Here is a 243,045-nt window from a genome sequence, read left to right on the forward strand (position 1 = left end):
TAAAATGTAAACTAAAGAACAATAAACCACCCACTGGTAGCTTAGTAATCCCCACAATATATCCACTAAGTGCTATAAAGGAAGTTAATGTTTGTTTCCAGCTGCAGACCACTCTTTGTGAATCTCCCCCACATTTTTTAATGAGTTTTGTTTCACAATCCTCTCCAGGGTTCTTTATCCCTATTGCTTGTACACTTAGTGTCAATGGTCGTCTTTTGGACAGCTGTGAAGTCAGCAGTCTTTCCCATGATTGTGTAGCCTACAGAACTAGACTGAGAGACCATTTAAAGGCCTTTGCAGGTGTTTTGGGTTAATTAGCTGATTAGAGTGTGGCACCAGGTGTCTTCAATATTGAACCTATTCACAATTTTCTAATTTTCTGAGATACAGAATTTCTGATTTTCATTAGTTGTCAGTTATAATCATCAAAATTAAAAGAAATAAAAACTTGAAATATATCAGTCTGTGTGGAATGAATGTATACATTATACAAGTTTCACTTTTTGAATGGAATTACTGAAATAAATCAACTTTTTGATGAAATTCTAATTTTATGACCACCACCTGTAGTGCCAGTATAACTGCCATTATAATGGCCATTACTGCCTGTGAAACTACTTTCCAAAGAGAACATACAAAATACAATTGTTTGCCAAAAGTATTTATTCTTTCAGCAATTGTAAGACAAAACATTCATGAATCTTTATATAATATCAAAAAGTCAAAATGGAATTTTAACATCAAATGAATAGTGACAACAATTGTTGTTTAACATGATGCAGCTTGACTGTTTAGTGAAGCTGGGATTCATTCAATCTAACGCACCATAGACATTTACATTGAAGTCATTTAGCAGATGCTATTACCTAGAGTAGTGAGCACATTTGCAATTCTGAAAAATGAAAGCACTACAGAGAGGACAAATCACCCTGGTAGTACTTGTAGATTTTGAAAAGTACTAAAGACCACTGTGGGCATTAGTTTAACCGATTCATTTGATCACCAAAAATAAAATAATAAATACAGGCCTTTCCACCTGAAAACTGATAGCAAGACAGCAATCTGTGGCTCATGAGGAACACTGATCTCAAATTCAGTTATAAATAGAAGGACACGGACAACCTCACTTCTACAACGACTTCTACAGCTAACAGACTAGTGACACTTTTAATCAGATACATTCCTTATTCATTAAAGTATGTCACCACTGACAGTAAAAAAAAAATGAATGGCATAAATACCAGTACAGCATTTATTTAAGAACATGACAGAAACAAAAATATGTTGAGTGACTGAGAATTTTCAACTCATTCCTAAGATCATTGTATTCAATCAGCAATGGTAAAAAAAAAAACAAGGTCTTCAAATAATAAACAGCAGTCCAATCACTGGTGTCTTAAAGGTGTAAGCTGATCAATGAACAAGGCCCTTTCTATGACTCAACACACCCAGTGATGCCTTATCAGGGACACAGGAATGTTTGCTCTATTGTTTTTTATTTCCAGTCTGAGACTGTTTCCAAACAGTCAGACACACCTTGTGATAAGAATGTAAATTGCTCAGCAACCAAAAGCATTCAACAATGGAAGATGGGAGGGAACAAATGAGCCAATCAGCTTGGGGACGAAAAGGTGGCCATGAAGATATGAACAACAAACAATAAGTGCCACTGATCTTTAGTGACTACAGAGTCCCTAAAGCTCCTCATCACACAAATACACACTCCGCCTTAACTTATGCTCAGTACCTACACTGTAAATGCAGCTTAATTTATTACAAAGCATACATAAAAACAATATACATATTTTGTATAGCCTTTGTAATGATTCAGTCAATGTACAGATTCAGTCAATTTCTGAGGTAGACCCCGAAACGCTTGTTTGAACATGCAAGGTTTACACAGACATATTCAATACCTGTCCTGGGGACCCGAAACACTTCTGTTTTCTGTTTCTAACTGCTAGGTAATTGCACACACCAGAAGAGAAAACTGGATTTGTTACTTAGCAAACTTTGTCAAACCAAAACCTGAGCAAACCTAAAAAAAACGATTTTTAACACTGCTTCAGGCAGTATAATGAAAACAACTGAAGTTTAAAACAATGAAAGTGTAGATTAAAATAATAGTAAAGCTGGGATTCATTCAAACGTATTCACCATAGACATTTAAATTCAAGTCATTTAGCAGATCCTATTACCCAGAATAATGAGCATAAGTATTTTTACTGTGCCCCCCTGAGGAAATAGAACCCAAAACCCTGGCATTGCAAGCAACACATTCTGGAGTCGTGTCTAAATACTGCTGAAGGTTAAGTCCATCATTGGCCTCAATGTGCAGGTTTTCCAGGTCCTGAGGCATATGTAGTCAATGACTATATTTTACATGGTACATATCCATTTTAAAGAGGCAGTGTCTATTGGTGGTTTGTTTTCTTCTGTTTTGAAGAGTAGATGACCAAGAATGCAGAAAAATATTATGTATCCAAATGTCAGGTATGGGTGGGAATACTGTTTGGGTCCTCCTCACAGCTGTTGACCAATTTGTTGTTCTTTTGATTGTCCGACATGTTGTCCTTAATAATCAACTAACAAATAAAAGAAAATCCAATCTGTGGTTTTCAGGTGTAAAGAGAACACAATCCAACCTTGTTGATTGTGAGGTCAAGCTTATTGAAGCAGTGAGTTTTTAACTATTAATAAATAATAGAAAATACATTAAACAAATCCTATGAAAAAAATCTTCAAATCCAAAAATAGAAATTATAAATGAGATTACATTGTCCGCCATTATAATAAATAATCATCCAAAGGTTAGCTATAATCCAGAATACTGATTTGGCTCCTGTTGACCAGTTTTCTGCTCTTTTGATTGTCCAATGTATGTTTTCCATAATAAAACTTTATCTATGTAGATGTTAGATGTACAGATACGTAGAATACTTGGACTGCGACATCAAGGTTGTTGAAATTAAAGAGTATCATGGTGGTAAAGCTTCTCCTCATTTAGTAATATGGTTGGGTTTCCTTTCTGACTGTTATTTATTATTGTTCTTGTTTGTTCTTGTAGAGCTTTTCCGCAATAAAACTAAAACCAGGAATGCAAATATTACCAGGAAAATGAAAGGCAGGAAAACCATCCACCGGCATCTCTCCTTGGGGACCACAGGTAACATAACATCACCCCCTGTCATGGAAGAATTAAAAGGTTAGAATGACCTGGCATTAATATGTTCCACACCTATCACAACCTCTATGATTAGTTTACCCATTCAGCACTTTATACATGTACATGTGCTGTAGAAGAGATATGTAAGGTCGATTTTGACCTATTTTACCTAAGCGAAGTGTGATCTCCCTCCTGATCTCCTGTCCCAAATCTTTGTTTTCTAGGACAAAGGTGAAGGTGGTGTTGACTGGTTTCTGTATGGTCAGTATACTGAACACAGTGTATAGTCCCACTGTATCCACTGAGATGTTTGTAACTATGTCACTGATGACATCATGTCTGTCATCCAGCCACTGCACTGTGGGGTGGGGATACCCTCCCTTTGATATCAGGAGTAGATCCACACTATCAGGAGACACTGTGAGGTCCTGGTGTGGCTCAGGGTAGAATGCTGACAAGAGGACATGGACACAGTTTAATGGAATGACAAGAATGTCTAAATAAAACATTGTACATAACAATAAATCCTTATTGGTGTTTGATTTTAGTGATTTCTAAACCTCCCAAGTGACAAAATTCTCTTCTTACAGGTTCCATGTATGAGAAAAGAAAGCATACCTGCTAATTTCAGCTGGAAGGTTTTCTTCTGATTTCCCAGCAATGTGCTCACAGAGCAGGTATAGTGTCCGCTGTCCCCCAGGTTGGTACGTTCCAGTCTAAGAGAGGCATTACCCCTCTCAATCTCTGAGTGGTACAGGCTGGTTCTGTTGTAATAGTGATGGCTCTGTCTGTCCAGTTGGTCCTGCCCATAGTAGAAGCTGTGTATTACCTCAAGGCCTCTCTGCCATGTAATCACAGTACTGTCCAGGGCCCAGGTCTTTCCCACTGGAAAACTGCAGTCGAGGACCACATACTGACCCAAGATGGCAAGCTGTGGCTCACGAGGAACACTGATCTCAAATTCAGCTATACACAGAAGGACAGAAACATCCTTACTACTTTGACCACGATGACAACTACTACTACTACTACTAGAACCACTACTACCACTACTAGTACCACTGAAGTAAAAACTGCTGTTTCTACTTCTACTACCACATCATCTAAGAGATGGCATGACTAGTGACACCGTTGATCAGATACATTACTCATATTCATTATACATTAAAACATTAGCAATAATAACGGATTAACAGGAAAATATTTCTTACCAGTAAAGCCTGTCTTTAAGAACAGGAGAGAGACTAAAAAACTTTGAGCGAGCCATGATTCCAATCTCATTACAGAGTTTATTGTATCCAGTCAGCAATAGTAGAAAATCAAGAAGTTACTATAAAATTATCCTTAGCAGTCCAGGTGTTGATGTTCTACGGTTTACGCTGAGCAATGAATAACTCGCCGGTTTCTATGCTTTTATTTGCCCATGAAACGTGACGTAAGAAACGCGTCATTTGTTTGGTTTCCACCACAAGGTTTATCTTGTGCTGGTATTCCGTCTTGCTGGGCGTGCTAGTTACTGGAACCTTGAAGAAATGTTATTTAAAAATAAACTTTACTGTTTTAACGTTGTTTTACCGATGTCCAATTCTGGATATTATGGCTACCTAGTGACTGTCAAGAGTTGGAATTCTGGAGAATTTAACCGGGTCTTTAAATTGTGTGGTAAATCAAAGTAAATTTTTTGCTTGTGTCTAGAGAAGAATAGATGTGTTGCTGTAAACTTATTTTCATGCGTGTGATACTTTTGAAAAGAAAACAAAAGAAAACAGCCTCAATCGTCCTTGCTTTGTCATTGTGGATTATTGTATGTACATTTATTATGAAAAAATATTTAATACATTTTAGAATGAGTCTGTAACACAAAATGTGGGAGAAGTGAATCGGTTGGAGTACTTCCTGAATGCACTCTATAATCGTGACACTGACTGTGTGTAACGGAACAAAATGTGTGCTATTGAAATTATAACCTAAATCATATTTTAATATATACATTTATATGAAATATTACAATATTTCTGTTCCTCCCTTGTTTCTCCCTTCTGAACAGCACAACGTTTTGAAGTCTCTAGGTGATATGGTGAGAGTTATTGAAAGTTAAATACTGTGGTTATACACTTGTTTACTGCCCCTTTCTGCTGCTAAGTTATACAAAGTTAAAAGACACCTTGCATCATATAAAACACTTTGTTCAGTGGACCCTGAAACACCAGACCTAGGAGCAATGTGTGTCATACAGTCTAGATAACCTAAACTGACCAAACATTTGATGAGAAAATGTCTGAAATGGTTTGGTTCATTTAGAAATAATGACATGTCAACATTTATTCATTGTGAATAAATCAATTTATTATGTTATATTGAAATAAGTGAAACTATACATAATTTGTCTGATTTTTTATTACAATCATTGAAATCACGTAATATGTTGTGTTTCAAAGTAGATATTTCATTCATTTATGGAATATACCAATTTCTGGACAAATTTTGCAAAATAAATACAATTTAACTTCCATTTGGTTGAAAGAAAATTTATCTAAATTATAAGTAACTGAAAGCGATACAAATACCCCAATTGTGAAAGAACTGTTCAAAACTGTACTTCAGATTAAACTTGTAAGACTTGATTTACACACAGTCTGTGTATATTCATAAACAAGATGGACAGGTAAATAGTGATTCATCATGAATTCATGAATTCTCATCCTGGCTAGATTATTCCAGAACAAGTGACATCATCAAGTTCTGATGAAAGCATTTGTGGTTGAGAAGGACATATAATGACATCATGACGGAGTAAAACATTGATTGGCACGTGTAGAAACAACAAAGCGAACATCAGACAACATCAATACATTTACCGCAAAATGTAGATGCCTACAGTAAAAATAACTTAGGTTCTTTTTTATACAACATGAAGATGGATGAAATATGAACTCAACACAATTTACTAGTGAATGAACTTATAGTGATATTAATACATTAAAAATGCAATATTGTGGTATATAATCCGACAAGTGGATTGTACAGTTCCCCTTGGTTTGGCGCACACAGCTGAAACACTCCATAATGAACACTAGAGGGCAACCTAGACAGTACCTAGACCTGCATGCACTGCATTTTGTATTATTCATCCCCATTGTGCTCTATAGATAGTTGAGGTTAAGACTGATCTACGCATCACCTTGCATCATAGAAAATCCCAATTTCAGTGGACACTGAAACCACAGACATGTTGAAAGGTGAGGTTAAGTCATTCGGATAAGAAGGAAACACCTAGGGAGATCTGGGTGCAGGAAGATGTGTGAGTCAAAAATTCAATCTAGAGAATCTAAACGAAAAGAAAAAAAAGAATAGAAAATGTCTGAAAGTTTAGCTGATTTTGAAGTAATAATGTTCCCCATGGTTTGGCTCACCCAACGGCAGTAGTTGTAATATTCCATCAATGATACTAGAGGGCAACCAGACGTACCTAGACCTGCATCCACTGTCTTTTGTATTATTTAATTGAATCCCTGTTAGGCCCAGCTACTGTTCCTGGGGGTCTAAATGCATTGTGACTGAACTGACTGAACATCTTTTAAGGCAGACCAATAAAAAGTCCCTCCGGCAAAAACAAATACTCTAAAATACCAAGAGTATTAAGAAAAATTAAAGACCAACACCATTTTCAAATCAACTCAATTTATCATATTTTTTTTTTTACATAAATCTCTTTTGTGAATGGGTTACATTTAGTTATGTCCATTTGTCCTCCCTTTGGAAAGCTCCAGATGCCTTCTCTTTTGGAGCCATCTCCCTCTTACCGATTGTATTTGACTAATGGTTCATGACACATGGTGTCTTCTCAACTTCCAGGTAAAGGTCAGTCTGTCAATGCAAATGACTGATCCTTGCCAGGTGGCAGTCTTCCTCATGTGGAGGGTGGTGGTGACACTTCAACACCAACCGTAGTCCCATTCGGAGCAGCTATGACAGGAGAGATAGACAAATTAAATCACATCAACATGTATTGTGAATAGACCATTGCTTTAAAAAACTATTAGGCAAATAGGGTTGTCACAATCATAGATCCCTTACCCTCAGTGTCATTGGCTGGTTGTGCTTCCTGTCCCGCAGTTTGCACATGCTCAGTCTCCCCACCCTCCACATCCTTGGCCTTTGGCTTAGGTTTCCTAGCCACGGGTGGAGGCATCCTATTCTGTGTGTCAGCGGACTTGGCTACATTAGACACAGATGAAAGCTCAGCCATCAGGTTCTTTGTAAGATTGGCCTGGGTCTCAGGGGACGAGGGGGTTTCGATGACAACCTTCTTTGTGCTCTTGGCAAAGATGAAACTGGCCGTGGATGTGGGGGACTTGAGACCTGCTGGTGAAGTAGGTGAGGGCATGCTGAGACGAGATGGAGGCCCCTCTTTACTTCTGGCTGCTGTCCTCAAGCGTATTGCCTCCTGCATCCTCATCGAGGGGGTGGTGGCTGAGTCAGGAGGGGACTTCCGAGTAGGAGAGGTGACAATAGATGATTTTGGGGCTAAACTAATTCTATTGGGCTGGGGCTTGACTGTAATTGTGTCAAGGGTTGGGGTCACCTTTGAGGCAGGGGTTACCACTAGGGCAGGAGTTGGGGTTGCAACTGGGGCTGGGGTTGCCACGGTGGCAGGAGTTGGGGTTACCACTGAGACTGGGGTTACCACTGGGGCAGGAGTTGGGGTTACCACTGGGACTGGGGTTGCCTCAGTGGCAGGAGTTGGGGTTGCCACTGAGACTGGGGTTACCACTGGGGCAGGAGTTGGGGTTACCACTGGGACTGGGGTTGCCTCGGTGGCAGGAGTTGGGGTTGCCTCGGTGGCAGGAGTTGGGGTTGCCTTGGTGGCAGGAGTTGGGGTTGCCACTTGGACTGGGGTTGCAACTTGGGCAGGAGTTGGGGCTACCACTGGGGCAGGAGTTGGGGCTACCACTGGGGCAGGAGTTGGGGCTACCACTGGGGCAGGAGTTGGGGCTACCACTGGGACTTGGGTTGCAACTTGGGCAGGAGTTGGGGCTACCACTGGGGCAGGAGTTGGGGCTACCACTGGGGCAGGAGTTGGGGCTACCACTGGGGCAGGGGTTGGGGCTACCACTGGGGCTGGGGATGGAGTTCCCTCTAGGTTTGGGGTTGCCTCTAGGTTTGGGGTTGGGGCTATAGAAGGTTGTGTGATAATAGTAGGTTGGGATGTGAGAGTGGAAGGGGGAGATGTCATGATCAGGGACCTTCTAATGGGCTTCTGGGGAGCCTCCCCATTACTTGGTTGTTTGGCCCTTAATATCACCTCTGTCTGGTCCGTTTCCTGACCCTGATCACAATATTTGACAGACCTCAGCTTGACCTTCTGAAGAAGAGAGGGGGTGACCACAGGAGTGTGCATCTCTTCTGGGGGAGTGGGAGAGCTCTGGCTGTGGGACCTATTCTCTTTATTCTGGCTTTCTGTGGTTCCTGGTTTTGACTGCTGTATGGTATTTACTGGAGGTGGGGGTGGACTGCATTTGGGAGGTGGAGGAATGAAGAAGGAAGGACACTTTGTATTTGGTGTTGAGGTGGCTTCTTTGGAAGTCAAACGTGTAACCCCAAGAGCTGGTGATGGGGGGACTTTTTGAGGAGGTGGAGGTGGGATAGTCTGGGGTGGAGGTGGGATTCCCTGCGATACAGGTGAAACTTTCTGGGGTGCAGATTGGGCAAGGTTTGGAGCCCTCACTGTCTCCTCTGATACAGGGGACACAGGTTCTGTTATAACTACCTCGTCTTCGTAACCACTTGGTGGTGGGGGAAGGGGGAGGTCAAGCTCATTCCCAATATTGGCCAAGTCCAAAGGAGATGGGGGCGGGGGCCAAGAAGATTCCCCATAGGGGGAGACTAGTCGGGGCTCTGGAGTCGTCAAAGAGTCTGAGGGCATCAAAAGTGGGGCCACAGGTAGGGTCTGTTTGGAAGCGGGAATAGGATGTGCATGTGGTGTAGAAGAAGATGAGACGTGTGCTAGGGCAAGGCTAGCCACAGATGACGTATCTATTTCAACTTGGGATTCAGTCCTTCCCTCTTTAGTAAGTCTATGCATTTGTGTGTTTACTTTGTCAACACTCTTTCTGGGAGATACCATGGTCGTTACTGACTTTCCATTTACAAAATGACTTGCCTTGACCTTCTCTAGTTTACCTATCATCTGACTTACCTTGACCCTCTCTGATTCAACCTCACTATTCCCTTTCACGCCTTCAGACATCTCCATTTGAGCCGGTCCATTACCTTCCTTTCCTTTAACTACTGGAATAAAACCTTTTCTTTCCTGGACATTTTGACTCTCTGGACCTTTTCCTGACTCATGCGTGTATGCTACTGGATTACTTGTCCCCACAGTGGAAAACTGTTCCCTCTCCTGGTCTGCAAGACCTGTCAGCTCTTTAGCCTCAGGCACATTGACCCTGTTTAGCACACCGACCGCATCCTGCTCTGCTGACAAGTTCTTAACAGAACCCTCTCTAGATGCGGAGGGACACTGCCTTTGCTGTCGTCGATCCTTTGGATTCTTTCTCACCATCGTTTCCATGTTGATGGGTGCAGGGGGACCGAGCAGCAGTTCAAAGGTGCGCTTATTGTGTGCCCACACCTCTGGGGGAGGAGGAGGGGGAGCCAACACCTTGGGTGGTGGCGGGATGTTGAAAAGCTCTCGGAGTGCCATGACTGAAGGTGAGGGAGGGACAGCGTTGACTGGGGAGGGTGACTGAGGCTCAGGCGTCTTGCCGCTAACAGGTGGTGGAAATGAAGCCGCTGGGGATGGTGTCCTGGGGAAGATGCCTGCTAGTTTGGCCAGGAGGCCTCTCCTGTTCCCGGGGTTTGAGTTATGGGCCTGTTTGGAAGGGGGGGTGGGCGTGCCACCCTGACTGGAATAGCCGCTGGAGGGCGAGACAGTCTTTTTCTGGCCATTTTCTTGAGTGGTCTGTGGAGATAGGTCTGTGGAGACCGGCTGCTCACTGGTCACCTCCTCCTTGATTGTCTGCTGAGGGGTGTCGAAAGGTCTGGTGGCCACAGAGCGTGGAGACTCATCCAGAGAGCTGGTGTCTGCTGTGTACCCGGGGCTATTTGTGTTATCGGAGGGCAGGGCAGTTTTCGCCTCCCTAACCTGAACTGCGCTGCTCTGAGGGGCAACAAACCTGATGTCCGCCAGGTCCCGCGAGCGCCTCTTCATCTTGTCCTTGTGCAGGGAGTAGGAGCGGTTGGGTGGGGCTGGGGCCCTCTTGGGCTTCATCACAGACAGGCTCCGGATGAAGGGCCCATCTTGTTTGTCATCATCCCCTTTGGCTTTCCCCTTGCCATTGGTGGCAGTAACCCAGGAGGTCTTACCGACAGAAGCGTGGATGCCGTCTCTACCCAGGGCCCTCTCCTTGACTGAACCCTCTCCATCTCCCTCCTGTGAGCCCCCTTGTCTAGCCGTGCTGTTCGAGGAGATGGTGGAGGAGTCCGACACCAGGGTCTCGGAGGAATCCGAGCGGCTCCACCCGGAGCTGTCGGAGAAGTGTGGCGGGTCATAGCGGGAGGCAGAGGACATGGCGGAGGCGCGGGAGGAGGCTCTCGAGGAGGCAGGGCTGGCCAGCAGCAGTCTGCTCTTACTGACGGTACGGACGCTGCTACGGCTTCGGCTGCGGCTGATCTCCACCACATCGATGGAGGGCGGCAACACGGCGTTGGGGATGATCTTCGACATGTACGCCGCCTGGGGGTTCATGGACATGACCGGGCTGGGCGGCTGCTGATGAGGGTCCATTTGCTGGGGTACAGCCAGGTCGTCCCGGTGGCCGGCTCTAGGGGGAAACCTCTGGACCTGGTTCTCATTGACAGGCTGCAGGCCTTCCATGGACTGCATGTAGATCCTCAACCCGTCCCGGGAGCTAGTCTGGTGAGGCCCATCGATGGTGTGGATGTTCTCGTTCTCACCGTTAGGGAGCCTGTCCTCATCTATAACCTGACGGCATGCCCATGAGGCTCGGTCCAGCCCTTTAGTGAGGAACCACAGAACAAATCAACATTGGTTCATACAGCATGTTGCTACACTGACAAACTGGGACTCTGTGCTTGTACTGAGGATGAAATCCACCACAAATATCTTCACAAGTGCCTAACGACTAGTGTACCTAGTTCTCTCTGGATGTGTTGTGGTATCCCCATAACGGTTGTTCTCCTATGTCTCCTTCTAGCCTTGGCCTTCTCCGGCTTCTTCTCTGACTTCAGGGGCCTGAAGGTTGACGCTGGACAAGAAGCAGGAGAGAAAAATAAGTTAGAAATTAAAAACGTCAATAGACATTTTCAATCTAAAACGCATTTACTCATAGATCTGCCAAGCACTGTGACAACATTAAGAAAAAATCCAGCAAATCAGGGTTGGACAAGGCTTGATAGTGGTTCCACTAGGAGCAGTTCTCTAGTTGTGCTCATGCCCGGTTACCTTGGCGGGTCAATCCTGACCGTGTGGATCTAGTGGAGACTGTGGAGCGTGTGGAGACCTGGGACACTGTGTCAGCCATTGTGCTGTCTGACAGAGAGCCTCTCCTATATCCGTAACTGCAACTCTCCGTCTCCGTCTCCGTGTCATCTGGCTGTCGGGTCACCGTTGACTGTAGGAATCCCAAGACCAACAGCAAATGATTAGTATTTGCTACATTAAAGCAAGTTCGGTGTGAATTTGTGATGGGATAACGTTTAGTCATTTGATGTATCACAGTGGATAAAAACAGGCAGACATACAGTGACGCTTCGGTCATCCTGGTAATCAACTCCGTAACTGGTTTCTGAAAGAAAAGTTAAAACATTTCAAAATTCAAGTGGCCACACAGCTACGTCACTTAACGGGTTCATCTAATCGGGGGTAGGTACATGATGGAGAATTATAATTTTTTTGGTTCTCTACAGCAGTGTTTCCCAATCCCAGTCCTGGGGACCCCAGGTGGTGCACATTTTTGTTTTTGCCATAGCGCTCACACACCTGTTTTAAATGTTGCCCTAACGCTTACACACTTGATTGGCGTAATCAACTATCATCAGGTCTTTAGTTTGAATCAGGTGTGTGAGTGCATTGGCCAAAGCAAAAAATGGGTCCCGAGGACTAGGATTGGGAAACACTGCTCTACAGCATAGTTGGTAAAGCATGATGCTTGTAATGCCAGACTAGTGGGCTTAATTCCTGGGAACACCCATTTGTTAAATGTATGCACACATGACTTAAGCTGCTTTAAATACAAGAGTCTGATGTATAGCACATATTATTATTATTATAATAGTGAGTATTTGAGGGGGCGGGGCTGTAATACCTTCTTGCTGCTGCATTTTGAGTCCCTCCTGGGCCTCACTGTGCAGGTCTTCCAGGTACTTGGGCCGGTTGACCTCGATGAAGACATTCTTCTGGAAGTGAGACGGGATGTGGGCCTCCTCATCCTCCTGTTTTGGGACTGGTGGGAGAAGAGAATGTGGGTTTGCATGCATAAATACTGTGTAATAGTTACAGCATAAAGTAATTTGATGTATCCACAAAGGGGAATTCGGGCTGATTCATATAAATTGTTTTCTATGGCAATATATGTAGCAAATGTTACTTGGCCAATACTTTTATATTGTATTATTTAGATACAGGTCCTACAAGTCCCCGCAGGCCTTATTGGGATAATCAGCCAGTAAAAAACACCTATTTTTGTGTCTCACACACATTATTTACTGAAGAGGCAGTATATTGGTAAAGGATTGGGAAGATGGGAAAGTCACAGAGGGTCAGACTGAAAACCACACAGACCCTGTTATATATGTGAAGGCCTCCCGAAAATAATATATATATTATTTATGAATTATGTACTATACAAATAGTCAGGAGAGTAATATATTTTACATTTTATTGTACGACATCCTGTTTTAAGCATCTTTGCATAAACAAATACCAACAAATTCAAATAAAGCTATATATTCCCTCTATCAGATAGTTCAATCCAGCTGTCAGTGTCACTGGGTTATGATGAGGACAGCAGCAGTGTGTCATTGGGCTATTAAGCAGCAGATCCTCAGCAGATCCAGGATCAGTGAGGTGATTACTAGTTAAGTAATGTTGAGAGAGTGTGGAAAGCCATGGCCATGTGTTAAGCCTGTCATCTTCCATTAGTTAAAGCTGCTTTAAATTCAGCCACAGGAAGACCCTTGTGGAATGTGTCCTGTCAACCATATGTTCTGATGGTCCCTGTAATACAGATCACAGTGATGGATCACCCTAAATATATTCTATTTTGGCAATTACCATACTAATAATAGCAAGCTAAAAACAACTGTAGATACATTCAAAATTATTTGTTGATTTGTGCAGTCACACTGTGACAGTTTTGTATGACAAATATTATAGATGTAAAGCAATACTGTGAACACTTTTCTACAGGTATTAAATGACACATATCAGTAAACCCATTATGCTAAAATCACCTAAAGAGAAAGAAAGAACCTTGTCATGCCATAAAAATCTCCAGAATTTAATTAAAACAGATGCAGAGAATGTCTTGGACCCAGCCAGTTGTTTTAGCTGAAGCTGTCATGTAACTCACCTTTCCTCTTAAAACGTAAGGACACTGGGAGACAGTAAACATTGGGAGTCAAAAGCACCACCATGGTTACTCAGATGGCATGGTAATATAATCCCAGAAAATTATGAAAAACAGATCTTATCCTCTGAAAAAAGGCAAATTTAAACCAATTCCGCTGCGTTTTCTGTTTCAGAATAGAAAGACAATTCCAGGATATCACCATCCAACACAGACAAAGGAACTTCAATCAGGGCAGAAGAGGTTTCACTTGTTGTTTCTGCTCCTGCTGACGTTGTTGTTATTCACTAGTTCAATATGTTATTCCCTAGTTCGAGCAGTGCCATCACTAGACAATGAGAGCTCAGACATTAATCCCAGAAGCTTAATTCTGCCCGTCCCTCAAGCGAGCACCCCCATTCTTACACCCTTGTTGACCAATCCCCACAGCGCCTTGTTTGTGGACATTCTGGCCCTGGATTGGTCAGAACGTGATTATGACAGACAAAGCTGTGACCGTGACTGCGACCACCCACCCACCCCCACAGGTTTTTATGGCCATCCTCATGGGGACCAGAAAATAGAAACTGCATGCTAATCTTAATCGTAACCCTTACCCTAAACCTAACATTAACCTAACCCTAATCTAAACCTAACCCTAACCTCAATAAAGTAACATTTATGCCTAGAATTTACCTAGATGTAATGCCTAACCTTAACCCTAAACTTAACCAATAATGCCTGGACCTTAAAGAAACCCCAATTCTAACTCTAAAATGAATTGTAAGTTTCCGAGGCGAAAATTTACTTTTGCCTCATGGGGACTGGCAAAAGGTCCCCATGAGTATAATCTTTTCTGGTTTTACTATACTCATGGGGACATTTGGTTAGACCTAAAACACACACACGAAAAGTGGTTGCTTACTAGCTACTCTTCCATTACTGAAAAAGACACTCGTCTAACAGGAAGAATGAGTTTCTCTTGAAGTCGGACTCTCAACACACACTTCCCACTAGGTGGAGCAAAGGTGCCAATATACTCCAAAGGTTTCAGTTAATCAGACAAGATAGATCCTGTTAGGAGGGAATGTTGTGCAGGATTGTTTCACTGAAGAATAATGTTACAACATAAAATCATTCTCTCAAACCACATCAATCTACAAATGCTGTTAATCTAACTGGAAAAGAACAACACGGTTCTTTCGCAGCACACTTCCGATGAGAAGTTCATATGCCCCTCGACTTCACATCCGAGGCAAATCTATTATTGACATTCCTTATTCCCCTGAGGAGAATCTCTGAAGAGGTGTACTTTTGTGGACGTACAGACCTCAATCTCCATCTGGGGAAATGGTCTATTAACTTCCTGGTGCGGTGTGCAAACATTATGAGGAATGTGTAACATCTGAGCAAATGGAAAACATTTCCATGTTACCATCCATTATCCAGTGCAACAGGTATCTCACCAGGATGAATAGCTCTTTCTGAGGACACAGGAATCACGTGGGCCGTCAACAGAACAACACGTGCTGCCGATGTGCCTGGTCGAGGATCCAGTATGCTTTACATGGACTGGTTGGTACATTGTGATTTCATCAACATGCCATTGTCTTTCACGGATTAGAAATGTGGCCTTTGTAGCTAGGGACAGAACAGGAAATGTGAAATGTAGGTGCTGCCACAGTGACAAATACATTTACAGTCAAATGGAGATAGGAAATAGGGACAGCACAGATGAGCTTGTGCAGGCACACACGCATACATAAACACACATGCACACACTTGGATGGGGCATCCGACGATGGGGGTCCCACAGCCACTTGTTTAAGCCTATTGTAATTCAGTTTATATTAATCAGATTCCCCCCCACATCTGTCGCCGGGTCTAATAGAACATCAGTAGGACTTAAGGGGGTTGTTGATTTAGTGAGCCCTCAGACAGATATAAACTCCATAGATTTCAGTGAAGATACCAAATCTAATACGTATGATACCCAGCAGCTTAGCTAATGCACAGGAATCAAAGATCAGCTTACATTCAATTAAAAACAAAGAAATGAAAAGCATTTCAATCTGTTGGTGATTATTTTTTTTGGACAGCGCAGTTTATATGACACACTTCACTGTAGAGATGCTGTCCAATTACATTACAGGGGAATCAGTTGATCATGTAGACTAATGGTACATTTCTAGGTATTCAGTTTTTCAGAAATGAAGTCAATGACATGATTAATTAATCAGAAACCTAGAGTCAATTAATATTTCCAGATTAGGCGAAGAGGGAAATCAGTGGAATGAGTTCCCGCCTGTTACCCAAGATCTAACACAGTCTAACACAGTGGCACTGATACACTCAGACACAAGGTGGAGACTTCATATGGGCATACACGCAGGCGCACACACAACATGCTGCGCTAACAGTCCTGCCCTAACATGCCCTCTCTGTTGTTTTTAGACAACCGTGTACAGACACTGTGCTTCTGCAAGGTTTCTGTCTGCTGTACCAGCCAGGTCCTAAAGGCTCTTTCAAATGAGAAGCCTGAGAACAAAGTAGAATGATGTCACAGTGGGAGAGTTGTGAACTCATAGTAACTTTGTGTGAGAGTGTTTGAGAGACCTGGGGTGCATTCACTGCACAAATACAAAATGATAAGATACGAAATATTTCACCAAACGGAAATCAACAAAACCAAAATGCGGTCAGAACCTATATTAATTTGTGCATTAGAATAATCGGCTTTACTTCACATCACAGAATATGCACACTAAATGTCCACTCAAAACTATGTATGCAAGAGTAAACAAACATACGTGCATCAATCTGACACACAACAACAACAACAAAAACAACAACAATTGAGTTCACACATTGTTGAATTATTAACCAAGCAGTTAACATGTAATAATCACAGCGTTTACATCAATGGAAGCCAGAGATCGTATACATAGACCAGAGTTCCTCCCTGTTGTTCCCTAATTAAAAACACTTAGAAGGTCAGGAGTGACAGAACTTTCTGTTCCCCACATCCCTGCCAGGCAGCACCACAGCAGGGCTTAGCTGGTGATAAGCGCTGATTAAATCCCATTAAAAAGAAGGGGGAAAAAAATGGAGAATGTGAAACATGCAGAGTCAGACCTGCTAGGACTCGTAGATTTCAGGAAGACACAGCTCTGCTAGGCTCCTACTGACAGACTGGTCACACACACAGAAGCTCAACATCTCCATTACCAGTAACCTCATACAACCATCCAGAAGTCTGGTAGATTTACATTCTGTCTTGCTGCACATTAACAGCGCAGCAGTAAAAGCCTGTTCATTACAGGGCTACGTTTTTACACCGGCAGGGAGAATTACAGGCTGACACCATGCTCTCAAGGACAAGACTTTAGCCTTCACGTATTGCAGGCCTACATGAGGTACAATCTGTAATCTGGTGCAGCAGACACCCTTGTTTCGGCGTATCTGGGACACGCAAAATGAACAGTTCGGGACAAGTACCACACCATGCCTGCAGATGGCAGCGTCCTCGTCAGCTGCGGTGGGCGTAGTGGCTGCCCAGTGGGTGTGCTGGGTGGAGGGTCCACTACAAAGGCTTTCCTCTGTGTGCACATGTTCACTCTACATATCATTAGCGCAGTCCTTGAGAGGGCAGGAAAAGCACACAGAAAACAACCACCATGGCAACCACCTTAAACTTAGGTGACTATTTGTTTAGTGGGATGAACGTTAACAAAAGCCGCGTGGCTCCATTCATCTAGCCCGCCCCGAAGCCGTGGGTAAAAATCTTATCTTGGTCCTGTTCTCCTCAGGTGTCACATAAAGGCCAGTGCTACTGTACATACTGTGATGTACAGTAACACTGTAGCCAAAACACCCACCTAACACTCAACCTCCTATCGAGCATCCATCCAACTAGTTTGTGGAGAGTTTGAGAAAACGTTTCTTGCGGTGACATAGACAGGCTGTGATGGGTGTGAGAAGCCAGAGTAACAAATCCACAACATAAAGAATTACCTCCAGGCTACGCTGAAGAGAAGCGGACAACTTCCAGCCATTGCCTTCATCTGTCAAAATGTTACCAATGATTTCCTTAAAATTCCATGCAGAGAAAAAGAAATGGTGTTAGCGAATTCATCTGACTTTAGGTATTAAGTATGAAATCTGCTAAAAACACAATAATCCATTTTAGATGACTGCACCGAGGTCTGCTGAATGAATAAAATTACGCTTTTATTTAGGCAGGTTAGTCTTGTTGAGAAACAAACACACTTCAAGAGAGCGACTTGGAGGGTTTGCCCTTGCCACTAAGAGCATTCTCTGTACCCTTATACCTGACCCTTTCAGACAGATTTGTGTTACATTCAGGTATTTCACACACTGTGGTAAAGAGGACATCCTGGCCTTCCCGTAGGACCTGAGATGTTATGAATGTACAGACACATACAGAACACACACACATTCCCACTCCACAGGATGCTGTTTAACTACTGCAGCAGTCTGGAGCAATGTAACAATGCAGTTGAGGGAGGCGAGTTTGATTCCCACCATAAGCTGATGAAAGTGAAACAGTATCCAGGCTTCAAAACCTGTTCTCCTGCTCTCCCGGCCTTCATGGAATCACCCACGGCTGAAGCCAACAGAGGTTTATCCACGCTGCACAGAGCCACCCACACATGGCACCACACCCACACACCTTTCTGAAACTACAGGTCATAGCGAACTAACAGTATACAAACAGCTAATTAGCGCAATGGAAGATGACCCTGAGCCGAAAACAATGCCGAAATACATGTATCTGTAAAATTACATTGCGGGACATTGCTCTGGGGTGACCAGACCTAAGCAACCTTTAGAAAGATTACGAAGAAAAATGCCTGCAATAACATTTGACCCCAACTCATTCCCTTAAACACACCTACACACAAACAAAAGGACTTAATTCCCTGGGCTCAGAGAAAGTGTGTGTATGAAGCTGAGGAATGAATGGAATGTCCTGGGAGAGTATTTTGGCCTACCAATCAGCAATCCAGGTGACCCACAGGTGCCAGGCCAGCAGTAGCGCCTTATCATTCTGGCATCACTCCCCCTCTCCTCTCCTCACCCTCCTCCCCCTCCCCCAGTCAGCTTAATGTGAGCCCGTTGATGTCCGGCTGGAGAGAACACAGGATATGAGAGTCAAGCGTACCGTGATGCAGGCTAACAGCCGAGCTCAACCAGGTGACGTACAGGATCAACAGGTCCAAGCATTACTGCAGGCAAATAACCCAGTGTGGAAGCCTGGTGACACGCACGCAGGCGAACCAAACACCTACAACCGGCAAACACCAGAAAGGTCAGCGGCCTGTGTGACCCAGGCCCGTGTGAGGTCACAGGTCATCACCGGAGGATGCGTCAACACAGGCCCTGGGTCAGTGGGTTTCCATCACAGGGCAGGGTCTAGGAGCACACTTATCTCTGCTTGCTATTGGGCCCTCAAACAGGATGTCTGGGTCAAACTCCACGGGTGGTGTTTACCAGTACACTCCCACCAGGACCAAAGGTGGGATAAACACCCTGCTTCATTCAGTGAGCTGCACTGAATGAAAGATTTGATTAACAAAAGACAAAGAAAACACTAAACCCTAACAGTAATAACCGAACAGCAGCCCGCGACACCCCAACAGCAGCCCGCGACACCCTAACAGTAGCCGTGACACCCATGAATTGTAGATTAGACATTAAAGTAAATGAAGTGTTTTCAGAGTGAACCGTGCTCAATCTAGCACATTATAAATGACTGAGACATGACTGAGACATCAGTAATTTCCTTTGCTATCACCAGCAGTAGTAGACTCAAACTCATACAAACAATGAAAAACAACCTAGCTGGGAAACAAAATGATTTAACTGTTCAAAAAACACCAACACACAGTCACACTTTAGTTGTCTCAGCAATTAGAGCAACTTTAAGAAGCACGAAAAATACAACTGTTTCCAAATGTTCTGTGACCACCCATTAACATGGTTGGTGAAATATAAATGTTTACCAGCTGATGGGTGACAGGTGTTCATTTTCAGCCTTACTGTAGATACTCTCACAATCACCATTCATTGCAGACAGATTGCTGTTTACACACATCAAAGTCTATTAAAATGATGTTTATTATATTAGCATTGCTTGAAGACACCAACACAAGCAATCCCCAGCCAGACCCAGTTTGACCCCCAGCCAGACCTAGTTTGACCCCCAGCCAGACCCGGTTTGACCTCCAGCCACAGATTGCTTGATACCCAGCCAGGGAGGGTGGGATGTAAGTGAGAAAGGTTGGATCAAAACCTCTTGTTCCTACTTACTGTAACTGTACTGGCTAGAGTTTAAATTATATGGGTGCAGACTAAGCCTGAGGTGGGGTGGGCAAGGGGCCCATCCTCTCTGGTATCACAGGGAATTACTGTCAGGATAAGCTCCCATTATATTTTATATGGCTTATGGAATGTACTGCAGCATTCTGGGGGAGATCGTGAGCTTTTCCAGGAGAATTTCAGCATCTGATGCCTGGTGATATGTCTCAGGATGTTTCCTAGTAAAATTATCAGTTGCTTTCTTATTTGAGTTAGTCACGCGGCTAACAAAAGCAAACTGCCCCGTAGAGTGACTTGCCAGGGCAAACAAGGCCCCTTGTTCAAGGCTGACAGCTCAATGGCTTGTCTAACAACAGCTGAGATCTAGGTAAGAATAATGATGACTTCCTTATATAGGATATCTCTACCATGAAGCATAGCTTTACCTGATGCCTGCCTCATAATTTGCCCACTCACATCTGGCATTACAGTAATATCCCACTGTTTGAAATGTCACCCCTTCTTCGCCCACAACCTGTCGGTTACAGTCTACAGAATCACTAAAGTGTTTGAAATGTATCTAGTCTATGGCCCAATTAACCAAGACAGCACTACAATGCCTACATGTAAGGACAGCTTGCACCCCGGCCCAGCGTCACCACGCCACGCCAGTGTGTTTTATCATTTGTGTGTGTGTAAGTTCCGTATGGCCTGCTTGTAACCTGAACATGGCACTGGAGGTTTGTTGGACGTCCCAGAACAGGTAGAGGATAGAGGAAGGCAAATTGCAGCTGGTGAGTCATAGACTGTCCAAACAGTCCTCCAGAGAGCAAACATACCTTGGAGATATTGAACTGTTTCTCAACACCCAACTCAAAATGCTTTAGTATGAAGACATGCTTCTCCAGATCCCTGATAAAAGTTGCAGGCAATGTCATGGTGATGTTAGCTAGCATAGACAGACATCATGGAGTCTAAACAGTTGTGGCATACCGAACTGCAGGCCTTCAAATCAAAGGGTCTTCATTATAAAGTGCCTTGGTTTTGTATTTAGAACAAACGTTAATTTTTTTTCATTGATTGCTGAAACCACAAATCCTAGCCTATTTGACCAGTCCACTTCGGTGTTTAAAAGCTCTGTGCCTAATTCCACTATTGGAAAGCAGAGTCCAGAGACCAGACTACAGTAGCAAACAAAAACAATGTTTGCAAAGTTAAACAAGTCCATGCAACACAACCATTTCCAGAGGCAAAGTTTAGTTACAGAATTAGTTGTACTCTTTGCGCTGGTCATAATGGAATGCCCATTAAGCTCTTAGTTTTCCAGATGGTTCTCACCTTGGCTGTGGCCCTGTGGGGAGGTCTTGACAGTCTTCTGCCCACCTGAATGAAAGTCCAGGCTTTGTCCGTTAGCATTGACATCCTTCTTCTTCTTTCCCTTGAGCCAGCTAAAGGCCCGACCAAGGGAGCCCCCGCGCTTTTTCCTTCTCCCCCCTTTGGTGTTCCTCTCGTAGGCAAACACCTCCGCAACATCTTGGGGGATCAGGTCCCCGACAGACTCACGGCCTGACATCCCACCTTACACTGGACCTACTGCCTGTGAGAGACAGAGAGAGAGAGAGATAGAATTGAGTGAGTCTATTATAGAAGAATAACCATACTGATGAAACAAGACCATCAATTCCACTCATTGAGGGCAAATCGTATTCACTTCACCATTGTCCATTCCTACAATTGCTACATTAATATTACAAAAGCATTGATTGCACCATTGGTTTAAATCAATTCCACTCTTTTGATCATGACTCTCAGTGTGAAGGTGTTCGGGGAGCCCAAGCACCCAGTCCATTCAACTCCCTCCTGATCTGTACTCAACCAAACTTCACGGCCTCTGCAAAAAAAAGTGGCACCACTCCCTTCATTCCTGAACATGTAGTCATAATTCAGTGCCCCACCCATAGCCACACACAGAAAACAAAACACAACACATATGCAACACTAACAGACTGTCGCCGTCCAACGAACGTTAAGTCATTTCTGTCCAGTTTAAATGTCTTATAATATACTGACACTGTCAAAGTAGTCCGATGACTCGAGGACTAAGACCAAGCAAATGTTAATAGGAAAACATGGACATTTTTCCCCAATTCCTGGAAAAGGAGGTTTTCAGCAGTTAATGACGATTTCTTGACATCATTGATACCCCATAGCAGTTCAGCTTCTTTCCAACTCCCATTGCTAACCACCTTCTTTTGCTCTCTCTTGACAACACCCTGACACTATGATCTCATCCCCCTCCTGCTCTTCCATCCTTCCTCCAACCTGCCGACAAACTTTCCTTAAGGCAGGACTCACAACATCCCTCCTGGGGAACCATTCTACAGGGTTCCCTCCAGCTGACGATGCTCAGTACAACAAGCTATGATTCAGGAAGTATTCACTAATCAACAGGAGACAGGGAAAGGAAGAATCCAGGGCACTATCATGTGATCTGGGTTTCGAGGAAGCAATAGTGTCCCTGCACTGACACCCGCTCTCGACCTTAAAATGTCCAGAAGGAACCTTTAGACCTCAGCAATCCCAACAGGGGTGGGCAAACATTTAACTCAAAGGTCATATTGGATTTGTATTTATTTATTTATTTCAGGAATGCAGGAAAAAAAAAAAAAACATCGGTTTTGTTTTCGGGACTAGAAAAGTCCTTATATATAAATAATCCTGCATGTCTACTAACAGGCTTAAAGAAAGAATAACAAAGGGTATTTTATATATGTGTTTTCCCACAAAAATCTAACGCCAGAGCAGGCCAATACAGGCTGCCAGACACACCCCACACTGGGAAAACATTTACCGTTGATCACTCGAATCTCCTGGGGGAATGACAGTGTTAACCACTGAAATCAAATGCCCTTAAATCCAGGAATATGACGAATGACTCTTCGGATCACTAAGACTGAATTCTATCACTGCTGTATTGTTCACTACATACTGTGCTCTACATAAATATTGGGACAGTAAAGTCAAATCTGCTATTTTTGCTTTACACTCAATGAATATCAAGATACAATGAAAATTTGGCAAAAAAACTGACAGTAATCTTGTATTTCTGTCCATTTCAACACAATTGTTTTACCAACCAATAATAACAGCTATGTCAAGAGAGCCATCCCTCAGATTTGATGCAACAATAAATACTGGGACTATTCAACACAAAGCAAACATAAGTAGTATAAAAGTGTACAGCAAAATTTGAATATTTTACTTTACTGTCCCAATAGTTATGCAGGGCCCTGTATTTCAGTCTGGAACTGCCATTATTGTAAATTAAGTAATTTGGGGTAACATCAAAATTTGTTCTGTTGTACAAAATTAAATAAATCGGAGATTGGATTATCTCTAACCAACCAGAGAATCAAAGCTAATTAGAATTTTCAAAACTGCTTAAAACCCCCATGTTCTGTCTTTATTAGCAAAAATCAGTGGTTTGCATTCTACAAATTGTTTGTAATGTACTCAGATTCAGACTCTTTATGGAGAAGAAACAAACGTCCATGGGCTTTACAGAGCATTTGGCTGGAGTAAGGAGTATGGGTAAGGAGTATGGAGTATGGTCGATACTTTACGTCACCATAGCACTGTTCGACTCGGCCACTATCCTAAATAAGAAATATCAAGATGCATACAAGCTCATAAGTCTAATAGAAAATAGAAGGGACTTTCCCATGGACGTTCTGTGAAAGATTCCAGAAGAGGGCTAGAGAGCAAGTCTGCCAAAGAGCAACATTTTAACATTTGAATTGAGAGCACATGAAACCAGAGGCCATGGTTTGAATTGCAGTTGAAGGCCAACTTACAAGGCCAGTCATCTTCAGGGACACATCTCTGGCCCATCTGCAATGTGCTCTATTCTTTAAACCTAGCAAATTACAGTCATTTAGGAATGAGTAATCGGTAAATGTGCAGTAGATACTTTTATCAAAGCATCTGTGTAATTTAAATGTTAATTTCAGACTGTTTAACATTTTTGTTAATGTGTTCAGTCTCCCAATGAAATGGACAATAGCTTGTCCATATCATGGAACATCCATAACGCTTGAAATCTCTAACACGCCAGTACATGGAAGTAAACATATTTGGGTATTCCCTCCCCCAAAGAAGTACTATAGACACAGATTAAGTGTTTGTTTGAGCATTCTATGAGAAATCAAAGTTGTAATTTTGTGCACAAATGTCACGTCCATGTCGCTAGAATCTCCCAAATTGTCATGTCCATAACGTTAGAATCTCCCAAATGTCACGTGCATATAGCTAGAATCTCCCAAATGTCACGTCCGTATCGCTAGAATCTCCCAAATGTCACGTCCGTCTCGCTAGAATTTCCCAAATGTCACGTCCATATTGCTAGAATCTCCCAAAAGTCACGTCCATATTGCTAGAATCTCCCAAATGAGAGGATGAAGACGTTGGGGTCCACTGGGGATCAGTATTACTTCTCTAAGGTCACATTTCCATTGAGGATCTAACCCAATGTCTTCTCTAAGGTCACATTAGCATTGAGGACCTAACCCAATGTCTTCTCTAAGGTCACATTACCATTGAGGACTTAGCCCAATGTCTCACCAAATAGGCTCAGAATTTTCTGTTTCCATCCACCAGTACTGTTGTTTCACTGGGTAATGGCTCCAGCTGACCTCTGACCCTGGGACCAAAACCAGTCAACTGTTACTTCTCAGCTGGCTAACTGAACTTGAAAAAGGTGTAGGTTGTTGATTCTGCTCACCACAAGTCCTGATGTCACACTCCTGATGGAATCCTAACTGCATTTGTGGCTCATTGGTGTAGGGTTAAGTCTCAGTGGAAATGCGTCATTATTTTCTCCCAGTAAGAGTTGCAAAGCACCATGGGATACGGCAGAGGACCACCCACCTGAGTCAGATTTTTGTCTGGCCGCAGGGAACTGACTCACCAAACTGTTGCCGTGGTGACCTGATAACAATCCAATTACTTTCTGAGTCTCTAAATTAACCGAAAAGATTTGCACATATTGCACAAGATTAAGTTAGGCCCCACAGTGGCTGAAGTATTAGAGCATAATAGATAATTATGGATCTAATCGCAATGCACTGCAGCCATGTGATTCCTTGTGTTTGATGCATGGCTTTCCTTAGATATATAAATATTTGCCTAAGCATACAGTAGAGCACTTAGGCATTTTCTGCAAACTTTTGGTTGGGAAGTTACCATAGTGACCCTCTTTCCCACACACAGCATCCAGACACATCTAAACTCTAACACGAAGTTTACCCTGCCAAAATTACAGTTGTTTCATTGGCACTGTAATTACTGAACTCCAAACCACACATGGCAATGGTGACTGGCTGCTGATACAGGCATAATAATACCCACAAGGCCAGGGTTAAGGACAAAAATCACATGTTCCTTAAGACTTCCTTAAAAAGGTATAAACATTGATTAATCTGCGACTATTGATTTAAATGCATCAGGATAGACTGACAGAAACACACACACAATCGGCCTGTTCTGTGGTTTTCCAACCAAGCCCAATCCTGCCGTGGGGCAGGCCTGTGTTCTGACATTCTGTTTACATTTTCCTTTACAATTGATGTGGTGCTTTGACACTGGCCAGGAGAAATGTCCACTGAACATTCCCACACAGCACAACAATAAGAAAATAATTTTTTATCAGAAACTATTGGAAATTGTTTGTGCATTGAAATGAGGGGGCCTCTGATCCTTCATTCGAGAGCAGGGAGGGCCTTGAAAGTGTGTACTACAATATATCATCGACCCAGCATACATTCCATGGGATATGTAGGTCCCTAGTTTTTTTTTTTCTATGAGGGAGTCTGCTTTGTTTGACATATACATCAGCACACAGTCCACTGGGACAAAAATCCAACTTCAAAGCTAACTTCCTGGTTCAACTGGTACACAGGGGAAGCCATGACAGACCAGTTTGTTGGGCTCTGGGGTTTTGGTCTGGATAAGCAAGCCTGCTGTGGCAGACATATCTGAACCATTGTAACACAGGAACAACAACAAACCTGCTTCATACACTCATGTGAAGTACACCCGCTGGCAAGATGTTTTATTTTAATTTTTTATAGTTGGACAAATAGCTATGTATTCTTAACTTCAACACTATTGACACAGATCTATTATGCTTTGCAATCATCTATCCCTCAAAGATCAACAGAAATTTAATTGTATTAAGTACACCCCTCAGCTGTAGAAGCTGATGTCGCTCACTTACGCTGAAATTACTTAATGTAGCCGTTACTTATGAAGGTTTATCATTCTCTTACATTGCCTCAGATACACTCTCCTTTACAGTACTTCTTCAACTGTGCAATGTTGGAGGGCTTTGTTGCATGCACAGCCCACTTCAGGCAACTAATAGCATTTTGATGGAACGGAGATCTGGGCTTAGGGCCATTCCTTTACCCTCCTTTTCTTCTTTTTGAGCATTGTCCTGCTGCATGTTCAGTTCAGGGCAGATGGCTTCAAGAATTTCCTTGTACAACATTGAATTCCTGATTGACTCAATGATGGCGACTTGGCAAGGACCCGAGAGGCCAAAATTGCTTGGAAAATGGCTTTGTTAACCCTCCCAGACTCTAAGGGCCTTAGATGGGTCTTTTGATCTTGGCATTGTGTTGCCACACACCCATATGTTTAAGACCAAACCAGACCAAATTTCTAATCTTTATGGCAGGCTGGACCCTACCAAATACCACTCTAATGATTTACAAATCATGTCCACCTATTTTGGTGCACCTGAAGGGGTGTACTAATACATCTTTGTTCATTTTAATTTCATGAAAGTTTTTTGTTGATTTGTTGAATTAGGTTATCATTAATAAGGAATGTGGTTGGAATTTAGGTCAGACATCCATGTGTCCAAATATGTTTCAATAGATAACTTTTCATTTGACTGTATATTTTCATGGTACTGTGGAGAGTGTAATATGTTTACACTAGAGGAGTTGCAAAAGAGACTTGAGGTAAGGAAGTAGACTTGTCTGGTGCATGTACCCGTGGGTACGAGTCAAAGACAAGAGGGTGCGGCAGTGAAACAGACTCCTTTGTTTGAAGAGTGAGTATAGCTTAGTATAACCAGGAGCACACCTTTACCGCGGAGTCTGAACTCTGGGATTTAAAGGGACAGAGCGGTGTGGAAGATCCCAGTCAAGGGCTCACTCCTACTATAGGGATCAGTGTGGTAAGAAATCCCTTCACCAACCTAATGGCTCCCAATAGCAGTATAATGTACACTTTTGTATACAGGGAAACTGTGCGCCAAGCCCTGCAATAATAACTGTCACCTACCAGTGTAAACGTTGGCTTTACTGTACTGTTCTTTCAACTGATTCAGGGTGTGTCTACATTGTGGGCATCATCAAACAAAGGAGAGCAACACTAAGAAAGTAAAGGGGCATTCTCCAGAGAGGAAGTTCATTAAAAGAACTACAGAATCTGAATCGGAGGCGTGTGTATGTGCATTGCGGTAGAGTAGGCACCGCTAGGGGGAATCTTCCTTGTGAAGATTTCCCTCGGAAAGGTGAAAAACCTTTCTGCACAAAAAAAGGTATAGCGGTGCAGAGTAGGTAAAAATATTAGCCCATTGCAACAAAGCGGTCATAACCAATGCAGATGAAGGAGTGATAAAAGAGGCCTCAGGAGTAACAGGGTGGACACTGTAGACACCTCAGATCAGGTTGGTTCCGAAAACATTTAGTTATGTTGTGTATGTTGTCCATATGGCTCTGGGAATTTCCTGGTCTTCCCAATGACTTAGTGGAAAGAATCAGTAATAGTGGAGAGAATAACCATAAAAAACAACAAAATAAATGTCCTTCAAAACAGACAGCATTTCAAAAATATACAGCCCTAGCTATGCATTTTTCTTAGGAGTCAATCCTTTATTTTCAATAGTTTTTGCTTTCTATTGAAAAAGATTATCCCATTTCCATGTAAAAAAAACTAAACAAAAAAACAAGACCAACTAAACATGAAGTTCATAGGAGCATTTTACATGTCAAATAAAAGTGTCTATATTCTTTGAAATTAAGGCACTTTTAAAAACCTAACAAAATGACTGCAATTGAATTGGCTAAAATAAAAAACAATTTCACAAACCACAACTGGGTCACCTGTGACAGTTCTCCCTTTCACTGGCCTGCTGTTATGTTCAGCCCATAACACTCTTGACAACCCCTCTCCCTTTCACTGGCCTGCTGTTATGTTCAGCCCATGACACTCTTGACAACCCCTCTCCCTTTCACTGGCCTGCTGTTATGTTCAGCCCATAACACTCTTGACAACCCCTCTCCCTTTCACTGGCCTGCTGTTATGTTCAGCCCATAACACTCTTGACAACCCCTCTCCCTTTCACTGGCCTACTGTTATGTTCAGCCCGTAACACTCTTGACAACCCCTCTCCCTTTCACTGGCCTGCTGTTATGTTCAGCCCATGACACTCTTGACAACCCCTCTCCCTTTCACTGGCGTACTGTTCTGTTCAGCCCATAACACTCTTGACAACCCCTCTCCCTTTCACTGGCCTACAGTTATGTTCAGCCCATAACACTGGACAACCCCTCTCCCTTTCACTGGCCTACAGTTATGTTCAGCCCATAACACTTGACAACCCCTCTCCCTTTCACTGGCCTGCTGTTATGTTCAGCCCATAACACTCTTGACAACCCCTCTCCCTTTCACTGGCGTACTGTTATGTTCAGCCCATAACACTGGACAACCCCTCTCCATTTCACTGCCCTACTGTTATGCTCAGCCCATAACACCCTTGACTACCCCTCTCCCTCGCTTCTCCCTTTATTTTCCCTGGCTCTCTCTCACAGTCTCCAGTTAAGTTCACGTCTCCTAACTCTTAATGACCTCTACCCATGAGCTGTCTTACTTTTCATTTACTGTTACCGCCTTCCTTGACTTACCACTGTCCAATGTTGGATGACCATGGTAATGAAAAGAATTGAAAGTTTGTTCAGACTAAATCTCAAAAACAGTACTGTAATTTACTACAGTAAATTATACTACAGAATTGCTATTTTTTATAGGTATTTTACACTTTGCTCAGTTAAAAATCAGAGTAGGATGCTTGTGGGGATGTCAGTCCCAATGTGTTATTGTCAATGACAACAATCCACTTCATTACAGATAAACAACTTTTACCAAAACCACCAATTTCTGTTTGCTAGCTATGATATTAGCTTATTTGAATGAGAGGTTGCATTCAGAAATCACTTATTTGAACTATAAGTAAAATCATCTTAATGTAATGCAGCTAAAACTGACAAATATATCAACATCAAATATAAATAACATTGTGGGCCTGCTACAACAAAATAAATCATGACAGGATGGACTAATATTAACTTTGTTAGATTAGATTATTTGACCGTGTACTATTATTCATCCTTTTGCTATCCTACACAGTCTGCGTTCCAAAAAGGCTTACCGACTGGTTGTCATCTTCGCCAACAGAACTAATGACAAGATTTAGAAAGGACAGGAGAAATTAGCCAAAAACGTAGAATAATACCCATACATTCAAGGGATGATACAGCATTTTCCAAAATGGTATACCTCAGGATACATCACTAATAAACACATCACATATCCATAATTATATAGGTCATTCTGTTACCAAGTGTTAATCAATTTTACTTACTATAAAGTGGTTTTATTAATTGTAGTTTCTTTTTTTTTTCTTTTTTAAACCAAGGTGTCATAGCTGACAACCTATTCTTTTCTTTAAATATTTAAAGAGTCAATATTTAAGAGTCAATATTTAAATACTTGTGAGATTACTATTTTAATGTATATTCTGTTTTAAAACATTACATCTTTACTGTTCCCCTTGATAGTGTTTTTGCTAAATCTTCAGTGGAAATTCTGGAAACCTGGTTTGTTCTGGTGCACTAGTTCGTCCTACATTTTGAAGTGAAATTCTCAACGTCATTCTCTTACCATGAAGTTTCTCGAATGGGAATCAGGATGTTGATAAGAAGTGAACACAGCAAGACACCAGTACACGCCAATACTGACAAACATTACAAAATTGAAATGAGGTCAGTGAACAGTGAATCAGGGTCATTGTTGCTGTAAGGGGGAATATATGTGGAGCCGTGGACAAATCTGTTCAAGCCTGAGTGCTGCTGGGCCATGGCAGCCATGCAGCAGCTTGTTTTAAGAGTAGAGCCTGCATTCCTGAGAGATTGATAATTACTGTGTAACTCCTCTTTCCAAATCTCCTTCACCCTCTCGTTTCTCCTTTCTGTCACCCGGCCCACCTCCTTCATTCCCCCTCCTCCCTTTTCACTGCCTGACAGAGACTTATACAGTGGCCTAGGAAACTGAGTCATTAAAACATAATGGCAAAGGCTGTAAGAGAGCACCATTGTAGCGTAATGTTTTAAAATGAATTACACTCAGGCTATGGTTACCGGTACCCCTCATTACTCGCTCATATTGTTTATTGTGCATCATGTTACAATGGAGAGATACTTGCGTGTCTTAGAGAGGGCCATTGAATATGTCTTATTCTAGACCTCATGTTAATATTGTAGGGGGCCTAAGCCTCAACCTTTGTATCTATGGAGACGAAAACTCTGGTCTGAGGGAACAAAACCAGGGGAGATTTTCTGACTTACTGACTGCTGGGATAAACACATACTGTGGCTTAGAACACATCCTCTCCTGCCCCTGGCATATCTGAAGTCTCTGAAGTCTCTGTCCTCTCCAGTCAAAACAAGCCCCCCGTGCCCCAACCACAACAAAAATATGGTCAGTTAGACTGCCATACAGTGGGTAGGCTGAGGACTGGTAACAACTGCAGAAGGTAGTATCTGGGGCAGTCCAATCCAGGAGTGGACACATGCAAATGTTTTTAATATAAATAGTTTGACATTTCAGCTACCAAAACAAGTGCTGTCACATTTGCCTACTGCTAAAACCCAAACTCCTGTGTACCATTAAGGAAAGCTGGCCTGAGAACACAGCACACACACATACATACATGCACATTAGAGTGGCACTTTGAATGATAGGATTTCCGTCAGTACTGATCAAAGATTCAATGACGACAGATGAGTAACTCAGCCAATCCCACTGATTAAACATTTTCTACCACCATCTACACACAGAAGGCTCTTCTTACTTCACAATGGACCTGAGTCACTGCAGATTCCACCACAGTCATGGGACAGTCGCCCAGACTCTGGTTAGCATGTCTGAATCCCGTCATCTCTGTGTCCCCTGCTGTGAACTAAGTCTTGTACTGACTAACCCTACTCAACACTGCTCCACTATGGTCATTCTGCAACACCAACCACTGTCTAGACCTGTTGTTGCCAACCAGGGGTAGTGGTGGTATTAGGTCTACCCATAGGGGTGCTTGAGAAGATTCATGAGACCATAGATCTACTGTTAACAGACCGAACAAAGTTGGGAACCACTGGTCTAAACAGAGCTATCTTTCTTTCCTTAACGCCCTCTCTACCCTCATCCCTCTCTTACTAGAGCCCAGAGTTTTTTGTGGTCAAGTTGCATGCTACGGAAAAAAATAGCCGTGCAAAGACATCTCCTCCTTACTCTGTGGTTATATAAGGCACCTGTTATCTTCATGGGTACAAGCCCTGGCCTGGTAGGCAGTCAAGTGAGAAGGAAAAAACACAAGTACAAGACACACCCTTCCAAAACAAAAGTCTTTGAGTCCCCAGTTCAGACTGTTCAACTGAGGTCAGGGTGAAGCCATCCGGGTCGAGGTTAAAAAGGGGTGATTATGTGAAACGGTCAGGAAAATTTTGTCAAAAGAGACTTTAGTACAGTGTTCATTAGCAAACTACACTGGTGCTAACTGCTGTTTATATCTGGCCAGTTTGACTCCAATGAAATATGTAATTGAATGTTCACATTGATCTGTATTCAAAACACCATTATGCATTAGGTCTCCCAGTTCAAAGTCCATGGGCAGGCAATGTAAGTCTACAAATTGAGAGAGACCCCAGGGAACTGGAACTGGGTTAATAAACAATCTTCTCTAAAGATAAAGGAAATACAAGTATCAGGTACCATGTGGCCATTGACTGGAAAAGATAGCCATGTGTCCAAGTGACATGATACTTTCAATGTTAATGAGTCCTCCTCAAACAATTCAGTCATTTTTCATTGTGATTATCTACAAAAACATGTATTTGTTAATCATTTTGGAACCCCCAAGGCCAAGCTCCATATCTTCAACACCTTGGCCCTGTTCCCTGCATGTGCACAATTGTCTTTGTCGTTTGTCTTTTGTAAAATCAATATCTCATGTAACTAACCTCAACTTATTTTAACTCACATAAATTTAAATATTTTATATTGACACCACATTGAGATATTTTTTGGTTATTCTTTAGAAAGAAAATATTATGCTTATTATGATGAAAGATACAAAAGTTGTATATAAATGTTATATAACTAAACCGCGATAAAACAAGTTATGATGACATGTCAGTTCACATTCCTTTCCTCATGTCACACAACGTATAACTCAGCAGCGCAACTGTAGCCTACGAAAAGTTAAAGAAACGCAACTAAAGTGTATGCAATAAGGGTACAATAAAATATTCTAAAGGATTTCGTTTTACCTTTTAATAAAATAGTTGAGGTCCCGTTTTGATGGGTACAATTCTACCTCATCTGCCCTCCATTCAAAAAGTCTCCACTGCATACATTTCCAAAGTTTATCTTCACATTCCGAGCTGAAACTTCAGGTATAGCATTTCCGCACAATGTGCCACAGGAGATGACTGCAGTGGTATCTTACTGGAACACTCCAAAATATAATTTTGTACAAACTAGCTCAATCAGGTTTGCGCACGTACGTTCCAATGGTTTCCCACAAATGACTAAATAGTTGCGTCCTACCTGTGGCTACACTGCGCGAACAGGTGAGCACGTGAAGGGATTATCGATTGTGTTACGGTACGGGCATTTAACAGCCCCCTGGTGGTAGTAGAAAAAAAACAACATAGCTGTATATTAGAAATGAGACTAGTGCTGAATTAACGTCAACCTCAATGGTTAAACTTGATTATATATTTTTCACTCAGGGTTTAAGATTGATTTATTTAGTCCAGGACTAGGTTTAATCTATGTCCGCAAACCGGTCCTATAATCTGAAGGTATAGATCAAATTTAAAGATTGGCATGATATTTGTTTGACAAGGTTGCCAGGGTTTAGGCTAGTTCTAACAACAACAAATAATCAGTCAACAGATAATAATGAAAAAAAAGATTACATAAAATGATATTACTGGTTACCAAACCATGAATAAAATGTGGATTATAAAGTTATATAACTAATATAATTAATATACTTTGAGTTAGACTACAAATATATCAGCACACAACATGTTCAAATGTAAACATATGAATGACTATAGCAGGACATTTTGTCACATTGGTGCTTGATTCCTAAGAAACACTGCTTTAGACTTATCTCCAAGGGGACCATGAGATCTGAACTGTTTCTTAGTGTTCATTAATGACAGGCCATAAGACTAAATATAACTTCTAAGATCTGTACAGGCTGGCCCAGATACAGTATGTGTGTGCAATGGCATTAATAAAGTCTAGGCCTATCTCACACACACAGGGGCTGGGGGTGTTCACCTCAGGGAAGGATAGAGTTTCTATCCTCCCTCACTACGTATTTCTAAACACAAATATAGTCTGTTTATCTGGAGATATAGACCGCACCAGACAGAAAGTTGTCTAACGAGGATATGGTATTTGTGCCAGTTTACCTGCTGGGATAAAAAGCTAATATTTTTCGGAATCATTGTCTAGAAAGTGAGTAGCATTGTGAGTTGTTTTGGATGTGTCAGTTTAATGGCCTGTGTTTGCCTGGGTAATGTCTCAATGCACTAAACTAAAGCCTTTTTTATGGTGAAAATGTATAACATGCAACATGTAAATGAACACTTCATGTCTATTACAATATTAAGCAATATCATTTGGATAGGCTGTCATAATATATCAAGAACAGGTCAATATCATTTGGATAGGCTGTCATAATATATCAAGAACAGGTCAATATAATTTGGATAGGCTGTCATAATATATCAAGAACAGGTAAAGATAGGAATATGCAGACTGCACAATCAAGAAGAAATGATAAGAGGTGATTAGATATGTCTACAACACACAGGATGGTTGAATAACAAAAAATGATCTATAATGTTGACGAATCTTCTTGCTTTGCTCAGTGTACTCTTGAGCAATCAAATGCATTAAGTGTGGCTTTGAAAGAGCACAGGTTTCCTATGGATCCCATTATTATTTACTCTCACTACATATCAGTCATTTAGCAGATATTTTTATTAAAAGCAACTTAATGGAGAAATTAGGATTTTCTGTCTTGTTCAAGAACAGAATGACTGATTTACTACCTTGTCAGCTAAGGAACAGTTACTGGTCAACTGGTCACAATGCTCTAACTGCTAAGCTGTCTGCCACACTTGTCAGTCTGGCTGAGTTTTTAACAATCCTTTGTAGTCTTTGTCCACTTCCACTTCTTCTGACAGGTGATGGACACACCAATGATGGATCTACAGAAAGGGACAAAAGATGAGTCTAGAGAGGCTTTTCCCTCTGAAGAGGAGTACACGGAGAAGGCACATTCCACGGAGAGCAGCATAGTAGCAGCACTGACCCTCTCTGAGAGAAAGATGTTTAGTGCTGGATATGTATTGCAAGCAGGCATCACCGAGGTGGTACGCCCCATGGAGACGTGTGTGGAACATCCCTTTGTCCAGGTGGAGGTGAGCATGGACAGTGTGGGAGTGTCCTTTGAGGAGTGCATCAAAGAGGTTGGTCGCCTAGAAAGTCAGAGGGAAGACTTGGTAAGGGAGCTGTTCAAGCTGGAGCAGCCCATGCTGCAGGCTACAGAGGCTCTGAGGGCACAGCTTCTGGAAGCACGTAGAGTCTTAACCACCATCCAGCTGGAATATATTAATCTGCAGATAGAGGTGGGACTGGTGAGGAGTAAGCTGTTTGTCACAACCAGGGACTGTATCCAGAGCCAGCTGGCACTGGCTGCACAACAGTATGATGTGGCCCAGTCTGCAGTAACACAGGTAAAGTGGATTGGACACCTACAGATTTAGCTTTAGCGAGAAAGTGTCTATGCCTACCTCTTAACATACTAAAGAATAACAGTTCACATATTCCCATCAACATTTCCCAGATTTTTGTCATAAACCTGCTGATTTGATGTCTAACTGCATTGACATGGGTCCTGTGCTACAACATGCAGGTTATTGCAGTGTTAAAGTGTTAAACACCATTGCTTTTTCCTCCCCTAGGAGGAGCTCCAGGCCCATGTCCAGAGTCTTACAGAGGAGGTAGGCCAGCTTCGGCAGGCTCAGAAAAAACGACTGAAAAGCCTAAAAGACCAGGCCAGACAACCACCCCGCCTCCACGCCAAGAGTGACGTCACTGTCTGTCGACGAGCATCCCTGGACCTGCAGCGACGCCTCAGTGGCAGCATGAGAAGTCTAGAAGGCTGGTACGAGCCGCGCCTCCTAGCCCTGCTCCGGAGAAAGCAGGCTGGGGAGGACTCCCTGAGAAAGAGCAGCGATGTAGGCCAGGAACTGAAGGCCATACTGGGGCCCCTGGAGGAGCAGATCCAGAGGCTGCGGGTGCAGAGAGCTTGCCTGGAGAAGAGGATTGCTCTGATGGACGGGGAGAGGGAGGAGAGCAGGGCACATTATAAGGTGTATATGAGTACAGGGGAGAGGGAGGAGAGCAGGGCACATGATAAGGTGTATATGAGTACAGGGGAGAGGGAGGAGAGCAGGGCACATGATAAGGTGTATATGAGTACAGGGGAGAGGGAGGAGAGCAGGGCACATGATAAGGTGTATATGAGTACAGGGGAGAGGGAGGAGAGCAGGGCACATGATAAGGTGTATATGAGTACAGGGGAGAGGGAGGAGAGCAGGGCACATGATAAGGTGTATATGAGTACAGGGGAGAGGGAGGAGAGCAGGGCACATGATAAGGTGTATATGAGTACAGGGGAGAGGGAGGAGAGCAGGGCACATTATAAGGTGTATATGAGTACAGGGAGGTGTTGTTTTAAAGCCAGCAATTGCGTAATGATTCTAATTTCCTCTCCTTAGGAGTTGGCGGACTCCCTTGAGGAGACCATGAGCGATCTGAAACTGGAAATTAGCATTCAGAAAAAGGCAAACAGTCAACTGGAAGAATGGAATGAGGGGCTTTTAAGAGAGCTGAACTTTCATAGGTACTGCAATAATCTACCTATTTACCTTTTTTTATTCCTCTGATTCTGTTGCAAACTTATTGCACATTTGGGAGAGTCGTTCCGTTTCAGTTGAAAAGGTAAGTGTTTTCTTAATTGAATAACTGATCAATGCACCATCTTATCTGGACATTTAATGCAAAAAACTAAATAATTAGTAACAAAGTACCTTCCATAATACTAGGGGTACAATGTATAAAATTATGCTAATTCTACAACACTGTTTTAAAAAAAATTGGGATGCTGTTTAAAATGTAAATAAAAACAGAATGCAATGATGTGCAAATCATTTCAACCCTATATTCAATAGAAAATAGTGCAAAGACAACATATCAAATGTTGAAACTGATACCTTTTATTGTATCTTGAAAAAGATATGGCCACTTTGAATTTGATGCCAACAACACGTTTCAATTTATATAATGCTGATAATACAGTGGATATAAAGTCTAAAATGCTAGGTTTTTGTGATGTAAAAGATAGAGACAAAGATAAATCATGGCAGAACTTCTTCCACCTGTAATGTGACCTATAATGTGAACAATTCAATTGAAAGACAAACTGAAATCTTTGAGGGGGAAAAATTTAAAATATAAATCTCACAAAAACCTGGTTGCATAAGTGTGCACACCCTTAAACTAATACCTTTTGATTTTATTACAGTGCTCAGCCTTTTTGGGTAGGAGTCTATTAGCATGGCACATCTTGACGTGGCAATATTTGGCCACTCTTCTTTGGATTTTGGCATGTCCTTTGGGTCGTTGTCGCACTGAAAGGTGAACTTCCTCTTCATCTTCAGCTTTATAACGGACACCTGTAGGTTTTGTGCCAAAATTGCCTGGTATTTGGAACTGTTCATAATTCCCTCCACCCTGACTAAGGCCCCGGTTCCAGCTGATGCTGCCATCACCATGCTTCACTGTGGGTATGATGTTCTTTGCATGATGTGCAGTGTTGTTTTTGCACCAAACATACCTTTTGGAATTATGGCAAAAAGTTCAACCTTGGTTTCATCAGACCATAACACATTTTCCCACATGCTTTTGGGGGACTTCATGTTTGTTTTTGCAAACTTCAGCTGGGCTTGGATGTTTTTCTTTGTAAGAAAAGGCTTCCGTCTTGCCACCCTACCCCATAGCCCATTCATCTGAAGAATACAGGAGATTGTTGTCACATGTAGCACACAACCAGTACTTGCCAGAAATTCCTGCAGTTTCTTTAATGTTGCTGTAGGCCTCTTGTAAGCCTCCTTGGCCAGTTTTCTACTTTTCATCAATTTTGGCAGGATGTCCAGTTCTTTGTAATGTGTCTGTTGTGCCATATTTTATCCACTTGATGACTGACTTCACTGTGTTCCATGGTATATCTAATGCTTGGGAAATTATTTTGTACCTTCAACAGTGAGATCCCTCTGATGCTTTGGAAGCTCTCTGCGGACCATCAATCAATCAAATGTATTTATAAAGCCCTTTTTACAACAGCAGTTGTCACAAAGTGCTTTACAGAGACACCCGGCCTTAAACCCCAAGGAGCAAACAACAGTAGTGTTGAATTTCAGTGGCTAGGAAAAACTCCCTAAGAAGGTCAAATTTTAGGAAGAAACCTAGAGAGGACCAAGGCTCAGAGGGGAGACCAGTCCTCCTCTGGCTGTGCCGGGTGAGATATTAAGAGTCCAATTGGAATAATAAATACATATCTCTGGGCTAAATCCAGAGTCTATTTGATTTTAGACTAGGTCAGAAGTATGACCAGGTGGACAAGGACAGGGACAGCAACGGGCCCCCAAACCAGGTAATCCGCAGGTGTGGACCAGGACCTCATCTCCTCCTAAAATTTAAAACTGGAGGAGTTTTAAATTTGCGAAACCACATTCTGCTCATATCACAATAGCATGGCTCTGTTGTAAAAGGTGTTTAACTGGCATGCCTGCAGACCAGACTGCCTGCAGTTCCCTATTGCCTGCAGTCCCCTATTGAAAACATTTGGCTCATTATGAAACAAAAAATGAGACCCCAAACTGTTGAGCAGTTGAAATCCTGTCAAGCAAGAATGGGAAAACATTTCACTTTCATAACTACAGCGATTGGTCTCCTCAGTTCCCAAATACTGAGTATTGTTAAAAGAAGAGGTGATGCAACAGTGATTAACATGCCCCTGTCCCAATGTCCCAACAGATTTCATATGTTGTCTTTGTACCATTTTCAATTAAATATAGGGATAAATGATAAGCACATCATTGCATTGTTTTTATTTGCATTATACACAGCATCCCAACTTTATTGGAAATGGGGTTGTAAATTGTAATACCGGTTCGTACAGAAATACCCGTAAAATTTGAGACTCCACATTTTCACTTCATAGCAATTATTTTAACTTTTGAAGTAGACCCAAAATAAAGAAATTGTCACTCTTCAAATAATTACAGAGGGCAGTGTTTGCCAACAAAATATCTCTTCATTTAAAAAATAAATCATGTCAAATTACATAGAAGTACTGGGGGAATGAACAGTACACTCTGAAAAGGGGGAGAGTTTTGTCTGATTGCAGTAACATCAGCTACAGTAAGCTCATCTTCATACTACTAGTGAATTAAACTAATGTTAGCGAACTGACTACCTATGGTAGCTATGATAGAAAACACCCAGTGTCCATAGAATACACCCAGCTGATATTATCACAATGCAATGTGTCTTTCACATTGGTGTTCAAGGTTAGAAGGTAGTGATATTTGGCCTTCTCTTGAAATGAGTTACAAAGAGGCAGGGAAAATGACAACATTATAGAGAAAAGGCTACTTTTTTTTTTCTGGCAAGGGAAAGTCAAGGTATGAACATCATTAGTGAGGAACCAAAGGCAAACCCGATTCCTGTTCCAAAATTGATAAAGTGGCCGAGTGTGATTGTTTTTAAGGCCAAAATATTCATCAGGTTTTCATTGAATGCATGAAACTAGTAAGACTACTAATTAAAGATGCTATTGTATTTCAGGGTGTGTTCTAATATGCTATGTTTGTTTTCTTACAGGGTCTATATTGAAGGGATTGAAACAACAGCAGAAGAAGAGTAATAAAATGTTCCTATTTGGAAAATGGACAGTTGACAGAAATGCCTATAACATCCGAAATGTCTCAACATCTGGTTTTAGCGCATCAACAATGGTTTATGTTAGCTTGCCTTGACAGAGATAAGATTGTGTATGAAATACATTTAATAATTAATACAATTACAAAGCACAAGGGAATGTGGTGCAGATTTGGCATACAAAGACAATACAATACAGACACATAGACTACCTTTAGACTGGCAGACCTATTATTTTTTTTCACCTTTTGACCAATCACATCAAGATGATCTGAATTGGGCTGCCTGCCTAAACAAAGACATGGGGATTCTAGACATACAGAACTGATTTAGTAATCTACAACACAGATAATGAAATCAACGTTTATGTACAATTTCATATAAAAATGATGAGGAAATGTGTTTCAATAACTGGTTTCTTAAAACCTAACTAACACAATTATGCATCATTTAAGATGAAATAAACAGAGTTAGTAAACAAAATGTTACAAACCAATGGCAAATCTATCCAATAATATCAAACAGAAGCATCCTTATATAAATATATGTAAAACCTTGATACCAAGCTGAGTTCCAATCTCCCCCTTGAAAAATTGCACACAAAAAAAACACCCCAATCTTGTGCAACCATTTAAATGCTGTTGTGTCCAGGTAAAACATTTTTTTTCATATGTTAGTTTTGAGGATGTGATCAAGACCCGGGTGTCACTCATGCCTGGACCTCAGTATCAGCTGCCCCCTCTGGGTCCTCGTCGTTGTAGATGTTCTCAGCCTGAAAGGTGGAAAGACATTCTTAGTACTCTTACCAAGAAACAATTATTGTAATGTAGAAATATTCTAGCAAGTAACAACTGTTGCTCGTATCCTCAAACGAAAAAACTAAATACGTTCAAGTTAACCCTGTCGGTTTTGATTGCTTACCATCTGCCAGACTTGCATGATGTTGTCCTCCGATACAGAACAGATGACCCAGGGTTCATTGGGGTTCCACGAGAAGTCTGAGATCTTAGCTGTGTGACCACCGTGGATAAACAGCAGTTCAGGTGGGCCATCCTCAGCGTCCTCTGGAGACTGCTCCTCTCCGATTTTACTGAGGTCCCACACGTTGAGACGCCTGTCTGTACCGCTTGAGGCCAGGATGGTTTCATTATGAGGAGACCACTGGACCTAAAGGAGAGGAAAGGAGAAGATGGCAGATAAGTAATAGATAAACCATCTAGTTAAAATAACAGAGCAGTACAAAACCAACTTCATAGAGGAATCTTTGTCAGATTAATGACTTAACATACCTGGAATATCTCATCTTTGTGAGACTCGAATGAATGCAGCTTTAGTTTCAAATTCCTCAGATCCCAGAGAGCAACAGTCTGGAATGCAAGAGACAATCAGTTACAACCTGTTAAAACACTGCTTTTTAAGGCAGTCAATGCATCGTACTGTGACATTTTGTACATTATGAAAAATGATCTTGAAAGAATGGAAAAGTAATAAATCCAGCCCACCTTGTCTGCTGAGCCCGACGCTAGGATAAACTCGCTGTAGGGGTTGAAGGACAAACAATTGACCTCTGCAGTGTGGGCGTCTACAGCATGGCTGGGCTTGGATGTGTTGTTGGACCGTGTGTCCCAACTGCAAAGTAAACAATGTTAAAACAGCGTGTTCTTGTTCAATGAGCAATACTAAACACATGCTGTAACTGGTTTCTGTTGACGTTAGGAGCTTATCCTATACAGACATATTGTCCACTTGGTGAGCTGGTTGTCTCATAGAGCCTTACATCATGAGTTTCTGGTCATCAGCTACAGATCCAAAGAGCGACTCGTGCAGCAGATGCCAGGAGACATCCTCCACTACAGCTGTGTGTCCAGTGAAGATTGTCTTAGCATCCACAATCTTCCCCTCTTTGGGAACAGCACTAATGTCCCACATACAGATTGTCTACAAACAGACATAAACAAGAGTTGAGGGGGGGAGAGAGGAAAAGGGAGGGGACAACGAGTGTTCAACCACATGCTTTGGGTCACATGACACAACTCACATGGTCATCAGAAGCGCTGAGGAGGCAGCCACTCAGATTGGGGTTCCACGAGAGGCCATAGCCCTCTTTCTGGTGTCCTCTCAAACGCAGATCTGGGGTGCACTCTCCAGATGGATCTATCGTGCACCAGCGTGTACACCAAATGTCAAATGAAATGAGAAACCAGGGCTTTTTTTGGGATGTTTCAGACATTCTACACACACTTCATATAACTGTCCAGTCAGGCAACACCCACCTGGTTTGGAGGGGTGTTTGGTGTAGTCAAAGACAAGCACATCGCTAGTTGGGGTTTTGGTGGCGATGATGCAGGGGTTCTGGGGCATGTACCGGGCCCGGTTCACTTCTCCCTCATGGTTGATCTTGATTTCAATCTCTATCTTACCACTGACTGACCCAAAGCCTCCAAACTCTGAAAGGAAAGTGTCAGACAGGTGTCTTGAAAGAAAATATAGATTGTGTATACTCAGCTAGAACCATCTTGGTTGACCAACAACAGCCAGACCAATTGACCTCAACTCATTCAGGTCATCCCAAATGTAAACAATTGGTACTGTAGATGTAGCAGAAAAATTGGCCCTCACCGCCTTTTTCACTGTCATAGTGAGATGCATCAAATTGAGCATCGTCATTAGGCAGTTGCACGCTAGCGATGACCAGGTGATTCTGCTCATCTGAGGTGTGGGTGCCAAGAACCAGCCTGTGTACACTGAAATCCTTCCCTTCTGGTCTAAAAGATAAATAAAATATATTAGAAAAGATAAATTACTCCAGCACAATACTAACTCATTGTTGCAAAGTCAATGAGGTCCACAGAAATGTATGTTTGCAGCAAACAAAAAACAATCTTCCAGAAGACTTTACATTTCCAACAATCTTGCCAGGACGATGTCTTGTGTGTTTGCCACAGCAGTCATGGGAATTACTGCCGTGATTCCCAGACAGTGAAACCCACCTGGTGACATCTGGCAGCCACTGTGCTGTTAGGCTGGGCCACTCCAGGGCATGGGTCATCACCAAGTCATAGAGGAAGGGCGTGTTCTTCTTCCAGATCTTGTACTCCTCATTTATCACCCTCTCCTCAACAGCATCATCAAACGCTGCTGTAAAACAAAACAGGAAGTTTAAACCTAACTAAATGTGCCTTTATGAAAACGGGGCCAATGTTTCATGGTTGGATGCAGGAACTTAATTTAGCTGTATCCATAATCGGTAGACTGCATTACTTCCATTACTGAGCAGTGCCCAGGAACATTTTAATACAGATGTTTGACACAATCCTAAACAGAGCCTTACATTACATTTAAGCCATTAAGCAGAGGTTCATATCCAGGGGGTTACAGAAGAGACAAGATTCAATTTATATTTTTTTAAAGCCTCCAATGGAAATCGAACCCACAACCCTAGAAGCACCATATCCATAGTCTTGCACGGGACCAAAAGCCCTATACACTCCTATAGATCCGAGTTTGACAGATGTGAGCAGTCTGGAAATAGATTCACATTGCATTCATTCAGATAGGCTAGGTAGGCGTAAGATTCGCCATATTACTAATATTATTAGATCAATCAATTACTGTACATCTTCAGTCCTATCCTCATAGTGCATACACACAGTGGGGCGTAGAGGTGTTTTGGGGATTGTGCCCCATCCCCAAATAAACCTATGTGGCTTCGCTTAATGCGCAAATCTGCCTATTATTTCACACTAGTTTGTGTAGCACGTTTATTAACTAACGTTTGCTACAAAACAAGCTAGCTACAGCACCTACTTCGTCTGGAATTATTCATTAGCTAGCTTTACGATAGATATTCATAAGCTGGGAAAACTCCTTCCTCGCCAAAGGGTCGCTATTATTGTGGCACATATTATTGTGAGGTACACTGCGTATTTTAACTTTTAAACAAAATTACCTTCTTTATCAGCCATGGTGTTGATAATAACAAAAAGTATGTTTTCAGAAATAGCGCTTTGTGGAGAGCAAGCGCACAGCCGTAATACCTTGGCGGGAACTCCTCGGAGCTCAAATACCCAATCAACGAAAAATAAACCGGAAAACGTCGTTCTTGTGTCCATCAAAGATAAAGCTCCGAAAGGGTTCAGAATTGCCACCCTTCTGTTCCTGAATAGAGAAACTAGATTTGTTTGGTAACGCAGTTACTTACTGAAACAGTTAGTATTGCCACAGCAAGTACAGGGATAAAACCAACTACAGATATCGACAATGGATGATCGTGTGCTTGATCTCACCGAGTCACAGAAAGTTACCAAATCAAAATACCCAGCGATCAACAAGAAGTATGAATGTGAGTTCTGTGTTGTTAGCTAAATAAGCTGTTCTGAACATGCCTCGATGGCTAAATTCTAGTTTTGTTTTAATTTGTTCACCAAGCAGCATGTACATTGATGAGGGTTTTGAATGTACCTTGGAACAGATATTTGTGGAAGAGAGAGCTCGACCACCAGAAGTTAATCTTTCATTGACCTATTGATATTATTTGTAGCCTAGTATTGGGTTACATTTTTACCTTATTGTAGCTCACTACTGTAATGTTAGTAACATTAGATACACCGATGTTCATCTCTAGATTTGGACCATACTGCGGATGTACAGTAAGTGAATTACACTGCTACATAATTTAAATAGTTGACAAAACCTACCTTACCTACCTACTCCGTGTCATTGTCTTACATCTGTCATTTTATTTGTGTTCTTAGGCTCCACTCTTGGGGAGATTCTTTGGAGGAGGCCTTTGAACAGTGTGCCATGGCAATGTTTGGGTACATGACAGATACAGAGACAGTGGAGCCCATTGACACAGTAGAGGTAGAGTCAGAAGGTGAGATTGATTTACAGATTACTGAAAACAGACTAATATTTCTAAGGAAATTAATTCTATGGAGCAAATTGTTTCTTACCATAATATTTAAGTGTTAAATAATGATCTTGTTCTGTTTCTTGGCCAGGTCATGACATGGAATCTCTTCTCTTCCACTTCCTGGACGATTGGCTATTCAAATTTAGTGCAGATCTTTTCTTCATTCCCAGAGTAAGGGCCTTCATTGTATTGAAGGAGAACTTCTATTTTCTAAATCCACCATGGACACTGTCTAAATATATTTTTGCTTACATCAGTTATCAAAACACCCTGCAGTTATCATCAGTTATCAAAACACCCTGCAGTTATCATCAGTTATCAAAACACCCTGCAGTTATCAAAACACCCTGCAGTTATCAGCAGTTATCAAAACACCCTGCAGTTATCAGCAGTTATCAAAACACCCTTTTGACCCTGCAACTTCAGATCACTGTTTCCCATAAGTCTACTCGTGCTGACTGACTCCATCTTTCACTAACATTCGCAAGCATTATTAGCTATAGTTGGCAAACTTTGATAATGTTTTTATTTCAACCCTCGTTCTGCCTTATATGTAGAAGGTTGAATGTGATATTAGCAGTGATCCCATTAGATAACCTGCAAGCTTTATGTGTTAAGGTATTTCTCCTTTGCCAATTAAAGGACCAATATTTAAAAATGTTTAGTGTCTGGCTGAGTGTGGCTGCCAGCGTTACCAAGCTAGCAGTGGCTATATCCCTTAGCCATGACACTACACACATCATTCAGGGAGAGAGTCATCTTGGGCGTTGAAGGAACACACTTAATTGGAAACATCAGCACTGATCAGGTCAATCAAAGCTAAATATCTAGACGCAGACAGTTTTGTATACTACGGACTAGTCAGACAACCAAACCACTGAATAGAAAATGCATATAATATTACTTGAATGAAAAGTTAATTAGATTTACATGCAGCTCTCACTGTCTCCTACCCAATACAGATATATACTTTTCTTTGTGCCTGTCCATAAAATTGTATTATGTCAAAAGAGCATACATATCATTACATTGCAAACAGTGTTTTGGCTTTGAACTGTGTCATTGCATTTAACATCAGGGTCCCTCCTCACAACTCTGTTGCCAGTGCACCATTGCTTGCTGGAAATTGCTCTCAAAGATACATCATGGCAATCTTCCATGTAATTTTGCAATAGCTATAATAAGGTATTCCCTAACTTCATTTTTGTCTTCTAGGAGGTTAAAGTGTTGCACCTTGACAGGATACACTTCAAAATCCGTTCCATTGGGTAAGTCTATGTAAAGCAACATCTCATGATTTCACAGTTTTTGCTCACTAGATGGCAATCATTTACACTTAAGTGATTAATCATGTATTGAGATACTTAAATTACCACCAGACCAAACAGATTATAGGAATATGCATTTAGGCTATTTGGTTTTCTTCTACCCTTGAGAGTTTGTCCTCCTGGAGATACATCAGTTATCCACCCTGCCTGTGAAAGTGAAGTGATGTAATATTCCTTTGCCTGGGCTGCTTATTTTTTTTCCAGTAATGTCCATTCTGGCATATTTTTTTTCCCTCTACTACTTTAGATGGGGAGAAGAGTTCAGCTTGGCCAAGCATCCACAGGTGAGCTAATCTGACATGCTATTGATCTCTTTAACTGTTTCTGACCGAACTGACCATGTAGAGGTTTGTTGTTAAGGCAGCACACTGTTTAGATCTGGATTCTGTTACTAAAATGTTATGTGATGATACATACATAATAATTATAAGGCCTGTCAGACTTTTATTTTGTTTAAGAGTAGTAAATCTTTATGCAGGAGCATAAACCACTAGACCACCTTAGATAACGAATGTTTAAGTGTCATTAAACCATTTCTATTTTCTCTTCAGGGGACAGAGGTCAAGGCCATCACTTACTCAGCAATGCAGATCCATGACATTGACAAGCCTGAAATATTTGCCATCATCGACATCTGAAGATATTACTAAAGAGAATCTGTCCCAAAAAGGAAATAAGGCTATCAGAGCAAACCTTTATGTGCCTTGGTAAATGTCCATTTGATTCAGGGCAGTAGCATAGGTTTTTATAATGAACATTTGATCCCGGACTAAATGTTGATTGTTTACAGATATAACGAAGCAGTCATTATACATCTTAAATTGAAATGCTTTGAGTAATCAGGGCATTTAAGTGGTGTTGACTGAGGAATTAAAATAAATAAGATTATTTTTTTTAATTGGATAATCATCAGACTATCTGATCAGCCTGCCAAAAGGGCACTATTGCATGAATGTATACCCCTACTTGTAGGGATTTTAAAGGACTTTGTCAATAAAGGTGACAAGTGGTGTTTACTACAACTTATATTCTGCTGTCCCAGTCATAAACACACTAAAGTATCCAGGCTAGGTACTAATTGTGAATAGTCTTGGAGTGGTTAAATAAGTATATGATTAGGACCAAATTAATTGGTACCACTTTTCACCACAGTTTAATGCAGCTGTTTTTATCTCAATGTCAAATTAGTTCTGTTTAACAAAGTACCATATTGTGATTAATTAAAATGGTCACAAGGAAAACAATGTTTTTGGCAATATATTCTTTTAAATTATTTTGCTTGGACTGTCTGATTGGGGAGGGTAGACTGGAAAGTAGCTGTAATCAGGATTAGGACTGTCACGGTAATAGATTTTCACTACACGATTATCATGTCCAAAATAATTCACGGTAACAATATTATCATGGTATCTACCGAAAATAAATAACCAATCAAATTAATCTTCAACTTTGTTTAATATTTTTTTCTCTCTCTTTTTTGGCAAATGAATTACACTTAAAATATCTATGGAGGTGGAGAGAGTCTGTAACCATAACTGTACAAATATATATATATTTTTAAAAAGCTTACAAAAAGAAACAATTACATTGAATGGATAGTGAAAAGGCAACCAGATGAACTGATGAACAAAAGATCCACAAGGCCTAGCACCGATAGGTGTTTTTGGAAAAATACAAAAAAAGTGTCCAGTCTCCTTGTCTAAGCACAAGCCTCATTTGTCTATAGGTGACTTTATCAGCAGTTATCAAAACACCCTGCAGTTATCAGCAGTTATCAAAACACCCCTTTGACCCTGCAACGTCAGATCACTGTTTCCCATAAGTCTACTCGTGCTGACTGACTCCATCTTTCACTAACGTTCGCAAGCAACGTTAGTGAAAAAAGCAACATTAGTCGAAAAACAGAGAGGGTTTTTTGGAAAATTACAACTTCAGTTGTATACGATATGTATATTATTAACAAATCAATATTACATTTTTTATATATCATGACTATCGTGAATACCGGTGTATTGTGAGACTCCTAATTGGGATAGAAGTTGAGAAATCTATAACAACATGCAAAGAAAAGAACACACTCCCTATTATCATAGGAGGTCTGACAATGTTCTTCTTTGGTTTGTCTGGATCTGGTTTCCTTGATTTTGCACAAGATATCACAAAATAAGTAGATTATATAAAGATGTGCTTTTGAGTGCAATGTTCAGCCCAGTTGCTCTGTTGAATGTTTTGAGCCTTCCAGCATAACAACCACTAACACAGAACAAAAGCACCCGTTAATGGTTAAAGGTGACATCTTGACTGTTGTTTAGTGACTAGGGTAGATTCCATGTCTGAATCACATCCATAACCTACAACGAGAGGATAAAATAGCAGTTGGTGGAAGGTATCCCTGAAGCATTGAAGATAAAAAAAAAATTGGGTTTTGCTCACACTAGTCTCACCCACACCTCCTTAGAGGTTTGTAAACCTTTCAAGTCTTTCAAAAACTCAAGTGGCTGGGCGTAGAGGAAACTGCACTCTCCTGACTGAACTCCTATCTGACTAACTAAACTACATTTCATTCGAAGGCCTAAACTCACACTCAGCCACAGTAACTCAAGGTGTCCCCTAGGGCTCAGTACTTGGTCCCATACTCTTCATCATCTACATCCTTCCCCTTGGTCCAACCCTCCATCATTTCAACCTTAATTTCCACTGCTATGCTGATGATACACAAATATATCTAGCCACCAAATCTCTCACCAACCCACCTCTGACCCATATTGAATCCTGCCTGACTGCAATAAAAGCATGGATGAAGGAAAACTTCCTCAAACTGAACAGTGACAAAACAGAACTCATTGGAACCAAAACTGACACTTTCACTCTCAGCATCCGCTGACACAGTTGTTTTTCCATCCCCCCACACACATAACCTTGGCCTCATTCTGGACTCTACACTCTCCTTTGATCAGCACATTAAACAGAATGTAAAATCTTAATTCTTCCATCTCAGCAACATTACCAAACTCAGACCTTCCCTCTGAAATCTACATCCCTCCATAAGCTCCAAATGGTTCAAAACTGCAGCCAGAATACTCACTCACAACAAGTCCCGGCAGCATATCACCCCTATCCTCTGTGAGTTACACTGGCTTGCTGTATCTCAACACATTGACTACAAGATCCTCCTACTAACATATAAAGCCCTAAGCAATATCGCCCCTGCCTACCACTCCGACCATCTTCCATATCAACCTACACACTCCGTTCCGGTCCTGCGGGCCACCTCATAATCTCCAAGTCCAAGCTCAAAGGCTTTGGTGACAGCATTCTCAAGGGTTGTGCCTAGGCTCTTGAAATCTCTCCCCAAAAGCCCTAGTGACTCTGAGACTATCCCCATCTTCCAGCAGGCCTCAAGACTCAAAACCACCTACCCTAGCCTTGCTCAATCCCATTCTCTACATTTTCTTTGTTTTCTCATGGTATTTTTGTTTGTTTGTTTCTGTTCCGTGTTCTTTTTGTAAAACGTCTTTGGGTCCTCGGAAAGCACTATATAAATATTATGTATTATTATCATAAAAGCGGTTTGAAGGGAACACAGTCTCCCAGTGCTAACATTTCTATTGGATGTTACATTTCAAGCATAGCATGGCCAGATCAACAAGCCTAGGCATACCCTTTAATGTTAATAGGGGATGCTATGGTGTTGAAATGTACAGTTATTGCTATAGCATTATACATTTATTAGTGACTGACAGAGAAATGTTATGTGTTACGGAAACCATTATGTTTATAACAGTGTGTATGCATTTATAAAGGAAATGGCAATCCAATTTGTTGGACAGATAGAAAAAGTTAAGAATGTGATAATTGCAAGTGAATATTTTCCCATTTTTCCCATTGGAAATAGCATTAACCTTCAAGAACCTGTCCCCAATCATTGTTTGATTTAGCAAGGATGACATGCATTTAATAACACTAAAAATGGTTTACCTTTTCCATGTTGGCTTCTGCTATTATTAAAACCAATTAAACTATGATTAGTCAAAGCCCCAACATCGCAGACTAGCCATAAACTCAAGAACAGTGTTATGGAGTTAGATGTGTCTCAATATTCGTAAATATATCTAGAAAATCCGTGCGTATATTCATCACAACTCACAAATAAAAATTAACTGTGCTTAAGTTAGTTGCCTGAAGTCGAAAACACGCTCGGCTTTGTTTACCCTATTGGTGACTGAGTCAAATATTGTTATACAACTAAACGTTATACGCACTTATCAGGAAAAACGTGTCCTGGCTACTTATAGACTCGAATCTACCAGGCTCCGTCCGGATATTCAATAAATCCCACCAAGCGAGCCCTTCGACTGAAATCACGCACACAAGAACTTGACTACCGAAGGAAAATGCCTCAGAAATTTGTAAATATAAAATTCAGATTCGTAAATAAACATAAGATTTGTAAATGTAGGTCAGCACTAAATGTTAAGCAACAGTTATAAATATTTTACAGTTTTTTGTTTTATTTGTGAAATATGTTTTTACAAATTCACAAAGTGCATTTATATTTGTGAAACATGTTTACATATTTACAGATGTTTTTATTGACAAAATATTTTTTCACATTTACAAATCAAATTTTTATTTGTGAGTTGTGATGAATATACGCACGGATTTTCTAGATATATTTACGAATGTTGAGACACATCTAACTCCATACAGTGTCTCTTTAAATTTCCGGTAGCCTCGTTTCGGATGTATAAATGTGACGTATTTCTTTGCACTAGAAGAACGTCGTCCATTCTACGAACCTCTTTGTCCGCAACCCACTGAACGGCTCTGGCAATAATTACGAATAACCTGTAGCTAGTTACATCGTGGAGAACACCAAGCTTGCTATTCAATTTAAAATAGTACGTCTTGGGGGGTTCTGCTGATCGATTAGAACCCAACTGAATGAAAATTTTGCAGAACGTAGGCGACATGAGTTCCGACGCTAAGCCTGAGCCTAAAAAAGTCAAAATGGAGAATGAAAGCAAATACCTCCCCGAGCTTCTGGCAGAAAAAGACAGTCTGGATTCGTCATTCACGCACGCCATGAAACTAATTTCTGCAGGTAATGTTATTCCATGTTTTCGTTTAAAATGCACGTTCGGAATTACTAATTGAAACTACTCGCTAACTATAAGGTGATGTACTTAACGGAATGATTATAGCTAAGCGCTACCTAGCTAGCTTTAGCACGCTAACAAACAGTTGTGATTGAAGGATAACGTTAGCCCTTTTGTGATTGTACCACTTATGTAAAACGTTGACCGAGTACGTTAGTATTTTCATATGCAGTGGATTTTCTATGCCCTTAAAAATCGTAGCCCCAGTGAGCTAGTTGTTTATTTGGTTAGACAATGGTTGTCGTGTGTAGACAATCTAGCACGAGGCTTGAATAAAGAGGCATGGCGCCAAGTAAGGGGTGTGTAGCAAGGATGTACGGTAGCTTACGCGTGGCGGTGATGGCCTCAACTTCCCTAACAGTTATAACTACCCGTAACTTTTTCGGGTCCGGATGTCCAAACATGATTACTTGTATGTGTTGTTCAATGTACTCTGTAAGCCAGTGTTTCTTATTAATCCTGCGTCAATCAAGTGTGTAAGCGGTAGGGCAACATTTGTATCAGATGTGAGTGCGAGGGCATAAACGTGCTCCCCTTTGGGTCCTGAGGACCAGGATTAAGAAACACTGTTCTAAGACTACTACATACAACTTCTGCTTGTATTTGCCCGTCATACAATACATCACTAATACTAAAGGTAATGTAATTCGGGATTTCAGGGAATAAATGTAATAGCGTTTTAAAACCGAATTCCTTGTGCTTTTACTATAATCACATTTATTTAGGAGCGCCATAAATGTGATACTTTACCCTGTAATGGCCGACAGGGGACGCATTATTGAAGCCCCTGGATTTTCGTTGCCAGTCAGAAAGCCAACGTTAAATCCAGCGGCAGAAGTAGAAATTTGGTCTTTGTTTGTAATTTAATAAATTAACTTGAGTCTCTAGAACCGTTGGGTTTTGTCTCTATCGTGGGTCTTATCAAACCTATGCTCTGAGTACCATTGAAAATTCTACCTTTGGATTTGCTTTTGAATGGAAAACCATTTACATTGTGGCCAAATGCATTTGATTTTGAATGAGTGACATGCATTTAAAAGAATCTTCATTTTGTAGAGATTGAAAGGATTCAGAAAGGAGAGACAAAGAAAGAAGCAGAAAGAGAAACATACCTGGACATATTCACCACAAAGAACATCAAGGTCAAGGAGCGTGTTCTCATTCCTGTAAAGCAGTATCCAAGGGTGAGTTTATTTTTGTATGGATTTCCTTTAGCTGTTTTAAAGGGGTCTGAATAGTATCAGCTAGTTCAGCGTGGTAAGGATACGAGTGTCTGAATCGGGTAATGATGGAGGATTGTAATGCGAGTGTAATAAGACTACATCAGCAAAGAGAAATTGGGATCCTGATGGTTTGGGATTAAGTCATCAAAAACATATAATTGGACCTGTGAGAATGTTTAAAATGTGGGGTGTCTCAGTCACTGATCCGTTTTGTAGAAAATGTAACTAACTTGAATTCTTTGTTTAACAGTACAGCAACAATCTTACATTTTGCTCCTTTGCTGTATGTTCAATCTTAATCCTGCCTTCTAAATGTGATTAAAAACATGACATTTCTTGATTGTTTAAACTCAAAAGAGAACATTTGCCAAGAAGATTAGCAACTGTAATTGAACACGCCAATGTGGCTGCCCTTCACTGAAATGGAGTCAGAAAAACATACACCCCCAGGGTTATCAGTGACCTACTCAAAACCTAATGGATATTGCTGCATGCAGTTGGCTGATTGCCTTAAGTAGGTTTTTTTTGTCATGTGGACATGGGATTTTGCAACATTTGGCAGTATAGCTATATTTTGATTTTTTGCTGTCTGAATCCAAACTCTTATTTTCGCTTCAACGCATATTCAAAATGTTGTCTTTAAATCACTAGTCTGATCAAAAAGAATCATCTTAGTAAATCACCAAGCATCTTATTGGCACTTTAGTCACTGCCAGGTGTCTTTTAATCCCTGGTCTTATGGATTTGCATTGATATGTCATGTGATTTTAAACAACACAGCTGTCCAAGAAACTGTCCCAATTTTAATAAGTCAAAATGCTGTTCAGTGAAATCAAGTTTTCCCCCATTGTTTCCACAGTTCAACTTTGTTGGCAAGATTCTGGGACCCCAAGGGAACACAATCAAACGACTTCAGGAAGAGACTGGAGCAAAGATCTCAGTGTTGGGCAAAGGGTCCATGAGGGACAAGGCAAAGGTAAATGTGCATGGAGGGGCTTAGAGTACACTTCAGGCTCTTCTGCCAGAAACAAAAAAGTCTGATGTAAATGGGAAGTTGACTCTGCAGCATGTTTGTTGTGAATTTCAGGAGGAAGAGCTGAGAAAGGGTGGCGAGCCCAAATATGCTCACCTAGGCATGGAACTGCATGTCTTCATAGAGGTCTTTGCCCCGATACCTGAAGCATACCTGCGCATGGCTCACGCCATGGATGAGGTCAAGAAGTTCCTCATCCCTGTAAGTAGTCTTGATAGGTTCTGGTGATCTATGGTAGCTCAGTAACCACCCCAATTCCATACTACTTCCATTTTATTTCTTACCTGTGGTATTAATGTTGCAAATCTCTCTACTTATAAGCAGGACACCATGGATGGTATCTGCCAAGATCAGTTCATGGAGATTGGCTACCTTAATGGAGGTCAGGACTCTCAATCCCGGGGGCGAGGTGGTCCTCCTGGCAGAGGAAGGGGAACACTCCCACCCAACTCAGCAGGAGCCAGGTAAGACTACCAGATGCTTATTTTTCTGGAATAAATGCCTTCTCACCCCTGCAAATTTAAATGCTAAATATTGTTTTTCTTCAGAGGGCGAGGAATGCCTCCTCGCGGTGGGGCCTCTCGTGGAGGAGCCCCTCGAGGTGGAACATCTCGTGGAGGACCCCCCAGGGGTGGATCATCCAGAGGGGCTCCTGCTGGTCGTGGTGGACTCCCTAACACACCCACTAGAGGAGGCACAGCACCACGTTCCAGACCCCCCACCCCAGGGACACCAAGGATGCTGCCGTCCCCAGCCCACTCCCATCAGCAACATCAGCACCAACATCCACATGCTCCGCCGCAAAAGGCAGAGTCCTACGATGAATATGTAAGTCAAACCTTTACATCGTGAAGTCGTTTGCTTGTGCACCAAGTTTTGGCAGTCCGTTAGAGGCCTTAAAGGACATACTGGCTCACATTTGACTGTGGGTCTTTTCAACCTTCATAGTCTGTTTATTGAAATGCCTTTAGTTTTGTATGTTTTACTAGCACTTTGGTGCTCATTTATTCATTTCATGTACTTCCCCAGCCTGCCTATGAAGAAAGCTATGCTGAGCCTGCGTATGAAGGTTACGACAACTATTATAGTCAACAACCACCACAAGCGTAAGTCTCTATGGTGCATGGGTTTTATCTGGAGCAATTCACTCCCAGCTCTAGAATGGTAGAGAAATGGGCTTTTTGAATGCTGTGAGCTTTATTTTCTTAGGGCCTTAATAAATTGTCTGTTGCATTATTAGTGATTTTACTTGATGGACAGTGGTGTTGAAATGAACACAATAGCATGCTAGGAACTATTACAGCTATGGACACCGCTAACAATCTTTTTCACCGTTTAGCAATGCTTTGATATTTGTTACATTACATTAAATTTCCATTAAAACAAACTTTAGATTTAACATTTTCATTATTTGTCAAAAGCTAGAATGTGGTTACTTAAGTGTTGCAAATGAGGACTACCTTGCTGCAGAACATTGTAGAATCCTGTATTAATGCAACATCTTGTTATTAGCTTGTATTCATTACGCTCATGTAGCCCATATCTTCATGGTGTTCATTCTTTATGGGGGGCCATGAATTCACTAGAATGGCCATTTCCAGTGCAGAATGTGCACGGCACATCAAGCTAACATCCCTACAGAATATTCCAGTACTGGGGCTTTGCCTGGCCTTCCATACCTGTCAGTGTTACTAGTACTTCATTGGGTTTAGTATTTTTGGGTCGCTTATTTTTTTTTATTCTGCTTAATTCCTGTAGGTGTTTAGGGATTTTACTCTTAACTATAGTAATTAAACTACCATTTTCTGCGTTATGTTGTAGGGGTCTGAGTGTAATCTGTCAGTCATGGTAAAGGGCTCTGACTTTCTCTTTTCAGGGACACAGAGTATTATGACTATGGACATGGGGAGGCTCAGGAGTCTTATGAACCATATGGTAAGATTAAATTGCAATAACTGGTGGAATTTGATGCAGGCTTATTTTCTGATACTGAAACTTGATAGCCCAGCTGTTCCTTGTTGTAAGTGGTGCGGTTATGTTGTGAAGGATTGGCCATGGATGTTATGCTGCATGTATCTAGACATTTAACTTCTGCCTGTGGGTTGTGTGTTTCTGTGTAGCTCAGGACGATTGGGAGGGTTCGTGGCCCGCCACTGGAGGCAAAGCCCCTTCTGCCCGGCAGGATAAGCGGGGGTCCTACAGAGAGCACCCATATGGAAGATACTGAACAGCCACTGGTAGAGAGTTGCCCTGGCAACTGTCTCCCTTTGTAACTCACTTTTAACTCTGCAAAGTAATTTTCCTCTTTTTAATTTCCCCCCCCCTTTTTTTCTTTTTTAATCGTTTGGGCGGAACAATTGGATGTATCTTATCAAGTCGGCGTAGCAAGGTTTTTGATAATACCTTTTCAATGTTTGTTTCTACTGCCTCGTTCAGTTTTAGGCTCTAATTAAATGGTTACTTAGAGAGAGAAAAAAAAAACATTGTACAGTTTAATGTTTAAATGTTCTTTTTTTGAGGTTGTCTTCATGATGATTCAGTGGCGGTTACAGACTCGCATTTAGGCTGCATTTCAAAAGTCTTTCAGCTAATAAACTTGTTTAAAGACGACAACGTAATATCGGCAACTAGACTGGTGAATAACAAAATAACTTTCTGGACAAATAATTGTAGAATCAAAAATTCTTTATTGAGGCCTACGTTTCAATGTTTTATTTCTTAGAGTTTTGAAATCTAGCCTTCATAGACACTGTTGACAGTCTGTCCTAAAATATCTAAGTCATTTCTATTCAATTGTATAGTGTATTGTGCTTTAGGTAACTTTTGCGATTGGCTTACATTGGTTTACTGATTTGGGTGAGGGGAACCTCTGACATTTCTCACTTTGTTAGTGGTCCTACAAGGATTTGGACATGGTCCTCACAGGGTCTTTTATGTGAGGGGAAAACTACAGCCAACTCAATATTATGTACGTAAACTTAGGACAACTGTATAATGCTTTCTAAAGGTGTGCCGTCTCCAAAATGCATAGTGCTACGTGTGTACTCTATCCTAAATAGGATACTAAATATATCCAAAAATGTTTTGCTGCAGTGCGTTGTATCAATAAAGCCTAATTTGTTTTTGTTTTTTTATCAAACTTAACCTGGTATTTTGCTTCTGTTGTATAGTAATGCCTTCCACTAATAAAACTGATCCTCATCTTGAGGTTCTTCACAAAACTCCAAAAACTATCACGAATCACAAGATTATTTGATGTACATAGGAGACAGACAACAAAAAGAAAGTCTGCTCTATTTTGATAAAGAGCACATCCTCTTCATCTCTGTATTAAAAAGGATCTAGAAGAGACCTGTTATGTCGCCTAAAATAACGATGGTACCTTAATCAAGGTAATGTATTTCCAAATACTTCGCTTGAGAGATGAGAATGATAGTGTTTGGACTTGTATCACTGAAAGTCAATTGTTAACAATAGCACATTTCCTCAAGCTTCCCAATGAGCCATGTATTAATTTTTTAGTCATTTGAAATAACTGCTTTTCAACAGTATTTCAAATCAAGCTTGCAGGGATCTTACTTGACTTTGATGCAAACTCATGCTGGCTGGTTTTAATAAAGAAAAATATCGCAGAGGAGAGGATGCTAAAAGCCTAAAGATCACGTCAAGAAGGTAAAACTAACCCCAACTCTCATTTTAGATTTTTTTTTTTTTGTCTTATGCACAAAATGTTAGAGCCTGCTAGTCATCCAAAACCAGTTATCCAAAAATACATAACTGCATAATATGCTATGATAACCTGTCTCAAACAAAATAGCAGTACAAAATTATTATCATTAGAAATGATTGTAATGCAACTCTTGCTAAAATTGAAAACAAAGATTATGGTCCTATCATTTCAACTGCCCTCCCCGGCTTTTTTGTTTGCTATTGTTTTAGAATGCTTAAATGATCATCAGTGAGATCTTCAACAGTCATGGTTTACAAAAACATCAACCTCAGCTTGAGTTGCATGACTTGCATTTAAATATTAGTCTTGCATGAATGATGGTGAACATTAATTAGCTGTCAACTGCACTTGCACCAGAGTCTCATTGTGTTTCTGTCCCCAGGTTTCAGCCTAATTTCCCTCTGAGTTTGAGAAAGGCAATGGATTTGAGCTGATTAGTTCTCATGGTAAGTAGTGTCCATACAACTTCCACACGGTCGTTCTGCAGTTTTGTAATTACTTGTAAAAATTTATTTTTACACCACCTTAATACTCGTAAGATTGTGTACTTGTTTAATTTGGTCTCTTTACAGCATACTTTTTAGGACTGATCCTCTAGGCATTTAGAAGTGTTTCCCTCCCATGTTTTATTTCTGGGTATGTACTATTAGAGGTTGTCATGGGAACAGGTGTTAAGCAGAAATGTGAGTTGTAGTCAAATTTAGGATGGGGCCAGATCAGTGGTGTACAGGAACGAGTGCTGCAGTACCTCCTTCCAGCGGTATCTCGCTTTCTTCAGTTGCGTCTCAGCAGGGCCATGAAAAAGATCCATGTATAGTGAGCTCACTAAAAGACAGATTAATTCAGTCAATACCTCTACAGTCTACCACTCATCTGGATTGCTCATCCGGTTGGCTGCTAACAGGGTGACTTGTCTTCAACAGGTATAATCCAGTGAACATATTTTTAAGACCACAGATGACTTACAGAGCCTGGCAGCCTAATGGTTTGGGATTTTACTCACAGAGCCTGGCAGCCTAATGGTTTGGGATTTTACTCACAGAGCCTGGCAGCCTAATGGTTTGGGATTTTACTCAAGGTTTGACAATCGGTTTGTTAGAAATGAGGATAGGAGAATGTGCTGGTCAGTCACCTAGGAATAATAAAGCGCCTTGGAATAAGACAATTGTCCAGAGGAAGAACTTTTGAGCCTACAGTACATTGAACATAATTGGTTAATTTACTGTCTGGTTTGGAGCAGAACTGTTAGGAGTATACTCCTGGAGTACAGTATGAGGGGCCAAGTTAGAATAGTATGGTCCTGTTGCTTGTTAAATTTCCTTGACATTACTACCTCAATTTTACATTGTCCACATTGTTATGAAAATGTAGTTCTTTGTAATGTCTTTAATGTTTTTGCTTTTACAACTATGTCAAATGCTGCCTTACCATTAAAGTCTATAGGCCAATATTAACAGAATCATGGGTTATTTTAATAATTTTTAAATGAGCATTATTGAACTTGTCCCCACAATGTAAATGTCTGTCTGAGCATTTTAAAGTTCTCCCCAGGAATAAACGTTAACTATTTGGTTGTGATTAAAATGATTGGGCCATTACAAAATTTTCAGCCTAGTTACTTCCACTAACTTTGAGCTAGCTTTGTCAAGTTAACTGACACGTAATGTTTGTCTTGGGGGGGAAAACCGAACCATTGATTTGTTTTTTGGCCCATATGCTACTTTAAGGGTGAGGACATTACTTCAAGTGATTGTCTACCTCAAATAAATCCTAATATCCTGATGACTGTTTCTTGTGGTGTTTGTTTTTTTTTGGTTCATAAAAGGATAACCCTCTTATATGAAAATGAAGCCTTTACTACTCAGCATTAACACACGACATATCAGCTCCTTTTCTGCAATTTGTCTAATTTACTGCAGTCTGGAGCCCATTTGTTTTTTTATTTTCTTTGTAATAAGTTATGGCCATTTAAAAATTATGCTCAGTCTGAGGACCATGTCTGTGCTGAGACAATGTAGCCAAACACCTTTCCCAATAGTTCTGCTTGATATTTAGCATTGGAAAATGAATATTAGGGATTAGATTGTCAGCTAAATTAATTTAGTGGTACAGTTGTTCAAGCTGTACCAAGTGCTTAGATGTTTTAGGGTGGTAAGAGCTCTGGTTTTTTGGTCCTTGATTAAAACCCTGAGCTGGCCAATTGGAAAAAATAAATGTTCTATTGCGCCAGTCAGTTAACCACAATTGTGCCATGTTTCTCCAGATAAGTGTCAACATACTTTAGCTAGAATGTGTCCAAATATGAAAAAAACTGTTTCTGTGGTGGTGTGCAATTCCTTGTACAGATTAACTAGAACGCACCCAAACCGGATGGAAATTAAACTCAAAATTTGTAGTTCTACTGTGTATGTAAGGTCAACCTTGCTGGAAAAGCGTTTCAACAATGTACTATTTTCTACCCACGTTTTCATCACAATGTCTCTGCATGTATCATTTCATTATGCAGTCTGGGACTTGTACATTTATGTATGTGTAATATGCTGTTCATAAGTGCATAACCTATAAGTAGAATCTCTATCACCCCACAGTCAGCCATGAAATACCATGTTTTAAAGCGAGTGGTTTTGATTACGTCACATGACCTGTTTTGGTTTAACTGCGCCACTTTCATCAAATTCGTGGGATGCATCTTTAGTTGTAAGCATACATTTGTTGTGTTCGTTTTTTGTGTTTTCTTATCAGATTCAGTTGAGCAAGGTATCAGCCATTCAATCTCACAAGGCTCATAGATGTCTTTTTTTTTTTTCTCCTACAGTTCCGTCTCTTTATAGAAGTTAACCTTATCTGTAGAGTAAGTGCATGGTGAAATGCAGATTATTTGGGTTCCTTAAGTGATCTATACAACTTGAAATGTGCGAGGAATGAAACCAGACTTCATTTGAATAACCCCAATAACACCCAGCTAACATGCCTTAATGCTGACATCTAGTGGGAAAATACTGACAACATAGCTTTTAAAATTGTTTTTTACTTTCCAGTCTGCAGCATTTTCTTCGTCATTAGAAACAAGAAACCAGGCAAGCCTAGTTCAGCTGGCTGCAATATGAAGTGTTACCATTTCGAGAGTCGAACCAGGGACGCCCACGTAAAAGGCTGCATCATTAACCACTACACCATGGAACAGTACTTAAACCAGCTGTCAGTATAGTTTCTTGTGCCTATCCTGAACAAATCCTCTTCTGCCACTGGTTGTTTTAACAGCTAGTTGGCCATTCGTGAAAGACATTAATACAGTTAAACTGACTAACATTTCTTACTAAGTTTACCTCCACCACAAATAGTGTCTAACTGTTAGCTTTTGCCACTGGCTGTTTGAACAGCTTATTAGCCAGTAATAGGCTTTGCCAGTATCTACTAATTTACTGTACTGCATTCGCGTGCTGGGGGTTTTTGCAACATTTTGACAATGTTGGTTGTGGAGCAAATCATCAGACTATTGCAGATTAGTTTATGTGCGAAAAGCTACGGATATCTTAATTTTTTATATACAACAATGTCAATACTCTTTTCCAGTAATTGCCATTTGTTTTTCAACAATGTTTTGAAGCAATTATAAACATGAATAAAACACAACAGAACAGGCTTAAGCAGCATTGGATTTTGGGTTATGTTCTCACAAAAAATCTGATTCTGGAAGATCGAGGTTTATTGGACTTACTGAATATCTGACAGACCATTAGCGTGTAATGCAGAGACATGGAATAATTCATAATGCATACTTCGGGAAATACGAACGTGGGACCTATAGTTTGTTTGTCGGCTGCTCTAACCACTACAATATTTAACAAAGTGTAGGCAATCCGTCCCTCAAGTCATTCAGACATTCACTCTACTTATTTTACTTATAGTATGGGTCTGACATACTATATGTCAGACCCATACTATAGTATGGGTCACCAGGACTGTAAATAACAAAATCTTATTATCAAGTTATTGAGCTTCCAGATACGGAGTATGTTATGGTGGAATATTCATATTTATTTTATACAGGCTGCTTTTGCGGACAAAGAGATATTTAGCTTGATTTTTAAATCCAGTACTAGGCTTAATCTGTGTTTGGCTCTATCTTGTTCTGTGTCTTGATCTCTTGCAATTAAATAACTTTGGTCAAGCTGTAATTGAAAATGAGAATTGGTTTTCAATTTACATCCTTTGTTAAATAAGTGTTAAATAAACACTGTTCTCAAGGTCCCCTTAAATTCTGCAGCCACACAATCTGTCTTTGAGGATAATTATCAAAGACAAAAGTAAAGCATATTTTACATGGCTTATGCTGGCATTCTCACACAAGTTTTAGATTAGAATTGGATTTAACATATTGTTTGTGTCATCTCAAATAACATTTATAATTCTTTAAAATATATATATATATATCTTTACAAGTAAAATGATTCTTAGTCTAGCTTTTGCTACAACGTCATTTTCCATTAACATTCTAGTTAACAAATACAAAAGCCATTTTATTGAATGAACCACCCTGTTTGACTTACAGACTCCCAGCCTGCCTCCAATCGTTAAAATGTTCGTTAAGGTTCATCTAGTAATGCTATGCGAAGTTTGAAACTTCTGTCATCCAAATGCGTGTTTCTGTATAGAGAGAGTTGATGAGGGAGCAGTGCTTGTACTTTATTGTATAATGTTTACGGACAACAATTAGTTCTATAGTAATTTAAACTATAATTTGTTATTCAATTTAATTCTGCTAAGAATTATGTAAATTACCTGTCATACATTTGACATGATAGCCGTATCCCTTTAAAGAAACACTTCCCTCCCACATGATGTCCTCAACCACGTCCGCACCCCATCCTATCACACAGCGGTAGTATCACATCAACACAATGATCAACCTTGTTTATTATCATGGAAAACGCGAATTTTTCTCACCAAAGGCTCAGAAGATTTGTACTGTGTAACTTGCTAGTTCCTATACTGCAACCGCATCTAAGATAAATTATTTGTCCAAACCTTGGTAAGCTCAAATTTTGTGATGTGTGTAGCTAGCTACCTAGCTAGCCATTATCCTGCCTGTTTATATGGTAGGCCGCAGTCTTTTGTATTTCGTCAGCATGCAGTTGCGGTCTTGGCGGAAAGAATATTGTAGTGAAAGATACGTTTTATAGCATGCAAGCTACTATAAAATGCATGATACTTATTTAATATGTGTATTCCCTGTCACTTCATACTGATGTAACTATCTGGTTTGTACGTCAGCTTCCGCAGAACTTAGTCTTTCCTCAAAATGTGGTTTGATGCCAACGCAATTAGGCAAACTTGTTTAACTAGCTAGCTGCATTAGGGAGGAGCACATGGAATCAGCTATTTACATAACACTGAACATGCATCGCAGTAGTTAATTTACTACAACAGTATTTGTATAGCTAGTTGTTCATTTGCTTTTCTTGTTGGGAGATGCATGGGCAGAATAGATATTTCTAGACTGGTGTAGTATTTGGTCAGTTTGTACTCAGGCCACGTTATCAGACCGGGTTGAGATTGGTAAACAGATATGCATATTGTTTCTGTCATTTTCCATGTTTAACTTAGTAATGTCTTATAGTAAGTAATTAGAGTATTATTGATGCATAATAACCTTTATGGTTAATATTTCAATCAGTAATTCAGGATTGAATTCTGTCCATGTCGTCACAATATTAAAGCAATAGTAATAAACGTATGAATTGACCTGAATGAGGACTCCTTTAATATTCATACTGTTTATATGCATTCAGTTCATGCTGTGGTTTATCATAGGTTTGCTAAATGACCATATCACTGTAAATGACACATTTAATATAAACCAACTTTTCTAATCATCTGTGTGATTTTCTACAGTGTGATCAGCTCAGAGGAAGAGTAGCCTTCAGAGATAAACAAAAACAAGACAAAGAGCAGTTTGGGAGTCTGCCATGGCAGGCGGACGAAGAGGGGCAAACCGCACTGCTTACTGCAGGTCTCCACTCAGCAGTGAGCCAGGCTCAGTTGGCAACGGCAACCACTCTACCAGTTCCCCAGTCACAGGGGTGCGCTCTCGGACAAGGTGAGAGGACAAGGGGATGGTGCCGTCTGCCCTACCTATGTGTTTTGATGGACCAAAGACAACTGATTATTTAGCATTGCGTGAAGACCTGTACCCTGCTCATGTTGACCTTCCCAACTGGAGCTTTGACAGTCTGTTAAACTGTTTTAGATTAGTAGCGATGTTTACATCTTAAGGATGTAAGGTTTGGAAAGCTTTAAGGAAAATGAGGCTGTCATTGTAGTGTGTGGTATAGTATGTTATTTAACAGAATTGTTCAAGATGACTGTTGCACTGGATATTGAGTCAAATACTTCAGAACTGGGTTTTTTATATTTTTTATCTTACAACGTGAAAAAGTTAAATCCACTGTTTTTTAAGAAGGAAAAAGAAGCCTGTCCGTTTGTTACGACTACATTTCCTTGCTACCGGAGGATAGTTGTGTAATCCTGGTTCTGCACCTTTTGCCCCCCAGATTCTCGTGCTTCAAATCGGAACCGGTAGTTTGATGAAGTTAGAGTATACGACTATAGGCAGTTTTTGGAAACCCCCGATTATGTCGTCTGTGTTCTAGGAACGGCTCAGGTACAGGCATTTCCAGCCCCCCCCTGGCAGCCCAGACCGTGGTCCCTCTGAAGCACTGTAAGATCCCAGAGTTGTCCATGGACCGGAACGTGCTGTTTGAGCTGCACCTATTCTTCTGCCACCTCATTGCCCTATTTGTCCACTATGTCAACATCTACAAGACTGTGTGGTGGTACCCCCCCTCACACCCTCCCTCACACACCTCGCTGGTGAGCCCCTCCCCCCACTCTCATGCCTCCTGACCGAGGATGTTATCTGACCGTGTTGCTGTCTTTTTATGTGATTGGCTGGTGTGTGGTTTTGATTGGTTGTGTCTGTCTGTGTGTGTGTGTGTGTGTGACTTCATTACCATTGTCTAAGGGTTTGATTGTAATTCACCAAATTAGGTGGAAATTATCTCTGGTTTGATAATATTACTGGAGATAGTGTAAATTATAAACGATATCCTGTTGAGGATGTAGGTCACGTGATATTTGCTGTGTCCATTTGTTTTACGTAGATTTTTTGGGCACTTGGTAAATTTCGGTTATAGAGGGATTGTCACTGTACTGTTATGAATGGTTACTTCTCCATATTAGATTGGGCGTCTGTGTAGCCTCATTGTGACAACTGATAATGTAAAAGGGGCTTATACATATGATGGATGCTGTGCTAAATTAGTTTTGAGTATATAAAAAAAAAAAAGTTCTACAAGTTCTTTGTTTTGTGTTTGTTTGTTGTCTGATGCAGAACTTCCACCTCATTGACTATAACATGCTGGTGTTCACAGTCATCATTCTAGCTCGCAGGCTGATTGCGGCTATTGTGAAAGAGGTAGGAATGTTCCTCCTTTGGCAAGTTTTACTTTACAGATTTTTAAAAAATAAACCATTCACCAATATGCTACTCTTCTCCTATCTCTCTTCAGGCATCACAGAGCGGGAAGCTCTCCTTCCCTCACTCCATCTTCCTTGTAATGGCACGATTCGCTGTGCTCACATTGACAGGCTGGAGTCTTTGTCGCTCCCTAATATACCTTTTCAGGACCTACTCTGTCCTCAGTCTGCTGTTCCTCTGTTATCCGTAAGTATCGCCTGGGGGGGGGGGTTGGCCTGGGGGGGTGTAATCAGCGGTTTGGACTGTCTGAATTCTGTAGACTTCCTGGTTGGGAGAGCAGAGTGTTAGGAAATAGAATGGCTTTGGCAGGCATATCTCAATCACCAATTGAATGTCATGAAATTAAGAGAGAGAATTAAAATTACTTTAAAATGTCCCTGTCAGTTTTGAATAGATTGGTACTAGTTACGATTTTGATCCTGAGAGCTCTGCATTTCCCTGTTCCCACAGGTTTGGCATGTACATCCCCTTTTTCCGGTTGAATTGTGACTTCCGCCGGGTGGGGCCCCTCTCACACATTGCCAGCATTGGGTCAAAGGAGGTGGGCAGCGTGGGCCGTGGGCGGGACTACCTGACAGTGCTGAAGGAGACGTGGAAACAGCACACCAGCCAGCTGTATGGCGTCCAGGCCATGCCCACACACGCCTGCTGTCTCTCCCCAGATCTCATCCGCAAAGAGGTTGAGTACCTGAAGATGGATTTTAACTGGAGGATGAAGGAGGTGCTGGTTAGCTCCATGCTCAGTGCATACTATGTGGCCTTCGTACCTGTATGGTTTGTTAAGGTGAGTAAATAAAGTGCCCTCTAATTCCTGGGAGAGTGAAGCATATTTCTCTTGGCTCTATACTTAAAGTTCATGTAAAATGAAGCAATTACTATTAGAGTATGTACTGGGACAATTGGGTTGACAGGTGTATCTGGCTAGTCAGGTGTGTTTCATTACATTATTTGTGCAGGTATTGAAGGGCTGTCAGAGTTCTGCTTCTCGGTTTTGAGTTTGAATATGGAGTTTGCTATTGGTGTCTATCAACATGAGGACCAAGACCAGTGAAAGTTAAGGAAGCCATTATAAGGCTGAGCAATCTATTAGAAACCTTAATTAAATATAAAGTGCATATACAGTCAAAGGTTTGGACAACTAATCATTAAAATTGATTTCTTTATTCTTACTATTTTCCACATTGTAGAATATAAGTGAAGACATCCAAACTATGAAATAACACTTAAGGAATCATTTAGTAACCACAAAAGTGTTAAGCAGATCAAAATACATTTCCTATTGAAGATTCTTCAAAGTAGCCACCCTTTGCTTTGATTAGAGATTTGCACTCAACCAGCTTCCTGAGGTAGTCTCCTATTGTTCTAAAATGTGGAAAATAGTAAAAATAAATGCCCTTGAATGCATTGGTGTGTCCAAACATTTGACTGGTGCAGTATAGCTTCCACTGGAACTGTCTCACTTGTCTTCATAGATGATACAACTGCCAAATGAATTTGATGGTGGTTATATAGTAAGACCAATGACCTCAGACATACTGGAACTAGAGTGATTGTATGAAAAACAGCCAATCACGCCTTGCTAATGAGAGGTCAGAGGGGAATGGCCAGACTGGCTCAAGTGGTCAGAAAGCCCACAAATGCTCAAAGAACCGCTCTTCACAACAGTGGTGTGCAGAAGGGCATCTCTTTGAACGCTGAGTGTATACATTATCCTTGTAGTAATTATCAAAAAAATGTGGCTATTTAGAAGTGACATGTGCAGCTGTCAGTGAGGTGGTTTATTTTCTGTGTTGTAGGATGTGGTACTCTGTTCCAAATATCTGTATTTTTAAACACAGATCGGTTTGTTTGGCACCAGATGATAACGTTACATAACGTAGTTTGGGTGTGTCATCATAAACTGGAAAAGATGCATTGCTTGATGCCTCTAAATGTATCTCTGAAATGCTGTTTTTGTTCTCTGGCTGCCAACTACGGCCCTGCAGAGCACACAGTACGTGGACAAGCGTTGGTCCTGTGAACTCTTCATCCTGGTGTCTGTCAGTACCTCAGTCATCCTCATGAGACACCTGCTTCCCCCTCGCTACTGTGACTTGCTGCATAAGGCCGCTGCACACTTGGGCTGCTGGCACAAAGTAGACCCGTCTCTCTGCTCCAATGTCCTGCAGCACATGTGAGTACCACCTGTGAGTCGTCCTCACTGCCGGAGATGAAATGACCATTGCGACCAAATTGCTTACCAATATTTTGTTTTTTTTTCAGTATAGGGATGCTATTTTCCACTACTTTGATTATCCCTTAATCTGTCGATTAGTGCTTTGAGAAATGGGGGGGGGGGGGTGTAGAGCCAGTACAGAGGCATCGGCAGTAGAGAAATACTTTGAGATCGACTGTCGATCTTCCTCAAACTTTCTATTGTGTTTGAAAATAGTGTGATCCATCAGTGATATCAGGCACTGTGTAAAGAAATTTCACTTAGTCAAATAACCCATGGTTTGGAGGTGTTAATGATAATGTGCTACTCATCCACACATTTGAGAAATATTTCTCACTTCAAAACACTACTCATGCCATGAAGCCAGGCTAAAACAAAAGCAGACTGTTTACAGCAAATGGTGCCAGACTATACTCCAATGTGTCTATCATCATGACACATGGGAGCCATGATGATAGAGGATGAAGAGGGCAATGCACAATACCTTCATCTAAAATGTGTGTAACTGTCTGCTTTGTGTTGAGTTATAGTTTGTCTTCATGGCATGAGAAGCGTTTTGAAGTGAGTAGTTCCCATCTCTACCAGTGAGACGCAACTAATCAATGTTGATATTTGACAACTATTTTTCATTAGCTTCATTATCAATCTAGTTGCAGACCTACTTCAGCATACAATATATTGAAAACTCTGTCCTAAGGGTGCTATGAATATTTAATAATTTTAGGACTAGTACGTTTTTTTCAAAAGTTTCAGAGTTGTTTGTTCATTAATTATGTCTGTTTTGTTTCCATTATGTCGGTTTTGTTTCCATTATGTCGGTTTTGTTTCCATTATCCTTAAAACGGTCAGTTTTCTGATCATCTTCACCAGATAGGGACACATGAAAATGTTGGAGGGTCTATAATACTGCAATGAATGCCTTTAATAATATGTTCATTGTTGTACATTTCTAATGTTATTAGAGGGTTATGACATGGGCATAATGACTGATTATAAATGAGTAAAGGTGCGCTCTGTAGAATCCTGCCTCTAGGCAGTAACATGCCATGTCTCTTCCTTGTTTTCCCTTACTGAACGGGTACCAGCTAGTCCAAGGTGGTTTTGGGTGGGGAGGACGGTAATGTGTGTCAATAGTGAGTATAATGAGAGTTAATGCACACTGATAGACAGACTGGCAAGAAAGTTTAAATGGACACTCAGATACATTTAGTATAAAAATATTATTTAAAACATTAACGTACATCATTACCAAAAACGTGTGTACTGGTTGCTTTTGCTGTATGTTTGCTAGTACTACAGTTAAAATGTGGCATTTTAACGCTCTTCTTTGCTCCCTTTCTCTTACAGATGGACAGAAGAGTACATGTGGCCCCAGGGTGTCCTGGTGAAACACAATAAGAATGTCTACAAAGCTATGGGGCACTACAATGTGGCTGTCCCCTCCGACGTCTCCCACTATCGCTTCTATGTAAGTAATACTAAGTGGATGACTGGTCTTGTCTGAGCCTCAGCCAGTCACTGCTAAGGTACCTTCTGACATTGTTTAGTAACAACTAGGGCAGTGGGCCCCGAAGTGGTGCAGTGACCTAAGTCATTGCCTCGTTCAATCCTGTTCCTGGAGTGCTAACATCCCGGAGGACGGTAAGTTTAGGGTTAAAGAGAATGTCCAGGACAGTAGCTCTTCAGGAACAGGATTGAGCAGCCCTGGCCGAGCTTAACAGCAGAATCATTCTGACCAGGGCACGCGATACCAACTGTTTCCAGGGTTTCTACATAGGCCAGGCAGTTTGGCTCAACACCTTACATGTTATATTGGGTGTGAGGTCGGATGGGGTTTCCTTGTCTTGTCGCGCTCTACCAACTCCTTGTGGTGGCTTGGACCGCCTGCAAGCTTAATCATGGTTATTGGTCAGGAAATGTCCTACGCCTAGTGTATACGCCCTGGAAAATACTATCAGGGGTCAAAATGTGCTCAAAATGTGCTTTCAGGATTTTGCAGTACGAATAATAACATTCCTCCCTTTTTGTGTCCTTTAGTTTTTCTTCAACAAGCCTTTACGAATATTGAACATTCTTATCATCTTGGAAGGTGCAATGATATTCTACCAACTCTACTCATTGATATGCTCAGAGAAGTGGCATCAGACAATATCCTTGGCTTTAATTCTCTTCAGCAACTACTATGCCTTCTTCAAGCTTCTCAGAGACAGAATAGTCTTAGGCAAGGCCTACTCATATTCAAACAGCTCATCCGACCAGAAGATAAGTTAAAAGACTTAAATTATTGTTGGTCATATGTCATGGAACAAGAAAAACATGCATGAGAGCTTTGTATTTTTTCTACAACTGCATTTTGTGTCACAGTTGTTTTTGTTCTGATCTGCCATAATGAAAATAAACATATTTTTGTATTCCTTTAAATGTTGTGTTTGGGATTTTATTTGTTTGTACTTTAGGCATTATGTACTTTTGTGTGTTTTTTCCCACGAGAGGGCTGCACACCACTCCCATGTCCCTACAACTTTTTGTTCTTAACACCAGTCAATGTCAACATAACTCCCTTCAAACATATTTTAGATATTAGATATACAGAGTTTCTGTCTATTCAAATAATAGTTTACATCCAGAAAGTACATTTAACTCCCTTTAAACATACTTTAGATATTAGACATACAGTCTGTTAAAATAATGGTTTACATTAAGAATGTCAAACTGTATAACAGATGGGCTGTTTTAAATGGTTTTTAATTTAATGGCTTCCTAAAGCTATGAAACTAAATATGAAAACATGTTACAATTTTATCAGGGGCCACTGCAGGCTAGTGAGTGTTGATATTATTCCAAGGGTATTTTTCAGATTTTTTTTTCTTTCTTCTGGCAAGCAGAATGCACTGCAGTATCCTTCAACAACCAGCCCATTGGACCCCAGTTATAGCTCTGCTACGCAACAGACATTAGCGGCAGGCCGTGCTATCAGCTATTGAGGAAGTGTCTTATTAAATCAATGAAAGCTAACACAGCCTTTGAACTGCCTTCCAATCCCTCTTTTTGACCGTAGAGTCTGGAGGGCAAGTTGACAGTATGTTTTTGCATCATTTTGGGTACATCAAACATAAGGCATAGCATTTCTCACTCACACTCATTTTACCTTTTGATTGTAAAAGATGAGGGAATAAGTTGCTTCTGGTTGTTTTAGTGTAGTAGGTGCAACTTTTAAAGATAGTCAAATTTTTGGCCACTGATTGATCTTCGTTGACCACTTAAATCTAGGCTAGAAACCTATTTCATTTTTTAAATTTGTAGACTTTGTCTTTTGTGCAACATTTATCTAATGTTTGTATTGTATTTTCATTTTTTGCCCTAATATTTGCCCCTGTGTACACAATGTAACATGCAAATAAAATTGCCTGACACTGACTCGATGCTGATCGCAACTCAACGTGTGTGTGTGTGTAACGTATATGTGTACGTAATGTGCATATATAATATATATATATATCACGTTCAGTCCACGTGAGATTACCCATAGAAGAATACATGGATGGTTTGTGGTTCCTAATCACATTGGATTACATTAAATGGGAGGAAAAGAGAGTCTGGCGCTTTAAGTGCTGGACGGCTCTGTGTATTCTGTGCGCTCCAAGTGGCGCGTTTGGAATTGTATTGAGGTTTCTATGGGTCTCTTATCCTGAAGACTTGCTCGCTTTTTTTCTTATTGTGAATTTAAACACAATCAGCTTCGTTTGAGAATATGTGTTTGAGATAATAAACATTTCATAGGGAAAAGGTGCGTGGTGTTTAGTCGACGGGTTTTTCGTTCATTTTACAATCGGTAAGTGATCTGGTATTGTCTTCCAATAGAAGCATTCATCCATGTGATTTTCTTTGTCTAATACAAATGACCCATTACGATTTTTATTTACTTATATTATACGTAGATTTTTTTTTTACTTGTAATTTACAATATTACTAGTGAATTCATTTGTGTAGGTGAACAACTTTGGTAGTGTGGGTAGTGGCCATCTTTGTACCACAGTAGTCCTATGTTTCAAGAACAGTTTCAGGATGGCATTAGCCTGGCCTAGCCAATTCTGTATGCCTAATATATCTGTTTTATGAAAGATTAAGCAATGAAAAATTATAATTTAAAAACCGAATATAAAATCGTCTAGTATGTGGGCTACAGTGGACTGTTCAAAGAAAGAATGGTGTGCGTCAACAACGAAATGGAATAAACAAGTCAATTGGACGTCCCAGTGATTTTTGGTCCATTAAATTGTCTCATACTCGGACTCTTCCTACCCGCGCAACCAGAAATATTTGAATACTTGTTAGTGTTTAAACCTTTTTATAATTTTGAAAAAATTGTATTTTTGATATATATTTTTCAGCTTTCTTGAAATTCCATATAATAGTCCCACCAGTAAACGCAAGTCTACGAAATATCACACAAGGCTAAATTCACTTGTTTTTTTTAAAGATACAGAATTTCAGTAAAGTCATTGCATCTCCATGTCAATCGTTTTCAGCTACAAAAATAACCGTCTTTCTAAAATGAATCCGCACCACTGAACGTATTCTATGCAATACTAACTGGATGCTGATATTTTTCTCTGTGAAATTCAAAATGTTGTTAAAATTATGAATATTTGAGAACATTCCAAAAGCTCAGGTGAGGGTTTCAGAATGGGTAATACACCCTCTGCAGCCATCCAAACATGAACCTCCTGCAGTGAGCCCCTTGGTTGTTTCACAGGAGATGGGGTGGCATTGACCCATGAGGCTACTTCATTTGAGCAGCCTACATTGACTGGTACAATTCTATTAAAGATATAACAAGCTCTACTATTTTAAAATGACAGAATTAAGTTTATCTGACAGTAGGTCTACAAAATGAAGTGTTTTGTGTGACAGTTAATTTGTTTCTTTGGACCTCATAGATACAACTCTACATTGTCCTAGCCTACAAACCCTGACAAACTGCTAATCATTATACCTCTTCAGCTAAGACTGTTCATCCTTCAGATTTTTCCCAGTTTAGTCAGGGAGGGGAATCTGTAGCACATGACTTCCAATGTTTGTTATTGTTACAGGACGTTCTGAAGCTCAGGCAATCTTGTAATCTTAGCCTGAGGGCTTCATTCTGACAAACCATGGAGGACAAGCGCAAGAAGCGGAGCCCAAAAGTGTCTCTCCCCCAGCCCCCTCCACCCCCAGTAAACCCCCGCAAGCTCTCTGTCCTCCCTTCCAGCAAGAGTGCAACCTTCTCCCTTGGCCTTCCCCAACCCCCCTCCCCAAAAAACCGTGGCAAGTTCAAGAGGTCCATTGGGGCAGCAGGACAGCCCAAAGATGTGCTCAGTGTGGTTGTAGCAGCTCCACCAAAGACAACAAGGTTTGGAAATGTCTGTGTCTGATTATTATACAGCTCTGGAAAAATTTAAGAGACCACTGCACCTTTTTCTTTAATTTCCCAAAAAGTTTTGAGTGGAGAAAAGAAAAAGGAAAGAAAAAGGTCCAGTGGTCTCTTAATTTCTTCCAGAGTAGTAAAGTTCAAACTATGTGAATTGTGTTAGTCAGATGGAGGATTGAGTCATGTTTTATTATGGCACGTTGGACCAGCTTGATGTTCGCTCGGCACATGTTGCTTGGCTTTTCTTTACCAGGCCTCATAAGGAGAAGGCCAGGGCTCCCCAGCCAGCAGGCCCCAGTAAAGTGTCCCAGTCCTCCCCTCTGCAGCACTCATTCCTTACTGACGTCTCTGATGTGAGAGAGATGGAGGGAGGCCTCCTTAACCTGCTCAATGATTTCCACTCTGGAAAACTGCAGGCTTTTGGTAAGGGGACCGAGTAAATACAGACACACAGATACTCTGTGAAAATGCAGCCATTTGTTTGACATGCTGCCACGCTTACCTAGCGAGTCCTTTTCTCAGGCAGGTACGTAAAGGCGGTAATGACTCTTGCTGTGTCTTCCAAGGGAAGGTGTGCTCCTTTGAGCAACTGGAGCACGTTCGTGAGATGCAAGAAAAGTTGGCTCGGCTGCACTTCAGTCTGGACAGCCATGTGGAGGAGCTGTCAGAGGACCAGCGGAAGTGTGCCTCTGACCACAACCTTGAGCACCTGCTCTGCAATGTAAGCATCCCCCACTACAATACTATATAGATGATGAACTCTCACTGTAGTTTTCAGTTTGCCCCATTTCTGTCCTTACCCAAGGCACGGATAACTGCTGGAGACAGGAGACATGTTCATTTACTTGCTGTCGGTAAATGTGCAGAATGTGTTTATCACTACATATTTTAATGTTTACATCCCAAGCAGATGCTCTTGAACCATATTGTTCCTGCAGCCCTCTGTTGTCTTTTGGACGACATCCAGTCCAAACATGTATAATTAATGCATGCTTTTTACATTCCATGCGAGGGCACAGTAGTCAGACAGTTTGACCTTACATGCGAAATGACGTGTGTCTGTTGTTAGGTTGATTTCTAGCATCCCTGGCTGTGGTTTGGTATGTATATGCTCAGGGCCAAATTGATGTAGTATGTGTTAGGGTGATGTTAAAGCTCTTCAGCTCATTAGAGATATAGGTGCCAAGAATACTCTGTAGCCATAGCAGCTGAGTACAAAGTAGCAGCAAAACAGATGGTGTGTGTAGATAAACTAGAATAATCTGATTATGAATTTAGGGTTTACTAACAGTGACATATTTATTGATGTGCAGAATTATTATATTTTATTGATAAAATGTGAGTAAATGACTGTCATATTATGTTCTATTATTGTTTCAACATATTCCTGATGATTTTGATGATATCCCTAAATTAAACTAACAACATAATCTGATCAAGTTCATGATTTCCCCCTCAGCTGGAAGAACTCAGCAGCTCAATGTATCCTTTTCTAAATGTTGTCTTTTAATCTCAGGGATTTATCTGGCTCACCAGGGAAAATAATGACTTTGAATCATCTATATTTAGCCGGAAGTATTTTTGTTTGATCCTGAATGTAGCTGTTTTCAGACAAAAACTGCACCTTGCTGAGAACCAGGACCTGCCCAAGACGTCTGGACCTTGATAAGGGACATTAAAATGACAGTTCGCTCTTTATTACCACAACAACAAGGAAAAGTTGAAATGATGTTGATCCAATAGCCTTAGCACCAAAACTGGGCCATATAGACTCCTGGTTAGATAATGATTTGTAGACGATTGAATGATTCAATCTGGTGTCAAGCACATTATCTGCGATCTAGATACAAATATTCCACATTCTTAGCACAAATTCTGCTTATTTTCGTTTTTATGAATTGTGTTGCCTACATCTTTTGTGAAGGAATATTTACAAAATTGAAGAATAGCCTTTAAATTCGTAACAGTCAGAGTACTGCAGCAGGCTATGCTGCTGAATCGTGTGTGTGTGTGTTTCAGTGTGGTGGTCTATTCAGAACTGAATTCCACCCATTAACCTGAATTGGGCACATCCCAAAGATAGCATTTTATTTTAACGTATTCCCCATTTATCTCCCCAATTTCGTGATATTAGATTTTTGACAAAGGTCCTGCTTCATCGAACTAACAGCTGATGGACTTTGGGCACTCATTATTAAGATGGGTGTCTTCCGAAGCACATCTGATGCCATTCTGGTTCTCATCATGCTTCTCACACAACAAGGAAGTTAATACCTAGCCCCTCTGGCCTTCTACCTTGGTTGAGCTTACAGACCCCCATGCCGCCACAAGGAGTCGCTAGAGTGCAGCAAGGTAACCATATTAGATTACAAAGCTCCCCAAACCTGGATGGTGCCAGGCTGGCCAGTTGCGCATTCCCCCGTGTGACCCCTGGTTGAATCCATAAGCAGGATTCTAACCCTGGTCAAGCAATGACACAGCTAACTGCAAGGCAGTGACTTTACTGCTAAGCCTGTCCCTGAACATTTTATAAGTTTATATGTTGTCATGTATTGAAATCAAATCAAGTGAGATGTGAAATGCTCATTCATGGGAAAAATATTTTACTAAAATAATATGTCACCTAATAATGCAAATAAAAATAAATACAAAAAATTATAAAATAATAATACCCTTTGAAATTTGATAGCAACTCAAAAAAATGCTTACTCCTTCCATAAACAATATCAAAATAAACATTTGTATCTTAATGGGTTGACATAACTCAATTGAATTTCAGTGACCTAATTACATGAATTCAGTTTGAAATTGGCTTGCTGAAAGGTGTGACCTGTTCATATACATTTCTCAGCTCAATTCAGAATTGAACCCAACCCTGGTGTGTTGTGGGTGTGTGTGAAAGTGCGTGTGCATCTGTAAATTGGACAAAACATGAGCCTGTCCTTCCTTTTCAAAGGGCCACATAATTTATAGTCTCAGAGAAGTTATTTGATTGTTAAGCACTGACAGGCATATTGTGCTTTTTGTCCCCAAAATTGTCATGATCATGTCTTTACTGAAATTATGGACATCATTATATTTCAAATTGCTGGATATACTGAATGAGCACAGCCATATTGTTAACTGTAGCAACAAGAACATGTTTGCCCATGTTGCCAAAGTTACTGTGGATCAGCTCAGGACCTTGGGATGCTTGTCCTGATGTTATTATCTTCTGTTAAAAAGAAAAGATGATTAGGAACAGTTAGAAATTTACTAAGGTGGTCATAAACATGTGAGGGTTCCCAAACTTGGTTTTGGGGAGTTTTATTTTTGTTGGGCAAGGGTTGGGTGTAATTTTGCATTTTACTTAATTTTTTTTCTGTCATTATTTTAAATCTAGACAAAAGTCCTTATCTGCTTACACATGCAACTGAAATCAAGTTGTTTTGGTACTTTCCTTTATACTCTATCTTAGTTTCCCAGTCAGATAAGCGTAAACCTGGACTAATAATGAAGCTCAGTGTTGGACTAGGCTTAATCTGTGTAGAGGAAACCATACCTATGGCCTGTTTTTGTGTACAATGTTTAAGCATAGTCTAGGACAAACAAATCCAGATCAATGGAGATAAGCTTAATGTGTGTCCGCCAAACTGGACCTGTATGTTTGCATGTGTCCAGTGCTTTATCCACATGGTGACTGTAATGGAAGGTGGATGTTAGGTGGATCTTCCTGAGGTTAACTAACAATCCATATAAATAATCAGGTTAGACATTCTGCCTGCTCCTCAAACACTTGGTTCAATTGGGATTAGGAGCATTTAAAACATTCTGGTAAAATAGTAAGAAATAGATGTAATCTTTGTAAAAAATAGGTTGTTCATTTACATTTACACATTTATGTTATTTCAGTAATTTCCCTATGGACGTAACATTTGCTACATTGCACTGGGTAATGTTTTTAAGCACACTAATTACAGGAAATACTAATGACAGTACAAAGGTTTATAGTCATCATGATTCCACAAAATGGATTACTTGAAGCATATCAATATATTTGGATATGTATTCTCTTGTCAGTGTTAGATCTAATTCTCTATTGCAATGGTGGCAAGAAACAAATGGTGCACTCCTACAAATGTCTGGCCTCAGTACCACACACACTGATGTAGGTTTTAAACTATCATGTAGCCAGTAGTAGGAGGATTATTCATTCAAGGTAAACAATAAGGAAAGGTTCTCTATTTTGGCTGGTTCTCTATTTTGGCTGTAAGCTATAAACATTTCCCCAGAGATATGAGCTGATAAGTGGCCACCACATGCTCTCAACCTTCTTGCCCATAGCCATTGACAGTGCTGCAAACCCACCGTGCTAAAGAAATTGGTTTTTTAAACACAGGGGTGCTCCAGTTTATATTTTGTGTTTTATTCACAGTTTGAGTTCAAATGTATTTTTTTTGTTTGTTTTTTTTACACTGAGTTCAACCAGCCCTCCACTGTACTAAATTACAAACTGTCCGTAGAAATGCGACATATTTATAAATCTGTTCTGGTTTAGCAAAGGCGAGTTATACAATGTCAGATGTAAATGTTGTGTTTTTATGAAATTAACTTATGTGAGGGAATGTCTAAAATGTTTGACTTTAAGCTTGATTTATATATTGTAGACCCATGGTATGAAACTGTCATTGTAGCCTGTCCAACCTTCTCACAACTCTGTGAAGAAATTGTACAACCAAGGCATGTCATAATGTAATGCTGTTACTTGCTGGCTCTGCATTGGCACTGAGCTATGTTAGCTTTAAAACTTTCAGGCATTTGAGTTGTAGCTGCACTATTAACAGCAGAAGCAATCCTTCAAAGCACAAGCCAGCTCAACCAGCCACTGCAATGCTGCAAAGCCATGGATATTTACCCTCCTCCGGTTACGGTAGATGTGGAACAATTGATGTGTGTCTATGAGGTATAAATCGTGAATACTAAATTGAAAAAGCCGTTATGCAGTACTGTCTCAGGTTGAGCTCAGAATACCCAAGTAGCCAGGTCGTTTTGAGACTTGCAAAGACGTTTTTGTCAGTTGATGGTAGACATGTTGGCCATAGGAACAGATGGAGTACCATCTCTATTGTTCACAAGGGAGCTCCAGTCCATTTGCTGTGATTTTATAGAAGTTGCTCAACTGTAAACCAAATTGGTATGCCTAGATTATATTCTTATTCATAGGGCAGTGTCATCCGTTTTAAAATGTTGAGCATGGTGTGTATGGAAGTAGAGTCATTTTCGGTTTATCACAAGTGTAAAATAAGACACCTTTGTTTTACTTCACCTTGCCGAGCCTACCTCTTTCCAATATGGCCTGGACCGAAGTCCTGTAAGGGATTTGACTACTAGGACCATGTTGCATATCTCTTAATGAGAACTACCTTCTCAAGGAACTTGACATTTTATGCATTCTTGTCCTTCGCTTTGCTATAATTTCATTGTCATTTAACCCTGTACAGCTAACTTTTCATTTATTGACTTGTAAATAAACGCAAAACATGTAAATCAGTGAAGGTACTCTGGTTTTAGCTTACGCAGATGCTCAAGCTTGTAAATAGACTAAAGAAACATGAAGCCCACTAATTAGATCACAACACCCTCTTCCTCCTCACCATAAAAGACCAGCCACACACATTTGGTTTTTTGGGGAGATGCATTACAATGATGGTAGGGATGTGTGTTCTTCACAAAGATTAAGGAATAAAACAAATGGGAGCAGAGTTTACAGAAATAAACACTTTATATATCAATCTGCATTTTCTCTTTTTAACAATGACGTTCAATAAAATGTAACCACGGAATTGTGAAAGGCTACTTCCAAACTGGCACTATACTGACACAATAAGAAACCTGGGCTTTAATGTCTCTGAATCATTTGTAAGTTTAAAGCTAAATGGTTTCAATGTTTTACACACCCAATATAATAGTTTTACACCCAAAATGTACATATATATATATATATATATACTGTATATGTTTAAGAAAAAAATATATATTTTTATCCTGTCAGTACATTTTGGTCATGCAAAAAATAACTAAGACAAAAGCTCTGTCAGAACAATTCAACACATTGTAACAACAGGATTTTGAAACCATATGCAATAGATAAATTATATACTGCAACATTATACAGCATAAATTACAAATCAGGCGAATACTGTGCAATCACATTGGAGCTACACAACATTTGTAATTTATAATAATTAATTCGGACTAATCTTTCAAACAACCATATAATACACATAAAAAATATTACATATTACCTTTAATGAAACAAAAATAGGTCCCGTTCTCTTTTTTGTGCATTTCACTTGTACATTCTTCGCAATGTTGTCTCTGATTTGTGTACAATAAGTTTAAGAAAAACCAACAGCAACAATCAAATGACGATACATCCAAAGCAGTATTCATGACGACAACTATCATGATAGTGAGCTATTTTTTCCAAAGTGCAAAGAGAGCAGGTGGTTGAGATTGTAAGACCTGATACCAACAGCTGAAGTCTGTCTGCCTTTGCTCCTTTACTGAGAAGCAGGTTGATTTAAGGGCTCTCAAGGAGTTCACATACTCTATAATATTTAAAAAAGTGCAGGCACTATTAGAAATGTAGAACATCTGTCTTCAAGTAAGGTCAGTCAGGGTTTCTGTTCTGTCGGGTGAATTTGCTGGTAATTTGAAGGTTTTATGTGGGACCCTCAGGAGCTCGTTGAGGCCCTTGTGGACGTTGGCAGGCTGGGAAGCAGCACACTCTGCCAAAGCCGGCCCCATTTGGGCATAAAGGGCTTGGCACAGGTTGGCGGTGGCCCCCCGCACACTGCCCCCCCGGCCATGAACTGTGCCGCTGGGGCAGGAGGTGCCCAGGAGGTGCCAGAGCAGCGGTAAAGCCTTCTGTTCCACCACCTGGGGCTTACGAGGATACAGCTCCATCACCAGATCTGAAAGACAGGCCAGAGATCAGGGAGGGCACGGAGCTCAGAAAATAAGAAAAGCTATTAAGATGCCAAAGACTCCACAGAGGGCAGAGTTGCCTTTGCACTGTTGCTTAGTAACCTTCGTAAACTAAGATCCTGATCTACATGTTAAAAGATAAATCAAATCCCAGTCAGCTACAGGAGTTTCTGAACTGAATTTTGTCAGAGAATATACATACCAGCAACCTTTTCTATGAGGTCCACTTTAGCCTTGCCACTCAGAAACTGGGCCTTGGTGCAGAAAGGCTGGAGTAGAAGGGTGTTATCTGTGAACAAAGTAAAACAACGTCACGTTACAGCTGGTCGTCCTCTTAGTTAGAACATTTGATCTAACACACGAACAGACACCCACCCAGGTTGTGGATGAGAGCGTGAATGGCTCCAGTAGCAGCGGTATAGATAGCGTTGTTCTTTGAGTTGAGGTGATTGTCCACAATGCCTGGGACCAGGATGTACACCACCTGGGCCAGGTTATCCTTCATCAGCATCACAATCTTCTGCAGGGACTCCAGAGCATACAGATTGACCTTACTGTTGGACTCCTGCAGTCTGGCTTTAAAGGCATCAAACACCTGGGATAGAGCAGAGAAGACACCACACATTCAAGGATGACCTAACTCTATGGTCGTTTGCACAATTTATATTTTGTCGATAACAGTCATAGCTGGTGTTCTTTGTGACACTGTATGCTAATTCTTTAGGTTTTGTTCAGTTGAGGCCAGTTACTGGAAAGATGCTGCCGACGACCATGTTGGCGTTGTGCTCACAGTCCCCCACCAGCTGGTCGATGCCCTTAATGCGCTCTCTGAAGTCCTTTGAACCCAGCAGGGCTGTGAGCTGCTTCACGTACTCGGTCTTGTCTGCAATGCTGTGAGCCGGGGGTCTGCCGCCGTGCTGGCCAGCCTCCCTGCAGACACGAAGTCACACGCCAACAGGAAGTCACACACACCGTTGTAAACCCCAGGCAACAACACCTCACAGTGACACAAACAGGGCTGACACAGAAAGCCAGGCCAGCCGGTGACCTGAACGTGCACTGTTCTATGAATGTAGACTTGATGAGAGACGAGTGTCTGGCGACGACGCTACAGGTTTCGTCTGGCGTCGTTGTATCTGCCCACCTGTTGACCACTTTGAGGGGTTCCCTGTTCAGAGAGGAGGCCCTGACCGTCCCGCTGCCAGGGAGGGAACGCCGCCCTCTGGCTGATGGGGTGTCCTGGGGCATCTCTCCCAGGCCCTGCACAGCACATTAACACACATGGTGCTGCTTACTCCTTAAAGACACGCGTCAGGAAGTCACAGGAGGAGACTAAAACCGGCAGGAATGACATGACAGTAGCACCCAGCCCTTCAGTCAGACAGTGTCCTGTACCTTAGTTTTCAGTGTGAACACAGTGTCTCTGATGGGAGCCAGGTCTTTGGCAGGGACATATTTCTCCAACATCTTATCGAAGTCCCGGTGTGTCGACAGAAACAGCAGCATCCGTCGCCCTTGATACCTGAGGAGGAGAAGGGGCCTCAGAGTCACGCAACGCCACCAGCACATCCCCTCACCCACCTGGTATCGACGGCCACTGGTTTTGGACAGAATTCCCTCACTACCTGGCTTCCTGGGAGGAGTCTTGCGCCAGCCTGGTGACAGCAGGCAGGACGCGGTCAGTGAGGTCCTTCCCCCCGGACAGCACGCGCGCCGGCCCCATGTTCTCCAGCAGATTGGCCATGTGATGAGCCGCACATTTCCTCACCACTGAATTCAGGTGACTGTTTCAGAGTGGAAAAACGAGCGTGTGATCAAGCGTGTTGTGTTTGGGACTACTGATTTTATTGCGACACAAGCGTGACACCATTGATTATGCAGGAGCGGGCTGTGTGCTGGTGTCAGTGTGTCTGACCCGAGGCCTCCAGTGAGCAGGGCGTGCAGACTCCGGGTGGGGGTGCAGTGTTGCACCATGCTGTCCACCGCCGTGTCCACATCTTGCCTGATGAAGGCATTGGACTCCCCGGCCTTCTGCAGCAGAGCTTTGGCCGTGCCCTCCAGCTCCTGGTCCATGCCTTTCTGCAGCGCGGCGTACAGCTCACCCACGGTCCCCACGGCAACGCGGGACACGCCCGACCGAAGGTTCCTTACCTGGAGAGCAACAACACCCGGGTGATCTCATGAAGACTAATTTTGAGTGAATGGCACGTGTGATGTCACACATACAGTGGCTCTCAAATGTATTCACCTCCTTGGACTGTTCCCGCATTCTATTGTGTTACAACATGAAACCGAAATTTAACACCGTTTACAAAAAAGTAAAGGGAAAAATAGTAACGTGAAAAAGAAAATCCGCTAATTTTGGTAAATTTATTACAAACATAAAAAATACATAATAATAAGAAGTTCAGTTTAGGTTTTATGACCATTAAAACATAGCTAAACAATACGTTAGTTAGCAATGCTAGGTGATAATGAATAATGAGGAGTCGTGGTCGTACCTCTTGGATGAGCGCGAGACAGACGTCATGCAGTCTGTTCTGCAGTACATCTGAATGGTACTGCGTCAGACCGCGGAGTAAGGTCAGGCCCTCAATCTTCTTCTCCCTTCATTTAGAAAGCAAAATAGAAATTCAGTAAATCGAATGCACGCATATATGCATATAAATTGACTTCAAACACATGGTCTGACTAGACAATGGTTAAGTAAAGTAGCATGGGGTTAAATGCAGGAGGTGAGGTTCATTTGAACCCCCGGACAATGAGCGGCTGCTAAGGCTTATTAAGACCCAAATTAAGCACAAATCTCACCAGTCGTCTGAACTGAGGAGTTTGAAGCCCTGTGTTAGTGCTAGCTCAGGTTTGGAGAAGGGACGTAGTTCAGGCTGCTCTGCCAGGTCTTTCTTCTGGCTGGGCGTGCCGGGGGACAATTCATCTGGAGGACACGGCCACAGAATTACATTCAACACCATTATATTGTATCTATGGCCACTACAGTGAAGACAATACACAGCAGTGTCATTGGCTGAATGAAGCAACGTGCGTAGGAGGAGACATTAACAGAAGCTGTGAAAACAAAACATTGCACTCCATTATCTAAGAGAACATCTCATTTACTGTCGCTCAACGCTGCTACTTTTGGAGTTGTGATGGGCTAATTTTGAATCAGGCCACCTGAGTGCGTGTTAACTAATTCATCTATCCACCCAAAAAAAAAAGAAGGCATAATTAAACAGCTTCAAACCGAGCAAACAGCTCTGCATTGAAAGCTACAATGAAAACCCATGTAAGATACTAATACAACCCTATCACTGAAAAGATGCAAAGAGAGACATTTTATGATAACTATCAATTATAATTTTTAATTCATCTTTTATTAATCTTTAATTTAGGTATTTCATGAATCCAGCTTTTTACATCAGCAGTCAACCGAAGGGCTTTTACAGACACCCAGCAACAAGAAGAACCCGACTCATCTCAGACTGATCCACCCACCTGAGCTGTGTGAGAGAGACTCTGCAGAGACTGGGAGCCGTGTTCTGCTGAGACTGGGAGCCCTCCTGAGACGGGGCTGAGTGCTCCTCTGGCTGGGAGGGACCGTGGGGGGGCTGGGCTGGTGCGGGGGGCTGAAACATTTCACGGGGCTCTGGGTGCCTTGGGGGATGGTAGGGCTGGTGGGTGACCTGTCTGGAAGAGAGTCACCCTTGGTGGATGTCGCCACGCTACCATTTAGATGGATGTCTGTCAGGGACGGGAACAATAATTAGAGATGAGCCACAAGCAAATGTTGACTGTCAAAGGAGAAGGTATAGCATGCATGCTGAATGGCTGTGGCAAATATTTGCTAAATCAAGCCTGGAGAGGTTTGTGTACTTTGCTGTCGGAAGTTTACTCAGAAATGGCCAGAGGTTGTAACATCTCAGCCACACCCTCGACCAACACAGACTTTTCCAAATGGCTTATAAAAAGGAGTTATTGCTGCTTGTTTTCTTACACATCCCTCAGTCTCTTGACAGAACTACGCTACCACATAATCTGTCCACAAGACATAAATCCGACAAAAGAAATGTACCAGCTTACTGCAACATTACAATAGCCAGAGTCTCCAGATTTGGATGGCAAAAGGTGTTTTACTGAACACATTCAAATTGTACTAGTAAACTACCAGAATTTTGGTATGTTTAAAAGGATTTGATGATACATTTTATTAGATGAGATTTAGTTTCACAACCCTAATCTAGATTCAAGTGGCTCAGGGGAAACCCAGTTCCAGGGTGAAGGATACTATGGACACACCTGTGTACATGGCTGACGTGTCCACTGCATACTTGTGATCATGCGCTTGTCTGAGGTGAGGCGTCTGGTCAAGTCCCTGGCAATCCCCCAGACCTGGCTGGACCTCCTGCTGGTCCAGCCGCTGTGGAGCCATTTCCCTGGCAAACCTCAGCATTCTCCCGTTCTCCTTATCATGCACACCAACACACAACTCTTCATATACATTCCAGACGTGCTATAGACTCATTACCTACCGATATTAAGGAAGCGCTGTTGTTTTGACACTTCCGCAAAGCCTAATGGGAAATGTAGTCTCAATGTGGTATTTGTTGTTGTATACACAGTATACATAATGGCTTCTCACCCTAACCTCCTCTGCGTCTGGGTTGTAGTCGGGGTCAAGGTGATGGCTGGGGACGGCGTGGCCACTAGGCAGTCTGGTCATACAGTCGCCCTGGTCCATCGAGACTGCAACCCCTGGACGGTCGGACAGAACCACAGAGCCAAACACTCCTACAGACATGGAAAGTGAGGAACGTTCAAGAGCACTTGAGACACTTTTTCTACTGACACCATTGAGCGGTACAGTGTATCCAGTTGTCCGACACAAGCAGTGATGACTTCCCAAACAATGCAAGTCTGAGTACCAGTTTCTGAGACACAGTATTGTCAAGCAGACATAACACCCTTATTGTGGAGGGACCTTGAGTGTTGTGAGATGGCATGAAGAGTTCTATTGTTCCACATAGCACTGGGACAGAGAACCATGACCTCAGTAACGGGTATAGGACATCATGGACATGTGAACAATGAGATTGATAAATAATAGAGCACGGTTGATGACTAACCTCTACCAACCACACCTTCAGGCATGTCAGTGGCCGATGTCTTCCTGTTACTGTAGCTGTGGAAACCTGGGGACCAGGAATGGAGACAGTATTGGAGGAACAACGTATTGCAAACATAATGAAACTACTTCTAGTTTTTAGACTGTGATTTGACTCACTGGAGGACATAATCCCTTGAAGTGACTGACCTTTGGCAGGCCTCAGGGCTCTGATTGGCTCCCGGCAGGCAGGTCTAGTTGGGGGTGGAGAGTATTCTCTAATTGGGTCGTCTTCATCAGGTTCCATTGGTCCATTCGAGTAGGCAACTCTCTGACCAACCACACTCACATCAGCTGCAATTTTATCTTTGAGTGGAAAGCCTGCTGGATAAACACAACATTAAGAATTAAATGCAATAAAAACAAGTCAGACAGTAACATGAGCTCCTGCTACATTTCAAATTATCAATGAACCTTGAAGGGCAGTGAAGTCCATAGATACAGCTGACCTCAGCTTGGCAGAAGGCACTCTAGCGCTATGCTTTGCTGAACAGACGGCGGAATTCCCAGGACTGTTAAAAAAGGTCAAAGGTCAGTCCTCAGGAGATTTATACGACCATGCATGATGATGGTGTCATGATGATGGTGTCCAATTCTTGACTGATGAACCAAAAATCCATAGTCGAAAACAATTGAATTTGGTCGGCCTCAAGAATCTGTGTGTACTAACAGAGTGTACCTGGTTTTGGTGCTGTTGAGGGTGGAGTTCGGGGGTGAGTACAGGCTAGAGAGGCCGCTCTCGCTGGCTGGGCTGGTGACAGTGGGGGAGATGTGAGAGGAAGAGTCCAGAACCAGCTCCAGTTTCAGGGCCGAGTCCGGGCTATCTGGGTCAGGGTCCGAGCCACTCAGACTCACCTTGGCCCTCCTTTTCGCAGCGCTGGTGCGGAGTGAGCGCAGGGAGTTCAGCATCTGCGGAGAACAACAACAACACATGACCTCATCAGTAACCCGACAGCGTGGAAGGGTGCGCCGTTCATGCAGACCGTGTTTTATTCATGTTGTTACATCCACCACAGTTTAGACATCAAGTACGATTCGCCCGGGGGAGGAACAACACCTGTCCCATCCACATCCAGTTGGAGATTTCAGTAAGCCCATCCATACGGGGGAAAAGCAGTGATTCTGACCTCCTGCCGGTCCAAAGGATCCTCTTCATGGTTCTGGTCCTGCAGGCTGAGGTGCTCAAGGTCTAGATGGAGGTTCCTCTCAGAGGGATGGTCCTGTAGGCCGGATTGGGATGGAGCTTGAAGGCCCTGGCCCCTCTCAGGCAGGGGAAAGCCCGGGGATGGGGAAAGGGGCAGCATGGTCCGTGTCCCGCTCAGAGCCCGCCTGAAGGACGAGGCAGACGAGGAGCTTACCAGGGAGGCGCGGAGAGGCCGCGGAGAACAGCGGCTGCCTGACAACTCCTCTGTGGGGATTGGGAGAGGACAGATCACTCACAGCAACATGCCTCTACTGAATAACGCCACCAGCAGGATCTACCCAATATTCAGTAAGACACCAGATCCATACTTGAAATCTCTCTCCAGGGGCTGGGGTCTCGTCTGCTCGGGCTGCTCTCTCTCTTGTTGGGCCAGGTGTTGGACATAGACAGTGAGGAGTCAGCGCGGCGGCGGGACACTGTTGGGGTGAGCATGCCACTAGGGAGCGTGGCCAGAGGGTAGGAGGGCAGTAGGAAGCTGCCCTGGACTGAGGGGTTGGAGGGGAGCGAGAAGGTGCGCTCAACGCCGGGGTTTCCAACAAGATGGGCTTTGTGTGGCACAACTGCAACACAAGGATCCGTGAGTTACCTTCTACATGAAAAAAGGTGCGTTCTGTAGACAGCACATAGACAAACAAAAGCTCCTAACCTCCCTCTGTGTCAGAGAAGTTAGAAGATTTAAAGATGTCAGGGTCTGAGTCGAGACTCCCGCTCCTCCTCAGGCATCCCAGAGGTTCCCTCCTTCTAGAAGATAGGAGCGTATTGGCATCAGCAGCACCTGCAGGAAGGAGGGACAAGCTGTTACGGTACCTCAAAACAGTATGATAACTGGTAGCTTCTCTCCACTGAGGGTAAGCTAACGCTCAGATCAAGCAGGTCTGTGATCCCAGTGACTGGAATGGAATTGTAATCTGGTCCAAGCTCGTTCCCCTTGACACGTCATCAGGCCTGGGTTTTAAATGGAACATTTTAAAGGTTCTATCCTCACAATTACACTGAAATGACTTCGGAGGGCCCAGCTGGCCCAGAGGTTTATGTCACTGCCTCGCACCGAAGCTGTGCCACTGCGGCCAGGAGCACCCTCAACGCGCCATACCGGCACACTGGCATTGTCTCAGCACCTTCCTGGATGGATGGGCTGATGTCAGACAGGGTCGACTTGTATCATTACCATTTTGTGACAGATTGGGTGTCTGCAAGCTGAAACGTGGTTGGCGGCTAGTGATAAGCGACTGAAACACATTAAATAGTAACGTTGAGAAATACCATTACTGTGCATAGCAAAGCAATTCTAAACTAGGTTTAAACATACTGAAATGAAGTAAAAAAGGGTCAGTAAATGATCTGCACCTTTCTTTAACTTTCCGCAGAGCTGTGAAATGCTCTTCTGCATCCATGCGCTAGACATCCTGACTGATGGAAACTGACAGAATTTGCTTGGTATTTGTTGAGACGTTTCTAACATTCTCCTAAAAAAAACTTTTTCAGATTGGAAACGTGATTTTGGAATCAAAAGATTGTTAAAAGATCATCGTCTATAAAATTGTGATCATGCTCAAATAATCGCTTTCAGGCAATTATGTAATAATTATGTCATACAAACGTAATAATTGCGACAGACATACTGTCACACCTCAACTATTTCTCAGGTGCTTCAAGAAGCTGGGCTGTATGGAGGAGCACAGAGTAAGACACATGCTGAATATCTATCGCATCAAATCCCTTTGGATTTTCCCATGAGGCATATGAAAGACAAAGCAAAGATGTGACTACATTTTCTCTGGTCGGATGAGACCATACTGTTACTTTTTGGCATAAATGCAAGATGCTGTAAGTGGCTAGAGGCCAACACTGCTTATCTCCCTCAGAACAACATCCCGCAGTAAAGCACAGCAGGGACAGCATATTATGGGGATGCTTTCTATCTGCAAGGACTGGAGATTCAATTACATTCATCTGTTTCTTACTACAGGAATAATTCCGGTTGGTGTCTTGGCTTACTGAAATGAAGTTAGCTTCCAGTATTTTCCCTTCATAGCTTGTTTCTCAATCAATTTGTTTCAAGATTTGTTATTTCCATGACTAAAACAAGTTACCATGGCTGTGTTTTCACTTTATAGTAGAAATATGGTGAGCAATATATTTGGAACATCTATCTGCAGTAAAATCCCAGTATCAAATTGCAATAAAAATATAACGGTGAGAATTGCAAAACTAATCATAGCAGCCCATTTGTATGGATATCGTATTGTATGGCCCCTAGCAACTCCCAACCCTAGTCTTGGGATGGGCTTTTCAGAGTAAGACAAGTCAACAGTTCCCTAGAAAGTGAAGCCCCTAACCAAATGTTACTGCAAAGTGGCAATAAATTATTTTATTAAACTACTGTATATTGCTTTCATTAGTATGAGTGATTACTGGCTAATTATTTCCTCCATTACAATAAATACCTCATACATTCTGTCTACAGAGAACTGAAAATGAATGTATTTGGTCACACTGTGTCCCTGGTGTAGATCGTGCTGCATTCGAATTTTAGACAACTTCACCTCCTCCACCCTGATCCTGAACACTGGTGTTCCACAAGGCTGTGTGCTGAGCCCCTCTTGTACTCCCTCTTCACCCACGACTGTGTTCCTTTACACAATTCCAACCCCATCGTTAAGTTTGCACACAACACCACAGTGGTAGGTCTGATCAGTGACAATGATGAGTCAGCCTACAGGGAGGAGGCCAAGAGCCTGCCGGCATGGTGTGCTGACAACAACCTGGCCCTCAATGCAAAGAAAACCAAGGAGCTCACTGTGTATTACAGGAAGTCTAAAAGCTGTCACACCCCAGTTCTCATCACTGAGGTGAAGCGTGTGTCCAGCTTCAAACTCCTGGGTGTCCACATCTCCGAGGACCTCTCCTGGACCCTCAGCCCTGGTCAAAAAGGCGCAGCAGTGCCTGTACTTTTTCAGGAAGCTGAAGAAGGACCGTCTGTCTTCCAAGATCCTTGTGAACTTCTGCCGCTGCACAATCAAGAGCATTCTGACAAACTGTGCCTCAGTGTGGTTTGGCGGGTGCTCCGTGGCCGACTGGCAGGCCCTACAACGGGTAGTGAAAACCGCCCAGCACATCACTGGTGCCCAGCTCCCAGCCATCCAGTGCAAGCAGTGTCTGCATAGGGCGCGCAGCATGATCAGGGACCCTTCCCATCCAGGCCACAAACGGTTTGCCCTCCTACAATCAGGCAGGCCATACAGGTCTCTTCTTTCCTGTCCAAATCTATCAGTGGAGATTTTCTCATTACAGTGTTAAGAATGATGCCCCAGTTACAATATGCTGCCTTTTAAATCCCATAATATTAAAAGTGATGTCACAGCTATCTTTAAAATTGTCATGTAGAAGTGAAGCAAAAACTAAAATAAATAAATCTCTGGATCTTATTATTGTTGCAGTAAAGATGCCTCAGCAATAGACTACTGAACTGTATTTTGTGTAGAGTCAAATATAAACATTGTAATACTCTGTTTTAACCAGGCAGAACGATACATGATTTCTGGTCACTTTTTGGAAAGGCCTGCCCACCTTTGCATGCCAATGCTTATCATTATTCAACAAGAATAGTTTACGATTATACATTTGTTGTGAGGCCTGCATGACTCTTTTCTGTCAGGGAGCCTAGCAACTCACCTGTGTCAGTGCTCTGCGTGGCATGCAATAGGGTCTCCATTGACTGTGTTATTTATAATCCAATTCAATGCGGGTTTCATTCTATAACCAGGCTAAGTTCAGCACTGACTGCACAACAGCCTCATCTGCTTGTGTAGTAGGTCTTGCTACATGAAAGACCAAGAAGTGGCCACTTACCAAAACTGGGGACATATGTCTCAGGGCTCAGCTTCAGAGAGTCAGACAGGCAGTCTTCAGTGGCAGCCTGAGGAAATCAGGGGTTACAATGGTTACACCTATTGGTCACAGGGGAACAATGATAGTTCAGGTTCACACATCAAATATACAATTATTTTGAAAAAACAAAGAGGGAGCCTACCATAGATCAACACATATTTTTCATTGGTCAACAAGGAATGTTGAAGCAGTTTAGCACAGACACAGTGTACTCTATATGATTACCAGTGTTACAAGTTCTGTGAACCTCAGCTGAGGGTTGTCTAGTTCAATGACACATACTACTCTCGTGAAATGCTTAATGGTGTTGCCACGGCACATTTCCAAGCAGCATTGTAAAATAAATCTGAGAGGTTAGGAGAGTGATGACAAGTGTTCACCCCACTGCTCTCCCCTCAGACACTAAAACAGGGTGTTGAGATCCATTTCAAAGCTACCTGATTTAAGGTCATCTCACTTGCAGACACTTCTGCCCAAATATGCACAAAGGTCTGGTGGAACACTTCAACCATTGTGGCCTTCATTAAGAAATAAAAAAGCATTGAAGCATCGTTTTGGTATAGGCATTCATTTAATCGGCTACGTCAACTGACCAATCTTCTCCTACAATGTTTAACATTATGCGTTTGTGTACCCAAGCACTAGTCGCTACGTAACATGCCGTGGAACATGTGAGCTCTATGTTCGGGCCCCATGTTATTTTCAAATGCGTTAGAAATTAAGTTTCAAGCCTCCTCTGAATTGAACTGTGCCTATGTGGCAAAAAGGTTGCTGGGAGAGTTTTATTGGGAGGTACTGAAATAAACTGTGGTGCACAGGGCTAATCAAATGCTACTGAAGGCTACCCATTGTCTTTGTGACTACTTCCAAGTTCTTGTTTCAATGCAACATCATCGCTGCTGAGACAATTACAGTGATTGTTTATGCAATCCACACAACGTAGTCCCATGAAGAGATGAATAAAATATGGCCACCAGCTTTTCCCACCTCATCTACCCTCAGCGAAACCAAATCCTGAGTGAGTCGGGGGTTCCCCACCCGTCTCTGATAAGGTGCCACTGCTGGGATTTCATATAACTTATTACGGCCAACGGGAAAGGCGTGGCTTTATCCAGTACAAATCTATGCCACGGTGGTTGGATTTAAACAGGCACACCAATTCCTATCATTTTAAAAAGAAAATACATATGTTCATGTTTAGACCTGATCTGATTATGGGCCCACAGTGTCTCTAGATCCCCCTGCCTCAGTCCCTAGTTTTACACTGCAATAGTATTGCGCCAGGGGACAGATGTTGGCTTTTTTTGTTGGCTGGTGAGTCAATAGGAAATCTGATACTCCTTAAGCACAGTGAAATCAGTGGCTGGTTGAAAGGCAATTCATACACCATTCATAGACAATAACTACATTCATCCATTGACAAAAGTAGCATACCTCGCTTAAAGTATAGCTCAGAAAACATAAGGAACATATCTCTGATATCAATAAATCTTAAAACAAATGTTACATTACTAAACACTTTAATGGATTTAGGTTTAGTGTTCACAAACAACAGTGCCTGACAGACGGACAACTGAGGCCACCACCTGGTTCAACAAGATAATATGCATGTGTCACAGAAACAGGCCGCCAGAAACGTGACGGAACAGCCTGCAACTGTGATGAAGCAGCTTAAACAACCAGGTAAATCTATATCAAAACAGTTTAAGTCAAAAACTTAGAAACATTCACTATATGGTGGGCTGCAGATAGCGAAGTGGGCAAAACTGCTGGGCCAATAACTGAAAGGTTGCTGGTTGAAATCACAGAGCTGGAAAGGTAATAATTTAAAAAAATAAAGATTTCTTCTAAGTAGCCTTCATCACAAGGTAATTCCCCCACCCCCAACCAACCTACTAAAGCGATAGAATTTTGTAGGGTATTGAAAATAGACATTAAAAAAAACGTATGTTCTGTCACAAGCAATTACTACTTTAATGTGTTATTCACTTCAATTTCCCCATATGGAATATTGTGTACTTCAATTACAAAAAAGCACAACAGAATCCATTTCAATCACACTTTAGGAGCTAAAAAAGTGAAAGAGGGTGAATACTTACGCAATTAATGTAGTACTCTTAGATTAAGGCATGAACAACTTTCAATAATAGAATTACTGTGAGTCTATGGAAATAATACAACACCTATATAGCCTAGAGAGAATAATTATTCATCAAGTTACACTTGTATTAGGCTATACATAATAATAGGTAAATGATCGATAAGTGTTATCACTTATCTGCAGACTTGGCTTGATGTAAATGTAACCTTGGTGTCATTGATGACCAACCTGATTAGAGGATTTTCCATTAGAGGAACTGCATGGCTGGGTCTTCACTGTGGAAGGGAGGCTTGACCTCTCCCAGGGTAACTTGTTTTTCCCTTTGCCTGCACTAACAATTCTCCTCTGCAGTGGAAGGTCATCAACAAGGGAGCCCAAGCTTCCATAACCATGATAAATCCTGCCAGAGTCTGGTTCCGTCCGGATGCTTCTGGCACTGCTGACACGCCCACCATTGAGCACCCACTCAATGTCAGCTCCTGACCCAAACTGAGGTGAGCGTCGTTGTCCTGGTTTGGGGATTACCAAGGCGTACTCCACCAGCCCATCAGAGGACAGCCTGGGGAGTATGTGCCTAGCTCTTCTTGCTTGAACAGCTGCCATTAGACCCTCCACATCCCCATTGAGCTCAACTCTGTCTACAGCTTTCATTAGGGGCTGCCTTTTCCCTGTGTCAAGGCAATGGTCAAAAACAGCAAATAATTCTAGGGCTGCATGGCGGACCTTTTTCTTGCTGTCTGCCAGACATGGTGCAACTTCAAAGCAGAGACTGGGAATGTTAAAGTCTTTCCTGGGGTGGGTGAGCACAGCTGCTGTAATGATGTTGATGACATCCTCTCTGACCCTGGAGTTCTTGTGTCTCAGTTGTCCAATGACAAGGTCCAACACTTTTTGTGGCCCTACAGTTCGAGTCAACTGCCTAAACAAATTCATGTACTCAACCCTGGTGACTGCTCGAGTGTCCCCAAGGGTTTTCAGAGCAACATACGCAATCTGTTTGAAATATTTGTCTACATTGTAATCCAATTTCTGGATAAGAAGATTTATCACCTGTAAAGTGCCATACAGAACTTTGAAGTTGCTATCATCCAGGAGCACACGGAGGAAGTTGATAAATTCCACAATACTGTCTGAGGGGACTTGTTTTAAATCCAATCCAAATAGGATGTTTTTAAGCTGTTCCACACCATTTGTTCTATTTTTGTAGTTCTTCAAGTCAAGGAGCTGTTCATGTAACTCCTGGGGTATCAATCCAAAAATCATAATTGAAGGTCCAATGCTATGGATGTGGTCAAACTGGAGAATCGAATGAAGCGTTCATATTTCTATGAGGACAGCAGTATTGCCCTTTTCTTTGACTTGTCATCTTCCGTTGGAGGTTCGATTTTAACTTCAATGCTTAATTATACAGCAGCAATACTGTAGTTATCACTCAGCATTCGGTTACCGTTAACTTCACATCCCATTTAAAAGCCAAACAGGTTTATTTCGTCCAACACAATAGGATTGCACTTCAGATATCCGTTTTGGAATATAGGAATAGTCAACAATCAACTTTCGACCTGTAGGCTGCTTGTATTGGAAAATACATTTCAGAATATCCGACAATTAACAACTCAATAATGTATATGGATTCTTCGAAAAAAAAGTATTATTGATGGTCTGTTATACACATGTCTAGAACGTGAGGAGCAACGTTAAGTGAAAACCACTTGTAGCTTGTTGTGCGTTCCCTACACAGCCATGATGAAAAAAGGCACCGTGAAATGTTAACGTTATAATAGATAGCCACGGTTCTATTTCAGCTAGCCGCATAGCGAACTAGCTAGCCAGCTAAAGTTACTAGCAAGATCTTCGCATGGCTTCTAAAAACAATTTAATACAGTGTCTAGAAATGGCGTTTCGGGACCACGTCGCTTCCAGTGCCTCTTCAGACTGATGTTTTCCATGTAATCCAATAGCATAGCTTTTAGCTACATGTTCCACAAGTCTTGATGCAAAGTACATTCGTTAGCAATCCGGTTGTGACTAACATTGATTCACTAACGTTAGATGGCTAGCATGCGAAGTTACAAAACAGTCTAAAATCAGACTTCGCATTCCGATAAATCGTTCTAATCTGACGTACGCCGTAAAAAAAAACATTTTCCAAAGGTCCACAATCTCATTCGTTAAAATTAATCCGTCAGAGTAAAAATGCAGTACTCATAAAAATCCCATCCTATGCAGTAGTACGAGATTCAATATTGAATGTGGGTAAACTAGCTGCACTGTACTGTACTGTAGAGACATTCATCGCCTTAGCCCACACACCGAGAAGCATCAAAATGGCGACTACAACATGCATGACACAAACGAACCGCTTCCATGGTGACGCAAGTTTCAAGAGAGCTCAATCAGCAGATACATTTATTAACAGAACAAAAATATTTTTAGACATATTATTACATCATTGAGAAGTTAATGACAGTATACAAGAATGTCCAATCAGATAAAAAATATTGACAGCATAAGGGAACCGATTAAGTGTTGCATTATATTATTTAAACTGTGCTGTGGTCAGAGCTCAATAAGATAAATTAAAATAGATCAACACTACTGATTCGGTGCGAACAGTATAAAAAATAGACAATGTATTAACAGATTAATTAATTATTATTGAAATAAATTAGTGATTGTGACATTGATTATATGCTCATATCTTATAGGTCTTGGCAAAATTTGAAGGTGCCTCATATGATAGATGATAAAAATGTGATCAAGCCGTCCCAATGCATAGGCAGAATACACTCGGGAACCTCTAGCAAAAAAACGATTATGCAGTTTATAAAGGTAGAGAGAAGCGGTGAATTAAAAATAAACAAAAGAATGTTGTCTAAATCAAGCGGTAATAACAAAACAAGTAATTTTGTCAAGACCATGAGATAATTTTGTAGTGATCACGACATCACACGGACGGAGGTCCTGGCATAACCCTAACAATCAGGCCTCCTCTAATTAGTTTAGACCCAGATCAGACACAGTTGTACAGGTGCGTAGCCCCACCTTAAATTGAATGGAAGAGTGGAATACTATTGTTTGTGTAGTTTATCTATAAATACATTGTGCCTTGAACAAAGTTATTGTTAGCCTGCTCAGTTTATTTAAAATATATAAATTGATTGGCGTGCTATAATAATGACACGTGCATGTTGATTTTCAGACGTTGATGGCCCACGCCACTCTTTGGAAGTCACCCTATTTCTTTAATGCAATTCCGTGCATTAGTGTTTCTTGTCTGGGTGCCAAGGATTCCTGGGTACGGCACTGCGTATACCCATACAGTAATGCAGTTGTCACACAACTCCCTTCGCTCCAAATGAGGTCAATTTTTTGGTTTCCCAGAGCTTGCAGGGACAAGCTGTCTTTTAGGAAAGCATGGTTCTTGATTGCTAATTCCTCATAAATCTCAAACTGTTTTACTTTGTACTGAAATTTTGAAGCAGTTCATTGTCACTGTCACTTAAAATTGTTTTATATTCGGTCAGACATTCAACCGATTATATGCTGATCAGTTGATGCCTATAAACATCCGGTGGATATTAGAGTTCTCTCATTAGGCTTCACTGTATAAAGAAACCAAACAGCCACTGAATGTCAACTTTAAAATACATTTTACCAGGATGGACTGCAGTTGATTAGAATGCAAAATTGTTTCTGCAGTTCGTCTATAGCTTCCACATGGAGAATACATTTTTACATACTGATCCATTAATATCTATAAGAGAGATATTTTACTAGTGAATATTGTAATTAGTGTCGGCACGGGGATATTAGGCTATTGTGCAAAAAATCTTAGGCCACCTGAATTTAAGGCCATATTTGTAGTCAGTAATTATTTATTGTTTCAAAAAATATAGCATTGACTTAAACGCAAAGAAACATTAATGAATTAAAAAAGAATAAAACACAATTGTGTTTTAAAAATAACGAAGTATTTTTTGTGACATTCATTTAATAAAAAACTGAAGCAATTCACATTGGTAATTTTTTCACGTTGTCCTGTAAATTAATCCAAGCTTCTAAGGATCAAGTGTCAGGTCTCTAATAATACATATAAATTAAAGGTAATGTTGGCCAGACGTTTATTAGAAATAAGCCCTTGAGATTGTTTATTTTTGACAATAGGTTTTAGCTTTTGTACTTCCTTTGAATAATAAACGTGTTGTTTTACAGACTCGGGCACTTTGAGATGAAAGCTTTCAATAGTTTTATTTCATTTTGTGTAACTTTATTTATCAGAGACCTTGCGAACTTGCACCATTCCCAAAGTGTAGTTATTTCATAAAATAACTATTCATACCCGACTGATAGCGTAACTTGTAAAACGTGTTAAAATCGGGATGTTGCAATGGCGAATTAGGTAAGTTTTCATGTAGGCTAGGCTATTTCAAATGTAAATATAATTGACAGGATTTTCTTTATGTTCATAGTTCTATTTTTCGGACGCCTTTTTGGGTATTTCATTCTTTCCCCAATTATGTCCCTCCCCTAACTTTATGTTATACAATGGTGGTGCACCAAAATAAATAAGATCAGCGTAAAATTTGTGCAAAATAGCTACAATTCGGCATTCCCTTTGAAGCTTGCTCCCGGAAGTTACGCTGCATAAAGTGTCTGGTGTTTGTTTTCCTGACAGACGCTGGGGTTCCTGCCGCTGCTGGGTTGAACTCTATAACCGAATCTAGCTAGGTAACGTTACTGCAATAAAACCAGATCTTGTCGGTACATCTGACGCGCAGCACAGGTTTGTTTCCCATGACTACTCCTGTAACTCTGTTAGTATATTTAGCAAGTAGTTGCGCTGATTTTACACTTTACGATTGATAACAATTCAACTAGCTGGAGATCAATGTATATTTTGCTGTATTGCTTGTGTTTATTTTTAGCAGCAAAATTGTACTGGCTGTGCTCTGCAGTGCCAATGGCAATGCATTGGATATTACATGCCCTTGCCTTGTAATTGTAATTTCTCACACGAGGCCTCAAACCCTCTGTCTCTTCGTACATCCACTAGCCTGGTTAAATATCGCAGGCTACGCCATGGCATTACTAGATAAAAATAAATAAAATACATGCAATATATATCAGCTAATCTGAAAAATCGGAGTAGTGCTTGCAAGGCTGTTGGGTTGCTAAGTCAACTGAAGTGTGGACCGACGTCGATGCGAAGGCAGCTATCTAGCTATCCATCTAGGTAGCTAGAAAGATTGTTACTAAACATTTAATATTATATTATCTTAACTACTGAACAATTGTTACCCTTTACTGTAATGTTTATATTTTGCTTTTGGATTAATTTCAGGTCTTCGACTAGTTTGAAGGGATTAGAGTCCCCATAATTGGGAAAATATTCTGTTGTTTGGCTAGCCAGCTAGCTGGCTTTTAGCAAGGTTAGCATACTTGCTTGTGAGGTAGCTGGTCGACTAGCTTGCTAACAACATTTGACAGCTAGCCACATGAGCCTTGCGGTTTTGAGGCGTCGCTCAAGCTGAGTCTGACTAAACTGTTGATAATTGCTTAAATAGCACGGTGACCTGTTATTCAGTAAATAGAACTTACGCTGTTAGCTAGTCTGCCTGTTGACAAACACTGTAAGGAGTGAAAGCACACCTTCAATCAGGAAAAAGTAAACCGAGTTAACAATAACCGAGTTATTGTTAAAAATGTTAACCGTTTGTTAAAAATAAATAGTTGCAGTTTCATCATTTTCAGTTTAATAAGCCGTATGTGTTAATTTTATACTCCTAAGTAGCAACCTGATTTAATTATGAAACCTTGATTTTCAGACACATTAAGATAATAACTCGTATACTGTGCCACAACCCGTATTGTATGTTGTACCTATATTGACTGTCATTATTGGCATGCCTTGGGTAGCTTGTCTTTCACATTGCTAAATAAGATCCTTTCATGTTTTTCCCTAAATTTGGTCTTGAGTTTCATCCTCCGCTGTTCTGTATTGTTATGCTTTTTCATGGATGGTGATGTTAGGGTTTCTGGCATTTTACAGTGTCCATTTAAATGAAAATGTTTTGTTATATGACATGTACAACTGCATGGTGATAGTGTGCATATTTCCCTTAAGATGGACCAGCAGGCCCAGTCCTATATGCTTGCCAGTCTGACACGGCCCCACTCTGAGCAGCTGTTGCAAGGTCTCCAGCTGTTGAGGCAGGACCATGAGCTGTGCGACATTGTGCTGCGTGTGGGTGATGCCAAGATCCACGCTCACAAAGTGGTGCTGGCAAGCATCAGCCCCTACTTCAAGGCCATGTTCACAGGCAACCTGTCAGAGAAAGAGACCTCTGAGGTGGAGTTCCAGTGCATCAACGAGGCTGCGCTACAAGTAAGGCTCAATTCACTGTTAGCATTGTGAAATTTCACTTTCCTTAAACCAGAAATCATTAGTCTCTGTCATCATGATTTTTAACTTTGTCTTTTGTAGGCCATTGTTGAATACGCCTACACTGGCACAGTATTCATCTCACAGGAAACTGTTGAGACCCTACTGCCAGCTGCTAATCTGCTCCAGGTCAAGCTGGTGCTAAAGGAGTGCTGCTCCTTCCTAGAGAGCCAGCTAGACGCTGGGAACTGTATAGGCATCTCCCGCTTTGCTGAGACCTATGGCTGTCACGACCTCTGCCTGGCCGCAACCAAATTCATTTGCCAGAATTTTGAAGAGGTCTGCCAGACAGAAGAGTTTTTTGAGCTGACGCGGGCAGAGCTGGATGAAATAGTGTCAAACGACTGTCTAAAGGTGGTGACTGAAGAGACTGTGTTTTATGCCCTGGAGTCATGGATCAAGTATGATGTGACTGAGCGACAGCAGCACCTGGCTCAGTTACTGCACTGCGTTCGCCTTCCTCTCCTAAGCGTTAAGTTCCTCACCCGCCTCTATGAGGCAAACCACCTGATCCGGGATGACCACGCCTGCAAGCACCTGCTCAACGAGGCCCTCAAGTACCATTTCATGCCTGAGCACCGGCTCTCCTACCAGACGGTGTTGTCTACGCGGCCACGCTGCGCCCCCAAGGTGCTCCTTGCGGTGGGAGGCAAGGCTGGACTCTTTGCCACCCTCGAAAGGTGATGACCCATAAACATGCAGGTTTTCTTAGCCACAAACCCCTGCTCCTACGTCCCGCCCTGTTTTTTCTCTTTCTCTTTAATAAATGGTGTGTGTAATGGTAATGTGTATTGGAAATGCATTTAACGTGTAACCACTGTTCTTTTTTCTCTTGTAGCATGGAGATGTACTTTCCTCAGACGGACTCGTGGATTGGGCTTGCCCCTCTGAGTGTACCCCGCTACGAGTTTGGGGTGGCGGTGTTGGACCAGAAGGTGTACGTAGTCGGCGGCATCGCCACACACATGCGGCAGGGCATTAGCTACCGGAGACATGAGAGCACTGTGGAGAGCTGGGACCCTGACAGCAACACGTGGTCCACGGTGGAGCGCATGGCGGAGTGTCGCAGCACACTGGGGGTGGTGGTCCTGGCCGGGGAGCTGTACGCTTTGGGGGGCTACGACGGCCAGTACTACCTACAGTCAGTGGAAAAATATGTCCCCAAGGTGAAGGAGTGGCAGCCTGTGGCACCCATGACCAAGTCACGCAGCTGCTTTGCCACCGCGGTGCTGGATGGCATGGTCTACGCCATCGGGGGTTATGGCCCTGCCCATATGAACAGGTACACATTCAGTTCATGGAGCCAATCTGCATTGGATTGAAGAATAATAATTTACAGGCCGTTTTTGTTCATGTTCCAGTAGGTTTTTGAAATACCAGTCCTACTTCAGGTCGTGCTGTCCAACTCTTTTGTTCTGACACATTGTTATTCATATTAAAACTGTATGGTAGACCGCATGGGGCCTAATGAAGACGGTTTTGGTCCACCTATAAGTTCTGCTTCTCTGTTCATTGCGCTTTAGTATGCAACCACTTTGTCTGTACAATCTTCTACTCGGACAGATATGGTTTCTTTCTAGAAATAAGAGGTCCATTGCTGGTTAGACCTCTGTCTTGGCTCACTAGAGACAGATGTGTTGTTAGCCAGTCTCCTTGACTCCCTAACTGCTCAGGAGAATGTGTTTGGACAAGGAGGCTTTGGGGACTGCTTTGTCCCCTAGTGAGATCTGCAGGTACTTAGTTGCTTAGAGGTAATTCCCAAATGGCAAATTTTCCAACAATGTTGTTGAGGGTTTCATTACTTTTGATATTGTCAGTAAATTATAGGATGAAAATAAATTGGACTGTGAAGACTTTGGCACAGCTAAGATATATAACATTGAAGCACATAGAGGAGCAATAGTGAATTACAAGTCATTTTCACTAAGGCATATTTTAATATTTTTGTTTTTCCTTGTTAATGGCTGCAATAAAAAAATGTGCAGTATCACTAGAACTGTGCCTTTTATTGACATGTTATATTTCTTTGTCTCTTTCTACATTGAAGTGTGGAACGTTACGACCCCAGCAAAGATGCCTGGGAAATGGTAGCCCCTATGGCAGACAAACGGATCAATTTTGGGGTTGGGGTCATGCTGGGATTTATATTTGTGGTTGGGGGACACAACGGAGTGTCACACCTGTCCAGCATTGAGAGGTATGACCCACACCAAAACCAGTGGACTGCCTGTCGGCCCATGAATGAACCACGCACGGGTAAGTTGGGAAATGAGTCAAACCAGGTCTATTCACGCCGAGACGTTGCCACATCAGCTGGCGTGGCCAGACTAACGCGTCTTTGTATATTTCCTCAGGGGTTGGCTCAGCCATCGTGGACAACTACCTCTATGTGGTGGGAGGTCACTCAGGATCCTCCTACCTGAACACTGTCCAGCGCTATGACCCCATCACAGACAGCTGGCTGGACTCGAGCGGCATGATGTACTGCCGCTGTAACTTTGGCCTGACTGCTCTTTGACCCATGGCACCCCTCTAGGGTAGGACTCCTCAAGAGAAGACTTAGACGAAAGGCTTTTCTTTTTGTTTTGTTTCCCCTATTCATCGCCTGCGAGCTAAAGAGGGCTCCCTGGAACCCAGAGAGCAGGAGAGAGGGCTTGCGGCTGGATCGGTCTGCCTGGTTGTGCCAGGGGTCCACTGAGGTGGCCAGAATGAGAAGGGTCTGGCCCGGGTGGAGGAGCGGGGGGCAGACCAACGTGGATCTTGTCACAGAGGAGATGACCACTACGGCTGCTGGACCGCAACGAGGACTCTGAGCCATTTAACTAGGGGCTGGGGAAGAACACTGTCACTTTTGTTGTGGACTCACTTTTTGCGTTCATGCCATTATTTCAGATTCACACTCCAGACTTGCTTTTGGTTGTTTTTGCTATGAGCAGAACATGTTCCGGTTTTCTAGATCCTTAAACTTTGTGCGCGTGTGAACTGTGTGAGTGCGTGGCGCGGAGTGTCTGTATGCTTGTGAGTAGATGCATGTCAGATTAAATGATTGTTCTTTAGTGTCTGTGTGCAGGATTACAGCTCAGGCAAGGTGATTGGTTCACACACTGAGTTCGAAATGTCTGCAGATAAATCAGTGCTTCACAAAGAGAAAAATCGGAATCTTTATATATTCACTTAAAAAGGGCTGCCTTTTTTCTCTGTTGTAAATAGTTTAAATTAAAAGACATAGATATGAATATATCCTAGTGCATTGCCTGTAAATGTTTTCTGCACTGGGTTACTAGTTAAGGGATGTTTGTTTGCGTGTGTACATATGTCTTTGAGTCAAGAAGGAGAGGTGAGGAAGGATAAACAAACCCATTGAATTCTCCTGACAGTACTTGCCACCTGTCTCAGTTTTCATCCTTTGAGCCTTTTGGATATATCCACGTTACAGCATCTTGTGATTGGGTCACACTTCATCCCTCTTCATAGGCATTGAAAAGAGATCATGTCCCTTTTTTTCACTGCTGAGTTTATACAAAATACTAACTGGTGCTATATTTAGGATTCAGGATTCAGCTTGTCTGTCTGTTATGAGGATTGAGTTGTTCCTTCGTTGTTGTTGTTGTTGTTGTTGTATAGCCCATATGCCATAAAGCAGTGTCACGCTGGAAGGTAACTAGCTGGAGTACCATAAACTTTACTTTTAGCCTAATGTGAAATGGGACTTTTTAGGCACTGTCAATTGATATAAAACTGTCCTGATGCTTGTGCCCCAGGGATTCTGTTTAGCTATGTTTTGTTTGGAAAAACTGCCCCTTCATTTAGAAGTACTCGATCTGCTTGTTTGGCTGCCCACTTCCTGTATCCTTACTAGGAACGTCTGTGAGATTGTCTTGTCCCTTACCCATTAGAGAACACTTTCAGCATGAAATGACACCTACACCCTCTATTCTTGCTTGCCACGTCTTTGTTGAAGCATATTAGGAGCGGCATGCGGCCAAGGCCTTCCTGGCAAGCTCAGGGAAGTGTTCACATACACAGCCTTGTGAGAAGTGCCAAAATATGACCTGCTTTCACAAGTAACTTTCCCACCTCCTGAGATGCAAAGGGCCACACCCCTTGTTCCAAAATAAAACCGGTTATTTTCAACCGTATGCCAGGACTGGACATGCTGCCGATGTGAAGCACTGAGGGCTGTGTTGTCTGTGAAGAGAGATTTTCACTCCCAAACTCTTTGGCCACTAAGAGACACATGGCAGACAGACAAGGGCAGGTAGTCGTAGCTCAGAGCTGCCCTGGATGAGATGGCTGCAAGCAGAGCCTGGGAGTTGTAGTCGTGGGCCATGCCAAAGGTCCGGTAACATAAGCTATATAAAGAGTTAATGTTATATCAGCCTTAGAATCCCTGTTTTGGGTCCAGATTGGAAGGTTGCTTCTTGGTATTGTACAGTACACATAGATGGTTGCACATGTACTAAAGTTACACAGCTCTGCATTGCACTTACCAAACTATTTGATGAGTTGAATCATTTCATTTTGTACACAGGCATTGGTTTAAGTTACTGGCATTTATACAATGCAATAATATTGTTTTTCAGGGGACAATTTTTGCGTTGAAGTGAGCCTCTTTAAAAGCCAAGGCATATCATATTGCAGTGAGGTTATTGGGCTTGTTTGTTCTGAATTATACTGTCTGTTGGGGCCTATCAAATCTGTCTCTTGTTTTCTCCATCCCAGTTTGCATTTTCTCTTGTCTTTGGAGCCTTTTATAGTGTTGAGCATGCCAGTTCAAATGAACTAGGAATTACTTGCAGACAGAATCAAATGGATTGTACTCCCCCAAAAAACACATTTTGTCTTGTGATCAGACTGTATGGGTCTTGCTCTCATCTGTCTCACCTGTGCGCTTTTCCATTTACACACTTGTCAGTTTTCGTGTGGTTACAATTGTCTAGCTCTTACCCTAAATGTTAACTTAGATTAAAGCAATGATAAGATCTAGGGCACCCCCCTAAACAAACATTTTAAGACTATCTAGTCTTGCTTCAGCAATAATAGACCATTGTCAGCACAGTATGAGAGCTTGCCTGAAGTTCTCTCTTTCAAGAATTTATTTTTGAAATGTTGAGGGTGTCTTGGGGTAGTTCCATTGGCTTCAAGGTGAATTCATTTCTAACAAGTTGATTCATCATTTGAACTGCTGCTGCTTTTTTCACCCTGGAATTGTCACTGTCCTGTTGAAAACCTCCCAGTAATCTGTTTTCAAAAAAGTTTTCTCTCCCATTTATTCATTAAGATGCTATTCATTCACAATAGGATGTAAGTAAATAGTGAGCCATTTCAACTGTTTGATGTTAAAGCTCCTATTATATTGTAGACTATGAAATGATTGTAATATCTTCTCAAATTTTATGACTGAATGCAAATCTGACATTGCAAAAAGCAAACAATTTGGCATCCTTTCATAGATCTTAAGTTAATTTCATGGGACATTTATTTAAAATGGAACTAATACTCTTACATTAGCCATTTTGTTGAAGTCTTTCCATTAAGATGTATCCTCCTTTAATTCTTTAAGTATATTAGGCACTTCTCTATCCACAAAGTAGGAAGGATGAGCCTGAAAGTCAGAATCACGCAGGCCGTGATTGTCGGCAGCAGCCATCCCTTGTCCTTTATGTTACCAGCATATAGAGAGAAGTTATCCTTTTGGGGATATTGGACCTGAGTTTAAAGGATGTATTTATACTGACTTATTCTTTTGCAGGGGAAATTTTGGCCATATGGAATCTGAAAACGTGAAACTGCAAAATGAAGGGACGGTAAATTAAGTTCATTATTTTTATGGCCTAACCATGTCTTGTTTTGCCACCACTCTCACCAAAGTGCTTGTTTTACTAAAGAATGCAGAGGGAATACTAATATCAAGTTGGGAAAAGACTGCAAGGTCACTATTGTCTCGTCTGGGGGGAAAATTCCTTTTGAAACTGATGTCAATGTTAGCCAAATTACCACTGCTTCTACTACGTTTTCCATGAGTGTCTGAACTGTCTGAATTAAGGTGATAATCTTGAATTTTATATCCTGTGGATTACTACTGGAACCTTCATGTAGAAGCAGTATTTTCCCCCCTCCATATTTTATCATGCTTTGATTGAACATACCTTTTAGACAGTTACTTTGTGTGGTGCAGTTGTACCCTGTTAAAATTAATAAATGCCTGCCTTAAAAGGTATGCTTTGTTGTTGTGCTTTGTCACTAGTTACTTATTTGGTGTATGTGCAACAAAAAACATAGCAACTCTAGAATATAAAAATATTTGTATTGCTAAAAACAGATGACCTCCATGGAATGGAGTAAACACCATTCAACACATGAACACAATGATTTTTTTTGCTTAGACAGTTTCATTAATTCTACACTACATTGGCAAAGACAAACTGTTGAACTAAATTAACAAATGCATCACAAAAATCCATTTAATACTATTGTTTATTACAGGTGTGTCATCTTCAGGACATAATGTACCTTGTTATTGAATTTGCAGGATCAATTGAAAGCAGGATATCATGTTATCTATTTGATATGAAAGACAAACATGTAAGCACAGAAAGTTACCGTGAGGTAAATTACATTTGACAGAATTGATTTTATCTATGTTCCCATTTCCAAAAAAGCTGGGATGCTGTGTAAAATGTAAAGAAAGGCAGAATGCAATTCTGCGCAAAAAAACATATCAAATGTTGAAACTGAGAAATATTGTTTCTTGAAAAATATCTGCCCACTTTGAATTGGATGCCAGCAACATGTTTCAAAAATGTTGTGTAATACAAAAAAATTACCTGGTGGAACATATCAACTAATTAGGTTAATTGGCAACAAGTTAGTAACATGATTGGGTATAAAAATTGCATCCTAGAGAGGAGTCTTTCAGAAGTAAATATCAAGAGCACCACTGTAAAAAGACTGCGCAGGCAAATGGTGCAACAATTGAATAACATCTGTCAATGTAAAATTGCAAAGAGTTTAGGGATCTCATCTATGGCACATGATATTGAGATTTAGAGAATCTAGAGAAATCTCTGTATGCAAGGGACAAGGCCAAAAACCAATATTGGAGGGCCTGAAATCTCTGCAAGGGCTCCGGAACACTTCCGAATTTTTTTCTGTCAACACAGTTTGTTGCTGAATCCACAAGTGCAAGCGGAAACTCTTCTATGGAAAGAAGAAACCATACATAAACAACATCCAGAAACGGCAGCACCTCTGGCCCCATGAGCTCATTTTAGATGGACTGAGGTGAAGTGGAAAACTGTCCTGTAGTCTGATTAATCCAAATTTGAAAAGACACAGTTGCTGTTGTCTTCTGGGCTAAAGAGGAGAGTGCAAAAGCCTGCATTTGTGATGGCATGGGTGGCTTGCACAAAACAATACAATTTCTCAGTGTTGTACTTTTTTCAGTTAAATACAGGGATAAATTATTTGCACATCATTGCATTCTGTTTTATTTACATTTTACGCAGCGTCCCAACTTTGGAAACAGGGTTGTAGTACTTCCAAGTTAAAGCCTAACATGAAGAAAAGCAAAGAAATAAGTGGTAATGGTTTCATTCTCACAAAATGCAAAGCAATACTTTTTTCAAATGTTCGTTTTTAAACTACAGTGGAAATAGTACAAAAAAAGCACCAGTTTGACCTGAGGTCAGGGCGGGTATGCACAAATAGATTGTAGTAGATTGTTTTGTAGTTATCCAGAATGCCACAGTAGCTTCACTCTATCCTATAAACTGTGCACAATTCTTTATAAAAGTCTAATTAATTGCTCAATTTTCTTCTCTGAAAGTGCAGCTATACAATCCACAAAAGACTTTTCCACAATAAAGCTATTTAAGGTTCTGAGTTGATTCTTTAATAATGCATCATTTACACCAATCTGTCTAGAACTATTATAGTCCATTATTATATTCTTGGATTCCAAGAAGCAAGCCCAGAGAAGACGCAGTTATCTTAGGGTATAAAAACAGAAAAAAAGGAAGTTGACATGATCAATATTAAAGAGTTTGGAAATGCTCATTATATACGAAAAGCTATTTGGTCAAATCCATTTCAATTCACTAGCTAGGCAAGAATTCAAATTATCTTTAGTGCTTTTCAATTAGGAAAGATTTGAGACCACCAGTTAACTTCAAACTGAAATGGAATTGACTTCAAGCCAGGTGTGATCACACTGAGAACTGAAATGGAATTGACTTCAAGCCAGGTGTGATCACACTGAGAACTGAAATGGAATTGACTTCAAGCCAGGTGTGATCACACTGAGAACTGGAAGACAGTCTAAACCTAAGGTGACAATAGGATTATCATTCTTGTGAGTTAAAGGTCAACAAAACAAAAGACAGGAAGGTATACGAATGTGCAGGTTTTGAAAATTCCTTTCCATTAGTGCTGTTACCGGTTTCTCCTGTGGATAATGCTGACAGATTTGGGGCCGATTCCCTTTCCATTCAAGTCAATTCAGGAGTATGTTTAAGTCCTGAAGTGATGGACAGGAAAATGGAACAGACCCTATCCCTATTTGGTTACACTAGTGCACCTCATTTGTCCGAGGCACGGATGTAGACGAGGGACGAAAGCAGCAGGAGTTCTGGGGGCTTGTTTAAGAGGATCAGGTTGTCGCTCCTCAGCCCGTCATAGTGCATCCAGTATCCGTCTATCTGGAAAGCTGCAGAGTAGTGGTGCTCCTCCTTGTTGAAGAGTGTAGCGCCCTCCAGTGAGTACCTATGGAAAGGCACTGAGTAACCATTAGGTTCTTCAAAATGTTGAAGAACAGTTTACATTTCTAGAAAAAGTATAGACAAGGTGGTTACTGTTTGAAAACCAAAGAAAAACACATGGCTAATTACAGTGAGGCTGGGAGGAGTCCTCTTGCTCTAGATGGTTGTCTTACCGGTGTTGGGACAGGGCCAGATGGTATGGGACGTAGGACAACTCCTCAGACTTCCACATCTGCATGTTGAGAATGACAAAAGGAGGCGGGCCATGGCAGAAGACCCTTTGAGAGAACTCCCTCAACCCATTACACCTGCAGAACAGACAGACAATCAGCATCATGAAGAAAACGAGAGGAGAAAATGACGGCTCAACGTTTATATCGTTCCTCACCCAAGTTCTTTGCAGAGAATAATCTTGGGACAGAAGAACTCATCAACCGCTGACTGGATGGGATCTCTATGAGGCAGCTCGTGCGGGGGTCTAAAGTGGGGCCGACGAGGGTCAGAGGTCAGTTTAACATGTTAACCCATTATGTATCCCAAGTATTAGGCTTTAACGTTTATACACACTAACCTAATAAATTCAGTCGTTCCATTTCAATCAAATATATATTTTAGTTAATTGTTTTGATCTTACATTTCATGTATCTGAAGTGTGGTTATATTCGTTTTTTAAAGCATAAAATCACAAATAAAGCCAGACCAATCTGATCATATACAGTACCCATCTAGTTATTAGAACATTAAAGCACTTTTCCTTTTGGCGCTACACAAGTTTCGAAATCAAACAATTACTTGTGTTTCTGGTTAGTCAACTGTGTTCTGTCAACTCATTTATGCAAACATTAAGACAGCAATCAAACTCTAGTGTTTGTGTTTGACTTGAACACAAGGGCCCAAAGAAATGGGAATAAATGTAAAGCAAGCCATTATGAGGCTGACAAATCACAGAAAAAACGTTAATAAGAAGTAAAGCACTGGGCACCAAGAGGAAATTGGAAACATCACAGGAAGACCTCTACAGTGGATCACTGCAGAATGTTCCTTAAATAAACATGCGTTCAGGAACACTCTCCCAGAGGAAGCTGAGAATGTGTCAGCCACTACCAACCATAGAACACTCAACCAGAAGAACCACAGAGGCTACCCTGACTAGGAGTTGGTCTAAACTTTGACGCCACCCTCCTAACTCCAGTGCTCTGGAAAACCTTCTGCGATACAGCGACTATGAAAATAACATTTGTGCAACGGCAAACAAACGCAAATCATAAGCAAACACACAGCTGATTGTGAGATTGACATTTTATTTTAGTGTCGAAATTTGGGTTGTGAGTGGAATTTGACTTTTTCTGACATCTCTGTCAAGTAACACACAGGACGTTAAAGCTCATGCACCCACAACAACACCTTCACCGCCGCCACACAAACAGCTCACAAACACAAGCAGACCTAAAAACAATACAGACACATGCATTTATAATTCACTCTTCTCAGAAAATACAATCAGGAAGCACCATCTACTGCCAACTGAAAATACATTTGTTTCATCAGACACAGCCTTGACTTAACATCCAAAGACCAAATCTGAACCAGCTACGGACACATTATTATGTTCATATTTGTTCTGGATTAGCCTTGATTTGGCCCAAACATACAACTCCGGAAGAAAAAATGTATTTCCTTTCCAAAAAAGTTGAAAAGGAAAGTTTTGAGCGGGTAACAGAAGCGTTCAATTTGCAATGGTCTCTTAATTTTAACACTTCTGTTCCTCACTTAAAACCATTCTTTTGGTCTCTTATTTTTTTCCAGTGCATATGTCCGCAGTAACGGCCAGTGCATACGTCCGCAGAAACGGCCTCATTTTAAGAATGAGCACATCATGGAATAGATTGAGCCTAAATATACATTAAATGGTACGTTTCTTTGTCATATTAGTATGTTAATTTTTTTCTATTAAATTATGAATGTTTAGGCTACCTCTAACTTTCCTCATGTGAACATTCGGATAGCCTACAGTACGCCTGTTTTTGAAGAGATTCCCGAAGGGAGTAGGTCAAAGGTTTAATCTACTGTCTACACATACAGTCCATCATAGGTAAACACAGCTTTATAAGGCTCTGGCAGAAACTGAACCAGCGCTATTTAGAAACTGTTCTTTACTTCATATAGTAACCATTAGACAGCTAGGCCATATTTGAATTAAGCAGCATGTCAAGGGGGAGAAATGCAAGACTCTTGAAGACAGAGGTGTAGAAGACCAACCCTCCAGTAGAATTAGCAAAGCAAGCAATGGTGACAGGGAAGGCCCAACCATTTCAAAATAGAGCTCTGGAAAAAATTAAGAGACCACTGCACCTTTTTCTTTCCTTTCCAGAAAAGTCAAAATGGAAGGTTTAAGTGAGGAACAGAAAAGTTAAAATTAAGAGACCACTGCAAATTGAATGCCTCTGTTCTTCACTCAAAACTTTCCTTTTCAACTTTTATGGAAAGGAAAGAAAAAGGTGCAGTGGTCTCTTAATTTCTTCCGGGCCTGTAGTTGTGTTCACCCTGCTGTGAGACCTCTGAGTTCACCTTTTTGCAACCTAATTCAAAGTGAATCACTATTAGTTTTCATATTAATAAAATAAATCAATATTTTTTAGCAGGGGCTCATGATGAGACAGGGGCTCTCATAAGCTCTATATTGGAGGACTTCATCCTAATGAAGGACTGACTGATTAAAAGCTCAGCAAGCTCTGGGTACTTTGGCTTACAGCCTCTGCCTCTCTTACTTGATGTTGATCGTCTTCTGTATGAACTCCTGGAACCGAGCAGGACAACTCCAGTTGGTGCACAGACTCTCATGTATGGTTGACATCATTGTCTCCAAGTTCTTGGTGAAGTTCTCATGTTCATTACCAAACAGGTCGATCTCCAATGCTGCATGGTGGATCACAGAGCGGTACTGCCTCTTGGACATCCTGTCCCAGATCCACAGCATCTTAACGGTGGTGTAGTCATAGGAATCCATCAGGTAGAGAAAATGCTCCACAAACTGCCTGCCCAGGAAGACCCCCACCTCCCGGGGAAAGCTCTGGTTGTCTCTCAGAATGACATAGAGGATCATGAGGAACCCGTCAATGGTGCAGGTGTTCTTCAGGTTTATCTTGACATAAAGAGGGGTGCATGAAATGGCTTTTCTTCCAGCCCTGATGGTGTACACACCGCCCCATGGGAGTACAGGCCTCCAAAAAGAACGGTCCTCTTCATCATTGTTGTTGATGGATGCACGGATTTCCTCAAACAATGTCTTGGTCCTAGGGAGACAAGGAATAGCTTAATTGACCCTGGAATTGAGATGCCCTTAAGGACTGATCTAGGGTCAGTTTACACAGTCTTAATTATAACAATAATAACAGGGAAGGGACTGAGTGAACTTAATAAACATATCTGGGTGTAAAGGTCATCACGCTGCTTGCTTGACAAGTGCAGATTTAGCACAAACCTGGCTTGAACCTGGGACATTGTCTTCATAAACAAGTTATACCATCCTTACTCAAGACTCTCTACAGGTCAAATCACTTGAAAGCTAGTCAGCAGCACAAACATGGACACTTAATGATGGTGTTTACTTTCCACACCTATCAATGTAGTACATGTGCATGGCAATAACTCCCTTAAAGTCGGTGTTCAGCCCATCTTCTAGCAAGCAAACTCGAATGAGGACATGCATATTTGCAACACAAACTAAGGTAGCAATTTATCACATAAGACTGGTAAAACCCATTGAAACAGTGTGATGGTAATACCATGTATCGACACTCTTGAAGGAAGTTCCATAACAACAGCCTTCCAACTGGTAACGAAAATACTTTATTTATGAATGACTGCACACTTTTACATGGTTATGGTTGGTGGAGCACTGTTTATTTCATCAGCAGAGTTTTTATCACTATACTGAAACTGGACAAAAGATATTGTTCCTGAGATTTTGGACCTGCAGGTAGGTTAAATATTCATTATTTCATCGAAAATAGATAATCACCAAATTGTGACAAAAAGTCTGTAGTTCTAGTCAATAATTTTAGTCATTTATTTTTACTCTATGAAATAAAGATTATTTAAGCAATCATTGACATACATCATATCCAAAATCAGAATAAATTGTCACAACCACTGACGACCTGTTGTTCAGAGGTTTAGTGAACCTAAAATGACTGAAACACTGGCAAAATTAACACTGGTGGGAAGGGATTAACCAATGTTTTTTTTTTTATTTGAAGGTTGAATTGCATACAAGAAGTCAAGTACATTTTACATTAAAGTCCTTTAGCAACTCATCGTGTCCCGAGAGTCAGTGCTTATTTCATTTGTGCAGACAGTGCATACATTTTCTTGTTGTTTTAAACTTGCCCCCCAGCGGGAATCGAACACTTGCTCTCGGACAATGGGAATGAAACCCTTACTTATGAAACAATGTATTGACTACAATGACTAAAATTCATTTTGCCCTGATACACATGCTGATTTCACAAGCGTGTTTTCAAATGTATTTGTCATCATATTTTCAATTAGAAGGTTAGAGGTGAAACAATACAACTTGGTACAATGCTGTTAAAATTACTTTCACACTCAAATTATATAGTAACAACTAGTTACTATAGCAAGCCAGATAGCAGATACTAGTCAAGCAAGGGGAGCAGAGGGACGAGAGACAGGTGGTGAGGAAGGACTTTTAAAAGAAACCCTGTCAGCATCATGTGGGATATCTTGAGAAACTGCAATCTGCAGTGTGGGTAAAACTGAAAATGTTTTGCAGGAAAAAACGAATCTCACAAATAACTTCATGTAATTATTGTATAATGCATTTCAAGGGGTAAACCCTCATAGAACCTCCATCAATTTGGTGAAAACCTAGAGTACCAATCAAAAGAATACATCTAGGAAAATGTTTAAAAGTTTTAATCTGGGCAGAGTACCAGAACAACCCTGTAGCATTAAAATAAAAAAAACATTAGTACAATAAAAAAAAACACTTAGTTGTGTTCTTAAAAATTATTTTGAGATGGCTATAAGATATTTGAAGATAAAAAAACAATACCAAGGCAATTAGAACAGCAAAATGTTTTGATGTCATATCTGTGGTATATGGTCTCATACCATAACTGTCAGTTATTGTCTGACTAATTGTGAATTTCTTGTATTAATAATAAACAAATAAAGAAAACAGCCTTCAGCCCATTGACACTAAGGATTTCAAGACACTCAGTTTATAATACTGGATAACACAATTCATGATACTTTTAAAACATTTACCTGCACTCCAGGTCACCAAATCAGCCAATAGATGAAATGGGCATACTTTAGAACCAATCCACCTGTCTAGTCATGAAATAGTATAGTTAAAATGTCCTCAAATTGGGCATTGCGCATCAGACGAATAACCTTTCTTTCAACTATTAAGACGTTTGTATCGAAAAATTCAGGCAATTTTTCAAAATGTATTTTTGTTAATATTGCCCACCTACTGTCTGATATGGACTACAGTCGAAACATTTTTCGACCATCCTACTTTTTGAATCGATTTGTTAGACAGATTACACAATAACCATGCTACTTTGCTAAACAGACTGCCCATACTGCAAAAAAAGTAAATGGGAGAAGGTACAGTATATGTGACAGTATCACAACGAAGATCAACATATCCCAGGAATCCTATCCTAAACCAGAATAGAAGCAATTTCTGGTTAATTTAAATACGATAATGTTTGAGTCAACTCAAACAGATCACTATGTGATCATAAGTAATGTTTTAACATTAACAAAACTTTTTGGACATACTTAAAATAATTTCTGAATAGATTTATAAACAATTCGTGATAAACCCAAAACATGTTGAACAGAAGTCAGTGATCTGTTTATGATTGCAGTTGCAAAAATCACTAACACAGTAGTCGATCTGGTCGTTATCAAGCGTCCCAAAACGATTTGTACTTGTAGTTACTAAAGCTAGCTACCATGTTAACATGAATGTACTACCGACGCTGTAGGCGAACCAATGCAATTGTAGCTAATTCGTAGCTAGCTATGATAAACATAGTTAATAGTCACGTGCATCCTTCACCCCCCCCCCACCCCCCATTAATGCATTTATGAAATAATCAAAAATATTTTTTCGGATAATTTAATGGCTGCCATGACATATTGATTGGCTAGCCTAGCAAGCTAGTTCAAGTAAATTAGCTAGCTTTCTAGCTTAGCAGAACCAATGCTAGCTACCTTTCAATTTGCAGACTGTCTTCGGTGCTTGAAATCAAGGTTCTAAGGTCTTCTGTGTCGGTCAAAATGCAGAATTTGCTCTCCATCGTTCTCTGTAATTCTTCATTTCTTAATTCAGGCTAGCAGCCATTAATACTTCTTTATGACCACTAGACTAGTATTTTCTGTAACCCTCGAGAATGCTTGGCACCCATCAAGCTTCAAAACATCCGGCGTAAAGTCAAGTTACGCCCACTTAGTCACGCCCACAAACATTGGGTTGTTTGTGGCTTTCTGACCTTTCTTTCACATCAACTTGATTTTATGAAAAGATTTGTACCAACTACTTATACAGACGCCTCGCGGAAAACCACCAAGAGAAATAAATATGTTGAAATTAGTGTCTATGAAAAACTCAAAATAAAGGAATTAGGAAGAAACCTATAGGGGAACTGGACTCCGTCGCCGGGTGGCCATTTAGGGCCAAATAGTGAAATCGTTCTGAATAAGTCAACCGTGCAGTTAATTAGCGACTGCTGCCACCTGCTGTCGGAAAATGTTATACCTTTCTAAAGATTGGTCTCATATTGCAGAGATGCCCATTTAAAACACGAAACTGTATGTATTTTTACAAAGTTACGAAGTTGAATGCTTTTTTTATTTAAAGCATACTCCATGTAGTCTTCAGTTCTTCCCCGTATGAACAGTGGCAATTTTCAGGCAAAAAAACCCTCTACACCATAACATAGACTAACATCAAAATTATAATTTGAACCAGGTTGATGCTATAGTGATTACATTTACTTAGCTAACAAACATTAGAATAAAACATGCTATGTGTGGTTTAGCCATCTAAGTTCCTGACTGCAGACCACACATGTCCCTGGACTACTGAGTTTGAACCCCATGTGACTTTCTTTGCCCTTCCTGTTTTGTATTCAATGTAGTGGTCTTCCTAGCCTCTCCTTCCTGGTGTCCTATTATGAAAAATACAATGCTCAAAAAAACGGAACACTTAAATCACACATCAGGTCTCGATGAACAAAATATATCAAAGATAATAATCTTTACTGTACATTGTTTAACTCATTGAGAACAAAATTACTTAACATTCCATGGAAACCAAAATCACCAACCGATTGAGGGCTGGATTCAAACTCATAGCGAAAATCTAAGTTAAGTTGAAATCACAGGCTGTTCCAACTTGCATGAATTTCATCATGACAACTCATAATGTGACTCAGTAGTGTGTATGGCCCCCACGTGCTTATAAGTACACACAACAACGTCTGGGCATGCTCCTGAAGAGAGGATGGATGGAGTCCTGGGGGATCTCCTCCCTGACCTGGATCAGGATATCAATGAGCTTCTGCCTGTGACGCTACTTTGCGGCATCGGATGCACCGATATGTAACGTCTCAGAGGTTCTCAACTGGATTCAGGTTTGGGGAACGTGAGGGCCAGTCAATGGCACCAATGTCTTCGCCATCCAGGAACTGCCTACACACTCTGGCCACATGAGGCCGGGCGTTGTCCTGTATCAGGAGGATCCCAGGGCCCACTACACCAGTGTAATGACGATGGGTCAGGGTACTGTTGGCTTGCATGTGGATGTCTGTGCGACCCTCCAAGAATATGTCTCCCAGACCATCACTGACCCGGTCAGTGCATAATGTCTCCAGACTCTTTCATGTCTGTCATGTGCTCAGTATGAACCTGCTCTCATCTGTGAAGAGAACAGGGCGCCAATGGTGGACCTGCCAATTCTAGTGTTTTCTGGCCAATGCCAAGCGAGTTGTACAATGCTGGGCTGTGAGTACTGGTCCCACTAGAGGACGTCGGGCCCTCATGGAGTGTGTTTCTGAGTTTGGTTAGAACCATGCACACTAGTAGCCCACTGGTGGTCATTTTGTAGGGTTCTGGCTGTGCTCCTCCTGTTCCTCCTCGCACAAAGGAGCAGGTGCCGGTCCAGCTGCTGGGTTCATGGCCTTCTATGGCCTGTCCAATTCTCTTTGTGTAATGGCCCGTCTCCTGGTATCTTCTCCATGCTTTTAAGACTGTACTTGGAGACAGAAAGCCTTCTTGCAATGACCCGTATGTATGTGCCATCCTGGAGGAGCTGGACTATCTGTGCAACCTGAATGGGCTGCTGGTACTGACAAGGACACCAGCAAAACACAAAACTAGAGAAGAATCTTTCAGGAAGGATAAGGAGAGAGTAATTGTTGGTTACCACCACCTGCAAAACCATCCTCTTTTTGGAGGTTGTCTTGCTGCTGCCTCTCAATGCACCTGTTGTCACTGCACCTGTGGTATTTGGAGAAACTTAGATCCAAGCTTTAACTGCATACATTTTTTTTATTTACAGATATCTGAGACTCCATAGTGGCACAGACTACAAACCCGATGGCATTTAACTAGTAGATCATCTCATCTGATCTTCATCCGCTTATCCGTATCGGGTCGCGGGGGCAGCAGCTCCAGCAGGGGACCCCAAACTTCCCTTTCCCGAGCCACATTTGCCAGCTCTGACTGGGGGATCCCGAGGCGTTCCCAGGCCAGTGTCGAAATATAATCTCTCCACCTGGTCCTGGGCCTACCCCGAGGTCTCCTCCCAGCTGGACGTGCCTGGAACACCTCCCTAGGGAGACGTCCTGGGGGCATCCTTACCAGATGCCCGAACCACCTCAATTGGCTCCTTTCGACGCAAGGGAGAAGCCAGCCACCCTTCTGAGAAAACCTATTTTCTCTAGTATTAGTGAAGTCGTTGTTTCAATGCCTATGGTAGTCAAAGTCAAAGTTTATTTATCAAATGCAACGAGTAATACAGCAACATCCTGAACAATGAAATTCTTGTGAATGACATCTACGCAGTAAGAATTAAGAGATATATAAAGCAAAAATATAGCAATAATATACATGACAATGTGAACATGCATACATTTTAAAAAGAATAGGATGGGGAATATGAACAATATGGGTGGAAGTATTTAAATATTATAGATACAATAAAATTGCAATATGCCTCTGAAGGATACATACCAAGGAATATTCAATGTACATTGAATATACATGAAAAGATATGAGAGCAACTGGAATGTTCATGAGTGATCAGCATTGCTGGTTGAGGAGCCTTATGGCCTGAGGGAAAAAGGTATTTGTGAGTCTACAAGATGGAGACGGTGTGAACAGACCATAGTCTGGGTGGCTGTAGTTTTTAATGATGTTCTGTGCTTTCCTAAGTTATCGCGTATATAAATATGTTATAAATATGTGTGCAAAAATGCCACTTCCAACCCGTCAGCCATAGTTTACCCACCACTGTGCCTACTACACCATTGATGATTTTCACTCTATCAACGTTGGGAACTTGTGCAAATGGGATCATTTGGAACTTAAGCTAATGTGTGTCATTTACAGATAAAATAATGGGCAGTAATGCTGCAATTCTGTGAGTAAATGTTAAACGGTTCAGTAGGCAGTGCTTGCACGTTTAGTACCATTCCATTGGTCATTAAGTGAAATATCCACCCACCCCAGCCAGGTACACTGGAAAATAGTGTTGGAGGAGGCCTTAGTTGGTATATTTGGCTAAATCCAAAAGGCTCCACTTCCTCTCATTCCTCTGCTTAGATGTTCACACACAATGCATCACAGCTACTGAGCACATGGCAATATAACATATATAATGTGCAACTCCCTTTTAGGTGTTTGACCCCTCTACCTTGCTCGTTATCATCTGCTACTCCAACAGCAACCTGCACTCCGGTAGATTGGCCAAAGTTCCTAACTCTGTTCTCACCTGAATCCTATACTCTTTCGGACACTCATTTCAGTTTGTTGCCGCTATAGTGACAGAAGACCCAAATAGCGTTTTTGGCTCGCCCAACTCCAAAAATAAACGGATACTATCTGATAATTGCACTTGATCCACAATGTATATGCTCCACTGTATTTATAGTTACGTTTGCTTAATGTTTGCTGTTTTTTATATAATGTTTATTTGTTCAAGTACACTGAGTATTGTTTTACGCTGAAATTCCCAAATCGATTTACCAGGTAAAATTAATCTATAAACAGTTTAAAAATACAATGTTTAAGCAATTCTGTTAGACATACAACGAATATATATAGTTCATTTATGCTTAAAAATGTCTCGACTTCTCAGAAATGCCAAGACCCGGATGTAGTTATTTAGGGTTGCTGGTTGAACTCTACGGAATACATCGAAGATAATCACATTGATGAGATGGTTTGCTTGAACGCTGAAACGGAGATATGTGTCCGCGAGATCTCTGTCTGTGAAAGTACGGTGTGAAGATTCTAGCCAATCAGAGCGCAGACACGAGTGTAACCGCCTCCAAATTGAAGTGGTTGATCATCAACATTTCAGTAATATCACGTGCATTAAATATACATGAGACATTTTGTAACCGCCTAAACTTTATGAAACGTGTCAGTTCGATATAAGTTGAAAAATAATGCTTCTATCTCTGCCCTGATCGGCCACAGTTGCTTATTTTGACGCGGACAGATTTTGGGCGGAGTCGAGCTTCTTAGTTATCCTCTTCCTCTCTGAGTGGAGTCCAAACTCAGTCTGAGGGAAGACAATAAACTTTCGGATTAACTCCCCGCACTGCCCGTCAGTTAACGATGTCAGCCCAAATCATCAGTGGAAAAGAAGTTTCGGCGTAAGTGATTTAATGATAGCGTTTCTGTATTTTTTATTACCTAGTCTGTTCAAATGATTTCTGCTGCAAGACGACTTGATAAGTGTTGTATCACGCACGTTTTTGTAGCTTTAGCACATATCTTCGGTGGATTGTGTATGTGGGTTTAAGAAAACACCTTGTTGATTTTTGTAAACCATTGTGTAATATTACGTAAGGTATAGTTTAGCGTTTTCGCATATCTGGGTTTTGCACACTGCAGACATTGTGCATAGTGTAAAGCACCACGTGCATCAAGCATGATCAGGCATAATATATATACATATAGTATGTATTCTTAAGAACGTTGTGAAGAACATGCTGAGAAATCCATCAATTTCTTATTTCCAAATAGAAAATTTGCTATACATTAAGTGAAACTGGAAGGAAAAAGATTTCAGTGATTTTCCAGGTTAATTGGAAAGTTGTGAAAACATTGAGGGCCAGATTGAAGTTTCTGAAGACAGAACTTGAATGTTTTATTGTCCAACTACGGTTGTTACATTTTTCCCAACCGTGATACAGTGTTATGTAATACAACGTGCCTTTGACCCATTCTTAATGGGAATACTGACCTCCGGTCGATGGATAGATTAGATAACACACAAACTTAGTGTTCATTTTATAGGATATATTGTAGCCTCATACAACCCCGAATATTTGATCTCTCTGGAAGATTTGAGAGTAAAAAAAACAATGAGCCAATTTTGTCCTAGTGCAGTTCGAAGTCCATGTCCACTTGATATCCCCACGTTAGCCACACAACTTTATTAATGCAGTTTTATTTAGAATATTGTAAGTGTCAGTCTTAATTTTTGGTGTACTGTATAAAAGAGACCTTTATTCAACTCATGTCAGTCACAAGACTTGATTGCCTCCATCATTCACCCATTACTGTGTGTGTTTTTTGGGGGGACTTCATTGATGAGATTAAGGGGACAATGGAATGCAGGCCATGGGTGAATAGTAGAAGGACATTATCACTGTTGCATGGTCTAAACAATCAAATAACACTGGATTTATTTACAGGCCTGCTATCAGTTTACTCAAATCTGATTTGGACTCAAATCTGATTTGTTCAGCTTTTGCTGCATTTTTGAGTTGTCCTTTTCAGATTCTAAATAATTGATTGATTGATAGTTTTCAATTGTTGATGAGGTTTTCAAAATAGTAATATTTTGAATTCTACCTTCATTAGATTGTGTATGCATTTATTCAAAGGATTTCTCCAATTAAATTATCTAGCAATAATAACATGCACATGTAATTGTCAATATTATTCATTTTAACTTAACAGACAATTAATATCACACATTTTAGCTATTCTGCTGACTTGGGGTCAATAATATATTTATCACTTGTAATGTCACTAAGGATTGAACTTAAAAAAAAAAAATCCTTTAAATTAGTTTACATTACTGTAGTATCCTCATATGAATACAAACTGTTGCTAACTGTATTATTGTTTCCTTAGTGGGAAATGCATCAGTAAAGCTAGTTGCATTCTTTGCAAATGGTCAATGATGGAAATGCTGCCCAGCCCTGTATGTAATAGTATCCACATGACCCATGACTCAAGTGAAGTGTGAGTCTTTGGCCTTTTGGTGAATTTTTGTGTCAAAGGTCTTAAATGCTCATCTTGGAAAACACTGTTCTGAGCAATATAGGATGTTGAAATAATAACTTGATGGCTGTATTGAAATTTTTTTTGGTTTGCAGAGTTTGTATACAATGTAATTGATTAATAAATAGTTAAATAAGCCGACGCGTAACCCAACTTAGCTTGGACATTGTTGTAGTGGCTGCAGCCGCTGGTGGAGGTCCTGTTGGATAAGCATTCAAATCCCAATCTTCCATATCGTAACGGTAGGTTGTGATTTCTTGGTGTACTACTTTCTCAGACGTCTCCTGGATGACGTCCGACAAAGGTGACTGAGAAATATTAAAGCGCTTTTAGCTGCAGAACTTGAGCTTTGTTACTTCATTTTCTAATTGCATCTTTACTTAATTTAGATGTCAATTCGTTGACTCTGTGTCGTATGGAAGCCACTCAAGTCAAGCTGCCCTAGCGATCTAAAAAAAGCACACCCCAAACCTGTACTGCCCTATCCCTGTTAAGTGGTTTTATTATGTTGGCCTTCTGCTGTCTTCTCGCATTCTTTGATTGGCACAGAGTCGAAATTAATGGGGAGATTTGACGGTACATGTAGAATTGCTGACAAATGTTTGCAGTGAACCTCTAATCAAATGCTATCAGCGCGTGGTCCCCATGCAACACACTTTCAGAGTGTGATCAAACTGCAGATAAACAGGCAATCAATAGTTGGTGCAATGTGCAGACCCTTTTAGCGCACATTCCTAGCCTTGCACTGCTGGGGATGCTTCATAGCTCTGGAGTTGTTGTCTGAAGGTAGTCATGCGCCGCCTTGTCTCTCAGAAGCTCCGAGACGCCCTGTGGATGGTTGGAGGATGGAGGCTCACAACTTCTGTAATGTCTGGAAGCACAACTTCCTTGTAAGACCGACCAGGTCTCAACCTTGACTGATGGTCCCCCTTCCTTTTTGCCTTTGAAGCTAACATTCTGTCCTTATGTGTCCACAGGCAGGTTAGGGAGAGGCTGAAAAAGGATGTGGAGCAGATGAAGAATTTAGACCCTGAGTTTCGACCAGGCCTTGTTGTATTACAGGTAAGCCTACCACCTCAGAGCCCAGGTTTCTTCTAGGTTTCTTCCTAGGTGTCAACCCTTTTTTTCCTAACCACTGTGCTTCAGTGTTTTGTTGCTTGCTTCATATTTGTTTTTTGTCTGGGTGTCTGCATAAGCATCTTATTACAAAAACTGAGGTAAAATTGGCTTGAAAAAAACGTGATTTATTGATAGTCAAGAGATATAGAAATTAAGAATATTATCAACAACACTGTGCTGCTATAATCGATCCATGTTTATATCTTATCTGTTTGACCCTGAATGGGTCTTACTTGGCAATATAACTTTCTGATTCTGATGGACTAGTTTATTAATGTGTCATTGTCACAAACACATGCGTTATTACAACACATTTGCTCCATTCTTCTGTCATCAGGTCGGGGACAGGGATGATTCCAACCTTTACATCAGCATGAAGCTAAAGGCAGCAGCTGAGGTAAATGACTGAAAGACGTTTTCTAATTTCTGTATAATACATATACTATCTCTCTGTTTGTTTCTTGAACTGTTTTTTTTAATCTACTGTAGATTGGAATAAACGCTACACACCTGAGGCTCCCCAAAACTGCCACAGAGAATGAGGTGAGGAGGGAACCTGAGTCGGTTGACCTCAGCTCGGATTGTCTCTCTCTGCTGGTCACCACAGGCCCCCTGATTGTCACATTTTCTGTCTGTCATTAGTCTAGCTTTCGTTTGGGCATTGAACCCTGGTCTCTGGCAGGGAGCCGCATGTGATCATAGCGTGAGGACTGTCCATGGACCAACGCTTGGCAATCTCTTTAGCTTTCTTTCCCTTGTGCTTTCTTTTATACCTCCTTTCTCTCTGTAGGTGCTGCGCAGCATTACAGAGGTGAATGAGAACTCGGCGGTCCACGGCCTCATCGTCCAGCTGCCTCTGGACTCCATCCACAAAATTGATACTGAGAAGGTGACCAATGCCGTGGCCCCGGAGAAGGATGTGGACGGGTGAGCCCCAGAGACCGCTCGCAAGGAGCAAATAAACCCTTAGAAGCTTCTCTCAAACACAGATGCATGTGTGTATTTGGCCATGATTTATTTTGTGTTTGTTGGTCACTGACAGTGATGCAGGCATTATTTGACTGTTTGGAGAATGCAGGCATTATGCCTTGTGTGTTTTGGAAGCTCCATTCGTCTCTCACTACTTAACTATTCATAAGGATTGATTGTGATTGTCCCCTGGGCTTACTGAGATGATGGTAACGGCACTTTCTCACTGCACTTAGCTGGACCGGTTTAAAAAAGACAGGGCCTGGACTGAAAATGAGGAAATTGATTTTCACCAGCTCAAAAGAGAAACGATTTTCCCTGAGAGTTGTAATCACGCTTAGCTAGTGATAATATAGATTGTTGTGTAATGTGGAACACAGAAGACATTCTACCATTATAAAGTGTGTGTGGGTTAGGTCTTACTGAACTCATGGGGGCCGAATGTCCCAATGAGTATAGTAAAACCAGAAAAAAGTAGTTTTTGGAGTACTGTATAAAAGAGACCTTTATTCAACTCATGTCAGTCACAAGACATGATTGCCTCCCTCCTTCACCCGTTACTCGTGTGTGTGTGTGGGACTCTGATGAGATTAAGGGGACAATGGAATGCAGGCTGTGGGTGAATAGTAGAAGGATATTATCACTGTTGCGTGGTGTGTGTAAACGTTCCTGTCTGGATATAATGTGTGTGTTCCCAGGCTGACCAGTATTAATGCAGGAAAGCTGTCCCGTGGAGACCTGGGAGACTGTTTCATCCCCTGTACTCCGAACGGCTGCATGGAGCTCATCAGACAGACTGGTGTGTACAGCAGAAAAAACCCATGTTAGGCCGATGCTGAATTGCTTAACGGACAAGCAGTCAACAGAGTGATTGACAATGCAGTGCTTGTGTGAAGGTGTGTCTGTGGCCGGGAAGAGAGCCGTGGTGATTGGCCGCAGTAAGATTGTGGGGGCCCCAATGCATGACTTGCTGCTGTGGAACCATGCCACCGTCACCACCTGCCACTCAAGGACTGCTGACCTTGCTGCTGAGGTATCCACAAGCCCAGGACACGCCGACCTCACCCAGAACATTTTAACAATAACCTTCGTAGCCCGTACTATACAGTCCTTCACTATATACTGTTTGTGTATGTACGGCTAAACACTAATAGTCTTTACATTACCTGTTACAGTGAGTGTCACACTCCAGAGTTCTTATTTTCGAGGTAGTCTACAGAACAATGTTGTTTATCCCACTTATATCACAGTGTGAAAACTAACACACGCAACCATTTACTAGTGGAAATAACGTATTTTCTTTTATGTTTTATTTTCTTTTGTTTTGGTTGCTACAGTTGTGACCCAGTAGTTTGTTTGATTGGTTCCACAGTTCTGTATAAACATAGAACTGCTCGAATGACTAGGTCTCGTGCCATGAAGCTCACTGATATAGTGTGAAGGTCAATCCAGTCCCCTTCATTTCCAGGTGGGCAGAGCAGACATCTTGGTGGTCGGCATTGGGAAAGCAGAGATGGTGAAGGGAGATTGGGTGAAGAAGGGAGCGGTGATCATTGACTGTGGCATTAATCACATCGCAGGTTTGCACGGCCCCCTCCATTGAATTCCATTTTGACAAGAACAAACCTGTGAGCTAAACATGAAGAGCATCATCAGTTGCCCATGGAGCTTCATGGGTAAAATATAAGGGAACTGTGTGATAGTGTTCCCAGTATGGCTCTCCCCTGTGCTCTTCAGATGACACGCGGCCCAGTGGAAAGCGTGTTGTGGGAGATGTGCACTTTCCCTCTGCTAAGGAACAGGCTGGCTTCATCACACCAGTACCAGGAGGAGTGGGACCCATGACTGTGGCCATGCTTATGCAAGTAGGTGGGACCAACTGGGTATTGAACACAGTCATCTTTACACTTCAAAAGTGTGTTAGTTGACCAAGCTAAGGCTTTAACACTCTATTCACTCCAGAAAGTTGTGTATGTAGCTTACTTGTTCACCTCTGCCACAAAGGTAGTTATACCATTTATACCTCAAATTATTTACCGGAGTAATTTGAATTTCTCACAAGTAGAATTCTTTCGTTTCATTTTAGTGTGAAGTAAAAAATGTGAATAGAAAGGAGTCTTACAAAGAATGTCTTGTTTTTTGTATAGATATTAAAACCATGTCAAAGAACAGACATCTCCAAAAACCGTAGATGAAAAAGCAACAAAAAGGACATGAACCCCAAAACATCCACCATCTATTATGCCAACCAATCCCCCCCTCCTTCTTATCTACTTTTCAGACAAAAAATTATTTGTAATTTTAAGTTGGTTGGCAATTGTATTTGCGATGCAGAACATGCCCTGTAGTTCTACCAATGTCATTCAGTCAGCTATGGCAAAGACCGACTAGGTAAAACTGAATGCACCGCATTTTGTAGGGAATGAAGTGCTTCTTTACACGGATTTGTCTCCAATAATCCTCTTTGCTGTGGTCATTATACTCCAATAACATGGTTACATGGTGCACATTCAGTGAGAATTAACGTCTTCTTTAAGTCAAAACTCTATCAGGCTGTTTTCTTTGAGAATTTCCCGTCTCAAAGTTATTTTTATTGGCTATATTATTTCCCTTTGTTTTCAGAACACAGTGCTGAGTGCCAAGCGCTTCCTGGAGTCTCACCAGCCAGGCAAATGGAGCATCACCTACAACAAGCTTAACCTGCTGAAGCCTGTGCCCAGGTTGGTCATAAATTAAGTTCTACGTCATCTGGAATCTTTTAACATATAGATAGGTAGATATCTTTTTAATACTCCTCTGTACGGTTGCCGAATAATCCAACCTTAATCAAAAGCTGATATGCTCTTTTTTTGTTTTTCTACGTTTGAAAGGGTTGTTAGGATGTTTATGTCCATTGGTGTGAAGCCAGACAATGTATTTCCAGAGAAAATTATGTTTACAAAAAATATATCTGAAATATAATCATACCAGAATTGGCTGTAGGCTGATTGACCTTTATACATTTATTATGCTTGACTTAGCTAAGATTAAGCTATTACAGAACCAGGGTTGTAAATGTACAGTTACTGGAACATTTTAAAAACAAGTCTTCCTTATTGTCAAGGCCTCACAAGATATGAACTGAATTACAATTATTTCCTATTAATAATTAGTAATACACAACACCTGTGTTAGATTTTGGACTAATGGAGTATTCTTCCAAGGGAAAATTACATGACTACAAACTTTTGGAACAAAAAGCTTCACTATACCAATAATTATGGAGGATACTAAACAGAAGTCCATCAGTTTGATGAGTGAGGTGGCATAATGTTATAAAGATACAACTTGTTGAGCACATAATAAATGAAAGCAACTGTACATGCCTGTTTTTACATTTCTTCCAACACATTTGCCCTTCAACCAGGGCCAGAGTGGAATGTGAGGGGGATGTTATCTTGTCAGTCTTGCTCTGGGGAAAGTAACAATAGTGGAATGCCCTAAACTTGATCCTAGTATTATTATGTGTGACCTTACTCTGGCAATCAGTGACATCGAGATCTCACGTTCCTGCGTGCCCAAGCCCATGGACCGGCTGGCCAGGGAGGTGGGGCTGATGCTGGACGAGCTGGAGCTCTATGGGAAGACCAAAGCCAAGGTGCAGCTGAGTGTCATCAACCGCCTGCAGGCACAACCTGATGGAAAATACGTGGTGGTCACTGGGTACGCCTTCTTTGTCTTACCGTAATTCGTTTATATGGTTTTGAATGTGCCTTTCCCTGCATTTGCCCGGCGCAGAGCTCACGGCTCGTCTAGACGTGATGATGTGGTGTCCTCTCTGAAGCATTTCAAATCGGTGTGTTGTCTGTGCCTGTAGAATCACGCCGACCCCGCTGGGCGAGGGGAAGAGCACCACCACCATAGGACTGGTCCAGGCTCTAGGGGCTCACATGAAGCTCAACGTCTTCGCATGTGTCCGCCAGCCCTCCCAAGGCCCCACCTTCGGAATCAAAGGTTCGCTCTGAGTGACGCTGCCGTTAACTGATCGGTTGGATCCCTTTTTGGGGTGGGGGTGTATGAGATTTAATCAATGCTAAGTGACTGGAATATTCTGTGTTTAGGAGGTGCTGCTGGAGGTGGATATTCCCAAGTCATTCCCATGGAGGAGGTACTGGATGAAAATCTTTCCAATCTAATCTACACATTGATCATTCAGAAATAGGTTTCTGTGTAGTTCTATAAGTTATATTTGACCATACGGCTTAATTACTAAAGTAATTGTGGTAAATCAAGATTTGAATGGCCTACCATGCTTAGATTTTTTTTTTAAGGGATGGAATCACATTTTCAGTGTTTTAGTAGGCCTCTCCTAAAACTCCCATTCATCATAGTTCTTAAGTTTCTCGGGCAGGCAGGCTACTGATTAGAGGGTTAACCAAAGTCATGTGCAAGAGTTTGGTTATAGGTTTAAAGCAGTTGGCCAATGCAGTTTCTGTAACATCTGATAATCTAAATTAATTTGCTAGATTTGTTTTAACAGTCTTATGTCCTGGGGTCAAAGCCATACATGGATCGTAAAGAGAGTCGTTTGTCTTGGGTGGCTGGGGTCATTTACTATTTTTAGGGCCTTCCTTTGACTCTGCCTGGTGTTGAGCTCTTGGATGACATGGAACTTGGCTGTTCTCAGCACCCTCTGAAATGCCTTGCTATACAGCAAATGTTTTCAACCTCTTGAGGGGTGGGTTGTGGCTTTCTTCTGTCAGGGTACACCAAGGTGCTTAACGCTTTCCACTTCAGGCCTGTCTATGTACAGTACTGTGCAAAAGTCTTGGGCACCTGAAAGTCAAACTAGGGCGATTTTATTTGGGTAGTAAGTGTTTTAATAACAAAAAAGTGTATATATAAATATGTCTAAGACTTTTGCACAGCATTGTAGATGGTGGGGGGGGGGGGGTCCCCCTCTCTTTCCTCTAGTCCATGATCAGCTCTGTTGTCTTGCTGTTGTTGAGGGAGAGATGGTTGTACTCGCTCCGCACTTCCAGGTCCCTGACATTTCTATGAAAATAATGTAGATGTTTAACAGCCTATTATTAAAAAAAATATATTATGGCATATAAGTCATGTGATTTTAAACTGTGTTGATACTACCTGTTTTTGAATTTAGTTCAACCTCCACCTCACTGGAGATATCCACGCAATCACAGCTGCCAACAACCTGGTGGCAGCCGCCATCGACGCCCGCATGTTCCATGAAGCCACCCAAACGGACAAGGTGAATGCTTGCGGTTGTTGAACTGTGTTGTTGACAGAGGTTGTACTACACCAGATGGTATTCAATGTTTCACTCATTTTTGAAATGTAATCCCTCATTCCCTCTTCCACAGGCTTTGTATAACCGACTGGTCCCTGTTAGTGGAGGTCAGAGAACATTTGCCCCAATCCAGATAAATAGACTGAAGGTAAAAATGTGACCAAAGCACTTGTCTTGTCTGTCTAGAGGGGAGAATGTCTTTACACTGGTCTCTGTGTTTCCTTTAGAGACTGGGCATTGAGAAGACTGACCCCATCACTCTGACTGAGGAGGAGATCACCCGCTTTGCCCGTCTGGATATGGATCCAGACTCGGTCACCTGGAATAGAGGTACTGAAGATATACCATGTCTGGCCTGAGTGGTCTGTTTTGTATGAAATGTATTGAAAATGCTCTATGCCGTTCCATGACACGGCCATGTAGAAGAGGGTTTGATGGGTCTTGGTGATTTCAGTGTTAGACACCAATGATCGTTTCCTGAGGAAGATCACCATTGGCCAATCGCCAACCGAGAAGGGACACAGTAGGGAGGTATGTGAACTTTATAAATCACATGCCTTTCCGCCGTTAGTCAGTCACCCACTGACGATGACCGTGTAATTCTTGTTCGGTTCTGCTCCCCCAGGCCCAGTTCAGCATCACTGTGGCCAGTGAGATCATGGCTGTGCTGGCTCTCACCAGCAGCCTGGAGGACATGCGCCAGCGTCTGGCCAAGATGGTGGTGGCCACCAGCCGCAGCGGGCAGCCCATCACCACAGAGGACTTGGTCTGTTACCCTAGTCTGCTTCCGCCACACTATCAACTGGATATGTAGACAGTCACATTCAATTGTTAGATTACTATTTCATTTTTTACAACATGTAATATAGTTGTGCCATGATTGGTTCGAGGTTTGGCATGTGTTCTGGTTGATTTGGGCTTTAAACATTTTCACTATATCTTCTTTGTGCAGGGTGTTAGTGGAGCTCTGACTGTGTTAATGAGGGATGCCATCAAGCCCAACCTGATGCAGACACTGGAGGTGAATGGACCTTTGATTTACTGTGGTGGTTGAGGTGGGAGGTTGGGAGCTCCTCTAGGGAGATCTGTACTGGTGAGGAGGCATGGAGGAGAGAGAATCCTGATTCATCTAAATAATGAATGAGGAAAACCCAAAACACACCACTACTGCTGCTCTTAATCCACACATTCCCCCCAGATAAACTTAATTTCTCCACTGACGTGTAATCAAGCAAATTAAGATAATCTCTTTCCTACAACAAGTTTCCTACATTCTCCTGGAGCAGTGATGTCTTGAAGACAATTGCATGAAGTTGTTAGTTTGTTTGCATCCAGGTATTTCAATGCCTAGAGTATGTTTTGATTAAGACTGAAATGAAGAAAAGTCTAGTTTACTTGCCAGATTTTCAGCAACTAATTGGAAATTATGAATATGCTCAGTTAGCTGTAATTTCTGACTTCACAACAATATATTAATGTTACCCCAAATTTTCTTGCCAATTTGTGATTATGGCCTTTGATTACCTATTGCTATAACAATGAAGTGTTAGACTTGGAGTACAGTTTTCAATCAAACAGGATGATGTAAGATCTTTAACATGCAGTATCAGACGACCAACACGAGGAATTGACTGATCTATTCCATACAAACCGAAAAGGAAAGAAATGCCAACCCACCAATGATTGGCGTGGTTGACCTGAACATCTGTTGACTGCTGATAAGTCATTCTGAGCTGGAATGCTGTTTGATGTGGTCTTCAGACTGCTGTGAGTCCGGGGTAACATTTCCACAGGCAGTGTGTGTTTTGTGTGACTGAGAGGTATTTCCCTCTACAGGGAACCCCGGTGTTCGTCCACGCCGGACCCTTTGCCAACATTGCCCATGGCAACTCCTCCATCCTGGCTGATAAGATAGCCCTGAAGCTAGTTGGTCCGGAGGGCTTTGTGGGTAAGTGGGGGGGAAAATACACATCCTCTCCTTAGCTAGAAACAAAACTATGTGAACCATTAAAAAAAATTTTTAAATGAATGAGTGTTGGTCGTCTCCCTCAACAGTGACAGAGGCTGGGTTTGGCGCCGACATCGGCATGGAGAAATTCTTCAACATTAAATGCCGCTACTCTGGTCTGCGGCCCCATGTGGTGGTGCTAGTGGCCACTGTCCGAGCCCTGAAGATGCATGGAGGAGGGCCGACGGTCAGTTACTTCAGTGGTATCTCAGTGGAGTGAACTAGAATAGATTAACCAGGAGTCAAAATATGTGGGGGGGTTAATTATCTTCTATAATGGCATTCTTTTCTACAAAGGGCTACACAATTATTCCCTGATTATCATGTTTATCATACTTCAAATGCATTCATTTCAAATCAGTAATTTTTCACATAGCTGCATAAAAAAAAAAAAAAAAAAAAGAAGTAATTGATGAGAGTAATGCATTTTTACATTATGGGGTCAGGTGGTAAAATCCCCAATAATTCAGCTACAAATCTGTTTAATTTATAGAATCTGTGAAGTGTTCGATCGAATAAAAATACTTGAGAAATCTGTCTGGCTTGTTGCCCACCCCTATCCTGGTTAATTAGTAGGGATATATCCCATTGTTAATGGCAGTGGGGTAATTCTGTGTTTTTCCTCTTGCTGCAGGTTACTGCAGGGATGCCCCTGCCAAAGGAATATGTGGAAGAGGTACTGTACAGCTCCCTTCAGCCAGACCTTTCACATCTCATGACACCAGGGGTGATTTGTTAATGGCACATTGTCCACCATCTCTACAGATGGTCAAAAGACTTCAGCAGTCATTAAAAGGCATCGAGGGCCTTCGTGAGGCATCTCCTCTGTGTCACATTTGATGCGATAAGTCGACACAAAGTACGCATCCCAGTCCATTACGCAGTGCATTTAGGCCCGGTCCATGCTCCATCCATTTAAATGAATCCGTGCCAAGGCCTACCGGCTACGTGTGAACATGGATGTGAATAGGATATGGCTGCAGTTAACTTGCTCTTCAGGATCACTCAGGAATGTCTCTACAAAGGCAGAGGGGAGACAGGGCGCCGTATGTACGTATTCCCTATGTGTAACGCCAATCGTGTACTCCTGTGCAGAACCTGGAGCTTCTGGAGAAGGGCTGCAGCAACATGAGGAAGCAGGTGGAGAACGCAAGGCACTTTGGAGTGCCCGTTGTGGTGGCCGTCAATGCTTTCAAGTAAGTCCCGGTTGCGCTCGGTAAGCATCTGAAACTGGGGGGGGGGGGGGTTTGACCCACCGACCTTTGATGACCTTGCCTACAGGACGGACACCGAATCAGAGCTGGACCTGATCTGCAGCCTGGCCAAGGCAGCGGGAGCCTTCGACGCGGTGCGCTGCTCTCACTGGGCTGAAGGGGGCGCTGGCGCCGTGGCTCTGGGACGGGCCGTGCAGAGGGCTTCTGAGGCCCCCAGCAACTTTAAGTTCCTCTATGATGTTGAGGTAATGCGACTAAACCAGCCTCAAACGTCTGCCTTTTTGTTTTGATGACATTGTGTGGATGCACTGATTTAGTCCTACTTGGGACACTGTTCACTTGCTGGACTTTTCACTCCGTTGTGTTTCTTCCATTGAGCACATCATAGGTCTAAAGTTGTGGATGAAATCACTGTTTTTTTCAACAATACTTTGGTGAAGCCCCACATTTACAGAGCAATTAGTCATGAACCCTGGAGTTGTATATTTTAATTGTTCTCATGTACGGTTTCAAATGTGTGCCCAGAGTGAAATATGTAGGTGGAAATCAGTGTAGATGATAACCTCAACCAGTTGGTAGCCATTTGTTGTGCATTTGTTTAATTGATTCTGTTTGAATCACGTGTAGCTGCCCATTGCGGATAAGATCCGGATCATTGCTCAGAAGATATATGGGGCTGATGACATAGAGCTGCTCCCGGATGCAAAACACAAGGTGGAGCTCTACACCAAACAGGTACCAAAGCTATGAGACTGTTCATTGTTTGTATGATTTGTATTGAACCTCTTTGTGTAGCTCCTTTTCAACCTCTTTCTTAAAGGTTCAAGGAAAAAGACTTGTGGACAGACTTTACTCATCAGTGTCTATTTGTGGTCTTTGTTTTGTTCAGGGCTTTGGGAATCTACCCATCTGTATGGCAAAAACCCACCTGTCCCTGTCCCACGAGGCAGATAAGAAGGGTGTGCCCACAGGGTTTGTCCTGCCCATCAGAGACATCCGTGCCAGTGTTGGGGCAGGGTTTCTCTACCCTCTGGTTGGCACGGTAAGAAGGCACTGGCGTGGAGAATAACTACTTAACTAGCCATGAACTCGACAGAGAGTCAACTAAATCAACGAGGAGTCAAATCAATTCTTTATAAGGGGACACAAATACTCAGTTCTTTTTTTTTCTTCTGCCCAACTGTAGATGCCCACAATTCCAGGGCTGCCCACAAGACCCTGTTTCCATGACATCGACCTGGACCCTGAGACTGAGCAGGTCAATGGACTTTTCTGAGAGTGGGTCCATGGGGAAGTGGGTTCTTTCTGTTTCTCTCTTGTGCTCTTTCTTTCGATAAACAGGCATTTTTCTGTGGTCTACACAATGAGCCTTAATGAAATGTGATTGAGTATTAACTGGAAGTGTAACTGTCAATGATGTCCTGTATTTTTCACTGAGGCACTGACATCTGGCAGTAATTCAATTAGCTTTGACTGTGGTCACTGAAGTGTAAATTAAGGAAACGTTTTTCTCTCAAGACAAAGTCTGTATGAGAATTCTAGCAGGGCAAATGGCCTGTTTTTAAAATAATTATATAATAATTTCTGAAAATGAACAAACATTCCAAGGTACCACTGGATCTAAAGTGTTGTCTCAATACTGTAGCTACATGGCAAGTAGATATTGTGTGGTGGCAGATCATGAATCAGAATTATTTTTGTAACTACTGCCTGAGCCTACATACACAGACCTCTTTCTGCAATGAACTGGTCAAGGTGTCTTTTTAATAAGAAAAAAATGCCTTATAAAATCTGAATATTCTTGTTAAAAAAAATATTTACAAATGTTAGCCTTGTTTGGTACTTTAAATACAATATCTACTGTCAAAGCACTGTATAATAATCAGCTCTGTACCATTTGAGAATGTTGCTAAAAATCTGTTTGCCTGACTTTTATATCAGAAAATATATTAATGTTTTTTTTAATGAAAAATGCATTGCTGTTCATTGAAAACATATATTTTTTGGTTGTTAATAAATACTGCTGGAGTAACAATAACATCTACAGACTCCATTTTGTGCTACATGTGCCCAACATAGACTGAAATGGTATGAGTAATAATCCCAATAAAAGCTTGCCATCCAACTGGAAAAGTGTTTATTTCGGTTCTGTCACCATTTCTTGCATTGGGATTATTTTTAGATCCTCTTCAAATAAGATCTGTTTGGTGTAGGCTTACACCAACTTGCCATTTTCACAAGAGTAAATATATACAGGACATGTTGACTTCTCAATATTGGCTAAATATAAGCAACAATATTGTTTTTGTAGAGCTAATTGAAGCAAATATCTTGACAAAAGTTACTTAGTCATGACATGATTTACACAGTTGTAAAAACGCCTAGCCGGAGTTAGCCTAAATGAAACACAGGCCTTATTTCGAGTGTTTCTAAAATTCCTTATGGAATAAATGAATGGTGAAATATGAAAAGAGCCAGGATCCCATTTTGCCACTTGGCTTGGGGATTATGAGATACCGACTATCAGTCTATATGCCCTGTGTCATCTAAACCACCCTGCCACCAGCTTTCAAACATAAAAGATTATGGCTGATGGAGGTATGATCTTGAATACAGATGCATCTTAAAAAATTAGAATATCATGGAAAAGTTCATTTTTTCCCATAATTCAAATAAATAAAAAAAAATCTAATCAGCAAATTAACTCCCTGAGGCTTCAGTACACGAAACCACTATCATGGGGAAGACTGCGGACTTGACAATTGTTCAGAAGACACTGTCCATGAAGAGGGTAAGCCACAGAAGGTCATTGCTGAAAAGGCTGGCTGTTCGCAGAGTGCTGTATGAAAGCATATTCATGTAAAGTTGTTTGATAGCGGCCTTCTTCTTGGCAACTCACTGGCCTGAATACCAAGCATCATGTCTGGAGGAAACCAGGCACAACGCTATGAGAATGTTTTTCAGTAACATGGACTGAGAGACCAGTCAGGATCAAGAGAAAGATGAATGGAGCAAAGTACAGATAACCCTAAGCACACAGCCGAGACAACGCAGAAAATGTGCATGAGTGTCCTAGCTAGAGGCTGGACTTAAGGCCAATCAAACATCTTTGGAGAGACCTGAAAATGGCTGTACAGCAAAGTTGGCATGGCAGAGCTTAAGAGAATCTGCAGAGAAGAATACAGGTATGCCAAGCTTGTAGCAACATAGCCAAGATGACTGTAATTGCCTTATATAATAGATAGTAATTGCTTCCAAAGGTGCTTCAACAAAATACTGAGTGAAGGAATCGTAATACTTATGTATAAGTGCTATTTCTTTGTTTTTGTTTTTTTACATTTGCAAATAATTTTGACAAACAGTTTATGCTTGGTGTTTATGGGGTATTGTGTATAGATTAATGAGGGAATTTCTTATAAATACATTTTAGAATAAACCTGTAACTTAATGACATTTGGAAAAAGTGAAGGGGTCTGAATACTTTCTGAATGCACTGTTCAAGCCACCTGTAAGCATCCCTGAACAAAATATTTAGTTGATTTCTGACGTTTTTATGCATTTTTTAAAACATGCTCACACCTTTCAGGTAGTGTGGGTAAAATTTGCTGATGTATTGCAAAGGCTGTTTGGCTGTTTAAAGGAAACTGAACCATAGATTATAGTTTCTCTTGGCCAAAATAAAACCCAATCTAACATTAATGTAAAAAGGTTAAATGATCCTTTAATGCTGGAAATAGACTTGTTTCTGTAGAGAACTTTTAAAGAGAGAACTAAAAATGAGATGCAGGAAATCATACTATACTTTTGTAGAGCATAATATTTTGGATTGTAAAAGGCAAGTTTGACATTGTTTATTAACATGAATTCATGTATAAAATGTGTAACCCACTGATAATGTTCTATATGACAGAAAATGTTACCCTTTTTTGTTCCTCCTTAATATTGTCTTATCCAATTGATATACCAGTATCTACCATCCTGTCCCATTGCAACAACGGATGTATTTGAGATAATGATGGCGCTAAGACATTTGCGTCAATTTCAAACCAGCCCTTATCCTTGGAGTGCCCTCCGTTGTGTTGCTGAGAAAACTCAGAGGGCATTTTCTAGGGGTTTAATAAACACTTAAAATGGATTAAGAATATAATGTTTAATCTAGAAGGTATTTTGTTTAGTATAGGTGTCAAGTCTCGACAACAAATGCACGTGTCATACAATTAGGTCACTTCAATTGCAACTACAGAATTGTTTTCTCACCAGTTGGTGGATGTCCACTTATTGACACCCATAATTATGCTTCGTTCAATGAGGCTGCCTCGAAATGTAAATCTAATGAAGGCTTGTCCAAAACATGTTTCTCTCCAACTAAATAGGACTTTAGAATGCTTCACCATCTGAGATGCCCCTGGCTGTTGTTTTTGCTTACTTTAAAATGTCTTTTGACATTTTATTGCATTAACATTTGCTTAAGTTTCAAAAGGTCTTACAAATAGTCTTAGAAATATTTGACTGTTATATTTTACAAGAACATTTTATTGAAAATTTTTAATTACAATGTTTACAACAGGTGTAAGATTATCTTTAATGTCCTCCTTTTCCACTGTGACCTTTTCCTCCGTGATCCTGACCTTTTCCTCCATGATCGTGACCTTTTCCTCCATGATGGTGACCTTTTCCGCCATGATCTCCTTTTCCTCCATGTTGGTGCGCTCCTTCACCTGTTCCCTTCCCCTGGAAACACAATTAACCTAACATTAAATTCAACTCACCTATTGGTTTTGGAATATTATTCAGTTTTGAAAAATACTGTGAGGTAGGATTTAGTAAGCTAGAAGTTAATTTGATTTCTGCTTCGGTTGATTGGCTAAATTGATGGCGGAACTGAAGAAGCATAGAAAGACATATTATCTTACTGCATCAGGCCCGGGAGGAGTTGTTGGCTGAAACAACAGTATATTATTATTCACACACAGCTTACAAGTACAAAGGCATTATTTAAAAGTATATGTATGTTTCACTGACTTACCACATTTGCTGCTGTGGATAGAAAGGAATGATTTTAGTTTAACAACATATCATGAACAGCATGTTAAAGATTATTCAGATAATGGATTACATTGTCATTGTTTGGCAGTAAACATTCAATTACGTACAGTATACTTGACTACTAACTCACTGAAATCATTCATTTGAAGTGCAATACATTTCCGAAATAAATTAAGAGACCACTGTTCCTCACTCAAAACTTTGCTTTTCAGCCTTTTTGGAAAGGAAAGAAAAAGGTGCAGTGGTCTCTGCACATAATGTAGTGCTTCATGCTATCAACTTTAACACTTACCTGGGTCACTCATCTTTGCGATTTCAGAAAACTGTGCACACTGATATCACACTGTGGAAAAAATTATAGTAAATACACAAACTCTGTTTGAATTTAAGTCTGGTAAATGTTTGCCCTTGTAAATATCAAAGTTGCATTACACCACCATCTTCACATTGCAGCAAGCCTTACCTGGTCAAGTGGGTTGATGGACTGTGAATTATCTGTATTTTCATTCTCCATTTATAAGCTAGACCAGACCCATTATTTTGGATTGCAGGAGGTTGGGTGTGTTGTTGGACAGGAAAAGTAGGTCAGAGACGAGCCAATGTGTGACAGTGAGTGGAAGATTTAGGGTTACACCCAAAATGGCATGATGCAAATGTTATATCTTAAGTTTTGAGCCAGTTTATCACTGTGAGAAAATAATCCTGAATCAACAGAAAATGCTAAGATTTTAGTTGCTTACACATTTTTGTTACTACATGATTCCACATGTTATTTCATAGTTTTGATGTCTTCACTATAATTCTACAACGGAAAATAGTAAAAATAAAGAAATACTGTGAAATGGGTAGGTGTGTCCAAACCTTTGAGTGGTATTGTATATTCAGCTCCGGAAATAATTAAAAGAGCAATGCACCTTTTTCTTTCCTTTCCAAAAAAGTCAAAAAGGAAGGTTTTGAGTGAGGAACAGAAGGGTAAAAATTAAGAGACCACTGCAAATTGAACACTCAAAATTCTGTTCCTCACTCAAAACGTTCCTTTTCAACTTTTTTGGAAAGGAAAGAAAAAGGTGTTGGCGGCCTCTTAATTTTTTCCGGAGCTGTACCTCACCACAAATAAACATAAAAGATCTTCCTTTCACAGTCACTGCTGATGTGAGCAGGGTAATTATACCCTTCTTATCTCTACATGTCCTTGGCACATCAGGAGATTGTATCATAATCCCTACGGCTTACCTGGTTGATTCTATAAAATATATTAGAAAACATATTTTCATGTGTTTGCTTGTATTGGCGCTGTATCAGACTGAGCTCCATATAGCCCCTGAACTGATAATATAATACAGGAGCATTGAGAATAGTCTGAGTAGGATCTAGCCTTATAGACTTGTGAAATTCAGATAAATCTATAAAAGTTTGTGATATACATAATACATAAAATGGTATTACCTTCACCTACATGAGAGCATACACTTATATATGGGAGCATTTAACAAATACTGATGCAAGCCTGTGAATATATGCAGTAAATCTCCATTCTGCACAGTGGCATTTTCAAAGAACATCACAGAAAATGTAAAACATTAAATAAAATGTTAACATTTTATTAGATAGGTATTCACTCACCTGAGTACATTTTAGAAACACTTTTGGCAGCTGAATGAGGTTAGAGCCTTGCAGACCTAGACTGTGACAGTAGCCCATTATCCATTTAAAAATGCTTCAATCTCAGTCAGATTTGTGTTAATATTTGCAAATTTTGGCATATATTTTAATTGAGATATAAATAAAAACTGTAAGTAGGCTAGTATTTAATAATTACTGTCTTCTTTGTAAGCTATCAAAATGATCATTATGTTAACAGTTTTTCAATGCAAATGAGTGACAGAAACCTTACACCCATTTCAACCTTACTTTTTAACAAAACTCTATGTAAAAACTATTATTAGTGTAATTTACACAAGTGAACAAAACTTTTTCTAAAATGTATCTTAGACGGTGGAATGCAAGGGATGGCTAGCTTTGCTGCCAGTATATCTAAAAGCATGTTAGCTAGCTAATATCACAACCTGCACACACAAAACATATTTTTTTGAAAGTATGCAGCAGGTTTAAGGTTGTACAGTGGATATAAAAAGTCTACACACCCCTGTTAAAATGCAAGTTTCGTGTGATGTAAAAAAATTAGACAAAGATAAATCATGTCAGAACTTTTTCCACCTTTAATGTGACCTATAATGTGAACAATTCAATTGAAAAACAAACTGACATCTTTGAGGGGGAAAAATAAAAAACTCACAATAACCTGGTTGCATACGTGTGCACACCCTTATACTAATACTTTGTTGAAGCACCTTTTGATTTTATTACAGCACTCAGTCTTTTTGGGTAGGAGTCTATTAGCATGGCACATCTTGATGTGGCAATATTTGCCCACTCTTCTTTGCAAAAGCGCTACAAATCAGTCAGATCTCCTGTGCACAGCCCTCTTCAGATCACCCCACAGATGTTCAATTGAATTCAGGTCTGGGCTCTGGTTGGGCCATTCCAAAACATTAATCTTCCTCTGTTGAAGCCGTGCTTTTGTGGATTTGGATGTGTGCTTTGGGTTGTTGTTGTGCTGAAAGGTGAACTTTCTCTTCATCTTCAGCTTTCTAACGGCCGCCTGAAGGTTTTGTGCCAAAATTGCCTGTTATTTGGAACTGTTCATAATTCCCTCCACCCTGACTTAGGCCCTGGTTCCAGCTGAAGAAAAACAGCCCCAAAGCATGATGCTGCCACCCCCATGCTTCCCTGTGGGTATGGTGTTCGTTGGGTGATGTGCAGTGTTGATTTGCGCCAAACATACCTTTTGGAATTATGGCCAAAATGTTGAACCTTGGTTTAATCAGACCATAATACATTTTACCACGTGCTTTTGGAGGACTTGATGTTTGTTTTTGCAAACTTCAGCCAGGCTTGGATGTTTTTATTTGTAAGAAAAGGCTTCTGTCTTGCCACCCTTCCCCATAGCCCATTCATATGAAGTATACGGGAGATTGTTGTCACATGTAGCACACAGCCAGTACTTGCCAGAAATTCCTGCAGTTCCTTTAATGTTGCTGTAGGCCTCTTGGAAGCCTCCCTAACCAGTTTTCTTCTTGTCTTTTCATCAATTTTGGAGGGATGTCCAGCTCTTGGTAATGTCTCTGTTGTGCCACATTTTCTCCACTTGATAATGACTGTCTTCACTGTGTTCCATGGTATATCTAAATTATTTTGTACCCTTCTCCTGACTGATATCTTTCAACAATGAGATACCCCTGATGCTTTGGAAGCTCTCTGTGAACCATGGCTTTTGCTCTGAGATGCTACTAAGAAAATGTCAGGAAACGTTATTTGTGATTAATCAGAGTCACTTTAAATGATGGCAGGTGTGTAATTACTTCTATTCAACATGAGTTTGATTGGTTAATTCTGAACACAGCCAAATCCCCAGTTATAAGAGGGTGTGCACACTTATGCAACAAGGTTGTTGTAAGGTTTATTTTATTTATTTATTACTTTTCATTTTTCCCCCTCAAAGATTTAAGTTTGTTTTTCAATTGAATTGTTCACATTATAGGTCACATTAAAAGTGGAAAAAGTTCTGACATGATTTATCTTTGTCTCATTCTTTTACATCACAAAAACCTGGCATTTTAACAGGGGTGTGTAGACTTTATATCCACTGTACGTGTATACACAGTGATGAGAAAAATTACACAGTCAGTAGCTGATGCAGATGTTACAGAAATGCTAGATACAGAATGTTGCGTGATGTGTGGCAATATTGTCACAGGAGGCGACTGATTGACAGAACTTGTTTAAAAGGATCAGAGGCCCTGGGGCATAGGTCTTTATGAGCTTCATGATCTTTTGTTGAAACAGAAAACCAAACAAGAATCCACCCAAAAGGGTATTTTGTTGTGCTGGATATGTTTTTTATTACAGGCTATTGAGAACGGGTAGAACTTGCTTTCTTCTCTGTGTCCAAAACATGACGGTGTATTTTTATCTGATATGTGTGTGAACAGGGGATAGATTGTGCTGGAGCCTCCCAAACTAGCCATATGTGACTGAGCCCAGTCACCAGAAAAATGTAACTCACAAAACTACAGAAAAACAGTTGCAGGAAAATGACAGATTTTTGACAGATTACCTCATAATCTAAAGAATATTAACGTAGGTCCTATTAGGGACTTTTTTCATGATCTGCATTCTTATTTTTTGTTTTTTTTTAGCAAAACACTAATGGCTCTTGCACGTGTGAATGTCTATTCAAGAAGAAAAGTGTAGTCAAGAATAAAAAACTCAAGAGAGGTCGAAAGAAGAGAAAATCAAGTCGAGACAGGAGAAAACCAAGTAGTAAAGAGATAATGAAGACATAACCAGTCGAGACAGTAGAGAAGTAGTCCCGTGAGAGTATAAATATTGCAAGAGCACAGACAGTCTTGCGTGGAGTCTGTGCCTTGAAAGGGTGTGTCAGGGGGTTGTTGAAGAAGGGCTTAAAGGTCAGGGTGTTGTTGAGAAAAGCCATAGGGTCATGGTGTTGAGAAAAGACCATTGCATCAGGGTGGTGTTGCTGAAAAGAATTATAGTGTCAGGGTATTGGTGAGAAAAGGCCATATCGATAAAATAGATTGCTTAGGGCAGACAAAATAAAGGTAAACTTTGTACACAAGGAAATTGGATAGAAAAGCTTCACATATCTTGATGTATCCCTATATCAATCTATATCTGGAAATCAGATTGTGGACAATTTATTTTTCTAAAACACTGAACAAACAGACATTTCTATCATATCACTAGATTCACACTGTGCTCGTGCAACATTTGGCATCCATCTGAAGCCACGTACGTACATGCATACTTTTATTGTCAGACAAAACAATGGTGGGTTTAAAGTGGGTGTGGTACATTTCCAAACTGTCTAGACTTCACTATCCATAGTGAAAGGAGCTATCGTGGAGGGGTAGACTCACAAATCTCCTCCCCCAGTTTCACTGAGGATAGACTTGACAGTTAGGAAATCTACCACACACCCATTAAATCCTGACATTTTTTGTAAAATTAAAAAGAAAACAAGCATTTACAATTTTCTAAACAACATGCTACATTTAATCACAAATACCTTGCACAAGAGAGACATTTAGGCACTACATCTGAAAAGTTGTTTGTATTTAGTGTATGAATGTAAGTTTGATTTTAAGCATGAGTATGCCTAATAGAAATCCCCAAACACTTTCTTAGTAACGCCAGCAGATCTTTAATTCTAGCAGTGTGCCTTCAGGGTGGGGTGGGTTGACTTGAGTCAATTAAACGATTAGTTAAGACTGCATGGGAACCGTCAGACAAACACAAGTAAAACAGCTCTCACTAAACAGAGCATGGTTGTTGTGCTCTTAAAATAGTTGACATTATTGAGCATGCTATGACAATGTACATATGTGCTCACAAAGAAAAAATTCAGCTGGACTGTGTGCGCTTGTGTTTCTGGCTTGCATCATTTACATTATAGGTGCTTTTAGCAGGAATGTAAATTCATTTAGCAACATGTAAGCAGTGTTAACATCTTACCTGTGTCAAAGCTATTGAATAGCACAGTGATTGTGTAACGACCTACCATTCAACATTTTTTTCAAATGAGCAAGCTCCTACATGAATTGCCAAATACAACACTTCCTGAGCATCACCTTTGGCCTGTGTATTGTGTAGTACTTTATCCATGTTTAAATGTGTCTGTGTCTAGGGTTAAGATTTACATTCAAATCCAGATAAGCTACTGCCCAAAACAGCAATTACTGTGCTCCTGATGGTCCACACAAAACATGACAAAATACAGAAAATCAATAGACTAGTACAGAACGAAGACAGCACAACATTCATTTAAAAATGCAATCCAATGCACTTCTGAGAAAATAATTTTGTTTCAACCACCCTTGAGATTTTGAACTCTTAGAGAATTTTCAGTGAATACAAAAACCAAAGACATGACAAAAAACTATAATAGACCAGTAAATTATAAATTATAATTTAAATGATGAATTATATATTAAAAATAGAGCTACACACAATAAAAAATAAGAATACAACTTCTATTTTGTTGCAAAAACTAAATCGGAGTGTGCCCTAAACTCCTAGTTTCTCGGCACTGTCCTGCTAGCATTACATTGTTTATGAAGTCATAACCATGCCTACAGTAACCCTGAGTGGTTTAAGTGACAAGCAGGAGCACCACCAAAAGGTCTTTGCTCTGTTTCGTAGTCTCCTTCCAATTGATTGGTTAAGATACCATGCCGGAGATTCGCCTGAAGTAACTGTTTGTAATTTCTATTTACCAAAGTCTGTCTATTATAGTTTGGTTACCATAGCCTTTTTCTAATCTATAGTCTGTTTTCTAGAATCTAAGCGTATGTTTTATGTATATTGAATTGCAGGTATGTTTAGTTTGATTGTATGTATGTATGTATGTTTGATTTTACGTATGTGTATGTTTTTTGATTGTATGTAAGTGTAAGTTTGATTGCATTTAGTCAATATAGAGGGCAGAGGTGTAATTAAAATGTCATGGTAAATGGCTGTTTCTACTCTAATCCTAACATTAACTACTACTCATACCTTAATGCTAACCATAACCATATTTAATGGCAAGAAGTATGTCATCTATTTTTTGTGACCAATCTGGCCAAGGATTTTTATGTGTATTATCCAACAAAATTACTTAAGGAGCTATTTCCTGTGCTAGGTCAGCCAATGCTGAACATAATAAATTGCTCCCTTTCCTCCGGATGCGTACCAAACTCACTAAAAATAGCGGAAATTAAGCCTCTTCTAAAAAAATCTAATCTGGATCCCGATATTATAAACAATTATAGGCCAATATCGAACCTCCCGTTCCTCTCAAAAATCTTAGAAAAATGTGTTTCCCAACAACTGAATGCCTTCCTAAAGGCAAATAACATTTATGAAATACTCCAGTCTGGTTTCAGATCCCATTATAGTACTGAGACTGCACTCGTGAAGGTAACAAATGACCTTCTAATGGCCTCAGACAAAGGTTCCGCATCCGTCCTGTTGTTTCTTGATCTTAGTGCTGCTTTTGACACTATTGATCACTCCCTTCTCTTAGAGAGACTGGAAACCCATATTGGGCTACGTGGACATGTTCTAGCCTGGTTTAAATCTTATTTATCTGAAAGATATCAGTTTGTTAGTGTGGATGACACATCCTCTGACAAGTCAAAGGTATGCTTTGGAGTTCCTCAAGGCTCGGTTATGGGCCCATTATGGTTCTCACTATATATGCTCCCTCTGGGCGATGTAATCCGAAATCACAATATTAACTTTCACTGTTATGCTGATGACACACAGTTATATATTTCAATGAAGCATGGAGAAGCCCCTAAATTAGCTACTTTGGAAGCATGTGTTTCAGATATTAGGAAGTGGATGACAGAGAATTTCTTGCTCTTAAATTCAAAGAAAACAGAAATGCTCGTTTTAGGACCCAAGAAACAAAGAGCGTTGTTAGCAGATCTCACTGTGAACCTCGACGGCTGCATGGTCGTATCCCAAAAAACTGTAAAAAACCTTGGTGTTACCCTTGACCCTGACCTCTCTTCTGAAGAACATATAAAATATGTCTCAAGAGTTGCTTATTTTCATCTTCGAAACATTAATTAGAAACAAAAATTAGAAACTTTCTATCAAAAACCGATGCAGAAAAATGGATCCATGCTTTCGTTACTTCTAGACTAGATTACTGCAATGTTCTTCTCTCTGGTTATCCAGACTAATTAATAAATAAACTTCAATTAGTGCTGCACACGGCTGCTAAAATCCTAACTAGAACAAAAAAAATTGAACACATTACTCCTGTCCTGGCGTCCTTACACTGGCTGCCTGTTAGGGTTAGGGCTGATTTTAAGGTTTTACTCTTAACCTATAAATCAATACATGGACTTGCTCCTACTTACCTTGCTGAAATGATCCAGCCATACATACCTACACGTAACCTTAGATCGCAAGATGCAGGCCTTTTAATTGTACCTAGAATTTCTAAACAAACAGCTGGAGGCAGGGCCTTTTTTCATAGAGCTCCACTCCTGTGGAATGATCTGCCAATTAAGGTTAGAAATGCAAACTCAGTGCAAACTTTCAAGTGCCTACTAAAAACTAATCTCTACAGCACGGTTTATAATTAGGTGTAGCCTGGCCCGGGGGCGTGAAGGTGACCAGTAGGCTTGATACTGTCCATCCTTGCTGTCTTGCCAGGTGGGCTCTCGTCGCCACTGGGATGCCCTCCCTCCAATGCCTTTCGGGGGAAGAGTCACTGGCTTGTTGTTGACTCTCTGTTGCGCACTTGTGCAATTGGGCTGTACGCTGCTAGCAATACTCGGCCCTCATTCAGGGGGGTTACGGTTGGTGGGTGTCCCTTTGGTTGATGCCTGGCAATGTGGGTGGATTAAATTCCTGCCTGTTGGGCCCTGTCTGGGGCCTCCCCTGGGTAGGGCCACAGTGTCACCGGACCCCCCTGTCTCAGTTCCAAGGTGTTACGCTGCTATATTATTGTGCTGGGGGATATAAGGAATGCACTACTAACTTTTTTTCAGTCTCCTCCAATTTAAAATTTTAGGAGGAGATGAGGTCCTGGTCCACACCTGCGGATTACCTGGTTTGGAGGGCCCGTTGCTGTCCCTGTCCTTGTCCACCTGGTCATACTTCTGACCTAGTCTAAAATCAAATAGACTCTGTATTTTGCACAGAGAAATGTATTTATTATTCCAATTGGACTCTTAATATCTCACCCGGCACAGCCAGAAGAGGACTGGTCACCCCTCTGAGCCTGGGTCCTCTCTAGGTTTCTTCCTAAAATTCGACCTTCTTAGGGAGTTTTTCCTAGCCACTGAAATTCAACACCCTGATCAAGATGGCAGCACTCAGCCTTTTCTATAGGAACACTGAGACATTCAAGTGGCAACACCTGGGAAAACAGATTTGTTGATATCAAAGGATATGTGGAAATCCTTAGATTGTAATTAAAGTCCCTAGAGACATGCCTTTGTTTGATGGGAAACAGGTTTTTGCGAAACCTGGATACATTTGTATTTCAGTTATAGTATGTAAGGATGCATGACTGAAAATGTTGACAAGTTATATACAATCACTAATGTGACAATTCCTCAGTTGCGAATGAAGCTATGCAAGTCTTTGATTTAACTTGAATTTATGCAATCTCTGAATCCGATCAATTAGCTCAGTTGATCAGGTGTGGTCCCTAGTTGGATTAATCCACCAGCCTACCTGTGGTCATCTCTGAATCGGGTTATCTACCCAATTTAGCCACTTTAGTAATAGAGGTTGGTGCAAAATCTATTGGCCGAATAGTACACAGACCAAATAGTATCACAAAAGCTAACACCAGAGCTATGGCTTTTTTTGCTCTGGTTAATACAAGACCAATGGAGTTTTCCCCATCTTCCAGAGTATTCCGGCTTCTACCACACCAGCTATAAGGACAAACCAAATGCTCCACCTAGTGGTTTTAAGAGCAGTGTTTATTTGCTGTAAGGTAGGACACTTCAACTTTATGTTACCCAGGCACCCTCACCCAAGGCATCAGTCAATCCAGGGACCCCCCACCATACATTTGTTACAGAGGCTGGTCTCATCTAACTCACCTATGTAACTCACAATGACAATGTGTATGCTCACTACTGTAAGTTGCTCTGGATAATGGCATCAACTAAATTACTTAATATTTGGGATATTTTGAAATAGTCCATGCAACTATTTAATATTATTTATTTTGAGAATATGATATTGGTACATTATTATAATTATTATTGCATTTTCATTTAAAAAACAAACAAATTTTTTTCTCCCTCCCCGAAACATCATTATACCTAAACCAAGAGGCCTGACCATTGATTGAATGCCCCTGCTGTAAGGACTAATTTAAACTACTCATCTCTACTATTTGCGCTAACTTTGGACTTCAATCTAGTGTGCACTGTTGTTTATGGGAGTATGTTAACGTAAGTCTAGATGTGTTAGGTTTGCCAATAATACACTAGCTAGCAGCTTAATACTGACACACATTTTAATCTTATTTGGTAGCAGTTAGCAAAGTTCCTACTTCGGCGACCGTGAAAATTCAGCTCCCAACATGGCTTACTACATCCCAGGTATTGCAAACCAGCTATCCAGACCTTTCTTTTTCTTCAATTCAGTTATATTTCAGTTGGTTTAGTTGAAGACAGGTTTATTTTTTATTTAGCGAGTTGTTTTTTAATGCAGTATTGTTGTGGAAATTTCTCTAACCAATGTATCCTTGCCATCACAGTGTCTAACACGAATTTTGATATTTATTTTAGCTAGCTTAAAGTACTGTACGATCGTAAAGTAATTCCACGTACAGTACAGTAGTTCATCAGCAAGCTAGCTAACGTTAAATAATAAGCAAAAAAAAATAAAAGAATGTACATTATATCAAACATATTATATCTTAATGTGCTGTTAAATGATTTTTATTTAATATATGCACATTATTAAACCTTCAACAGGTGGTCTTGTGGAAGAGTTGGGCATGAAATATCTGCACAATGAGAAGGGCAAGATATACGTGGAAGAGGCCCTAGCCAGTGACCATGAGTCGACTTTATCTACACTTCACTTTCCTCAATTGCTGTCAATGACAATGGGGGTGTATGGAGCCATCTCCAAGGTAATGGACACCTACAAGGTATTTACAAGGTTCACCACTGTTCTTGACTGTCATCATATACCTATAATAAATCTGTCTGGATTACCCATAGGGCCTTCCAAATGTAATAAACCTTTTTTAACATTACATTACCTGTACATTTGTTCTTCTGTAGGAGGCAATCCAAGACATAATATCCACTGGGGAATGTAAGGCTATAACTCAACTTTTTAAGTATACTAGTTTTTATCTTTCTAGCTGGTCTGTGTTTTATAAAAAAAGGCAGAGTTCTACAACTCTCAGATACTTAATGTTCATGGCAAGGGAACATACATTGTTGTTGCTTTTGCCTAATTGTTTACATATTGTACCTCACACTGTTAAAAAATACAAAACCGAAGTACTACAAAATATAGACATAGACCGCATAATGAAGACTGGTCCCAAAGTAGTTGGCTTACTGACACTTTGCGGTGACCATTTTAAACTCCACTTCATAATGGCCAACAGAGAAACATTACGGCCAACCAGTAAAGTACATTAACATTCCCTGAGTGAATGACAGATTTTCTGAGGCAGCATGTTTTAGACTGAGACATTGAGTAACCATGGTAACCGTATGTTTAGTCAAGCCCATCATGGATGAGAGTAGCCTATTAAACGCTGTGTTGGTTGAATGATGCTCCATTGTCATACTTTTATTTTATTTTTTTAAACGAAAACAAAGACATATTTGAACCCAAAGAATACAGTCTCCATTTACACATCATATTGTCCTGTATAAATGTGAGCTACCCTTTGAAAGCTAGATGAATCATATCTTATGTTAAGGACTTCATTTACATAATGTCAGAGCATCAGATCACACTGTTGGTACAGAACACAGTTAGCACACATGAGCACAACACAAGGTCTTCACAGACCTTCACATCAAGCCATGATCACATGGGGAACCAAATAAATACTATAGCTGTCTGTGGAGCTGAAAGGATGTACAATATAAGTTAGTCATTTTAATCAATCCACAGTTTTTGGGAGTCAATGCACAAGCATGTTTGCTATATGAGCATTCATGTTCTGTAACCTAGAGCAATGTGCTACAAAGGCCAGGTAACTTAACACACTTACCAGAAAAGAAGTCTGGTAAATGAAGCACTCGGAGAAACTAAGCGATCTAGTATGAATCGGTTTCATTTCCCCTGGTGCCTATTTGATCAGTCTGACATTTGTCTGCTTAGTTCATTCTGCTGGAGGTGATGTGGGAAATCCTGCAGGCCATCCCCGGGCCCAACCCTCACCCTGCCTGGGCACCCACAGGCCAAGCAGCTGTTAAAGAGATGGAAGGGGGATTGTTCTGACAGCAAAATACATGCATCTCATTATGGACTGGGACATGCTTGGAATAACATGACAGCGGCTGAAAACAGAACCATGTCTGTAATTATTGTCATAGGGGCTGTATCGTGCTCAAGAAGACCAGATATATTCTAACTAAAAGGTCTCTCCTGTTCCCCTTTAAATTCAGAGAAGAAGGCTGAGTGTGTTTGGAGGGGGGCAGTATTTAACTAGCGTGTTGTGAGCCGAGGAAAGGGGGAGGAGGGGCAAGGCAGGGAAAGGGGGTATGAGATAATTTTAACTGAGAGCAAGTGCCCCAGAGAACTAGAGAGCGAGATAGCACACGAGAGAGAGGGAGAGAGCATGTGTGTGTGAGAGTGGGAGGGACAGTGAGGGAAAGTGCGAGAGCCAACGGACGGGGGCTGTAAAAAAAAAAAAAAACCTTAACAGCGGTGATCTGTGCATTCGTTAGGCATCTTGGCTGTCAGCCCAACTTTGCTCATTAGAATCAAGGCATGATCTCGGACTCCATGCAGCCCTCTCTGCCACCTCGGCTACTGCCTCGCATTTGGACCCAGCCCAGGTTTCAACGCTGATATGGAGAGACCTGTGAGTGCCTTCTCTTTGTTTCTCCCTCTCTCTCTCTCTCTCTCTCCCACTCAAGTTCTTGCACTTTCTAGTTCTTTCTCTCGCTGCCGTGTCTCCTGCTACAGGCTCGTCTCTCTGCTTCCTCCCTCTCTTCAACTGGACGTTGTAGCTGTAACCACATGGAGTTGTTCAGTCAGACACAAGGACTCTGTTTTCTCCCCTGGTCCTCCGCTAGGTAGGGGGGAAGCTAGGTGGACATGTCTGACGAAAGAGGCCGCCAGCCTCACATCCATAAGCCACCCTGGGCATGGGTGCCATCAGCTGGCAGGACCATAGCCAGTATTTACTATGCAGGGCTGAGCCAGATACCATGGGCAAAGGACCAGCCTCCATCGCAGAGATTAGACATTTGTGGAAAGAGGGAGAGCGTAAGAAACAAGGTACCCCAAGCTGTGAGGGGTGCACCACGTCCTAGTGGAGCATTTTCCACGTGTGGTGCCGCCTCACTCCTGATGTGATACTGCAGTTAGCTATTCTCATGAGCTGCCATTCGCATACATGGGAGCTTGTGGTGTTACTTTCCCTCCCTGTCCTATTCCTGGTGTGTCATTCTGGCCTGTTTTGTTTGGATACCCTGACAACTAGAAGCTTTAAAGCAGTTTGGTATTTCCCACTCTGCCATACTTGTATCTCAAGGCACCTAACTTTTGCCTCACTGTTTTTATGCTACCAGTTTTTTTTTTCTTTTATTGGATTTTATGCTGTCTTGTCATGTCAAAGGTAAATGTTCAGTTTGGGCTGTAGGTCACTGCCATTGATTATGCTACTCTGGAAATATACTCCATTTAAAGATGATCTGTCCCTTTAAAAATAGAGTAGGTGATGATTGTCCCATGTTTTCCCTTCACAATGACGTTTACAACTCATGTGAATGTTGATATTTCTTAATATGGAGCTGCGAATATGACACACTTCTTGTTGGTACATTTTATAACAAGACGTCTGACAAACGCTCCTCCTCCTAATTCTCCCGACCATCTGCGACAGGAGTCTGGCAGCCATTCTTTGCGGCCGGTGCAGTGGCAGTGAAACGACATGGAAGGATTCGGAGCGGACCCTGAGTGCTGAGTGGTGTGGGCTACGCTGTGACTCATTGTTCTGCATTGAGCGGAATGTCACATGGAGCGGCCAGGATTCTCTTTTGTCGTCACTGTGGAGACAGTGGGTGACTGGCAGGCAGGCAGCTTTGCAGTGAGTGCCACCTCCTGCCTTTCTCTGGCTATCTGCTGGGTTCCACCTCAACGTAGCCCTTATGGGGGGACCTTTACAGATCACGGTTCTAAGTGGTATGTTTGTTATGGTTTGGGGTTAGGCTTGTTGTTTCACTGTCAGGTACGTAGATTAGACTAGATGACCTGGGTCCAGCTTTGTTATGGCCACTTGTTACTTGTATTATGTTTCAGACTGTCACCATTAGTGCTAGTTGCTGTGTTTTAAGCGTTCTTACTCGTAACAGGAAACCCATTACAATGATGACAGTGTGACAGTGGGATGGCAAAGACAGAATGGGCTTTTCCCATACAAATCCGTCCTCACACAGACGTGGGTGAATTCGGTCTTGTCATTGTGTTGCCTGATTCCGATATGTTTGTGCTAGCAGCACCGTTTTTCTTTTTCTGCGTACAGCAGAATCTTGCAAACTGTCGCTAAGATGTCTGTGAACAGTGGCGTTTTTATATGTAAAACATTAGTGTGGCACAAACCATTTCAACATGTAAGATACATAACAGTAAAGCATTCAAACTCCCTCTTGCTACTGAGGTTTATTTAACATATCAACAAACGGCGTGGCTCCACAAAACACTTTTAATGACAGAACGGCTTGCTTCTACCAGGTGTTGTAGTACACATACTGAAGAGAGAGAGAGACCTTCTTGTGTAATTGCTCTCCTTCTCTCTCACACATGTAAAATTACCACTGTCACATTTACAAACCTAAATTAGGAATGTAACCAAGCTCAGAACCAATGTGCCTACAGGGCCATACGCGAACAGCAATGAGCTCAACACCACTGAAGGCCACAACGAAGCGGAAAGACAACTTTTTAGGGATACATATCCATTCTATGACAACAACCTTAATAGATAAGCATGGACACACTGACACTCGTCACCTTCTATATCAATCGATCCAGCACAAAAATGTGACCAATGCACGGATCAGCACCACAAAGGCAGGATGATAAAGTATACTTTCACTCACCAAGGCTTAGGGCTCACCTGAAGAGAAAAGTGGCACAGTGGTTCTTCCTCTGGGCAAACTTTTCGATGACTTTGAGAATGAAGTCATGTAGCTGCTGAATCAGCTGGCTTTCGACGGACAACATGGCCAATGCGTTGAGTCACGCTGTCCCATGGTATTGCGAGTGAAGGTTTTTACCCTCTTCAAGGTGGAAAAGTTCCTCTCTGACTTGGATGTCGTCTTAGGTGTTCTCATGATAATTTTAAGCAGTGACGGTCTCAGCAAAAGCCTCCTCTAGGTTGTTCTCATGGATGGATCTTAACAGAGACAGGGCCGTCTCACCAATGTGAAGCTCAATGTGGCGGTACAGAGTGATCAGCTCAGACTTCAACTTTTCCTCGTTTCCTAGAGGCCATAGTTTCACCGCACAGTCAAACTCAGATGGAGGGAATGACAGGACAAATTGTGGGAAGAGCGAGCTGTCAACCAGCTTGGCAGCGATCAGGTGGTCACTTTGTGAAAACCTCTGCTCCACCTGGGAGATGTCTGTGTTGCATACCTCCTTCATCACCAGTGCTGTGTAGGTTACTCGTCGGCCTGGCTCGTCTGTTCCATCGTGAACGGTGGCAGCCCATTCATCAGTTTGCTTCTGCATATTCTGGTCATTCTCCTTGAAACAAGTGATCGCACTGCTAATCCCAGATGCATCGATGCTCCGTTTTTGCAGAATGTTGTATAAAACATCAACTTCTGGCATAAGGAAGAAAAAATTATTCCAGCAACTGCTGAAAGGCTCGGTCCCAGAGATTTTTTGACAGGCTGTATGCCTCACTTATGGTGGCCTCATCCCATCCTGGTTGTGTGCGTATGTCTTCCATACACAGGAGCAGCGCAGCGCGGTTTTCCCAAACTGCATTGACAGTTCTACTTTTAAAGTTCCATCATACAGCGGGTGGCCTTGGAATGCGTCTATGTGTTGCCTCAGCAAGTGCCGCAACACGTATTGGAGTGCCAGAGAAAAAGGTGGCAAAAGCAGTTAAATCTACAAAAAACACCTTCAGGATGCTCATCTTTGCTAATCAAAGTCACTGCAAGGTCAGGTTCAGCTGGTGAGCATAGCAGTGAACAATCTGGGTATGTCTTTCATTAGCGTCTGTACCCCTCTGACATTTTCACTCATTACAGCCGCACCATCATAAGTCTGAGCGATCAGCTTGTTGTCTTGTCCACTTGCTTGGCTATCTCCTCCCTGTACACTTTATACATACAGGTTAACAGTATGTTTTGTACAGTGCTAGATGTCCCTTTGAAGATGGGCTGAGCGTCATAGTGCCTCTGAAGTCTCGAATCGCCCTCACACATAGTCTCGAAAATGCATCTGAATATTCCAGGATTCAGGGAGTCCACCGACTCGTCGCACCCCTGCAGTGCGGTTTCACATTTTCCACACAGTTTAATACATGTTATGATCCGACTGGGAACGTACCTGTTTTCCTCCACCTGTTTGTTATGCTGCTCATTGGGGCGCCTGTATGCACTGTCAGCTTGGGCTGCCACATTTACCCTTCCAAGTAAGCCCAATTTCACAGCATTGTCCAGATGACTCCCGCTGCTCTCATGTTTTGCAATCCTCCCAGAAAGATGTTTCAAATCTTTGTAACCCGTTCTCGACCAAGTACCATCTCCACCAAATAGCAGACATGGAAAACAGAAGAGTGCCTTCTTTTGTATGCTAACCGTTAGCTACTTTTTCTTCAAAAACCGCTCCATGTTAAACCCACGGTTACTTTTACCAGCAGTTTGAGTGATGACAATATCCGGTGGCTGATGGGCACCCAGTCACTTTACTTTATGAATCCACTTCATTCATTTTCTCAAGTTATCTGGCGTTTGTGAAGCTAACAAGCTAGCTAAGACAATCTACCCAACTAATGTTGGCGCCAGACAGACAGCCAATCAGGTTTGATACGAATTGACCGGCTGTCAGCCCCACTTGGCATCAAATTTGTGTGATCTACATTGATCACACTAACATTCTGAGCATGCGTATTAATATTTTCACACGTACAATGTACATTGCATTGTGAGAGAGGGGCTAGCCCCACATTCACGCTTAGCCTATGGCCTACTACTGCAAACTCGAATCAGCAGAACGCAGTCTGAAGCAGCAAGGCAGGGACCAATGAACATGAAATAAAATCCTAACACAAATGATATGCAATTTAGGAAGATGCTATATTCATAGATAATCAATTATAGCAAGTAATCTTTGAGAAATAAAAATAACAATTTTGTTGCAGTTCTTTCTGTTGACAACAGGTGTGGCTGTGCCACACCTGCCCCTAATGACCAGTCACCCCTGTCCATGAATATTGAACAAATAAATGTTGACATGTGTTTTATCCTTCAATTGTAAAGGGAGGGCCAGTTTACATGCTGGTCATCACCATATTCCGCTCAGACACACAGAGCCTGAGATAAAGCCAAATCCCTCCGGAGTCTTGAGTGGCGGTTAACTTGTAACATAGACAATTGCCCTGACTGAATGGTTGGAGCTAGTGTTGCACGATATTGGAAATAACTGACATTGTGATATTTTGTTTTTCTGCGATATATATTGTGATATAAAAAAATACAGGGTGTCTTCAGAAAGGGCTTTGGCTATCAACCTGACAGTATGTATCCTTCATTCTTCCCCAGCCCCATCCTCTACAATTAAAATGTATGAAACTTGTGAACATTTTTATATTTCAGAACAGGTTTCTAGGTAATAATATGTAACAGTAATGAAAGTCATTAATAAAGTGTACGGTCAGACTTCTGTAGGGCTCCGTTGTTGCTGTATAATATTCCACTTGTGACAGCCCTTTTGCAACTTGTGTCTTGCATTTATCGTACAGCTCTGGGATGGCAACTTGAGAAAAATAGTTGTGTGATGGCATTACATATCACTTGTCAAGGGACCGGGTTAATGTTTTTAAAACCCTCTTTGTTAACCGTGTTAATTGGTACCATGTCTTTGGCGACGTGAAATGTTATTGAATCTGTGATTTCTCTCTGCCGTTTGGAACATTTCTAGTATGGTGTAATACTGGCAAATGCATCCAAAATAGATTTTAGCTTTAGACGGCATTGAAATGCTGTGCACTCGTCATACGAAGATTTGTGGTGCCGCCATAAATGATCGAAAACAATTTGGTTGTGTTGTGGCAACAATTGCAAGGCACTCTTGACAAAGTACCTGTTTTTGGTCAACATCCTGTCTATAGCCGAAATATTTCCATAATAGTCCATGCGATGTGACTATTGCGGATGCGTACATCGCAATATTGATGCCGAAACGATATATCGTGAAGCCTTACTTGGAGCGACTGACTCATATGTAACCCCATTAGAATCGTGACAGTCTCTGGAACACGTGGATGTGTTTAGTTTGGCTGCAAAGCCCCCAGAAGCCATGCTATCAACCAAAAGCTAAGCTTAGGAGTAAGTGGAAAATATCCCTCATTGGGTGCACTTACAATTGCATCAGTTAGAGCTATAAAATATGTGGTTTGGGTTTTTACACTAGGACACCCAAAGGCTGAGCTACAATGGTAACGTTAAGCACAGTATGCTGTGGGAAAATGGACAATGTGGGTAAACTTTCATTTTTTCCCAAAACAGTCAAATAAAATAAGTGAGTACTTTCTTCCTTTCTTTTGAATACAAAATAGGCAAAGTAAATAGGTTAGACTTAATTTTTTTTCACATTTTATGGAAAGCGTTGTGCATTTTGTGGAATCTGCTTTTTGGCACAATAACATTAAAATCACTTTCACTGTCATATCAAATACGTTTGCATAATTTTGGGGAAAGCTATATAGGTCCTACAACGTTTCAAAATACAAAATCATCTATGCAAATTCCATTTTGCCCTCATGGAATTTAGTGCCTTGAACTTGTATGTGTTGTTATCCAATGGAATTGCATTTCTCTCATTTTGGCACATTGGTGAATTGTAGGTACAATTTATGGACAGCTTACCATGTGTGCTTGTGCCTTTAGGTTTGGTTGCCTCATGAGTTGTAGGCTTCTGTGAAAGGAACTAGTGAACTTTGGGTACCTCAGCGTGCTGTTTCTGCTGTGCTGAGTTAAGAGCCAATAGGATCTGACATTTTCCTCTGAGAGCTGTGAAGAGCTGTTGTGTTCTGAACTGACACGGCAGCTTGTCTGATGTGGGTGTTCACTGGGCTTGGAGAGGAAACAAGTGTTATTCAGCTCTACATCATTAGCTCTTCTCAACATATCCATGTGCCTTTGGAAATGCGTTCCAGATTCTGTTTGAGTTTGACTCATCATACGCAGAAGTGTTTATGTAGAGGACAATCTGTTGCATGTCCAAGTTCCTTCTGATTTGGCTAGCACTTTGGCAATGTACTGGGTAAAACAACAGGCTAACCATTGTCCCCCACCGTGCTACATTAGCACAGCACTAACACTGCTGACAAAAGATCACCATACTGCTATTTAACATCAATGCCAGGATTTAATGAACAAATCATGGCCCCAGAGTTGCAAAGTAATGTACGGTAATTCGCTGCCTTGTAATGCAGCTTCATTGTGGCCAGGTGTTTGAGTCTTGGTTGTCAGGACGTGGCATTCAGACAGTTCTCTGTGGTCCAGCAGACGACACTTGTTGGCTCAGGACAGGTGGATAATGTACAGGGCTGGCTTGTCTCGCTTCACTGCAATGACTTCTATTGGTGGGTTGGGTATACCCATTAAACCCATACCAATTTTTCTTTTTGAAATATTGTTCCCTTTTTCTACCTTCCCCAAATTCCGACGCATCCAGTTTTGTTTCCATCCCAACAAGTCCCACCAGATTTGCAAGATTGAGCATCTGCAGCAGAGCCTCCTATCTTTTCACAGTGGGTCAACAAGTGTGAGGGAACACTCACTCGCCTGATGACCTCATTTGGCGTTGCAGGTGCCCAAGCTGAGTGCTGAGATTGTATACCTTCTCACATAGGCAGTCAGACTTAATATACATTTAAGAGATTGTGTTGATATACACTGCACATAGACTTTTACCCTTCTGTGTTCGGAGTCTGATGGTTTTCTGTTGTACCACATCATTGACTGTACCCACTGGGAATCCCAGGTCCCTGGTTAGAGGGTTGAAATATAAAAATTCACTCTATGTCCAGAGTTGACTACCACTGTATTAGGGTCAGGTGTTTGGGTGCCTTTTGTAAACAATCAGGCCTGATTTCTACACATCTCCGGAACACCTCTGGAAAACAGTTTTTGATACATATACGTCTGGTAAGGGTTACGTAAGCATTCTATGCCTCTGGAGCTCCACCACACCACAGTCAGAGCCATCTTGTCCAGATGGAGAAAGTTTGGGACTGTAGTGAATCTTCCCAGGAGTGGCTGCTCTGCCAATTCTTCTTCAAGAGCAAGGTGTAAAATCTTCCAGACAACCCCATGGAACTCTAGAACATCTTGGGATCTGCAGGCCTGTCTCACATCAGCCAAGGTCAGTGTTTGACAGCTGCTCACTAAGAAGAATGTGAATGCTCATCTCGAGTTTGCCAAAAAGCACCTGAATTTAATTCAGAACTTTGGGCTCTATGGACAGATGAGTAAAAAGTATAATGTTTTTGAGCGACATGGGCCCTGTTATGTCTGGCAAAAATGTATTTCACATTAAGTCCCTGATACCACCGATCAAGCATGTTGGTGGAAGTGTCATGGTCTGGGGATGCTTTGTTGCATCAGGACATCGATAAGTTGCCACCAATGGAATTAAACAAATGCAACTTTTTCTAGTGAATTCTACAGGAAACTTTCTAGCCCTTTGTCATTGAACTGAAGCTGGAGTCTTGCTAGGTCATGCAACAAGACAATGATCAGGAAACACCCAAGCAAGTCTATATTAGAAGGATTTAAGATGTGAAGTGTCTAATGTGTTTTTGAATAGCCTAGCCTACCTCCCGACCTAAACCCCAAAGAGATGTTCTGGCCGGAAACGAGCAGTTCTTTCTCGAAAAACATACAAATGTGAGTTACAAAATGTTTGCATGAAGGGGTTCAAAATTACACCATGGCGCTGTCAGTGACTGATCAGAAAATGAAGGAAGTGTTTGGTTGCAGTCATTGCTGTAAGGTGCGTAACCAGTTTTTCAGTCTTTTTACCCTTGGGGAATTGGACGTTGCATGACTTGAATACAAAAATTAAAACATTGTTTTTTTTTTGTTCACCAAGGTCCCTGTTTATCTGATATTTAGGTTTAAGTTGAAAAACTGATAGCGGAATTAAGCACATAATCGATCGTTCAAATATTTACCTAGTGTGTTTTGATGTCAGAAAAACAACAATGTTGTAAGTCAAGTTAGAAAACTTCATTTTGAGAGATTCTTATTTTTATTTTTTTTATTGTTTCTTTTAGGTTAATTTGTTCTCTTGCCTGTTTGTTGCGTGTGTCTAAACTTACATTTTAAATGCAGTCAAGAAAGTTTTAGCCAGAGACTGCTGGCATCAAACAGGCTAGAGAACAAATAGTGCTGTAGTGGTGCTGGCATCAAGACATTTCGGATGGAATGGAATTTTTACTGACTAACTGACCCCAGAAATTAACTGTACTGAACTGAACGCGGCCAAGTTTGTTTTTGCGTGTGTGGACTTATTTTTCTTCGTATGTGAACAACAGACATGATGCTGTTGAAAAACAGACATAAGATTTCATAGGGGTGTACTAATCATTCAGTAAATCATGTCATGTGGGCAATTTTAATGCCTTTAAACAGCATGTTAAGGACCCACAATGTAGTGTTTACTGTATCTGCTGTAACCATTTACAGGTACCTTAAGATTATACAAGACTGTTCTGATGAGGCTTGTCGCTCTCCTCTCCAGAACCCCACTGACGTAATGCTTAAGAAGGAGCAGAAGGATGTGGAGCTGGATAAAAAGATTGAAGCGCTTCGCAGGAAGAATGAAGCCCTCATGAAGAGGTACCAGGTGAGTTTGTGTTATGGTGTTCTCATTCTGAAATAGATTCTATTTTTAACCTGCATTGTAAACATGGAGGAGAAGATTTGAGCTTGACAAAGACCTGACGTCTTTCTGCAATGGTTGAATCATCATCCCCAATAAAGATATCAAGCCGCCTTGGAAACATTAGCTACTGTAATTAGCCTTGTATTGACCTGAAGACTTAAGAATAAATTAGATATTTTACAGGGTTCCTAAAAATGTTATGTGTCATGGGTTGCATGGTCCACTTCATTCCATGCAGGAGGTGGAGGAGGACAAAAAGAGAGCGGAGGAGGAGGGAATGGCACTGCAGAGCTCAAAGGGCAAAGCTGGGGACTTAACCATCACCTTCAACAAGTCTACCAGGGTGAGTGCCCCAGTCTGCCTCCAGAGATTTCAACAAAGATGCATTTAGCATGCCAGAACTGTCTATCTGGACAGAATATAGACCATATCCATGCATAGGTTACACAATCAGTAATAAAGATGTATTATTTAGACAGTGATTCACACTGTCAGGTTTATTTTGTTATTGAGCAGGAGTCCCGTGTTGTGATGACCAAACCAAGCGTGAGTGCTACTCCCACTCCAAAGGGGGTCCAGGGGCCTGGGGAGAAGAGTGTGGAGGGGAACCTGTTGAGTTTGGGAAGGGGTAGAAGGAAGCAGCTACTGGTCACCATGGCAGGCAACACAAAGGTACGGAACATGACGTGCCTGAGCAATGGCAGTGGAATTATAAGAAGTGTGTCTGGCTGTAGTCAGTGAAATAACCTGAAAAATGTTTAGGTTCCAGAGTTTGTCCTGGTCAGTTCGTGGATAACTGCTGGCCCCAAGTAAATATACCGTACTGATTTGAAAGACAGTCCCTTGTTTGTCTCACCCCAGGGTAAGAGAGTGGTGAGTGAGCGGTTGGATAGAAGGCCTGGTTCATTGGATGTGAAGAGCCCTAAAGAGGATGACCAGTACCGTGTGGACTCCGCTGGCAGAGGAAAACACCCTCAACCAGCAAAGAGGGACACAGGAGCGCAGGTCAGCAGTGAATGCTCGGGGGTTAATCTGTTGTCTGTGAACTTTTTGCACTGTCAAGATTTGTGCTGGTTTATATGGCCTCCACATCCTCTCCTGCTCTGTACCTTGTTTTCTGGCCAACCTCCCTCCCTCCCTGGTTGGTTGCCTGGTACACAGTTGTCTTGTTTTACATAGTTGTCAGACATGTTGTCAGGCCCCTCCCCTCCTGTGAAGAAGCACAAAGGCTGTTGGACAGGAGGCGGACCCCCGGGTCGAGGATTGAGTCGGGCTGGGCCTGGAAACTGTTCTCACACTGGTCTGTCTGAAAATAATCCGGCCTGCTCTCATCTAGGTAGTAGCTGCTGTAGTCTGACCTAAGAGCATTCAGTTGACATAGCGTTTGTTGAATAAGGAAAAAGGTCACTTTCAGTGTTATACAGGGTTTCTCTATGCAATAGTGGTCTGATCTGGGTGGTCGTTATACTGTAGCAGGGTGCCTCAAGCTTGTCCTGGTTGTTTATCGGCTGTGTTGAGAGAGAGCGCTGAGGGCCGATGCTGACAGCAGACAGTCAGACATACACTTTGTTAGTCCCGGGGTCACTACCTGGGGTCACTACCTACTACCTGTCACTACCTGGGGTCACTACCTACTACCTGTCACTACCTGGGGTCACTACCTACTACCTGTCACTACCTGGGGTCACTACCTACTACCTGTCACTACCTGGGGTCACTACCTACTACCTGTCACTACCTGGGGTCACTACCTACTACCTGTCACTACCTGGGGTCACTACCTACTACCTGTCACTACCTGGGGTCACTACCTACTACCTGTCACTACCTGGGGTCACTACCTACTACCTGTCACTACCTGGGGTCACTACCTGTCACTACCTGGGGTCACTACCTACTACCTGTCACTACCTGTGGTCACTACCTACTACCTGGGGTCACTACCTACTACCTGTCACTACCTGGGGTCACTACCTACTACCTGGGGTCACTACCTACTACCTGGGGTCACTACCTACTACCTGTCACTACCTGGGGTCACTACCTACTACCTGGGGTCACTACCTGGGGTCACTACCTACTACCTGTCACTACCTGGGGTCACTACCTACTACCTGGGGTCACTACCTACTACCTGTCACTACCTGGGGTCACTACCTACTACCTGTCACTACCTGGGGTCACTACCTACTACCTGTCACTACCTGGGGTCACTACCTACTACCTGTCACTACCTGGGGTCACTACCTACTACCTGTCACTACCTGGGGTCACTACCTACTACCTGTCACTACCTGGGCTTGGCTGTTATCCCCATAACGAGGCTGTTGGGACAGCAAACCCAGCAGCTTCATTCAACCGGAGCGACTGTTTAGAATGACTGCAGTGAATAACCGGGAAAACCGATCACAAATGACATTTTGTGCCTTCTTTTATTTCGGTTTTAGGGCTGTTGAGTTAACATCCTGCCTTTTAGGGCTGGCCGTGGCTGTATATTATGTGCTCAATAACAACTGGAAGAGTTATGATGTCGCTGTGATACGATAGTCTAGAAATATGCATAGGCTACATGGAAGGGTTTGGAATTGACTGCCTAATGCGCGTTGTTTCATAGAAACTGCGCGCACACGTGCAAATGCACTGTGCACTGCGTGTACGCACACACACACACACACACACGGTGCTGCTGGCGGCTCTGCTCTGTGAAATGCATCATGGTTTCTGATTTCGAGCCCTCGGGCACAGTGTCTCAGGAACAGCTGCTAGTGCCTTGGTGTTGGTCTGGTACAGGACCACACACTCATAAGCCCAACCGTGCTTGGCCTGTATAATAATTATTTTTTCTGTATTTTTATTTGATATTGTGTTGTTCTTTGTGGTTCTTGCAGTCAGACATTGGCTGTGAAGATAATCTATGCCAAGATCAGCTTTACATGCATGTATACCGTATTGTTAATTTTCATACCGGAGGGGCGCCACCATGCTACGCCAGTGGTTGGAACCTCCTCGTCAGTCTGTGGTGAACAACATTACAGAATCATGTTATTATCTATGTATATTGGTGTGAAATTTTTTCCATAACACAATAGCCCAGACTGGCCGATAGGAAGGAATAGAGCCCACTCTCTCTTTTTTCAATTCAGACAAACTGTTTCCTGTTTAATATATTAAATTACACAATCTGTTAACTTGTCCCCACATTTTACAATGTAGTTTGGATGTAGTGAAACATACGCTTATTTTTTCTAAGGGCAGCTTTAGTGTAGCTTGATGTCTTATAGGTAGCTTGGTCTTTTTTTCCTCAACACAACATCCTACGCCTGTCTGTCTCTTTACATGATGTTGTTCTGTTTCTCATACCCAGAGCGATCTCCGAGCTATAGGGTCCACCTGTATTCTCAGACAACGCTTATCTTCCGTATTGAATTGTGTATTGATCAACAGCTGACCCGGTGTCCACGGCCCTGTGTTCCTCTTAGTCAATCGGAACGTGTTCGCTTACCATGTGGTCGGACCGGGCCAGAAGGTCTCCCCAACGTGGCAGGATGGCTAGTCACTGTGACAGAACAGGAGGAGCTGTAGGCTGTGACAGGAAGAGAACGGGGAGTGTCCCTGGGATTGGGGGATGACTGAGGGGGGCGAGACAGGAAATGACTGGTGACAGGTTAGGGTGCCGTGGAGGGCCTCAGGGTGGTTTCATCACAACATGCCCTGGGGAGAGAGAGGGAGAACCTGGCCGGGCAGTTCCCAGTCTCTGTTGCTCCCCCGAGCCACGCAGTCTGCTCCTCTCTCCCACATTGTTTCCCCATTCCCACCATCATGAAAAGAATGATTTAAGCTAATTAACATTTGGCTGCTTTCTCTTCTGAATGGGCTCATTATGCCGCTGTATGGACAGCGAGCCAGCGAAGGGTGAAAGAGAGAAGCAGAGAGAGAGAGACAGTGAGAGAGAGAGGGAGGGAGTAAGTCTGGGGGGGATGTACAGAGGAACAAAACCTGTGCCTCAGTGGTGTGACTCTGAAGGTGTTCTAAATCACTTCTCAGAAAAGCTCCCTGATGCTTTTCAGAACTCCCAGAACCCCTTTCACATTTAGCGTTTGTACGCTAGACTGGTTTTATTTAAATGAATAAGACTTGTTGCCAGATTTGCGTGAGAGATACTTTTAATTTATACAGAGTAAAATTGTCACATGTCGCTTTTCGAGGTAATGTGGGACACTTTCCCGACTGTGGTCTAAAGGCTGTTTCTCACTCTGTGTATTGAGTGGTGATGTATATTGTCTGATTGTGTATGTCTTTTGAGCGCCATAAAAATAATTAAAGAAAAATAGTTGTTGGGAAGCACCTAAAAACATCTCACACTGACACTGAAATGATTCTGCTATCACCAGCAACAGCACTCATTGGACTGAGAGTGTCATGTTAGTTACCAGGTAAACAACATTCTGCCCTTCAAGTCACTGGTCTGGCCAGAGTGATGTGCCCAGATGTGTTTTGCCTGACAGTGCAGCTAGAGTTTCTCGTTGCTAGTGTGAATAGAAAAATGTATTTGTATAATTTCCATAGTGGGTGATTTTACACCGGCTTGTTTGAGACAAAAGACTCAGGATTGTGGCCCTCAATCATGGGTTAATCAAGCGATATGCATGTGCCCTGCCCAGAAACTTCGTACAGTTCCCACACTGTTGTCCTCACCCTTGCAAACCTCGACCGGGGCTCGATCCAAAGTCATGGCGAATGTTACTTCGGAAGCTGCCGTCTTGAGCTATCGATATCTGCAAGGTTACACAACAAAATCTTGCGTCTCAAGATTCGGTCTTGGAAAATGTATCATCATGTAAAAAAGCCCATAGTCTTACACTGACTTGGAAGTGGTAGACTTGGCTTATTTAGTAAGGAGATTTTCTAAGGTTGACAATAGAACCTTTGAATTTAATAAATATTGGGGTGAATATTAAATATTCCCCAAAATCATTTATAAAAGGTTTTTGAAAAAACATTGGGCAAGATAGTTTTGAGATGTATGACCTGCCTGCACTGCAGCTCAGGAGGGATCTGTGTGTTGAGAAAACAAGGTCTTCTGTTTATTTTTAACCTTGACAACACTCTAGTTTTTGCCCATCGCTGTATCTGAACCCAGCAGCTGGGGTAATAGGCTAAGTCAAAACCCCTTGGGCAGTAAAAGAGTCTGGGTTTCCACGATTCACTCGTCTTTTCACTTGACAAAAAAGTCAAGTCATTGTCACCTATATTGATAGTTATTGTATCAATGTAATTCACGAATGAAAGAAAAACTAACGCTTTTGCGCCATTAAATAGCTTTGGCTGTGTTAAGTTCAAGTAGTAAGTTGATACTAGTAAGCCTATTACTGGATAATAAGCTGTTAAAACAGCCAGTGGCAAAAACCATACATTCCATAGATGCTATTTGTGGTGGAGGGAAACTTAACAAGAAATGAATTATTCAAACTTGATGTGATGTTAGCGCGTGACAAAATGATCTAATGTCGAGATGCTATACCGACCCTGTACTAACACATAGCACTGTGTAGCGGTTAAAGACACGGCCACTCACGTGGGAGACCCGGGTTCGAATCCAGTGAGGTTTACAATGTTTATCACTCTTAATTGCGGGTCGGCTGAACTCTTGGTGCATATGTCAGGCAGCATTTACTGTACTTCTCATATCAACTCAAAGCTGAAAGAGGTCCAGCCTGGCTGGCTAAATAGCCACAGACATAGTCACGTGCAGACAAGACCTTCCAACCGTTCAGTTGTCCACAAGTCCTGTAGTCCCTTCTGTTTCATAGTATGAAGGGCCTTTTTGGATTTGTTTTAGTAGTCCGTTTTAAATTGTTGGCTTTGAACAAGGTTCCTAACTTAATGTTTTAGTGATATTTTTATGAATTATAGTTGTTACTATAGTTGTTTTAGTGGGGAAATCTAAATGAATGAATCCGCAAGAGGTTGGTGCCTTAGGGTGGATGAAGGTGACTGTGTGTAATATGTATGAAGGACCCTGTACCTCTCCACTGCTACTTGCAGTACAAGGCTTGCCACATACAGTTTGATATCTGTGAAATATAATAATACCATGTGCCCACTTGGGGGCAGTGTAGCTCTCTGAAATTCTGGGTGGGTTCTTCTGCTGGGGACTGGAACACATATTTTTTTTTGTGGCACTAATAGCATTGGCAGCGGTGGGACCTGCAGCACTGTGATTTGTCTGCACAATGACTTCATAGTTCATAGACGTGATGGTGACATAATCACTTCAGGTCTGTGTGGTACTGATAACCTCTATCGCTCTCTGTTTCTCTCCCAGGATGAAGTGAGGCAGGGGAAGGGTGTGACTGAGGACACTTTCTGGCTGTCAGAGTGTGAGCCTTCTTACCTGGTAAGAGACCAGACCTCTTCCTTTTGGCCCTCAGGGGGGCCTTTTCCTTTTTCTTGGGAATTGATGAATTTGTACCCGCCCCATTGCACCCCCCCCCACTTCTCACTCCCAGTGTCCCTGTGTGACCCTCTGCTCACTGTGTGTTAGTGTTGCAGGTTAAATACAGGTCATGAGCAGTGCAGGCTATTTGACAGTTTAGGAGTGGGATGAACATCCAGGGGGGACAGACCTCAGACCAGAAGGAGGAGGTGCCAGGCAGGGCGGACAGACCTCAGACCAGAAGGGGGTGGAGCCAGGCAGGGGGCACAGGCTTCAGAGGAGAGGAGAAGCAGCCGCCAGGCAGGAGAGACGGTTCACATGAGGAGGTGGAAGAGCTAGGCAGGGGACACAGGCTTCAGATGAGGAGGGATAGGAGCCAGATGGGACACAGGCTTCAGATGAGAGGAGAAGCAGCCGCCAGGCAGGAGACATGTTTCACAAGAGGAGGGGGAGGAGCTAGGCAGGGGACCCAGGCTTCAGACGAGGAGGGGAGGAGAAGCTATGAGACGAGCGAAGCTGTTCATGTCTCTGTCTGTTATATTACCTTGGTGTGTTCTCCAACCGACTGAGGAGAATGACTTGCATAACCTCTCAAACCCCCTCCAGCTATGTTAGCTTTGAACTTAGTGTTGCACTTGCCCAAAAAACAGTTTTTAGGGCTACAACGTGTTTTCTGTTTTGCTACCATGGCCTGACAATGACCCAGGTCTGCTGGGCTGTGTGGCCCCTCCCTGGCTCCTGTAACCCTGGGAGACAGCAGAGACAGGAAGTGTTAATCAGTGCCTGGCTGAGCCAGCCGAGCCAGCCTGTTGGAACATGTGACATGCTGTCTCTTATGGCCCCTGCATCCCCCAGGGCTGGGGGAGAAGAGACAGGAAGGAGTGAGGAAAAGAAAAGTCAGGGATGATCACGGACGCCACGTTCCCAATACCGCCTGTGGGGGATCTACATGTTTACCTGTCTCTGATTGGTCGACACTTGGAGGAGAATATCGCCTCTCTCTCTCTCGCTTGCTCTCATTTTAGTCTCTTCAACTCTTCAACTCTAGTTATTTTCACATGGCTGGTCCCTTCCTCTTATCGAAACCCTTTACTGACTGTGTGTGAATGGAGAACCATTCACCGCCCCCCAGTTGACACAGTAATTGCTATGTTATTTTGTCTGTGTCTTCACCAATCAAAACCTTACGAGCACATGCACTCCTCGCGTGCACACTCCCAGAAGAGACAACCACCGGCCTTTTCCCTCCCCCTGGTGTCGCCAGGCATGTAGCCCCCCCTGAAGGCCGAGCCTGGTGATATTTGAGGTGCCTCATATGGCCAGCACCCCACCGCTAGGCCCTTCAGGGGGCATCTCTCCGAGCTCGTTTTTTATTGGCAGGTCATTAATGTGGTCATGGCCGCGTTACCACTGGTATCCACACACTAGGGCTTGTCCGCTACCAACTCTGGATTGTCGGTGTGACGGATAATGAGTCAAACAGCTTGGATGAAAAGCAACCGACAGTGAGGCTCTCAGGATATCCCTCTGGTGCCCAGGTGACTAGCTCCACTGATGTGATGAAAGGCCCTCTAGTCTACAGACATGTCCTCTTTTATTTATGAACCAGGAGCACTCTGTCAGACCCCTGCTGCTCCTCTGATCTTCTGGACTGCACAGAGGCTCCGCCAACCCAAGGCCAAGTCATTATCTCACACAGTGTGTGAATGAGTCTTCCTCTCTCAGCCATAATACCCAACTGATGTCTGGCCTTGTGTATGTTTTGATCATCGACACTAAGTTATGACTTCCGCTTGTGCTCTCCTCGCAGGAGCCAGGGGGGCCAGGTCTGGAGGGAGACACGGACCTTACCATCCCCACGTCCAAAGAGGAGCAGCAGGAATACCTGCGCTGGAAGATGGAGCGTGAGGAGATCGACCGTGAACGCGTGGCGCGCCACAAAAATGCCAAGGGCCAGTGGAGGAGGGCATGGGACATGGACAAAACCCACAATATGTAAGCCCACACCCGGCTGCTTTTTCAGTTATTCACTCACTCAGTCATTATTCACTCATTTCTGTTTGTGCAACTTTAAGTTCTGTTTGCCTGATGCGTGTTTGGGTGCTCTTTTGTTGAAATGTGTTTTTCTGTATTGGCTCATTTTGTCCTCCGTAACAAATACAGAGTGCGGATTATTACCCAGGCATTTCGACCATTCTCTGTCATTATAACTTAACTAACACAATAGTCTTTGTATTCTGTACTTCTGTACATCTACGGTTGCTTTAACTATTTTTGTAACTATTTTTTGTTTATAGCAGAAGACAGTGTTGTAAACAAGGAAAGTATTGTACTTAAGACTGTGGCCCAAGTGACCTGCTGAATGTGTTGTGTCCTATACAGAATGATTGGTAATGAAGGAGTAGTTTTAATGTTCAATATATCTGGGGAAGGATGCCCTCTTAAGAAATGTATGCTATAGTCTTATTAATCAATCTCCCCAGGTGCTTTTACAACACTGTCCTTTTGTTAGCTGTTCGTGCACTTGCACTAGAAGAAGTTATGGTTTGTGAAAAACCGACGTAATCAAACAATTGGGAAATTGATTTACATTTTGGTACATTTGTATTGTCAGCATGATTTGATTTAACACCCTATTTTGCTATGCATACATAGTAAAATACACAAAAAGACCTAGTGGTATCCTCCCTTACAGGAAAATAACTTCCCTTTTCTGTTATTTGTTTTCCCTTTCATACACAGCCAAGTGACCCAGTGGCTGAGTAAATAAATGTACTGTTTAGAAGTAAGAAACATCAAACTTTAAAAAGAGGAGAGAACAGGAGACTATTTTTAACTGGGATTGGGATGCCTTTCCTTTTTCGGCATGGTTTAAAAAAGAGGCCCCAGAGACTAAATAGAGCAGGAATAGTTTGTGATTCAAGAGCTTAGACTCTGTGAATGAGAAATATAGCCAGATGGCCGTCATTTCAGTGCATTGTTTCATTTGAGCTTTGGGTTTAGCACATAATGAAAATATGGAAAGGAAAATGGCTGTTGAAATGAGTGTATCATAAATAGTTTGGTAAGTGGATCAATGCAGGTATTGTCCAACCACATGCATGTGACTTTTAATTCATCCTGATAAGTTTGCCTTTTAACTTAAAACCATTGCTCGTCCTTCAATGGAACCTCCACACTGTATATTAGTTAAACTTTTTTCGCTGCATGGCTAAATGTCTTGATTTAGGTTTCCAGAGAAATCTCCAGGGGACAGAGAACGGGGACCTACTGTCCGAGGTGAGAAATTCACTCTGTAGCTAATATATTGAGCTGGCACTCATGTCGACTCAAATACTGGGGAATAGTATGACTATCTAATGAAGTGGTTTGACTTTCAGGAGGAAGACAAGCAAGGAGAGGTCACCCCAAATTAAATGCCGATTCACGTGGTGAGTTGTAATGATTTTTACTGCGTACCAGCATCTGAATCGCTTCTACCTCAGTGTTGAAGTATGAGCTACTATTCAGCCGATCATGAAGGAAGTATTCTAATCTTTCTCCTGACTTTTAATCTCCAGATCTGCACCCGAGAGGCAAAGACAAGGAGGGTAAAGACGTGCCAGTGGTCAGCAGTAAAGCCAAGGGCAAAGATAGACTTACTGGTAGGGCTAGGAGGTGAGTTGATTCATTGATAAATATCTCGAGAAAGAAACCACATGCCTAGCTTAATTATCCTGACACACTGGCAAGATGTGACCCTGATGCCCTTGGGAATGTATTGGGTTTGTCTATGATGTTCAGAAACTGAGCAGTGGCCTGACGTTGAGGAATCAAAGACATTGGACAGTACTTGGGAAGTACTTTAAATAATTTGTGACTGTTGCTGTCAGTCGATTCAATCAAATGCTTGCAAAGCAAATGTAAATACATTTTTAGTGTTTTAAGAAATATATGTAGTACAGGAATAACATTTGGGGCAGCGGGTGTGTTTATTAGTAGTAGTAGCAGGAACCCACTGCTCTAAAAAGCACAATGTGTCAAAAGATTTTATCCTAGCCAACTGTTGTGGCTTTGTAGTCTCTTAATATCGAGCTAACCAGTTGTTGCTTATTAGGCTCTGTAGCTAGTGTAAATGGGAAAAGAGTATTATGTGAAAAGCACTGTCACGATTTGTTAAATCAGGATATTTTAAAGAAATACTTCACTTCATAAAATGTTTTATATTTCAGATGGGATGCCAACAATGATGGGGTGGATTTGCAGGTGAGGGTTAAAAGGAAATATTTTGCTCTGATGACGTCAAATCAAAGTTTATTGGTGACTGTAGCTGTGCTTTGATGAAAGATGTCTGTGGTTCTGCTCAGCAAATATAGTTATCAACTACCAACTGAATTTATTTTCCTCCATTAGGCCAAAACAAGTTTTGAGGAATTCTTGGAGGAGCTTGATGCTTTAGGAGATACTGACATCGATGACACTACAATAGAAACTTCCAAGGTCAAAGATGGTGACCTCAAAATGGACTCTTCATCAACCCTGGATATAGTGAAGCCCAAAGAAGTGGAGAGTGGACATGTCAACCCTGGCTGGGACCAGGCCAAGAGGGTTCTGGCCACAGCCGACATCCCAGAAGAGGGAACATCTAAACCGAGGAAGGCTGAGGGCTCATCCCCTCGAACAACCGATAAAAAGGTTCGCTTCTCAGAGCTCATCAAGGGGCCCGGGACCAGTGAAAAGCCCAGTACTGGAGCCCAGAACACTGCATGCTCAGAAACCAAGGGAGCCTGTGTGTTAAAAGTTGCCTCCCCCAGCAAAAACAGCTATACCGCAATGGAACTGGAGGAGTACCTCCCAGACCATCAGGTTGATGACAGTAATGTCCTGGCAGCGGCACACAGCTCCCCTGACGGACAGAGAGGTAGGACGGAGGGCCCTTTCGTACTTGATGCCTCCAAATCAGAGTGTGCTAAAGGTGGCCATAACCGTGTCCTCGTTGAGGTCAAAGACCCTGCGCCCCTTCCTTTAGAGCATGCCCAGAGCAGTAGCAACAGAAACGCAGGTAAGCAATTGTTTTGTGCATGGTTTGTTCTTGTGAAATGGGTACAGTTCTATAGGTGTGATGTAACTTATTTATGAGGGGTTCCCTTCGCAGAGAAGCTGATTGACTCCAACCTGTCTCTTCTGAGCCTGGAGTCAAGAGATACACAGCCAACCCACAGCACCAGCACTGACAAGGTCCGTACGGACTCGTAATAAGGATAACACTGTATATAACGTATGCCCAACCCTATTCCTGGAGAGCTACTGGCCTGTCTGTTTTCCCCAACCCCATGTGTGACTAACCTGATTTGACTTGTTTTCCAGCTAATTATTGGATTACATGAAGGTATCTCTCCTGGTTCTGGGTTGGGCAGCTCTGCTGTACATTGATGGATGGATGGAAAAAGATGATTGCATGACTCGTCTGCATTTTAGTCTGGACTGAGAAAGGGTGAGAATGACAAGAAAAGAAACTGAAGAAGAATAGAGGGAAGTTAAAGATTCCAATTGGGACATTCATTGCATTCACAATGCTCTTCTGTAATGTTCAAGGGGATTGCATAGGGAGGGTGTCCAGATTCCAGCTTTTCAACTACTTTACTGAGGGCGATGACGCATTACCTACCACTAATATATGTACTTAATGTTATGCCGATCTGGAATGAAATCAGTCATCATAAACTTTGACTTATAAACAGTGCACTCTGTAATTATTGGGACAGAGAATGGTTTTTTTCTTTTGGCTCTATTCTCCTAAAATTTTGAATTTTATATAAAAAAAGTTGCAATGGGATTGAAATATAGATTCTCAACATATATTCAGGGTATCTTTGTTGACCCATTTACAAATGACAACACTTTATACATAGTTCCCCTATTTTAGGGCACCAAAAGTACTTGGACATTTGGCTTAAGATGTATTTTTGTTAATTCAGGTATTTTCAAGATTTCTTTTTTTCAGGAATAACAGAGCTGTTAATTTGTTGGATTTGTGTTTGCCTTTGGAGTCTACTATAGATGTCAATCCATATGGACACCAAAGAGGTGTCAATTCAGTATTTACAGAGTGCACTGTACCTATATTTTTATAACCACATTTATAACTACCCCCATTTTTGTTTCATAGGCAAGAGAAAATGTGAAGATTGTTTGAAGGACTCAACGTTGATTGGTGTACATGTTGATTTATGTGCAGAGGATTTAAGAGTTTTCTACTATGAGCCTTGCCATTTTATACATCACTTGCGACTTTTTGAAGGTGGCCTGTGTCTATCTGATGAAGTAGACTAACATCGTTGCTCCAGATGGGAAAAGATCTTATGTGTTACTTTGAGCATTTTGTCTCCATGAAAATTCTTTGCTTACAAGCACTTTATTTTTAATGAGGTATGAGTACTGTCGTCATACATTACTTACATTACAACTTTGTTACCTGAATTGCAGTTCAATATTTAAAGGCTATGTATAATTGAAGGATTTCTTTTGAAGGTACCAGTCCTCATGCTTGTATTAGTTCAGTTCTTAAGGATGACTAACTTACTTGACCTGAACAGGCCGTGCATTTAAGCTATATCTTCCACAATTGATTGTGGTGGTGTTGTGTCATTCTTTTCCTTAGCAATAGGCCTAATGATTAAATATAATTTGAATTATATTGTATTAGTTGTACACTAGCATTAAATATGGAAAGTTTCGTATAAAACAAATGGAAAGCACAGAGCGTTGCACTTAACTGTTGATCTATTACTGTGGTTCATTCATACTGTAGTTTATAGGTTGCTTTGGTGTTACAGTTACATGGAGTACACATGAATTCAAGTGCATTAACTGAAGTAAAATATGAACGCTGTAAATGCTGGTCCCATGTTTCATGATCTGGAAAGATCCCATACATTTCCATAGGCACAAAAAAGTTTTTTCTCCAAAATGTGTTTACATCCCTGTTGTTGTACATTATTCTTTTGCCAAGATAATCCAGAACTATTTTTGCGTATTGAGTTAATATTTTTTATATAGTTTGGGATTCATTTGTGATAAAATGTTTAATAGATTAAATGCTATTGTCTTGGCAAAAGCTGAAAATGTGTCTGAAATGTGTCTAGAAGGTTCTGTTATCAATGATGCTGGTTGAAAATCTTATTTCAAATGTTTTTGGGAAAGCTTTCACTTTAAGTTTTGACGTGAATGATGTGGGATTGATTTGATTTGATTTATTTTCTCATTTGGACTACTGACTGTCAAATATAATTTGCTGGAGAATAGGCCCTTGTTGAATTGTTTCAATTCCAGTAGGGAAATTGTAATTTATTTTCCTTACATATGTCATACTTTGAAAAACTAGACAACAAAATGTCTAAGAGCCTTATAATAGTATTTGCACTTGGATTGTCCTTTTTAGCTAGTTTATTTAGGCAATTCATTGTAAAGAACATTTTAGAGAAGGAACTGCTTGTGGTAATACCACCTGACCTGCTAAAGCAGTTTTACCTTCAATAGGATTCTCAAGCACCATAATACTGATATTAAAAGTGCATTGCCATAACCAAAATGACAAGGATGCAGGTTGTTATTAAAATTGCTTCATGGGGCTGTGGAGGTATGATGCTGAAATTCAGAGAATAAGAATAGAGGTCGGATTTTTCCCCCAGAATGTATTATAGTTGAACAGGGATGCAAGGATGTTTTTGTAAAAAATGGTGGACTTCACTTCAACCATGTGACTATAGTGCAGGATGTACTTGTCTGTTCAGTGCCTGTTTTTTGATTACTTTTTGGTACGTGTTTATTCAAGCGTTGCTTGATAGTAATGTTATCACCAAGTCTTGCCTAATTACTTCAAACATGTTGCGTGTGTCAATATAGCTGTGTTCACAGTTCCCTGTTTGTATTAACTAGCGTGCAAATTACAAGATTGTGAAACCAGTTGAAGTTAGCACAGAGCACATTAATAAAGCACCCTTGGGTTCCGATTCTGCCTGGCTGTTTTTGTCATACCTTAGCTGGTATTCTGGTGTACATCACAAGGTCATATACACCGATCAGCCACAACATTATGACCACCTGCCTAATATTGTGTGGGTCCCCCCTTTTGCTGCCAAAACAGCCCTGACCCGTCGAGGCATGGACTCCACTAGACCTCAGAAGCACATCCCACAGATGCTCGATTGGATTGAGATCTAAAACAAAATCCAAAGAATCACATTGTATGATTTTTAAATAATGAATTTGCATTTTATTGCATGACATAAGTATTTGATCACCTACCAACCAGTAAGAATTCCGGCTGTTAGTTTTTCTTTAAGAAGCCCTCCTGTTCTCCACAGCTTAACTTTATTAACTGCTCCTGTTTGAACTTGTTACCTGTATAAAAGACACCTGTCCACACACTCAAACAGACTCCAACCACTCCACAATGGCCAAGACCAGAGAGCTGTGTAAGGACATCAGGGATAAAATTGTAGACCTGCACAAGGCTGGGATGAGCTACAGGACAATAGGCAAGCAGCTTGGTGAGCAGGCAACAACTGATGGCGCAATTATTAGAAAATGGAAGAAGTTCAAGATGACGGTCAATCTCCCTCAAGTCAACACCTTGAATTCTTTGTCGTGTTCCTCAAACCATTCCTGAACGATTTTTGCTTTGTGGCAGGGCACATTATCCTGCTGAAAGGGGCCAATGCCATCAGGGAATACTGTTGCCATGAAAGGGTGCACATGGTCTGCAACAATGCTCAGGTAGGTGGTACGTGTGAAAGTAACATCCACCTGAATAGCTGGACCCAAGGTTTCCAAGCAGAACATTGCCCAAAGCATCACACTGCCTCCACTGGCTTGCCTTCTCATCCTGGTGCCATGTGTTTTCCCTGTAATCGACGCACACACACCTGGTCATCCATGTAATGTGAAAGAAAACGTGATTCATCAGACCAGGTCGTTTTCATTACTCCATGGTCCAGTTCTGATGCTCATTATACAGTGGGGAGAACAAGTATTTGATACACTGCCGATTTTGCAGGTTTTCCCATTTACAAAGCATGTAGAAGTCTCTAATTTTTATCATAGGTACTCTTCAACTGTTGTATGATTTTTAAGTAATTGATTTGAATTTTATTGCATGACATAAGTATTTGATACATCAGAAAAGCAGAACTTAATATTTGGTACAGAATGCAATTACAGAGATCATTCGTTTCCTGTAGTTCTTGACCAGGTTTGCACACACTGCAGCAGGGTTTTTGGCCCACTCCTCCATACAGACCTTCTCCAGATCCTTCAGGTTTCGTGGCTGTCGCTGGGCAATACGGACTTTCAGCTCCCTCCAAAGATTTTCTATTGGGTTCAGGTCTGGAGCCTGGCTAGGCCACTCCAGGACCTTGAAATGCTTCTTAAGGAGCCACTCCTTAGTTGCCCTGGCTGTGTGTTTCAGGTCGTTGTCATGCTGGAAGACCCAGCCACGACCCATCTTTAATGGTCTTACTGAGGGAAGGAGGGTATTGGCCAAGATCTTGCGATACATGGCCCCATCCATCCTCCCCTCAATACTGTGCAGTCGTCCTGTCCCCTTTGCAGAAAAGCATCCCCAAAGAATTATGTTTCCACCTCCATGCTTCACGGTTGAGATGGAGTTAAACGCGGAGTTTAGACCAAAAAGCTCTATTTTTGTCTCATCAGACCACATGACCTTTTCCCATTCCTCCTCTGGATCATCCAGATGGTCATTGGCAAACTTTAGATGGGCCTGGACATGCGCTGGCTTGAGCAGGGGGACCTTGCTTGTGTCTCAGGATTAATCCATGACGGCGTTGTGTGTTACTATTGGCATTCTTTGAGACTGTGGTCCCAGCTCTCTTCAGGTCATTGACCAGGTCCTGCCGTGTAGTTCTGGGCTGATCCCTCACCTTCCTCATGATCATTGATGCCCCAGGAGGTGAGATCTTGCATGGAGCCCCAGACTGAGGGAGATTGACCGTCATCTTGAACTTCTTCCATTTTCTAATAATTGCGCCATCAGTTGTTGCCTGCTCACCAAGCTGCTTGCCTATTGTCCTGTAGCTCATCCCAGCCTTGTGCAGATCTACAATTTTATCCCTGATGTCCTTACACAGCTCTCTGGTCTTGGCCATTGTGGAGTGGTTGGAGTCTGTTTGAGTGTGTGGACAGGTGTCTTTTATACAGGTAACAAGTTCAAACAGGAGCAGTTAATACAGTTAAGCTGTGGAGAACAAGAGGGCTTCTTAAAGAAAAACTAACAGCCGGAATTCTTACTGGTTGGTAGGTGATCAAATACTTATGTCATGCAATAAAATGCAAATTCATTATTTAAAAATCATACAATGTGATTCGTTTTAGATTCCGTCCCTCACAATTGAAGTGTACCTATGATAAAAATTACAGACCTCTACATGCTTTGTAAGTGGGAAAACCTGAAAAATCGGCAGTGTATCAAATACTTGTTCTCCCCATTGTAGGTTATCTCGGCGGTGGACAGGGGTCAGCGTGGGCACCCTGACTAGTCTGCCACTATGTAGGCCCCTATACCACTAACTGCGATGCACTGTGTTCTGACACCTTTCAGTACCAGCATACCTTTTCATAACTAATGTCTTCCTGAACCACCAGAATTTCACCAGCACATATAGCAGGCGAAACCTGACAATAAAACAATAATTTTGGCTTCCCATAATACACCTGATCATTTATTGTGGGGCAATAGCCCAGCCTGTATTTGATCAACGGTAATGGAACATAAAGGCAAAAGCCAATGGTGTTTCTGAATGTGAAAGTGACAGTTGCTTAAGCCCTCTCCATGAGGGAGTTGTTTTTGATTAATTTGAAGCGAGCTCTCCATGGGCCGGCTGTGACAGCCTGTTGTTCTTCAGACTGCGCCCTTCCTCTCTGGTGATAATCCTCCAAGGTGTTACTCTTTTAATTATCTTTTCTACAGGCGTTCTCTAGGGTCACCTTCTCTCATTAAGGCACTGGGTCCAGCGGCCTTGGCATTGTGATGTGTTGCTCCATATTTTTTACCTGCATCTGCTGCAGCCCTTTGTGTCATGTTTCATGCGTGCCGTTTTCTTCCAGGTAATCTACTGTTTGTTTAAAATACCTGATTCTCATTTCACGGCCATGGAACACAGCCTCTAGGCTATGTTAATTAAAATGAATTAACTAAACGAACTACCAGATGTACCTACTAATCTACGGTTTTAACACATTTAATATGCTCCACATCATCAGTGCTGCCAGTGACAACATATTTATTGAGGGCTCTGATGCATGCAACTAAGCTTGAAAGGGGAAATCACTTTTTTGTTACTGTTAAAACAGAGGGATTGGCCCGGGGGAAACCATTATGATTTTCATAAAGCTGTGGTTCAATTGTCTGATTTGAAAACGTTGTACAATGGGAGCTCCCCAAGGGTCAGTTCTTGGTCTGTATCTATCCTCTGTGTGTGTGTGTTAATAATGCTGTCTGTTGTTAACTCCCTCATCCCCTTTTATGCTGATGACACTGTCAAGTATACAACTGGACCCTCACTGAACACTGCTGACCGCCCTACAGCGTAGCTTTAAAAACCAATCCAACAAGCCTTCAAGTCCTCAATACCAACAAACACTAAATGTATGCTCTTTAATTGGACAGAACCTCAACCTGCTTGGACCCAAACCATTTTCTCCCTGAATGAGTTGGAATTGGAGTATGTGGACACCAATACCTTTGTTAATAGCTAGGTTGCTCACACTTATACAATGCCCATATCACCCTCCTTCAGTCTAAAGTTAAATGCAGAATTTATTTATTGTTCTGCATTTAGGCATGCTTACGGTGATGTAGTTTCTGCCACAATGAGGTTTTTCTAAATTGGATGTAATTGGACACACTCAGTGGCGTCGTTTGGCCTGTGTGTCCGGGGCTTATGAATAGACCTGGATCTCAAATTGACCAAAAAATGTATAATCTGATCTATTCTGTTATCTGTTATTCTGATCGCGCATTATGACAATGTAGACGTGTAGGCCGCTAGTGTGTACATCGAAATGTTCTGCATGTACAGTCAAAACCCTGTACTTTCTGTCCCGGGTGGGGCGGGGGGGGGGGCTAAGCCCTGAATGTTTTGTGATCCTAGCGACGCCTCTGGTCACACTTGTCATCCACTTTGTTACTAGCGCTCTGTTTAATGCCCATCATTTTGATATTGACACTGGTGAATTTACCTTTGCTACGTACAGCATAACAGAATCACTGATAAGTTCCTCTTTAATAGGCACATTTTCAGCCTACCTGAGCTCACTTCTTCAGTAGTAACCTGCTCTCTAGTAGAGATCTTGTCTAGTCTATTATAAAATAAAGATTTTTTTTGCCATCATTTATTTATTCACACTGCCATGTTTGTATTACACATTTAAAATGTGTGCAAGGACTGACCATCTATGTCATGATAGTGATAATTCCAACCTCCCATGGCAGCTGTGATAAATGTATTTGGCTCCACTCTCCAAGGGTGTCACAGGGGAGTGGCACATGAAGCAAAATTCATGCATGCATATAACACCTTGTGCATGTGAGAAGCCACCTGCCTAATTATTATTATGTTTTGAGGCTGTATTGTTCGTTTGCATTTTGTGTACAACTGCTGGAGTAAAACAAATTGAAACAACCATTAAACTAAGATTACGGGGCACGGGATCAGACAAGGAGTAGTTTGTGTCAAAACACATTTAACCCAGTCACTGTTGTCCTGAACAGAAAGGATATGGACTAGCCAAGATAAATCTACTATATAGAGGACAGCAACGAAACTGACCGGAGACGAGCCCTTCTGTTAATGTGTTCATTAGTTCCCAATGGAATTAAGACATTGTTATTATGAAACATTGAGATGAAACTGCATCTAGGTCACCCTGTCCTGGCTGTATTATGTAATGGTTCTGCACCTGTGCCCCATGCTGGAATGGTGAAATCATGCACTCTTTCATAGTCCAGTGAACATCAGACATGTTCGGGATAAAAGGGCCCTGTAAACAGACACAATACATGTGACGCCACATTGAGGTATTTACATAGCATGGTTTGGGGCATTGTTTTATCTTCCACTGACTTGTACACCATGGGCCTTTCATTTAGAATGCATGGGCCCACAACTCTTCCCAGATGTTAATTGAAGGTCCTATTATGAGTTTGCTTCATATTGTTCTCCTGTGTTTCAAGATCTCATTCATTATTCACAACTCCTGTGATAGTGTCTGCTTCAGACAACTGAGTTCTAAAATTCTTTGATTCCGTTGCCTTTGTTTCAAAGGTCTACCGTGTGGCATTTTGGTGCATTTAAATAATGCTTTGTGTCGCTGTCACTAACTTACATTAAATGCAGAGACTGATAAACACTTCTGAGAACTCCAAAGGTTCACTGTCATCAGTATCAACCATCCATAGCTGGCATTTAGCAGTGTAGTTTAACTGGTAACTGGTACCCAGGAAGCTAGATATTGTCTGCCCAGCACTGCATTTTCCAAGTTTTGCTAGCTGTACTTGAGCTCGATATACAGGAAAATACTGTGTAATTCAGCTGCAGCTGTAAGGACAAAAGTATTTTTTTTATGAATGTCAATGGATGGCAGCTTTCACCAGCTAGAATCTGATTGACAAGTTGATTGTTTTGAGAAATGTGGTGTTTTTCAACCAAATTAGAAAGTTAAACTTACTAGCAGCGCAAGTGCATTCTATTCATGGATATTTGATATGTGCTTTATAAAACATACTTTACCTCAGTGGATTGGGTGTTGGTTTGAATGTAAAATATTTACTGCAATTCACCTAGCTTCCACATGGAGAACTTATTTCTCCCAACCTGCCAAGTTAGTTATATCAACCTGACACATTAATTTCCTAATCTGAAACGTTTGTTCACTTAACTTGTGACGTTAATTATCTTAACCAGCCTTCCCAGCGTAGCTAAAATGCTACAACAAAGGAGGAAGCAGCAACACAAACATTAACTGCTGTTGATCCTCCCACCCCTGATCTCGATCCTCTCACCCATGATCCTCCCACCCATGATCTCGATCCTCCCACCACTGATCTCGATCCTCCCACCCATGATCTCGATCCTCCCACCCATGATCCTCCCACCCCTGATCTCGATCCTCCCACCCATGATCCTCCCACCCCTGATCTTGATCTTCCTACCACTGTTCTTGATTCTCATATTGTGATTAATTTCAACGCATCTATTTACGCAGTGACCCATACTCTAGATATAGAGTTAACCTTACTTTCTCTCTCCTACTATGTAAAAGTGACTGGGGTTAGAGGTCAAAAGGTAACTCAGCCCTCCGTTCCATCTACCATCATATGAAGCACTGAAAACAGGTCACAGCGCAGGTTGCTGGCCTATGGGGACCTTCTGCACAATATCCAGTGTGCGCTGTGTATTACTGTTCACAGTACCCTGAACTTCTCTGCTTGTTGTTTTACAGTCATCGCCATCCTAAATGTTTACACTGTATTTGTTCACATTTCAGTGTAACAGATCCAAGCCATGACAAATTAGCATTTGCAGTGCAGCATTGTTCAGCTGTGGCTCACAGTACATTTCTCTCTGATATTGTGTGATGCTCACCACCAGTGACCAAACCTCTCTATAACACTGTGAAAAAGAAGCCTTTCAAAGAGTGTATGCTGGAAATAGTACTGACTGGTATTGTGTAATGCATTCCTTTTTTGTGCACTGTAACTACTGTGAGCTCAATCAATACACCTCCCTCACATGCCGTTTAGTTCAAGTAGAAAACCTATATACTTGTGTGTTGTTTTTCCCCTCTCCAGAGTTCACCAGAAGTGAGTCAGAAGCAAGAGTATGATAGAGAGATCACTGGTGATGAGCTGTGGCGGTCTGATAAACAATGGGCCTTGTTTGACGCTTAAATACATCTTAGCCTGTTCAAATACTGAGGCTTGCTTGGCCGCTATAAAACTTACACTTTTGGTGAAGTGTTCACATAAAGACATTGAAAGTAAATGTACTATCCTTTGAGCTGTAAGACTACTGATTAGCTGAATTACCACTGGTTCTTTATTCAGTCTGCAAGACTTGACTGTCAACAGCTGATTATTGTATGATTCTATTTGAGCATGAATGGAACATAGTTTTGGTATTAATTTTTTTTGGGCAAGTTTGACATGCTTTTTAAATTTTTAACATGATTTTTTTTTTAAATAATCTAAGAGCCTATGATTCATGAACTGTACAAAATACACAATTTTGTGTTGATATTTTAGCTTTTCGTTGTTTGGAGAAATTAATTCTTTCAACATGTCAAATTTTCAGCATGTGCTCCGTAGAGAAGACACATCTAGGCATCTATGCCGTTTTGGCATTTGTTTTAAAGTGGGTAATGGCGCAAAGGTAATATCTATGTTAACATAGTTAATTCTGTATAATAAACTAGATGAGCCTTCAATGTGAAATAGCTGGAGGGATCAGCCAATGAATACACTGAAAGCAGACACCCCGCAATATAATAATAATTTTCATGACTGAAGTACCAAGAACATTTATTTTAAAAAGTTTCAATTAATTGTTAGTTAATAGGAAAATATGCTAATTTTTACATTTTCCAGAAAAATCTCTGTTTTCATCAGACAGTAACAAAGACAACATTTAAAAAGCCTTTTTGACTATTTCCAGCTGAATTTTCCATGTGAGAATTGCCAGAACAATCTGAGAAGCCTACTAAAATGAATCCATTCAGGCTCAGGTGGAATGGCCTTGAGTTCAAATCCAGGCAGAGAGGAGAGGATGAATATGACAGGTTCTCCTCTGACACCCAGGATGTTTAAACACAAATTCCAATTAGCCTGGTTTTCAAACGCTATAACATAAAAACAAATGTGTTACTCACCCAAATCTGGACTTTCGCAGAGCAACTATCCATATTGCATGGTATGTTCACCAAATGCACTTCCAGAAAAGGCGTTTATAAAAACTGTCAATTGATTTTGACTAATCTTCCTTTGGCCTCTCCAATAAAATCACAATTAATCGCCACGCACATCTCAGCTGATCCAGCAGCAGGAAAGTATCTCAAAAGAACTTTAATCTCTTTTTTAGTTCTGCAAATTACACATTGTCATGAGTAATGTATCTTCACATTTGAATGTTTGCAGAGTTGGCTAATGGGAATTTGAATTGAAGAATCCTGGGCCACCAGCATCCTCTACCCTCTGCACTGATTCTACTTCAAAATGGTTTGTTAACAACAAGGTGTTGTTTGGATTGTGATATAGCATCACTTAACATTTAAAATGTATCATATTTACAGGATCAGAGGATAGACTAGATGATTTGAACAGCATCTATCCAATTATATTTATCATATACTTGTATCAAATGTAACTTAAAAACATAAACATTTCAGATCTCTGAAAATAAAAGACAGTTTCACATGAAAGGGGTCATTTATGTTGACTTGCATGTATATGTTTTTAAACAAAATGTAAACAAATAAGCATTTTACAAGGATGTTTATTTTCCTTATGATATTGGCTAACATAGTTTTAATAAAATGTATCTAATTGGACTAAAAGTTAGATCAAGGCCAAAGGATGTACAATATCTACCCTATGTACATGACCATAAACACAATTAATTGGCATGATTATATGCACATACCTGAGCTCAACTCAATAATACAGGTTCCCCTATAAACCAGGACTCCCGATTTAGGCCTGTGTGAAAGGAAATATACAGAACACGAAGTGCCATGTAAATTCGGTCTTGTTATTCAATAGCTAGGCCCATCATATAACTATGCAATAAAGAATAATATTGGAGGCCTATAGGTAATGCCTAGTTCACATATCCTGCAAACCAAAGGCATATCTTCTGGACGAGTGAAATATAGTTGTAGGGCTATATCACGCCCTTGTCCATAATATGGGTATAAATAAATGACCTTGGTGGAACTGTCCAAAGGAAGGAGGACGTATACATCAATTAAGGCATACAGTAGACCTACGGTAAAAGAAAACGCATAGAGATTCAGGGGATAACAATATTCCTTTGAAGCCGTTTTTTCTATTACTGTCAGTCATACGCATTCAGATTATTTGTATATAAGATATAAATAAAATACGTGCATGAAGCCAGTGCAATTCTCGCAGCATCCTCTGTTATTCAATCTGTTCCACGACAACCCCTGTGTGTTGGCTACTGTATCCGACCCGCGGCATAAGTCTCACACCCTTCGGTCGATTCGTGTTTATTGGCCTGGTCCTTTACGTAAACCTTGTAGTCTCGTAGAGGAGGTGCGCAGCGAAGTCTTTGTGGGTGAAGAAGTAGCGTCCGCACCTACTTGATCCTCACTGGAAGTAGCCGGTCGGTCCGCATCATCCTCTATGTTATCATCCATGGTGTTTTGGGCTCCAGTGCGGAACTGGTCCCGAATGTCCCCAGCAGGCTGGGACGCCTGGTTATCTATCCCCGCAGTCTTTGGATTCTCGGCCATTTGTGCGGTTGTGTGGCTGTGGACAGACGCGTAGAGACCTTTAGGTTGCGAGTGAGCACTTTGGGATAAAACGCCATCGGAGTTGACGGCGGCGCTCTTGCTTTGGCCCTTCCAGTGTAATGCACTCGTCTGAGGCTTTGCGTTAAGCCTAATATTGTTGACAGATAAATGCTCTGTCTGTGTAGAGTTAATGTCTGAGACGTTGGTGCTTGTGGAGATGTTAGTTGAGATGTTATCAGAGGTTGTGACATCCTCGTGCACCCCCGGCTTTCCAGCTGGAGAGGATGCGCTTATGGGCTTCCATATCAAGCTGTAGTAAATGGCTAGAATGATGGCTGCTAAGGACACAGACAATACATATGCGAAAACAGTGGCCAATCTCACCCACTTTTTGTTCGTCTTCGCAGCCATCTTAGCCTTTTTGTCCCCCGTATAAGTAGCAGGTTTGCCCCTCTCCATGTTGGGCATAAAGTCCCGCTCTCTCATATTGCCCCGATTTTTCCCACGATGCTCCACCACCCCGTCCGTCTTGAAGGTTTCTTAATCCACAATCCAAGAGAACACAGAAGCCTATCCCGTTGCGAGAAGACGTGTAACCAAATACTTGCTGGGAACCGTTCACTATCTTTGACTGTCTATTTTACAGCTAAATTGCTTTTTGGTTCATTCATTTCATCCTAGAAAAGCAATGCGGGTTGTCTCAGAAAGCCAGTACAGCACTGCGTTTCATCACGGACATCATGGATGAGGCGGGCAGCTCATGGGCTCTTGTGATTTTCAGCCTTCGCCAGCAAAATCCCGGGTTTTCTATTCCAATGTTGATTTCAACATAATTTCCTAAGGAATCAAAAACGGAAAATCCGCGGTAAAGAGTCCGATGTAATTTAAAACGATTGAATGAGATAATTTGGTACACTACTGACTGTAAGGTAGCCTAAAACAAATGAAGATGCCTGGCTCAGCTAAAAATACAGGAGAGGGGGCGGGTGAAGTGTCTTAAAGAGCTAGCAGCTATGCAGCGGGCTATATAAACTAATTTAACTGCACCAAATGCACAGCTCACCGGAACACTACAGTTAATAAACAAGTAAAGTCCTTGTCCAGAACGTTTACCTCTTGAAATCAAAGTCGAACTTGCGACTTGATAAAAAGCCGATTGTGTTGCTGTTTTAAAACGTACTTGTGAGCTTAAGGAAGGGATATTGAAGGGCCACTACTTGAGGCTCAAATTACACGTCACATTTAGAAGTCCCAACGGATTGTGCCGTGGCGCTAATGATTTTTGCCCCTTCTGATTTCAGCACCTTGGACAGTAGCCTGTAACCGCTAATTAGTGAAAGGCTTTGAGGTACAGTACATACCAGCAACTGATAGTATAATCTTGGCGATATTGCATGCAAATAAATAAAACATAGGCGTAGTGTTGTCATTCACATGAAAACAGTGAACATTTGAAAAACTATAACTGATGTAGGATTTTGTTAAATATCTGAAAGATCACCTGTTTCATCAGAGAATCATTGCCGCTTTGCTTGATCATGGGGTAATTTCAATGTATAGTTACAGAAACAAAAAAAAAAGTTTAGTGATGTATTTGTATGTTGAAGATGGCTATGCTTAGGGTAATGGATTATAAAGTAAAATAAATGGATACAGTTGAAAGGTTAATTTGTATTTAATAAAATGTATTTTTTAGGAAAGGGATATTTCTTCCAGCTACTGGGGAAAGATGCCCCCCATGGGGTTAGTTGTCCCATGGGGTCAACTAATCCAATCCCAGTAGAAGATAATGCCTAAGGGTTTTTAAGAATTGGCTCGTTTTTCTTTACACAACTTACATTTTCCTTACACACCATTTCATACAGTTAAACTAAACGTATTATTGTTTAAATGAGGCAATGTTTTAAATCCCAGCAGTCTTTAAAATGAGACTCAAAAGAAAACATTTTTAATCGTTGGCTTGGCAGGTGGGATGATACAGAGGAAATTTGTTGTTGATTAAGACTAATGGCAGCCAGAGGAGGTGTTGAAACCAAGAATGGTGACATTTTTGGGGGGCATCTTATTCCAGGGGGCGATTGCCCCATGTTACCCTAACTCTCATACTAAATTTTCCTAGGCCAATTATGTGGGATATAATTAAGGAATAAAGGGAGTGTGTGTGGCCATATACCGCAAAATCCAAACTTGTTTTACTGGTTTTATAAACTGATTATCAACATTACCATAACAGTAAAGTGACAGTCTGATGCATCACAGCTTTCAGGCAATCAGCATTCAGGGTTAAAACTACCCATTTTAAAATACAAACAAAATCTAAATGGGTTGAATACTTATTGGACATGTTTAACATAATTGTGTTCTATTTGTTTCAGTCTATTATCGGTAAGACATTACTTTTCCCACAGATACTCTTAACTCCATATATTACAGGTCCTGCCATCCCAATACAATTTGCCAAAGGTATTTTCTTTCTCTTGAACAGAAATTTGCATTTTACACAAATGATAGAGTGAGTAGTCAAAATCAAAAGCCATGAATCAGCATCTAACATCTACAGCACATGTAATCCCTCTAAACCACATTACTATAAGCAAATTGAAATCATTACACTAGTAGATCAGTAATCCATCCCAGATTGAACAAGCCTTTTGTTTATTGTCTTTTAACATTGTTTTGTGTGTCAACCAACATTTGAGTCCAGCAGTTGGCTATCCAAATGCCTTGTTGCAGTCAAACACTACACCATGCCCTCAGTCTTTAGTTTCACTACAAAGTGTCTTGCTTGGCTACCTAAACTCCAGGCTTCAGTTGAATGCTAGACCATGCCCACAGGCGTTAGTTCGTTCTCTCTGCTACTAGTCTGGGTTTGAGCACTGGGGGAGCCTGAGGACTCCCTAGCCTCAAAAACAATCCTCAGGCAAAAGGACAATGAAATTTAAGAAAATATTTACCTGTGACCAGGAGTGGTCAATTAGAATACTAATTCACCAAACATTTTGTAAATTCACGATCACATGAAGTTAGTGAGCTTTCCTGACAGCCCCTTCAGTCAAATTATGTATTTTGTTATTTATACTGGGGCTTATTTGCAATGCAAATGTGTCATGTTGTCTCCTCATAGCTTATCCCAGTGTCTGACTCCAGTTCCAGTCATTCATCTCAGAGCCGGTCTGAGTTGAGGTAAGTCAGGCTGTCACTGGTCGTGGCCATGGTCTAGAGGGTCAATTCCAACAGTCACTCAGGAGAGGAAGGAACAATAAAGGGACCTTTATCATGGACAAGAGACGCTATACTCTGGAGCCCCCAGAGGTCAAAGACTACTTGGTCAAAGGAGACAGGTTTACCAAATGGTCCGAGGTGAGTTGACTATTCTTGAAAGTGCAGCAAATTACTGGAGACTAACTTCATTTAATAATAAGCTAATTAGGGAATGATGAGAATCATATTATGATGAGAATAATCACTACTCAGGCCAAGAGATTTTGAATACATTTAAACAACGTTCCTCATAATCAGGACTCAACCAAGACGGTGCCTGTAACTATGAAGATGGACCCTAAAGGTTACTACCTCTACTGGACCAACCAAAGTAAGGTAGGATGAAGTTGTAATCTGCAATTCATTGGAAAACAGTGAGTAAATACTGCCACATTATATTATCTGCCTGGTCGACCACTTTCTATCATTGGATCTTAAGTCCAAACCAAATGAAATATGTCCTAGCTGCTGTGACAGCTGCTTCAGACTCCACGGTTTTGCACCAGGGTCCATCTGTGAGATGGCAAAGAGCCCAAACATCTGCAACCACTGTGTATGTAAACAGATGAGAGTTGGAGATAGCGCTGCATTGCACCTCATAGTCCCAGCAGCCTCATGGGTTTTATTGATTAAAGCTGATGTGGGTTTATCAGCCTGCTGCCCTGCATGGATGAACTCTGAACAATGTTCACAGGGCTGAGAGCTGCGTAACGGCCAGAGTGCTGTATGCCCTTTGATATTTGAAGTAGAAATTGGGCACCAATTGAATTTTAAAAAGCCTGTGAAGGGCCTTTTAATATAGACCACATGGAGAACTCCATCAGTCTGTTTTTTAATATGAATAAAATCTAGCTATAATACCAAAATTCAGCATTTTTATAGGTCCCCCTGGTCAAATCTGTGTCACTTACAGTAGGAACATTTAAATCCACTTCACCAAAAAATTTCTCCATGTGTTACTATTTTGTGAAAGCCCAGTTATTTATATTGCTTTAACCATTATTTTCTGAACATTAATATTTTCTTCATATGATTGGTGATTCCTTTATCCGTCTCTCAATTTTAAGGTGAACACATATGTAAACTGAACACTTCTGTTAAAAGAATGTGGCTTTAAAGCTACAGTAAATGTGCTGTAACCGCAGTCAATGAAAAAAATTATTATATATGCTTTTTAAGCTAGTTCGGTTTTCTTTTCTGTTACCAGCAACAAGCTTCCAAAAGTTGAAGGCAGAATTATTTAAGACAGACCCTTGTTACTGTCAACATTGTTACTTCATTTGGGAATTTATTAGCACTTTCAACAGTCATTTTTATGTAAGCTAATTGGAAGGGAAAGGTTTTGTGAAAGAATATCAACATTAAGTGAAATCAAAACATTTTCTTTATCATGTTACACTCAAAAAGCAAGTAGCTAGTGAAATGACACATCTCTCTCTCTCTGATATAGCACTTCTTTCCTATAATGATTCTCATTCTATATCTCTGTCTCTATCTGGTTTGGTCCTTCTGGTTTGCCATACATTGGTTTGAGAAACACTCAGACGCCTATCTCTTAATGCAATCATTTAATAATAATTGGGTAAATAAATGGGTAACAACACAATTTGAATTCTCAGGCTTATGCATGAATTGGTTATAATTTTATAATTTCCCATTCCTAGGAGACAGAGTTCCTGGATGTTGCAACCATTAGAGACACCAGATCCGGAAAATATGCAAAACTTCCTAAAGTGAGTTCCATTATGGTGTAATGCTTTCACTGCTGAGTGATCAGGTTAACACTGCAATCCTTTATCTCCCTGCCAGTCAAAACATCTGCATGCAATCTGAAGTGTGTGCTTTCTAATTGTGGGGAAATGTATTTTGCTAAAGCAAAAATTAACGCAATGCTAGTGTACACAAGCCCATCATAAGACAGTGCTGGTGATCGGATTACAGCAAAGCCAGAGAGCCCCACGTTGCCATTTCTGTGCAGCATATCAAGCTGTAGAGAGATGATTGAGTTAGACAGTTTGAATCTCTCCCACTTCCTGCTCCCACCCTGAGCTGTCTCCAGAGAGTTTCAGTATGCAGCTATGACTCCATACTGCTGGGGAGGTCACAGGTCAAGCTATTGCCTGGGGAATAGACAATGTCATCCCCATAGCGGGTGTGCCATTTATCTATGTTGGCTGTACTGCATCCTGCCTTCAAACAGATCTGTTTCTATTCAGTAAACCACATATACAGTATCAAATTAGCATTAATAGATCATTGATCTGTTTGTAGAATAGCAGTTGAGGACATTAATAGGACATGGATCATTGATCTGTTTGTACTGTAGCAGTTGAGGACATAGCTAGGACTTAGATCATTGATCTGTTTGTACTGTAGTAGTTGATGACATAGCTAGGACTTGGATCATTGATCTGTTTGTACTGTAGTAGTTGAGGACATAGCTAGGACAACCCCAGTTCCCGTGCTGAGCTGCTGCTCTCAGGTTTCTGATGTTTTCATGTCCTGATTTGCCTTTCTGGTCAGGCTTGAGGTCCCAGGTGTCCTGGGTATGGAAAACAGATACCAGGGTACAGCAGGCCTCATTTCCCCCCTCTTCAAACAGACATAGAGAGAAGGATGGGAGGAAATACAAGAGAAAGTGTCAAATGATTTACCTTTTTACTGTCTGCAAGATAGAGAGAATAACAACATAAAATTCCTGCTTTGCCAACATGATTATCATCACTTTGATAACTGCGACGACAGCGTATCTTCCAAATGTCTTTCTGTTCTAATCAACAGCACCCTAAAGTCAGGAATGTGTTCAACTTGGACTTTCCAAACAGCGACCATCTACTCAAAACCCTGACTGTAGTCACAGGCCCTGACATGGTGAATTTGACTTACCTCAACTTCTTTGCTTACAAGGAGAAAGTGACACAGGTAAAGCAATGGTCATTGTATTGTCACATCTCTTACTTGTCAATGTAAAAGCTCATACTGCATAAACTGTGTGTAACAGAACTCAAAATGTCAAACATATAAAAATAAGTGTGTACATTTGCATATTAGCATCACCTTACCACCAACAATTCTTTAAGAAATATGAGCCATATTCTGATTCCAGAATGGCTGCAACACACTAACCACTAATGAGCCTTCATTTCCACATCAAAGCATCCTCTGTCCTTGCGCTCTTTATGAGTTTATGACTGCAATATTCCGTTTAAATAAAACACCATAAAAAGAACTATTCGCTATCTACCTGACGAACCGAGCATCTCTGTGCCCTCTAGTGGTCCAACAAATCAGTTATTATCAGCAGAGCATCCAGACTGCCCTTTCATGCAGCTATGATTCAATTGTGTAGAACTGGGCTGCTGATATCCTGTCCATTGTGTACAACCCATTGAGGAACAATGCATGCAGACAAGTCTTCCTGGAGAAAATGTGAGTGAAGCTCCATGTTCACCTGTGCTGTAAGTAAGTAAATTGGCTTGAATAGTTTGATGAAGCTTTCCATCCTAGGTACGTTCGCATCTCCCTTCACACCAATAAGGATGGCAAGATCCCTGTCAAAACGTGAGTGACACACGATCTCATTTAGAATGGTTTGAACACCACCTCAAAAACGAATAGCTACAGCCCTGGGTATTGGCATCTGATACAAGTTAAGACATGTAAAATGGAAGAAGTTGAAAAGATTCAGTCAATTTGAACTAGATGCAAGCCTCTTGTGTTGTCTACATTTTCACGCTCAGTATTTACAAGATGTTTCCAGCTGACAAGAAAAGGGTGGAAGGTGCCCTGGCTTCAGCCCGCCTCCCCAAAGGAAAGGTGAGAAAGAAACCCCAGTGATTTTAAACAGTCAGAGGTGGTTTCCCATACTCAGATTACCCTTAGCCCAGGACTAAAATGTAGTTCCCATGGAGACTTTCAATTGAGCTTGATTTTTAGTCCAGGACTAGGCCTAATCTGTGGCTGGAAAAGTATGGGTTAGAGTAATCTAAAATCCCAGTTTTCATGGAATGTATGGCAATGGCTCTTTCTGAGCCAGTACATTGTCGTGCGAGTGAAATGTGTGTGTTCTCTCAGGGCGACACTATGAAACCAGATGTCTTCACAGAAGCTGCTTTCAAGCTCTTCCTGATGAGTCTTTGCCCCCGACCAGAGATCTATGAGATCTTCACATCCTAGTAAGCGACGTGCTAACGTGGTGGAAGGTGATGCTAGGTGTCATTGTCGTGCTTAAATTCCCTGGCTCAGACTTTAGCTGGGACCAGGTCAATGTAAGATTCTGCCGACGTGATGTTCAGGCCTGACTGTGTCGTCGTCGCCCCCCCCCCCCAGCTCTGCCAAGGCTAAGCCATATATGACCAAGGAGACCTTGGCTAAGTTCATCAATGAGATGCAGCGCGACTCCCGCCTCAATGAGGAGCTCTTCCCCCGAATCAGACCTGACCAAGTCAAGGCTCTCATTGAAAAGTATGAGCCCAGCTCCTCCAACAGAGGTGAGACACACGTAAGCACCCTGGTTAATACAGTACATTGCAAGACAGGAGAACAAACGAAGAAGCATGAATCATCACGTCACTGCTGTATGAGAAGATTGATTCAAGTTCATTGCTGATTACACAATCATCACTTAATATATTTTTATTCCAGTGTTTAATAGGAGACGGTCGTGTAATGCTACTGTATTATGTATGTTATTCTACAGGTCAGATTTCTCCAGAAGGTCTGCTTCTCTACCTTATGGGGCCTGAGACGTCTGTGGTCATACTGGACAAGTTGGCCAAGTGTCATGACATGAGCCAGCCGCTGCCTCACTACCTCATAAAATCTTCCCACAACACATATCTGACAGGTCAGACAAAAGCATTTACATCTGATAACACGTTTTAACTCATCTACCATGAACAGAGTTTATCATTAGCTACTCAGAGCTACACAAATGGAATGGCCTTCTTGAGAAATCTAGTTTTCTTGTCAGCAAAGACTTATTGTAACATTGTTAATTTACACTTGAATAATTATACAAACAGTTAATTAATATATATAGTAGCTTTCTTATTGTCATTCAGTTTCTAGTAACCTGGCTAAAGAATATATACATGACCCTGTCATTATTTTCAAATAACTCTGCAAAATCAATTTTTTGACAATTGCTTTCAGTGTGATGACAAAACTGAAAGCCAATCATATTGATATAGTACCAAATCTAGTGCAGAGACCTTTCATATAAAATACATATTTGGAGCAGCGGGTAGTGCGCCCATCTGGGGAGCCAAAGGTTGCGGGTTCGAGACACTGGCCGCCAGACGCTACATTGGTGTCAGAAGTGGGATTGGCCTGGAAGGCCATTGGAGTGGTGTGTCTCTGTTAGGGACTTGGTATAGTGATGGTAGGGGTAGGGCAGCTGCTAAGGTCACTACTGGCCCATCTGGGGAGCCAAAGATCGTGGGTTCAACACACTGCCCGCCAAACGTTACATTATGTTTAACATTTTAGGCATTTTTATCAAAATGTCATATATTTAAAGTGAGCTCACATCAAAGAGGGGCCAGAGATCATTACAGACACCTGAAGCACCCAGGAGGTGGTCCCCTAGAGGTCTTGTAAATTGATTACATTATGTAAAAACCACAGCAGCTTACAGAAAATCCTTGATTCAGGTTATTTAATCAAACGCATCTTTTATTATGGCCTCCTTTTGAAACACTAAGAAAACTAAACCTTAATTCTTGTAGACAATCTGGTTCATTCATTAAGTTTAATGACTGTGTACAGACTATGACTTTAATATTACTTTTAATGTCTCTAGATTGTAATAAGACATTGTTCCCTGTGATCCTTCCACAGCTGGTCAGTTTTCCGGAGCGTCATCTCCAGAGATGTACCGCCAATGTCTGCTGGCCGGCTGCCGTTGCCTGGAGCTGGACTGCTGGAAGGGAAAGCCACCAGATGAAGAGCCCATCATCACCCATGGTTTCACCATGACAACTGAGATCCTGTTCAAGGTCAGGTGTCAGTCAGCCCTTGTTTCTAAGTGCCAGAAAATGCAGTGAATGCAAGGAATATGTAAGCTATTTTTTCAGAGGTGCTCTGAGCCTTACCCTACACTTACACTAAGGCTATATTGGACCTCAGTCCTAGAAAATAATCAATTTGATCCAACCAAAACCAAAACATCTTACTTATGTATGCTATTCTCCCACTGTTGAATCCTGTTGTAGTCCTCTAAGCTTGGTTAACACAGAACTGAAGTCTTGTTTAATTGGTCAAATGCTTGAATAAGATCTGGTTCCAAATGTGTAGTGGTGAGATTGGAATCAAAATGAAGCGCTGCGCTTTTTCCTTGAAAATTACCAGCAAGTCTACAGGGCTAATCTCCCCTCAAAATTAAAAAAAATGATCTGAGGAACCGGAAACTAATCCTGCTCAATATCTTACGCAAACCGCTATTTCCTGACAAATCTACAATACCAAGTTTGCTTACATAGCCTGTCCACAAGAGATTAGTAGTAGTCATAAACACTTCCCTGATTCATTAACACCCAGGGACAACCATGATAAAGTATCACTAATGTTGTGATCCTGGCTGTTACTGTTCCGCAACAGTAGTCCAGACCCAGCGCTGACAGTACTAGTCTACCAGGAAGTAGCCACTGCTACACATCTCACAGTGATAGCTTCCTTTGTGGCTCTGCCAGCAGGTGTCCACGGAGACACAGCGCAGAGTGTCATGTTGGACATGGGTACTGGAGCATGCACGAAGCACAGCAACTTCTCCTCACTCAACACTACCATTTAAGGGAACCCAGAACTCCACTTTAACCCATTCATGTCCCAAACAAATCCAAAGAAATGTTTAAATCTGCAAAAGAGTTTGGCAGCTGGTGTTTGTTTGGATTTTATTTAAACATTGGTTGTTTTTTTTCACAGAGTCAAGCCATTGTTAATACATCCTCATAATATCCAATCTAAACTTTCAGAATACACAACTTACTAATTTCTTTGGTTGACTATTTACAAACAATTTTGTGAGAGTTGTCTTTTGTGGTTTGTCAAACTCTGATGACAATAGGTGAATGGCTATGCTAGTGGGAAAATACCTGGAAGTCTCTTCTTTAAATACACACCCAAATATTTATAAAGAAACTGACAACTTCACACATTGTCTCTGGGTTAGACAGCTGATTCCCGGAGGCTTTATATCTGAGCATGTTTAAAGTGGTAATCCACCCATCAGGTTTTTTAAAAGAAGAAAACCCCCACAATACAATGCTTTATTTACAGTGGCTGTCTGGTTAGCTTAATTTGTACCTCACAGATCAATTCAGTCAAATCATGGGGAAACATTTATTAAACACTGAAAGAAGATTTAATAGATATTTTGTGGTTTGTGTTTCAGGAGGTAGATCACCCCTGAAAATAATATTAGTATAATATATGAATATAAGTAAAACATCTCAATCCAGTCCCCACTGACATTAACTGAAAATTGTAAATTCAGGCTAACAAGTATCTACAGTAACCTTCAGTATGTTGACATGCATTAACACCGAACATAATTGGTTCTTTGGTACATTTAATTATTGTACCCATCAGAGTGCAGGTACATGAATGTGTTATACTGGCAGTGGCCTACAGCCCAAAGCAAAGACCTCAGCATAGCTTATTATCACACGTTCCTCCAGCCTGATGACATGTCATGCGTCGCCCTCCGGTTTAAACCTGATTGGTTTGTCTGTCTTTGTGTTTGACAGGATGTGATTGAAGCCATTGCGGAGAGCGCATTCAAGACCTCCCAATACCCAGTCATCCTCTCCTTTGAAAATCATGTGGACTCGTAAAACGCTACATTTTACTACTCTTTTCAGATAAAATACACCGATTAAAACATGTATTGACTTTCCCCATACCACAAAGAAAATTCCAGTACTATTGCAAACTTTTGCTTTGGGTGGTCTTTGTAATTTGATGTGACTGTAAATACTGAATTGAACCTGTAACCTGCATGTAGACCCTAAGTAAACATCATCATCTCAAAGCTATGTGTTTTCCCACCTTGTTTTTCCAGGGTGAAGCAGCAGGAGAAAATGGCCAACTACTGTAGGACCATATTTGGAGATATGCTACTAACTGATCCTCTGGAAAATTACCCTGTGAGTGAGACTGACTGTCAGAGATGGACTAACCTCATCGCAAGGATATTGCACAAAACATAAACCATAAGCCTGGAATATCAACCATTCACTGTTGGCCTGACAGGGAGTGATAACACAGTAATATGGGAGTAACCTTACTGAATGAAGTATTGAGTGAATCACACAAATCTGAGGTGTGGCTCCAACCTGTTGAGATATACGTATTGAAGACACGTACGAGGGTTAAGGAAATTGTTGTTGAGAAAACAGATTTACCCAGTGCCTCCAAGCCAATGGTTTCATCCTGTCCTTCTGTTTTCTAACCAAGGCTATGTTTGGTTTACCCGACTCTTTTGGTTGTATTTGGCCAGAAGGGTCTGAGAATGAGAGACGGACGGTTCCTTCAGTCCCAATCACACAATCATTAATAGACACCTCAGGTCTCTTGTTACTTTTCATCTGTAAAACTAGTGTCCCTAAGCAGTTCGGATACTCAATGGTATGTCTTAATTTTTATGCATATTCATTTAATACATTTAAAACATGATATTTACTCTCACCACTGTTTGACATGCTACAACTAAATCAAATCAAAATCTAATTATGATTATTTCATACTTTAATATGCATTTTAAAATGACTTAAATGTAAATAGATAAGTGTACGAATTGTGATGAATTAAACGAAAACAGGAAAACAATAGCCGAGAGACCATCAGTGTAGCATGGTAATGCCGGGCCGGGGTTCAAGCTGTCCTTATGAATAATTACGATGGGTATATATGTAGATTAACCCCACAGCCGATGTCTGACTAACATAACTACATACAACAACACAACATAAAAGAAAAATGAAGAAAAATATTTATCAAAGAGGCCAAGCATGGGCCGTGGGCTATAATGGATTATTAATGGCCTCTGTAGCCTTAAAAAATGATGTATAAACATATAACCTATAACCATCACTGAACAGAGCACAGGTGTATGAGTGTACAGATCAGACCTGGGTTTAAATACATACTTATTCAATTATTTGATATACATAGTTTAAGTTTAAGCATTTTCCAATACTTTCCAAGTGGTATTCAAATGCATTCCAATACCCAATTGTATCTAATAACTACTTTAATGACTTTGTATGTAATGGGAAATGAAATGGTAAAATAGTTTGGTTTGTGTGCATTTTGTAAATGACTGCCTGGCTACCTTTCCTAAAGTATGTGTTCTTCTCTGTGTTCTTAACTGAGCAGCTGAAGCCTGGCCTGCAGATCCCCAGCCCAGCGGAGCTCATGGGCAAGATCATAATCAAGAACAAAAAAGGCAGCCAGGAGAAACCAAACCTGGCCAGTCCCAAGAAGACAGCAGGATTGGAACAGACCACAGCCACAGCTAGCCCTGGCATGGTGCCCAGCCAGGATGTGCCCGCTAACCCTGAAATCCAGTGTGTAACCGGTGTGTTGTACAGGACACAAACCTAATTACATTGTGTGTTGGTTACTGTACTAGTCACCCTGACGGTAATGCTGTCACCTGGTTGTAATGAGGACTGGCTGAATGTGTCTTATGTCCACCTGGTTGTAATGAGGACTGGCTGAATGTGTCTTATGTCCACCTGGTTGTAATGAGGACTGGCTGAATGTGTCTTATGTCCACCTGGTTGTAATGAGGACTGGCTGAATGTGTCTTATGTCCACCTGATTGTAATGAGGACTGGCTGAATGTGTCTTATGTCCACCTGATTGTAATGAGGACTGGCTGAATGTGTCTTATGTCCACCTGGTTGTAATGAGGACTGGCTGAATGTGTCTTATGTCCACCTGATTATAATGAGGACTGGCTGAATGTGTCTTATGTCCACCTGATTGTAATGAGGACTGGCTGAATGTGTCTTATGTCCACCTGGTTGTAATGAGGACTGGCTGAATGTGTCTTATGTCCACCTGATTATAATGAGGACTGGCTGAATGTGTCTTATGTCCACCTGATTGTAATGAGGACTGGCTGAATGTGTCCAGAGGGAGAGCTGACCATGACTGGGGAGGTGACCATTACAGACGACCCAGATGAACAGCAGGAGGAGGAAGATCAGGATGAGGAAAAGATGAAGAACTCTGATGAGGTAATATGAGTAATGTGATGGTTCTTTGCTTATTACTATGATAATTTGTCTTTCAGACAGGAGCTAACTTCCTTTCTGTCCTCTTATAGGGAACAGCAGGACAGGAAGTAACAGCATATGAGGAGATGTCTGCAATTGTGAACTACATCCAACCCACTAAATTCATCTCTTTTGAAAACTCCAGAAGTGAGTAATAATTGGCTGTTGTTAACGTGATTCAGTTGTTGAATTAGTTAACCAGCGCCACTGTACCAGGGGTATATAACATCTGACCTGTGTTTGTGGGTTTCACTTTCAAGTGACTACAATCCAAACAGTGTATACATTTTATATTACAATGACCCTACATTCACACAGACTCACTGGAATGAATACCCAAACCGTCAGACAGCATTTACAAAAAAGCTGTATGAACGCAAAAGCTATGGGTACAGGACTAATGACCAAGAAACATTTGTAAATTTTTAGTGTGACCCCCGGACCTTGTTGACGGGCAAATGTGACCACCCCGGGGCTAAATGAGTTTGACACCTATGCTCTACAGTAATAGGAATGAGAGAGTTTTCTTAAGATTCCTTTCTGATGAATGTTGTATTCTCCTGTTTATGTAGTTGTTGTTGCGGATGGAAACTAACAATCTGAATGATCATTCATTCTTGTGTGGACAGAGAAAAACAAGAGCTACCTCATCTCATCCTTTGTGGAGACAAAAGGGGAGAGCATGATCTCCAAGAATGCAGTGGAGTTCGTGGAGTATCCACTGTTAACTATTAATCCTTACTGAATGAAAGTGTATTTTTTTCCAGTCATAATAATTGTCTTCAACATACAGTGAATATTAGGTTCCTTAGCAGGACCATCCAGATATAACAAGAGGCAGATGAGCAGGATTTACCCCAAAGGGACCAGAATGGACTCTTCCAACTACAATCCTCAGCCCTTTTGGAACGCCGGCTGCCAGATGGTAGCACTCAACTACCAGACAATGGGTAACTTATTTAAACTACCAGACCATGGGTAACATAGCTAAACTACCAGACCATGGGTAACTTAGCTTAACTACCAGACCATGGTAACTAACCTAAACTACCAGACCACGGGTAACTTAGCTAAACTACCAGACCATGGGTAACATAGCTAAACTACCAGACCATGGTAACTTGGCTAAACTACCTGAGCATGGGTAACTTGGCTAAATTACCAGATGATTGGTAACTTAGCTAAACTTCCAGACCATGAGGATAGTGTGACAGGGCACATTATCCTGCTGAAAGAGACCAATGCCATCAGGCAATACCATTGCCTTGAAGGGGTGTACCTGGTCTTCAACAATGTTTAGGTAGGTACATCCACAGGGATTCCCAGCAGAACATTCCCCAGGGCATCACAGTCCCTCGACCAGCTTGTCTTCTTTCCACAGTGCATCCTGGTGCACTTCCCCAGGTTAATGACACACACAAACACGGAAGTCCACATGATGTAAAAGAAAGCAGGACTCATTGGACCAGGCAGGACTCATCCTTCGACTGCTTTAAAGTCCAGTTCTGACACTTCCATGCCCATTGTAGGTGCGTTCAGTGGTGGACAAGGTTCACCATGGGCACTCTGACCTGTCTGTGGCAACACAGCCCCATATGCAGCAGAGTGTGATCCACTGTGTGTTGTGACACATTTCTCCCGTAACCATAATTAAAACTTTCAGTGACTTTTGCCACAATAGACCTCCTGTTGGTTCAGACCATACGGGATAGCCTTCGTTGCCCTTGTGCATCGATGAGCCTAGGACGCCCAACACCCTGTCACCGGTTTCTGGTTTGTCCCCCTTTGGACCACTGTCGGTAGGTACTCACTACTGCTGACCGAGAGCACCCCACAAGCCTGGCCATTTCAGAGATGCTCTGACCCAGTCTTCTGGCCATGTGTTTCTTTTATCCTCCACAGCAGGTCGCTGTTGCACAAGTTTCAGTCGTACAAACTACTGAACATGCATAAAAAATGCAGATCCATTTTCCATGACAATATGTTGCTGTATTAGAAATGAAGAAACTGAACATATGCTGTTTGCTGTTTTTTTCTCTCCAGATTTCCCAATGCAGCTAAACATGGCTTTATTTGAATTCAACGGAAGGACAGGCTACCTCCTCAAGCATGACCTCCTCCGACGTAGTGACAAGAAATTTGACCCCTACTGTGACAGGATCGACACCCTCGTGGCCAACACACTAACAATCAAGGCATGTTATATCAAAAGTCATGTTTACTCCAATCTTATAGAAATAGCAGCAGCGATCTGCATCATTTTGTGCCCTTGATTCTGGCTTTTGTTGGGGACATTTAAAACTGCTCTTTAGCAATAAACCGACTGTGTGGCATAGAGTGGTCCAGGGTCCATGGCTTTGGCAGCAACATCTTTGTCCTCTATCTGCCTAAAAATGCCTGAGATCAGATATAAAAAAATACTAATAATAGGACAAAGATGGATGAGTGTATGAGTGTAATCTTTGGACTTGTTATGGACAGTCTTGATCATTATCCGCAGTTTAACTTCGGCAGAATCACTCCAGCTGGTTGTAACTTGTTTTGAGACTAGTGTACACTGAGGCACTCTCCCTTTCTTCCTGTGCATGTGTTTGTCTTGGCTGAGTATCTCCGTTTAGTGATAATCTGCTGTGAGTGGACTGTCAATGTGTATACAGGCCTGTATCCATGGTGGTTTACAGTACGTTTCGAGAATGTGTTATATGTGATATATGTATATATATATATATTTTTATATTTCCCTACAGATCTACTCAGGACAATTTCTTTCAGACAAGAATGTGAAGACAGGCGTAGAGGTGGAGATCATTGGGTTGCCAGGAGACCCCAAGAAGAAGTATCGGACCAGGTGGTCTTCCACAGCCAATGCCCTCAACCCAGTGTGGAATGAGGAACCATTTGTTTTTGAGAAGGTATGTTCATTTACTTCATTTAACAATTGTTTTTACCAGATCAAAAGTTGTGCGTTGTTGAACACCATTAAAAAGGGTGAAACCTATTGTCGTGGGGACAGATCCTGCTACCTGACATGGCCTCCCTTAGGGTTGTGGTATACGAAGAGGGAGGAAGGTTTCTGGGCCACAGGACTGTCCCCATTGGGGCTCTTCAGTCAGGTCAGTTTGACTACCACTTGGTTACCATCAGCTTAGTTAACACTGTCATTACTCCTGTAATGTATTGTTTACTTGACGTTGTTACTGTTTTGAGAGATGAAGGCTTCACAGACAGCAGCATCCGTCAGGTTTAACATTTGCACTTCCGACCAGGCTTTATGAACAAAGCCCCAAGTCGGAAGGTTTCTACTTCTGTCGGATTGATTCATGGGGTTTGTGCCCTGCAGGCTTCCAACACATTTGTCTGCGTAGCGAGAGCAACATGCCACTCACTCTGCCTGCTCTCTTTGTGTATATTGAGGTCAAGGACTACATCCCTGCCGCTTTTGCTGGTAGGTACAGTTCTGTAGGTAGGATTAACACCTATAGATGATGCTTTAAGAGCCATTCATTTCACAATCAATTTACACTTGGGCACTGATTATGAAACAGTCTGTAACATTGTGTAATTTTCTAGTGTTATGCTCTGCCTCAGATTTCACAGATGCTTTATTCAACCCAACAAAGAATTCTGAGAAGACATCAAAGACAACAGAGGTAAATCATTACCAAGACAAACCTCATTGATCCACCAGAAAATGCTTTCAAAACATGTTCGTAGTAAAATAATTCCAGTAGTGAAAAAGGCTTTGGTGAATAAAAATCAGAATACGAATCAGAAAGGGTTTTATTGGCAAGTAAGTTTAACAATGCACAGTCATGTCTTTGTTATGGGTTTGATGGTCTTGTACTCTGTCCTCACAGTCGTCAGCAGATTACGTCTCCCCATATGAGATGCCCCTTGTCAATGGAGAACAGATTGTAGGAGAGATGGCTACACCTAAAGAAATCGGTAATGGATGTGTAGGGCCACATTGTCACTTCCGAAGAGTTTGATTGCAATATGGGAAAATGGATGCTGTTTTGTATTCCACAATTCTCTTGGTCTTTGTTCATCCATTAGAACCAGAAGTTAAAGCCTCTGTAGTGGAGGATGAAGATACTACCCAGGATACTTCATCTACTCCTGAAGAGGTCACCACATACCTCAGTCCCTCTACAGTGGAGGATGATGATACTACCCAGGATACTTCATCTACTCCTGAAGAGGTCACCACATACCTCAGTCCCTCTACAGTGGAGGATGATGATACTACCCAGGATACTTCATCTACTCCTGAAGAGGTCACCACATACCTCAGTCCCTCTACAGTGGAGGATGATGATACTACCCAGGATACTTCATCTACTCCTGAAGAGGTCACCACACACCTCAGTCCCTCTACAGTGGAGGATGATGATACTACCCAGGATACTTCATCTACTCCTGAAGAGGTCACCACATACCTCAGTCCCTCTACAGTGGAGGATGATGATACTACCCAGGATACTTCATCTACTCCTGAAGAGGTCACCACACACCTCAGTCCCTCTACAGTGGAGGTTGATGATACTACCCAGGATACTTCATCTACTCCTGAAGTGGTCACCACATACCTCAGTCCCTCTGTAGTAGAGGATGATGATACTACCCAGGATACTTCATCTACTCCTGAAGAGGTCACCACACACCTCAGTCCCTCTACAGTGGAGGATGATGATACTACCCAGGATACTTCATCTACTCCTGAACAAGCGCCTCCACAGCCTGACCCCAACATGGACACCCAGTCACAGTCACCGGCATCTGTTGAACCCGTCCAGAGTATCGAAGAAGTTCCAGAGCATTTGGCCCTTTGTGATGACCCTGAGCTTGACCCAGAGCCGACACCAACCACCGAGTTGACCGCTGACCCCAAGGTTGATGCCACGTCCCTTTCGGACCCAAGTAGTTATGTTGATGCCGCCCCAAATCTTGACTCCATTTTAGATGTATCCTCTGATGTCATCCCTCAACCTGATCCAGATGTGGAATCCACTCCTGTGGCTGACCCTGCTATTACTCCTGTCTCTCTGTCTGAGGCCAGCTCATCCAACCTGCCGCTTGAGGATTCCACTCTTCTAGTTACCAATGAAGGTAAAAATCTGTGGCTCTTTTGTGCCCAGAATATAGTTGTAAAGGAAATGCATATATCTGCATATAAAAATGATCCTCCAACAGCATTCTGCGTTTCTCCTCATACAGAAGTGTCCACAGTTCCCTGTGAGGAGCTGCTGCAGCACAAGAGCTTCCTAAAGGTCACCAAGAGACAGCAGAAAGACATGAAGGAACTGGAGAAAAAGTTCCTGAAGAAAGGAGAGGAGCTCATGCAGAAATACAGTGACACCTTCAAAGCCCTCAAGAAAAAGACCTCCATGAAGAAAAAAGAGTAAGGGAAATGCAGTATTCCCCCAGCTATCCATGGTTTCACATTTGCAAACTCAAAATTTTTTCAAGAAGTCCGAAATTCTAAAAACGCACTAATTTCAGCCATCCAGTGTATTTATGTTTTATATCTTCTATATTCTAGCATTTATTTACATTATTCACAATATATTTACAATATTATGGAGCAATAAGACCATGGAAAGGGTAGTGGGGTGATTTCTAAAGGTGCGTCACATCGACGAGGGTTCACAGAACGTCGATGTGAACCGATCCCTCATGGATATGGGGGATGTCCTGTACAACTAGTTCTCATCATGCGCACTAGGTGGTGGTGGCTGACACAGCATTTTATCATGTGTTGTTTTTCTGTTGGCCTATTTAATTAAACCAAATTACATTTAGAGCAAAATTAATTGATTTCAGGGAGATTTATAATATCCTTTAGCTTATGTATTTTTGTTGGTAGGGTATTAAATTAAGGATCCTCTAAATTAAAATATGTGTTTAAATAGAAACATTTACTGCATGTGGATGAACATGTGAACGGCTTTGCTTGAATAATAAGCATAAGGACTGTGAATTGGAAATGTGTTTTTTTGCTTTTCGCAACTTTGCCTGAGACCCCCTCAGAGAATTGGGTGGGTGCCCAGCTTTGACATAATCAATGGCAACGCTGGAGCAATTTGTCTTATCAGCCTTGCTCAAGGGCACATAAACAGATTTTTCACCTTGTTGGCTCAGGATATCAAGCTAGCAACCTGTCAGTGACTGGGCCAATGCTGTAATAACTAGGCTACATGCCACCTTACATTACCAAACCTTAAGATCTTTTCCTGAACTTGTTAGATCATCAGGAAAATCACCCCCGTACATCCTGATTCATCTGGGCATACTGCAACTGGGATGAAAGAACAGATGTCTATTCAGTGATGTAGAGTAGAGCCTCCCGAGCTTACAGAGATCATCCACCCGTCTCTGAGTAGCGCTGTAGGGATCAACAACAGAAACCTATCCATGTTGTTCAGTGTCATGTCGTGTCTAGCACCTGGTCTCTGACGGCTTGACTGTGTGTCCCAGCGGAGGAGGTGAGACAGCAGAGCCTGACTCCAAAGTGGAGAGGGGAAGGGAGCAGAAGGAGAGGCTTCAGGTGGAGCTCAGAGCTTTGTGGGTGGAGCAGTGTGATCAGCTGAAGAAGAAGAAGGAGCAACATGCCACAGAGGTACAGTACAGACCAGCTCTACCGGAGGTTCGGAAGTCGGGTCCTTTTTATGCACAGTGCTGTAGAATTAGATGTTTTTATACACAATGTAGCTCTTATTGAAGGATGTCTCTCTTTTTACATTACATATGTGTGCTGGACAAGCAGTCCAGGTAAGATTCTGTTTATTCACAATAGTGTGTAAGGAATGCCCACCTATTCACCCCTGGTGGGCAGAGCGCCTCAACTTAACCCCCCTCAGCCTACGCTCCTCTTGGCTTTTTTCAACACCTCTATCGATTTCCCCTGGCTTCACCTAAAACTGGGACTCATTCACACAGCTACACCTGCATGGCCCCACAATGCGTTCATAACCTCAGAGCGAGTCAACCCTGTGGGTTCACCAAATGGCCGGGAGCCAGGCCTGTAGGACAATATTGATTATCCATCACAGCCAGGTGCTCTGGGGTGATCTTAGCATAAGCTCTGGATCTACATAAGATAGAGAGGTCAATCAGGTAATTTTCTCTGGGTTGTGGCCTTGCCACTTAGGGAATAGACCAGCCAAGACTGTTAGGCCAATAGAGCATGCCACAGCAACATCTCCCATCAGATTCAATCCAAGCACATGCAAGTGCAGTGTGAACGCTGTGTTATCGTAGCTGTTTTATCGGAAACCCTGCCTACCAATCCAGATTCTGTTTAGAAGATAAGATCTCAAACACATGTAAGTTTAGACGTCCACTAGGTCTGTTTTGTACTCAGTACTGCTGCCACTCTATCCGTAATACTTCCTGTTTTCTGTTTCCCATGTAACTGACAGCGACTAGCCAAGCTTTTAGAGATGGCCACAGAAAGACACATCAGTGAACTTAACGCTCTGGAGAGGTGGGCAAACGTGTGTGCCTTGAAAACCTGTTTGTCTGTGTGTGTGTGTGTGTGTGTGTGTGTGTGTGTGTTTGTTGCATGCATGTGTGTATGCCAACCGGTGTGTACGAGTTTGTGTAAGTGTGTCTGTATAACAAAAACACATGATCCGTTGTCTCCAGCTGGCAGCTGGTGAACTCCGGTCAGTCCTCAGTTCAAACAGTGGTTATGGGATGAGACAGCTCCTGTTTTAACTCATCAAACAGACACTGGAACACAATTTACCCTCTTTCAGTTACAACATATGAGCTTGAACTAGGTCCTGCTGCCCGATTCCATAAAAAAAATATTTTGGAATGTGTATCGGGCCAAGAACAGACTACTCAGACGGCCTCAAAATCTGCCTCAGTGACAATTGTTCTGTTTCCTCCCCAAGTGAATCTACGAAAACAAAAAAGAAAGGGCAACCAAAGCGCTCCAGTTTGGACAAGGCAAGGTGAGATGAATGTCTGTCTATGGAATTGATCTGCACAGTAACAGTACATGTCATTTATTGCATAGAGCTTTGTTGTTGGAAAACACAACTGCCTGCACATGGCAGAATGAGATGGAACAAGTTAGTCTTAGAACATTACCAATCAGAAATTCTCTTTTAGGCTGAAAAGGGCTTTGAGCGTGGACCTGGCTGAGGAGTCTGCCCAAACTGACACATTGGCAAGTACATGTCTTTTGTTGAAATAGAAGAAGCCATTACTGAGCTGGGTGAGGAATAGTGTATTGCCATACAGTAGATTGCTCAGGTCTGTTACTTCAATGGCAACACTTGGGTGTACACGTGTCTCCTATTATTGCAGTGCTGTCCACATCCATACAGAGAAATGTTCTCATTTGTCTTCATTGTCATCTCCTATGATAGACAGGCAGGGAGATTTTGTGTTCTGTGCACAGGTGTCTGACTCATTCATATGACCTCCCTCTCTGTCCTCAAACGCTGACACGTGCACCCTCTCTCGCTCTCTCACTCTCTCCCTCCCTCGCTCTCTCACTTTTACTCTTTCACTCTGTCTCTCTCTCTTTCGTGGAAATCAATGAATGGGAAAGGCACAGAGACTATAGATTCTAAAATGTCCTCAACAAAAAATTGTTCAACAACAAATTTCCACATCTCACTTTCTCTCTCCCTCTCTCCCTCTCTTCCTCAATCACTCTCTCTCATTCCCTCCCTCTCGCTCACTCACTCACTCACTCTTACCTTAACCATAATTACCTAACCTTTGTACCTAATTTTAACCTAGACCTAACACTTAACGGAAACCCTGAACCAAAACCTTTATGCCTAAACCTAAAAGTTACCTCATTTCTAACCTCATTTCTAATTTCTAATTTCCTCAATTGTACGTTTTACCCTAAACATAACCCCAAAGCAGGAAACAGCCTTTTCCCAATGGGGGCCTGCTAAAAAACTTCTGCCGTCTGATTTGTGGGGTTTTACAATCATTGTATGAACTTCTGATCCGCACATATTACTTAACCCGGATCACACACACTTATAGACACAAACACACACATAGAAAAACACACATAGACACAAACACAAACACACAGATGCCCTGACCAAAAGACTGGCTGTTTGCACAAAGTGAGGACAGGGCGCTTGTGGAGAGATGACTCAGAGGCAGAGAGATGGTGGTGTTGTTCTCTTCAGTGCTTCACCATGTTAGCTCACCAAAATCAATCTCAACTGTATCTGACTCACTGCCATGTCAATTCAACTTCTTTCAATGTTATAGATCTGAAGACTTAAACAATGGGGTATTTAATGATATATTTTATCAAATGTTTTAGCCCTTTCACGATTCTCTGAAAGGAAATATAATTTTGTAATGATTACTATTACATTCACTACTTTCATTCATTTACTTGCTCTGTCCCCACATGAAAAGCTGCATTCATGGGTTTTGTTGAAAAATGTCCGCCTTTGTCTCGGCTTTAGGTCAGCCTCCAATAATCACACCATGAAGGTTGTTATCAGTGGATGCAGAAGGAGGAGACATACCTATGATTCAATTGATAAAAGCTTAAGCTCTGTGAACTCTATGACTCATCACTAAACCCCCCCCCCCCCCCCCCCCGCGCGCGCCTCTCCGGGACCTTGTTGCACGACTCCCTTTGTACTACTCTGACACTACTGCCTTGCAAAGTCTGATAATGGAAGTTTTCAGTCGTTACAGGTACGTGTCTACCTCGGGAACCTCACTGCTGCTATCCCTGCATTTCAGTTGCGCATGGATCTTGCACATTCAATTTGCCTCGATTGCACGGATTTGGTTTTGCAACTTTCCATTACAAACGGACCTGAGTCGATAGCTTCAAAGTTAGAACTGAAATGTATTTGGATTATTCTGATTTGTCTAGATACCTGAAAACAATGTCTATTTAGCATTTTATTAAATGTTTTTCATTCAGTATTATCTGAGAGAGTTCATAATATCTAAAAGTCCACAGCGTGGAGAACACTTGACACTTGAGAACACAGCGTGGAGAACAGTGATTTTTGTTGTGTCGTCACAGTGTTGATGGTCTTCTCAGGATAGAGTTCCTGAGATCACACAGAACCAGACCTGTACACACAGTGTAATGACAACATACTCTTCATGTATTCTTCTAGTCCACTGACAGCAGCCCTCAGCAGGATGCTTTGGTGAAGAAACAAATGGCCACATTGGATCAGATTAAGGGCCTAGCCAATCAGGTACTGTAAACCCACACACACACACAAAAGTAACAAGCGAATACACCACTGTAGGTACATACAATAACTGCCGGTTGTAATAAATGTTACCACAACAGTAATGGCTTTGACCATATAGTTTGTAAATCAGCTATTTCATCTAATGGTGGATGATTTAGACCATGGCAGGCTGCTAGGCAACATCTACTTGTAAGAATGTCTCGGGATAATAATATGGAGCAAATAGAGGCATTTTCGTGTCTCTACTCCTCGCAATTATCTAACCTTTTTCACTTAACTCCCACTTTCTCCGACTTCTCACCTCCACCTGTGTGCAGCTCAATCTAGAGGCCCTGGCAGAGAATGAGAGGAGGATGAGGTCACTCCCTGTCGACTTGAGGGAGGCTGTAAACGCGTGTGTGGGGCCCCATTTCCCTGATCTGGTGGACCAGGCTGGGGAGAGGCAGCAGGATGGGGTTTGCTTCTATGGAAATGTCTTTCTGGGATAAACATGCTCCTGGCCATTTCTCCTCTGACTACTCAGTCACAAGTGTTTTTCTTTGAGAGTCTTGCCCTGGAGACAGCTCTAACCAGAAGGCAGAAATATGTCATTGTTTGTCTCAATGGTGAGGGTGGACTTTTCATTTTAAATGACGCTCTAAGAGGACATTGACCAGGGTTGACCTCTACCCTAAAGCATATTCATAACCCTGACCCAACCCTATACCCCTAAAGCATATTCATAACCCTGACCCAACCCTATACTTACCTCTTAATACCTCTGAACATTTCAGTGGGTTGACTCAAGAGGCGGGAGGTCAGCTCATCCTCACCATTTAATACAGTGGTTCCCAAACCTCTCCTGGGCCCCCCCCCAGCCATTCCATCTATTAGATATATCCCAGAGCTAGTTCACCTGATTCAACAGGTAAGGGCTTGTTAATTAGATAAAAAGTTGATTCAGGTGTGCTAGCTCTGGGATACATCTAATAGATGGAATGGTTTGGAAACCACTGGTTTAATAGACCAATCTCAAAATGTCTTCCTCCGCATGTTTTCAGATGAGAAATGTCAACCTGCTAGAGTTTTTTTTTGTATTTGTGATGTAGAAGTTAAAAGTGTAATCAGGAATGAGACACTGGCCATGCAGATGCATCCGTGACAATTCTACATTCATTTTTAAAGAACTCTAGCTCAATTATGAATAACATCTTAGTATGTTGTTGCAATGCATTTGTATTCAGATATTATATTAATACATGTAGCTTCTAATAAACCTCTCATAACATTTGCAAAATGTATTTCACACGGTTTGTTTTGTTGTACTGTCTGTCAGTGTTCGCGCGTGGATAAAGCTTCCTGATTTGTGATCATACTTGTTTGTATACATACAGTTTTTTGACCAAAAGTGTGCAGAAACTGGAGTGAATCATCAGCAGGATGTCAACTGAGTGCATCCTAATGACAGACAAAGCAAAGGCAGGGGAGATGGGAGAAGCAATTCAGTAAAAGCATTCAGAAGCACTACCCTATTTTTAACTACTCATGATGTCTGAGCTCCCATGCTCTTTTGTACTGAAGCAGATGATGATGATGAGCACGTGAGTGAAGGAGACATGTAAAGCAGAAGTGGGGTTTTTGGCTCTTGCCGATATTATAATGTAGATATTTTCTGCCTCTAATGATCAGTCACACAATGGACTTACATATTCATAATTCTCCATAATTACAGCTCCAAATGGCTGATTCGTTTTCACAAGGAGAGGCGGTGGAAAGGCACGTGGAAGGCACAAGTGCCATACCAGACATTAGGAGCTGAGGAATACTTTGATATCAGACATTCATCCACAGTAGCTAGATGAGGGAAAGTGCTTTAAGGCAATTTGTCACATCAGACAGAGCCACAGGGATTTGTTCAGCAGACCTTAACATACATTCTGTGGCATAACGCTTTTCTACATCATTACAGCAAGCAATATCTTAGTAAATGCCCTGTCTTTGGCACTATGACAAGCCAAAATGCTTGCTTTCGGGTTCAGGTTGAAAGTTCCATTTTTGAGTTGGATCGCTCCCATGTCCTAATGCATTGACATTTTAAAAATGAGTGTATCAGTGTCACAAGACATTTGCTCTGGCGGTAAGGACAGCTTGTGCCTGAGATTCCCGTCACCTCACACACTGCTGAATGTGTGACACCACTCAGCCTTGAGTCACTGCTGTCATAATGTTACATAAGGGCCGGCAGCCTTTCACCCACCAGCTGGAGTGGGAAGGTCCTGGGCAGGAAGCGTCCACTCAGGTCATCTGTGGAGAGCTCCCAGTCCAGGAAACTCAGTGTTTCACTTACAGTGGATTAGAAAAATCCCAGACGGAACAATCCACCGCCTCAGTGATCCAGATCTGCGGCAGGGATACAGTCAGTCACTGGAAATGCGCCTGCATTTTGACCATCAATCTGGATTGTGTCATTCGGTGTTGTTTGTCACTTTGATTCGATTTCCATGTACATGATGTGTGTGAGAGAGAAAGCGAGACAGAGAGAGAACGAGAGAAGAAAAATAAAAAGAATAGGCTATGACATAAGAATTCCAGATGACTGAAATGACAAAGAATGGGTGGTTGTATGAGAACTAAAGCAGAGAAAAGTGAATCTAAATGAGAGACACGTAGTCAAGGACAAGTCAAACGGTGCACAGCTCCTATCTCCCTCTGTTTCCTAAGGGAAGATTCTGTAGCAGACTGTGTGGGCTGAGTTAGGGCAGGTTATTAACCACACAATGTGTGGGCTCGAGTGGGATCAGCATCCCAACACACACGACACCAAAGGCCAGGACATCTATAGCCTGAGGATACAATGGGTTTTCAAGAGTCCAGTCAAATTGAGAACCAAAGGCATAGCGTTAAAAAATGGCATTTTAACCGGTGCGTCACCTCAAGAGGGCCTATGTTGGTACCGTGAAGGGCGGGCTGATTCATACTCTGCGTGTAATGTCTATGTGTTAATTGTTTGCACATGAACATTTTAACATTTTGATCACTGTTGCCTAGCGATACCTGCATAATGGTTCCACACTCTTTTTAAAATAGGTCCATCATCAGTGAGATGAGTAGATGTTGCTGCATGATTTTGGGGAGAGCAAAAGTACGACAAAACAACAACAGTTACGAACAGTGACCGTAGCGTTGTTATGACGCCACGATGCGTGCGCTCACCTCTTCTCCACAAATATTTCAAAAGCACTTACAAGCTTTTCCTTGTGGAAGTGAACCCAGTATGATGCCAAGCTGCCAGAGGAGCAAAGAAATGTTTCTTCAGCATAACATAACATTCTTAACTTCATTGCTAAGCCAGAACCAAATAATTAATAAATCGCTTGCTTTGAAACATTGCCTATAGATTGTCATTGTCAGTTAGTTTTTCCAGGAATGTCGTTATTGTTCATTTCCAGTTGCATAATCTGAATACAGTGTAACAACAGTAGTCTTCCTGTGTGAATGGGATCACCTGGCAGGCCATTACTCCAGGTGTGGCCGAGCGAGGCAACGTCTCCCAACAATGTGGCCATCACAGAAATACATTTGTTATCCAATTGGCCAATTTATTGAGCTGTCACTGCCAAGCCAGGCTGGAAGGCCACAAATAGGGCCTGTCAGGGGGGAGAAATGGAGAGGAGGCTCTCTGGGCGTCTGTCTCCTCCTCAGAGCCCGTCCAAAGACAAGCTGGGAATTTCAAGCAGAAATGCCAAACGTGATGGATCTAGGATGGATACAGATGTCTCCTGCCGCACAGAACCTCTTATCTCAGTTGTTATTTATGTTATTATTGTTTTGACGAAATGTGTTTTTTTTGGTCTACAGAAATGCCGAACTGCATCGATCTGACTTGTTTGGACAATATGGATGTGTCCAAATAATCTTCAGTAGATGTTTTTTTCGGAGAATCCTGCCTTGTTGGTGAGCGTCTCTAGAGAATGGTTAGGGATGCTGATGATGCTTTCTAAGAGCCGGATGACTGGTTAATTCAGTCAAGGGTGTGTTATAGCACTAGAAAGAAGGAAATGGTGTCCAGACATGTTTAAAATCTAGACAGACTCCAGCAATGGTGATCCAAGCAAAACCACAGTGTCACGTCCTGGCTGTGCCCCTAGCCATCTCTGCGCTGGGCTCGGGGCATAGCCAGGACAGGACAGGAGGTGGCCTTTAGCCACCTCTACTCCTTTTTTTGGTTTCCCCAATTGGAGGCAGGTGTTAGTCATTGCCTCCAATTGGGGACCCTATTTAAGTTTAGTTTGTAGGCCCCAAGGCGTGGTTCATTTTGGTTTTGTTTATCCTGTGTAAGGAATACCCACGTCACTGGTTGCTGCTTTTTGTTTTGTTGGAGTCCTGCATTCTTTATTTTGTATTAAATGGATTACCTTACCTACCTCTACTCTGCGCCTGTGTCCTCTTCATCCCACGACCGTGACAGAATGAACCACCACAAAGGGACACGGCAGAAATGGACGGTAGGGGAACTCCTCGGTTGGCCTGACAGCGACACTGAGGAGGAGGAGGAGAACCCCTACCGTCCCCTGCGGCACACCGGGCCAACACAGCGTCCACCCACAAGGAGACGTCGAAAGAGGCGACGGAAGCAAACCTCCGTGTGCCTGCCCCAAGAATTTCTTGGGGGGGTGCCGTGGAGGCAAGCGGAGTGGCAGGACGCGGCCGTGCCACCCGTGCTCACGTGTGGGGTAGTCCAGGTGCCCCAGCCCTGCCCGGTGCCAGCTCCTAGGCGTCGGGCAACAACGCCGGTGGGGCCTATGAGGGCTTTCCCTGATGTAGGGAGGTGCGAGGACTGGTGGGGCTATTGGGACCCGCCGTACCGGTTCTCGCAGCCAGCGCCCCCTGCTGCCCGGGAGCCGCAGCCGGCGCCGCCAGCGCCCCACACTGCCTGGGAGCCGCAGCCAGCGCCCCCCGCTGCCTGGGAGCCGCAGCCAGCGCCCCCCGCTGCCTGGGAGCAGCAGCCAGCGCCCCCCGCTGCCTGGGAGCAGCAGCCAGCGCCCCCCCGCTGCCTGGGAGCAGCAGCCAGCGCCCCCTGCTGCCCGGGAGCCGCAGCCAGCGCTCCCCGCTCCCTGGGAGCCGCAGCCAGTGCCGCCAGCAACCCCTGCTGCCCGGGAGCCGCAGCCAGCGCCCCCCGCTGCCTGGGAGCCGCAGCCAGCGCCGCCAGCGCCCCCTGCTGCCCGGGAGCCGCAGCCAGCGTCCCCCGCTGCCTGGGAGCCGCAGCCAGCGCTCCCCGCTGCCTGGGAGCCGCAGCCAGCGCTCCCCGCTGCTTGGGAGCCGCAGCCAGCGTCCCCCGCTGCTTGGGAGCCGCAGCCAGCGCCCCCCGCTGCTTGGGAGCCGCAGCCAGCGTTCCCCGCTGCCTGGGAGCCGCAGTCAGCGCCGCCAGCGCCCCCCGCTGCCCAGTGGCCGCAGCCGCCAGCTCCTCCCGCTGCCCAGTGGCCGCAGCCGCCAGCTCCTCCCGCTGCCCAGTGGCCTCAGCCGCCAGCTCCTCCCGCTGCCCAGTGGCCGCAGCCGCCAGCTCCTCCCGCTGCCCAGTGGCCGCAGCCGCCAGCTCCTCCCGCTGCCCAGTGGCCTCCGCCGCCAGCTCCTCCCGCTGCCCAGTGGCCTCCGCCGCCAGCTCCTCCCGCTGCCCAGTGGCCTCCGCCGCCAGCTCCTCCCGCTGCCCAGTGGCCTCCGCCGCCAGCTCCTCCCGCTGCCCAGTGGCCTCAGCCGCCAGCTCCTCCCGCTGCCCAGTGGCCTCAGCCGCCAGCTCCACCCGCTGCCCAGTGGCCTCAGCCGCCAGCTCCTCCCGCTGCCCTGTTTTCGCCGCCGCCAGGACCCGCCGTGGACTGGCCGCCGCCCGGGCCAGCGGATGACTGGCCGCCGCCGCCCGGCCCCGCGGATGACTGGTCCTACGGCGCCCTCGCCTGTCCCGGCCTCAGCGGCGCCCTCGCCTGTCCCGGCCTCAGCGGCGCCCTCGCCTGTCCCGGCCTCAGCGGCGCCCTCGCCTGTCCCGGCCTCAGCGGCGCCCTCGCCTGTCCCGGCCTCAGCGGCGCCCTCGCCTGTCCCGGCTCTCCCTGACCCTCCGCCGGCTCTCCCTGACCCTCTGCCGGCTTCCCCGTCTCCGGCTCCTTCGCCGGCTCTCCCACAGGGTTCTGACCCTCCGCCGGCTCCCCCGGCTCCTGCTCCTCCACCGGCTCCTATTCCCCCGCCGGCTCCCCCGTCTCCTGCTCCTCCGCCGGCTCCTGCTCCCCCGCCGGCCGTCAACCCTCCGCCGGCTCCCCCGGCTCCTGCTCCTCCGCCGGCTGCCGACCTGCCGCCGGCTCCTATTCCTCCGCCGGCTCCCCTGTCTCCTATTCCTCCGCCGGCTCCCCCGGCTCCTACTCCTCCGGCGGCTCTTCCGCTGGCTCCGGACCCTCCGCCGGCTCCCCCGGCTCCTGCTCCTCCGCCGGCTGCCGACCTGCCGCCGGCTCCTATTCCTCCGCCGGCTCCCCCGTCTCCTATTCCTCCGCCGGCTCTCCCGCCGGCTCCGGACCCTCCGCCGGCTCCCCCGGCTCCTGCTCCTCCGCCGGCTCCTATTCCCCCGCCGGCTCCCCCGTCTCCTACTCCTCCGCCGGCTCTCCCGCCGGCTCCGGACCCTCCGCCGCCTCCCCCGGCTCCTGCTCCTCCGCCGGCTCCTATTCCCCCGCCGGCTCCCCCGTCTCCTGCTCCTCCGCCGGCTCCTGACCCTCCGCCGGTTTCCCCGTCTCCTATTCCTCCACCGGCTCCCCCGGCTCCTGCTCCTCCGCCGGCTCCTATTCCCCCGCCGGCTCCCCCGTCTCCTACTCCTCCGCCGGCTCTCCCGCCGGCTCCGGACCCTCCGCCGCCTCCCCCGGCTCCTGCTCCTCCGCCGGCTCCTATTCCCCCGCCGGCTCCCCCGTCTCCTGCTCCTCCGCCGGCTCCCCCGTCTCCTGCTCCTCCGCCGGCTCTTCCGCCGGCTCCTGACCCTCCGCCGGTTTCCCCGTCTCCTATTCCTCCGCCGCCTCCCCCGGCTCCTGCTCCTCCCCCGGCTCCTGCTCCTCCGCCGGCTGTCGACGTTCCCCCGGCTCCTGCTCCTCCGCCGGCTGTCGACCCGCCGCCGGCTCTCCTGCCGGTTCCTGTCCCTCCGCCGGCTCTCCCGTCTCCTGACCCTCTGCCTCCCTGGCCTGTCCCTGCGGCTCCGCCTCCCCGGCCTGTGCCGGCGGCTCCGGGCGCTGAGCCTCCGCCGGTCCGGGTGTGGTCGTCCCGGTCTTGCGGTCGGGAGCCCGCGCCTTTGGGGGGGGGTACTGTCACGTCCTGGCTGTGCCCCTAGCCATCTCTGCGCTGGGCTCGGGGCATAGCCAGGACAGGACAGGAGGTGGCCTTTAGCCACCTCTACTCCTTTTTTTGGTTTCCCCAATTGGAGGCAGGTGTTAGTCATTGCCTCCAATTGGGGACCCTATTTAAGTTTAGTTTGTAGGCCCCAAGGCGTGGTTCATTTTGGTTTTGTTTATCCTGTGTAAGGAATACCCACGTCACTGGTTGCTGCTTTTTGTTTTGTTGGAGTCCTGCATTCTTTATTTTGTATTAAATGGATTACCTTACCTACCTCTACTCTGCGCCTGTGTCCTCTTCATCCCACGACCGTGACACACAGTGCTGCCTGATATGGTGTCCTACATGTACTTTTAATCCTTTTAATCAGGGTTCCGCCACTCACTGAACACAGAGAACAGATAAAAAAACTGGGGTTTGGGTTTTAATTCCTGGTTGTCCAGTGGCTCAGTGAGAGAGCTGATATTAGTGATCTTAAATCCAAAGGGTGATGATACTGCCTTGTAATTACCATCTGGTCATGGGAGGGGAAGGAAGGCCATAATGGCTGTGATCACAGAGGGACAGGGGGACAACTTTATGGTCACTAACATGCTGAGGCCCAGGTGATTGACAGGTCACAGCGTGTTGCAGGGTTCCGCAGTTGAAAAGGCCTCCGTAATGGTTCTCCATTGTGCTGTGCTGGTTCCTTTACTGAACTACAACCCTCACAACAACCCACCCTGACTGTCTAACTTCAATTCCTCTGAGGTAAACACTTAATGCTAGAGGTAAAACTTTTAATTCAAGTTAAAGGAATATTTTCACAAGAGAGGCTGTGCAGTTGTATGGGACTGTTTCCCTATTATGGAGGGTAGCACTGGCCTCTGCTGACCCTCCTCAGAGAGAAGAACATGGACCAGCCCCATGACCGCAGACCAGCTGCTTCCTTTCAATGTGTGATAACTTCCCCTGAACCCAAGCTACCATGTGCTTGTGCCAATTCAAAGGATGTAAGTGCCATCAGACTTTGATGAGGAAAAACCGACACTAGAGCAATGATATACAGTATATGATTTGATACCAGCAACCTCTAGTTGCCAACTCACTACCCTGCAAGTTCTTCCAGACAGACTTAGAATTAGAATGAGCAACCTGCTTAACCGCTAGTTAACCTGCCTCCTTGGCTAATTAAAATTGTTCTTTCTAATTGCCCAACTTGTTATTTTTCTCAACTGAAAGTCGCCATGGGAGAAGCGGTATAAGGAAAGTGAAAGCGAGACATCCTGTTTTCCTCAGTGTATTCACAGTAATCCCATCTCAAGGCTGCCATGCTCAGGTGTGCTCCAATTAAGACAGACTCTGAAAGGAGACAGTCCAAATGGGTTGTGAACCTTTTGAAAACAGTTAGGTGTTTACAGGTAAAACTAATTAACTGTCTCCCTGAAAAAAGTCCCAATCTCTCTCCTGTTCATGATTTTCTAATCATAAGAGTTATGTGAGGAGGTCCCGGATTGGCCAGCTGTCAGAGGCCTTGTTCTCAGTCTCCGTCTGCATATATTTCTCCCTGGGCCGTCTTTCCTTCTGTCCTGTCATTCAAAATAATAAAACATTCCCCTGGAGGATACCATTGAGGAGAATTCTCTGCCATCCACACCTTTTTTCTTCTGAACTGTGCCTTGAGAGACTTGTTGATTTAGTGTTCATACTATAAGTGTTCCCTCCCTAGAGGTTGATTCAGACATTACGACTGATGGTACATGAGCCTTTATTTCTGATCAGCAATTCTAAGGGGCTGCCTCTAGGTACGAGAGAGCAGGGAATGGGAGATAGAGTATTTATAGTGGCATCGTTGCTTTCCCTGCATACATCTGTTCAATTAGCCAGCCCCATGTGTCCAGCTCATTCAGACGCTGCATTGACGAACTCAGTCATTTTCATTCTATTATCCGAACAGAGAGGATTGTGATTGTCTTTAAAGACAAACCAAATCAACCGTTTCATTGTTTTGAACATATTCAATGACTGCTCTTCTTCGGCACTCCTTTTGATCGCACATAGCATGCATTAGGACGATGCAGGAAAAGTATACATGGAAATTGCATATGAACGGCATGACACCCACAGATCCTGAGCTATTCCTGGATCAGATCATAATTCCTCAAATATATAATGAACACCCCAAAAGGCACACCCCGGAAATGTCAACAATCACAGCATATCTGGAGTTCGAGAGAAGTGTGCCAGCCAACATAATAACTCAAACACAGCCTGCTGACTCCCTGCTAAGACTCGGTTCAGTCTGAGAGCTCAAGTCTATTTCTGGAGCGATACAGCTCTGAAATAGCCGCCAAGGGCTGCAAGCACTCCACTGGAATACCAGATAAGAGGATGCATGAATAGCACAACTTTCATCAAGTTCTGTGCAACTTTCCCCTTAGTCATCTTCCACAAGGTGGTCTAGTATCTATGACTCTGATAATTACATTAGCTAGTTCACTCTGCTGAGATGAGTCTGCTGACATGGTTTGAGATCTAGTGATGATTCTATTACCATATTGCTTTTGAAGGAAATTGATCTGACCTAATTTGGTGTCCTGGGATTAAGTTCTTACTGTCTATTTGCTTAGTTAACAAAATCTTCTGAATCTTATTGACCTGATTAAGATCTAATCAGCATTGGAGGAGACAGAGGTGGCATCATCAACACACTCTCTCATTGGTATGGAAAGAGTGTGTTAGCAGTAATTAAAGTAGGATGGTGGAGTAAAGCAGAGACGCTTCCTGATAAATCAGACGTCTCAGAACATCCAGCGCTGACACAACACTATTAACTTTTACCAGGAAATAAAAGTATGTGGAAAATGGATTCTCTGAAGTTGAGTTTCAGCTAGGGATCAGTTACTGACTATTTCTTTTGAAGGGCAAAATGCATACCTTAAAGGGTAAACTGGAAATGTATCATGGAAATCAAAAGGGTGAATGTGGAATGACTCATGACTAAAAAAGAGCTCTTAGCTAAATCTGGTGAAACACATTATTTTCACCACTGAGATATACAGTGGATATAAAAAGTCTACACACACCTGTAAAATGCCAGGTTGTTGTGATGTAAAAGAATGAGACAAACATAAATCATGTCAGAACTTTTTCCACCTTTATTGTGACCAATAACGTGAACAAAAAAAAAAGAAAAAGAAAACTCAATAACCTGGTTGCATAAGAGTGCACATCCTTAAATGCATACTTTGTTGAAGCACCTTTTGATTTTATTACAGCACTCAGTCTTTTTGGGTAGGAGTCTATTAGCATGACACATCTTGACATGGCAATATTTGCCCACTCTTCTTTGCAAAAGCACTCCAAATCTGTCAGATTGCGAGGACATCTGTGCACAGCCCTCTTCAGATCACCCCACAGGGTCTTGGCTCTGGCTGGGCCATTCCAAAACGTTAACTTTCTTCTGGTGAAGCCATGCTTTTGTGGATTTGGATGTGTGCTTTGGGTCATTGTCGTGCTGAAAGGTGAACGTCCTCTTCATCTTTCTAACAGATGCCTGAAGGTTTTGTGCCCAAATTGCCTGGTATTTGGAACTGTTCATAATTCCTTCCACCCTGACTAAGGCCCCGGTTCCAGCTGAAGAAAAACAGCCCCAAAGCATGATGATGCCATCACCATGCTTCACTGTGGGTATGGTGTTCTTTGAGTGATGTGCAGTGTTGTTTTTGTGCCAAACATACCTTTTGGAATTATGGCCAAAAAGGTCAACCTTGGTTTCATCAGACCATAACACATTTTCCCACGTGCTTTTGGGAGACTTGATGTTTGTTTTTGCAAACATCAGCCAGGCTTGGATGTTTTTCTTTGAAAGAAAAGGCTTCCATCTCGCCATCCTACCCCATAGCCCATTCATATGAAGAATACGGGAGATTGTTGTCACATGTAGCACACAGCCAGTACTTGCCAGAAATTCCTGCAGTTCCTTAAATTTTGCTGTAGGGCTCTTGGAATCTTTCCAGACCAGTCTTTTCATCAATTTTGGAGGGACGTCTAGTTCTTGGTAATGTCTTTGTTGTGCCATATTTTCTCCACTTGATGATGACTGTCTTCACTGTGTTCCATGGTAAATGTAATGCTTTAGAAATAATTTTGTACCCTTCTCCTGATTGATATCTTTCAACAATGAGATCCCTCTGATGCTTTGAAAGCTCTCTGCGGACCATGGCTTTTGCTCTAAGATGGAACTAAGAAAATGTCAGGAAAATCCTATTAGTACAGCTGAACTTTTTTTTGTGATTAATCAGAGTCACTCTAAATGATGACAGGTGTGTAATGACCTCTATTTAACATGAGTTTGAATGTGATTGGTTAATTCTGAACACAGCCAAATCCCCAGTTATAAGAGGGTGTGCACACTTATGCAACCACGTTATTGTGAGTTATTGTTATTGCCCCAAATGCTTTGGAAGCATGAGTTTTAGATATTAAGAAGTGGATGACAGTGAACTTCTTGCTCTTAAACTCAAGAAAAACAGAAATCCTCGTTTTAGGACCCAAAAAACAAAGAGCGTTGTTAGCAGATCTCACTGTGAACCTCGACGGCTGCATGGTCGTATCCCAAAAAACTGTAAGAAACCTCGGCGTTGCCCTTGACCCTGACTCAAGAGTTGCTTGTTTTCATCTTCGAAACATTGAAAAAATCTGAAACTTTCTATCAAAAACTGATGCAGAAAAACAAATCCATGCTTTTGTTACTTCTAGACTAGATTACTGCAATGCTCTTCTTTCCGATTACACTGACAATCAATAAACAAATTTCAATTAGTGCTGCACACGGCTGCTAGAATCCTAACTAGAACAACAAAATGTGAACACATTACTCCTGTACTAGCGTCCTTACACTGGCTTCCTGTTAGGGTTAGGGCTGATTTTAAGGTTTTATTGTTAACCTATAAATCAATACATGGACTTGCTTCTACTTACCTCGCTGAAATGATCCAGCCATACATACCTACACGTAACTTACGATCGCAAGATGCAGGCCTTTTAATTGTACCTACAATTTCTAAACAAACAGCTGGAGGCAGGGCCTTTTCTCATAGAGCTACACTACTGTGGAATGATTTGCCAGTTAAGGTTAGAAATGGAAACTCAGTGCAAACTTTCAAGTGTATACTAAAGACTCATCTCTACAGCACGGTCTATGATTAGGTGTAGCCCAGGGGCGTGAAGGTGACCAGAAAGGGTTGATTCTGTCCACCCTTGCTGTCTTGCTAGGTGGGCTCTCATCACCACTGGGATGCCCTCCCTCCAATGCCAATCGTGGGTGGAGTCACTGGCTTGTTGTTGTCTCTCTGTTGCGCAACTGGGCTGTACTCTGCTGGCAATACTCATTCAGGATGGTCGCGGTTGGTGGGTGTTCCTTTGGTTGATGCCTGGCAATGTGGTTGGATTGATTTCCTGCCTGTTGGGCCCTGTCCGGGGCCTCCCCCGGGTAGGGCCACAGTGTCGGCGATAAATAAACATCATCTAAACATTTGCAATATTTCAATTATTCATTATCACCACATTTATTGCAAACATCGTATATTTGTCAATTCCTGGTCACATGGGTTTCAGACATATTTCATACCTAACTGTATCACATTGTCTCTGATAAACAACATCTGAGAGAGAACCGGAGACCTAATGGTGCGATAATGGACCTGGCCCAGCAGAAACCCACTGCGGGTTTTGATGAGGATATATGTTGACCGGCTGGTGAACAGGTGAAGGAAGTGCTGCTTCTCTCACTTACACTATATGGGTCCAGTGTGGCTCCTGCTGTGTGTTATATTAGCAATTAAAACCTCATTAAAATCATTAGAGGGCAATGGCGGGGATGGCTGTTGGGCATCAGTTAAAAACCACCTTTCTTACTTTTAGCATTTTCTATTCTCCTCTTCCTTGACTGCTAGACTCCCAAAGGTGAATGCAGATGAACTTTGACATAGCCAACTTGTTGAAAGCGAAATGTTGAGGGGAACATGAACAATGTTATATGAACGCAAGCCTCAAATGAATTAACTTGTATTACATAACAATAATATAATAATATCCTTGCTTATTCAACAGAATTCACCAAAGTAGCTATTGTTTGTTCACAGACCTTTCACCAATCAAGTAAACAGAACATGGATACTATTAGTATCTCAGCATGCAGCAGGTTAAATAGATGTCTTTGTACAGAGATCAAAGTGATCAAAGGCAGTGGAGGGCCAGGTTTCCTGGCATGAGAGAGCACATGGCTGTGTCTACACTATGTAAATAATACCTCAATTCATTGACATTGTATCATAGGGGTGAGCTAGTGTTTTTTCCAGAATGATAAAAACACCTCGAAAGCAATCTAATGTCAATTCCGTCCTAAAACCCAAATGTGCCGTCTGATTAGAGATCACTGCTCCTATCCTGGCAATAATACATCACTGCTCCTAACCTGGCAATAATATATTCTTTAAAATCTTTAACAAGTGACAAATAGATGAAAAGAATGGTGTGAAACAATGGAAACCTTGTGGAAAAACAGACTAATTTAAGCATCTCCTTTGCTGCCACTTCTGCCTGACACGAATTAAAAACACTGATCATGTTTCCTCGAGTGATTATTCAGTTGAAACAGCATTTCCTCCCGGCAGAGGGAGGTTATTCTGAATGGATAATGCAGTGGCATTATGGTCCTCAGATGGCTGTTTCCTTGGCAACGCAGGGAGGGCGTGTGGAGAGAATGGTATAAAAACACTGGCAGCTCCTCAGCGAGGCTCACTCTGAGGTAAATACACTCACTGTCAGAGAGGGCCCTGATTTACTCTTCCTTTCTGTCTCAGCACACAGTCTAAACTCCCCTCCAGAAGTGACAATTAAACATGATGCGACCTAAGGACCTGCGCCAGGGCTCTGGCACCAAGACCTTCCTGGATGCCATGCACGATGGCAAAGTGCACCTGGCACGCTTCGTCCTTGACGCCCTGGACAACCGCATCATCAACTCCAAGACGGAAAACGGCCGCACCCCTCTGATGTTTGCCGTTTGTCTGCGGGACCCTGGCGGCAGGGTGAAGTTTACCCGCCTGCTGGTGGAGAAAGGCGCAGACGTGAACTGTCAAGACGAGCGCGGGCGAACCTCCCTGAGTCTGGCCTGTGAGCTGGGCCACCTGGACGCGGTCAAACTCCTGGTGCAGTTCAACGCCGACCCTGATGTATCCGATGCCTGGGGCAACAGTGCCCTGATGTACGCCGCCTACAGTGGCCACAGCCAGGTGCTGGAGTTCCTGGTCAGGGCTTTTAAAAAGTTAGGCCTGAAGCTGGACCGCACCAACCAGGCGGGTCATTCTGCAATCCAGGTGGCCAGTTACTTTGGGCACGACCAGTGTGTCCAGGCTTTAAACTCTGGGAGAAGAGGGGTGATTTCAGACGACATACCGGGGGAGGTCGGGATCGGGAAGGAAGCCGGGATGGAGAGCCATCCCCCCAACAAGCTCCCCAGGCAGATTCTGGAGAGGTTCTCCAGACAGTTCCACAGCCAGGATGAAGACCACCTGCCTGGCGTATTCCAGAGGCAGCTGAGGGTTGGGGATGGCAGCGGGCTGTGGGAGCGAATCAGATCCCAGAATCAATCCCTAGATCGAAACGGCAATCACCTAGAGAGGGCCCGATCTGAAGAAGAAAAGGATGACATATTCACAGCCAAACAGAGACAGAACTGTAAGCAAAGGGACACGAGGGGGGTTAAAACACTGAGCCATCACCCAGAGTCAAGCCAGAAAGACGTCAGCAGAAACAGAGGAATGAAACAGGATGTGCCAGAGAGTATTCCACTCCGGAGCAAAGCAAAGCCACTTAACCTAGACCTCCTGAGCAGCAGAAAGCAGTCCTATCAGGGCGATGTGCGTGACACAAGCCTATCAAGCAGTAAATTAAAGAGAGCTTCGCTGCAGGACGAGAGATCCCTGATTGCCAAGATTGAATATCAAGAGAGCACCTGTGAGGTGACAAATGACACTGTCAAAAGTGTCCTTGCGCCAAAAGCACTTTCAAAAGGGAAAAGTAAATCGCCAAGAGCACCTGAGGATTCCACCAGGCCACCAAAAAATGAAAATAATGAAGTTTCCCAATCAAGCAGGGGAGGGAGTCTGAAGCGCGGTCTTCTGCCGCCGAACGGGCGACTCAATAAACTACTCTCTCACAGAACCGAAATGGAGCCGGACAAAATTCCAGGGTTCAGCGGGCTAGGGAACCGATTGATGCGGCGATTCACCGCCCCCGAGTTCATGAGACTGGTCATTGACTGTACTGGTTCTTCACACGGCAGAGGGAGAATGTCCCGGTCCGAGACATTCCCCTTTTCACACACCCACCAGAGGGTCAACAGTCAGCCGAGTGTGGACAGCATTAGCGGGGTCAAGTGTGAGTTTGAAAGCAGTTCCCTCAGTGTCTCTCTCCAGTAAGTTGTACCCTTCGGCGAATAGGTGGCAGCTGTTTTTTTTAAAAGAACGCAAACACATTTAAGCAAGCAGAGTGGTAGAATATCAAATGTTTTCTTAGATTTAAAAAAGGAATAATAGGTTAACTTGTAATTCCTGATTGGTTAACTTGTCTAATGATTTTAGCTTTTGTCTGTGGATTTTGTCATGTGTAGAAATACAGCATACGCAGAAATTGCAGTCTAAGCCTATGTTGCTTTTATTGAACAAAATAATGTAATGATATTAATAAAATCTGTACATTCTGTTGATCGTGTTTGGTCGATTATGCTGTTATTATGCTTAGGCAATGCTGTATTATGTTGTAGTTGTTAAAAATATTTCAAAATGTGACAGAGTTTTCATTTCTGCGTTTAATACATTGTGTGTGTGTCGGAGCAAGAGGGACAGCAAATGTATAATTGATGCCAATGTTTGTGGTTAGCTGATCAATAAAGAGTCAATGTGCATCATTTATTTATTTTTACAAAATGTAAATAATGTATAATTCTCTTTTCATTAATGTCCTACATAGAAATACAAATACATGACATAGTATGTTGTATCCCTGGTAAGAATACAAAGATTATGTGCAATGTGCTGTCAGCTGGTGGACGTTCTTCAGCATCACATGCCAAGCCTGTGTGCTTTATCTACGCAAACCAATGCAAATACTGTCATACACATTTTCAGCAGCTACTCACGTTCAGTGGTTCAGTCGGTCACAATACAGTGGGAGGGATGTTTAACACAGCATTCAGACATAAACACACACCCTTTCCAAATAAGGTGTATTTCATCCCATGTAACCACAACAGCTCTGTATTAAGTCATCATTTACAATATCTCTATTTACATTATTTGTTCATCTGCTACAATTCAGGTTGATAATCTAAAAATGTAAGTTTATTTGCAATTTCACATCTTACAAACAGTTCACAACACTTTTCATAAAAGCAAAATAGAATAAATATATAAAGGAACGTGATTCCTTCAGCCTGGTAAAAACAAAACACCAACTTTACATCTGTCACTGTGTCCTTGTACGCCGGTTTCTCATGTCTCTGATATCTCACGTTCCAATTAGGCCAGGTGTGCCTTCGTTTGGCCATGCAAACTGCTCACCTACAAGATGCAATGTTCCACTCAAAGTCCCAGCTGTCAGAGGTATGCAACATCACACTTCTTCTTCAAGTCATGAGCTACCATAACTTGAGCCTATAGCTGAAAATACACAACTAGTATCCAAGCACTATGATGGGAAACAGTAAAGGTTCTCAATACACTTCATAATTCCCTTGGATTCTAAGTCTTTTACTGCACCAAAGCTACTGTGTTGTACTGTGTCTAGAGGAATTCCATCGGTATACCACAGGTAGGCCCAGACATTATTGAGACGAGTGAGGAATGCTGTTTGTTAGCATGCTGTCGTTACACTACATCAACTTGCTGCTAAAGTGCTTCTTAGGTTTCCAAGCCCATGCTGTGTGTCTACCAACGTCTCACCTGCTGCCGTGGTCCCTGCGGCAGAATCGGGTTCATTCGTTCTCATACAGCCAGGAGAGTCCGGCGTAACAATTGCCAGTGTTTTCCAGGAAAGTCATGGGGTCCCATGCTCTCTGGTTCTGGACGTGCTCTCTGGTGCTCCCACCCGCCCACCCTGCTGGGCGTTGGGTGGGTTTGGGCCTGGGACGTGACACTCCGGGAGGGTACAGTAGTGATCGGGAGCCAGGCTCCACCAGGGCATCAGCAGCGGGACATGCGCTTGCGGTACAGCTCCACCAGGGGGACGAGGCACTGTGGAGTGCCGCTCTGCAGCAGGAAGGGGTGTTCCAGCAGGTCGGTGGCGCTGGCCCGCTCCACTGGGTCACGGGTCAACATGCGGTCCAGGAAGTCCTTTAACACCGGGGAGATCTACGGAAAGGACAAGCTTATTTAGCCAACGTTTAAATGGGAAAAAAGGTGTGCGCGCGGGTGTGTACACATCTCCATGTGTGAATCCTGCGTTTTCACCTGGGTGGAATTCCGTACAGTGGGAGCCGGCTCATCCCTCAGCCTTCTCATGGCTGCCACCGGGGTCTCACTGAAGTAGGGAGGCTCACCGTCCACCATCTCAACCACCATGATGCCCAGAGACCACACGTCCACCTGACAGACACAACCAACCAGCACATCGCCGCGTCAGCTGCAGGCATGAAGACCGGACGTCGCCGTTTGTTTCGGATGCTTTCAATATGCCATTAGTACGCAATAATATACAGGCTATCCACAGGTGGTTTGGATGGAGTTAGTTATGCCTTTGCTGTTGTGTAAATCACCAGGACTTTCTGTTAGCGTACAGTCAGGGTAGTTTTGCATTCTTTTCTTTCTCACCTCAGTGCCGTATGGGGATTTAGAGATCACCTCCGGTGCCATCCAGTAGGGCGTTCCCACTAAAGACTTCCTCTTGGGGATGTCCTTACTAATCTGAGCACAGAACCCAAAATCGGACAGTTTGATCTGCGAAGGACATTGATATCATTCGATTAGCAACAGTTACATAGACAGTAACAGCTGTGTTTTTCAAAGAGATTTCTGGGTAATGAAGAGGTGTACCCTTCCGTCCAGTGTGAGCAGTATGGAGTCACTCTTGATGTCCCTGTGTATCACGCCCTGGGAGTGGAGGTAGGCCAGAGCCTGGAGCACAGCCTCACACACTGTGGCTATCTGCTCCTCACTTAGCCTGCGTGGAGCAGTAATAACCATTAAACGCTGCGCTGCTACATTACTGCTGTTTTCTCACACAGAGTAGGTCACTTTTATCACTAAAGCAGTGTGTTACAAAAACAACTTCCCCAAAATCCCTTTTAGGGTCGGGGCATTTTTTTTCCTCATAAAAGTATATGATTTGCTACTGGGAAAAGCTGATTTTTTTTCCTTGGGGGATTTTCATTTGATGTCCTTTTTATTTTTTAATCCATAGGAATTTGTGATTCCTTGTCCTTTTAACTGGAAGGAAACGGAAAACACTCATTTGTGCTGTGTTTTTACTCATATTTGAATAGAGAAGAATACTGTTTTGGAAAACCAATTTGGGTTGTATAATAATGCCAAGGAATCTTACTTGGTTAAATTAGAGAAATCCTTTTCAGGCCCATTTACAGATTGTGGTGAATTTTTATATATAAACCCTTTTCTGGGGACAAATGCTGTCTCTGTATTGTGAAAACTATTTGGATTATAAAAACATTGATAGGTAGAGTTAATATGCAGTGAAATTCCCCTTCTCTGATATCAAGTGGGCTATTATGTTACTCATATTTAATGCAGTATCATATAAATCAAACAGCACAGGGACATTGATAGAATCCTATTTTGGCTCATATTACCTCCCCACATGTCATTTCAACATGCACAAATCAAATGATGTTATCAGATGACTGTTTCCTTTAGGAGGAGGGCACTGTATGGAGGAGGACACTGTATGGAGGAGGACACTGTATGGAGGAGGACACTGTATGGAGGAGGACACTGTATGGAGGAGGACACTGTTTTGCTCCAGCCTCAGTGGGAATGAGTGCAAATGTGCTTAGTTGCTTGTCCTCTCAACAAGTTGGTACAACACTACCCCCAAATTGTTCGAATTGGTACTGAAGACAATTGGAAACCTCGAAATCTTGTTTCTTCAAAAAGACCTGCTAGATTTAATTTTGACCCGTCAATACATTTGCCCCCTACATGACAGCCATTATTTCTGGTGATGTAGTGCTTCATGTCTGTTCCACCTGGTTTCCGACACAATGTTGGTTAGTGCTCCGCCCTGGAGGTACTCCATGATGACCCAGAGCTCCTCCTCCACCAGGGCACTCTTAAACATCTCCACCACGTTCCTGTGCTGATAGTCCCTCATGATCACCACCTGGACAAACACATACACTGGATAATTCGAGGGGTCATGTAAATGCACCTGGTGATTATCAAGATGGCACTCGTGGCTATAAAAGAAAGTTTACCGGGTAGTGTTATGGAGAAAGGAACCACATGGTATCTACCACTACATCAGAACAAGACAGACCTGAGGGGGCGCGTACCCCGCTGTTTCAGGTGATAAAATGTGTTCACGGTGTACCCCAACATGATCAATCGGTCATTTGGGGTGGCCTTATGGTTAAATGGTGGTTACTGGGGATGTTGCCGGTGGCCGGTCGCCATACCTCGTTGAAAAGCAGCTCTCTGCGTTGTTGTCTCTGCAGGTCCATCATCTTCACGGCCACCTGCCTGCCGCTGTGTTTCTCGCGAGCGATGCACACCACCCCGGTGGACCCTTCTCCGATCTTCACAAAGTTCTCCAGGTAGGACCGTGGGTCGCCCTTGTCCACCACCATGTGCAGGGCTGCCTTAAACTGTTCATGGGTCACCTTGGGGGGGTCTGGCGGGGGCTTCTGGGGATGCTGGGGCGGCCTGAAGGCAGGAGAGCATGTACCTGGGGGGCTGGTTGCCAGAGAGCCTGTGGGGGAGGGCCGGGGCTGGGAGGGGCTGTCCTGCCTGGGAAAGGGGGTGTTAGGGCAGCCTGAGTGTCTCAGAAAGGGTTCAGGGCCGTTAGGTCTCAAGCCCATGTTAGGGGACAAACCCAGGGTGTAGCTGGCTGAGGAGCGCACCGTCCGGTGGGGTCGGATGCCACTCATAAAGGGACTGCTGGTGGTGTTTGGTAGAAAGCCTGACTGGTGGTGCCTCAGAGCCGACTCTGCCTGGATGATAGGAGGGAGAGAGAGAGGGACAGAGAGAGAGGTAAAGTTGGCTGTGTTCCCAAGGTCCTTGGCCAGCGTTCTTATTGGATGTAAATCATAGTGCTTCACCCTCACACTATGCATTCTCTTCACCTGGTGATCCCCCTGCTAAGACGTTGCAATAGGTACCTCAGTGTACCCTTGAGATCTTGCCAAACATAGCATCTCTCAACATTTACAAGCACACTGAAGCAATAGCGACAAATCATCTTTTATCACAGTGAAAAGCTAGCAGCGTTAATGCAGGTATACAGTGTGCTATGAGCTAAAGGGAGCTCATATTTGTATACAAATGTATGCACCAAAACAAAACTGGGTTCTTGAAATACCACTGTCCATATTATATCCAAAGCTTTTCAAAGAATCAAGGGGAAAAATTGTCAATATGCTACGGTCCCTGATTGATCACGTCAGCTGGCCTTTGACAATATCTATAATATATAATTAAGTGACACGCTCACCTTCAGGTCATAGGAGGAATAAGGTCTGCCAGGGCTGTTGTGGGATTGAATGTAGAGGTTGGGTCGGTACTCTGGAGGGGGGTTACCACTGCGGTCGGAACTGGTCTGCTGGACGGCGATGGCTGGGCTGTAGAAGCACGAGACAGGCCTCTGGTTGTGTTGCATAACCTGAGGCACCTGGAAGTCTCTCTTCACGACCAGTCTCTCCGTCGGACTGCCCAGCTCGCAGCCGAAATAAGTCCCCCTAATGGGCCCCTGCACGGGGGCCGGGGGTCCTTCCAGGGAGCTGACACTCACCTCGTAGGTGGACTTAGCCCTGGGGAGGACACCGTTGGGCTGCAGGGTTACGCCCGCGCGGGGCGTCCCAGACCCACGGTGGATGTTACCGGCCCTGTCCTTCCACTGCCGCTGCAGCTCGTCCTCTCCCAGGCCTTCATACTGGTAGGCGTCCCCCTCGGTCACCTCCCCGAGCCTGCCCAGGGACTGGGCCCTCTTCCTGGACGAGGGGCTGCTCTTCCTCAAGGAGTTGGAGCTCGTCACGGACAGCCGGCTCATGTCGGAAATCATTGCCGAAATGTAGTCGCCGTGGCCGATCATACTCCCGCGCACGATGGTCTGAAGGAAGAGCAGTTTTGTCCCGGGTGACTATGTTGACTGGAATAATTGTGGAGTGACTTACTGTGAGAGGCTTGTGGGCTGAGTGGAACAATGAGGGTGACAAGCATCGCTTGAAGACATGGTATTTTTAGAATCTGAAAGGACAGTTTTAGCATTTTATAAGACCAAATTTGGCTTTCTAAAAACATCCACATTTGAGTCATTTTCCCATTGGGTTTTATCTAGAAATATAAATATCTACTGTTTGGATGAAAAAATAATGTCATTTGTATTATTGATTTGAATGCAGGCACTTCTTTTTTGCAGTGTGTGTTGTACATGAACTGATTCTATCAAGTGAGTGAAATCACAAGCAGCGCGCGTCACGATGACCTAAAGAATGAGCATTAACTTGATCTGACAGAACAAGATGACACAGACTTGAAAAGAAGTTGGCAGAAGAGTTAACCTGTTAGAGAAAAGGCCCATTGGCTGATTACTCATCCTCTGGTTATAGTCGATTTCTGTTCACTGTCACAAGTCTCCTATATTTCTCTGGTGCTCTAGTCTGCTCTCATAGCTGCCCAGGTCATTCACCCACAATAATTAACAACCCACTGCACCCTCTTTATAGAGGACAAAATGGAGAGTTATTTTTGAATTGTTGAACGTCTTAAATGTTGTCTTGATTTTGTCATCTCTCCAATCTTTCCTTCTGCAATACAGGCTACATTAGTAACAGAACAGAAGTCTCCACTGTACAACAAATCCAATCCGGATGATCCTGTTAAAGATATGAATCTGCTTCTCAGGCTGACGCAGGGATTGTAGCTATATAAAGCTCAAACTTGCTCAAAATGAAAATGTGAAACGTTTTCAGAAGGAGCATATCGGCATTAGAATTCAGCCTAGTGTGGAAATCCTTAGAGGCTTTATCACTCACTGGCATTTCCACTGCTGTACCTGCACTTTCTGTCTGTCTGTGGGAAAGGCACCGTGGATAGTTATTAATTGCCTGCATGGAGTAATACATCTTAGAGCCCTCCAAGGATTCACGTTGTACAGTCAGTGTACACAACCGGGTCATTAGCTCAACGCTGTGATAGATAAGAAAGCAATATGACAGAACAGAAAGTTTCCTCAGCACACAGCCATTACTGGACTAGGGCCACTTCAAACTAGAGACAGGCTAAGTTTACCGCAGCTCTGGGTCATTTGAAAGCTTAAAGCGTTCCTATTTGACAGAGAGGTTTGAGGCTTGCAAATGTTGGAATATTCTGAGAGGTAAAATTGTCGCTCAGCTATCTTTTGTCTCGAAACGTTCAGAGGAAAAGGACAGGTGGAGTGAGAGTAACGGCCAGTACCTTCTTTGGCTTGAGGTCCACAGGGGTGATATGAGAAGGGTCCACCATGGGCTTGGGCCTGCGGAGGTTCTCTATCAGACTGTGCCATTGGGTTGGCAGGCCCACAAAGCAGCCCCGCTTTGCATCAAATGAGGTGTGCACCCGATGTTCAAAGTTCTTCGGTGCTGAGATATCCGGCCTCTTCTTTTTCTTCTTACGAAACATTGTCAGGTCCAGAAGAATGATAGCTTGCCAAATTCAAGATGGCTCTACATAGAAAAGAAATAGAGACAGAGAATTGAGCTGCACGCATAAAATCTGTTTATGATTTAAAGTCACAGCTGTAATTCATGACTAGTCAATTATCCAACAATGAACACGTGACTACATCGTAATCAGCTACATGTCCATTGGAAATCAAAATACAAGTAACTAAACTCACGTCATTCTGAAAAAAACATTCTAAAAACATTCTAAACATATGTTAATCTTCCAGAATAGCTTTCTGCCTGCCCTTGTGCTTTAGAACCAGTCTTAGGGGACAGAGTGCAGTGGGTTTGTAAGCCTGCGTGTAATGAAGGATATCTGGTCAATTAGGGCTTAGTCATTCTCTGTGCCCTTTTACTGACAGACACAGTCAGTCTGGCCAGAGCCCACAGGCTTTCAGTCCATTAGAGGGTGGAAAATACGCTCCCCACCATAAACCTAACGTTATGGTACTAAAGTCTATCCACAATGACCCAGAACATTCTGGTACTAGAGCCTACCCACAATGACCCAGAATGTTCCTGTACTAGAATCAACCCATAATTACCCCATACACAATCATATGGAAATAAAGGAGTATGTATTTCTGCACTGACAGTGAAGTTGTGTGCTATAAACTAGAGACACTGATGTCATAAAGACAGTTATGTATTACCTTGATGTACTAGGGCAGGGGATTATTCCAACCTGCTATAACAATATTAACGCTGTCTGTCTTTATTTATCCCATCGCCATCCTTCTAATTATTAAAAGTCAATGTATACTTACTGTAAAAGATATTTATAAAGTAAGACAAGTCTGACTGAATTTGACCGTTGGAAAAAGAGATACTGCGTAGACACTGCGTGTATGACTGAATTTTGCCCTGGCACATCATTTACCCACATCTACGTGTGCGTAACTCATCGAAGATATAATGCTGCGCATAAGCTGCTCTTTGATCAAGTGTTGCTGGAAAACATTTTTTGTCGAAAGCTGATGGATGTTTGTCAGAAAGTGAAATGAGAGCCTGTGGCCAGCTGCAACAAGCTGACATGACATGCTATCACATATAGCACAACGAAGATGTCTTCAGTAGTATTTGGTACATCTCCCATGATGCATTTTGAAACGGCAGGAGTTAAGGAAATCACTGCCGCTGCGTTCTTCTCGGCAGGCAATTACACTGGCAGCCTCTCTCCAACTTCCCCAGACTGCCCTCAGATCAACAGTATCCACCTCCATTATGAGCTGTATCACTGACTAACCAGGGCATGTCAAAAGCTCTGTCTTCACTCTGGCACCAGGCGAGGGGGGCAAACCTCACCCATTAAGAAAGAGATGGACTCGGGAAGGTTAGGACTAGGTTGGGGGTGTATATGGGCGCCGCTGGGTAATTCAATCGCAAGGCTAATACGCATAGTGTTACATAAGAGAATCATTCTGTGCTCTCCCTATGTACATAATGCAGAGCTGAGAAGGAATCTAATTGTGTCTGACAGGGACACTACGGCGTAAGGGAGACTGCTGGGATGTGGGGGTGGGTCGGATCCAGTTGGAACCGCAGAGCAGGGTAAACCTTGCTTTCAGATGGGACCTTATTGTGAAAAACAAATGGATTGAAGCATGAATACCCATAAAGTACATTATTATACTTTTTTTTGTAATTCTCATGCCTGCTTCTCCGATTCTGATAAACAGTGATGTCGGGCACAACTGAGACAGGTATTTACACAAGATGCTTGTGTTCCTTGTACAAGCAAATCAATCAATATTTACTCATGAGTGAACTGCAAACTGCTACAGTGCCAGTGATAATAGGATGATACAATCACAAACAGAATAGATGTTCTCGTTGGGCTGTGCTATCAGTCATCATCACTCCGAGGAAGAGCATATAACAGAACACAACAAACAACACTAAAGATTAAAATATTGCTGCTGTGTTCCGTCCCTTTCAGAATAAGCATGACTTATAATCTAAGAAAAAATCATGAATACTGTATCTTCATTCATGTTCAACAAAATGAATTGAAAATAGATACCGGATATTGATTTACACGCTTTAATCACATGCATCTGCCCTTGTATTGAGCTCTCGGAATCCACCAAGCTCATGACTGTCCAGATAACAATATGTTATAGATTTTCCAGCCCATATAAAAATATACATGCATGCAGAGCTAAACTCACGCTTGGTGTGTAATAATGGTTTCTGGTCACATACTTCTGAACTAGAGGGACATGACCCCATGCCTCAGCAGTTTGCCTTGAATATTTCAAAGTGATGAAGCAAAACTTGGGCATATGCTGTGAAGGATATCAAAAGCTGAGGAGGATGAGGTCATTCTAGAATGTGCAATACAGTAACAGTAACGTCTTCAAATAACTGCCATGAACACAGAACCAGTTATGTGTCGCTTTTCAAATTAATTCAAAGTCAAAGGGACACATGCTAAAATATTTACCAGGCAAACTGGCCTAGTTACGCTAGAAGACATGACCAATAATATTATGTGCTACATTCAGACCAACCAATCACGGCCGAGATGCATGTAAACAGACAGCCTATAACTCTAGCATGTGTCAGTGCTCCTGCAAAAAAACACATCTCAAACATGCTTTCAACACTACACCCATCGCCGGATCTATAACCAGCGATACCGCTCTGTGGGACACTTTGACGGGCAGACAAGCCTCTTAGTTATCCTGTCAATTCTGAAAAATGGAGGACAGGACTGGGGAGGGAACGGCAAATGCACCCTCCTAGCCAGAGTAGGAATTGTAGGGCATATGTACGAGCCTTTTATTTGCTGGATGTGTGTCGTGTGTTTCCACACATTCGCTCTCATAGCATTTTTGGGTCTTTATCGCAGTCAAGCACCGGTGTGAGGGAGAGTGAGGGTAACTACGTTCGTAGGATTATTGGCGTGTTCAGCACTACTCTGATCCACACATCAGGACACAGTTTCCCCTGTTTGTCCTGACGCACGTTTGTGGTGCATAATATTCGTGCCAAACTTTGAGGTGCGGGTGGAAGACAAGAGCCAAATATCATGAGCGGGTCTGTGCTGTGGCATAGATAGCATCAAGGTCTCAACCGATGTTTTGGTATCTGCAGTGCAGTGGTGGTGGCCCAGAGATCGCTCTTCTATCAGCTTCATTGTGATGACTTTTTGCCCTTTGAGTGTAATGACATTGCGCCAACTCTCAAGGGGTCTGAGGTGAAGGGGTAGATCTTTTTTTGTCACCTTCGGCAGGAGAAAGGTACACAACAACCACACGTGACTGGGTGGTGCAACTGAAGTGTTATAACAGAATAATTGTCAGGGATGCAGTTCTTTCATTTGTCATGTTGTTTTCTCAAGATCATTTTACCTCAGAACTTTTCGGACAAACCTTCGAATGTTTAACTTGTAACACAACCAGTCTTACTTTTAAGACCTAACAATGATCATTAGTTTAGTTTGGGGAACTTTCACCACTCAACCACTGATTCAAAATATATTTTCACTGTGTAATCTAACTTTGTACTCAGAGTACTTTGGTTTAATCACCCAAACACACCATAAGGATATCTTCTCAAGCTATTTTATCAACCAGTTAATCCAAAAGCAAATAAGATATATATCTCAAAACAGCCCAAAGAAAACGCTACAGCGCACCTTTACTATCAATAAAAATTGACTGATTATTATTTCTATCAGCAGTCATGGCACAAAATTGTACTCAAGTATTGTAAAATATTATACTGTATACTTCCGTATGTATTGCGGATCAGTTTGTAAGGGCATAGTACTACAGGTTCTGGGTTTGGTGTCCAGTAGAGTTAGATATGTTAATCACAGTACTGTATTAACCAGTACAGTTTGAGTAAAGCATCAAAAGACCACATCCTCTGGATGTGCTCTGAATCAGTTATATACACTATACACAATTTTTCTAAAGGTGCTATAGTTTAATTCAGAAAAATCATCAAATGTATTGTCATAATAGTACATTAAACTATAAATCATTGGTTGTACTGTATTTTGCTGCTTCAAAGACAGCTATTTTTATTATGTTGTTTTGGCAATCTATAGGAGATAAATCAGTTTAAAATTAGGTTCACCAGACCATTAAGTGATTAAAAAGAGATTAGAAACATCAAAAGTAATGTGTGAATTGCATTGTGATGGACAATAACTTTTGTTATGTTAACATGGATTGCAATATGAATTGAATTAAAGAGATAGTATAATTTTTGGCTATCCCAATTTAAAATGTGTTAAGTTAGATTGACAATGACATAGATTTGCATAATTAGCTTTATTTACCCCTAAAATAGTATCTCTTGAACGGCTCAAGCTATGTTTCACATGTTTAGATTATCACAATTTAAAATCTTTAGGTCGTTTTTGACATAATCCTTCATAGTTAGCATTAGTTACCCTGTAAAAGTTGAGTTAATGGAGATGGGCATTCCTCAAAGAGGGATTAGTTTTACTTGCTGATCATTTCAATAGGCAGGTTACAATTACACAATATAATCCTTCCCACTGTTGCTGCTTTCAAGTGTCATACATTTTACGAAAAAGGTCAATGTTCTTCATCGGGTCGAAACATTGCACCTTTTCATTAAACTTATAACACTGGCAAATAGCTCAGTCACTCAGTGAAAACTGACCCAGGTTAGAAGGCGGGGCTACAGAAATGTCCTTATCCCACATCAGAACGTTGTTCTGTCTCAACCTATTGGGTAGCTTATGCATGACTGCACATCCGTTTTGGGTACATGTTGACATGGGCGGAACAGACTAAGAGAAAGCACGGACCAAAGGGAAATAGGAGGACGTGGTGTTGAGAGAGGTCTGTCAGTAGTCGTCTACGTTCAACTTGTGTTGCTCTGTCACTTTGCTGTCCTGTTTTTGTGTTGAAATCTTGTGGCATGATGTCATCCCTTCTCAACACCAGGACACTCAATGTCATGTACTCGTCTGCTTGGACTGACTTTGCTGGCTGTAACCAAACCATAATAAAAGGTATTTGGGAAGAAGAAGACAAGGAGCTTGACGGAGAACACGCGGCACATCACTCTGCTTGAGTTGTATCGGCTCAGATTCATCAGGGTCCAGTAAGTGTGTGAGTAAACGGCTTTGTTCTCCAATAGGCCAGAGTCGATGAAACACTAACTGTCATGTACAGCAAAAGCAAGCTCTTATCTACAAGTACCTTGACATAATGACTTTGTAAATACAGTACCTCTCATAATCTCTGATGTGCAATTCTCCCAGCATGGACCCAGGGCTGCTGACACATCTGTACCCAAATGTGAGCTCTAAACAGGTCGTGCCCCAAGCAGCCTGTGTCTGCAGTGCATAGGGAAATTAGTCAGACCTCTTCACTTTTCCTTCATTTTGTTTTGTTATACAGTTAACTCAGTTTTTAATTCATAAATGTATTGTTGCCATTAATCTACATGTAATACTGGTTAATGACTAAGCCAAAACAAGTAAATTGTACATAAGTTATCATTCATCCTTCCCAAAAAATTTATGGTTGTCAGTGATGGTCATCCTTCTGGCAGGTTCTCCTATCCCTGCAGAGAAACTCTGAAGCTCTGTTAAAGTGGCCATTGGGTTCTTGGTCACATCTCTGACCACGGCTCTTCATGCCTGGTTACTTAGTTTGGCTGGACAACCAGCTCTTGGAAGAGTCTTGGTTGTTTTAAAATGTTTCCATTTCACAATGATAGAGCCCATTGTACTCCTGGAAACTGTCAATGCTGATCTCAATTTGGAGTGTCATAACAAAGGGTCTGAACACTTATTTACACAATATATATTTTTCTTTTCAATATATTGGCACAAATCTCTAAAAACATGTTTTTTGCTTAGTCATCATGGGGTATTGTGTAGATCGATGGAAAATAAACACATTCATTTATAAATGAAGTCTATAATAACAGAATGTGTAAAAAAGTGAAGGGGCCTGAATACTTTCTAAAGACTCTGTACTTCTGTGCCACTGAGCCCTACAAACAGTATAAAAGTGAAGAGCGGGACTGACCTGCACTTCGTTTAATTAAAGATGATCCTAGTTTCCACCAGTCCTTTAAACTATCTGACTCTCAGCTGATAAAGATGTATCATCTGGCTGGACCAATGAGACGGGCCAAATGGCCTCTCAGGGGTCTGATGTATTGGTGCTGTGTGCCTCTCTAGCTAGCTTTCCTCTATATCCTTCTCGCCATAAATGCCACGATTCATTTTTCCCTACTCCATCCTCTAAAATGACATGGAATTTCATATATATTTTGTTAATTAATTGTCATCAATTTGTGATGCATCAGGGCCTATTTTGTCACCCAGTACAGGGCACTGTACTCATCACACAGTATGACTGCTGGGCACCCTGTCCTAATTTCACTCCGGCCCGTTTTAATCCTCAGTGTTTGACATCTCATGGCTACAGGCCACAGTAAGCTCTTAATGCCCACTCTCTTCTCCTGGCCAACATGACTGCAAGGCATTCCTCTGGCATCCAGCAGGCTGGCGTGTACAGCGCGGGGCTGTATGGACGTGTATGGTTCAGGAACTATGTCCCAGGAGCACCCACGTGCCACCTTGGTGCGCCCGGTCACCGGCCCGGCTTTACCATGTCTATGAGGCAGAGTTGGATGGTGAATGACAAAATGGGCAACAGAAATGTGCTTTAAAAAAATTACGACGTGAGATGAGGACCCATTTGTGTCCATGACATCATTCAACTGACTCTGCGAGGACCATCACAACTTCCTCATACTCTCCTTCCCCAGGCGTCTGGAATATCAAGGAGAAACCTGAGACACAAAAACACTGACTGTTACTGCCGGCAATGGCATGCGGCGACACAGTCTTTTCTATACCCCTGATTAATCAATATTCCTGATTATTGATTAACCTCAATTAATCCTCCTTGCACCTATGATTGGATCTTCTGCTACTTCCAACCTTGTCTGGTTTGGGGGAGCTGAGCTCTATGGATCTGTTGATCTAGGTTGTTTCAGAGCAGTGCTTCCCTGTCTGATGGCACTAACTGGCCATTAGCTCGCAAGCTAAAAGTGGCATCCCTGGGCAGTGCAGCAGGTGCAGAGAAGCCTTTTAAACGAAGTCAAATGGGGTCGACTACTCTCAACGTAATGAATGGTGTGACAGGTAAGTGCTACATGTCATCCTATTGCAGTCCGACGTGTATGATTAAAGTGTAAATGGCAGTGTGTAATGGAGAAAAAGAATGGATAGAATGAGCATCCATGCCAATGACGGCATGATAGGTTGACTGGCGGCAAATGTAAATGTACCCATAAGAGTACAGCGCTCAGTAAAAGCAGGAAGTGTGACCATCAACTCAACTGATATTACAAAAACATGCCCTCCATTGCATGAGCCACATCAGTTAGCGTAATTTAAATAACATCACCATGAAAAGGATTTGCATCACAAGACACCCATCGCGAGTGTACCCATTCAAGTCCCCAATTCAATTGTCGGGGTTTAGATGTGCAAAGCCCAGTAATGTGTCAGTCCAGGGCATGTATCTAGAGTTGTAGCCTGTGGCAATTCAAACCAGAAACCTAACCACTGGTCACAGGAAAGAGGAATCCTTGTATTGTACTGTATCCCAGGGGTAGTCTGCCACTGGGTCTCTGCAATGTCCTGAACACTTCTTCACTTCCACAGCACTACTATCCGGACTCACAGAACAGTACAACTATCTTGGCTCAAAGTACTGTACAGTACAACTCCCCTGCTCACAGTACAACACAGCGCAACTACCCTTACTCACAGTAAAATACAATACAGAACAACTACCCTTACTCACAGTAAAATACAATACAGCACAACTACCCTTACTCACAGTAAAATACAATACAGCACAACTACACTTACTCACAGTTAAATACAATACAGCACAACTACCCTTACTCACAGTAAAATACAATACAGCACAACTACCCTTGCTTACAGTAAAATACAATACAGCACAACTACCCTTGCTTACAGAACAATACAACTTTTCTGGCTCACAAAAACACAATTTTGTGGTCATAGGGCAGCACAGGAAAGTTACCTAACAAATCCCACACTTCCTTGGGCATCCCTTAAACATAGCTAAACATGCAGCAGCTAGATCTATCCAGCACAAATTCAACTCACTACCGGTCTAATAGAAGCTATATGGTATAGTGACAACAATGGGAGCTTTTATTCAAGTGTAGACAATCAGCATGAAATACTCTGTCCCTATAACTTTAACATGAATAGTTCTCAGTAAAATTCCAGAAGTCTCTGCTTGCTCACCGGCAACACGGGGTTTACATCCTTTCAACAGAAGCTGAGGACAGAGAGTAGGAAGGTGAGTAGGATGGTGAGTATGAAGGTGAGTAGGACAGAGAGTAGGACAGTGAGTAGGACAGAGAGTAGGAAGGTGAGTAGGACAGAGAGTAGGACGGTGAGTAGGACAGAGAGTAGGACAGAGAGTAGGACAGAGAGTAGGACGGTGAGTAGGACAGAGAGTGGGACGGTGAGTAGGACGGAGAGTAGGATGGTGAGTAGGACGAGGGGTTGATGGGCACAAGGTGAAAACAGCTCTTCTCTGAGATGCAGGGCTTTCACAGAATCCTGCAAAGCAGACGATCAGCTTTTCAGTCAGTCTTTTACCACCTGGGCTTACTGCATTCTGCTCCTTTCCTCTCTCCCCCACTACCCCTCTCCTTCACCAGCACCGTTGCCTGCCAAAGCCACACACACACACACACACACACACACAGTACCCCGCTCTTTATCAATGAAGCTAATCCTCCTTTCCTTTTTTCTCCCCCATGGCCCTCTCCGTACTCCTCAGGGTCTGTGTACGGATATATTAATGCTAGAAAAACTGGGGGGGGAAAAACCGTCAGCCCCTTACCTTGCCGTTCGCTGAAGAGGAGAGCCTCTTCTCCAGGAAGGGAAGAGGCTCGCAAGCAAGTGAGCACCCACACACACGCGCATACACACACATACGCACATATACACGCTCGCGCGCTATAAACCCCCCATCACACGCACAGACGCACACTCAGGCTTACACGCACGCGCGCACACCGTCGAGGAGGGCTTGCTCTCAAGCAGACGCACGCTGCAGGCTGCTGCTTGCTCGGGAAAGCCTGATGCGTTCCTCCCTCCAGGCAGAAGCACTCAGTACCATCTCAAAGGCTCTTTGTTGGCTATGATTCACCCCCAGCTCCATCCGTGGCGAACAACTGGTCCGTGTGCCGCCACGCCGCTGCGTGCTCCTGGGGACACCGTGGCACACTGAAAGGGATAAAACCCGAAGAGGAAAGGCACCATCCAGGATAAGAGAATATCACATCCATACAGAGAGCTTCTTCCCTCCCCCCCTCTCTCGCTCTCGCTCTCACACTCATCCCCTCCCACTCTCTCTCTCTCTCCCTGTCTCTCTCGCTCTTGCTCTTTTTATCACCTCCCTCCTCCCACCCTCTCATTGGGCTGTCTTTGCAGTGGCCCTAAATTGATAGCAGCGTGCCGCGTGTGCGTGTGTGTGTGTGTGTGTGGGCGTGTGTCTGTTTAGGCTGGTTTCTAATGACCCAAAAGAAAGGAGAGCTGCTGTACAGATAACCTGGGATACATTTCATCCACCTGGCCCCACCTCCCCAACTGCCACACGTGACATGGTGGTGTGGGAACAGTGCCTAACCCAAGGTTCTGTTTTCATCTTGCCTGGTCAAGAGATGCATTATCCATGAAAGAGACAGGGTCAGGGATGGCAGCATGGTAGCGTGGCCAGACTGTTCCATTTCCATGGCTGGGTATTGTGACTAATGTGATTAATCTCACATATTATACAATCTCAGTTTTTTCTTTATGGCCTAAGCTGGGCTCCCAAGTGGGGGCAGTGGTCTTTTAGGAGACCTCAGTGCAGCTGTGTCTTTGCAAACGCTGGTTTTTATCATGGTTGCGGAATTCCTGAAAATACAACCATCCGGACAAGGTAGGTTCAAACTGGGTCAGCACCGTCCGAGCTGGACAGGGTTTTCTTGCCATGTCACATTCTAGTAAGCCCTGTGTCGGACAGGGTTTTCTTGCATTGTTGTGCTCTACTGACTCCTTGTGGTGGGTCAGGTGCAAGCAAGCTCAATTGTAGTTGCTAGCCAAAGAAGAGTAGTTGCTAGCCAAAAATGTGCTCAAACTACTTCCTGGTTGAGCGAGCAGTGTGATAGGAAGAAGAACAATTGAGTATGTTTCTTTGACTCTTCTGAGCATGCTGGGAGTAAGTTATAAAAATAATAAAACAAACAATGGGAACTATGACAGAAGGATCAATATGTTAAAACTCAATTTATGCTCAGGGAAATCCTCATGTCAGCACAACAATTTTGGATTAACCTTTTTATTATCCTGTACTGCACAGATTGTAACAGCTATAAACTCCCTATCATTCAGGACTATCAATTTATGTGGATCCAGATACATGTTTTTCTTTTAATAACAGAACAGCTGGAATAAATAAGAAATATTTTAACAATAAAAAAGTATTTATTAGAAAATTAATAATAATTATAGAATTATAATAATTATAAAAATAAAAAACATAGCAGAAATAAATAATAAGAATTGACAACATTCAGGACACTGGAATAATTGTGCATGAGTTGTATAACAACTGAAAATAATTATATGTGAATATAAGGTAATACTCAAGCAGATTGGCCTGCTTGGGGTGTTGGCACCTGTTTTCCTTTTTTCTCATAGATTGAACATAATCATTGGCATGCCTACTATAGGAAAATAAATATTCTATTTGAATGTTTATCCTGCTGATATTATGCGCAATGCAGTGCTCTCGTCTTATTTAGCAATAATAAAGTCTCACCACAGAACCTTATACATGCATAGTGTATATGTAACAACAGAAATACTGACCTCTGTTTATCTATTTGAATGTCAGGTCATTTTGCTGCTTTTTTATAGGTACCTTTAATCCTTTGGTGGGACATCTTGGATATAGTTCCAAGAGACTTACAGGTATATCAGAATCAGAATTGTCTTTATCTGCTAAGGACATTTACACATACCCAGAATTGTGCTTGGTGTAGTACTGGTAGTCAAATATCAGCGAGAATCTATCCTTTCTTCACTTCATTGTTCTCTTCGTTCATCTTTCCCAATGTGGGTGTATAGCATACTTTCTATGGTCTCTACATATGTTTTTTAACTGGCAACAGTTGCAATATTGTGAAAAAATAAGGCAATACAAGCTTCAACATCTTGGTGACTGTGCATTTTAACAATAGTGATAGTGACTCTAGATCCCTGCTGTGCTCGCCAGTTTGAACTGCACTCGCCTACTGTTGTTTAGTCAGGTATTGTCATGCTTGATAAGGCTGGAAGGGCCTCTGATTAGAACGGTTCTCAGCTAAATTGGGGGTAGTGAAAAGTTGTCTTAAATTAGCATCTCCCCTTTGACATATTGCAGCTAAAGTCATTAAATGGAAGCCCTTGCATTTGAATTTCAATGCCATTTAGAATGGCTTCTCAGGATAAAGCCTGGGCAACTATCAGGAGTGCCTCAGGGCTGAAGTGTTGACCGTGGTGTTGGTTGACAGTAAATGGTCTAAGTCCATGTCAATTCTTTGAACTTTGCATTTCTGGAGTGAGCAGCAGCCTTGAAGGCCACATTTTACATGTCATTGTCAAGCCTGAAATCTCACTTAATAAGCTCTCATATGCACAGGATTAACTGTACTTGTAATTTTCTGTGAATGGTATGGTGAAACCCAGAGTGAGCAAAGCTTTGTCTCGCGAAGACTTCTAAGTGAGGCATGGGCTCAGGCAGGAAATTTGCTGTTCACTGATGCATTTAAAAGAAAACAAGAAAGACAAACACCGCCAAGAGAATGTCAGTGTTTGTCTATCAAAATAACAGGGCCAGAAAAAACTCCTCCTCTAAGGATCTTGCAAAACTGCATTATAGGTAGTAGCCTCTCAATGGGTAGCTTTAAAGAGAGGTATGGATTTTCTGTCTTAAGAACTATCTGGATCAGTAGTTAGTTGCATTTATTGGATATGCTTTTAATAAGTCCTGCAGCACACATGCCAGTATGAATACAAACGATTCACCTGAAATACAGAATTGTAATAAAACATAACATTGTAGGTGTGTATCTAATTTCACTTAGGGGACTCAACAGTTGAGAGGCTCTCAGATCCAGTGAAAATAGTGGGTGATGTCTATGTTTTGAGTGTTGGTTACTATGTGAATCCCTCTTTCCCTCCCTATTCCAAGTGAATGTCATTTAGGCTGTCCTTCCCACAAGCTCTTTGGTCATAGTGGTCTTAGGGGAGTGACTAGGCCAGCTGTTTTGCCCTGAGCCAAACAAAAAGGAGGGATGCTGGTTTTAACTTGCTCTTGAGTCACTATCTCCCACCACTTTTATCAAATCTGGACTCTGAGCAACCTTATGTATTCAATCAATGTGTATTCAAACCTTATTATAAACTGGGAGGTTTAAGCCATGAGGGTTATTGGTTGATATCCACTAATAGCAATAGTAACCAGTTAATAATTGCAAAAAGGAACCTCTGAGGTTCTGGTATATGGCAAGTATACCATGTTCAAGGGCTATGTTCAGGCACTGTGCATTGCATTGTGCCTAAGAACATCAACACAGCATGTACCTCAAACCTTAGCATAATACTGGCTGTATACCACTGTCCCTGGATGCAGCCATTAGCCATGGTATATAACACACATCAATGTGCTTTATTGTTTATCTACCGGTACAAGCAAATTGGACCTTTTTTAAACATTTTAAATTATAATTCTGACTATATGACAAGTAACTGTCATTGTTGGCAGTTGCATATCAGGAAAATACAACGACCACCCCCCATTTAGAGAATGTGATAATTTCATTCTAATATTCTATTAAAGATATCTAAGTGGCTGCAACCAATTAAGATTTTAGTTTGAGTGTTTGGGTGCAGCTTGTTTCTTGTTGTGATTAAAAGCTGCCAGTGTTTATTTCTTTAGCCTCCAGCAAGAGCCTGGCTAAATCCCCAAATGATCCCCTTCCCCAGCCTTTCATTTGCACGTTCATGCATGCCTCCACCATTTGCACAAGCGCCCCAAAGCGGAGAGAGTGAAAATCTTTGAGGGTGTGTAGGGCTTAATTAGACTAGTCTAGCATGTCAGCAAGGATGCAGCGTAAATGACAGGTGGTAAATATCCTGGTGGCTAGTGTTAGGTTAGAAACCAAAAGGTTGTATGGTAACATCCTCTAATCAGTGTTAAGTTGTCCGTTATTTTGCCTATGAGGTAGGAACTTAACACTAATTACTAGTCCAAGTCACTCTGGATCAGGTAGAATGCCATAAAAACACCTAATTAAGTTTGTGTAATTTCACACAAAACAACTGATCTGAATTTCACCCAGTTTATTTGAAACCTAAATTGCATTGAATCATTGTTAATGGGTGTATAAAGGTCCACAACACACTTTGAAAATCACCCTTAGTTTTAACAGCAATGTGTTGGTGGGAGCATCAGACTATGGGGATGCTTCTCAGTAGCGGAGAACTGGGAAACTGGTCAGGTTAGAGGGAAAGATAAACAGATTCATTCAAGAATGACTCCACCTGATCCACAGTGACACAGGACCTCAAACTTGGGTGAAGATTTACCTTTCAGGACAACATCCCGAAGCACACAGCCAAAACAGCGCTGGAGTGGCTTCAGTTCGTCTTGTGAATGTCCTTGAGTAGCTCAGCTGAAGCCAAGACTTGAACCCGATTGAAAGTTTTTTGGGGAGACCTGAAGATCCCTGACGCTTCCCACACAATCTGGCATAGCTTGACAGGATCTGTAGTAATAAAAACGGCCCAAATCTAGACATGCAATGCTTGTAGAGGCATACGCGAAATGACTCAAAGCTGGGATTTCGGCCCAAAAAAAACAGTAATCAACTATAAATTAAGTATAACAAAACAAAATGTGGAGTAGAGGAGTCTGAATACTTTACGAAACATCTATACAAAAACATTAGTTATTCTTGTGGGGACCAGGAAAGGTCTCCATACCCCCTAAAATCACCTTAATAACCTAACCAAAGCTTTTCTGGAAAAAAGGTAAATCCCCAACTCCACCTTTGAAAAAGGTGCTTCCGTCTGTACTGATCTTATTCAACCTGTTTGAATAAAGCCTAAACCTTAAAACCTCTTAAATAAAATCAGCAAGCATGATATAAAATGGATTTGTTTTGAAAAAAGCATGTTTGTGTAATTCACTGGTCTTACACATGAAGAAATCCCATGAGTAAGACCTTTAAATTCCTCTAGTGAAACATGTCTCTTATAGGCATTCAACTCCCTCAAGTGACAAGATGTAATTGAGGTTGATCAAACAGTGAGCAAGGCTGTATTGATAATAACAATAGTCAAATGGGCATTACGTAGCCTTATTGTGGGCCTGTTATCATAAAAAAATTTGATCAGATTGAACAATAACAAATTAAATTGCATACTCCTAGACACATTTCCATTAAAATGCACACTCCCAGGAACCACAGAGACAATTGGGTTTTGAGGGTAGGAGAAAAACAGCAATTGATAATAAGCAACGTGATTTGATGATCTATGAACTGCCTCTAGCAATCAGAGCTTTTCTTGCATGCCCCCTACTGACAGTGACATGTACGACAGACACCAGTTCATACTATAGCAATATAAGATTGAGCCTGGTCATTGGAATATCTACATTCCTCTTTCTGCCTTACGGAAACATTAATCCAACACAGAGAGAATGTTAAATAAAACAAAAACAATTATAATAGAGAAAAACGGTGTAAGTAAAATAATACAAGAACAATGAATACAGTAGTTTTGAAATCCAGGTTCAGCTGTAAAAGTAAAACATAGCCAGAAATTGCAAGATAGCCGAGGAGGGACAGAAAACACCTGTATTTCAGTTCTCCAACAGTAGCACCAGTTACACAACCCTTTTCGATCCAATTGCATCAGACAATCATTTCCTCAGGGATACCGTATTTCCACTCTGGTGTGACCCATGTTGTTTCTACACTGAGTAACTAGATTATTAGGTTTACCATCCGTTATGAAAAAAAGTCTCTTCCACAAACTTTTATATGTGGCAGTGGGTCGCTACAAAAAAGCGGTGGCAGCAGGAATCTAAGAATTCTGTGCAAGGCTTGGAAAAAGACTGGATAGTTTACAAAACAGTTGAAAATGATTACATTTTAGGGCCTGTAGCTGTAACTTCCTTCTCTCTGAGAACTTGCCCCTTAACCAGGTCATGTATACGGACACGGACAGCGGCCGATGGTAC

At 42.3% G+C, this 243,045-nt stretch overlaps 17 protein-coding genes and 1 long non-coding RNA gene across 45 annotated transcripts; 10 read left to right on the forward strand and 8 right to left on the reverse strand.

Moving 5' to 3' along the window:
- Positions 1 to 707: 707 nt before the first annotated feature.
- LOC117595598 (CD276 antigen-like) lies at positions 708 to 4,551 on the reverse strand. 2 transcript variants are annotated; one of them, XM_034297328.1, is made up of 4 exons: positions 4,378 to 4,551; positions 3,785 to 4,132; positions 3,336 to 3,617; positions 708 to 3,184 (listed from the first exon to the last, which is right to left on the reverse strand). In XM_034297328.1, exons 1-4 carry the CDS (start codon positions 4,445 to 4,447, stop codon positions 3,036 to 3,038), a joined length of 849 nt encoding a protein of 282 aa, XP_034153219.1. In that variant the 5' UTR covers positions 4,448 to 4,551; the 3' UTR covers positions 708 to 3,035. The 2 variants fall into 2 exon arrangements, with proteins under 2 accessions (XP_034153219.1, XP_034153218.1); XM_034297327.1 differs by having other exon boundaries at positions 3,755 to 4,132.
- A 2,305-nt stretch (positions 4,552 to 6,856) lies between these two features.
- Positions 6,857 to 33,013, reverse strand: LOC105015711 (uncharacterized protein KIAA1522 homolog). Of its 5 annotated transcripts, XM_034297324.1 has the most exons (9): positions 32,730 to 33,013; positions 21,397 to 21,655; positions 12,496 to 12,633; positions 11,933 to 11,976; positions 11,634 to 11,802; positions 11,323 to 11,436; positions 7,938 to 11,185; positions 7,244 to 7,793; positions 6,857 to 7,132 (listed from the first exon to the last, which is right to left on the reverse strand). In XM_034297324.1, exons 2-9 carry the CDS (start codon positions 21,629 to 21,631, stop codon positions 7,077 to 7,079), a joined length of 4,554 nt encoding a protein of 1,517 aa, XP_034153215.1. In that variant the 5' UTR covers positions 21,632 to 21,655; positions 32,730 to 33,013; the 3' UTR covers positions 6,857 to 7,076. The 5 variants fall into 5 exon arrangements, with proteins under 5 accessions (XP_034153215.1, XP_019909812.3, XP_012992929.4 ...); XM_020054253.3 differs by having other exon boundaries at positions 7,244 to 11,185; positions 32,730 to 33,012; XM_013137475.4 differs by lacking the exon at positions 32,730 to 33,013 and adding an exon at positions 21,828 to 22,489 and having other exon boundaries at positions 7,244 to 11,185.
- Positions 33,014 to 33,780: 767 nt separating this feature from the next.
- LOC105015624 (syncoilin) lies at positions 33,781 to 39,547 on the forward strand. Of its 2 annotated transcripts, none has more exons than XM_010878908.4 (5): positions 33,781 to 33,936; positions 34,671 to 35,222; positions 35,451 to 35,861; positions 36,270 to 36,394; positions 39,436 to 39,547. In XM_010878908.4, exons 2-5 carry the CDS (start codon positions 34,674 to 34,676, stop codon positions 39,476 to 39,478), a joined length of 1,128 nt encoding a protein of 375 aa, XP_010877210.2. In that variant the 5' UTR covers positions 33,781 to 33,936; positions 34,671 to 34,673; the 3' UTR covers positions 39,479 to 39,547. The 2 variants fall into 2 exon arrangements, with proteins under 2 accessions (XP_010877210.2, XP_010877209.2); XM_010878907.4 differs by having other exon boundaries at positions 33,782 to 33,936; positions 34,642 to 35,222.
- Positions 39,548 to 39,601: 54 nt separating this feature from the next.
- Positions 39,602 to 43,559, reverse strand: LOC105015627 (histone-binding protein RBBP4). The gene is made up of 10 exons (XM_010878910.5): positions 43,442 to 43,559; positions 42,483 to 42,630; positions 42,112 to 42,257; positions 41,766 to 41,939; positions 41,531 to 41,646; positions 41,270 to 41,430; positions 40,995 to 41,121; positions 40,782 to 40,859; positions 40,414 to 40,659; positions 39,602 to 40,264 (listed from the first exon to the last, which is right to left on the reverse strand). The coding sequence occupies exons 1-10, from the start codon at positions 43,455 to 43,457 to the stop codon at positions 40,202 to 40,204; spliced, it is 1,275 nt and encodes a 424-aa protein (XP_010877212.3). The 5' UTR covers positions 43,458 to 43,559; the 3' UTR covers positions 39,602 to 40,201.
- A 69-nt stretch (positions 43,560 to 43,628) lies between these two features.
- Positions 43,629 to 47,179, forward strand: zbtb8os (zinc finger and BTB domain containing 8 opposite strand). Of its 2 annotated transcripts, NM_001303814.1 has the most exon segments (7): positions 43,645 to 43,834; positions 44,117 to 44,141; positions 44,247 to 44,368; positions 44,496 to 44,578; positions 45,623 to 45,675; positions 45,983 to 46,019; positions 46,287 to 47,179. In NM_001303814.1, coding segments are annotated over 7 exon segments (489 nt in total). In that variant the 5' UTR covers positions 43,645 to 43,752; the 3' UTR covers positions 46,374 to 47,179.
- A 3,319-nt stretch (positions 47,180 to 50,498) lies between these two features.
- LOC105015628 (KH domain-containing, RNA-binding, signal transduction-associated protein 1) lies at positions 50,499 to 58,662 on the forward strand. Of its 3 annotated transcripts, XR_828389.5 has the most exons (11): positions 50,499 to 50,839; positions 51,951 to 52,078; positions 52,977 to 53,093; positions 53,205 to 53,351; positions 53,472 to 53,614; positions 53,699 to 53,978; positions 54,180 to 54,256; positions 55,027 to 55,085; positions 55,271 to 55,443; positions 57,263 to 57,326; positions 57,804 to 58,662. XR_828389.5 is itself a non-coding variant. In XM_010878911.5 (9 exons), the coding sequence occupies exons 1-9, from the start codon at positions 50,680 to 50,682 to the stop codon at positions 55,375 to 55,377; spliced, it is 1,218 nt and encodes a 405-aa protein (XP_010877213.1). In that variant the 5' UTR covers positions 50,499 to 50,679; the 3' UTR covers positions 55,378 to 56,383. The 3 variants fall into 3 exon arrangements, 2 of the variants coding, with proteins under 2 accessions (XP_010877213.1, XP_010877214.1); XM_010878911.5 differs by lacking the exons at positions 57,263 to 57,326; positions 57,804 to 58,662 and having other exon boundaries at positions 55,271 to 56,383; XM_010878912.5 differs by lacking the exons at positions 57,263 to 57,326; positions 57,804 to 58,662 and having other exon boundaries at positions 53,475 to 53,614; positions 55,271 to 56,383.
- A 2,695-nt stretch (positions 58,663 to 61,357) lies between these two features.
- tmem39b (transmembrane protein 39B) lies at positions 61,358 to 69,056 on the forward strand. The gene is made up of 9 exons (XM_010878913.5): positions 61,358 to 61,912; positions 62,776 to 62,980; positions 63,534 to 63,753; positions 64,274 to 64,357; positions 64,452 to 64,606; positions 64,871 to 65,204; positions 66,406 to 66,593; positions 67,983 to 68,103; positions 68,673 to 69,056. Exons 2-9 carry the CDS (start codon positions 62,850 to 62,852, stop codon positions 68,904 to 68,906), a joined length of 1,467 nt encoding a protein of 488 aa, XP_010877215.1. The 5' UTR covers positions 61,358 to 61,912; positions 62,776 to 62,849; the 3' UTR covers positions 68,907 to 69,056.
- A 1,235-nt stretch (positions 69,057 to 70,291) lies between these two features.
- On the forward strand, positions 70,292 to 77,575 carry ccdc28b (coiled-coil domain containing 28B). Of its 2 annotated transcripts, none has more exons than XM_034297390.1 (6): positions 70,292 to 70,467; positions 71,729 to 72,027; positions 72,299 to 72,468; positions 72,568 to 72,766; positions 73,505 to 73,527; positions 73,657 to 77,575. In XM_034297390.1, exons 2-6 carry the CDS (start codon positions 71,789 to 71,791, stop codon positions 73,722 to 73,724), a joined length of 699 nt encoding a protein of 232 aa, XP_034153281.1. In that variant the 5' UTR covers positions 70,292 to 70,467; positions 71,729 to 71,788; the 3' UTR covers positions 73,725 to 77,575. The 2 variants fall into 2 exon arrangements, with proteins under 2 accessions (XP_034153281.1, XP_010877216.1); XM_010878914.4 differs by having other exon boundaries at positions 72,612 to 72,766.
- A 212-nt stretch (positions 77,576 to 77,787) lies between these two features.
- togaram1 (TOG array regulator of axonemal microtubules 1) lies at positions 77,788 to 93,726 on the reverse strand. Of its 6 annotated transcripts, none has more exons than XM_010878918.5 (22): positions 91,600 to 93,725; positions 89,232 to 89,298; positions 86,026 to 86,154; positions 85,688 to 85,939; positions 85,303 to 85,583; positions 84,855 to 85,084; positions 84,590 to 84,687; positions 84,326 to 84,496; positions 84,138 to 84,203; positions 83,654 to 83,802; positions 83,311 to 83,476; positions 82,510 to 82,755; positions 81,826 to 81,949; positions 81,516 to 81,621; positions 80,930 to 81,165; positions 80,640 to 80,798; positions 80,410 to 80,536; positions 80,159 to 80,274; positions 79,764 to 79,944; positions 79,390 to 79,609; positions 79,217 to 79,303; positions 77,788 to 79,001 (listed from the first exon to the last, which is right to left on the reverse strand). In XM_010878918.5, exons 1-22 carry the CDS (start codon positions 92,632 to 92,634, stop codon positions 78,688 to 78,690), a joined length of 4,560 nt encoding a protein of 1,519 aa, XP_010877220.3. In that variant the 5' UTR covers positions 92,635 to 93,725; the 3' UTR covers positions 77,788 to 78,687. The 6 variants fall into 6 exon arrangements, with proteins under 6 accessions (XP_010877220.3, XP_010877222.3, XP_010877221.3 ...); XM_010878920.5 differs by having other exon boundaries at positions 83,311 to 83,473; positions 83,660 to 83,802; positions 84,326 to 84,499; XM_010878919.5 differs by having other exon boundaries at positions 83,660 to 83,802; positions 84,326 to 84,499.
- A 2,258-nt stretch (positions 93,727 to 95,984) lies between these two features.
- Positions 95,985 to 104,048, forward strand: LOC105015633 (kelch-like protein 28). 3 transcript variants are annotated; one of them, XM_010878922.4, is made up of 6 exons: positions 95,985 to 96,157; positions 97,499 to 97,759; positions 97,859 to 98,496; positions 98,655 to 99,098; positions 99,864 to 100,072; positions 100,171 to 104,048. In XM_010878922.4, exons 2-6 carry the CDS (start codon positions 97,499 to 97,501, stop codon positions 100,332 to 100,334), a joined length of 1,716 nt encoding a protein of 571 aa, XP_010877224.1. In that variant the 5' UTR covers positions 95,985 to 96,157; the 3' UTR covers positions 100,335 to 104,048. The 3 variants fall into 3 exon arrangements, with proteins under 3 accessions (XP_010877224.1, XP_019909846.1, XP_019909847.1); XM_020054287.3 differs by having other exon boundaries at positions 95,986 to 96,102; XM_020054288.3 differs by lacking the exon at positions 95,985 to 96,157 and adding an exon at positions 96,220 to 96,607.
- On the reverse strand, positions 103,397 to 113,170 carry c15h14orf28 (chromosome 15 C14orf28 homolog). 2 transcript variants are annotated; one of them, XM_010878925.5, is made up of 5 exons: positions 112,831 to 113,159; positions 109,344 to 109,868; positions 106,964 to 107,053; positions 106,749 to 106,883; positions 103,397 to 106,579 (listed from the first exon to the last, which is right to left on the reverse strand). In XM_010878925.5, exons 1-5 carry the CDS (start codon positions 112,914 to 112,916, stop codon positions 106,396 to 106,398), a joined length of 1,020 nt encoding a protein of 339 aa, XP_010877227.3. In that variant the 5' UTR covers positions 112,917 to 113,159; the 3' UTR covers positions 103,397 to 106,395. The 2 variants fall into 2 exon arrangements, with proteins under 2 accessions (XP_010877227.3, XP_010877228.3); XM_010878926.5 differs by having other exon boundaries at positions 106,480 to 106,592; positions 112,831 to 113,170.
- A 4,105-nt stretch (positions 113,171 to 117,275) lies between these two features.
- On the forward strand, positions 117,276 to 131,875 carry mthfd1b (methylenetetrahydrofolate dehydrogenase (NADP+ dependent) 1b). 2 transcript variants are annotated; one of them, XM_010878927.5, is made up of 27 exons: positions 117,276 to 117,500; positions 120,120 to 120,204; positions 120,599 to 120,658; positions 120,751 to 120,804; positions 121,052 to 121,188; positions 121,929 to 122,029; positions 122,127 to 122,263; positions 122,699 to 122,810; positions 122,968 to 123,095; positions 123,853 to 123,950; positions 124,759 to 124,932; positions 125,087 to 125,223; positions 125,331 to 125,377; positions 126,374 to 126,481; positions 126,594 to 126,668; positions 126,748 to 126,850; positions 126,975 to 127,051; positions 127,146 to 127,286; positions 127,473 to 127,541; positions 128,357 to 128,468; positions 128,576 to 128,715; positions 129,163 to 129,204; positions 129,624 to 129,724; positions 129,810 to 129,987; positions 130,370 to 130,477; positions 130,632 to 130,784; positions 130,929 to 131,875. In XM_010878927.5, the coding sequence occupies exons 1-27, from the start codon at positions 117,463 to 117,465 to the stop codon at positions 131,016 to 131,018; spliced, it is 2,805 nt and encodes a 934-aa protein (XP_010877229.1). In that variant the 5' UTR covers positions 117,276 to 117,462; the 3' UTR covers positions 131,019 to 131,875. The 2 variants fall into 2 exon arrangements, with proteins under 2 accessions (XP_010877229.1, XP_019910014.2); XM_020054455.3 differs by lacking the exon at positions 117,276 to 117,500 and adding an exon at positions 119,927 to 120,032.
- A 2,002-nt stretch (positions 131,876 to 133,877) lies between these two features.
- LOC105015636 lies at positions 133,878 to 135,298 on the reverse strand. The gene is made up of 5 exons (XR_828390.2): positions 135,252 to 135,298; positions 135,081 to 135,131; positions 134,769 to 134,779; positions 134,656 to 134,682; positions 133,878 to 134,473 (listed from the first exon to the last, which is right to left on the reverse strand). It is a non-coding gene; the product is annotated as an uncharacterized LOC105015636 (long non-coding RNA).
- Positions 135,299 to 144,826: 9,528 nt separating this feature from the next.
- On the forward strand, positions 144,827 to 171,154 carry ccdc9b (coiled-coil domain containing 9B). 9 transcript variants are annotated; one of them, XM_010878930.5, is made up of 16 exons: positions 144,827 to 144,843; positions 144,929 to 144,993; positions 145,372 to 145,550; positions 156,584 to 156,688; positions 156,966 to 157,070; positions 157,244 to 157,399; positions 157,589 to 157,732; positions 163,053 to 163,124; positions 164,974 to 165,158; positions 166,393 to 166,442; positions 166,544 to 166,594; positions 166,724 to 166,820; positions 167,375 to 167,408; positions 167,556 to 168,204; positions 168,298 to 168,380; positions 168,510 to 171,154. In XM_010878930.5, exons 2-16 carry the CDS (start codon positions 144,975 to 144,977, stop codon positions 168,573 to 168,575), a joined length of 1,995 nt encoding a protein of 664 aa, XP_010877232.3. In that variant the 5' UTR covers positions 144,827 to 144,843; positions 144,929 to 144,974; the 3' UTR covers positions 168,576 to 171,154. The 9 variants fall into 9 exon arrangements, 8 of the variants coding, with proteins under 8 accessions (XP_010877232.3, XP_010877235.3, XP_010877238.3 ...); XR_828391.4 differs by having other exon boundaries at positions 144,836 to 144,993; positions 168,510 to 168,636; positions 169,312 to 171,154; XM_010878933.4 differs by having other exon boundaries at positions 144,837 to 144,993; positions 145,372 to 145,532.
- Positions 171,155 to 178,732: 7,578 nt separating this feature from the next.
- Positions 178,733 to 181,665, reverse strand: LOC105015639. The gene has a single exon (XM_010878938.3). It carries the CDS (start codon positions 181,176 to 181,178, stop codon positions 180,447 to 180,449), a length of 732 nt encoding a protein of 243 aa, XP_010877240.2. The 5' UTR covers positions 181,179 to 181,665; the 3' UTR covers positions 178,733 to 180,446.
- A 2,269-nt stretch (positions 181,666 to 183,934) lies between these two features.
- plcb2 (phospholipase C, beta 2) lies at positions 183,935 to 205,325 on the forward strand. The gene is made up of 32 exons (XM_029125385.2): positions 183,935 to 184,052; positions 184,212 to 184,289; positions 185,618 to 185,686; positions 186,735 to 186,875; positions 187,303 to 187,382; positions 187,461 to 187,514; positions 187,694 to 187,769; positions 188,028 to 188,128; positions 188,283 to 188,443; positions 188,653 to 188,799; positions 189,795 to 189,952; positions 191,702 to 191,784; positions 192,016 to 192,100; positions 193,332 to 193,499; positions 194,099 to 194,200; positions 194,290 to 194,386; positions 194,869 to 194,953; positions 195,065 to 195,189; positions 196,283 to 196,434; positions 196,987 to 197,151; positions 197,253 to 197,352; positions 197,580 to 197,684; positions 197,828 to 197,889; positions 198,097 to 198,184; positions 198,296 to 199,348; positions 199,457 to 199,640; positions 200,717 to 200,858; positions 201,661 to 201,725; positions 202,141 to 202,200; positions 202,361 to 202,418; positions 204,373 to 204,456; positions 204,774 to 205,325. The coding sequence occupies exons 1-32, from the start codon at positions 183,969 to 183,971 to the stop codon at positions 204,942 to 204,944; spliced, it is 4,383 nt and encodes a 1,460-aa protein (XP_028981218.2). The 5' UTR covers positions 183,935 to 183,968; the 3' UTR covers positions 204,945 to 205,325.
- A 13,258-nt stretch (positions 205,326 to 218,583) lies between these two features.
- On the forward strand, positions 218,584 to 220,665 carry LOC105015640 (ankyrin repeat domain-containing protein 63). Its single transcript, XM_010878939.4, has one exon. The coding sequence runs from the start codon at positions 218,673 to 218,675 to the stop codon at positions 220,251 to 220,253; it is 1,581 nt and encodes a 526-aa protein (XP_010877241.1). The 5' UTR covers positions 218,584 to 218,672; the 3' UTR covers positions 220,254 to 220,665.
- Positions 220,666 to 220,728: 63 nt separating this feature from the next.
- LOC105026243 (serine/threonine-protein kinase PAK 6) lies at positions 220,729 to 227,704 on the reverse strand. The gene is made up of 8 exons (XM_029125698.2): positions 227,457 to 227,704; positions 225,496 to 226,110; positions 224,462 to 224,995; positions 224,033 to 224,166; positions 222,864 to 222,990; positions 222,642 to 222,767; positions 222,282 to 222,416; positions 220,729 to 222,182 (listed from the first exon to the last, which is right to left on the reverse strand). Exons 1-8 carry the CDS (start codon positions 227,658 to 227,660, stop codon positions 222,015 to 222,017), a joined length of 2,043 nt encoding a protein of 680 aa, XP_028981531.1. The 5' UTR covers positions 227,661 to 227,704; the 3' UTR covers positions 220,729 to 222,014.
- Positions 227,705 to 243,045: the final 15,341 nt, after the last annotated feature.

The sequence above is a fragment of the Esox lucius genome, chromosome 15, assembly GCF_011004845.1.
Source record: "Esox lucius isolate fEsoLuc1 chromosome 15, fEsoLuc1.pri, whole genome shotgun sequence".
NCBI lineage: Eukaryota > Metazoa > Chordata > Actinopteri > Esociformes > Esocidae > Esox > Esox lucius.

Coding starts and splice junctions, on each gene's coding strand:
- LOC117595598 (XM_034297327.1), bottom strand. CDS start 4,447: ATGAGATTGGAATCATGGCTCGCTCAAAGTTTTTTAGTCTCTCTCCTG. Junction 3,618..3,754: donor TTTTCTCATACATGGAACCT/GTAAGAAGAGAA, acceptor TCCTCTTGTCAG/CATTCTACCCTGAGCCACAC. Junction 3,185..3,335: donor GGAGATCACACTTCGCTTAG/GTAAAATAGGTC, acceptor CTTCCATGACAG/GGGGTGATGTTATGTTACCT.
- c15h14orf28 (XM_010878925.5), bottom strand. CDS start 112,916: ATGGAGAGCAAATTCTGCATTTTGACCGACACAGAAGACCTTAGAACC. Junction 107,054..109,343: donor CAGAAGACGATCAACATCAA/GTAAGAGAGGCA, acceptor GCCCCACTTTAG/ACCCCCGCACGAGCTGCCTC. Junction 106,580..106,748: donor CTGGCCCTGTCCCAACACCG/GTAAGACAACCA, acceptor GCCTTTCCATAG/GTACTCACTGGAGGGCGCTA.
- plcb2 (XM_029125385.2), top strand. CDS start 183,969: ATGGACAAGAGACGCTATACTCTGGAGCCCCCAGAGGTCAAAGACTAC. Junction 194,954..195,064: donor AATGCAGTGGAGTTCGTGGA/GTATCCACTGTT, acceptor AGGACCATCCAG/ATATAACAAGAGGCAGATGA. Junction 197,890..198,096: donor AGACATCAAAGACAACAGAG/GTAAATCATTAC, acceptor CTGTCCTCACAG/TCGTCAGCAGATTACGTCTC.
- ccdc9b (XM_010878930.5), top strand. Junction 157,400..157,588: donor CCATGGCAGGCAACACAAAG/GTACGGAACATG, acceptor GTCTCACCCCAG/GGTAAGAGAGTGGTGAGTGA. Junction 168,205..168,297: donor CAGTAGCAACAGAAACGCAG/GTAAGCAATTGT, acceptor TTCCCTTCGCAG/AGAAGCTGATTGACTCCAAC.
- LOC105015639 (XM_010878938.3), bottom strand. CDS start 181,178: ATGAGAGAGCGGGACTTTATGCCCAACATGGAGAGGGGCAAACCTGCT.
- LOC105015627 (XM_010878910.5), bottom strand. Junction 40,860..40,994: donor CGTCGGGCTCAGCAGACAAG/GTGGGCTGGATT, acceptor CTTGCATTCCAG/ACTGTTGCTCTCTGGGATCT. Junction 40,660..40,781: donor ACAAAGATGAGATATTCCAG/GTATGTTAAGTC, acceptor CCTCTCCTTTAG/GTCCAGTGGTCTCCTCATAA.
- togaram1 (XM_010878916.4), bottom strand. CDS start 92,634: ATGATTTTTGGATTGATACCCCAGGAGTTACATGAACAGCTCCTTGAC. Junction 81,622..81,825: donor CTCCTCAGTTCAGACGACTG/GTGAGATTTGTG, acceptor TTCTAAATGAAG/GGAGAAGAAGATTGAGGGCC. Junction 80,275..80,409: donor TGTTCACACTGAAAACTAAG/GTACAGGACACT, acceptor TGTGCTGTGCAG/GGCCTGGGAGAGATGCCCCA.
- zbtb8os (XM_013137459.3), top strand. Junction 44,369..44,495: donor AGTAGAGGTAGAGTCAGAAG/GTGAGATTGATT, acceptor TTTCTTGGCCAG/GTCATGACATGGAATCTCTT. Junction 46,020..46,286: donor GCTTGGCCAAGCATCCACAG/GTGAGCTAATCT, acceptor TTTTCTCTTCAG/GGGACAGAGGTCAAGGCCAT.
- LOC105015633 (XM_010878922.4), top strand. CDS start 97,499: ATGGACCAGCAGGCCCAGTCCTATATGCTTGCCAGTCTGACACGGCCC. Junction 97,760..97,858: donor TCAACGAGGCTGCGCTACAA/GTAAGGCTCAAT, acceptor TGTCTTTTGTAG/GCCATTGTTGAATACGCCTA. Junction 100,073..100,170: donor CATGAATGAACCACGCACGG/GTAAGTTGGGAA, acceptor ATATTTCCTCAG/GGGTTGGCTCAGCCATCGTG.
- LOC105015624 (XM_010878908.4), top strand. CDS start 34,674: ATGGACACACCAATGATGGATCTACAGAAAGGGACAAAAGATGAGTCT. Junction 35,223..35,450: donor CCCAGTCTGCAGTAACACAG/GTAAAGTGGATT, acceptor TTCCTCCCCTAG/GAGGAGCTCCAGGCCCATGT. Junction 35,862..36,269: donor AGAGCAGGGCACATTATAAG/GTGTATATGAGT, acceptor TCCTCTCCTTAG/GAGTTGGCGGACTCCCTTGA.
- LOC105015640 (XM_010878939.4), top strand. CDS start 218,673: ATGATGCGACCTAAGGACCTGCGCCAGGGCTCTGGCACCAAGACCTTC.
- tmem39b (XM_010878913.5), top strand. CDS start 62,850: ATGGCAGGCGGACGAAGAGGGGCAAACCGCACTGCTTACTGCAGGTCT. Junction 64,358..64,451: donor TTGCGGCTATTGTGAAAGAG/GTAGGAATGTTC, acceptor ATCTCTCTTCAG/GCATCACAGAGCGGGAAGCT. Junction 64,607..64,870: donor CTGCTGTTCCTCTGTTATCC/GTAAGTATCGCC, acceptor CTGTTCCCACAG/GTTTGGCATGTACATCCCCT.
- LOC105015628 (XM_010878911.5), top strand. CDS start 50,680: ATGAAAATTTTGCAGAACGTAGGCGACATGAGTTCCGACGCTAAGCCT. Junction 50,840..51,950: donor CATGAAACTAATTTCTGCAG/GTAATGTTATTC, acceptor TTCATTTTGTAG/AGATTGAAAGGATTCAGAAA. Junction 53,094..53,204: donor CCATGAGGGACAAGGCAAAG/GTAAATGTGCAT, acceptor TGTGAATTTCAG/GAGGAAGAGCTGAGAAAGGG.
- ccdc28b (XM_034297390.1), top strand. CDS start 71,789: ATGGAGGACAAGCGCAAGAAGCGGAGCCCAAAAGTGTCTCTCCCCCAG. Junction 72,767..73,504: donor TTGAGCACCTGCTCTGCAAT/GTAAGCATCCCC, acceptor TTTCCCCCTCAG/CTGGAAGAACTCAGCAGCTC. Junction 73,528..73,656: donor GAAGAACTCAGCAGCTCAAT/GTATCCTTTTCT, acceptor AGCTGTTTTCAG/ACAAAAACTGCACCTTGCTG.
- mthfd1b (XM_020054455.3), top strand. CDS start 119,935: ATGCGCCGCCTTGTCTCTCAGAAGCTCCGAGACGCCCTGTGGATGGTT. Junction 120,033..120,119: donor TCTGGAAGCACAACTTCCTT/GTAAGACCGACC, acceptor ATGTGTCCACAG/GCAGGTTAGGGAGAGGCTGA. Junction 122,264..122,698: donor CTGCTGACCTTGCTGCTGAG/GTATCCACAAGC, acceptor CTTCATTTCCAG/GTGGGCAGAGCAGACATCTT.
- LOC105015711 (XM_020054253.3), bottom strand. CDS start 21,631: ATGTCAGGCCGTGAGTCTGTCGGGGACCTGATCCCCCAAGATGTTGCG. Junction 11,186..11,322: donor ACACATCCAGAGAGAACTAG/GTACACTAGTCG, acceptor TCCTCACTAAAG/GGCTGGACCGAGCCTCATGG. Junction 7,133..7,243: donor ACCAGCCAATGACACTGAGG/GTAAGGGATCTA, acceptor CTCCTGTCATAG/CTGCTCCGAATGGGACTACG.
- LOC105026243 (XM_029125698.2), bottom strand. CDS start 227,660: ATGTTTCGTAAGAAGAAAAAGAAGAGGCCGGATATCTCAGCACCGAAG. Junction 224,996..225,495: donor ATTCCTCCTATGACCTGAAG/GTGAGCGTGTCA, acceptor CCTATCATCCAG/GCAGAGTCGGCTCTGAGGCA. Junction 222,183..222,281: donor CTGTACGGAATTCCACCCAG/GTGAAAACGCAG, acceptor TCCTTTCCGTAG/ATCTCCCCGGTGTTAAAGGA.